General features: G+C 45.5%; 3 protein-coding genes and 1 long non-coding RNA gene across 5 annotated transcripts; 1 reads left to right on the top strand and 3 right to left on the bottom strand.

Annotated features, from left to right (window-relative positions):
- Window positions 1–12623: 12623 nt before the first annotated feature.
- On the bottom strand, window positions 12624–94008 carry CNNM4 (cyclin and CBS domain divalent metal cation transport mediator 4). The gene is made up of 7 exons (XM_061592702.1): window positions 92361–94008; window positions 40337–40480; window positions 37918–38055; window positions 27898–28067; window positions 25045–25144; window positions 15635–15822; window positions 12624–14368 (listed from the first exon to the last, which is right to left on the bottom strand). Exons 1-7 carry the CDS (start codon window positions 93826–93828, stop codon window positions 14162–14164), a joined length of 2415 nt encoding a protein of 804 aa, XP_061448686.1. The 5' UTR covers window positions 93829–94008; the 3' UTR covers window positions 12624–14161.
- Window positions 94009–102728: 8720 nt separating this feature from the next.
- LOC133368700 (uncharacterized) lies at window positions 102729–104500 on the bottom strand. Its single transcript, XR_009758742.1, has 3 exons — window positions 104276–104500; window positions 103869–104030; window positions 102729–103093 (listed from the first exon to the last, which is right to left on the bottom strand). It is a non-coding gene; the product is annotated as an uncharacterized LOC133368700 (long non-coding RNA).
- A 593-nt stretch (window positions 104501–105093) lies between these two features.
- Window positions 105094–127149, top strand: LMAN2L (lectin, mannose binding 2 like). Of its 2 annotated transcripts, XM_061592648.1 has the most exons (9): window positions 105094–105324; window positions 106828–106946; window positions 114252–114369; window positions 116398–116480; window positions 120238–120270; window positions 121418–121579; window positions 121683–121797; window positions 123386–123505; window positions 124394–127149. In XM_061592648.1, the coding sequence occupies exons 1-9, from the start codon at window positions 105135–105137 to the stop codon at window positions 124534–124536; spliced, it is 1083 nt and encodes a 360-aa protein (XP_061448632.1). In that variant the 5' UTR covers window positions 105094–105134; the 3' UTR covers window positions 124537–127149. The 2 variants fall into 2 exon arrangements, with proteins under 2 accessions (XP_061448632.1, XP_061448633.1); XM_061592649.1 differs by lacking the exon at window positions 120238–120270.
- A 7492-nt stretch (window positions 127150–134641) lies between these two features.
- Window positions 134642–229912, bottom strand: FER1L5 (fer-1 like family member 5). The gene is given in 47 exon segments (XM_061593362.1): window positions 134642–135211; window positions 136095–136242; window positions 137566–137675; window positions 140370–140578; window positions 141518–141617; window positions 145344–145485; window positions 148542–148637; window positions 150938–151026; window positions 153087–153226; window positions 155610–155758; window positions 157876–158046; window positions 161308–161399; window positions 164635–164790; window positions 165209–165331; window positions 165942–166099; window positions 167186–167248; window positions 170595–170730; window positions 171676–171837; window positions 174447–174545; window positions 175875–176036; window positions 177289–177470; window positions 178699–178759; window positions 182066–182239; window positions 184262–184425; window positions 184538–184640; window positions 185826–185940; window positions 186626–186789; window positions 187055–187186; window positions 188812–188967; window positions 190690–190879; window positions 192214–192314; window positions 194981–195105; window positions 195839–196016; window positions 196989–197102; window positions 198293–198396; window positions 199961–200043; window positions 201169–201212; window positions 210286–210354; window positions 211963–212036; window positions 214443–214566; window positions 216117–216232; window positions 217503–217533; window positions 219366–219416; window positions 221615–221677; window positions 225045–225290; window positions 226543–226670; window positions 229600–229912. Coding segments are annotated over 47 exon segments (6279 nt in total). The 5' UTR covers window positions 229712–229912.
- Between the last annotated feature and the right edge of the window lie 24665 nt (window positions 229913–254577).

The following is a 254577-nucleotide window of genomic DNA, read 5'->3' as shown; positions in this document are numbered from 1 at the left end:
TATTTTGTCCCCACAGACCACTTGAAAATTGCTGAGGCTCTTGGAGGACTGCTTAATGATTTTTCTGTCTGTTGTTAATAGCAGTTGTAATGCTCTGCTAGATGCTATATGATTTTTAATTTGTATTTTTACAGACACAGTGCAGACCACCTGAAGGGAACTTGCAGACCGCTGGCTGCCCATGGAGTACAGTTTGGGAACCCCTGAACTAGTGATACTAAGCAATACTCTCTCATAACACTTGAACTTGTGGACATCCAATGAAGCTGGAAGCTGGAAGCTGGAAGATTCAGGACAGACAAAAGGAAGTACTTCTTTACACAGCACATAGAATTTGCTCCCACAGGAGGCTGTGATGGCCACCGGCTTGGATGGAGAATAAGGCTATCAGTGGCTACTAGCCAGGATATGCTCTGCCTCCACAGACGGGGGCAGTACAGTGTGCTTCTGAATACCAGTTGCTGGAAACCGCAGGAGGAGAGAGTGCTCTTGCACTCAGGTCCTACTTGCAGGCTTCCTAAAGGCCTTATAGGCCCCTTCCAACTCTACTATGATTCTATGATCTGGTTGGCCACTGTGAGAACAGGATGCTGGGCTTAGATGGGCCTCCACAGCACAATCTTGGATGGTATTGGATGGACTCAGTTTATTATTTTTGTGTTTAATTTTTCTTATGCTGAATAAGCTCAGTAAACATTCATAAACATCACATTTGACATATAAATATACAAAACAGATTTGAATGTGTGCAACTCCCAATACAAAAAATTCCCTGGAAGCTGGTCTAGCTGGGCCATTGGCCTGATCCACAGGGTCTTTTTATGTTCTTAAAGAACTTGGGGCCTTCTGCATGTAAAGGAGGTGCTCTACTACTGAACTATGGTCCCTCTCCTCAAAACAACATCTGAAGGTGACGTCTATCAAGTCAGAGCACAGCTCCATCCAGTGCACTTCTCTCTACTCTTGCCTGTCAGCAGCTCTTCAACGTATCAGGCAAGGGTCTTCTGGCAGGCCTAATGAATGAGATTCTTTTCACTGGAGGTGCTGGATCTAAGGTTTGCTGTACACAAAGCCTGTGTTCAGGCATGGAAATAGAGGCCCTCCCCAAATACATGTCAAGCAAGATCTGGGACACGCACAAGCCTGAGCCAAAAGCACCAGGCCAGATAAGCATCCCTGCTAAGTGGATATATTATTTTTATATATTTATCTAAAAGTATTTTTACCCCACTCTTCTGGCAAAAAAGGCTCCTGGTGTGGCTTACTGAGATCAGTAATAAGACAGGTCCTGTCCTCAGGCTTGCAATCTAAAAGACACAACATAAAAGGAAAACAGATTGGAGAAGGAAGAAGAAAAAAGCAAATCAGGTGCTAGTTCTTATTTACAAAGTTCTTCTAATGACCAGCTGGAATGGAAAGAGTGCAAGGAGAGGAGCCAAATGTTGCTGGTCTCACAGCAGAGCAGATGGAGTGGCCCTGCTTCCCATCTCTCCCTCACTGCAACCTGATGAATCGCTGTTGCTGGATGATGGATGAGGGAGAGGAAAAGCCTGATGGAGTTGGCTTCTCAGCAGAGCCAACAGATTGGCCCTGCCTCTTTCTCTTCCTCTGTTGCAGGGCCAAACTAGATAAGTCACACTTAACAACAGGGTTTTCAAAAGCAGACTGCAGTAGGCATGAGGGGTGTGCATTTCGGTGGCTTCAACCCCTTGCATCCCATTGCAGTCTCAATACTGATGGTGGTCCCCACACTTACAATTTGCAGAGGGGGAGGTCCCGTTCGCCCCTTTAACTGGAGATGCAGTGGAGCAGGGCCCTTTTTGCTTGCAGTGCCTGCCAATTGTAGGACTTGAGGGGGCATACAGCAAGGGACCCTCTTAACCTGGAAGGGGATGCCATGCAATATTGCCCAATATTGCTACCCTCTAAAGCTGACCATACAAGCTTACTCTTCTCTTCCTCATCCTTTAAGCAAAAGGGAATAAGCCAGGACAGCTCTGGAGCCTAAAGGTTCCCCCTCCAAAAGATAATGCGAGTCTTGCACCACAGCTGAGAAATCACCCTAAATAACCACAATAGAAATTCCACACTGTAGGAAGCCAATAGTGTTTTCATTGTTATCATGCGCCACTGCCCCCTTGTGGGAAAGCCAGGAACTTAGCCACCCTCAATTTCCGCCAGACTGCTCTCCAAAAGAAGCGGCAAAGGGATCATTCTTAGGAAGACAAGAAACTGCCGTACACCACATGACTATTTGGCTAGCTTGGCCAGTATTGTGTATTCTCGGTCTTCTCAAACTGTGGCCCATGAGCTTCATTCAGGTCGTCCGTGGCCTATCTGGATTTGTGGCTGAAAATGGGAGACGGCAGATCCATCGCGTTAAATATCCACACTAATTTTTAATTGTATTTCTATTGCTTCTTTTATTTCTTATGTGTTATTGTATAACAGTTTGAATGGGTGGAAGTACAATTAGCTACAAGGCAGAGAAAATATTAAGTGCTCCACCAAGACCTCTAAAGTGGACCAAATCTCATCTTTAGGCCACCTCACTTGGAGGTAAATTAGCTTGTGTAGAAACAAGTTTTAGGGCCCCAACATCAGTAATCTAGAAGAGCATCATTCTGTCGTGCAGAAGACCCCAGGTTCAATCCCTGCTATCTACAGGTAGGGCTGGGAGATAACTTTGCCTGAAACCCTGGAGGGCTGCTGCCTGTCAGTGTAGACAATACTGAGCTAGATGAACCCAGGGTCTGATTCCGTATAAAGCAGCTTCCTATGTTCATAGAATCATAGAATAGTAGAGTTATAAGGGGCCTAGAAGGCCATCAAGTCCAACCCCCTGATCAATGCAGGAATCCAAGTCAAAGCATTCCCGACAGATGGCTGTCCAGCTGCCTCTTGAATGCCTCCAGTGTCAGAGAGCCCACTACCTCTCTAGGTAATTGGTTCCATTGTCATATGGCTCTAACAGTTAGGAAGTTTTTCCTGATGTCCAGTCAAAATCTGGCTTCCTGCAACTTAAGCCCATTATTCCTTGTCCTGCACTCTGGGACGATCGAGAAGAGATCCCGTCCCTCCTCTATGTGACAACCTTTCACATACTTAAAGAGTGCTATCATATCTCCCCTCAGTCTTCTCTTCTCCAGGCTAAACATCCCTGGCTCCCTTAAGGATGCTGGACCACGTCCGCTCGGAGGCAACCATCATGACTACGGGGCTCAGAAAACTTGCTCACAAATCTGTGACATGTTGGTGGGTCTTCATAAAAAAATTAGGATGCTGTAGATGTTGGGTTCCACCCTCTGTCCTGAACAGACCAACATGGCTACCTACATGTTTTGTGCGCTGTCATCCTGCTCATCATATGATAGGATAAGGGAGGTGTGACTAGGGCAACAGGCTGCAATCCTATACCCATTTATCTGGGATGATGATTAATTACATGTTTTTATTGATTTATTTAGAACATATGTGCTCTGCTCATCAGCCAAAAGGTCCCCAGAACAGCTCACATAAATCAGTTAACAAGACAGTCCCTGCCTGCAGGCGTACAATCTAAAAAACACGACATTACCCACTAATGCTTGCTCCTCTGCTTGCCAGGAAGGGAGATTAGGTTGTCAAGCACAAGAGCCAAGGCCTTTTCAGTGGTGGTTCCACACTGATGGCACTTCCTCCCTTCTGGAAATACAATCAGCTCTCTCCTTGTTGTCATTTAGAGGGGAGGCCTTAAGATTTTTAAAAAACTTTTTTGTTATTGTTATGTGCCTTCAGTTGACTACGACTTATGGCGACCCTATGAATCAGTGACCTCAAATAGCATCTGTCATAAACCACCCTGTTCAGAACTTGTAAGTTCAGGTCTGTGGCTTCCTTTATGGAATCAATCCATCTCTTGTTTGGCCTTCCTCTTTTTCTACTCCCTGCTGTTTTCCCCAGCATTATTGTCTTTTCTAGTGAATCATGTCTTCTCATGATGTGTCCAAAGTATGATAACCTCAGTTTCATCATTTTAGCTTCTAATGGTAGTTCTGGTTTGTTCTAATACCCAATTATTTCTCTTTTTCACAGTCCATGGTATGCGCAAAGCTCTCCTCCAACACCACATTTCAAATGAGTTGATTTTTCTGTTTTCCGCTTTTTTCACTGTCCAACTTTCACATCCATACATAGAGATCGGGAATACCATGGTCTGAATGATCCTGACTTTAGTGTCCAGTGATACATCTTTGCATTTGAGAACCTTTTCCAGTTCTCTCATAGCTGCCCTCCCCAGTCCTAGCCTTCTTCTGATTTCTTGACTATTGTCCCCATTTTGGTTAATGACTATTCCAAAGTATTGATAATACTCTGATTTTTTATATGACCAGTTCACAGTCTGTACCAGAGTCTGCTCCTGGTCTTATTTTCGCAGAAAGTATGGAACTTCTCCATCTTCTGCTACCAATTATATAATTGATTTGATTCCTATATTGACCATTTGGTGATGTCCACGTGTACAGTTGTGTTTTTGGGTGCACAAAAAATGTGTTTGTGAGAAACAAATTATTGGCTTCACAGAAATCAATCAGTCTTTCTCCTGCTTCATTTCTATCTCCTAAGCCCCATTTCCCCACAATTCCTAGTTCTTCTCTGTTCTCTACTTTTGCATTCCAGTCCCCCATGATTATCAGCACATCTTGTTTTGGTGTGTGATCAATTTCTTCCTGTACTTCTGTGTAAAATCTTTCCAATTCCTCTTCTTCTGCGTTTGCCATTGGAGCATAGACTTGGATGATGGTTATGTTAATAGGTTTCCCATTTAATTTCATTGATATAACTCGCTCAGACCTTGCATTATAGTTCTTAATTGTTTTTGCTACATCACTTCTCACTATTAACCCCGTTTCTTCTTAATTTCTCATTTCCTGCATAAAATATTTTGTAGCTGCCTGACTGAAAATGTCCCATTCCCGTCCATCTTAATTCACTCACGCCAAGTATTGTAACGTTGATACGTTCCATTTCTTGCTTGACAATTTCTAACTCTCCCTGGTTCATGCTTCTGACATTCCATGTTCCCATTGTGTGCATCGTACAACTCCGGATTCTTCTTTCACATCTGTGCGCATCAACCTCTGGGCTTCCTTTCGGGTGTGACCCAGCTGCATCATTAGTCACAGCGCTACTCGTACTTGTCCTTTGTTCTTCCTCAGTAGCTCGGTGAGTGCCTTCTGACCTGGGGGGGTCTCATCTTCCAGCACTATCTCATGTTGCATTTTGGATACTCTGTTCATAGGGTTTTCATGGTAAGAGGTATTCAGAGATGGTTGACCATTGCCTTCCTCTGAGTTTGGATGCATCTTAGTTTGGTGTCTCAGCTTTGACCATTCTGCCGTGGGTGCCCCTGCTAGGAGTCTAGCCTCTTGGTCTAGACTCCTGACAGCATTGCTCTCAGCTTCTTCAACACTCTCAAACCCCCTCACCACGTTAAGGTGTGCATGCTTTAGGGGATTTAAAATTTAGATAGCTTTTAACTGAGGGATAATTTTTCTTACTGGGCCTGTTTTTTAGTCCCTGTGTGGAGTTGCTGGCTAAAATGACTGAGTGAATCCAGTGTGTGGTCAATGAGTATTTGTGGGAAGAAGTGGTCCCAGCCGCCCTGAAAGAGGGGGTAACTGACCACTCCTGAAAAAGCCCACCCTGGACACATTGATTTGTTACAACTACTGCCAGGTTGCAAATACCATTTTAGGGAAGGTGATGAAGCTGATTGTGGTGCAACAATTGCAAGTACTCTTGGATGAAACAGATTATCTTGACCCATTCCAATCAGGTTTCAGGCCTGGTGATGGGGCTGAACTGGCTTGGTCGCCTCCCAACCTTTATCGGGAGAACAGAGGGAGTGCGACCCTGTTATTCTTACTTGATTTCTCAGTGGGTTTTGATACCATTGATTGTGGTATCTTTCTGAGCTTAGTGAGATGGGTGTTAGAGGGACTGTTTCCAGGTGGTTCCGATCCTACTTCCAGGGTTGTTTGCAGATAAAAGCATTGGGTGATTCTCTCGGCCTCCTGGCAGTTGTGGTGTGGGGCGCCACAGGATACCATCTTGTCCCCCATGCTGTTTAACATCTCTATGAAGCCCTTAGGAGTGGTCATGAGGAGATTTGGGGCGAAGTGTCAGCAGTACGTTGATGATACCCAACTCCATTTCTCTGTAACATCTGAATCGGGAAATCAGCGCCTACTGAAGACCTTCCTCTTCAATAAGGCTTTTAAGTAGAGACCTTATCTGTCTGCATCTGTGTTGGAATTGTTTTTATGAATTTTAAAAAGATTTTTTTAAAGATGTTTTGTTTTTATGTTTTTAAAGATGTTTAGTGTTCACTGAACACTAAAATCAGGATAATTCAGACCATGGTACTCCCGATCTCTATGTATGGATGTGAAAGATGGACAGTGAAAAAAGCGGAAAACAGAAAAATCAACTCATTTGAAATGTGGTGTTGAGCTTTGCGCATACCATGGACTGCGAAAAAGACAAATAATTGGGTATTAGAACAAATCAAACCAGAACTATCACTAGAAGCTAAAATGATGAAACTGAGGTTACCCTACTTTGGACACATCACGAGAAGACATGATTCACTAGAAAAGACCATAATGCTGGGAAAAACAGAAGGGAGTAGAAAAAGAGGAAGACCCAGCAAGAGATGGATTGATTCCATAAAGGAAGCCACAGACCTGAACTTGCAAGATCTAACAGGATGGTTCATGACAGATGCTCTTGGAGGTCACTGATTCATAGGGTCGCCATAAGTCGTAATCGACTTGAAGGCACATAACAATAACAAACATGTTTTATAGATGTTTTTAGTATTTTGCCATTTGTTTGATGCCCTGGGCTCTTTCTGGGAGGAAAGGCAGGATATAAATGTAATAATTAAATAATAATAAATAAAACAGAATGGTATGGTTGCACTGTTTTTGTTCTTGTTGTCATGTTTTTACTATTTTGGCCCCATCTCCACTATACATTTAAAGCAATATCATACCACTTTAAACAGTCATGGCTTCCCCCAAAGCATCCTGGGAAGTGTCATTTGGAAGGGTGCTTAGAGGAGCCCCCTCTTCCCCTTACAGAGTTCAATTCCCAGAGTTCCCTGGGAAGAGGGATCAACTGTTGAACAACTACATCTCCCAGGATGCTTTGGGGAAGCCATGACTGTTTAAAGTGGTATCATACCACTTTAAAGTGTACAGTGCAGATGGGGCCGCGAGTGCAAGGGGAGGGGTGACCCCAGTGGATTGTGGCCTTGGGAATTAAGGTCCCACTGACTTCCATGCTACCCACTTCACACAAGGGTCTCTAGGATCACAGCCTCATTATCCTAGAAATCAGACAACAAGCCAACTCAAGAGTTTTTGAAAGAGAAATCAGGAACATTTTCCACCACACTTTGATTTGATAATATTTATTTCATCGTAATAATTTTTTTAAAGCAGATCTCCCTCATGGGAGCTAGGATCTTTAGTTTAGTGTTTGTATTTTAAAATCAGGAAAAAAAGACAATAAATTACTTCATGTCACCCACAAAGGGGCAAATGTTGAGAAACCACTGTGCTTTCCTTAGGAATAATAATATTTTTTTTTAAAAAAGGGAAATAAAACCCCAACAATCCCCACACACAAAACAGAATGTTAAAACTCAAGCAAAAAGCTACATTCAAATGAAACACATGTACAGTCTAATTAAAGCTGCTTAGAAGCACAAAGATCCATTAAAAATAGCCCCATGGAGACAAAAATAGATCCCATTCCCTGGCTATAGCTGGGTCTTTGCCTTCTGCATAGTTTTTAGAAAGGGCCACAGAGCAAAGGGAGGAGCCATCCCCCACCACTAGATTTCCAGAATCAAGTATTGCTGAACAAACCCAACCATTCAAAGTCAATTTGGCTTGGGTCAATATAGGAAAGGAGCATTCAGGAAGATGTTATTGGCCTAACCTAGACATTCAAGAGAATAATGAAGTAGGCAGCCCCATTTTTGAGTGTTCATTAAAAACAAACAATTCCCTGCAAGCAGAAATCTAGCTCAGCGGTAGGGATGTGGGAGAATAGCTAAATTGGACTTAGTACCGGATTTTGACTGAATCTGACAGTCCGCTGTCTTTTCGGACTGGCATTGATTTCTTGGGGCAAGCTGCGACTGTAGTCAACACGGCATTTTATTTTAACCCTCCCAATTTTATGTAATTATCTTTATAACAATCGCTATTATCCATTAACTTCCATGGATTTACATAAGCATTTATGTTAAAAATTATGTACTTTTTTTTCACCACCACCACCACCAAAAAAAAAAAAAGCAATACAAGTGGATCGAAACCAGGCAGTGGACCCCATCCCTACTCAGCAGAGAGAAAGGATCTACCCCAGCCCTCTCACTGCTTTTCTATCTGATGTGGCAGTTTCCTGCTTGTTGGGACCTTTGGACTCTACCACTCCTCCTGCTGAACCTCCAGGCCACCGACAGAATAGCAGATGGATTGTCATCTCACAATGTTCCTTAGCAAGATGGTGCAGATCAGAGTTGGCCAACAAGAGGCCTGAAGGCTGGACCAGAATATGGCCTCCCAGTGGGCTTCATTCTCTCCCTTGCTAAACCAGAGGCCATTTGGGAACATGCACTAGTCTTAGGGTTACCAACTGACTGAGTGGAGGGGAACTAGTCTGGCTTACTGTTGTGCCTTCATTAGCAGCTTGATCTGTGGAAATCAGCAGATCATGGTATAGAGCTAAACATTATCACCCTCTGCTGTCCTCAGAAAGCATATCAACAGATGTTATTGGAAATGTTGGCAACCCTTCATTTCATGTTCAATGGATGAGGAACTGGGACTTCAAGTAGATGACCAGCCCAAAGTCATAGCTATGGATTAACCAAGGAAACTGTGGCACAGCCTTGGGTCTCTTTGTATGCCCGCCATTCTCCCAACCCTATTTTTGCCCCGTAAAGAGGTTTGTGGGCTGTTTCATTCTGAGATGTTTCTCATCCAAGACACTTGGAGTGTGATGAAGTTCCAAGATGCCAGCTTTCACCAACATAGTGCCCTCTAGATGTTTTCCACTACAACTCCCATCAGTCCCAGCCAGTGTATGCAATGATCTACACGCCTTACACTAGGTAGGCAGCTGATTTGGGGGGACAATTGAGGGCAGCAAATTCAAAATTATGTTGTTTTTAAATTATATTTTTAGTAGAGGAGGAGTTTCTGCCTCAGCTACAAAAATGTCTGTTGCTACACCTTCTACATAATCTCTTATATACCCACAACCAAGATTTTTATGAGAAACTGAGCAATGTTTGAATCAGCTCAGATGTGGCAAGTCAATACTCTTGCTCTGCCTCATCTTGGCTACATAAACTCATCTGGATATAACCCAAACCTTTTGTGTTATGGTCTCTTCCATTCCACCCCAGGACAAACCTGATGCCCAAATTGCAGGATTAATTCTGCAATCTGATGTCCACTTAGTGGGGAGTAAGCCCAACTGAACACCATTGGGACTTTCCCAAGTAAACACGCAGAGGACTGGGCTGTCAGTGTGAGATTTTACTCCAACTCCATTTTGGTTCATGGCAAACTGCAGTGAATTAATACTGCCTTTCATCCAAACACTCCTACCCACAGAGGTTCCTTTCATGCCTACACCAATTCTCAGATGCTTTTTCTGTAAATACGGAATTGTACTCCACCCTACCTTGTGAAACAGAAGCCCTCAAGCAAAAGAAACTCTGGCGGAGTAAAGAGTAACTGTAAAAATCAATCCCTCCTCTCAGAAGAGCTCTGCCCTCTGTGACTCTGCATGAGTCACCGAGCCCAGAGCCATGGCTCATTCAGAAATGCAACAAGGAGCACCCTATGGGAAGTGGGCAATATTGATTCTCTACAGAAGGAGTAACAGAATGATTCAGTCTCAACCTGACTGCAATGATTACCCACTCCCAGCAGACAGCGTCTGGAAGGGAGCAAGTGATCTGTGGTCTGTGCCTGGACAAGTGTAACTTTTTAACCCTCGGGTGGTGCAATATGGCTTCAATGGCTTCTATCCTGCTTTGATTCTGTATTTCCTATCCAGCATTTGCCATCTTTTCCTGGATCAGATACCTCATCATTTTATAAACCTATCCCACAGAAGAGGGATGGGGAACCTGCTGGGGCCCTGCAGCGGTGTTGGGACTCCAGCTTCCCAACAGCTCCAGGCCAACTTGTCCAATAGCCAGGGATGATGAGAGCTGTAGTAGTCTAGCCACTTCGGGAGGGCCACAGGTTCCTCACCTCTGCAAAAGAACAACCACCCAGACTAAGAGAAAACAAAGAGGAGTCAACAACCATGGTGCCCAAATGATGGCATGTCTTGCAGACCTAGAGAAGCCTTTTCAGCCCCTCTCCTATCCCCTCCCTTCTGTTCCTTCTGCCACTGAACTCTGTACAGCCCCAAGGTTTGCTAAGGGGCTTCAGTGGAGACCAATGGAAGTGGATCTGGAGCAGTCAGTCTGAATGTGAAGACAGACATAACATTTTACGAGTGTGGAGGCAATTGGATAGTGCCCTCAACACAAGTACACACGCACACATTATCTGCCCTGGGACAGGCTTTGGAAACAAGCAAGCAAACCAGAAACCAGACCCTTCTGGTAGTGATTCTGCAGTGATTTTAGCTTAACCCTAGGGAAGACCAATCATGGTGGGCACCCATTGGCCAGTACCTGTAATATCATCATTAGAAGTAATACTAGTATTTCTATAGTGCCATCGATGTGCATGGTGATTTACAAGCAGCAAGAGGACAGGTCCCTGCCCTGAGGGGCTTACAATCTATAATTCAACACAAAGGAGATAAGAGAGGGAGGAAGGGAAATGGAGACAGAAATAAGCAGATAATGCGTATGCATTACTTCAGTTGCACATATTTAAGCTTAGGTACCCTGGGCAACTTTCCCCAACCAGGTGCCCTCCAGATGCTTTGGACTGCAACTCCCATCGGTCCCCCAGCCAGCATGTCCATATGATGCGGGGGATGGCTGGGGCTTACTCTGGAGGGCAGGGCCGGTTCTAAAGAGCGGCCAGGTGGGGCACTGGCCTAAGGGTCCCTGGAGCTACAGGGGGCCCTCAGCAGCCCCTCTGCTCCCCTTCTGTGATCCACGGCCCCCCCACGCTCCCCACCTACCTGTCTCGTCTTTTACAATTGCCCTTAACGAAGATGGTGGCCGTGGTTTCCCTAAGGTACTGAAGCACCTGCCGCCATCTTAGTTGATGGCACAGATGCACACATGTAGCACACACTCGTGCCATCAACAAAGATGGCGGCAGAGGTGTCATCCCCTTAGGGAAACTGTGGCCGCCATCTTCGTTAAGGGCAATGGTAAAAGACAGGAGACAGGTAAGTGGGGGCGTGTGTGCGCACGTGTGCACTCTGGGGCCCAGGGCAAGCTGATGCCCAAGGACCCCAGCATGCCTGGAGCCGGCCCTGCTGGAGGGCACCAAGTTAGGGAAGGCTGCTGTACAGTAAAAGGAGACCAAGGGGCTGTGCCTAGAGGCTTCATAGAAAAGGCAAGTTTTGGGAAGGGATTTGAAGGAAGAGATAGGCCATCAGGTGGGTGCTCTGGGGGGCAGTCTCACACCTGGGGGCATAAAGGGGCAGCAAGAGAGAAAGAGTGGATCCAGGAGACCTTCAGGTGGCCAAGGGCTGAGGAGCTGGAGGGGCAAAGGTCACAGATAAGGATGTTCACAGCAGAGATCTTGAACAGGCCTCCCTTCCAACCTCCAGGAGTTTTGCAAAAAGCATCTTAATACGTTTCTGAATTCCGTTTAGGAAGGTGGAGCATGGGCATGTACCCAGTCCAACCCACACATGCCCCACAACCTTGAGCAGTCTGCTTCATGCAGGCAGGGAGCAACGTGCCAGCCCTTCATTGGACTTGCTCGTTTGCACATTTGTAAAATCAGCTGCAAAGCTGGGTTCACATCATGGCAGAAAAGCCCGTGGAGACGGCTGTCAAAATGCTACGTCTGCCTAGATGAGCATAGACTTCCGTGAAACAGATTTTTTGCCCTTTCACCTCTACCCATTGATCATACCCACCATCTTGTTTACAAAAATATATATAATGAGAGAACTCTACACACTGCCCAAATCCCCTTATGGCAAACCAGTGGCTGCTGGTGGCTCCATGTCAGTGGGGCAGTGGAATCCGCTCTGGATTTTAGTCCAAATGTGAATGTTTGGACTAAAACCCAGAGTGGAATCCACCGCCCCACTGACATGGAGCCACCAGCAGCCACTGTGGCAAACTTAACTGACAGCAATGACCGCATCTATTGCAGGTGAATTCATTCTACAGTGAGACATAATCACATGACTGTTGACCACTGAAAATTAACTGTCTGCAGTCTCCTGTGGCTGTCTCCTGGTTCTACCCAGTGGAAACTAATTGTCCAAAGTAACTACAGAAGAACAAAACTGACTGCATGAATTCACTCTGTTTTCACAAATGCCAACAAAGGTTGCCTCCACTGAGCTCAACAAGGAAACCTTCATCAATTTAGATACAAATCAGGCATAACAGGAACAAAGCAAAATACAATTTATTATTTCAATCATAACCACATATTTGAGCCACCTCCAAAAGAAGATGCTTGACTTCTGGAATTCCAAAAGAATAAAGGGCCACGCCTTGCTCCGACTCTTAATGATGCTACCAACAACCCTGTGAGCCCAAATGTCAGGTACACAACTGGTTGTATCCCACAACTGGTTCCTGGACTGCCATTGGATCTATCAAGCATGGCACCTTGAAACCAGGAGCCTGGTTTCCAGGGTGGGGGTGATAGTCTTGTCCTGATCTACACGGAAGAATAAGCTGGCAGAATGGCCTGTACCGTTTGAGATTGTATTTGGAGGTTACCATTTCTGGATGCTCCTCCAAGTAAAAACAAACAAGAGGAACAACTAAGAGAAAATAACATTCCCTGCAAGTAGAAAAGTAGGCATCAGGGAGAAATATTCTAGCCCAGCCTTCTCTCCCTGCTGTGCTCGTTTTTCTATTTCCAGAGAGGTTTATGATACACAGAGAAAGCATTCGCTTGCCATGTGAAGTGGTATAATTCATCTAATTATCCTTGGGGTAATTCATTGTGGCCTTGTTTTGATTCCTTGAGTTCGGACACAACCTTAGAACCAAATGGGAATGGAAATTGAATGGGGAAATAGCAATAATTCTCCCCGGAATAGACTCCCCGCTGAAGGTAGGCAGGGGAAAAGATTCTGCCGAATTTTAAACCCTGCCCCAATACTTGTTGGACCCTTCTCTCCTGTCTAATGCCCAACGGGCTTGATAAAAAATATAAAATAAAAAAATAAAAGAACAGAAAATATCCCCAGACAAAATACAAGATTCAGATCTTCCTGAGATGGGAAAAGGATTCTTGTCCTATCAGCAGGCGGCTGCTTATGTCTTGGTCTGACAACAGCGATTGCCCTCAATTCCTTCCAGCGAGTCCTGCGCAGTCTCTGTACCTATGAGCCACTGGAACGGAGGCAGGGAGAGTTATTCCCACCAGAAGAGCCAGGCAGGGTTCCTCTCTTCTAAAATACGCCCGGCCACCGTGACACTTTGTCTCTATTTTCTGTCTGTTTAAATAAAAAGCTGCCATACAAAAACCGCAGCAAGCAAGCTCCCTCGAGAAATCCTTGGAGCAGCCAAGCCGCCTGCTCCGCCCTCTCCGGCTGAAATGGAAACCGGGGTGAATCTGGATCGTAGCAGGCAATTTAGGCTCTGGCCCTCCATGACCAAGATTCCCTTTAGTATCCAGAATCCGTATCCTTGTCGCCGGCAGCTGAGCAGTTGCTTTCGAGGTTAGGCTGCCTGCCTTGAACAGATCAAACCATCCTGCAAGAGTGTGTGTGTGTGTGTGTGTGTGTGAAAAATGAGGGGGGGAAATGACCAGGATATTCTCTCTCTCTCTCTCTCCCTGACTGCAACTGCTACCTGAGGTTTATAGGTGCACAATCAATATCCTCTCGTAGCCCCCCGGCGCCCCCTGTGGTTGTCTTTGGAAGGGAAGGGTTGAGGCAAAGCGAGCTGGACCAGGCTGTCCGAAGGCAAAGGTCAGACGACGTCGTCTGGGGGGCTGTGGTTAGTCTTGTGATGCTGGCAGTTCCTCTCATTCAAGAGGCTGGTCATCTCGTCAGTCACTGAGGTGTCCCCCTTTTCCGACAAGGAGGTGTCCAATTTGGGGGGGCTGCCATCAGGAGACTGGGGGCAGCTCTCGAGGCGCGAGGCCATGAGGCCATTTTGGTACTGGAGGCGTGTGATCTGTCGGGTACAGAAAGAGAAAGAAGCTGAACCGTCAGGCGCGCAGCATTTTTTTTTTAAAAGTCAGAAGTCTGCAATATGAAAAGCAAAATTCCTCAAGGCATATACATCATATGCATTATGCAGATTAACATGCATATCTTCTTATACAGACAGACCCCTATTTTACATAATTAGTTCTCTTTCTGCTAATAATGAGGAGGGTCTGGGATACTGATGCTCTGCCCTTTGACCACTAGAAAGCCTCCTTAGACTCCCTCTGGCTTTTGAGATTTCTCCAGGCATTGTCCATGTATTTTCAACCATAAGGACTAGAAACATACCAGAAAGAACCAGAAAGACTAGAAAAAGTGTTGATTCACAGGATGCTAAATCCCTGCACTCAGGACTAAAGTCTGTATATGCACAGGACACAAACAGCCCTGGCTAAAGATCCCCAAGGGCACATCTACCTCAGACCAGGATGGGGGGATGGTTGTCATCACAATGGAATGCTTGTCCATGCAAAATAATTTACTCCACACAGAAAATACACTAGCATGTTAGGGAGCAGGCTAAAATCTTTCTCCCTGACAAACTAGCTTTCTATGTGGAGAGCTCTCTTTTTAGTATTGGGGATGGGATGCAGTCCTGCAAGCCTCCATCTGCAGGCAGTGGTACAGTTTAGATTAGTGGTTCCTAAACTCCCTCTGTGCCTCCATGGAGCACTCAAAAACTGCTGAGGGTCTTGAATGATATTTAAACCTCATGTAACCAGGGTGGTGTAGTTGTTAAGGTGTTGGACTACGATCTGGGAGACCAGGGTTCGAATGCTCACACAGCCATGAAGCTCACTGGGTGACCTTGGGCCAGTCTCTGCCTCTCAGCCTCAGAGGGAGGCAATGGGAACCCCCCTCTGAATACGGCTTACCATGAAAACCCTAGTGATAGGGTCACTGTAAGTCGGAATCGACTTGAAGGCAGTCCATTTCCATTTTTTAACAATTGTAATGCATTGTGCTAGACACAGCATGATTTTTAACTGTATTTTTACAGACATGCTGTGGAACACGTGAAGGATGCTGGCAGACCATAGTTTGGGAACTAGACCCAGGGTGGGGAACTTTTCTGAACTAGAGGGCCACATTTCCTCCAGGCAACCTTCCGAGGGCCACTTGCCAGTGGTGGGCAGGGCCAGGAGCAAAAGTGGGTGGAGCATCCAATGCCAGCTTGCTCACTCAGCCCTCTCTAGTTGACTATCTGTCGAGAGCCAACCCCAAGCCTCACCTTGATATACTGGAGGTCCGTGAGGGCGCGAACGCTGAAGTCAGAGATGTACTGGCTGCTGGTGTTGGCGCTGAGTTGGTTGTTACTGCCGCTGAAGTTAGAGGAGATGGAATTGGAGCGCTCGTGGTAGCAGAGGGAGGCCGACCGATTCAGGTTACTCATATGAGACGGAGAGCGCACCTCTGAAACTAGACCCAGAGAAAGATGAGCCAGGGATCACATCTACCTTCTTACCCTCTCCCACCCACCCACCCCCCAGCCTCAGTTTCAAACCACAGGTGATATTCAATACTAGTCTCACTCAGAGTAGACCCATTGCAGTTTACAAGCATGACCAACTTATGTTCACGAATTGCAATGGGTTTACTCTGAGTAGAACTTAGTTGAATGCAACCCTCTCTCCCCTTCCAACACAAAAATGCAATGCCTTTGAAGAGGGGTTTAAATGAAAGGGTTACTGTTAATGCTCTCTGGCTCTGTGCAGCAAGGGAGGTGAGCAGCAGAAGATGAAATAGTTAATTGGAGCAGTTTTTTTTAAAGAAACTAAGCTTCTACAATTTCACTTTTTGAACAATACAAATAAAATAACATTCAAGCAAAAAATGAAAAAAGGGAAAGTTAAAATAGGGAAGAGAGATTTTGGTTAAGACAGCCTTTGCCAACTTGGTGCCCTCCAGATGTTTTGAACCCTCCCCTTCCATCAGCCAGCACATCCATGCTGGCTGGAGCTGATGGGAGTTAAGGTCCAAAATATCTGGAGGGTGCCAGGTTGGCAAAGCCTGAATTAAGGTGTTTTGACCATATAGACTGGAAATACAAATACACTAGGCTACCAAGAAAGAACTTTTAGAGGGGTGGTGCCGTTCCCCTGTCGTAGCCAGTCTAGCTTTTCAATTGTGTCCATACTGGATGGTGCACAGGGGATAGATGTTAGAGGGAAAGATCTGTATGTATTATTACAGGCATACCCCGCTTTAACATACACAATGGGACCGGAGCGTGCATGTAAAGTGAAAATGTACTTCAAGTGAAGCAATTATCTATGCATGTACTGCACTGCAATTGCCACTAGATGGCAGCGGCATCATGCCATTAAGTGTCTGTTATTGCGAAGCACGTACGTTAAAGTGGGGTATGGTGGCGTACGGAGCATGTACTTTATAGCGAGGCGACTTTAAGTGAAGCGACTTTAAGCGGGGTATGCCTGTATTAGAATCTTGTAGGCCACTTTCATGCGGTTCCAAGTACTGTAAGGCTATCCAGTCAGTAGTTTTTGCATTCATATTTTTGTGGTCTGCAAGGACAGGTTTTTTGTGTGTACCATCACATGTAATAAATACCGCTGACTTTGGGGAGATCCCCAACTCACCAGGCTTAAAAGAGATGCTATTTTGGGTCAGTTTAGAAGGTTGCAGTACCACAATTTCGGGGCTTAAAGCCAGCCATCCCTTTGCAGAGCTTGGAAAAGTTACTTTTTTGAACTTCAACTCCCATCAGCCCCAGCCAGCATGGCCACTGGATTGGGCTGATGGGAGTTGTAGTTCAAAAAAGTAACTTTTCCAAGCTCTGGAAGATATTGTAGCTTGTGTGTTGGGGGGATTCCCTGAAATGTGTTGCAGTCTATTGACTGATTGGAAGCCTTTAGGGGGCTCAGAGAGGTCTGTACAGAACTTTTCCCGGTAGGGGTGGTTTTCCCTCCTTTTTTAGTATTGGAAGCAAGCGGACGGATATCATTTAATTTAGACTCATTGTCTCGACTGGTCATATTTAGGAGTATTTCTTTCAAGGACGAAAGTTGCAGCAAAATCTCCTGCTGTTCCTGTCCTGGGAGAGCACCAAAGCTTCCAATTAGCATTAGTTCTTCAGGTACAACGTTTCCAGGAGCCATATTATCATTATCAGACCCTGTAAGACTGTGAATTGTAATTAATTTTATCGTATTGTTTTGATGTCTGCCATAGCTCTGTCACCAAGCAGTCTCATGTTAATGTTTTTATACTGTATTGTGGTCGGTTGACTGAAATAAAATTATTCTTCTTCACTAGGCTACCATTTAATTTTTTAAACTGGAGATACAAATTCACTGAAATGCTGATTATTATTTTTATTGTGTTTTTTTTTTTTTTAAATGAATTGCAAACATTGTACCGCAAAGCTGAACCATAAGCATGTTTATTTGGCGATAAATCCCACTTATTTCAGTGAAGATGGGAAGTGATAAGAGGGGTTCCAGCTCCTTAGCCTCTAGGCCCTGCCAGGTGCTCTGGAATACAGTGGGAACTTTAGGTTTCTTCCAAAACCCAGATGCTGACACCAGATGAGCTCATTGTGATAGGCTGGAGGCGTTGAAGATGCAGAACAATGCAGATTCTGCCTTCCTGGTGGCATACAATGGAACCTCCCAAACCCCCTGATGACCCTACACGTTTTATTTATTTATTTAATGTAGGAATTGCGTCCTATAAAACATGCTGAAGTGATTTAACAATAAAAACATATATTATAAATGTAATTTCAATCCAATGCGGGTAATAGGTTGTATTCAGCTAAGTCCTACTCAGAGCAGACCCTCTGAAATTGATGAACCTACCTTAGTCATGTCCATTAACTTCAATGGGTCTATTCCGAGTAGGTCTAGCACTGAACACAACCCAAAAACTGGGGGGGTTGGAAATCTCCACTTAAAAGGCTTGCTAGAAGAGGAAGGTTTCCAACATGTGCCAAAAAGATAATAGAGTCGGCGCCTGTCTGATATTTAAAGGGAGAGAGTTCCAAAGGATAGGTGCCACCACACTAAAGGCCCAATTCCTACATCGTATGGAACGGATCTCCTATTATTTATTTAATAAATTTATATTCTGCTCTTCCTCCCAGTAGGAGCCCAAGGAAGCAAACAAAAGCACTAAAAACACTCTAAAACAACCTAAAAACAGACTTTAAAATATATTAAAACAAAACATCTTTAAAAACATCCGGTTTTAGGCCTGGTTTTGGCACTGAAACAGCCTTGGTCGCCCTGTATGATGACCTTTGTCGGGAGAGGGACAGAGGGAGTGTGACTCTGTTGATTCTCCTTGATCTCTCAGCGGCGTTTGATACCATCGACCATGGTATCCTTCTGGGGAGACTCGCGGAGTTGGGTGTCGGGGGCACTGCTTGGCAGTGGTTCCGCTCCTACTTCGCGGATCGTCACCAGAAGGTAGTGCTTGGGGAGCATCACTCGACACCATGGACTCTCCATTGTGGAGTCCCCCAGGGATCGGTCTTGTCCCCCATGCTTTTCAACATCTACATGCAGCCGCTGGGTGCGGTCATCAGGAGTTTTGGAGTGCATTGCCATCAGTACGCTGATGACACGCAGCTCTATTTCTCCTTTTCATCTTCCTCAGGTGAGTCTGTTGATGTGCTGAACCGTTGCCTGACCGCAATAATGGACTGGATGAGAGCTAATAAACTGAGACTCAATCCAGACAAGACTGAGACATTGTTGGTGAACGCCTTCCCTGCTCAGATGGTGGATGCTTACCCTGTTCTGGATGGGGTTACACTCCCCCTGAAAGAACAGGTACGTAGTTTGGGGGTTCTTCTCGACTCTTCCTTGTCTCTCGAGGCCCAAGTGGCCTCGGTGGCACGGAATGCGTTTTACCATCTTCGTCTGGTAGCCCAACTACGCCCCTATCTGGACAGGGACGACCTCGCCTCCGTTGTACACGCTCTGGTAACTTCAAGATTGGATTACTGTAATGCACTCTACGTAGGGCTGCCCTTGAAGACAGTTCGGAAGCTTCAGCTGGTGCAGAACGCAGCTGCCAGATTATTGACGAGGACCAGTCGGTCTTCGCATATAACACCTGTCCTGGTGCGTCTGCACTGGCTTCCTATTTGCTTCCGGGCGAGATTCAAGGTGCTGGTTTTGACCTATAAAGCCTTACACGGCGTGGGACCTCAGTACCTTGTGGAACACCTCTCTCGCTATGAACCTACCCTTTCACTTCGTTCAGAATCTAAGGCCCTCCTCCGGGTACCAACCCATCGGGAGGCCTGGAGGATGGTTACGAGATCTAGGGCCTTTTCTGTGGTGGCCCCTGAGTTGTGGAACAGCCTCCCCGAAGTGGTACGCCTGGCGCCTACACTTCCATCTTTTCGGCGCCAGGTAAAGACCTTTTTATGCTCCCAGGCATTTTAATCTTCTTAACTTTTTTAATCTTTTAATCTGTATTTTAATTTTTGTAGTATTTATTTTGTTTTTGCTGTGCTTTTCGTTGTTTGTTTGTATATGTTTTTGTATTTTTATTATGATATATAGTATTTTATTTTGTTTGTTCACCGCCCTGAGAGCTATTTTGCTAAGGGCGGTATATAAATTGAAATAATAAATAAAATAAATAAAGAGCCTCGCTGTATAAGAGACTGGCGATGGGGTTTGACTGGTGGAGCTGGAACCGAACATGAACACAGGGAACGACAGGACGAAATACATGCAAAAGGAGAAATCAAAAGAAATGTCTGCTACGTGCCAAATGGCAATTGATTTCAAAAGGAGAAAAACTACAAAACATCCTGCCTGGTTTACTGCTGACCCATTTTGGTGCCCCCGGAGGAAAGTCCAAATGGCACCACCTCCCCCATGCACATGCAAGCTAGCTGCCATGGGGCACAATCCGCAGGGAAATTCTCCCCTGCAAACCTTATGACAATGACCCACTCTGCTGTTGTGCAGCTCTGGTTGCTTCTAAGGGGTCTTGTGCAGGAGAAGTTCCTGGTGGTCCGTGGGGCAGATCTGCGTCCCCTGCTCTGCCACTCATCACAGCATCCAACATCCATTCCAGCAGCATTCACCGCACCTAGCCCCAGGCAGGGCAGCAACTTCACAGACGGAGGTTTATCGAGTGATGCTTTGCAGGGAATGCAAAAATGTGCAAAATCACAAGTAGGGTGCTTGGATGAAACCGCTATTAATGCAAAGCTGTAGGGGAACCTCTGGCCCCCCCAGATGCTGCCATTGGCCATGATTGTGGGGGCTGATGGGAGTTGTAGCTCAGCAACATCTGGAAGGCCAAGAGTTCCCTGCACTTGTTCTAGATGATGGGTGGGGAATCTCAGGCCCAAAGGCCAAATGTGGCCCTCCAGGCCTCTCTCTTTGGCCCTTGGAATTTTCCCAAGGCCACACACTCACAACTCAGACCACAGCCTGCACTCGCCTGCTTCACTGCCCCCCAAGAGTTTTTAAACCAACTAACCAACCAACCAACCAGCCAGCCAGCCAGCCAGCCAGCCAGCCATGCTGGAAAGTACTCTTAAACTATGATAACGCCTCTTGCTTCTCTGGACAGAGGTGTTGCGAGTGCCTGTGGAAACTAGCCTACTGTACAAAGATCTGCATCTGTTGCTCTGCCCATTAGCGGCCTGTGGGCTCCAGAAGGTTTCAGCCCTTGAGCTGAAAAAGGAAAGGAGCCACCTTGTGTTCTGTGGTGCCCAAGGTCGGCCACTAGAAGGCACAAGTGTAACATCCAATATTGCAGTAAGCCACAGAACCAGCAGATTCTGCTTCCCTCAAGTTGAAAAGACTCTGACTTAGGGCAGCCGGTGGCCTGTGAGCAAGATCCAGCCCCTGAAACAATTTTATCAGCCACCTGAAAGTCAGTCCCTTCTCAGCCTCCATCTCAGGTCTTGACCTTCTTCCTCTCTTCCCCCCTCTTTCATGCTGATAATCCCTCTGACCCAACAGTTTTGCCATCTCCTCTCCTTTTACATTGGAGAAACTGAGGAAATGAGCACAGAAAGGCGTGCCCAAGGATGTATAATGGCACTGCAGAGAAAAAGACTCCAGCGTTCAATTACTGGAGAGTTTCTTCCCACACTTACAGCTTACATTTATGGGAACATTCCTGCAAGTCACTCCCCAAACAAAAAAAATCATAATGCCCAGCAGAAGATTGTACAAATCGGTGTCTGCTCGGTGTCCTTTGATCTTGCTTCCGTTGAGAACTGTTCTGGATCTGACCTCTCTGCAGTAGAATTCCCTTGGGCTTAGCATCTCACCTTATCTCCTCCAACATTGCACACAGCTGACCCTCCCCACATTCTGCCTCCTGGTCCTGCCATGACCTCCAGTCCATGGGTCCAACGGCCCCCTCTGAAGTAGCCTCCTCTCCTCTCTCGCAGTGGCCACCTTCAATGAACCCCCATCATCAGCCCTTGACGTCTGTGGTCCCAGCAGCCCAACCTACTGTTTGGAGCTCCCAAGCCTGGACTTGGCTCACTGCTTCAGTCTGGTATCTTCCCTCATGCCTTTGCGCAGCTGATCTCTTGTCAGAAGGGAAGAGCTGACTGGCTTTTTCAATGAGACCTTCTCCTCTTTCTGGTCTACCTGGCTAAGCAGCCCTTCTGCACCTCTCTGGTCCACACCAGCCCTGGGAATTCTGAGGTACTCTCCTCTACCTTGGATGCTCTGCTAAGGCTGGCGTGGCTGCGGCCAATTCCCTCCTCCTTGCCTTCTGCCCAAGACTTTGCCTCCTTCTACAGTGCTAACACTGAAAGCATCTCTTCCGCTCTCTCCTCCTCCTTCCTTCTCTTCCTACACCTCCCTTCTACCCTTTTCTGTTCCTTGCTTGGTGAGATGCATATCCTGCTGTCTTCATCTAGCTCAACCTTCGCCAACCTGGTGCCCTCCAGATGTTTTGACTACAACCGCCGTCAGCAAGTGCAGCCACAGTTCAAAACCTCTGGAAGGACACCAGGTTGGCCGAGGCTGATTTAACCCCTCCACTTGCTCCCTTGATCATACCTCCACCCTTTCCTGGGTGCCCCCTCCCCCTCCGTTATCCCTCCTCTCCTCCACATAATCAACCTCTCTCCCCTAGAGCACTGTTCTTCAACCTTGGGCCCCCAGATGTTGTTGGACTACAACTCCCATCATCCTTGGCCATTGGCTAAGCTGGCTGGGGTTGATGGGAGTTGTAGTCCAACAACTTCTAGAGGTTGAAGAACAGTGTCCTAGAACTTGCAGAGTTCTGACAGCATTCAAACAAGCCGTCGGTAAGTCTAACTGCTAAGTATTGCTCTTCCATCACGGCAAGTGGAATTGCAATTGACTTCAGACTCTATTGGGGGCATTCCCCGTTTTCTGTATGATCATCCCACTATAGGGAAGTGCCGTGGCTCAGCATCTGCTTTGCATGCCCAAGGCCCCAGGTTCAATCCCTTTCCAAGCAGGGTTGGAAAAGACCCATCTCCAATGCCCTGCAGAACTGCTGCCGGTCATTGTGAGCTATATGGACCAAGAGTCTGATCTGGTATAAGGACCTTCTTTACCTCCTCCAGGATTGGGAGGTGCAGCCACCTGGGAATGGCAAAGCATCTTGGGATAGGCATGCCCATGGATATCATTGAGGCAGTGAATCTGCTCCGGATTTTAGTCTGACCTTTCAAGGAGCTGCTCAACCAACCTTTCAAGGAGCTGTCCAAGGAAACCTTGGACAGCTCCTTGAAAGGTTGGACTAAAACCCGGAGCAGATTCACTGTCCCGCTGACAGTGGAGCCACCAGCCTCCATGGCCCATAAGAAAGGGGTGGCCGCCTTCTACATTCCGGAAGCCCAGCTTATTCTCCAGACTGTGGCCTGGGAGTGGATGATGTGTATTTGGCAGCACAGCTGGACCCATGTGGATGGAGGGGAGCTGCAAGACACTAGGGCCATTAACCTAATAAATGTACTGCCTTCAAATCGATCCCAACTTATGGCTTCCCTATGAACAGGGTTTTCATGGTAAGCGGTATTCAGAGGGGGTTTACCATTGCCTTCCTCTGAGGCTGAGAGGCAGTGACTGGCCCAAGGTCACCCAGTGAGCTTCGTGGCTGTGTGGGGATTTGAACCCTGGTCTCCCAGGTCGTAGTCCAACACTCTAACCACTATTATTCCTGTTTAAACAGTCATGGCTTCTCCCAAAGAATTCTGGGAAGTGTAGTTTGTGAAGGCTGCTGAGAGTTGTGAGGAGACCCTTCTTCCCTCACAGAGTTCCCTGGGAAGAGAGATTGATTGTTAAACCATTTGGGCAATTGTAGTTCGGGGGGTGGGAAGAGGGGTCTCCTAACAACTCTCAGAAACAGTTCCCGGGATTCTTTGGGGGAATCCAGGACTGTTTAAAGTGGAATAATAGTGGAATAGATGTATGGTGTGAATGTGGCCTAGAATACAGTCAGTAACACCATCAAACAATTAGGGCCACGTATTTATGGAGCACAAGTTTCGATAAGGATAAAGCAGCGGATCCAAAACCTAAGACGGTTAACACAGAATCAGAGAACAGCAGAGTTGGAAAGGGCCTCCAAGGCCACTGAGTCCAACCCTCTGCTCAGTGCAGGAATTCAACTACAGAATCATAGAACAATAGAGTGATTACTCCCTCGCAAAGAATCCTGGGAACTGTAGTTGGTTAAGGGTGCTGGGAATTGCAGGTCCGTGTGGGATAAACTATACTTCCCAGGATTCTTTGGGGAGGGAATGTGCTTTAATGTTATGGTCTCTACCATAACTCTAATCAGAAGTAAGTCCTACTGAAATCAATGGGTCTTCTTCCCAGGGACAGGGGTGGAGCGGACTGCAGACTAACTATAGTAAACGAACAGATCCAATTTTCCACCCATGCAGGGAGGGGGAAGCACAGAAGTCTTTGCTTTGGAGACAATGCAACCGGGATCCTCCCCTTCCTCATGACTTTGGAAAGAGAAGGAAGGGAGAAAACTCACCTCCAGAGCTAAGAGAGAGACAGAGTCTCTCTCTCTTTCGCTCATCACATGTGGATCTCTTGCTCTCTTCCCCTGGCAAGGCTTGCATCCCCTCTTCCTTCTCCTCCTCTATAGGTCCCACTTACCCAGTTGGGGATCAGTTTTTTCCCCCTCCAGAGACACCCCAAATCGGCAGCGGCTCCCGGGGAGGAGAGAAGGAGGAGGCAGACTAGTCCTCTTCCACACTCTTTTTTTCATGAGCCGCACATCTTTTGACAACAATCGTCCTTTCCTTATGAATGAACTGTGGGCCAAGGTTTTTGGGTACCAAGCCTTGTGCAAGGCCTAAGGCGGGGGTAGGACACCTGTGGCCCTTCTGATGCTGCTGAACGACCGCTCTCATCATCCCTGACCACTGGCTGTGCTGGCTGGGGCTGATGGGACCTGAATTCCAACAACACCTGGCATAGGGCCACCAGGGAGGCCTCCTAAAAATGCTGTCTAGGCCAGATTCGGACCACGGATTGCCAGCTGACCATCCCTGGCCTGGATGACTCCGGGAGGAAATTGCGGCTCACAGACAGAGGGCTCAGAGCTCCATTTAGGGGGTGTGCCTGATGCCATTTGCCCCTTTGTCTCCCTTTGCCCCCCCCTGCAGACAGGAAAAGATGGTTGGCCCCTTACTTGTAGTGACGGATGGACTCAAAGCCATCACCCCATAGTAGGAGAAAGGCCCCGTCTCAAATTTCATGTTCTCTTTGCCGGCCTCCACCTCCACTTTGCCCTGTAAGAGAGACAGAGAGTCGCGTGAGATTCCCAGAGCCCGGAGGCTCCATAGAGCAGTCAGAGTCAGCAGCGCTTGCACCCGTGGTGTTCACCAGTGGTTTTCAAACTGAGTTTCTCAAGTAGCTTATCAGGGATCCTTCAACAAGCAGATGTATAATGGCACCGGAGAAAAATACACTTAGCCTAAAATGGCCAGTCTTTTCCTGGGTTGGGTGTTTTTCTAAAGCGCATCCTAAAGAGATGGGCATTTTATGCATTGTGTAGTGTTCCTTTTTTAAATGTTTCTGGTTTTTGGTGGTGTGTTCTATTTCTGCCAAGTCGCTTGGAGGCACTTTTATTCTTCCTCCTCCTTTGCACATGCAGGCTGAAAGGCCCGGCAGGCTTGGCCCTGCCTCTCAAGAACTGCGTGCCCACTTGGGAATGCTCCATAGGAACCTTGGTGGGGGACTTGTGGCCCTCCAGACGGTGGTGGACTACAGCTCCTGTCATCCCTGACCGTTGGCCTTGCTGGCTGGGGAGGATGGAAGATGGGGTCCAGCAACACCTCAAGGGCAACAATTTAGCCACAACAGAGGGGAGGAGCCTCAGGCTGGGGGCCAAATGTGGCCCTCCGGGTTCTATTTATTTATTTATTAGATTTATATCCTGCCCTTCCTCCCAATAGGAGCCCACGGCGGCAGTAGGCTAAATGGCCAGACATACTGGACATACTTCCAAGGTGATTGTGGTTGGCACTGGATTCTAGGTACCTTGCCCTCGAGCAGTACTTGAGCTGCCGCCGCTGCTGCAGGAGCGGTAGAAGGAGAAAAGTTGTTCCTCTGTTCTTGTTGCACTGTATTTTTACTGTATATTTTTTCACTGGTTATTTCTTATGTAATATTTTTTGTAATATATTTTATAATATTTTGTTCACCACTTTGGGGGCCTTTTGGCTAAAACATGGTATATAAATAAACTATAACAACAACAACAACAACAATAGGGGCCCCTCTAACAGCAGGGTTCCCTCTAAATGGTCCTCAGGACTCTTCCCAGGGACCTCCCCCAGCCCTGCTCTGCACCATCCTGGAGTGCTTACGTAGGGGAGGTGGGCTTTTAAAAAAATAATAATAGAAAAGCGGCTGTTTGCTTGGCAGCTTCCTTTGCAAAAGGCAAGCGTGACATCTGTTGCCCCGCCCACCTCTGCCTGCAGAAGGTTGTCCGTGAAGGAATGTGGCTCTTCTGAGGAAAGATTCCCTCCATCCTCCTGTCGTAAAACCCAGTGCTGGCTGGAGGCTCCCTGTCAGTGGGGCAGTGGAATCCACTCCGGGTTTTAATCCAAACGGTCAAGGAGCTGTTGAAGGGACAGCTCCTTGACTGTTCGGGCTGACACATGGAGCGGATTCCACGGCCCCACTGACAAGGAGCTTCCAGCTGCCATTGGTAAAATCTACACTAGCCTTTTGCAACTTGTTCCCTCTAAATGCTTTGGACTACAACCCCCACTAACCCTGACCATTAGCCATTCTGGTTGAGGCTTGTTGTTGTTATGTGCCTCCAAGTCGATTTCAACTTATGGCGACCCTATGAATCAGTGACCTCCAAGAGCATCTGTCATGAACCCCCCTGTTCAGATCTTGTAAGTCCAGGTCTGTGGCTTCCTTTATGGAATCAATCCATCTCCTGTTTGGCCTTCCTCTTTTTCAACCCCCTTCTGTTTTCCCCAGCATCATTGTCTTTTCCAGTGAATCATGTCTTCTCATGATGTGTCCAAAGTATGATAACCTCAGTTTCATCATTTTAGCTTCTAGTGACAGTTCTGGTTTAATTTTTTCTAACACCCAATTATTTGTCTTTTTCGCAGTCCATGTTATGCACAAAGCTCTCCTCCAACACCACATTTCAAATGAGTTATTCTGTAGTCATAGTCCAACAGGAGCTTGAGGGGGCCAGGTTGGGGAATGTTGATTTACACCATGCAGGTTTCTCATAGCAGACGGATCCACATGGGAAGCTTTCCCTGAAGAATTCTGAAAACCATTGGCCAAGAGTGCTTGGAGCAATTAGCAAGAGGGTGCAAGGATGTGTGTGGAGATAAAAATATTACACGGCCCTTTTAATCTGCAGAGTGTTCTTTACCCCAGTCAGTCTCACGACAACCCATGGGGCGCTGTGGCTGCCATTTCACAGTGACTGAGAGTGCCCGAGACTCCATGGTGAATCCCAACACTAAGACTAGATTTGAACTCGAATCCTCTCCATCTGCCCAACTGAAGTCCTGGGTGTGGAACGTCAGGCCTGGGGCCAAATGCAGCTCTTCAGGCCTCTCTGTGGGGCCCTCAAGGGTCTCTGCAGGTCACACCCCCTCACCAACCTGGCTCTGCACCTTCTTGGCGTATGCCCTTGAACTCTGATTCTACGGTTAATTGCAACTAATTTTATCTCTGTCGTATCGTTTGTAACATTATTCTACACTGCACAGAGATTCTAGTGTTAAGCAGTTATATACACGGTTGAAATAAATGAATAATATCTTTTGTCAGCCTGGATGGAGGGCAGAGTGAATGTGTGAATGCGACAACACCAGCCTCCTGTACAGAGTTAACATTTACACTCTCAGCCCCGCCTACTTCTGGCCCCGCCCACCCCTGGAAAGTCACCCAGGAAGGAATGTGGCCCTTGGTCTGAAAAAGGCCCCCACCCCTGCCCAAAACGGAGTGATGCCATTGGTGGGAACCTGTCTTCTTTGCGGAAGGGACTGGGCACGGCTACCTGAAGGATGAGGATGAAGAAGTCAGCCGGCTTGTTCCTGTGGAAGAGGAAGTGCTGGGGGGACTTCTTGTTCTCCTCGTCAAACTTCAGCTCATGGATGACATCGCGGTGCTTCAACAGGCGGAGCAGGATCTTCTCCGAAATAAGGCCTGGGGTGAACTGTGTCACTTCTGTAAAAAGCAGGGAGTGGGACATGAAAGTCAGGATCTACAAGGAAATTCCAAGGGGAACCAATGGTGCAGAGAAGGTTCAGGCATCCTAAACACGTGGAGGGATGCACCCCGGGAGCGAAAGAAAGAAAGAAAGAAAGAAAGAAAGAAAGAAAGAAAGAAAGAAAGAAAGAAAGAAAGAAAGAAAGAAAGAAAGAAAGAGGGAGGGAGGGAGGGAGGGAGGGAGGAAGGAAGGAGAAGAAAGAAAGAAAGAAAGAAAGAAAGAAAGAAAGAAAGAAAGAAAGAAAGAAAGAAAGAAAGAAAGAAAGAAAGAAAGAAAGAAAGAAAGAAAGAAAGAGAGGGAGGGACAATGGGTAAAAAGTGTTCTGAAACCAGAAATTCAGGCTATGTATCATTCTGGTATTTTTCACTCAGTAGATCAGAAAGTTGGGAAGGGGCCATAGCTCAGTGGCACAGCATCTGTTTTGCATGCAGAAGGTCCCAGGTTCAATCCCCGGCATCTCCAGGTGTGGCTGGGAGATCCTGGAGAGCTGCTGCCAATCAGTGTAGACAATATGGAACTAAATGGACCAATAGTCTGGCTTAGGTGCAAGGCAGCTTCCTATGTCCCTACTGACGGGGGCGGGCAGGCGGAGGGTAGCGCAGCAGCAGAGCACACAATTTGCATGCAAAAAGTCCCACCTTTTATTCCCAGCACTGTCTGGGAAAAGACCCTCGCCTAAAATGCTGGAGAGCTGCTGCCAGTCAGTGTTGGCAATTGATGGACCAAGGGACTGGCTCAGTATGAGGGAGCTTCCTGGCATCCCACGTTCCAATGGCAGAAACATCTCTCTTTCGTTGGTTACTGTGTCTTTCTTTCCACTCCTCCCCTGCTCCAAGCTGTTCAAACACAACCTCAGAACCAAGATAACAAAAGGACATTCTGCAGTGGCAACTGGAAGGCACCGGGACAGATCTGGCCCCAGAACAGGTGCCCCCAGCTGCCTCCCGATTTGCAGACAAAGTGGCACTTGGAGTAACAGAATTCGCTGGCTGGGCACTTCAGAGAAGAGGGGAAGGTTTGGCCCCACCGCCCCTCATACCCTAGAACTAGTTTTAGGGAACCCAGCTGCTGACCAGGGCTCTGGACAGTGTACCCGCCTTCCCCATACTGGGGTCACTTCCAGACTGTTGCTGTTTTCCAGAGGGATTCAGCCACATGCCAGAACATTCAGGGTGCACACGCGTAGTTGATTGGGAGCTCTTGTGCAACCTTTGCCGAAAGGCCAGACTTTTTGCAGTAAGGAAAGTGATGTGAAAAGGCCATGGAAAGTGTGGGGTCACATTTGCTTTGACGCAATGTCATCTAACCTACCCACAAATAAGTCAGAATGAATACCCATTAAATAGTCAACGTCATTCAACCTCACTGCAAAAAAATCAGCCATCTAATCTCCCTGTAAACAAATCAAGATGAATGCTCAATAAACAGGTGTCGGCCCTGGGATTTTTCCTGCCATCACCTATCTATTCTCTCCCCCACTCACAGTAGGGCTCCTCTTGCGATTAGGGTTTTCTTTCTAAGGTGTCTTTGCCATGTCCAGCTTTCTAAGGAGGGAGGTGATGAAGAAAAAAATGGACCCTCTGCAACAATAATGTTCCAGTTTTACTCTATGTTTTACTCAGAATAGACTGACTGAAATTAATGGAACTAAGTAGGACTAAAGTTGGATGCTACCTACAGTGCCCTCTCCTCAGCTGCAGCCTGACCTCAGTCAATTACCTTCATAAGAAGAGCCTGCTGGATCAGGCCAGTGGCCCATCTAGTCCAGCATCCTGTTCTCACAGTGGCCAGCCAGGTGCCTCTGGGAAGTCCACAAGCAGGACCTGAGCACAAGAGCACTCTCCCCTCCTGCAGTTTCAAGCAGTTGGTATTTAGAAGCATACAGCCTCTGACAGTGGAGGCAGATCATAGCCATTATGGCTACAAGTCACTGATAGCCTTAACATCCATGAATTTGTCTAATCCTCTTTTAAGGACACTCAGGTTGGTGACCATCAATTCCTTCTCCTCCTCTGATTCTACCCTAGCGCTGATCCTACAAAAAACTGACCTCCCTTAGCTGGATCCTCCAGAGGCCACCAAGGCCAAGGATACCTTTGCTAGCAACCTCCAAGATCCTCCTTTGGCCAAAAGTGTGGCTTATTTCCCTCCGCAAAGGTTCCATATGTGAGGAATATTCACTCGTTTGCAATACAGGAAGGTACAAGCAGAACAATAAAGGATGACAGAGGAAGAGAAGGCTAAGGGGAGATATGACTGCTCTCTTCATGTACTTGAACGGTTGCCACACAGAGAGGGGCCAGGATATCTTCTCAATCATCCCAGAGGACATAGAATAATGCGCTCAAGTTATAGGAAGCCAGATTTTGGCTGAACATCACAAAAAACTTTTTAACTGTTAGAGCAGTACCACAATGGAGCCAATGACCTAGAGAGGTGGTGGGCTCTCCAACGCTGGAGGCCTTCAAGAGGCAGCTGGACAGCCATCTGTTGGGGATGCTTTAAGTTGGATTCCTGCATTGAGCAGGAGGTTGGACCTGATGGCCTTAGAGACCCCTTTCAACTCTAGTATTCTATGACTCTGGCACTTTTAATGGTAATTCTTAGTCTGAAATCAAAAGAGCATTTGTATTGAATGGATTTTCCCTCTCCACTGACCCAAAGAACCCTCCCCAGAAACTTGGCAACCACTTGGGGGGTTTGTGTTTTGTTGAGTTTGCTGTGAAGAAGAGGGGAAAACAAACAAACAGACCAATCAAACAACAAGCTCCCATTCAAGCCTAAACCCACAGCAGACAGGATAATGGAGGACTGTCTTACCAAGAAGGTAAATCCCCTGTAATTTCTGAATGAGACAATGGGAATGAGATTTCCATAAGGAGCTCGCATTAGCTTTTGAAATCTGATTTAGCCAATTTCATGGGCCTTGAGACAAACCAAGCCAAGTGAATGGAGTGGGAGACACACAGCGTCGTCATATGGGAGGAAAAGGAGTGTGTACCTGTCCTTGCAGGTGTGTATGCATTTCTTGCAAATGATGCAAGTCAGTTGTTTCCACACAATCTGATGGAGAACACTGGTGGGCAAAGGAAATGAAAGCTCCTGTAAGCCAAAAGTAGCTCCTGCCAAAGGGGGCAGCCCTCCGTATGATTTTTGTCTAGTATACATTTTTGCCTTTCTAAGATTTTATTGTATTTATAGGGTATTTTAGATGAGATGTCTTTATGGTTTTATTGTTCGTTTTATATATATATATATATATATATATATATATTTGTATACTGCTTAGAGACTTTTAGTATTTACTATATAGCTGACTGAAACAAGCTCTGCCTTTCCATCCCTCAAACCTCCTCCTCCTTTCACCCCACTCACTGTCTAGGTCCTCAGCAATGGTGCTAGCAGCAGTACTTTGGCCATGGGGAGAGGGAGGGAGGGAGGAAGGGAGATCTTTCTTCTTCCTCTCCCACTTCTGATGCCCTGTTCAACAGTATGCCAGGCCCCAATGCCCTTGGGAAAACTACATTTCCCAGGAACCCTGGGGTCTTTCATCCTGATCCGCTACTACACACGGACACCAGCCCAACCAGTAAATAAGGGTTTACAGCCATAGGGGAAGAGGGAAGGAAGCCAGGAATTTTTCTCCAACCCAGATTTTAATCTAAACCATGGAAGAATTTCGAATCCCCCCTTTTTTACATATTGCAAACCTCTTAGGAAGCTGCCTTATACTGGGTAAGATCCCTGGTCCCTCTAGCTCAGAACTGATAGCTCCCCAGGGCTTCAGCCAGGAGTCTATCCCACCTCTACCAGGAGATGCCAGGGACTGAATGTTGGGTCTTCTGCATGCAAGGCAAATGCTTTGCCACTGAGCTACAGCCCTTCCAAAGCTCTTATCTGGGGCCATATTCACACTGTAGATTTATTCAACTATTACTAATAATAATACAGACTGCATTCAAGTTGATCCCGACTTACGGGGACCCTACGAATATGGTTTTCATGGTAAGCGGAATTCAGAGGGGGTTTACCATTGCCTCCCTCTGAGGCTGAGAGGCAGTGACTGGCCCAAGGTCACCCAGTGAGCTTAGTGGTTGTGTGGGGATTCGAACCCTGGTCTCCCAGGTCGTAGTCCAACACTCTAACCACTACGCCACACTGGCTCTCTATTCAACTATTATTTAAACAGTCCTGGCTTCCCCCAAAGAATTCTGGGAAGTGCAGTTTGTGAAAGGTGCTGAGAGTTGTTTGCAGACTCTTATTCCCCTCAGAAAGCTACAAGTTCCAGCGTGGTTTAACAGTCAGTTCCTCTTCCCAGAGAACTCTGGGAACTGTAGCCCTCAGAGGGGAACAGGGGTCTCCTAACAGTTCTCAGCAAAGACCCTCTGTGGCGCAGAGTGGTAAGCAACGGTAACGCGGCCAAAGCTCTGCTCACGGCCAGAGTTCGATTCCAACGGAAGGAGGAAGTCGAATCTCCGGTAAAAGGGGTCGAGGTCCACTCAGCCTTCCATCCATCCGTGGTCGGTAAAATGAGTACCCGGCATACGCTGGGGGGGTAAAGAAAGGCCGGGGAAGAAACTGGCAATCCCATCGCATATAAACGGTCTGCCTAGTAAACGTCGCAAGACGTCACCCTAAGAGTCGCAAACGACTCGCACTATAAGTGCGGGGACACCTTTACCTTTTTTTAACAGCTCTCAGCACCCTCCACAAACAACACTTCCCAGGATTCTTTGGGGGAAGCCACGACTGCTTAAAGTGGAATAATAGTGGAATAAATAAATGGTGTGAATGGGGCCTAAAGCCTGGGATGAATGAGCTTTTCCAGCACCTTATCTTTGTTTCCAGTTGCTGCAGTTGTGAAAGGAAAAACTCTCTCACTCAACCCCTTCAGCAAGTCTAGAAAGCTTAGGCATGGGCTGGAGTTTCACTTGACAGAGGTTTGGACAAGATAATGATTTATTATTAGTTATTAATTAAATTTCTATCCCATCCTTCCTCCCAAAGGAGAAACAAGGGAAGAGAATACAATCGTTTCTCTTCTTGGCCAAACCAATGAACAATGGAGAGAAAAATCCTCACCCTCTGCTTGCTTGCTTATTTATTTATTTATTCGATTTATATCCTGTCCTTCCTCCCAATAGGACCTGCTTGGCAGAGGTCTTGAGGGAGAAGGGAAAACTGGGGAGTCCCCCTCACCCACAGGTCATGAGCATTTGCCCCCGGTGAGTGGGATTGTGGGTGCCTCGCTTTACAGACGGTGCAGGACCCTACAGCTGTCTCCTTACAGGACAGTCCCGGGACATTCTGAGGACTGAGGTAAAAAATGCAGATGACACCTCGCACGCACACACGTGCAAACACACGGACACACACGCTCATCAATATCGGAGGGGGGCTACAAGTTCGTTTAGCAAGGGGTATCTAAGCCTGGCTCACACATTTGATTTAGTCCAAGTATATACATGCCACTTTTACAGGGGAACACGGGAAGCTGCCTTATGCCAAGTCGGGCCCTTGGCCCATCCAGCTCAGTACTGCCTACACTGACTGGCAGCCGGTCTCCAGGGTTTCACTGAGGGGACACCTGAAGTTCTACCTGGAGACGCTGGGGAATGCATGCAAGGCAGACGCTCTGCCACTGAGCTACGGCCCTTCCCCTCATGAAAAAATGCAAAGTGGTTTACAAGAAAACCAAACGACAAAATTAATACAGGGTATAAGACAGACAAGACATCAACATCCAGAAAAGAGGATTCCACTCACTCATCACACCACCACTCACCCGATAGCCACACAAGTTCCACACCCACTAACACACCCTAACCTCAATCAGCCTTCACAGATTCACCCACGTACTCACCTTCTTGCAAAACACTCCCCCTCCCCTTCAACAGTGAACAGCCTCAGCAATACATACATACATAAAGAGACTCTCCTGCAGCAACACTGTTGTACTACACTACAAGAGTAGTGTGCAGTACAACACTCCAACTAACACTCTTGGGCTACAACCAAATCTAATCTAGGACTCCACCAATCCAAATAAAAACCTCACACCACCCAAACACTTATTCACATTCACATAGGGTTGTCATCCATGGCTTGGGATCAATGCTCTTCCCCTTGTCATCAGCCACAAATTTCCAGCTCCCACCTGAGAAAGGGTCAGGTGCCGACTTCCGGGAAGGGTGACTTAGCCTGTGCCTGCTTTTGAGACGGGCTCCTGCCTCAAAAGAAGCTTATTCAGATATATCAGTCAGATTTTTTTTTTTTTTGACTGATTAAACTTCTCCCGGGTAGGGAGAAACGAAGAGATTAACCTCAAAGCCTATTTTTGTTGGGACGACCAGATCTCATTAATTTGTGGGACGAGGTCCAGCCGACGAAGGTGGGACGGATTTTCAACAACAAGCTCTATCTGATAAAGCGAACGTTCATCTTTTCTTCAAAGAGAGAACGCACTAACAGGCAAGCACCCTTCTTTCTATATTTTTCTTTTACTTGACTTAAATTGTTGCTGTTTAAAAGAGATTTGCCAGATTGATCAGTTTTTGACATCTCACCGGGGAGCCATAACTTCTCTCTGCTATTCACTAATTAATAGCTTATCTCTGTTTTTGTTGCAAAAAGCTGTCCTGGATTTGCACCCTAAAGATATACACGGAAGAGGGATTTCTATTCCTGATTTTTATTCTGAAGAATATTATATTGTCTGAGATTACTTTTTTCCTAGTTCATTTTATTTTGACGAATCTGTTTTCTGACGACGCCATTAATTGTTTCGATCCTGGGAACTGCATTTTGTTTACTTAAGCATGGAGAGATAAGGCTGTCTGTTCTGTTTACGCTGTGATGTCACCAAGTTTGGAGTATTAACCCAATTGTTGCTGAAATAAGAAGTGGTTCTTTTATATTTTTCTTTTAAAATGGCAATTAAGAAAGTGGCTGAGAACCTGGAAGTATCTATGTTTCAGAAAATAATGGATGAAATTGAGATAACGAAACGAACCCTGCGACAGGGTTGTAAGGAGCTGAAAATTGAAATGAGCAAAATGATAGGGGTCCCTGTGAGAGAGGAGACTCTGGAGACTGGAACAAACGTGGAACAGGAAAAAGACCTGCGACAGGGTTGTAAGGAGCTGAAAATTGAATTGAGTAAAATGACACAGGAGCTTAAAGAAATAGGGGTCCCTGTGAGAGAGGAGACCCTGGAGACTGGAATAATTGAATTGAGCAAAATGTCACAGGAGCTTAAAGAAATAGGGGTCCCTGTGAGAGAGGAGACCCTGGAGACTGGAATAATTGAATTGAGCAAAATGTCACAGGAGCTTAAAGAAATAGGGGTCCCTGTGAGAGAGGAGACCCTGGAGACTGGAACAAACGTGGAACAGGAAAAAGATTTGAAGCTTATGGATTTTAGAAATAAAATCTATTGTTTGGAATTTAATGTTATCTCTGAAGAAACTAAGGAAGATTCTAGAGAGAAAGTTATCAATGGCATGGATAATCTTCTGGACTGGAATGATGTGATGGATGGAATTAACTGCAGCCATGTGACAATGGAAAAACTTTCAAGAGATGAGCCAGTGCATTTTGAAAAAAAGAACAGAGATATGATCTTACAGCAGTATTTCAGCAACCTATTCAGAATGGTTGGCAAGATAATATTTGGGATAGAGGTAATTCCCATCAGACTCTTATTGTATGACTATGGTTATGACAGCAAGATTATTATGGAATACTGATAATGGAAGATTGGACACTGAAATTACTGGATTTAACAGGACTATCGGAAGATTGGACACTGAAATTACTGGATTTAACAGGACTATCGAAGATGGAAGATGGAAGATGGAACTAATAGGGACAATAGAATAATGGCTATTGAAATTATTGAACCTAACAGATTCTGATGAGACGGATTGTTTGAAATGTTTATTTTGACTATGGTTATGACAATAAGATTATTATAATTAGTAATGAGATGGATTAATTGATATGCTTATTTGGAAAAAAATTGATAGATATATTTCTTAAAGAACTGAAACCTCTCTTTGACTTTTTGTGGAAAGAACAAAGTAATGTTTATGAGATCTGATGATTAAGTAAGATAACTATTGGAGGAAAGTGATTTTATAATATGATTTAAGAGACAGGATTGTTATATATTATAGACTTATAACTGATTTGATATGTGACAAATGGGAAGTCAATATTTTATTCCTTATTTTTTTTTTCTTTTTGTTCAATTATTTTTGATTTTGTTTTTTGTCTTTGAATGTTTAGTTTTGTATGTTGTATGAAAATTTGAATAAAAATTATTAAAAAAAAAAAAAGAAAGGGTCAGGTGCCAGTGCTTCCCCCAAGTGTCTCATGCTCTTCCCCTGGCACCAGCACCATACATGGTGACACTCAGCCAAACCACAGCCGTAAGAGGGTTGGGACCTCATAGCACCCTGAGGCTGTTGTGGTTCTTTCTACCCATATGGCCTGTACGATATAAGGCTCATGAGTCAACTGCAGCCCCTTGTTCACCTATTTGTTGTCCCCAAAGGGCAGGGGATTCTGAAAACAAATTATCTGTGTTATATCTAAGGCAGTGAGCAATGGTCTCAGGCTTATCCACCAGACCAGGATTGCAAAACAGATCCAAACCCTGTTTTGCAATCCTGTTTTAGAGGGTGAGTGCTAACCACAGTTTTGAACATTTGGATGCTATGACAAAACCATGGTTTGCTGTGAAGCAGGAAGTAGCTAACTGAGCACAGTGCACAAGGGGTTTGTTCCTGTGGTATAAAAGGATGGTTTGGTGTGGATTAGCCATTCAGTTAAAACTGTAACAAACAAAAAAGGATTTTTGATGGTAAAAATGTAAATGTGTCCCCCAACGATTTGAATTGTGTAGCACTGGTTTGCTCCATAGTTCTGCTAACTTAACCTCTCCTGTGGTCGCCTTTTTTACCATCAAATTTTTAAAAATAAAATACTGATAGTATATATGAAGCTTCCTCTGAGTGTTCACATATTGTTTTGTTGTACATCACCTAGAGTGGCGGATTAATCTCTGCCAGATGGGTGTCTAACAAATCTTATAATAATAATAATATATTGCCTCAGTCACGTTCGCAACACCCATGCAAGGTAGGGCAATCTTATTACCCACATCTGCAGATGGCAGACAGAGGCTACGAGAATAGTGGCATGCCTATGGCTACTTATAGTGTGTTAACAGAAACCTTAACCAAGAATATCCACACTGCAGACTTAAACTAGTTTAACAATCATTCTGTAGGCAGGAACAGAGGAAGCTGCCTTATACAGAGTCAGAGCATTGGTCCATCTAACTCAGTATTGTCTACACTGACTGGCAGCAGCTCTTCAGGGTTTCAGACAGGGAGTCCTGGCCAGCCCTACCTGGAGATGCCACGGACAGAACCAGAGCCAGAGCAAATGCTCTACCACTGAGTTACAGCCCTTCCCTCCTCCCCCAAGGAGATCCTGGAACTACTCAACTACTCCTGGAATACTCAACCACCTCAAACTACAATCCCCATGATCCTTTGGGGTAAGCCGGGACCCTTAAAGCAGTAAACAACCACTATACCTTTGCAGTATGGAAAGGGAGTTCACCACTATGCCGCGCCAGCTTGGAAGCATCCCGGGGAGTCCCAGCAAATACTGGTGCAAGGCACCTCTAGAGAGCAGAATATGCCCTTGTCAGGGGGGCAGCAGGCGTTCTTGGGCCTTTCCCCTCGATCATCAGAATTCCAAGAGTTGGGTGCAATTCCACAAGGGATCTCTTACCCGTAGAGAGAAAGCGGTGAGCGGCGAGCAGCAGCTGCGGGGAGATCTTCACCTTGGACTCTGTGTCGTTGTCGTTGAAGGCAGAGAAGTCCCTCTTGTTCTTCTGGTTGTTCACTCGCTTTCTGGATCGGTTGTCAGCTACAGAGGGGGAAGGGGATATGTTAAGAGCAGCACCATTCCACAGGGACTTGAGTTCGCTATTCTTCATCGTCGTCGTCCTATTTGATTGTACTAGCCATTGGCCTTGACAACATTAAAATACACTCTGATGCATACAATGAAACAAATGTGGATAACACAATAAAATTACCATATGATTGTATAAAACCTTTGATGCAATACAGTAAAACCCATTTGAGCTAACATTAAGTATGGCCTGCCACACTCTGAATAGTTTTTTTCTCCTCAGAGTTTCCTTGCAGCAAAAGCATGTAACGCTGTTCTGTATGTAAAAAAAAAAAAGGGCTGCCTTCAAGTCAATCCCGACTTATGGCAACCCCATGAATACGGTTTTCATGGTAAGCAGTATTCAGAGAGGGTTTACCATTGCCTCCCTCTGAGGCTGAGAGGCAGTGACTGGCCCAAGGTCACCCAGGGAGCTTCATGCCTGTGTAGGGATTTGAACCCTGGTCTCCCAGGTCGTAGGCCAACACTGTAACCACTACGCCACACTGGCTCTCTCTGTATGCTATGTATGGGTAAATATCTTTAGGCAGAGCAATCCAACTCAGGGGGAGCCGGTGGAAAGGGTACCGGCAGAGGAGGAGCCAGTGGCAAGCTCTGTGGCATCCATTTGCCGTTTGGGAGCTGCCGACCCGGTGGAACATCAGCTCAGCTAGGAGCTGCGTACGTGAATGGAAACTCTCACGAATAGCCTTGCTGGAGAGAAAGCGCTCCCCATTGACTTCCGTTATAATTATTTTCTTAGACCGACCTTTTTCTGAGTGTAACTTTGGCCCGGATCGGGACCCGCAGGAGCACTCTGAAGGGGTGCTGGATGTTGAGTAATTCCCCCCCCCCCAGGCCCTTCGTCTGACATGGCCTTTTTCGGGCCTTCCACCAGCATCCCTTCCTCTGGGCTGGGCTTCCCCAGCAGACCCCCGGCTGAGCCGGCAGGGTTCTGGCTCTGCGATAGCAGAGCTGGGGTGAGGGACTTCTGCTGGCAGAACCAAGACCCTGCCGGCTCAGCCAGGGGTCTGCCACATCCAACTCCTCTCAGCCCGGTGTAAAAACTAGTTAGACTGAGCCCTAAGAGAAAGCAGATAATTTCATGATCAGAGTAAGTTGTTACGCTAGACAGAATATTTCTCAGGTATTTCTCCCTTGGGTTGTGAGTTTGCTATTCAATGCTATTCAATGAAAATAGACTGTGCTTGTTTCATGCATCCATGGGCATGGAACCTGGATCCCTGGAAGTTTTTAGCTTTCACATAATATATGCTTCAAGTCCTCGAGGTTACAGTGTAAAGCTTGGGGAAAATATGTCATTGTCTACAAATGGCTCTAAAACCAGATTGTGCACAAGGTCAGGAGGTGGAACTTCCCTCCCTCTCTGCTTTGAGGAACCTTTATTATGTTCCCAAGCCCACCTCTTCCTTGATATATCTCAACAGTTTGTCCCTAGGGTTCCGGTCCTAGTGGCATGGCTCTCAATGGCTCCCATTAAGTTCTATGGGACAGTTAGAGCACTACTAATTTCTCCCAGAGAAGTGAATGGTTGCCATGAGTCTCATGGGAAAAAACAAAGCACTGTACTTGAGAATTATTTACGGAAGAAGCCTGAAAAGCCAGGACCTCAAAGCAAGCATCCCTATTCCAAGTCAGTCTACTGGTCTATCTTGCTGAGTACTGTCTATGCAAGGATTGGCAGCGGCCCTCTGGGATTTTACTCGGGGTCTTTTCCAGCCTTGCCTGGAGATGCCAGGGATTGAACCTGGGACCTTTGGCATGCAAAACATGTGCATTACCGCTGTAGTGTGGCTTGTCTCCATGACCCAACCCTGACTTGCCTTCAGGTCGACAGCCCTGTCCTGTTGTAAAACTTGTGAGCGGACGCTGAAGGGATCATCTAAGGATGTATGTGTTTTTGTGAGTCTACACTTGGGACCCTGTGTGGATAAATCCTGATCATCAGGAGACGCTCAGTCATGCAACTTATCAGGCAATGTGCTGAACAGGGGTTGCCAAAGTGGTGCCTTCCAGATGCTGTGGACTGCAACCTTCATCATATCTGATCATTGGCCATGCTGGCTGCAATTGATGGGAGCTGTCGTCCAAAACAGCTGGAGAGCACCACACTGGCTACCCCCGGTGTAGAAGAGGACCCACAGAATGACATTCCAAGGTATTCCCATTTATAAATATGTATGTATCCCCCTCCCCCTGGCTCACAACAGCTGAGATTTGGAATGGACCTAACTGTACATATCCGACTCGTCCAGGATCTCGGACTTGATGATCTCCTCAATGACATCCTCCAGTGTCACCAGGCCCAGCACTTCGTAGAAGGGGTCACCCTCGCCTTCATTGTTCACCTTCTGGACAATGGCCAGGTGCGATTTACCTGAGAAAGAGAAAGAGAGAGATACACCTGGGTTATTCCAAAAGGGCCACAAAACACTTTGGTGACTCACATGGGCTGCGTGAGGCTGCAGAGTGGAGTGCTGTGGAAAAGGATAATATTGTGTTCCCAGGCCCATCATAGCTTTGTCCCCCATGATATCCTATCCTATCCTATCCTATCCTATCCTATCCTATCCTATCCTATCCTATCCTATCCATCCATCTATCTATCCATCTATCTATCCATCTATCTATCTATTAATTACATTTGTATACCGCCCCATAGCCAAAGCTCTCTGGGCGGTTTACATTGGACCTGATCTGGGCCTGACCTGGCTGTATAAACTTCCAGGGATTGATGGATGGGTCTATTTCCTGTCTGTGTCAATTCTTAACAAGTCATAATTATTGCTGCATTACAATTCCATATCTACGTTTCTCAAAAAAATCTGCACAAAAATAGGCTATCCTAAAATCCTATGTAAATAATAGTTTTATCTCAATGTACACATTTCGTAATGTATTTCATCCTAAAATACTTATTTTTAACACATTATTATTTAGTGAGCTGAGAACCATATTGCACATTTCAGAAAGTGCAGAATCTGAAGGATAACTGCATTTTGCCCCACAGACTAACAATGCAATCCAATACATGTCTACGCATAAGTAAGCTCCATTGGGTTCAATGGGACTTACTCCCAGGTAAGTGTGTATTGGATTGCAGCCTTAGCCATGTACATTAACTTCAATGGGTCTACTCTGGGTAGGACTAACAATGGCTGCAACCCTAGGTCAGCCTGCACTGGTATTCACAGTAATCTAATCCCTCGAAAGACCAGCCTTTGCCAACTTGACGCCCTATAGGTGTTTTATACTACAAGTCCCATCAGCCTCAGGCAGCATGAGCTGGCTGGGGCTGGTGGGAGTCGTAGTCCAAAATACCTGGAGGGCACCAGGTTAATGAAGGCCGAGCTAGATTCTGGCCATGCTCGTCTTGCTGCCAGAGTTACTACCTCACAGCTCCTCGTCTTTCTCCCAGTTCACCTTCTCTCCTTCCAGGATGCAGCTCTTCTTCCCACTTGCCTGCTCTTCTGCCTGCATGTTCCTTCCAGCCCCCATTTTGGACAGCCCCTTGCTCTTTTCTGCACCTATCCTAGCTCCACAATGTTCTGTTTGAGGTCTGACAACCAGAAGAGGTAGGCTTTGAGCTAAGGCTTGAAGGGAGAGAGGTGACTGTTCTGGGAAGATGCCCAAGTGGCAATGACGGAGAAGTGGAGATCTTCAGCATACCCTAGTCTCAGGCAGAGCTTGGAAAAGTTACTTTTTCTGAACTACAACTCCCATCAACCCAATCCAGTGGCCAAGCTGGCTGGGGCTGATAGGAGTTGTAGTTTAAAAAAGTAACTTTTCCAAGCTCTGGTCTCAGGGCACGGTCTGAAGGCACATGAGAACACCACCTTGAAGTTCAGCAGGTTTGAGTTTGGTCAGCACCTGGAGGGGTGACTGCCTGGAACCCACATGAATGCCGCCTTGGGAAGATAGGAAGGATATAATGGAAATACAAGAACAGAACTGGGGAAAAAGGAGTGCAGACTGCTTTGGGGACCTTGACCAAAAAGCAGTAGAGAAATAAACTGACAAGTGGAGAGGCAAGTCCATACAGTAGTGATTCCCAAACCTTTGCCCCCAAGGAACACTTGCAAATTGCTGAGAGTCTTGATGGACCACTTAATTATTTTTGTGCCCGCTAGTTGCAATTGTAATTCCACAGAACTCAAATTGTAATACAATAAAAGCAACATAAGAAATTTTTAAAAGCAATAAAATACAATTAAAAAACAATATGAATATTCAGTGCGATGAATGCACCATCTCCAGTCTTCAACCACAAATCCACAGACACGTGGCGGACCATGTGGATGAAGCTCACAGACCATAGTTTGGGAACCCTTGCCATGGGGGGCTTCAAGGGCTGAAGACTGAAAGTACAGGTACCAAATTGAGTTGAAGGAAGGGTTTCTCAAGCTCTGACCAAATGGGGAGGAGAACGGTTTTGAAAGCAGACTTGTGAATGGAGGGCCGGCCACGGTGACAACAGCAGGGCAGAGTCAGTTTTCGCACTGAGTAGGTCAAACAGGCGCCATGCTTGCTTGCCAAGCTAGCCCAAGCAAACTAACAATGAAATGGCTGCAAGACGTTCTGGGGATGAGAGTGAAGGAGAAGGTTCCCACAGGAATACACCCTAAAAAAAACACGATCACAAGTCCTTTACGCAACACACCACAGTTTCTCACTCTCAGAGCATTCACGAATCCCACAGGAGGATCAGTCTGTGTAATTGTGACTGCTATTACAGCATTAGAGAAAAAAAGGCAATTAGACATCCTGGCCCATTGCAATTAGGGAGGTAGAAACCCCCCTTTTCCCTTTCTGCACTGTGGGTGGGAGACCTCCCACGCTAGGCAAGAATCACTCTTGGCTGCTGCTGCTTGGAAATGTTGTTTTCTATCCATGCGAGAGGAGCTGGGATTTCACGCAAGTCCTCTTCTTCACTATTGTACTGCTCACATGAGTAGACCGCTTGCATCAGTGGGAATTTGGAAGAGTAAGCTGGATCCATAATAACATCTGGGCCAGCTCTTCTTCTTTTTTAAAAAGCAATGTCTGCATGGCATAGTCAGAGTGTCAGGCTATGAGCAGGGAGACCCAGGTTCGAATCAACAATGAGTCATGAATCTCACCCAGGGTATATGCTATTATGCACCCAGGGGATTGTTGAATGTATGTGTGTGCCTGTGTCTGTGTAAGCAAGGGTGAATATGTGCAAGTGTAAGTTGAGTGAGGCACCAGTGTGTCTGTGGGTGTGGAATTAGTGGGTTTCAAAAGAGTAGAATCTTATTTTATAATTTTTGGATGTTTTGTCTTTATTATTATTTTACATGTTGCATTATTTAATTTTGCTGTTTGATTTCCTTTCTAAATTGCTTTGCGGTCTTTTCTGATGAAAAGTGATGTACACGTAACAAAATAAATGCATAAGGTGACCTAGGTCCTGTGGCACTCTCTCAGCCTAACTTGTCTCACAGGGTTGTTGTGAAGGGGGGAAAGGGGCCCACACTTATGTAAGTTGGCTGAACTCTTTGGACAGAAAACAGCTTATGAAATAAATTTAAAAAATGTACAAAGTCATGACATCTAGACCTCTTTCCTGCCCGTCAAGAACACAAATTCCTCATGGCAACAAAGCACAACAACCAATTATTATTCTTAATAACAAGCACAAAAGCCTACATACTAGGCCCCCATCTGCACTATAGATTTCAAGCAGCATTATACCACTTTAAAGACGTCCTGGCTTCCCCCAAAGAATCCTGGGGACTGTAGTTTGTGAAGGGTGCTGAGTATTGTTAGAAGACCCCTCTTCCCCTCTCAGAGCTAGTTTTCAGATTTCCTCCAGAAGAGGGATTGTTAAACCACACTGGGAATTGTTCCTCTGGGCGGGATAGGGATCTCCTAGCAACTCTCAGCACCCTTTACAAACTACAGTTCCCAGGATTCTTTGGGGAAACCGTGACTCTTTAATAGGGTATGATAGCACTAAATGTATAATGCAGAGGGGGCCTTACTCTCTAAGGGTTTGGGTCTTTTCCAACCCCAGTTCTTAGGATCTTTTAACCAGAAATGCCCGAGATTTAACTTGGCATCTATTGCAGGCAAAACATGTGCTTCACCCCCGATATATTGATTGCCCTATGTACAGTTCTAAGCTTAATGGACAATATAAAAACTGACAAATCACCGGGCCCGGATGGCATCCACCCGAGAGTTCTCAAAGAACTCAAATGTGAAATTGCTGATCTGCTAACTAAAATATGTAACTTGTCCCTCGGGTCCTCCTCCGTGCCTGAGGACTGGAAAGTGGCAAATGTAACGCCAATATTCAAAAAGGGATCCAGAGGGGATCCCGGAAATTACAGGCCAGTTAGCTTAACTTCTGTCCCTGGAAAACTGGTAGAAAGTATGATTAAAGCTAGATTAACTAAGCACATAGAAGAACAAGCCTTGCTGAAGCAGAGCCAGCATGGCTTCTGCAAGGGAAAGTAACCTATTAGAATTCTTTGAGAGTGTCAACAAGCATATAGACAGAGGTGATCCAGTGGACATAGTGTACTTAGACTTTCAAAAAGCGTTTGACAAGGTACCTCACCAAAGGCTTCTGAGGAAGCTTAGCAGTCATGGAATAAGAGGAGAGGTCCTCTTATGGATAAGGAATTGGTTAAGAAGCAGAAAGCAGAGAGTAGGAATAAACGGACAGTTCTCCCAATGGAGGGCTGTAGAAAGTGGAGTCCCTCAAGGATCGGTATTGGGACCTGTACTTTTCAACTTGTTCATTAATGACCTAGGAGTGAGCAGTGAAGTGGCCAAGTTTGCTGACGACACTAAATTGTTGAGGGTTGTTAAAACAAAAAGGGATTGCGAAGAGCTCCAAAAAGACCTCTCCAAACTGAGTGAATGGGCAGAAAAATGGCAAATGCAATTCAATATAAACAAGTGTAAAATTATGCATATTGGAGCAAAAAATCTGAATTTCACATATACGCTCATGGGGTCTGAACTGGCGGTGACCGACCAGGAGAGAGACCTCGGGGTTGTAGTGGACAGCACGATGAACATGTCGACCCAGTGTGCGGCAGCTGTGAAAAAGGCAAATTCCATGCTAGCGATAATTAGGAAAGGTATTGAAAATAAAACAGCCGATATCATAATGCCGTTGTATAAATCTATGGTGCGGCCGCATTTGGAATACTGTGTACAGTTCTGGTCGCCTCATCTCAAAAAGGATATTATAGAGTTGGAAAAGGTTCAGAAGAGGGCAACCAGAATGATCAAGGGGATGGAGCGACTCCCTTATGAGGAAAGGTTGCAGCATTTGGGGCTTTTTAGTTTAGAGAAAAGGCGGGTCAGAGGAGACATGATAGAAGTGTATAAAATTATGCATGGCATTGAGAAAGTGGATAGAGAAAAGTTCTTCTCCCTCTCTCATAATACTAGAACTCGTGGACATTCAAAGAAGCTGAATGTTGGAAGATTCAGGACAGACAAAAGGAAGTACTTCTTTACTCAGCGCATAGTTAAACTATGGCATTTGCTCCCACAAGATGCAGTAATGGCCACCAGCTTGGATGGCTTTAAAAGAAGATTAGACAAATTCATGGAAGACAGGGCTATCAATGGCTATTAGCCGTGATGGCTGTGCTCTGCCACCCTAGTCAGAGGCAGCATGCTTTTGAAAACCAGTTGCCGGAAGCCTCAGGAGGGGAGTGTTCTTGCACTCGGGTCCTGCTTGCGGGCTTCCCCCAGGCACCTGGTTGGCCACTGTGAGAACAGAATACTGGACTAGATGGGCCACTGGCCTGATCCAGCAGGCTCTTCTTATGTTCTTATGTTCTTACAGTCCTGTGAGGGGAACAGGGCTCTCCTAACAACTCTCAGCACCCCTAGCAAACTGCCCCACTTACATAGAGCCACCAGCCGTCACTGAAAATATGCAAAACATTTCCAGTAGGAATTATAAATTTGACACTATGGATCTTGAACTGTAATTATTGTGATGCAGATTCTGAGTAAGTAAAAGAGCCTTCACTAACCTTGTTTACTTCTTACATTTATATCCCACTTTTCCATCAAGGAGCTCAAGGTGGGATATATATGGCACACCCTTCCCATCTCAAACTCACAACAACCATGTGAGGTAGGTTAGGCTGGGACAGAGAGACTGCGCCAAGGCCACACAGTGAGTTTCATAGCTGAATGGGGATTTGAACCCTGGTCTCCCACATCCTAGTTCTAGCCTGCATTATACATTTAAAGAAATACAATATAAACAGTCATAGCTTCCCCCAAAGCAACCTGGGAACTGTAGATTGTTAAGGGTGCTGAAAGCGGGTAGGAGATTCACAGAACTACAGCTCCCAGAGTTCCCTGGGAAGAGGGATTGATTGTTAATCCACTCTGGACACTGTAACTCTGTGAGGGGAATAGGGGTCTTCCAACCACTCTCTGCACCCTTAACAAACTACAGTTCCTGGGTTTCTTTGGGGGAAGCTAGGACTATTTAAAGTGGTGTAACACTGTTTTAAATCTATAGTGTAGACAGGGCCTACGGATGTTCCTACAAACATTCCTTAGTTATTGATGAGGGTGGGTAGGGTGATGCCTGATGCCTATCCTCCCTCTCCCCTGGGACGTTCAAGGGCACTGCATGATGGACGGACAGGTGCTCTCATGTCTCAGTTTAATCCAACAGCTAATTCACAACCCAACTCCTGACGAATGAAGTCCTTGGAACCAGACGCTTTTCAATGAGTTGCACCTTCTCCTGCTCGCACAGTTGGAAACTGACAGGTCATGTGCTGATCACGAGATGGTGGAGATCAGCTGCAGCACCTGGTGCTGTGAAGCAGCGATGCCCAGATGAGCCTGGCTCTGGGATACACTAAAGCTGGGGGCTTTTGTGCCCTTTGGAACTGTTAAGCTGTGAATACTCCAAAGGTGCTCTCAGGAGGACCAGCCTGGTCTCCTCTTCCCAGAACACAAGAGGGAGATCATTCTGCGGAGTTCTGAGCATTTGGCCGTCTTTGTACTGTAGCATTTCTCTGAATTTCTGACAGTCAGAGCACATTCTCTCTCCCCCCCAATTACAATTAGGGGAACGCAGGCAGGATCTGCAACAAAATGCTGTAGTGTAGACCACTCCTATTCTGGGGGCAGGCCAGCCAGCCATGTCCTTTTCCAGAATATTCCATTCCATTCCATTCCATCCCCTCACGCCCCCCCCCCCAATTCAGCATTCTGTGGCCACTAAGCATTCAAAGTCAGTGGGCTGTTTTGGCTTTGAGTTTTTTGTCTGCCGTAGGTTCTGCTGTAATGCATGACCTTGTGCTTGCTTGCATAATATATCCTAAAATAAGTGTTCGCCCAAGGCGAGAAAATAATTGCCTAAAGGGGACCAGGTGCTGAAGGTGCTCCCCTTGTTGAAAAATCCCTCTTGCATATGGATGGTGATATTTTGACCACATAAAAACTGGCAAATGTAGGATTGAGGTCACGTTTATTATCTATGATTTCCTCTGCTTAATTGCTCTCAATTTATTAATTTTTTGTAAGCTAAATCACTTACTCTCAAATCCGCAATTTCATTTTACTATGTTATGATCTCTTAATCTTTTGGCTAGTTATCTGAGCCAAATGTTTGCTTGCTTATTTTTCATACACATGACTTATTCATTTGCACAACTCATTCATCAAACGCCATAAAATTTAATTTCTGTTTTTATTAATGGGGAGCGCGGGGAGGATAATTTTGTTACATTTTTGTCCCACACATGAATGTGTAATATATTTAGAATAAAATTAAATTTTAAAAAGAAAACACAGGTACATTTCTATACTTTACACCCCAAAAGATGAAGGACAAGAATTGCCTGCCCTCAAAGCAATCTTTGCCAGCATGGCACCCTCCAGATGTTTTGAACTACAACTCCCATCAGCCCCAACCAGTGCTGGCTGGGATGATAGAAACTGTAGTCCGAAACATCTAGAGGACACCAGATTGGCGAAGGCTGCCTCAAAGGAAAGAGGCAAGGCTTGAGCAGACACTAACAGAGAGATACAACAGGCAAGAATGTAAGAAGATCTCCCTCTCTTCCTTTAGACTTTCCTGCTCAATGTGCAACGGTGGGGGATTGGGTCAAGCACATGTAGCCCCACTCCTTCCTCAGTGAGTTCTGAGCATGCGTGGAGATGAATGCCTGAACAGGGCTAGAGGCATGGACTAATTTACATGTGCTTGCATTCAGCTGAGTATGCTTAACATCTTCAACCTGAATGGGAATCCTGCGCAAATTGGAATTTTAAATCATGTGGAAGATTCTAAGCAAATTCAACTGAGCACACGAAGACTCCCCTTCAGAACTTCTCACTCAACGTGCAAAGGTCTGAGGTTGCAACTGTCTGGGGCCTCGCAGGAGAGACTAGGGTGCATGGTCTTGCTGCTGGCTCCATGCATCATGTTCCAGTCAAACCAGATGCAGAAACTGACCAGTATCTCCAGCCTCCAGCGGAGGATGAATAGGCAAGAGGCAAGGCCGGACCATGCAGAGATGCAGCAGGCATCCTCTGTGTGTGGGTCCTTTGGGCTAGTAAACACTGCTGGGCTCAGGACCTGAAACAAGCGTCAGAGGCTTGGAAACACTCACCTCAAAAGGAGAGGCATGCATTGGAGGCCCCCAATTCTTCTCCTGAGAGGCCTTCTTGAGCAGAAGACTTCTTAGGTAAAGAGCTGACCCTGGGAAAAATGGGATGGAGGCAAAAGCCCACCCCTGCTTGGGACCCTTGGGGTGAGAGGTGGGGATTTTGTCTCCAGACCTAGTTTCCTCCCTCCCCCAAGGGCAACTATTCAAAGCAGCCACACAGAAAAGAAATAGCTTGGCTCATTTCCAAGGCGAGAGGAAGTCACCCATCGTTCCTTTGGTCTTTCAGGGAAATTCTTAATTTCTGATGACAAACTTGCTGTTCTCTCGCAAAATGCGCTTTTACCCCAGCAAGTAGCATGAAGAGCAGGGGTATAGTCATCCAGGGTCTTGGGGTGTGTGTGTCTTAGACCTTTTACTTTTTGGGGGGCAGGATCCCAATAGGGTCCCTATATCTCCAACATCCTGTGAGCCAATCAGCATGAAAGGGGAGTGTCTTGGCCACTGAGAAGAGTCTTCTAACATGCCTTGACCTTTCCTGCTGACTGAAGCCAATCAGAGTGAAAGGAGATGAGTCAGCCACTGAGAAGACTCTTCTCAGTAGCTAACACTTTAATGTTGATTGGCTCCTAGGGATGTCTGTTGTTGTGGGAGAAAGCATTAACAAGGATCTCATTCTCAACTCCGCGTCAAAAAAGGGGGAGGAGCACCACTATGACTAACATGGACTCTGCACTTCTGAATTTGTCACTACACTACTGCTGAGGAGTTCCTATAATGCTCCCGTATATAGCAATGACAGAGCCGGTCTGACTGTTTTCTTCCTTGGAATAGTAATGATGCTAAACTCTATGGGGCAGAGCTTAAAAACAAAATCCTGCTTTGCTGCAAAACCTTTCACCTTTGGATACCGGTTGCCAACTACTCTGAACACATCCAGTGGGTCGCAGCAAGCTGATGCTTAATGCCCCAAGATCAGCCTGCAGGACTGGAGGGTGTGATTTCCTCTCCCATCCCTTAGACAGAATTATTATTAAACTATTATTCAAGTAAAGTAATCCCAAAGCAATTTCCAACATAATCTCTAAAGACACAATACAAATAAATCAAGCCATATAATTCTAATAAACAGAAACAGAATATAAAAACAATGACGGATAAATATCACCAGATTAGTCAGACTAATTGCATCTATTCAGAAGTAAGTCCTACTGAATTCAGCGGGGCTTACTCTTAAGGCACCAGGTAAAACCAAAACAGCTTGAGTCTCTCAAAAGGTCTAAGAGAGTGCATATATTTTAACCAGGAATCAGCAGCTTGGTAGCACTGTATTTATTTGTGCCTCCAGGGGTGTGTGAGTAACTCTGCCAGAGTGCCACTACACAGAAGTCCTTGTATCATGTCATCGCATAGAGCACCATGCCCAGCAGCAGGATGGATAGCAGGCACTTCCCCCTGCTATCCCACTGATCTCAGGGGCTCACCCAGTCTTTATGGGGAAAGGCACTCTGACAAGTACCGGGTTCCCAAGTCATTCAGGGCTTTATAATTCAAAACTAACACCTTGAATTGGACCCAGTATGATTTTGTGCAAAAGCATTTGTCAATACTCCGACAACAGGAAATCATCACCCCACCCACTAAAAAATTATTACTATTTGTTCAATTTTTAAACCACTCTATAGCAATTAAGATCCTGGGTGGTTTACAGTATATGCAATTAAAACAATAAAATGCAATGAAGAAACAATAAAACCATAATACTGTATGTATTAAACATAAATGTAAGATAAAGATTAAAATCGCCAAATCAGTACGGCAACATACATTATAATTACAATGAGCTCTGAACACATCAATTTCGTCAATTTCCTCCAGAGGAATGGGTGGAAAAGATCTGCTTCACAGTAAACCAAATGCCATAGTAATTTTTGTTTTTTAATTTGCTAAAGAACTATACAAAATCATGAAGAAATCAGCCAGAATAGAGGCAGGGTGGCTGGCAGTGGGCTGCAATGGCAAAAACAATTCTCATTGAATGAGAAACCAGATGGGTTCTGCCCTAATACATGACCTTTTGCTTGCTTGCACAAAATGTCCTAAAATAGATGTTCACCCAAGACGAAAAAAGAATTGCCTCCAGGTGACTAAGCACAGAACTTTTTTTTTTTTTTTACATTTTGATGAGCTACAGATAATTTACGTTAGTATGTTGTGGGCATGGCAATCTCAACCACGAAACCACAAGATGAAACTCCTTGTATGATTGTTATCTCTAGATTCATTGATTGCTGCCCCCAGCAGGTTGCTAGTAGTCCGGTGCTGCTGCTAGCAGGCAGCCCATAGACAGGCAGCTGGAGCTGCTTCTAGCAGGCAACCCCAACACATAACGCTGCTGCTTGCAGGCAGCATAACTGATAAAGCCACGGGGACACGCCTTCCCTCTGATAAGAAAGTGCATAAAAGGCCAGGTTTTATAGCACTCATAACCACTCAGCTCCACCTGGAATTTGGGGCGGGCGTCAAAGAAAGCAGGAGAACCATCTATCCATTCCGTCCATGACATTTGATGGGCGATGTATCATGACCTGTATTTCCATGTACTTTGTAACTTTGGCTCTCTAATATGACTTAAGAGTTTGTCCTCCATCTATTGTAACTTGTTTTAATTAAGATGTGACTTCAAAGTCTTGTATAGCACAGTGGGGAGGAGAGCCTGGCTGGGAGTCCAGAGTCTATGAGTTCAAATCCCCGCTCGTGTCTCCTGGGTGTAAAGGGCCAGCTAAAGATCACCCCCACAGGGAGTGGCTCAGGGGTGACGTGCCCTGCCACCTGTGCAGCCGTGGGCAAGCTGCAGAGTCCCAAGGAGCCCAGTTGCCCTCCAGCTGGCAGTTGCGGACAAGGAAGGGGCTGGCTTGTGCAGTTGTGGCAAGCTGAGCAGGCCCTAGCCAGCTGGGGAGGACTCGCCTCAGAGGGAGGCAAACCCCCTCTGAATACCGCTTACCATGAAAACCCTATTCATAGGGTAGCCATAAGTCAGGATCGACTTGAAGGCAGTCCATTTCCGTTTTCAAAGTCTTATACTTTGATGTTAAATGGATATCCAGCAACTTCTTCCATGCTGATAATGCATTCCTATTTTTCTGTTTCTGCAATGTTGGGTAAAGCCACCTAGAATGCATTGTATTAGTTGTAGTGTGCAAGATGTGAATAAATAGCATATATTATAAAGATTATTCTGCTGTCTGAAGTCTGACTCCCAAATAGAAAATTTCTAGTACCTCCCTAGACTCAAGAAAGCGTGAGTGGGACCTCCGCTATCCTCCGCCTGCACTGGACGACTGCTGTTGATAACCTGTGAGCTTAGGTGAACTAATGTTAGACATACAAGGACTCTATGCAGATATGGAGGAAGGGAGAAAGCAGGAAACCTCGACCCTGTGCATTCCCCGGCAAGAGGGCCAGCCTTGCCGGTATCAGAGCTATATTGGGGAAAACCTCTGTCTGAGGCCCCAGAAAGCTCCTGCCACTCAGAGTCAATACTGGGCTAGATAGGCCAGCAATCACTGTCATTGTAGCTTTGGAGAAAGCACAGACTGTGCATAAAAAAGACCCCACACTGATCTGCTCAGCACCTCCAGCTAAAACCAGAAGAGCTGGAAACCGCCAGTGCTAGGCAGGCCAACGGTCTCACTGGGTATAAGGCAGCATCTGGTATCCTTAATTGACCAAAGCAACAGAGGGCAGGAAATCAAACCACAGTCACCACCTTATGTCCACCACAATGGCTGACAATGAAGTCAGCACACACGTCCCTTCCCAAGTATTCTGGCCAAGTGAAGTGAGGCGTTTGGATTACCTAAATGTCTTGGTTTTCTTCATTTATGTGGGGGTATCTGTCTACGAAGTCCACGGTAATGGGCATTAAGACTAGCAGCGTGAAACTTGGCACATGGGTTCAGGAGGCAATTCGACATTTTGAGTTTGAATTCCAGTCCAATGCCCAGTTTCAAGGGGTCCCGGGAAGATGCAACATGAACCAGAAATGTAGGATCTTCTCCTTACAGTGAAACTTGCCATGTGTATTATCCCATCTATTTGCAAAGTGGGGGGGGGGTGAGCGAATGCTGATTCTAATGTAGCCAAAATGGCACCACCAAGATAGGGCACAGGGTCATAGGACATAGAGGAAGCTGCCTGAGTCAGACCAGTGGTCCACCTAGCTCAGTATTGTCTACACTGACTGGCAGCAGCTCTTCGGGGTTTCAGGCAGGACTCTCTCCCAGCCTTACCTGAATATGCCATTGGGGATTGAACCTGAGACCTTCTACATGCACAGCAGCTGCTCTGCCCCTGAGCGATGGTCCTTCCCCTAGGAGAACCCAAAGGTTTTCAGAAGCACAAAAAAATGAATGGGTAAAAAAGCTAAAATGGGCAATCCCACCCCAAAAAACAGCCTCCTGAGGACTGAGCACACAAAGTTTCTTTTGGATAAAAAAACAGAAAACGGGTAGGAGGCAGGGAGGGAATCAAATGTCTTAGAACAGTGATTCTCAAACGGTGCGTCACAAGAGGTGACTAGGTGTGCCACAAATATTATGAAACTATATTTTAAAAATGAGAAGAAACCCATTTGTATAGTTATTTTTATTCATAGTTTAAAATATATTAATATATTTTTAATTTTATACACAAAGTGCGCCAGAAATTTTTTTATATGTTTTACAGTGCGCCACGAACCAAAAAAGTTTGAGAACCACTGTCTTAGAAGAAGGCACAACTGGTTGGCTGAAAACCTGAACTGGTGTGCTTTGGTCAGCAACATTTTGTAGCGGGTCCCACTTATGGAATCCTTCATTTAAAGATACTGGAATAAAATTTGGCAATGTGAACACTATCTGAAGTCCCCCATGTGCCCTTTTAAGTCAGAAGAAGAGGATCAGGGAAATTACAGTGTAAGGAAATGGATCCAGGTGAGGCCTCTTTTTACAGGTTGTCTCCGGTTAACTTTTAGCAAGTTAACTTTACACTGGTCTGCTGTTTTAAGAGCTGCACAATCAGAACCATTCAAAGCAATTCTTGCAAATGTATGTACACATGCCTTCGTATGTTCTATATGTCTTGCAGGTCAGCAGCGTGTGGTTGAATCAATTTCAATGCACAGCTGACTTATCACACACCTGTCATGCACACACAACCCCCCCCCCAGGTTCCCTTGCATTTATTTGGTTACTCATCCTACCTTATCCAACATAACGTATAAAAGGGTCCAATTCACGTATGCAGGATTTTGTAGGATGGCAGAATTGCATTCCCACCTCGCGCTGCACAAAGTTTTACTAAAACCACAGGAAAAACATTGTGGTGGGTGGGCAAGGAGTATTACTAGCTGAAAGGACTCTTTGGGGAAAAGTACTAATGAATGCCTTAATTATGGTAATTATGCTCTGTGCATCAGAAAATGACATCCGCACACATTTAAGAATGGCTTCTTGCCACACAGAGGAGTCTCTTGTCCAGGGCTGTGTGTAATCTATGCTAGGCAAAGAGAAGTAGTTCCACAACCAGCAATCCTAATCCTATCCTACGAAAAGCAGCATTTTGCAATTATAGGTGACACAAACTTGCACCGTTTCTCTTATTCTACATAACTTATTCCTGCCGTGACCCCTGAATCCGGCAGCAATCCGGCCCAGGCTGCAGAGGCTCCAGCAACGGAGCCAGACAGAGTTCAAGACTCTGAGCCGGCTGCTGGAGATGAGGGGACCACTGAGCCCCAGAGGAACCTTCTGTCCCAACCAGGCAGGGGTGGCTGGTGCCCAGTGGGACTGGTAGGGTGGAAGGTAGGGAGAAATGTTGGGTTTTTGTAGGTTGTAAGCCACTTTGAGCATGATCGTCTTTGGGGAAATGAGGCATACAGATCAAGCGATGAGTACAACAGTAGATGGAGCCAGAGTCAATAACTGGCCTACCCAACTAATTCTAGTTTTGTCCCCATCCTCTTCCCTGCAAAGTTCTACAAGGGCAACACTGGGCTTTTTTTAAGTAAGGAGGCAGGCAGGTGGGCAGTGCCCCATTTGCCCTCTACTGCTATCGGGACCTATACAGCCAGAGCCAGGATATGCACCTCTTCCCCTAAGCCACCAAATGTCTCCCATGGCACCTCACCAGTCCAGTGGCACGAGGCATGCACCAGGCAGGTGGCTATGGAACGGAGAAGTGCCTGTCTTCTGGGAAGAGGGTTGGCTCTTCAAGAACCTGAAGTTCTTTGCAAATGGGTTGAACCCAGAAGAGGTCATCTGGAGGCAAAGATTTACAAGGCCTCCGTCTTTTCTCAATGAGCAAGTTGCCTACTTGGCCCTATTTGTTGCCCTGCAATTCTTGACCTGCCTTGCCCTATGGGACCTGGCATTAGACCAGAAGACAACAATTCTGCTTTTGCTAGTTGTGGGGCAATGAGTTATGCTGAAGTTCCGTCTCCTTAACCTCTGAAAATCCTGTTCAGTAACCTCCTGAAATTTCCCTAGACATTTCCTGCACGCTTTCCAGCATGTCTTCACAACCATAAGGACTAGAAACTTACAAATTAAAACTAACCGAGATTCTTAGGAAGCAGAGCCCTCTGCCCAACAGAATATTTCTTACACTTGTTCAGCCCTAGCCAGAAGTGCACTTGCTTCCAGAAGTGGACTCTACTTCTCCAGAACCGCATACAATGACCATATTGCACCAAATCTACTGTGCAAAATCAAGCCAGCAGATGTTGCATTACTACACACATCACACAAGTCTGATGCACATCAATCCGTGGTAGACCAAGCAATGGAATCAGAAAGAGGGCTGCCCTACACCAAAGCACAAACACAAAAGGGCAAGCAAGCAGACCAATTAATGTTAGAACCCAGTTTACTGAAAAAACGGCTTTACAGTCTCCTAGAATTCCCGATGCATTTTTCAGCACGTGCATTCTCTCTCTGAGGAAAGTAAAAATAATATACAATTATCAAACTCAATTCATGGGCAAGAAAGTTTTAAATGCTATGTCAGGGATAGCCAATGCGCACATTTTGAATGTGGAGAGTGCTGAGGGTGCCAGTCACAAAGAGGCTGCCATGAAGGCATGGCATAAAACAAAATGAGAGAGAGTACAGCCATACCATGGACTGCGAAAAAGACCAATAATTGGGTGTTAGAACAAATTAAACCAGAACTATCATTAGAAGCTAAAATGATGAAACTGAGGTTATCATACTTGGAACACGTCATGAGAAGATATGATTCACTAGAAAAGACAATAATGCTGGGAAAAGCAGAAGGGAGTAGAAAAAGAGGAAGGCCAAACAAGAGAAGGATTGATTCCATAAAGGAAGCCACAGACCTAAACTTACAAGATCTGAACAGGGTGGTTCACGACAGATGCTGTTGGAGGTCGCAATCGACTTGAAGGCACATAACAACACAGTCATTGATGCCCACCCCTCTGCACAACCTCATGCTTACCATGGGAAGTCAGCTATGTCCTGCTGGTCCTGATTGTGGAAATACAACCGTTCAAGGCACAAGAGCCCTGTTTTTCCCAGTGCCAATCCTAAACCAAAGCCTAGGCTGCCATCCTGTCTTACTTGCCTGGAATGAAGCCCCATTAAATACAAAAAGGCTTGCTTCTGAAGTAGACATGCATGCCATTGTACTGTAAGCTGTCTATACAGTGAATACTTAATGAGTGCATGAACATGAAAAGCAGGACATGCCTAAGCCTCTTTCCAAAGTTTTCACATTTAACATCCACCCACACTTATTGTGTAGTAATATTTGCAGAAAATATTTTCTAGTGACTACCTATTTCAGATGAACCCACCCCAGGAAAAACACATCCTGGTTGCTAGGGGAAAAAAAAGAGATTCTAAGGACTACTAGAAAAAGAAACAAGCAGGAAAAGGGCACTAAAGGGGAGGGGAAAACAGCAGCTCTTTAGAACCTCAGGGGTTCCTATTGCCTGGTGTCCAAACAACTCTCTTATCAATTGCAGCTTTGATTTCACTTATTGGCTAAAAACACTGACAGGCGGGAGCAGCCCGTCTAGCTTATTTCACAGAAATAGCTTAGAGGGTGATCTGCACATTTTGCTTCATAACTTTCTTTCTAGGAGGGCTAGAGAGTTACCTACCCTTGTTTTTAACCACCTACCTGGTCACCAGCGGTGAATTTCACCCAGGCAAGTGAGCAGGCTGTCGGAAGATGGAGAGATTGCTCATCCCTTCCTCTTCCTGCAGCCCTCTTGGTTTTTATGCTGGGCAGGGAGGGGGGAAAGCCCTCTCTTCCCCACCCAGCGTAGAAACCATGTGGGCTGCCAACAGAGGCATGGGCACTCCCTTCCTCTTCCAGCTGCCGCACTGCATTTCCATACTGGGTGTGCAAGAGGTGAAGCGCCTTCCTTTGTGCCCAGCACAAAAACTCCAAAGGGCTGCTGGTGGAAAGAAGGAGTCGTCCTTATGACTGTCCTTAGTTTGCTGCACAGCAGGCAAATCTCCTGTGCATTTAGCAGAGAAATGCAGTGGGCTGATGGCAAAGGGATGGAGCGATCTGTGCCTCTGCCTCCAGCATGCTTGGTTTCTATCCCAGGCACCCAAGATGGGCCTGTGTCTCCTGCACAACTAGCACAGAGACACTGCAGGCTGGTGGCAAAAGGCCAGGGTGATTTGTGCATTCGCTACCAGCCTGGTGCACTTCTATGCTGGATGCACAGAAAAAACAAAGCCTTTTCCTTTGTGCTCAGAATAAGAAGCAAGCAGGTTGACCAAGGAGGCCTGCAAAATGTTTGACACCCTGTTATTTACTCATAAAGGGGCTGACAAAGGAGGCACAAAGAGTGGAGTGCTTTGCCCATTCTCTAGCAGCTGCTAGGGCTGGTTTGGAAGCTGCAGCTAATGCAAAATGCGGTGGGCCTAATCATGCATGTAACACTGCTCCTAAAGGAACTGCACTGGCTACCAAATAACTACTGGACCAGGTTTAAGGTTTTGGTTCTGACTTTCAAAGCCCTAAACAGCTTGGGACCAGGTGCCTGAAGAATCACCTCCTCCCACACAGCCCCATTTGTTCACTAGAATTGGTTGAGGAGGCCTCTTGGTTGTAAATCATTGTGGAGCATTACATTTGACAGCAACCAGAAAGAGCTGATATTATGTTAATTTGCTACAGAACATTGCATTTTATTTTTCTAAGATTTTAATACTGTTTTTAATTTGTCTGCCTTGGAATGCTATATGACAGGCAGTATACAAATACCTCTCTCTCTCTCTCAACTGCAAGGAAAAGAAACTGCAGGATAGTAACTTGTTGGGGTTAACTTTCAAGGCTGAGATAACCATGAGAGCCAGAAACTTGTCTTTTTTTAAAAAAAAAAATGAAAGTTTTCATGAAGGTGAGGAAAGAGGTAGAAAAGTTAAAGAGGTGTTTTACATAGAACCTGTTCACATGCACAAATTCTCACCATCCTTTGATGGAATGCAGTATTCCAGAGGGAAGTGGGCTGGGTGGCAACTGCACACTGATAAAGTCACACCTTATGCATTTTATGAGCCTAAACTTTGCCCTGTTAGCAGCCGCCTAGGAACACTGCAAGCAGATAGCAATATCAGGCAGGGGAGGCCTCCAGGGATCCATCCCACAGAGCACAGAAACAGAAGTAATTAAGGAGCAAATGCACGTTTCCAGAACCATCTCCTCTCTTGTCTCTGCTTGGTAAACCCAGGATTATGGGTTTCTGAGACAAGGAAATCCACAAGTAAACAGCGGGTGGGTGGTAAACTCCGTGAGGCCTCAGGAAAGACAGAGGGGTGTTGCTAAAAAAATTACAGCTTGGGCAAAACTGGGGATCATAGCAGAGACCACAGTGGTTGTCTTTCGCTTGGTCCTACGAAAGAGGGAATAGGAACACAGGAAAAGACCATAAAAAGTCTACCCAGCTCAGTATTGTCTACAGCAGATTCTCAGACACTTTGGAGTACCATGCTGCCTTGGGCTGATGGGAGCGTAGTCCAAGCCACCTGGAGGGCGCCAGATTAGAGGAGGCTGGTCTGCACTGACAGGACTCTCTCCCAGTTCTATCTGGAGATGCCGGGGAATGAACCTGGGACTTTTTACATCCCAAGCAAAAGCACAAATGAGTAAACCCTGGTGTTATCCACAGTTACTGACACATTACTGTCTAACTCCAGTATGTTATCACCTGTGATGTGCATGGATGCAAAACATTTTTTCAGAGGTGGGGAGAGAGTGTGAAAGTTAATCTGAGCCTGCTGTAATCTTATATAAATTTACAGTTTGCCTTAAGATGTGTCTTCATCATCAGTTAACAAATCATTGCCTTTAAGTAAACACCGGGTAGAGCTCTGGGAACAGGGAGGCAAGTGTGGACTTTTGGGGCATTTGAGACGGAGTTCTAAGGCTGCTGAACTGTTAAACTGCAGGAATAGTTTGGTAAGAAAATAAGTCATTTTGTTCACATCTTCCTTGACTAGAGTGTAGCAACTACGGCTCCCATCGCCCTGAGTTCAACTGCCGTACTGATAGGCAATAGAGCAGCTTCTGGAGGACCAGATTCTCCACTCTGCCATAGAGGAGCACATGAGGCAACATAAATTTCATAAATAAATAAATAAATAAAATTGGACCAAGGTTCAAATCCCCACTTATCCATAAAGTTCACTGGGTGACCTTGGGACAGTTGCTGCCTCTTGGCCTAACCTACCTAACAGGATTGTTGTGAGGATAAAATGGAGGGACATTTTAGCTCCTTGGAGGAAAGGCGGGATATAAATGCAATAATAAATAAATATAAAAATAAATCTAGCTCAGTATAGCTCCTCAGGGTTTTTGAGAAGTGTTTTCCCCAGCCTTCCCTGGAGATGCTGGGGCCTGCATCCAAAGCACGTGCTTTACCACTGAGCTACAACCTATACTGACCTGTTGCTTTAGACCAGGGGTAGGGAACCTGCGGCACTCCAGGCATTGTTAGACTGCAACTGCCATCATCCCTGACTAGGGTTGCCAAGTTTAGGGCCTGAGACTGATCCTGTATCTTTAGGAGAAGAGAAAGTCATCCAAGTGCAGGTGTTCTTGCAACACTGTAATGGGAAAAACCACAAGGTGGAATTCTCCCTTCCCCCTCCACAACTCTGAAACATACAGAAGACCTCTTGGTTGCCAGGCCCAGCCTCCAAGAGGTCTTCTGTATCTTTAAAAATTGTGCAGGGGGAAGGGAGAATTCCACCTTGCAGTTTTTCCCATTACAGTGTTGCAAGAACACCTGCACTTGGATGACTTTCTCTTCTCCTAAAGATACAGGATCAGTCTTAGGCCCAGAACTTGGCAACCCTATCCCTCACCACTGGGATGGAGTCCACCAATATCTGGCGGGCCACAGGTTTCTCTTCCGTGCTTTAGAAGGTCAAATCAGGGTCTTGAATCCTGTAGGGAGGAGCACTTTCCCAGGCCATTACAGGCCCAAGATGTGGTGGTGCGGGAGGTAGATGATCCACACATTCTTTCCCCGAACGCAAAAGTAGAAAAATGAATGAGTGTACAACACACCTATACAACAAGATCTACAGAATTAGTCAAGTGGTGATGCAATGCAGTTGATTTGCTGTGCATGTTCAGGACACAGCCAGGAAAGCATTTGATCACACAGCACAGGTGGGAAATTCTTCTAATGCAACTGCCTTAGGCAAGGCACTGGGCCTTTATTACTTGAGGGAGACAGGAAACACACAGCCTATAGAAACAGCTCCAACAGACTCAACTCTTCCCCCCCCCCTGGCTCAGCTCCACTATCATCACCACCATCCTGTCCCACTTTATGGAACGGATGACCACAAGATACGGTGATGGCCACAAATTTAGGGAAAAGTGGTGGTAACGCAGCCAAAAGCTCTGCTCACGGCTGGAGTTCGATTCCAACAGAAGGAGGAAGTCAAATCTCCGGTAAAAGGGGTCGAGGTCCACTCAGCCTTCCATCCATCCGTGGTCGGTAAAATGAGTACCCGGCATATGCTGGGGGGTAAAGAAAGGCCGGGGATGGAACTGGCAATCCCACCCCATATATACAGTCTGCCTAGTAAATGTCGCAAGACATCACCCTAAGAGTCGGAAACGACTCGCACTACAAGTGCGGGGACACCTTTACCTTTTTTTAAAAAAACTGGACAAATTCATGAAGAGCAGTTCCATTAGTGCTTTTATCAGCCATGTCAGGCTAAATAAAACCTCCAGGTTCAAAGGCAGTATATATTTGAATGCCTACACACATCACATCTGGTGCCAGTGAAATCTATGTTAATGATCTGTCATGTGAAAACATAAATAAAACCAAATTATGTGCAGCATATTTCTGAGCATATTTACTCCAAATTAAGTACCACTGTGTTCAAAAGGACTTCCTCCCTACAAAGTGTGTACAGGATTGCAATCAGATTGTTGACATTTGGCTTTCATGGTACATGATGCGAGTTATTTTAGAAATTATTAAGTGCAAAATGTGCACAGCCCTAGCCAGGCCCTTTGAGTATGCATTATCTTCACATTTTTTAAAAATGTGCATGAAGGCTAGAAACCCATACATTTAAAAGGGGGTGACTGCTCTCAAGAACTTGACAGGCAGGCTGATTCTCGGCTGAAAGAAGTATCCCTGTGATGGTAACACAATCACTCCCTGACAGAAGGGACCATAGCTCAGTGGAAAAGCACCTGCTTTGCATGCAGTAAGCCTGAGGTTGAATCCCTGGCATCTATGGTTAAAAGAATCAGGTAGCAGATGATGAGAAATTGCTTAACCTGTGACCCTGTAGAGTGCTCTTAATCAGATTAGACAATACTGGGGTAGATGTTCTGAGTTGTCTGGTTAAGCAGGGGGTGGGGGTGGGGGCTTATTCTTGTCGTCCCCTGTCCCTCGCTGTCATAATGAATATGAGCCAACAGTGTGATGTGGCTGCAAAAAGGACAAATGTTATTTTAGGCTGCATTAACAGAAATATAGCTTCCAAATTGCGTGAAGTACTAGTTCCCTTGGTGCTGCTTAGGCTCATCTTGAGTACTGCATCCAGTTTTGGTCTCCGTACTTCAAGAAGGATGCAGAAAAACTGGTTCAGAGAAGGGCAGCAAGGATGATCAGGGGACTGGAAGCAAAGCCCAACGAGGAGAGACTAAAATAAATGGGCATATTCATCCTTGAGAAAAGAAGAGTTGAGGGGAGATATGATAGCACTCTTTAATTACTTGAAAGGTTGTCACACAGAGGAGGGCCACGATCTCTTCTTGTTCATCCCAGAGTGCAGGACATGAAATAATGGGCTCAACTTGCAGGAAGCCAGATTTATGCTGAACATCAGGGAAACCTTTCTAATTGTTAGAGCGGTACGACAATGGAACCAATGACCTAGGGAGGTGGTGGGCTCTCCAGCACTGTAGGCATTCAAGGAAGCTGAACAGCCATCTGTCAGGTATGCTTTCAGTTGCACCGAGCCGTGGTTGGACTTGATGGCCTTAGAGGCCCCTTCCAACTCTACTATTCTGTGGTTCTATGACATAGAAGGCAGCTTCCTCTTTCCCTAGCTCTTCAACATCATAGGAAAGTCCCTTGCTAGGAGGTTTCAGTTTGCTAGCAGTACCAGACTGCTGTGTGCGCTGTCACTGGGTTCCCAGACAGCCATAATTGAAGAGGATTAAGTCACACTAACTCCCGTTCTAAAAATAGGCAACGGTGACCTCACCCAGTGAGAAGGCTCTTGAAGCCAGCAGGGACTCCCATCCCTCCTGTCCACCCAAGGCTGCACCTTCACAGATAAGATGAGGTGGGACGAGATCAGGGCCTCATTTCTCGTCCCCCATCCAAAATACTGTTGTCAGGTTGGCTCCAAGATGGAATTGGAGGAGACCCCTAAGGATTGCCCAGTCCACTCTTTGGATTTCTCCTAGAGACAAAGTAGCAAGAGGGCACACAAAAGCATAGACAAAGGCAGGAGGACACACACACACACAAACTGTTAACTAATGGGCAAGAATTTTGCTTCCAAAGAGGTCCCAGACTCTGCAGCCAGGAAAACCCCCGACTGCAAGATAATACATACAACAGAAAGAGTCACTTTAATTTATTCTTTATATAATTTAGAGCAGGGATGGGGGACCGAGGGCCAAATGCCGCCTTCCAGGTCTCTCTTCTGGCCCTCTGAGGTTGGTGGGGCAATGCCCCATGCACCCTAATGCAGAAGCCTCCATTTCCAGTGAGGAAGCTTTTGTAGGAGTGAGAGAGCAGCACAGGCTGATCCACTCTGAACTTTTGGTGCGAGCATGGACTAAATGGTCAGACGCCCACCCTGAAGTCAACTTTCTTTTTGGGGGGTGGGGGAATAGATTTTTCCCCTTCTTCTTCCCACCCTCTGGATTGGAAATGAAAGCTGTCTCTAGACATCAGTAAAAAGTCAGGGTTTTACCATAGCTGTGATTGGTCAGCAGGGGCCAGAAATGCCCTATCCAGACACAGCTCCAAGTTGTTGCATTCTAGATGGACAAGTTGCAGCTCTACCAAAGTTGCAGGAAAACCCTTGATTTCTCCATAGGTTTCTATGGGCAATGCTCACTTCTGCTCTGGGGGACATTTAAAAATGGTTTCTTTAGTGTGAACCTGGAAATGCCCTACCCAGACATGAGCACACATCTCTTTCTTTTTCCCATCTCTGTGCAAGACACCGTTTGCACAATTAGCAACTGGATTAAAAAGCCAGACTTTCAAACATTGCATCCAACCAGGCATCTATTTAGTTTTTTTTTAAGCGCATAATTAGCAACTGTGTGAATGTCTTTAAAAAAACCAATCAATAGTACGGAATGAAGGCCTGACAGGGGAGAGAGGATAGGGGGCATTAATCCTTTGCCCACACCCTTGTAGCCTTGATCCATATCAGGCCACCTGTGCCTGCTATTTGCACTGGAAGAACATTTCCATTGGCATGAATGGAGTTTTTCTTCCAATGCAAGTAGCAGATGTGAACTGATCTGGATTGAGAGTGGAGTGGGGGCCAAAGGGCCCACACCAGGGTTCTGATCATAAACCCCCTTCCGCCCTTGCCGCCATCAGGTATTTTACTTTTAAAAACCCATTCACATATAAATTGTATTTTTTGGCGTCTCATCTAGCTTGGCCATAGTTGGGTCACTAAAATAACCCTGAGTGCAGAGTTTATTTAATTAATTTATTATTATGTTTACAATGCAAGGACGAAAGGTCAAGCAATGCAAGAAATAACTGTAGGTGTGTCACAACGCTATGCAGCAGGTCACAAATGATTGCAAGATCCAGTCAAATGAATACAAGATCCAATCAACGTGGGTGCGACTCACTCTGGCTAGGTGCCGCGGTGATGCAGATGGGAACAGATCCGCAGGAGAAATAAGTGCAGCAAGAAGGGCAATTACTTTCTGTAGGGAAAAAAAACCACTCCCAGAATTTGCTGAGACCATGCTCCAGGTGCCAAATTTGCTAATGAAATCCACGGTGGCTACTACAGCTTCATGATGGAGTTTCCCGTTGGGAAAACATTCAGAGTTTTTCTGGAACAAAAAGGGAGCTTTCAATGTTATTTTTTAAAAGAGTTTTGTGCCGCTTTTCATTTTCCAGAAAAACACAAAGCAGCTCACATTATAAAACACACAAAATTCAATAAAACATAGTGGGTGACAACATCACAGAAACCAAAGGCAACAGGTGCCCACAGTTGTGGCCAGGGAAAGCCAGGGTGAACCGAGATACTTTGTTGATGGCAAAATCTCAATAGGGAGGCCTTTCCTCACAGGGGGGAGAGGGGACTTGTCAACAGAAAAGGTCCTCCCCCAGGTCCCCACCAAAAGCACATGCATAAGTTGAGGCACAGTCATGAGGGTCCCTCCCACAATCTATATGGGACCTATTTAGGAATATAGGAAACTGTCTTATATTGAGTCAGGCCGTTGGTCCATCTACCTCAGTATTACCTATGCTGACTGGCTGAAGCTCTCCAGGGTTTCAGACAGGGGACATACTCTGTCCTACCTGGAATGTAGGGAATTGAACCTGGGAAACTGCAACCCAGATGCTCTACCACTGAAGCTCTTTCCCTAGGCGCAAGGGCCGCTTTTCCTTCTTAGCGACTTTCCCAGGGCCACATGCCAGTGGTGGCAAAGGGTCAAAGGCAAAAAGAGGCAGCTAATGTTCATTTTATCTTTGCACAAGAGACTAGTTTCTACACACATCCACACACTCCTTTCCATCCTCCACCCACGCAAGCAAGAAGCATTATGACAGTACAAGGACAGATTCCAGCCAGAAAAAGCACTTAGGGGGTGAAGCAGGGCAGGAGAGGGGTGTGGCACTCCAAGGGCCAGAAAGAGTGATCTGGAGGGCTTCATTTGGCCCCTGGGCCTGAGGTTCCCCACCCTTCTCTAGGGCAGGGGTTCCCAAACGGAGGTCCGTGGAGGACCACCAGTGGTCCATGAGCTTCATTCAGGTGGTCCGTGGCATTTCTGCGTATATGTGGCTGAAGATGGGAGACGGCACATCCATTGCATTAAATTCATATTGGTTTTTAATTGAAATTGTAATGCTTCCTTTATTTCTCATATTTTGTTTTATTGTGTCACAATCTGAATTCAATGGAATTACAATTGCTACAACAGGGCAGAAAAACCATTAAGTGGTCCATGAAGATGCTCAACAATTTTTATGTGGTCCATGGGGAGCAAAGTTTGGGAACCCCTGCTCTAGGTGCTCTTTAAGGTCTGCTATAGCAGAGGCAGGGTGATCAGGATATACTGGTAGATTTGGGGTGCTTTGTAGATCAGCAAGGGTTTCTGACGCTTATTTGTTTTAACTATGGCAGCAAAAAAGGCCTCCCCCCCCATTATACTGCTGAAACGAAGAGAGTTTGGGGATGGGAGAGGGAACAGGAGTGTTGTTGTTGTTGTTTTTCAGTGTGCAAGAGAACCATAGCTTCAGTCTGACACAAACACAAAGTCCTGGGCTGAGCATATGCTCAGAGGCACTCTGTTCCTTACATCAGGGGTGGGGAATCTTTTTCATCCCGAGGGCCACGTTCCCTTCTGGATAACCTTTCAGGAGCCAGATACCAAAAGCAAAAGTGACTGGAACAATGGCTACAAAGTGTACCTTTGTAGAGTAGACTAGTTTCTACACATACTCATGCACCCCTCTTCATGGCTGGGGACGGAGGGTGGTCTGGGGAGAGTTTCAAGGGCCAGACAGAGAGGCCTGGAAGGCAGAATTTGGCCCCTAGGCTTGAGGTGCCCCACTGCTGCCTTAATTCTGTGTACGTGGTGCCTGCCACCCTGTCACTATTTTACATCTGGCTCTAGCTGGTGGATCTCAGCAAAACAAAAGCAAGAACCCACAAAGGGGATCCTGCAAGCCTGAAGTCTTGCCTGTCCCTGTGCTGCAGAAGGATCAAGAGACTGAAATCTCCTCCCCACACATGCATATATTTGCTGGCAGGAATATAGGAAGCCGCCTTATAATGAGTCAGACTTTTGTCCAGCTACCTCAGTATTGCCTACACGGACTGGCAGCAGCTCTCCAGGGTTCCAGGCAGGCTTCTCCCCCAGCCCTACCTGAAGATGCCAAGGATTTAACCTGGGACCTTTTGCAGGCAAAGCCAATCCTCTACTACTTCCTTTCTGGAAACCCAGTTACCCCACTTTGGAATCTGTACAGCAGAGTCCAATTCTGCAATCACGGCTCACAGCTGTCGAAAGAGCCCACCGCCTGTGACCTTACCCAGCCTTCTAAAAAGCCATCTAAGATAACGGCCCTCACCACAGTGTCATAGATGTCAGAGAGTCATAGACAGTCCAGTTGGCAGGAGCCTGTGTGGCCATTGAGTCTGACCCCTGATCAATGCAGGAGTCCAACTTAAAGCATACCCGACAAGTGGCTTTCCAGCTGCCTCTTGAAGGCCTCCAGTGATGGACAGCCCACCACCTTCCTAGGTCATTGGCTCCATTATCGTACCGCTCTAATAGTCAGGCCGTTTTTCCTGATGTTCAGCCGAAATCTGGCTTCCTGTAACTTGAGCCCATTATTCCATGTCCTGCACTCATGTCATCTTTGGGTCCCCTCCAAGACTGTGGTTTATCTGTAAGATGGGCTTCTGCAGTAAAAAGGCCTGCTGAAGTGGTCAAACCAGTCTCTTTGTTCAGTTGATTGCCCTAGTCAAATCAGTTAAAGCACCTTTTCACCTTTTCACATGACTAAAGAGTTGGCCGAGTACAGGTGTGTTGCCAGAGAAACAATTAGCTTGTGATGGAAGGGAACAGGACCCTGGCCCTTACCTGGCTGAGGCATCATCATCCTGAGTGTAGGGGAACAGGCTAGATGCCAGCTTGGTCTGGGTGCTGGGAAGACACGGAGGCCCTCTGTGCTGACACCAAAGCTCTGACTCTGAGGGTGGGGATAAACCCCATGAAACCTAATGGGAAAGCAGGATCTGTTGGGGTGCTAATGCTGTCAGCCCTTCCACTTTTTGCTCAGCCTGTGCATCTGTGTGAATAAAGCCACAGTATCACAAAGACTGTACCGCTGCTCCCATGGGAAGATCACAAAGGAAACAGGAAGAAAACATGTCAAGTGTGTGGGGAAATATTTAGATACAAATCACAATTAAATATGCATTTGTTTACATTGTTAGCCTAAGAGCAGTTATTTAACTTCTGTAAATTGTATTTCGTAAATTGTATTGTTTTATTGATGTATTTTATATTGTGTTTTTATATTTGTGTTTTTGTAAGCCGCCTTGAGGGCCTTTGGCCGAAAGGCGGGGTATGAATAAATAAATAAATAAAATAATAACAAAAGACTCCACCACCATCTCTAGTGACCTTCATTCCAAGGAAACCAAACCTGAGCTGTGCACTGGCACCCCTTGCCAGTTTCTCCCCGCTTGGAGATTGGGGAACATGTAACAATATCTTGTGTCCAGGGCTGACTCTTGGTTTGAGGGGGCCCTTGGCAGAGTGCCCTCTGGTGGGCCTTGCACAGGGACAATTTGAATTTCACACCATGCCTTTGATGTATGTTATGTGGGGGACATTGTCAGAAATACAACTCAGCTGGCCAATTTGACCCGACGCAAGTATCAGCAACCAGTGGACCCTCTAATGGCTCTGGGGCCCTGGCAGCCACCCAAGGGTGGCATGTGTTGATGCCGGGCCTGCTTGTGGCAGTCCAGCTGGTTCATCCTTGCCCCGAGGCACCAGCAAACCCCACTGGAGCCCTGAGAGTGGTGCATGAGGTCACTGTCCCCATGCCTCAAGCATGCCTTGGGACAGACAACCTTGCACCATCCCCAGGTGCGTAGCACCCCCTCCCAGTCCCAATTCACTTCTGCATGGTTCCACGTGACGCTGAGTAGGACTGTGTTTGTTAGCACTCCTGGCCTAGTTTTGCATGAGTCTACTCTCCAAGGATGGGAAAGGAAGAGACAGCCTTGGGGTCCTTTTCAGTTCTAGGATCCTCTGTTGTAAGGGAAACGTCTATGCCAGCCAACTCTGCATCCTCCGCGAGTGCTTTTGCCTGGCTGCAATGGGTTCAGTGTGTTTTTGGACAATGATCATGGCTGCTTGCTCAGATGGAGGATGGAGAGATGTGCACTGAGCCCACGTAGATACCTCTGACTTTCGTCTGTCTGGCATGCAGCCCATTATACACTGCTATCATGTGGTTGTTTTATTACTGCTGCTGTTATGAAATTGTTTTTGCAATTGTTGATTTTCAGATGTGAGGCTGTTCTTGTTGTAAGCCACTTTGAGCACAATTTTGTGTGCGTGTGGAAAGGTGGCATACAAATAGAGTGAGGGTAAAAAACAAACCACATCTGTTGCTCTGTCCACTTTTGCCTCTTGCCCTGCCCATACTTGCATCTGGCCCCCAGAATGGTTGCTTGTGAGGGAATGTGGCCCTGAGCTAAGCAGAAGTATCAATCATTTGGCCAACGCTGCAGGCTGGTTCTAGCCAGTGGCTCCTCTATGCACCGCACGTCTGAGAAAAGCCACACTGCGGTTGCTGGCACTAATGGTGCATCTCTCCACAGGAGCAGACAAAACTCAAGCTGCAAGTGACGTGCTCTTGTCTGTTACGGGCCAGAAGGGAAGGGAGTTGAATTGGATTTGGGATGCTGTCAAGAGCAGCAGAGGGAGAGACAGACAGGAAGCTGCCTTATACTGAGCCATTGGTCCATCTACCTCAGTACTGCCTGCGCTGACCGGCAGGGGCTCCCCAGGGTTTTAAGCAGGCCTAAGCTGGAGATGCCAGGGACTGAACCAGGGCCCTTCTGCATGTAAAGCATAGGCTCTGTTGCCAAGCTATAGCCCTTCCACTGGAATATCAAATAAGATTCCAGTCCTCATGAAATGAAGGACTCATGTAATTGGGGAAGGGTTGTGGCTCAGTGGCAGAGCATCTGCTTTGTATGCAGGAGGCCATCAGTTCTTTGATTTGGATTCCTGCATTGAGCAGGGGGTTGGACTTGATGGCCTTATAGGCCCCTTCCAACTCTACTATTCTATGATTCTATGATCTATGATTCAACCCAGCAGCATCTCCAGGTAGGGCTGGGAGAGACTCCCTGTCTGAAACGCTGGAGAGCCACTGCCAGTCAGTGCAGATAGGACTGACCTAGATGGATCAATGGTCTGATTCAGAATAAGGCAGATCCTACTGTTCCTGTGTTAAACAGAGACATAGGAAGACACCTGGTAATGAGTCACAGGACTATCTGTCTTGATCGGCAGCGACTCTCCAGGATTTCAAAGCAGGAGTCTTCTCCAGTCGTACCTGGAGATGCCTGGAATTGAACCTGGAACCTTCTGCATGCAAAGCAGACTTGACCCAACAGGGCACAGTCCCCTGGGGAGTTCCCTGTGACAAGCTTCATGGTGAGAAGCTGTGCAGGAGGACCAAAGGAACCCTATCGGCTTCACAAGTCACATCTTTTGAGACCAGGGTTTTGTGGTGGGGCATTTTTTCTTGTTTTGGCCGGCTTGGTTTTATACAGGGCTGCATATTTGGGTTATAAACAGAAAATGTAACCACAAAAATAGCTGTCCCCTGATGGCCCTGCCCCAAGGAATCCAGCACAGTCTGGACCAGTGCCCATCACAATAATGCAAACGAGAACAAAAAACAGAAGAACAAAAAAAGGGAGGGAGTGGTATGGACTGGAAGTGAAGATCCAGAGAATCATTTCCAGGACGCGGAGGGGGGAAAGGACAGAAAGTCTCTCTCTCTCTTCCTCCCCCACAGGTCTCCTTCGCTTTCAACGCATTCCTATCTCTGTCTGCTCCAGATAAGCAAAAATAGCAGCCTTCTCCAACCTGATGCCCACCGGGTGTTTTGGACTACAATTCCCATCAGCCCCAGCAAGCTGTGCTGTTGTAGTCCAACCCACCTGGCAGGGATCAGGTTGGTGAAGGCTGAAACAGAGAAGGACAACTACAGGGTCTGAACCAGAAAAGCCAGCAAAAGCAGCACGGTCACCGCTATGTAGAGGAAACGCAACAACAAATTTATCAGTCATATCCAAGAGGACAAAGTTAACTGCCCTGGGGGTGGGGTGTTGCTTCAGAAGCAGCAGCGATGGGGAGTGTATCTCTCTGTACATAAACCCTCCCTACAGACCCGCCTTTGCCTGGCACTCGTGACTCCTCCAGGCCTCGATTACACCCATCTTCGCTTCCCAAATACCTGCAGAGCACACAACTGCTGCCCTGGTGACTTATCTGCATCCACTGGCTTGGCCTCCTTCACACAGAGTGGTGTGGGCTTTCTGGAAAATTCTCCTATTCGTTTATTTCTACATTTATATCCCATCTGTCCTTCAAGGAGTTCAAGATAGCGTACATGGCTGTCCCCTTCCTTATTTAATCCTTACAACAACCCTGTGAGGCATGTTAGGCTGAGAGATGGTGACTGGCCCAAGGTCACCCAGTGAGCTTCATGTGTCTGAGTGGGAATCTGAACCCTGGTCTCCCAGATCCTAGTCTGTAACTCTAACCACTACACCACACAGGCTCTCAAAAGTTAAGGATGTGGCAGGTGGATATTTATATTACATTTCTATCCAACCTTTCTCGCAAGGAGTTCAGGTTGGCATACATTGTTCTCCCACTCCTCATTTCATCCTCACAACAACCTTGTTAGGTAGGTTAGGCTGGGAGTCACTGACTGGCCCAAGGTCACCCAGTGAGCTTCATGGCTGAGTGGAGATTTGAACTCAAGTCCAACACTTTAGCCACTACCCATTCACATAGGGTAATTTGATCAGAAAATTTTCAGTTTGTCTCAGAACATTTTCTCATGCCTCTAGAGAGTGATCTAATTTAGCATGTTTCTTTTACTTATATTTAGTAAACAAAGCTAAAACACTTTGAATCTTGCCTAATATTCATTTGCATTTGGCATCTGCTCGCTGTTACTAACGATCTTATGAAATGGATTTTTTTTCAAGAATACTTCCTCCCCACCCCGCTGCCACCATTTGAAACCCCACTGCTCTGGGGTTTGAAAAACTTCATAGCTGCCTAACACATTTTAAACATGCAGCAGCCTGGCTTAAAAGCTTAGCAACACGGCAACCAGGAAGACGGAAACATTTACAATGTTTGTAAAAGGCAGAATTTCTAAGCCCATCCCACTGGTTTATAGGTCCAATGCACAATCACAAACACCTGAAGCCAGAAACATCAGGAAGTTTCAAGGCTCTGGATCAACCTGGATGGGCTGGAAGATTCAAGACAGTAAGAGTATGGAAGTGGTGGGGAAATCTTGAATCTTCTGCACTTGCTGCCTCCCAGCCTACAGTTGTGCCTATCTCGTGCATCATCATCATCATTATTATATTGTTTACCTGCCCTTCACTAGAAGGTCCCAGAGTGGGTCACAACAATGTAAATAACAATGTTAAAAATGGTTTTAAACAAATTACAATCACAACTAGAGTATGACCAGGTAAAGAGGTGCATCTTCAGCATACAGCAAAAGCTGTGTAAAGAAGGTGCCAAGCGCATCTCTGGAGGGAGAGAATTCCACAACTTAGGTGGTGCCACACAGAATACCCTCTCCCAGGCCACCCCACCCCCAAACTTCTGAGGGAGGAGAAACTACCAAGAGGACCAACCCTCTTTGCTGTAGGGGGTCTGTAGGGAAGGAAGTGGTCTTTCAGATATTTGGGTGATTGATCCACTCAACCAGTTGCCCAGAGGCTGGGAGCCCCCATACGCAGGATTGGCAGCGGCTCTCCAGGACAAAGGTGTTTATGCAAGTGGGCCCTTGGTCAGTGGCTGAAGAAACGTGGAGCACTCCCCCCCAAGTGAAATATTCAAATGCCTTAAACAAGCATCCAGGGTCCCTCCAAGCCAAGTTCTCATTTGTTTGTGCAATTTCATTTATCTCCCATGTAGGACATTCTTTTCAATGGCTCCAAAACCTGAGCCAATTTGCCCATCTAGTGATGCGTAAAGGGTGGCCCTGTGTTTCAGACCACACATGACGACTCCTTGAGGGCACCCCTCTCTCCAAGGCCAGCTCCCCAGTTCCAAACACCGTCTGACTCTTATGAACATTTAAATGGGCTTATGTACTAGAAATGCATGCCAATAAACAAATCTCCTTCCTTTTTTTTTAAATTAAAAGATACTTATCTAATATCTGTTAATAACTTTGCCACAGTTTTTATAGGGCATTAAAATGTAACCACAAGTATTGTTAAAAGTACACAGACGTTTCACAATCTACACTTGGATGTCTACCATGCACCAGAGTAGGCCTTTGAACCATGTTTGTGGATGGTGAATCTTTCCACAATTAAACCTCTGTGACTTCCCCTTTTACTTTACTTCCCGCCCCCGCAAAACACCCCCCCACTCATGTCTTTGCAACAAAAATATCCAGCCATGGTGTTGAACAGAACCAGTGTGACATAGTGGTTAGATGTCAGAGATTCAGGTTCACATTCACACCCAGCCACAAAGCCCTATGAGTGACCTTCTCTCAGGAAAATCCACCACACAGTGTTGTTTTGAGGATACAGTGGGGAGGGGGTGGACAGAGAACCAGCCAAGTCATGTTGAACTCCTAGGAGAGGACAGGATAAAAATGTCCAAACGAACAAACAACAGAGGTAATCAGCTTGGGTTAGCAGGCTCACTTAAGCAGGCCGGCCCTACCATTAGGCAACATGAAGTGACCCATCTCCTGGGGAAGATTAGGAAGCTGACTCATACTCTGTCAGACCATTGGTCCATCTAACTCGCTGCTGTCTATGCTGACTGGAAGTGGCTCCCCAAGATTTCAGAAGGGAATATCTCCTACCACAGCTTGGAAAAGTTACTTTTTTAAACTACAATCCCCATCAGCCCCAGCCAGCATGGCCACTAGATTGGGCTGATGGGAGTTGTAGTTCAAAAAAGTAACTTTTCCAAGCTCTGCTGCTAGCCCAACCTGGAGATGAACCTGTGACCCTCAGCAGGGCTGGTTCTAAAGGGCGGCCAGGTGGGGCACTGGACTGATGGCCCCTGGAGCTACAGGGGGCCCCTCAGCCACCCCTCCGCTCCCTTTCTGCGATCCGCTGCCCCCCCACCTACCTGTCTGCTGTCTTTTACCATTGCCCTTAACAAAGATGGAGGCCGCGGTTTCCCTAAGGTACTGAAGCCCCTGCCACCATCTCAGTTGATGGCAGAAATGCGCACGCATAGCATCAACAAAGATGGTGGTGGAGGCATCATCCCCTTAGGGAAACCTCGGCAGCCATCTTCGGTAAGGGCAATGGTAAAAGACAGCAGACAGGTAGGCGGGGGGGCGCGTGTGTGCATGAGCACGCACACACACACACACACACACACACACACACACACAGGGGCCCAGGGCAAGCTGGAGCCGGCCCTGACCTTCAGCATGCAAAGCAGATGCTCTGCCACTGAGCTATGACCCTCCCCAGATTCTGCAACACCATTAAAAACACATGCCAATCATCCCATTTATTGTTACAGTAGGTGTGTGCTTTTCGGCGTTCCGCTAATACAGCGGTTTTCAATTACAGTAGGGCCCCACTCATACGGCGCTTGTTCTGCTTTTTCGGCGTTTTTAGGAATGATGCGCTTCGAGAAGGGCATCGGGTGCCATTTCATTGTCGGTGATTTTCGCTTTTCAGCAGAAGTCTGGAACCTAACCCACCATATGAGTGTGGCCCTACTGTATATATTGTTTCACCTACTTGGGAGGGGCACCCTTTTAGTTATTTGCCTCAGTCAGGCACCAAAACGTGTTGAGTGGATTCTGGGTGGCTTCCTCAGACTCTAAGCACTATTTACCACTATTTATTATTAAGCACTATTATTTATTCAGCACTATTCAGCACTATTTAGCACTATTTAAGCACATTTTTATTTAGGGAGACTGAGTTGGGGGATGAACTGTTCTAAGCCACGGTGGGACATTGTTGTACTTAAGTATCCTCCACAACCCTCCCATCTGCTTCCATGCTGGGAATCAAAAAGTTTGCTGTCCCTCCCACCATGAGCTCCAGGGAGAGGAGTTGCTTTGCCCTTCTTGCTCCTCTGGTATCCCAGGCACGTTGAACACGCATGAGAGAGGAAGCAGCAAGTGCCCTTCTCCTGACCCCAGAGCAGCAGCAACTAGGACACTGAGTCAGAGCCTACAGAGTCACTGTCCAAGCAGCCAGGCTGGGTTCCTGGCGCGGAGCCTGATGCTGGTCACTGGGGTCCACTAAACCCGAGGCTGGCAGCAGCTCACTGAAGCAAATCCCACAGGGCCAAGGCCCACAGAGCCAGAGCCGGGACCCTCACAGGCACTTCTCCCTGGGCCTGAGAAACCGGGGGGGGGGGGCTTCCTTTCCATCTGAGGGTACAGGAGGCCAAGTGGCACAGAAGAAGGGCCGGCCTGCTGGCTGGTCCTTAGACTGCAGCTCTCGTGAAGGAGGTGGACCCCGGGAAAGATGGACTTGGAGGCAGAGGCCAGAGTTCCCTGGGAAGAGGGGCTGATGGTTAAAACACTCTTGAGGACTGTAGCTCTGTGAGGGGAAGAGTGGTCTAATGACGCTCAGCACCCTTAACAAATGTCACTTCCCAGGAATCTTTGGGGGAAGCCATGGCTGTTAAAGTGGTACCAGAGTGCTTGAAATGTGCAGTGTGGATGTGGTCAAAGACTGTCCCCCTGGGGTCCTGACCCCAGAGTCCGGCAGCACCCAAGACAATAAGTCACAGGCTACAGAGTCACCGGCTAAAAAGCCAGATCAGATCTTGATTCTTGGCTTGACACTGGGGACCAGGGCCACTATACTGCCGCTGTAGGCAGAAGTCGCCTGGACCAGATCCTGCAGCACCTGTGAGCCATAGAGAGGGAGCTGGTACCCTCACAGGAACCTTTCCTTGGGCCCAAGATACCTCACCAGACCAATGGCACCAGGAGCCAAATGGCCTAGAAGTGCCTGTCTGCAGGCCAGAAGGTTGGCTCTCTGAAGACTGCAGCTCTCACAAAGAGGGTAGAGCCTAGGAAAGGTGGTCTTGGAGGCAGAAGCTCAAAAGGCCTCAGACCACCTCTAGCATTTTTTGGAGCAAGTGCCTTCCTCTGTGGGGCTGCAACACCTGGCCTTGCCCCCTTGTCCCTTTCTCAGCCCAAGGGGCACCTTTCATTCTGATATATTTTTATTTGACTTTCAAAGCAAAATTCCATCACATAAAACCCCATCCTCTCCCCCCCCAACGTTCCAAAATCACAAATGAAGCATTAGGTTACATTGACCAAAGGAGATTTCCAGCACCTCCTTACAAAAACAAAAAGTAATAACAATGTGCTGATACTTGATGAGCAGCTATCAACATAAAGCATAATTAATTTCTTACTTTGCAGATCCAAATGTTCACTTCTGGGGCACTTTTCAAGGGCTACCTGCCAATACTGGGCAGGCCCAGAGAAAAAAGTGGACAGATCAATCAATGTAAATTCTGCCTTTGTACAGAAGTGAGTTTCTACTAGAGATGTGAAGGCCCAGAAAAAACCCAGAAAAATTAAGAAAAAAACCTTTTTTTCTCTTTTTTTCCCTGAAGGCTTTTTTGGGTTTTTTTCTGAAAAATTAGGGGAAAAATTAAAAAATGAAGAAAAATGGATTATGGAATGCTTTATTTTAGCATGATGAATAAAAAGGTTCACTGAATCTTCCCCCCCCTTTTCTCAGTTCTTTTTATGGAAATGGATGCTTTATGTCTGCTTGACACTGTGGAGGACTAGAGGAGACATAAATAATTTTCTTTGTTATTAATGTGGATGGTTTCTTCAGTGTTTTTTTAATTGTTTTTTGCCTGCTCCTCATAAACTGGCAAAACGAAAGCGGTTCCTTACAGTTCAGGATCTTGTAGATCCATTTGTTACAAAAAAAAGTAAAAATTTAAAAAAGAAAATTCAATTTGTAATAATTGTTTGAATAAAATGTACTTTGAATATACCAAATGTGATAATTTTATGCCAAACCAACTTCTACACAATTACATTTGATGTTCTTGAAGTAACAAAGTGACTTTCAATCTGTAAAAAGTACTAATATTGAATTTTTTCAATTTTTCTGAAAATTTCCCATGGCTTCCAAATTTCCGGAAATTTTACATCTCTAGTTTCTACACACGCTCAGATTTCAAGGGCACATTCTAGCCAGGCAAAAACCCTCAAGGAAGGGCCAAGAGGAGACTCTCCCTAGGGCCAGGCAGAGAGGCTTGGAGGGCTGTATTTGGCCCCCAGGCCTGAGGTTCCTCACCCCTGCCTCGCTCCGTGAGATCCTCTGCAGGACCAAAACAGGACACCCCTGCTCTAAAGCATTCCCTGCACTGATGGAGGGAGAAGAGGGTTGTGCCTGGCAAAGGCACTCTACACACACAGGGCCACTTTCCAAGATGGTCAAACGTATGGCCAGTGTGGTGGTGGTGGGATAGCCACTGGGCATGCCCCCGCCCCCATCAATTCACGCTACAGAGTTTGGTCTTCTGCAAAAGGCGTCTGAACCTAGGTGAGGTGGACTGAAGGATGAGGCTCAAAAGACTCAATTCAGCTCCAACTCCCCATGGAGTACGTTGCTTCGTAGGAACTCTCTGGTGATACGACAACCAACCTGCCTTATCTCCTGGGCCCCTCTGTGGGATATCCCTCCACACCTGACGTCTAGCTGCAGCTGCATGCCAGGGTTCTTGCTTCTAATCCTGCCAGATCATTGTGGCCATTGTTCCCAGAAGCACCTATCTTTCAGTGTGGTTAGAGCAGGGTCGCCAACCCATCCCCTGTGCGTGCATGGCACCTGCAAAGGCCTTCAGTGACACCCCCAACAGGTAGCACAGAAGCTGAACTTTAAAAAAAAAAAAAGTCTCTAGCCCTCTTACAAAGAAAGCCATAGAGCAACATGTGCAGGGTTTCTAAGCGATTTCTGTGAAATGAGCCTGCCGGGCTGCTCCTGCCTGTCACTGTTATTAGCCAATGAGTGAAGTAAGAGCTGTGACTTGTTTGGATGCTAGGCAATAGAAACCCGAGGTCCCAAAGAGCGGCTGTTTTCCCCTCCCTTTTAGTGCACCTTTCCTGCTTTTTTCCCTAGTTCTTGGAATCTCCACAGTTTGCCCTTCCTTTTCCTCTAGCAAACAGGATGTATATTTCCTGTCCTGAGTTCTTATGAGATCAGGTAGTGTCTAGAAGTTATTTTCTGCAAATACTACTATACGGTAAGTGTAGATGAATGTTAAAGCACCCCCCTCCCCCAAAAAGGAATGTGAAAACTTTGCAAAAAGGCTCAGGCATGTCTCCTGCTTGCAGGAGCTAAAGACTAGGGACTCATTAGGAATTCACTGTATAGTAAACTTACAATACAATAGTATACATGCCTACTCAGAAGTAACTCTTTGTGTTTAAAGTAGCTTACTTCCAGGTAAGTGGGCACAGGATGGTAGCATAATCTTTTGTTTAGGATTGGCATTGGGAGAAACCAGGGTTCTTGTGCCTTTAACAGCTGTATGGCAGGCATAAATTCAACAGGTCAAGCCTTTTCTAGTATGGAAATACAATTATGGGAAAAGCTTCACCATGACTACTCTCTAATTTTGTGTTATGCCACACCCCGCAAGGCAGCCATTCTGTGTTATGTCATGCTCCCATGGCAGCCATTTTGTTGACTGGTGCTAGCAGCATTCTCTCAAAATTTGAAAGGTGCCGTCTGTTCCAAAAAGGTTGGCAACCTCGGGTTAGAGGCAAGCCCACCATTTGGCATGAGGCGAAGCGGTCACCACATGTAGCAGAAAAGGCCTAGCCCCCATCCTAATGTACCAAAGTACACACCTTTACCCTCTGCCATCTGAGTGAAAGGCTGCAACCTGCCATTCACACACTTTTTTGGGGGGAGGGGGGAACAAAGCACTGATTTGGGGGGGTAAATGAGTTCTGTATGCTGAGATTCACTGCCATTCACCCTTATACCTAAAGGATCTCCTTTCCCCATATGAACCTGACTGGACCCTGAGATCGTCCCTTTATGCCATTTCTGGGCCTAAACTGTGGTAGCACCCAGCATTGCCAGGCAAAGACGGTTTTGTTTTGCTGGGCATTTGGACAGCACCAATGATTGGATGTTTTTATTCTGGTTAGTCTCCAGCAATCTACAGGCTACAGAATGAAAGAATGTTTTCAACTATAACTGATTTTAGAATGTTTTAAATGCTTTTAGAACGCTTTTTATTGTTTTGTTGAATGATTTGCTGCCTTGGGCTCCTTCGAGAGGAAGGGCGGGATATAAATGCAACAAACAAATATATGTTTATGTATTTTTGTTACTGTTACTTGATTATTGTTGTAAATCGCTTCAGGACTTAGTCAGGTAAACATTGCATCAGAAAACAGGTGAACGGCAATTAACGCTAGCCAGAGTTCATTCTTAATCAGAACTAGAAGCCAAAGTTTGACACTGTTCAGGAGACCTAACTTAAGAAGGCACCTAGTTAGCATTAACCATGACTCAGAGTGATGTTGACGTAATGCTTCTGTACAGTCAAGACCAACTGGGGAAAGGATTAGTGAAAGGAGCATATGATCCTGCAGCTAGGACAACAGCTCACTGGTAGAGCATTCGTTCAGCATGCAGAAGGTCCCTGGTTCAATCCCAGGCATCTCCAGTTAGGGCTGGGAGAGACTCCCTGTCTGAAATCCTGGAGAGCCACTGCCAGTCAGTATAGACAGTGCTAAGTTAGATTGGCCAATGTTATGACTCAGTATAAAGGCAGCTTCCTATGGCCCTATTATGCCTATAACATTTTGATTATATTCAACCATGCAACCCCTACATGGTTTGGACCAAGACAATCCTTTCCTTACGAGGAAAGGTTGCAGCATTTGGGGCTTTTTAGTTTAGAGAAAAGGCGGGTCAGAGGAGACATGACAGAAGTGTATAAAATTATGCATGGCATTGAGAAAGTGGATAGAGAAAAGTTCTTCTCCCTCTCTCATAATATTAGAACTCGTGGACATTCAAAGAAGCTGAATGTTGGAAGATTCAGGACAGACAAAAGGAAGTACTTCTTTACTCAGCGCATAGTCAAACTATGGAATTTGCTTCCACAAGATGCAGTAATGGCCACCAGCTTGGATGGCTTTAAAAGAAGATTAGACAAATTCATGGAGGACAGGGCTATCAATGGCTACTAGCCGTGATGGCTGTGCTCTGCCACCCTAGTCAGAGGCAGCATGCTTCTGAAAACCAGTTGCCGGAAGCCTCAGGAGGGGAGAGTGTTCTTGCACTCGGGTCCTGCTTGTGGGCTTCTCTCAGGCACCTGGTTGGCCACTGTGAGAACAGGATGCTGGACTAGATGGGCCACTGGCCTGATCCAGCAGGCTCTTCTTATGTTCTTCATCATCATCATCATCATCACCATCATCATCATCATCTTCTTCTTCTAATCTGTCTGCCTGCCTGTCATTGTTATTATTATTATTGCTGCACTTACTAGGTGCTTTTTTCACAAAAAATGATGCCAAGCAACTTACAAAATAGTATAAAAATTAAAACCAGAACAAAATAAAAACCTAAAAACACATCCATACAAAAGTAGGTCTAACACAGCCCACCCATTGAAAGAGGCCAAAAAAAACAGAAATCCTCCAAATTAACAGCCAAAAGCTTGGGTAAAAGGAAATATTTTGGCAAGGAGTCACCACTAAAAAAGTCTGTTCTTGTGTTGTCCCCCTCCGCACCTCCCTTGGAGGGAGCACACGGAGAAGGGCCGCATAAGACAAATACAGGGTTTGGGTAGGTTCATGAGAGGAGAGGCAGTCCTTGAGGTATAGAGGTACAAGGACTGCCTGCTCCTTTATGAACCTTCCAAACCACTAAAATAATCTTCTGAGGCCCTTCTCCAGCTATTTGTATTTGGAGTGGTCTCCTCGCAAGTGTTTACCTGGTGCTATAGCTTGTGTCTTGCTAGCATTGGGTACAGAATGTTTCATTTGTCCAGTTTTCTAAAAACTTCAAACCCACATTCTCTCTAATGGCAACTCAGCTGGTGAGTGCCAACAAGACTCAGCCCAGACGGGGCCACTGAGGAATAAGAGGGAGGAATCTGCAGGCTCAGAGAAACCTCAAGGCTGGCAGGAATACAAAAATATTCCTCATAAACCGTTCCCTCCCCCACCAACAAATACAGCCCAATGAGAACTGAGCATGCTCAGTGGCCACAAACCATGGCCGGAGCAACCCTAACAATAGGGATCTAGAGTACTATTCCTAGGAGCCTCTAGGAGAGGCTACTGCCGGCTGAGCCAGCAAATGGGTGTGGGCTAAGGTGTTGAATATGGCCAAGCTGAACAGGGTTTGGAATAGGTGTATGTATGCCTCTCCTTGACCCATCCTGCCACGCCCCCAGAATGCCCCCTTTTGAGGACTAAGCCGGCATAAATTCTTCCAGTTTAAGTTCTGCTGGTGGCTGAGCTGGGGTGAGAGACTTGAGATGTTGTATCTCCAGCTCAGCTGGAGTGAGGGATTTATGCCAATGTGGCAAACTCTCTCACTCTGAGGGAACTTGGGTTCGGACTGTGCTGAGAATATAATTCAGCTGAGGAAAACGAAAACAGAAAACAACAGGGAAAACGGAATGGAGTATCGTGTACAAGGGCATGACTCCTGAAGAGGAGGTGCTCCACTTGTGTATTTGAGTGCTGCTGATGGTATTGTAGCTTGGCTGCTGTTTTGTGCCAACTCTTTTTCTTTTTCGTTCTTGATTGTCTTAAGTAATTGTAAGCTGCCCTTGGAGTTTTCTCAAAAACAAAGGGTGGGGTAATTAAAACATGTTAAATAAGATGTTTCTCACCGGCAGTCTAAAGTGGTACAGTTTTTACCATCTCATTTTGCCAACTGTTGTGTGTGAACTCAGCCTAGGGCACAAGACAAAAAGCATACAAACACCTTTGCATTTTTAGGATCCTAGCCAACTCCTGGGGATCTTATTTCAAAGTATCATGTTTCCACCCCAGCCAGAAAGCAGGAACTAAGCTCATTTGTAACACACACCTGCTCTGACAGGAGCCACATTAATCCTATACCCTCCCAAACATGCTTTTGAAAGGGGTTACCAACAACTACCCAACAAGACTATAACAGCTGAAGTCCTTTTCTTAGGGGAATCAGAAACAGCAAGGCTTTGTGGCTTTCCTGAGAGAAGAGGACAGCTAACATTGAACAGCTAAAAGGGTCTGAGCCTTCCAAAGTGGAAATCACAACAACACTAGTGGCATGCAGATGGAGGTGGAGAAAGTGGATAGAAAGATTTTACACTCTCTCTCTGGCTACATCCGCACTATACATTTAAATCACTATTCTACCACTTTAAACAGTCATGGCTTCCCCCAAAGAGTCTTGGGAATTGTTAAGGGTGCTGAGAGTTATTAGGAGACACCCCCCATTCCCCTCACTAAGCTACAATTCCCAGACTTCTCTGGGAAAAAGGACTGACTGTTAAACCATTCTGGAAATTGTAGCTAGAGATGTGAAGCCCCCCTCCATAAAATTTCAGAAAAAAACCCATCCCCCCCATTTTTCCAGTCCCCCTGCCCCAGGCCCTCACATTTCTAATTGTAGGTCTCCTAACAACTCTCAGCACCCTTAACAAACTACAGTTCCCAGGACTCTTTTGGGGAAGCCAAGACTGTTAAAGTGGTATCATAGAGCTCTCAGTGCACCATGTGATGCAGCCACTTTCTGAATCATACTGATGGTCAGGATCACTTAGTGAAACTGACAGAAGGCTAATTCTGGGCAGACAGGGTGCTGGTTACACACTCCCAGTCCCCTTTAGCAATATGCCTCGTACCAGTTGCTTCCTTGGTCCATCTAATCCAGGGGTGGAGACCCCTTTCCTGTTCAGTGTCACATACCTTCAGAGGCAGTGGGTAGGGCTGAAGCCACTGGAGGACAGGGCCCGAGTGAAATCTTTCCCCCACTCTTTCTGCCATCTCCTCCCACTCTTCCTCTCCACCCAGTGGGCTGCCAGAAAAACATAGGAAGAGCCTGGTTACTGGATCAAGCCGAGGCCCACCTAATCCAGCACTCTGTTCTAACAATGGTCAAGCAGATGCCCATGGGAAGCCCACAAGTAGGAACTGTGTGCAACAGGGCTCTCTCCCCTTGTGATTCCCAGCAACTGGTGTTCAGAAGCATGCTACTTCCAAGGAGGCCCAGGATTTCCCACTTCCATTGCTCCATCCAGTTCAGCTCCTCCCCCCATTCCCTCTCCCACCCTCATCCTCTCCCCTCCATCTTTATGAAATTAGGCTACTATGGCTAGCAGAGGCTTGCCAGGGTCTCAGGCAGAGATCCTTTCCAGCACTGCTACCGGAGATCCCTTCAGCTGGACATGCCGGGCTGCAACCCAGACCTCCACACAAAGTATAATACACCTTGGACAGCTCCTTGAAAGTTCACCTCAGATTTTGCAGCCCATTCTTCCTGAGGAGATCAGGGCAGAATGCACAGGGTTAGACTATGTAGAATGAGGTAGGTTAGCCCTGAGGCCATTGATAGCGTTTTTCAGAATTGGCAGCAGCTTGAAAGAGGAATCACTGCTTGCAATGTGTACACTCACCCCACTTTTTGCCTCTGGTACAACAGGTTGGGCAGGTTTTTGTATTGTTTCTAAAACCTACAAAGCCTGTTTGCCCACAAACAACTATAGGGCAATTTTTTTTTAATGAATGCATCCACTGGAGATCATGGAACCTCTGTCAACTCTCTGAAAGACTGGAATTTGTCTCCAGCGTTAGGTGGAGAGTAACTAAGAACATAGGAAGAGCCTACTGAATCAGGCCAATGGCCCATCTAGTCCAGCATCCTGTTCTTACAGTGGCCAACCAGATGCCCATGGGAATCTTGCAAGCAGAACCTGAGTGCAAGAGCCCTCTCCCCTCCTGCTGCTTCCAGCAACTAGTATTTGGAAGCATGCCACCTCCAACTATGGAGGCAGAGCATAGCCATCATGGCTAGTAGCCGCTGATAGCCTTTTCTTCCATGAATTTGTCTTTTAAATCCATCCAAGTTGGTGGCCAACTCCTGTGGGAATGAATTCCACAGTTTAACTATGTGCTGTGTGACGACGGACTTTCTTTTGCCTGTCCTGAAACTTCCAATATTCAGCTTCCTTGGATGTGCATGAGTTCTAGTTTTATGCGAGAAGGAGAAAGACTATACTCCAACCACTTTCTCCATGTCATCTTGTTCAAGGTCATCTTGGGAGCTTCATGGCTGAGGAAATATTTGAACCCAGGGCTCCCCTACCTAACTGCAACATTCTTTCCATTACACCGCACTAGTGTATTTGCTTGTAGAATACATCTCCTGTATTATCTGTTCCTTTGTATGCTCCTCTTGTTGCAAACCTTACAACAGCTCTGTGTCATGGCCCCGTCAGAGGACTCCTCAGATGAGGACGACTCGGGAGTAACAGCAGCAGACCCAGGAGCAGCAGGAGACACGGAGGAGCCTCCTGAGAATCCAGCTCCTTCTGCCCCTCAGCTGCAGAGCACCCCAGGGACAGCAGAGGCCCTGCAGCCAGACACAGACAGTGAACAGGATACTCCCCCCTCACCTGCAGAACGTAGACAGCAGAAGGTCAGGCAGAAGAGAGGCAGGCCTGTCTCCTTAAGGCCCAAACGCTGAGGGCTCACACCTGCTGTCCATCCTGCTCTTTATAAGGCACACCTTGTCTGCAGCTTGTTGCTGACTGCAATGTCAGGCGTGGCTTTGTGTAGACCTAGTTTCCCTGCAGCATCTCTTTGACTGACCTCCTTGGCAATTGATCCCGGACCTCCACTGACCTCGCTTCTGGACTTCTGACTCGGCAAGTACGCTTCGGATAGGCCTGGCAGATTTACAACCCGACTGCTGGCTAAGGACTTTCCTTCCCTGCCAAAGACCCAGGAATTTCCAGCCCCCCCCTGACACTGCTGAGGCAGTGTAGAGCTGACACTCTGCAAGGCAGATCAGTGTTGCTGACCCCATCTTGCAAATGGAGGGCTGAAAGTGAGGGTAAAGTCACATCCACACTGTACATTTAAAGCACATGGCTTCTCCCCACTCCCAAACAATCCTGGGAACTGTTACTTGTTATGGTTGCTGGGGATTGTAGATCTATAAGGGTTAAACTAGTTTCCAGGATTCTTTGGAGAAAGCCATACGGTTTAAATGTGCGTTAAATATGCTTGAAATGTATGGTGTGGATGTGGCCTATGCAGCTTACCCAAAGTCACTTAGTGAGTTCATGCCAGAGTTTGAGATTTGAACCCAGGACTTCTCAATTGGTAGCCTAGCTTCTTAGCTACATTAGTTGTTAGCTTGGCAACTCCAGGAATCCAGGGTTTTTTTCCCAGACAGCTCGTGCTCTGTGGATCTAGAGTGGTACTTTAGTGCACTGCAGCCTAGATGTGAGATCTTATCAGGCTGAACTTACCACTCCATATGATTGACAAGGATATGGACTGGTATCAGAAATGGGCTGGATTCCTGCACTCGCAGCAAGGATGTGGTGGTCCCTTCCTGTCACCTGGCTTGTACACTGCCATGCCCAACTAAGAGCAAAACTGGCTCAGGTCGTTCAGTTCCCCCACATAAGTGAAGAAGCACACACATCCGGAACTCCTTGCAATTATTCAGAATTCCCTGCATGGGAAGCAATGAGGCAACCAGGTTGGTACTGATGTCAGCGAGGAGGCTTCTACTTAATTAGTTCAGTAGATTTATATCCTGCTTTTCAACTAGAGTCCTCAAAGCCACTAACAGCACTGATGTAACACAAGAGGTGCACCAAGAAACCCATGCTCACAAGTCCAGCCAATGCAACTAGGCTTACAGAAACAGGAGCTAGCATCAGATGTCCCTTGTAACAATACTGATGATGTGCAGGGGGGGGGGGGGAGAAGGAGGACAGTCTCTGGAACAGGGCCTTGACAGCCACCTGTCAGGGATGCTTCAATTTGGATCCCTGCATTGAGCAGGGGGTTAGACTCGATAGCCTTATAGGCCTCTTCCATGATTCTAAGTTGCCTTTGCATGCCTGCCTGCCTGCTTTCTTCCTAGGGATGCTCTCCCCTTGCCAGGAGAGATGCTGGAGGATTTCATTCAGTCTGTTATTTTTAAGTGAAATGATTCAAACTTCCTGGACTAAGAGCGCTTCCATCTCCGGTGCTGCTCATGCATGTGCACATGGGACAGCTTGCATCTAACACTGGGGGGACTAGACGGCATCTGCTTTGCATGCAGAAGGCCCCGAGTTCAATCCCCAGCATCTCCAGAGAGGGCTGGAAAAGACCTCTGTGCCAGTCTTTGCTGGCTGCACCAAGGTGACTAATGGTGCTGTAAAATGATTAGCCGGCAGCTGGCCAGGCAGCGGCTGGGTTGTAAATCAGACAAGGCTTGAAGAGGGTAAGCAAAGGGGGGGGGTCTAGGGGCTTGAGCTCCGCGTACCAGTTCATCTTCTAAAAACAAGGTCAGTAGCAAGTCAAAGGTTCAATATTCCAATAAGGCAATCCAGGTTTCAAGACTCGGCAGGGCCTGGTATGGCTGGCAAGGGTCTGATGCTGGTGTCCAACATTGCTTCCAGTGGAGGGCAAAAGGCATCTCACTGCCTTTTAAGTGCCCCTTCCTGGTTCAGGTGCTAGCAATCAGCCCTCCAACCCCCGGGGGGTTGCAGCCTTAAACGGACAGAACGCCTCTGCTACTCACAGGCACAAGGGGCACCGAGGCCTCCTGTTCACTCCCTCAGTCTGACTGAGGGGCTCCAGCTGTGTCCTGAACATCTTCCAGCAATGGGAGGTCTGGAGATGCATCTCAGGTGATTCCTGGGTCTGCTGTGCCAAGCCACTGCTCCTCCTCCTCCTCTAATGACTCATCTGATGGAGGCACGACACTCTGCCTGAAATCCTGAAGAGCTGCCACCAGTTAGTGCAGACCAGGGCTGTCGAACTGTTGGCTGTCCATATGTTGCTGAACTACGACTCCGATCAGCCCCAGCAAGTGTGGCCAATAATCAGGGATGATGGGAGATGAAGCTAAGAAACATCTGGAAGGGCAAAGGTTCATACACCTGGGGTAAACAGTGCTGAGCTAGGTGGGCTCATGGTCTGAGTATAAATTGGCCTTCTATGTTCCTATGTCGCCATCCTCATCAAAATGCCACCCCATATTATTTTTCCATTCAATCCGGATTTAACCGTTTCTGTGAAAATCTGATGTTAAGAAACCAGCAAAAGCAGTAAAGCTGGACTTAAGGTAATGGGGATATGGGATGGTGTTTTAACGAGGATGTCATGTGGACACTGCAAAAAACTGGAATTCGTAAGCAGCACCAAATCCACAACAAACGGTCATGTGGAAGTACCCAAACATTCTGACTGGAACTCCGTTATCCTTTGATTTTCGCACTTCCCTGAATTTTGTGATACAAGTGGTCAGCTTAAAAGTCTGCATATAATTATTATCACCATTTTTTGTTTCTTCTAATTTATAAACTGCTTCGACCAAAACAATCCCTATATCTGAAAACAATATAAAGGCGATTGTCAATAATATAAAACCAGCAGTGGTTTAAAAACAGGATTTTTAGGGTGAGATGCATACAAAATGCATATTTTGTGGAAAAACAAATGCATTTTTGTGCTTCTTTAAAAAAAATGTACAGACTGATGCAGAACCAAGATTGAATTGATTTATGACTGAATTGACTTGACTGCCTAATCTGGAACACTGACACAAACCAGAAACAGACCTATCCAACCACTCCTGCAGTCATCCATCAGATGCACCAGGTGAGAGTAAGTGGGTAGCTGAAGGATCTCCCCTGTTTGGGCAGGAGGGCTGGCTCTGGGGGCTCCAACAGAGGCACTGGCATCCCCATCTGAATGTGCTGCATGCCCTCTAATGGGGGGGGGGAGGGATCTCACATTCACAGAACCCTCCAGGATCATAAGTCAGTGAAGCCCCATCATGATTAGCTCAGAGGCAGCATTGTACTGCAGCTAAGGGCAGAAGCTGAGAGCTCCTAGTTCAAATCTTGCTTATGGATTCAACTCCTGGCAAGCCACTCTGTCTCTCAGCCTCAGCCCATTATCTTGTAATATGGGGAAGGGGTGAAATAAATAATAATAATGTAATATGGGGGGTGAAACTTGTAATATGGGGGGGATGAAGGTAGTGGCCTACCTTACAGGGTTGTTGTAAAGAATAATGAGATAATGTAAGAGAGAGAAGCCCTTTGCATGCTCTTAAATACTAAGTAGCAGTAGTAAATCCAGAGTGTGAAGCAAATCTTGCCCACAAAAAGGGCAACATTTTTTGGAGAATTCATCTCACCTAATTAAAGTTTGGACAAGACCCAATACCAAAAAAAAAAAGTGGGGGAAAACCTCCCCTCCCCTGGTCTCAGAAGGATACAAATGATCAATTTTATTCCTGTGGAGATCCAAATTGATCCAGCTGCTTCCACTACACCCCACAGTAATGGAGCAAGAGCACTAAATCTGGGGCAGCCAAGGTGGTGGCCCCCAGGTGTTGTTGAACTACAACTGCCATCATCCCTGACCATTGGCAATGTTAGTAGGAGCTGACGGGAGTTGGGAGTCCAACAGCATCTGGAGGGCACCACGTGGGCTACCCTTGCAGTAGACCACCCCTGGGACACCAGTTTCTATGGTGGTGTTGGAGCAGTCCAGCTCTCCAGCACCTTGTTTCTGTCAGCCAGACGGGTGCAGGTCACAGCGGCAACAGTTAGACCTCCTCAGATAGGTGTATGCACAGGCCTACAACTCAAAACAGGCACAGCCCTAAGTCAACAAGTCCTAAAGAAGGGATTCAAGTTCACCCAGCCTGCCACTCCCAAAAAGGCACGGAGATCAATGAAATGTTACAAAGCCGCACTCTACAAAAACACAGCACCAAGGCCTTGCACTTGTGTGCCTATTAAGTGTCCTGGCGGGACAAGCCAAAAACTCACAGGATGCCTCTCCACATGGCATGAATTGGAAGGATGGAAGATCCCCCAAAGCCCATTCCTCCTCTAACACCAAGTAGGGACAGGGGATGTGTTCTTTATTGACACAGTCAGGCGTACATCTCTCTTGACATTTAGGGGAAATGACAACGCACAGAAATATGATCAGATATGGAAAAGCTTTTTAGGATTTTCTGGTCTGGAGCAGGAACAACAAGGATCTGCGGGGACAGGGAGAAATCTGAGTAGGGAGTGATTCTGACCAGAATATTCTTGTACAGACGCTTATGTATGGGAAACTATAAAGCGATTGCTATTCTTGTCTGAATCAATATTTATTTATTTAAAAGGACTGCACCAATAAATGATGAATTTCCCCTCCCAATTCCTTTTCCTTTTGTGTCATGTCATTTTAAATTATGAGCCTGAAGGCAGGGACTGTCTTCTTATTGATCTTTGTAAACTGCTTTGGGGAGCCTTTTCTGGCTGAAGAGCGGGGTAAAAATGCCTCAGATAAATGAATAATAAATGAATGTGCATTACCACACTCTTCCACCAAAAATTTCTGCAGCATGCATGGTCTCCCCTCCCTTCTTTTTGATCCTCACAACATCCCTCTGAAGGAGGTTAGGCTGAAAAATGCTGTTGGCTCAAAGTCACTCATTGAACTAGAGTTCAAAAGGTTGAAGTCTAGCACTCTAGTTACCATACCAAACCAGCACTCCAAACTCTCTATCCCAGCTTGCCACACAGTATGGTCACTGCTGACTGGAGCAATCATGCGGACTGGGGGTGTTGCAGGATCTGGAACAGCTTTGGGTAGTAGCTCAGCACTCATGCTTTCAGAGACTGAAAAACCCTCTGCACCATCTCTTTCTTACCTCCTGCAATGCTGAAAGTACATCAGCCGGAGGGGCAAATATCCCAGCAGTGCTTAATTCCTAGAGGTGCTGGGAGCCACTTCTGCCTGTGGCAGGCCTGGGAGGGGAGGTTGATTGAGGTTCTTTCACTGGTGAAGGCAATACACACCCTGCACATGCTTAGGAAAGTACACTCTATACATGCATTATTTCTACATGCCTTAGGGTTGCATGATTGCACTGAAAGTTACAAGGCTAAGCTCTAGTTGAACTTGGGTTCAAATTATGCTCTGGATTTCCACAGCTATTGTCTATTCTTGTTTTCCCTGGTCTATTGCTGATAAGCTCTGCAGGCTGGGTGAAAAATCTGGCTCATCACATGCTCTCTCCATTGATTTATAGCTGGTGCACTCTCCCTCCGTCTGTGAGCTTGTCATCTCCTTTTTGCCAAGCTCCTGACAGGCAGCCTTCAGAGAATATTCGCTACTGGGGTTTGAGTAGATTCTGAAGTGCTGGGTCCTCCCCACCAGCTGATTTTAAATCACGCCATTCTTATGCCTACTAAATGCTCATGGAGAAGGTGTCATCTTTTCCCAGGGCTCTCTGAAGTTGTTTTGGTGCCCGTCTTTGAAAATCCAAAAGGCATCCCTCTGCATCCCAACTAGCATGGGGACTCACAACCCACTTGGAAGTTCTCCTGCACAAGCCTCATTTAAATGAATGGGAGCTGCTTGCACAGGAGAATGTCCTGGTGAATGATGAGCCACAAACCACCCCTGTCGGTTTCCACCTCTCTGGCCTTTAACAGCATCCAAACACGGGCGGTCTGAATTGACCATTTCACATTGCTTCCTGATAGGGCTGCTCCTGCCAGCGTCTAAGGCTTGCACTACTTGAAAACAGGAGACCTAGAGCAAAAAAGACCAAAACAAACCTGGCTGCTTCATTCAAAACAATGATTTAAACTCAGTGCCCTTCCTGCTCTTTGATCCCTTCAGGTTGCTAGAGGTCACAATGCTGCTGCAGCGAGAGAGAGCAGGAGGGTCGGAGCTCAGTGGAACAGCATATATTTTGCAGGCAGAAGGTCCCAGGTTCAAACTCCTGTATCTTCAGGTAGGGCTGGGGGAGACCCCTACCTGAAATCCCAGAGAGCTGCTGCCAATCAGTGCAGACAATATTGAATTCGGTGGACTCAGTATAAAGTTGCTTCCGACATTCCTAGGAAGTCAGACCTGGCAGAATTCCCTTGCCATGGTTTAGCCTGGACCCTTTAAAAGCTCTTCATACTCCTCAGTCCACAGCTCTCCCTTTTCTGCCCACTTCTTTCCTTCCGGTAAAGCATAGCTCCAGTCTGAGACTGCATACACACCATATATTTAAAGCACATGATTCCCCCAAAGGATCCTGGGAACTGTAGTTTGTTAAGGGTGCTGGGAATTGTAGCTTTGTGAAGGGTAATCCACAGTTCCCAGGATTCTTGGGGGAATGCAATGGGCTTTAGATGTATGGTACATAAGCAGCCTGAAGCCTTTCTTGACTCTTCCTTACTCCAGCTTCAAGACTCCAACTCTTAACTGATTTTTCCTCAGGTACTTGCTTTTCAGGCCGTGGCCACTCTAGCCAAAATACACACACACACACCATAGTTTCACTTTTGCTCCTAAATCAGTGCCAGTGATTTCAACAACAATCCCATGACGCTGTGTTTAAACTGCAAATGCACAAAGAAGCTTCATGCTGACACATGGGTAAAAAAACCTGTCCAAAATAACCTTCCCTTTCCCCTCTTATTTATACATGTTAACATGTTTCTAGTCCAGGGCGCAATCACAGCTTCTTCTGCACAAGCACCTTTGAAACCAGCAGGAAAAATAGGGCTTGAGCAGGAGACTTTCCTTGTGGATTGTGTCCTTAGCTTAGTCCTTACATGCTGGCTTCGATACTGTAGCTTTTAAAAGAAATAAAAACTTCTTTAGGTCCTCCAGGAGGGAAACTGGGGGGGGGTCTTTGCAAAGCAACCCACAGTAGAGACCATAACAGTGTTGCTTTAAAGAGTTTTCAGCACTGAGCAGAGTTTACTTCGTCCTAGTATCTAAACTTGCTGGTACTCCTCCAGAAATGGTTGGAAACATCCCTATGGCAATGAAACTGTGTATCAGCAACTCTCAGAATTGAAGTGTGTTAAGAGGCTCACATGTTGCCCCTCGCAGAATTGCTCAGGGCACCCTATATTCCAGTGTTGTATTCCCCTCTCTTTATGAACTCCGAAAGCAACAACCTTTTAAAACACTTCTGCTTTACAAAGTAATTCCCCAAGGGCCAGATTCTCAGTTATTCCAGGTCCAGCTAGAGAAATCAGCTGTACTTTCTGGGCCCTTCACCGGGCTAATCTGGTCCAAGATGGAAAGGATCCCACTGCAGAAGAACCTCATATCTCACTTTCATCCTATTTGATCCCTGTTGGCTTGTTTTCCTACACACAAAAAACCAACTGCATGTACAATATAGCCGCAAAAGCTTTATCTTAAAATCTTGTTTCAAACAGATCTGACTTGTGAGTGTGTGTGAGACAGAGAGGGCCTGTTTTATATCAATGTGTGAGGAAGTGAATAGGTTTATCCTACTTCAAAGTTTTGCTGACAAAAAAGTTGAAAACTGTGGTGCGAGAATGAAATTACTGATTCCACTACCAGCCTTTCCCAACCAGTGTGCCTCCAGATGTTGTTGGACCACAACTCCCATCAGCCTCAGCCAGCATTGCCATTGCTGAGGGTGATGGGAGTTGTGGTCCAACAACATCCAGAGGCACATCGGTTGGGAAAGGCTGCACTATTCAGTCTGTAAGGCTGTTAAGTCAGCAGAACTTGCAATCCGAGTAAATATGTTTGGGACAGGACTGCACAACATGCTCAAGAAAACAACCAAGCCTGCCCCATTCTAAAGACTTCTTCACACACTGTTAATGTAACCTGTGAATGAGACAAACCAGTGGGGAAACACACACACACACACAGATACTACTCAATGGAGACCCATGATCGGTTGCAACTCCTTGCGGAGTGTACACTTGGGAGCAAACCCAAGTTTTCCCCATGCGTCACATGGAATGCCCTTCTGAGCGTTGCTTAGCATAGCAGAGCCTCCTGTCACCTTTCCTTACCCTTTTTGAATTCCTCCAGCATGGCATCCAGCTTGGTGTCATGGAAGACAAAATGGACAGGATGGTTGTAGAACTTAGTGATCGTCTTGAGAGTGGTGCAGTCGTCGGGGTCTACAAAGGCCAGATCCTTGACATACAGTATATCCACAATGTTGGACCGCTCCTCCTCAAAGACAGGGATGCGGGTGTAGCCACTCTCCATGATCTTCGACATTGTGTTGAAATCCAAGATGGCATCGCTGTTGATCATGAAGCAGTCATGGAGGGGGGTCATGACATCCTCGACCGTCTTAGTCCTAAGCTCCAGCGCCCCTTGGATCATGTTCAGTTCCTCCTTCACCAAGTCATTGTAGGGTTCCGTCACCTTCAGCATCTCCACCAACTTCTCTCGGTTGTAGACCGTGCCAATTTCTTGGCCCAGCACACAGTCCAGGAGCTTGCTGATGGGGAAGGAGAGGGGAAAGGTCAAGAGCATGAAGAACTTGGTGACAAAGATGGTGTTGGCGCCCACTGCCAAGCCATGGCGGGAGCAGAGGGCCTGTGGGACGATCTCCCCAAAGATCACAATGCCCGTGGTAGAGGCCACCACGGCCCCCAGCCCGGAGCCGATGAGGTCATCCAGCAGGATGGTGAGGGTGGTGTTGACCAAGACGTTGCCCAGCAGCAGGGAGCAAAGCAGATAGTTGCCCTTCCGGCGGATGGGCTCGATCCGGCGGGCATAGCGCTTCTCCTTGTCGGTGCCACAGTTCTGCACGATGCGCAGCTCCATGGGGTCCAGGGCCATGAGGCCCAGGTTCAGCCCGCTGAACATGCCCGAGAGGACCAGGAGACAGGCAATGAGGATGACCTGGAACCAGAGTGGCAGCAAGTGCTTCTTCTCCTCCATCACTCGGAGGAAGGCATCCTCGCCCTCCAGGCGCCGCCAGGGCTGCCCGGGGCCGCTCTGGGTGCACAGGACGTACAGCTTGGACTCCTCCGCCTTGCGCAAGAGCTGCACCTTCACGTAGACCACCGCGGAGGTCTCCCTGCTCTCGCCGGCGCGCCGCTGCACCACCAGGTCCTGCGTCTTCTCGGGGCAGGTGGCGTTGCCCCCGCTGGAGACGGGGGAGGAGAAGGCGCTGGCGTTGCCTCCCGGGCCCACTTCGGAGAAGGAGACCATCTCGTAGATGCGGGCGTGCATGCCCAGCCCGTAGAAGCGCAGCTGGATCTCGGTGCCCTCCAGCACCTGGATAATGCCGAAGTCCTGGAGATCCGGCGCTGGCCGGTCGCTGTGCTCCAACCTCATGCCCAGGATCCGGGGCCCGCCGCTGGCGCCCGGGGGATGCTCCTGCGCGGCGCATGCGGGCGTGGGGCAGAGCAGTAGGAGCCCCAGCGCCGGGCCCAGAGCCAGCAGCAGCGGCGCCAGCAGCCCTGCCGAGTCCCCGGCCTCGCCCCCTCCGTGCAGGCGCCCGCTCCAGCCCAGCGCCATGTTAGACTCGCCCGGGCAGCCGCGCCGCTTGCGAACTTTTGCTCGCGGGCGGACTGGGGGCGGCTGGGGCGCGCGTCACGGGCTTGGCTCCTTTGCATACTACGCGCCTCCCTCCGGGGGGGGGAGCGCCTTAAGGAGGCGCCGCGGGGTGGTGGTGGCGGCGGCGGCGGCTATTTAAGGAGGCGCCGGGCTTCTTCAGCAGGGTGGCTGGAGCGCGCGTCACGGGAAAGAGGAAGGCGATGACGATGACACGTGCTCAGGCTCGAGCCCGACCGGAGAGCTGCTGCTTCTTCTGCATTCTGACCCTCTGGAGGGGAAGGCGCTTTGCACATGCTCCAAATCATATCTCTCTATAGTTTCTGATTTCGTATGGTATGCTCCAGAGCTGAAACCCGGGCATTAGCTCGGCACTGAAATCCTGGCATTCAACGCACACAGACGTGTGTGGTGATTTTCTTTGATCCGCGTGTACTTTTCGTGACGCTGTGATCTGTCAGAGCTTCCTTCGTGGATGGGAAAGCAGCGGATAGATGTGGCAGACGCACAAAAGGGTCTGGTGTAAGGGGTGGTGTAAGGGGTGGGGAGAAGGCAACGCGCACAGGAGGACAGAGTGTATACAAGGGCCACAACTCAAGGGCAGAGCACACGTTTTGCATGCGGAAGGCTCCAAGTCCGACCCCTGGTAAATCTAGGCATCGCCGAGAAACGCTCCTGTCTGAAACCTTGCTGACCACGGGCTGCCAGTCAGTCAGTGTAACTCAGTGTTCACCACCCAGGTGCCTTCCAGATGCTTGGACTACAGCTCCCATCACCCCCAATTCAGTGCGGGGAGCTTGATACTGGGGCTGATGGGAGTTGTAGTCCAAAAGCCAGAACGGTGTAGTGGTCAGACTGGCAGAGGTGGACCTGGGAGACAGAGGTTCAAATCCCCCTCTGCCATGAAGCTTGTGACTTGGGCCAGTTAATTTCTTCCAGCCTTAACCTACTTCATTGGGTTGTTGTGAGGATAAAATGGGGGAGGAGAGCCATGTGTCCCGCCTTGAACTACCTGAGCGTGGGATGTAAAGTTATTAATTAATAAAAAAATTGTAGAACAACAGGTTGGTGAAGACTGAAAACAGGGAGCTAGAATAAAGCAACTTTCTATCTTTAAGAGATGCAACTTTTCTTACCCCTGCATGGCAAGCCACATCGTTTCCTCAGTGCAACAGTTAAGGCTGCAGTCCTGAGTAATCTTACCCTGGAATAATCTTCACTGAAGCTCCAAGTAAACACACAAAGGATCACGTGGTACAGAAGCATTGTCCTCTCTGGTATCTGATCACTGGGAGAAGTGGGTTCCAGGTTGCATTCCCCCCACTTAAAGTTACTGTGCCTTAAAAAAAAACCTATGTGAAAAGTAGATGAAGTTCAGATGGTGAAACTTTGTCATCAGCCTGCAGCTGCAGTGATGATGGGGGGGGGGGTGGATTTCTGCTTGAAGGCACAAGAACCCTGGCAGGTCACATACTCTGTGCCCGGCATGTGGAATAGTGGGCTGGCCAGAAGCCTTGTTTTTCCTCTAGAGTAGTGGATCCCAAACTCCCTCCCTTAGACCCCTTGAGAATTGCTGAGGGGCTTGCCAGACCACCTAATGATTTTTCTGCCTGATGTAGCAATTGTAATGAGCTCTGCTGCAAGCTGTATGATTGTCAATTGTATTTTTATGGCTTTTCTTAGTTCCTATATTGTATTTACATTGAATTTCAAAATTATATTGAATTTTATTGAATCTGCATCCCATAGAAGGAAAACTGTAATGTGATAAAATACAATATAATAAATGAAAGAAGTAACAAAAATGCTGTTAAAATCAATATGCGTACTTGATGTAGACATGCCCCAGGCACCTGCATGAAGCCTGAGGATCATTGGTGGTCCATGGACCACAGATTGGGAACCCCTGCTCTGGACCATTACCTCACCTTGTTCTCGCATTACCTCCAACCATACCCCACTGGGGGGCAGCATTTTCTCCATTTGTGGCAACCCTTCTGAAGCTGAATGCCAGGGAGCCTTCTTTGGGCACAGAACCCCAAGGGATCTTTGCCTTTGCTTGGGGCCATCCCCCCCCCATAGCTTTGCATTGAATTATTCCGGATGTTTAGGTTTGCATTAAATAGGTAAAAGTTGGTAATGGCGGCAAAGCGTATAAATGCAGAGGTTCCACACAGAAGATCTCCTGCTGCCTTCAGTCTTCAATCATGCTTTGCTAGAAACTTGGGCGACTGAAGGGTAAGGATGAAAACATGGTTTTCAGTGCTAAAATGAGGTTGATTAAAAATGCAGATTAGAGCTGCCTTTATTGGATTTAAGTTGACTTTTTAAAAAAATCTATTGTTACTCACCATGAGCCTTTGGGATGAGGTTGGGCTATATGTTTAAATAAGGAAATGAAAAGAATGCTGGGAACCTGCAGTCAAAAGATGGGCCTGGTTATGTTTGCCAGGTTATCTGTGGGGTGCAGTCTCTCAAGGGGTGAGGGTTCCACACAATTTAAGTCCAGAGCTGAATAATCATGCCCTGAACTGTTTGCATGTTTAACCACACTTGGCTCTCTTTAGAGCCAATCATTAGCTACCTCTTCATTCTCTCTGTGATGTAGTGTGCTGTGCAGCTCCAAAGCTTGTGTATGCCTTTTCCAAAAAATGTGGGCCTATAATAAAATATATTAATTACCTTATTTATTTAGTTTTTATTCTGTCCTCCACTTTTTTTAAAAAAAGAATGCAGCCACAGGATGGAGCAAGTTCCCAAATGCATAGGGCAAAGTTAATGGGTCAAAAGCATGCCTGTGGCTTGTTGATTTAGGCTGCAATCCAATACACACTTACCTGGGAGTAAGTCCCATTGAACCCAGCAGAGCTTACTTCTGAGTAGACATTTATTGGATGGCAGCCTTATTCATTATACTTAGAGCCCACTCTTCACCCGGTGGTCCCTTGGTTACTGCCTTGTGTCCTGCCCCTGTGCCTTTAGCAGCAGCCCAAAGCAAATGAAGCTTTTTCTTTGCACAGAAATAAAGTGATGGGGGTGAAGCATCATGTTCTCAACATCTGTGGGCCAGGCAGCTTGAAAATGGCTGAGGATCTTGGCATGAGTTTTCTGCTGGTTGTAGCAATTATGTGTTGTGCTAGATGCTGTATGACTTTTAATTGCATTTTTATTGCTTCTTTTATTTCTTATGTTGTATTTTTATTGTATTACAATTTGCATTCCATAGAATTAAAATTGTTATTCCATAAAATACAACATAAGAAATGCAAGAAGCAATACAAATACAGTTAAAAGTCAATATGAACATTTAATGCAGAGCGAACACTGAATGAACAAACCTTGTGGACAGTAGTGTAGTGGCAATTTCAGAAGTGCAGGAACTCTTCATGTTAGTCACAGCCATGCCCCTCGCACCCTTTTCTGCTGGGTTGAGGAACAGATCCTTGTTAATGCCTTTTCCCACATCAGCAGAAGTCCCTAGGAGCCAATAAGCAAGAGTTTTAGCTTCTGATAAGAGTCTTCTCAGTGGCTGACTTACATCCTTTCACTCTGATTGGCTCTAATCAGCAGGAAAGGATAAGGAAGCATGTTAGAAGACTCTTGTCAGTGGCTAACACTCTTCCATTTCTAGCATATTGGCTCACAGGATGTTGGAGAAACAGGGACTCTGCTGGGACTCTGGTCCCAAAAAATTAACGGGTCTAAAACCCCCTGAGACTCTGGACAACTATACCCTTGCTTGTGGATCATTGGGGTCCACAGACCACATTTTGGGAACCCCCTGCTCTACCCTGTTGGTTTTATGCTAGTTTCACTGCCATAGCTTCTTCCAAAGAATCTGGAGAATTGTTCTTTGATGAGGGCGATGAGAATTCTCCATTATAGATTCCTGTCACAGCAATACCTTTTCCACTGTGTCAGGCTTCCCTGAGGAAAGGGAATCAAAGCAGATTGGTGATTTTGTATTTCCAGGTGGTCCGGACTTTTCTTGTTTTTTCCTGCAGTTTGCAACTTGCAGTGCAGCAAGGCAAGGCTAGAGTCCCTTAGAAAGCATTGCTTGCTGGCTCCATATTATGGTAACAAAGAAAACCAGCAATGTCCATCTGGCGCCTTGCCTGGGGAGTAATGCAAGGAAGGCTATAAATATCTTGCATTTATATAGTGCCTTTCATCCCCTGCCCAGGATTTCAAAAAAAGCTTTTCAGGTTGTTACACAGAACACACTCAAGGAGGAGTTTGCCATTCTATGCCTGAAATGCAGCCAGTTTCTTGGGGGAACATGTTGGTTCTTTCACAGCTCAGTAGAACACAAGGAACTATTTAAAAAGCAATTGGACAGACCAGCCTGATGAGGCCACTTCAGCTGGTGCAGAACAAATGGGCATGTGGGAACTGCAGCTAAAGCAGACTCTTACAATAGTCAAGGGGGGCATAATTTTAAAGCAGCAATTATGCTTAAGGGAACCCAAGTTCTGTACCAAGAAATGCTGAATTCTGCAACCTGTAAAACAGCGGTAGGAAAATCCCAGGCTTGGGGCCCAAATGCAGCCCTCCAGGCCTCTTTATTTGGCCCTTGGGACTCTACCTAAGACTTTGACCGGAGGTCACACATACACACAGACCTCAGCTCTGCTCAACAGATTTCTGTAGTGCTTTTGTCTGGCTGGAATTTCTCTTTGAACTGTGATCATCCCTCTTGCTTGTCTAGGTGGAAGACAGAGAGGGAGATGTGTGTGTGTGGTTAGAAATCTCTGCCTCTTGTGGCTGGAATGTAGCCTGCTTTGCAAAAGTAAGAGCCACACCCATTACTCCACCTACTCTTGCCTCTGGCTTCACCACTCACAAGGGAATGTGGCCCTCGGCATTCCTCACCCTTAATGTACAGCTTACCTGAGTAAATAAAGTTCCCTAGTCTAGAACACACACTTGGCGCGCAGAAGCTCTTAGGTTTGCCCCTGGCATTTCCATGCGGCGCACAGTTAAACTATGGAATCTGTTCCTGCAAGAGGCAGTGATGGCTACCAACGTGGATGCTTTTAAAAGGGGGCTAGCCAGATTCATGGAGGATAAGGCTCTGTCCCATAACGGTTGTGCTCCACGGATGGTGGCTGTGTGCCTCTGAGCACCAGTTGCTGGAAATCACGTGTGTGTGTGTGTGGGTGGGTGGGTACTGTTGCACTGAGGTCCCGCTTGCGGGCGTCCCTTAGGCATCTAGTTGGCCACTGTGAGCATAGGATGCAGGGCTAGGTGGACCATTGGCTTGGTGGACCATATTAAATAAAAATATTTATACACAGCCCACTCATATAAAATATCAAGACAGTGTACAACAATATATGCAGGTGCAATAAAATAAAAAATACAGAATAATCATACAAACGACTGGCTCCTCTTAAGCAAGTTTAAACCACTGAATAGGCCTTGTTGGTATAAAAAGGGCTTCAAGAGATGTCTGAACATCAGTAGCAAGGATGCCTGCCAAATCTCTGCTGCAAGGGTGTTGCACAGCCTGGGACCGGTGACACTAAGACCACATTCATATCATACATTTATTCCACTATTCCATTTTGAACCATCCTGGCTTCCCCCAAAGAATCCTGGAAAGTGTAGTTTGGGAAGGGTGCTGAGAGTTGTTCTCTGCACAGAGCTACAGTTCCAAGAGTTCTCTGGGAAGAGGGACTGACTGTTAAACCACCTGGAGAATTCTAGCTCTGTGAGGGTAATTGAAGTCTTGTCCTAACAGCTCTCAGCACCCTTCACAAACTATACTTCCCAGGACTCTCTGGACTCGTGACTGTTTCAAGTGGAATAATAATGGAATAAATGTATGGTGTGAATGTGGCCTCAATGCCTGATTTGCGTTTGAAGCCAGCCGTGTGTCGGCAACATGCTCCTCCGGATAGTTCAAGTGATCGACCTGAGGGATATAAAGGTCAGGGAGTCAGTCCTCAGCAACATACAGGCATTCCATGGCAGATTCTCAGGGTTCTTTTGGCAGACAAGCTGATGTGGACATATTTAAGGAAGTTTGATCATTGCTGCTCTAGACTCTCATAAGCTGATTTTAACAAGAGCCACCCCCCTTGCAAAAGACCTCCTGTTCTGCTTTCCCCCTTTTTTGCAAGTCCTTTTACTCTTTTCTGCATTAGTCATCCTCCTCCTGAAGCTGACGTGGAGATTTCAGGTAAGACGTCAAAGGCCTGAGGATATCATGTCTACACTGATATCCTCAAAGGAGCGCCGACAACTGTCATAGGCTGTTCAGGGCTACACTGATATATGTTGCTGCCTGGGGTGGGCAAGGTTGTGCATCATGCAAATACAAGAAGAGCCTGCTCATTCAGGCCAGTGGCCCATCTAGTTCAGCATCCTCATCTCTCAGTGGCCAAGCCCAGAAACAGGACCTGAGTGCGAGAGCACTCTCCCCTCTTGTGGCTTCCAGCAACTGATATTCAGATGTCTGCTGCCTCTGACTGTGGAGTCAGAACATTGCCATCAAGGCAATGAGCAAAAGCCAACCAGACTGGCAGTTGGGTCTTATGCTGACACTGGTAACAGGACCATCCTCCATTGCACCTGAGGGCAGGAGGCTAGCTTAGGGGGTGCTGGCCATGTGGCACACACAGATCTGTCTGCTACCCACCACATAGCATCTGCCACCTGAGGTAGCTGTCTCCCTCTCCCTCACGGCCCTTAGTTCTTTATTTATTGCTATCCTTACAGCAACCCTGTGAGGTAGGCTAGGACAGCTTTCAAGTATTCAAGAAGCCTATGTATTGTTCTGAGACAACGACACAGCTATTTATCTATCTGTTGTTAAATTTCTATCCTGCCCTTCCACCCAGAGAAGCCCAGGGGGACAACCTTAGGTAGATAACTTCCCTTTCTTTGTTAACCATTTATCTGTGCAGATCTGTTGGCAGTCTAATGTGCAAAAGCGTGGCCATCTATTCTGTTTTATAGAGGAAAGTCCTGTATTTGAAGGGCTGTCTGGTAAAAGTAAAGAGCCATAGGAAGGGGAAAGGAAGGGCCTTGAAGCTGGCTCAGCAGCAGTTAGGACCTGTTTAGCAAGCGGAGCAGGCACACAGTTCACCAGGCCACAGTCTTACCCGCTGTGGGGAGGCACATTTCTATTTGAATAGAATGGAATGGACTGCCTTCAAGTCGACCCCAACTTATGGAGACCCTGTGAGTAGGGATTTCATGGTAAGCAGTATTCAGAGGGGGTTTACCATTGCCCCCCTCTGAGGCTAGTCCTCCCCAGCTGGCTAGGGTCTGCTCAGCATGCCACAGCTGCACAAGCCAGCCCCTCCCTTGTCCGCAACTTCCAGCTAGGGGCAACTGGGCTCCTTGGGACTATGCAGTTTGCCCACGGCTGCACAGGTGGCAGGGAATGTAACTCCTGAGCCACTCCCTGTGGGGTGATCTTTAGCTGGTCCTTGACACCCAGGAGACACTTGGGCTGATGGGAGCTGGGAGTCCAGAAACAGCCGGACAGCCACTTGTTGGGTATGCTTTAAGTTGGATTCCTGTGTCAAGCAGGGGGCTGGACTTGATGGCCTTATGGGCCCCTTCCAACTCTACTATTCTAGGATTCTGTAATCTGGAGGGCCATAGGTTCCCAACACCTGCTATAAGTAAGAGAGCAGTACATGAAATGGGCAGGGTGGGTGGATGGTGGGAGGCTACATCCTGGTGAAAATGGAAATGATCTCTACTTATGGTGACCCTTTGAATAGGGTTTTCATGGTAAGCGGTATTCAGAGGGGGTTTACCATTGCCTCCCTCTGAGGCTAGTCCTCCCCAGCTGGCTAGGGCCTGCTCAGCTTGCCACAGCCGCACAAGCCAGCCCCTTCCTTGTCCACAACTTCCAGCTGGGGGGCAACTGGGCTCCTTGGGACTATGCAGCTTGCCCATGGCTGCACAGGTGGCAGGGCACGTAACCCCTGAGCCACTCCCTGTGGGGGTGATCTTTAGCTGGCCCTTGACGCCCTGGAGACACGAGCGGGGATTTGGACTCACAGACTCTGCACTCCCAGCCAGGCTCTCCTCGTCACTATGCTATATAGTAATTCTTTCTAACTTTGCATTTATACATATCAATCACTTTATGCAAATATCCTCTTTTGTCCTCCAGCTCAGTGGAGGTTACTTCCAGACAACCTGCTTGTTGAGCATTCATCCTGATTTGCTTTCAGGGAGATTAGAAGATGCTGTCTATTTAATGAACATCCATTCTGACTTACTGGCAAGCAGGTTAGATGTCAAAGCAAGTTTTGTCCCACACTTTCCTTATCCCGAAAAGGCCAATCTTTTGGGGAAAATGAGTGTCTCCTGCAAGAGCTCCAAATCAGCTTAAATTATGCAACCCGAGAATAGAAACACTCTCACTATTCTGCCAGTTCCAGTGCGCACGATGTGAGTCAAATCCTGCTCCTTTTTACAGTAAAACCTGGTGGGAGCAGCTTGAGTGCTTTTTTAAAAAACAAATTGAGCGTCAAAGAGATTTTTCAACTGATCAGCAGATCAACCCATTCCTCCTCCAGGTGTGGCTAATGGAACCTCTTTGTTCTGGCGACTAGTGTGTTTACAGCCTGAATTGCACTCAAAAAGAGCGACAGACTGGAAGCACCCAATAACTTCAATAAAATAACAATGTCAGACCAATAAAATCACAGAATTACATAAGAACTCCAGCATATCGAATATCACTGAGCATCAACTACTATTTCTAAAAGCCTGTGTAAAAAAAAGTTTTCAGCTGGTGCCAAAATGACATTAGCAGAGATGCCAGCTGAATTTCAAATGGCAGGGAGTTCCAGATTACGTATCTCCCCATCCCCTGCCACGTAGGTCCATGTGAGAAAGAGGAAGCAGCCATTAGGTGGTAGAAAGTCTGAGTGACATCACGCTGCACTGCTTGTTAGTTTTCAAGGTTCGCATGTTATCATCCTTATTGCATCCATTATACCTGAGAGCTTAATTTATTTGTATTGTTGTGGTTTGCTGAGTTTTTCTGGTGATTTTTGCAAGGTTGGGCAACTGCGTTGTAACTATTTATTGCTGTCATTGTGGTGCTTTTAGTTTGTAATGAATGGTTAAAGAATGGAACACCGATGATTGAAATTGTTCTGTCCAGGTGATTTATTCCTCTACACTTTTATCACAAATGTCCCATTGTTATGTTGCTGAATCTGTATCAGTTGCAAGTCCACTTTGAGTACAATAGCTGCAGAAGAGGAATATTGAAATAAACGTGACTTATTTTTATTTATTTTCTTTTTAAAAATTTTATATCTTCACACAACAGCATAAAATCAACATATAAAAGCAGAAGACAAAGAAGAAAAATTACAACCACAAAAACACCCACCCCACTCTGATATACCATTCCACTGAAGGTCTGGATAAATAACTAAGGTCACATCCACACCATACATTTAAATAACTTTTATTCCAATTTAATAATAATGGCTGTAGTTTGTGAAGGGTGCTGGGAACTGTAGGATTCTTTAGGGGAAGCCACAACTGTTAAAGTGGTATAAGAGTGCTTTAAAAGTATGGTGTGGCTGTAACCCAAGTCTTCACCTAACACGGAAATTCAATTGTGTTGGTGCTAGGCATTATCTCAGAGGAAGGAAGTTCTAGAGATGAGGTGCCACCACCAAAAAATCTTGCTGCCAAGCGAACCTCAGTTATATATGCGGCATCACCAAGAGAGCCTTCCCAAGCAATCTTAATATTCAGGCTACTGTATAGCGGAGCAGGTGATCTCTCAGGTAACCAGATTTCAGATTGTTGAGGGATTTACTAGTATTAGAACCTGTACTTTGTCTGCCAGTGCTGAAATGGGCTTGGCAGTATATTGGCAGCCAGTGCAGTACTTTTGGATTTGATTTCCTGCCAGCATTAAAGAACCACTGAAAAATAATTTCATTGGGTTTTTTTTTTGTCATGCAACCACTTAATCACGATGGGCCCATACTGAACACTTTGGGAGTTACCATGGATTTTCAGACAAAGATGACTCATTGTGAAAGATGAACTGCGGTGGTTCCCAAACTTTTGTTTCCTCCACAGACCCCTTGACAATAGCTGAGGGTCTTGGTGGACCACTTGATGGACCTCCCTCTGTTGCAGCAATTGCCAATTCCTCAAAATTCAAACTGTAAATAATACAATTAAATACAATATAAGAAAGAAGCAATAACAACCAGTACGAATATTCACTGTGATGGATGTGCTGTCTCCCATTTTCAGCCCAAAATCCACAGACATGTCATGAACCACCTGCATGAAGCTCACAGACCACTGGTGGTCCACAGGTCATAGTCTGGGAACCCCTACAATAAAGATTGGAAGAATGAAGGCTGACACCAAAGGACTGCAAAAATAGAGGTGGGGAACTTACAGCCTGTACACCTTTAAATCCACACCTGAGAGAAAGTGGCTGATCTTTAGAGAGTGATTTCTAAGGAGCAGACAAGTCTCAGTGCTGAGACTGAAAGATAAAATCCTCTGGCTGCTCTTGAGAGATCCGGAGAAACACAATCCCGACCAGACAGCACTGCACTGTGCATCCTTTTTGGAGCCCAGGGATGTAGTCCCCCAGGGTCGTGTGTGTGTGTGTGTGTCATACCCCTGTTATGTTTTTGTGAGCAGGGTCCCAGCCAGGTCCCTTGGTGTGAGCCAATCGGCATGAAAAGGGAGCTTGTTAGCCACTGAGAAGTCCTTATCCTTTCATGCTGACTGGAGCCAATCAGAGTGAAAGGACATGAGTCAGCCAATGAGAAGATTCTTCTCAGTAGTTAACCCAGAGCCTCCCCTTTCTCCTAGGGACATCTGTTGTAGTGGAGTGTGGACTCTAGCCTTTCTGGAGAGCAAGGGAGACGACGGAAAGCGGGAAAGAGTGCACGGCTGTAAGGGGGTGTGACGCGACTATCATGAAATGACCCTGTACTTCTGAATTTGCCGCTACGCTACTGTTGGAGACTCTGAAAAGCGAGCTCATGTCCCTTTAAGCGGAGACATAGCCACGAACTACATTTCCCAGATTCCTTCAAGGGGGAAGCCTACAAGTTACCGCTCTCTCCCCGGATAAGTAGACAGATGTGCCCTTCAGCCAATTGACGTGCGCAAGCAACGCGGAAATGGGATGGCACCTAAAGGGCGAACCAATGAAAGCAGCGTCCGTCGCAAGCGGATGGGAGGAGGCTTGGGGGCGGGGCTGTGCTTAAAGAGCCCCGTCGGGGCTGGCGAAAGGGGGGAAAATGGCGGCGGCACCAGTGGCGGCGGATGAGACGGCGACGGCGACGGCGACGACGACGCCGACCTCGCGCCGAGGCGGCTGGGGCGAGGCGGGATTCCTGGGGCTCTCCTTGCTGCTGCTTTGGGGCGTCCGGGCCGAGCAGATGGAGGAGCACCTGAAGCGGGAGCACTCCCTTACCAAGCCTTACCAGGGTGAGCGGGAGGCGGCGTAGGGTGACCGCCTCCCTCGCTCTTTCTTTCTTTCTTCGAAGAGCTCCTTTGAACGTGTTGCACAGCAGGTAGAAATCCTTCAGGTGCAGCTTCTCCCAGACTAGCGGCGCTGATGCTAGGAAAGCCCTTGCCTGTTTAGTCTCTGTCGTGGCACAGAAGCCCTGAAAGTTTTTCTCCAAATCACATTCCCATGTGTGGAGGGAAAGGGGGGAGGCTTCCACCCGTTGGATCTCTGCCTGGTATGCAGCTGTCAACACTGACTGCTCTTCTCCAATACTGCGTTTTTATGCCGGAAGTGCTTCACCTGTTGAGGGTCTGCCTGTTGTGCACACGTTAAAAGGTACAGGGCAACTGCTTGGGGATGGAGGGTCTATCCCAATTTAAGGAGGTGAGGAGATTATCTCTGGGCCGAAGGGGGGCTCATGAAAGGAAAGGAGGGAGCTTCTTGTTTGGGGTAGGGGCCCTACTTTGCTTGGAAGAGCCCCCTGATAGTAAGAAATCCAATTTGTGTGTGTGGTGGGGGGACACATTTCCTTGCAAGGACATATAGTGGAAAAGCAAAACTATTCCAAAGTGGAATATAAATGCAGTCACAATGGCTTACGCCTATATAACCATTCAGTAGACAAAAGATTTGGTGTGGGGGAGTGGCATCGCCTTTGGGGGCACTGGCTGGGTCTAGGTGAAAGTAAGGGGTGTGATGGTGTCTGTGTGTTCATATCCAAGTGTGAGCATAGGTTTAAACCAGATGGAAAGGGAGGAAGGTTGTGGCTGTAGGGGTTTTGGATACAGAAGACTATTACAAGATCCAACAGGTGAAGATTTTTGCCTTCAAGGGAAAAAAAGCAAAGAAGCCTGGGGTGTAAGTGGAGTTGCCTGGCAGGTCTGTCTGCATGCTGCAAACCCCTTCCGTTTACAAATCACTAGCAGAATGCCTTTCTCTGACAGGCAGTGTGTGCATGAAGGGAGGGCTTGTGTGCCTGTGTAGATGGGGATTGGAGGGTTGCAGTGCACGTCTGCACACAGACTCATGGTACCTAGAATCATTCAAGAGGCAGCTGGACAGCCATCTGTCAGGTATGCTTTATGTTGCATTCCTGCATCAAGCACGGTGTTGGACTTGGTGGCCATATAGGCCCCTTCCAACTCTACGATTCTGTAATTCTGTGGGATCCCTGTCAGCCAGGCCTGGGCCACCCAGATCAGAGGTAAAAGGACAGGTTTACTTTTTCTGTGCCAATTGCCCCCAAGTGAATTAATGCATTTTTTCCAGTAGAAGTGAATATCAGCCATTCACTTGTATGGGAAAACAAGGGTGTGTGGTCCCCAGCCACTGAGAAAACAAGTTGAGTGCAATCTTTGTAACCATTCCCTGTCAGTTGCACAGATTCATCCTGGCTTCTGTTTCTTAGTTGTGCTAAAATGAAATGAAAGAACTGTTAGAGCAGGAATCTGGCTTAAATGTTACATTCTTCACTTTTTCAGGTGTAGGATCTGCCAGCTCCTCTCTGTGGGAACTTATGGGCAATGCAATGGTGATGACCCAGTTTGTTCGTCTCACCCCAGATATTCAGAGCAAGCAGGGTGCTGTCTGGAACAGGGTGGTAAGGCTTATGCTTCTCTTTAATTGCCTGCAGGTGGGCTCTGGGACTTCATTACATCAGAAATAATTGCCTTGTAACTTTTCCTCCTGTTGATGTTATCCAATCTGAATCAAAAGCATTGAAGAGTGAGGCAATAAATAGTATGATAATGAAATTCCTGTGAGAATAAAGATTTATAGTGTGTCTGATGTACAGAAAAATATTATGATATGCAGAAAAATGTAGTAGTTTCTTTATGAATTGGAGCAAGTAGTCTGGAATCCTCTGGAGTTGTATAAATCGATACAGTTTCCTGATGGCAATTCAGAAGTCCTGGTCAGGGGCACTCAACGAATGTGCTTAAAACTGTAACCTTCAACCTTTTCAGGTGCAGGAACTGTCTTTTAGCTCTAAACATGCATTTGGGAACCCACTTCTTAATTTACAATATATTTGCATGGTATCACTGCCGTTACATCAGTAGTGCTGGTGAAGGGAACCAAAAGATTATCGGTTTAAATATTTCCAACTTGGTTGAAAGGTATTGGTGTTTTCTCCTCTCCATCTTGTTGTGACTTTTGCCTGTTTTTTATAAAATCTTTGGACTGGAAGGTGACAGACTAGCTGCTATAGTGTAATGACTAAGACTGAGCTACAAAGCAGGAGGTCCCCAGTTCAAATTTCACTTTTGACATGAACTCACTAGGTAGTCCTAAGCCCCTCCATCTGCAATGTGTTGATGACAATGTTGACCTACCTTAAAGGGCTGTTGCAACAAGATAATGTAACTGAAGTGGGCTGAATGCTGAAGTGCTATATAAATGCCAAGTAGTGCTTGTTTTACAGTATTTGTATCTTATCCTTAATCCTGTGATGTCAAGACAAACAGTAAAACTTTCAAAACAGCATTAAAAATAGAATGCATAAAAGTCAGCATGTCCACAGGGTTGACCATCAAGTGTTTGCCACATCTTTTGCTGGAGTCTAAGTAGCAGTAATGCAAGTAAGTGCCTGCTGAATCTGAAGGGGAAGGGAGTTCCAGAACTGGGGTGCCACTGCAGAGAAGGCCTGCCTGCATAAATGTGTTGTGCTTGCAGAAGGGATTCAGAGAGGATCCCCTCCACAGCCAATCTCTGTTTCCAGTCAGGACTATATAGAGGAGGTGCTCTTCAAGTAACTAGGTCTTAAGTCAGGGATAAGGAACCTTTTTCAACCTGAGGGCTATGTTCCCATGTGGGTAATCTCCTGAGGGCCTCATGCCAGTGCTGGCTGGGGCCAGGTGCTGAAGTGGGCAGAGCAACAAATGTGAAATTTACCTTTGTACAATAGGCTACTTTCTACACCGTCCTCCTTCCAGACAAGCAAGAAGCACAAGCAGAGTTCAAGGATATGTTGCATCCAGGCAAAAACACTAGCGGTGTGAAATGGGGCCAGTGATGGGTGCGGCCTGAAGGGCTGCAATTGGTCTCCAGGCCTGAGGTTCCCCACCCCTGTCCTAAGTTGTTCAGCGTTTAACATGTCCCTGACAAGATCTTCAATTCAAACCAGAAATGTGTTGGCATTAGTTTAGTGCTTTAAGAACTAGAGCAAAGTGAGTCTGACCAGCAGTTCCTCTTAAGCTGAGTAGCTGCATTTTACAGTACTTCCAGGTTCCGTGCCGTCTTCAAGGGCAGCCCTGTTAGATACAATGCGTTGCAGTAATCATTATTACAGACTTGGTCTTCTGGCAGCCCTTTAGCCAGCCTTCCTTGTTAGGTGGGGCAGGGGGGAGAGCCATAAAGCGCTAGTCAGTTCTCCCCCCCCCCCCCCGTGGAGAAGACTTGAGGTCCAGGAAGGGAGAGACCTTTGCCCTCACTACTCCATCTAGAGAGTGTGTTAACTTCCATGAATCATACATAATTGTACAGAACCCAGGTTTAACTTGGATAGCTTTAAAATAGGGTTAGACAAGGATCACTTAAGTAAATGTAGGGTGTCTGAGATCATAAAAATCCACCCTCAGGGAAAATCTTGAGTGAGTAGACTCTGGGGGCTCTTCCAGATGAGGCTTTTGTTGTGCATGTGCCCAGCTTTATTTGCTGAATTTTTCAGAGGGTCCTTTTCTTAAATTGCTCCTGTTCTTAAAACAAGCTGTCATTCTTTAACTGGAGGTTGTCAATGTCTGTCATGTCACAAATGAAAAAGACAATTTCACCCCAAAATCCTAGGGGAGGTGAAGCACAGCTTGGGGTGGGGGGCAGCACTCCCATTTGTCCCCCCTGGTTACAGTCATGTCCTCTGGCAAATGGCTGCCAGTTTCAGTTTAGTGGGAGCACAGGCAAAAGATAGACTGTATAGTTCAAATACAAGTTGAGTTGGCTACAGTGTTTGGTTCATACTGGAGTGCTATCTGGGGTTACTGCAGGAGTTCCTGTGCTGTTCATAATGAGTATTTTCCCAGATCAAAGATGGCTTTAAGCAAGTTCCTAAGTGTTAGCCACCCTTAGCGATCATAATGCTTTTCTGGTGCTGAGCCTGCAGATGTCAGTTCAGCACAACCAGGAAGTCAGCTGTGCCAATCTCCATTGCTGGTTCACTAAACTATCATGCAAAATTAGGAAAGGGAGCTGCAAACACCTGTGACAACAACGGCTATCCCAATTTCTTCAGCTGGTGCAGGATTCCATGGCTTAACTGCTGGCTTGAGTGGGTTGTAGGGAGCACTTGGCTCCAATTTTTGTCTCTCTTCACTAGTTTCCAGGCCCAATTCAAGTGTTGCTTCACCTGTTAAAGCATATGTGGGGAACTGTTGGCCCTCCACATGTTGCTGAACTACCATCATCCCTGGCCATTAGCTGTACTTACTTGGGCTGGTAGGAGTTGTAGTTCAGCCACATTTGGAGGGCCAAAGGTTCCCTACACTTGTTGTAAAGCCTTAAAAGCGTTAAATCTGGCCCTTGGGTATCTGGGGGGATCATCTTCATCCTTACATTCTCCCATCACTCTTAAAATCTACTGTTGTGATGTTTCTCTGTGTCTTTGTTGACCAGATTTGGTTTCGCTAGTGCAAAATTAAGTACCGAAATAGAAGAATACAAAGGGGAAAAAGCTGTAACTTGCTGTCTGAAAGAAACATTTTTCTTTCCCTCTTAAAACTGTGGTATAACTTTAGAGGCTTTGAACTGGCTCCTTCAAGCAAAAGCATCCTAAAATTACACCGCAGGTTTAAGTGGTAAAGGTTTGTTCTGCTCAGTTTTTAATGCTTTCCCTATAGTTAATTAGGTAATATCTAGGTTGTAGGGCAAATTAAAAAAATAAAACACCATGAGTGTTTTAAGAAGGCAACTTTTTCCTTCATATCCTCTCTTGAGGGATTCTCTGGTTAGCTTCTAATGTTGTACTGTTGCTGTCAAGAATGTTGTATGACCGTCATTAACTGTGTCTTTGCTTTTCAACTTGTGCCTTCAGCTGCACATCACTGCTCTGTTTTCTGCACAACTTTTGTATTCTTTCACTTTATGCCCTTTGCAAATGTAAGGCTACTTGTATCTTAAGACAAATAGGCTGAATCTATATTAATGGTTTTCTTCTGCCAATATAATCCCCTTTAAGATAAAGCAAGCATGAAAGACCTCTTTTTTGTTCAAACAGTACTGGCAACTTAGCAAGTGATGAAGTATGATAACCACTCAAGACTGAATTCATGTGTCCTGAGATTGCAGCATGGGATGGCTTGTGACACTGCTTGCAGGGGATTGCCTAGAACAACAAATGTAGTTTTGCATTTGCATATTTGTTGAGAATTACACCTGTTCAAGAATCATGGTTGCCAATAATTTGCTAAAAGATCCCCGGAGGGAGGGGTGGGGAGGCAGATAGAAACTGTCTCAGACTCTGCTCTAGCTGAGCTTCCCCCTTCCCGGGTTATCTACTATCAGTGGCCCTGTGGGAAGGATTCTGATGAATTGTTTTAATAATATGATTTGATTAATGTGTGTCTGTTACTTATAAGCTGTCTTGAAAAGATTTGTATCCTGAAAGGGTGGATCTAAATCATTACTCTTCAAGTTCATTTATTGATTACATAGACCTGGTTTGCACATAATGTGAACATACAACCAGGCAGGCCCCAAGGAAGAGATTGTGGCTGCTTTGGTCATCCTGCTCCTGCTGTGAGCTAAGCCAGAGTTTACCTTAGTGGGTTATCCAAACCCAGACTCACGGTTTGTCTGCATGAGAGAACCCATAAGCCCTGGTTCAGATGACATGCTAAACCAAACCATGGCTTAGTGTACAGCAGGACTGGAAGAGGAGCAAAGTGGCCATAATCTTCCTCAAATGAGATCCCTAATCTTGAAGATAACACTTCAAGTCTAGGTTTTATGGACTGAGTATGTAGCTGCCAGCTGTTGCATCATGGCTGCGGATAGGTCACAAAATGTGGGTAGGGTCTTAAATAAAGTCCAGAGCTCACTTGAATGACTCTAGAATCCAGTGAATTTAGAATTCAGATGCATTAAGGAATATGGCTACTGTTCTGCCATGGTCCTTCCCCCCCCGCCCCCGGCCTACCTGTTTCTATTTGTGCAATAGAATGCAAACAATTTTGCAAAGAAATGTTGCCATTTAAACTGATAGCACAAAATAGGAACACCACCAAAGGAAAAGCAGGATCCAGCCTCTACTTGATTATTTCTTCCTGTTCCTCTATGCTAATCTTCACAAACAATAGCAAAACTTGAAAGCCTTGTTATTGCCTCATTCCCTTGCCAAGGCAAAGAGGGTCCATCAGTTACCCTCATGCACCAGCGAGTGATGTCACTTGCTGTGCTTCCCCCCTGCTGTGTGACTTCCTGCAACAGTTGTGCGGAAGAGGGGATTTTACACTGCTTGTCAGCTTTCTGGGGACAGCTGTCTGAATGCTGTTGGAAACAAGAACACTGGACTGGAAGGGCCCTGGCTGTGATCCTGCAGAATGCCTCTTTCATTCTTCAGAAACAACTGGGATCATGAATTTTGACCCATTAAGTCTTTAAATGGCCTGGCCTCTGCAAACTTCACAAATGGTTTGAAGCCCGTCATTATTCATACTGTCTAAAAGCACACTCTGTTTTACTATTTGCTATGTTTGAATGGCCAAATCCCTCTTCTCCCACCCTCCGCTCCCCTGGAGGTTTAGCAAAACGTCAGCATGGTCAGATGTAGTGTGAAAACTTCCAGGAACTTTATGGCTGAGCAATTGGGACTATCAGGAAGTTGGTTATTTTCATATTTTAGTGGAGGGGCGGGGCTTTGTAATGTGTGAGTGGAAGGATACCTGCTTTGTTAGTGGGGTTTAATATCCAGGCAATAATTAAGTCTGATCCTTACCCATGGGAAGCTCACTCACCTTAGTAAGGCTTTCTTTTTTCCTTAAATGGATGTCATTTGTTTTGTTTATGCCTGTGTACAGCTCCCCGTATCTTAATAATGCCGTCTGGGATTAATTTACTTGGATCCTAAATATAGCTCAGTTGGCAAGGGAATGTATAGATTATTAGCAAGAGGAATCGCAAAAAGTGCTGTTTGCATTTTCTAAAGGTTGGCCCTTCCTACTGCTTGCATTCCAGGAGCATTTCTGCAAACCTGTTTCTAGGTTCTACCTTGCCTTTTACTAGTCATAATGGGGGCAATTGTAACTCGATTATAATACCGCTTGCAAGTATTTAAAGTGCTTAAAATAAACCAAAGTGCTATGAATTGCGCAAGTCCCTTGCCTATGCTGGATGGCTTCCAATCTGTGTTGACAAGGCAGAGCTGGGAGGGGTGTAAAGGTAACACTACTGTCCAAAGTGAACCAAAACTGCTAGGCTACAGTTATTAGGCTCTCTGTGGTGCACTGATAGCTCAAAAGAAATGAGAAGGGCTCTGTTCCTTCTGTTTACAAAAGCCTCATCTTGCCCGCTCACCTGAATGCAGTTCTTGCTCTCCCCAAATGAGGGGCCTAAAACATTTGCCTAATGAATATAGCAAATAAATATTTAGGGGAGAAGGGCACTGGAGAAAAGATGAGGCCCATGTCCTTTCCCCCCCTCTTTCCCTTCTTAATTTTTTTTTAAAAAAGTCTGGTCCACAACAGAGGGGAGGTGATTCTGAATGCCCTCTTAACAAACTACAGTCCCAGAATGCTTTGGGGAAAGTAATGTGCTTTAAATGAATGGTGTGTACGCAATCTCTGTAACTGAAATAATCCTGCCTTGAGTGTCCTGTTTATTCCTGCTTTCATCTCCCTCCCTTTCTTCTTTCCCTTGAGCAGCTGCATGTACCAGAAAAGTTTCCATTGGTCTTATTATTTCCACAGAAATTTTTATTTCATACGTTCATTAATAATAATGAATGGATGCCCATTGCCATTGCAACACAAGGCAATCTTGGCAGTTTGGATGTTTTTCACTTTATTTTATTTGCATTTATTAAGCAAACATGCTTCACTAGATCACTCTCCAGGACATTAAAAAAATTTCCAATGCAAATTACCCTAACTTGCACTGGAACATTTTCTGGAAAATCCACATCACTGCCCCTATGCCAAATTTTGATTGTAAGCCCCTCAGGGCAGGTACGTCTCCTCTTGTACTATGTGAAGAGCCATGCACATTGCTGGTCCTGTACAGTAATATCTCAGTTAACAAATCGTCCAGGAACCACGCTCCTTTTAAGGAAGGCTTTTTTATGTGGTGAAACTTAGGAGCTGTGCTTTGCTATGGATAAACATTCAAGCCTGTGCCTTTGCTTTAAGGAGAAACTGACCAGACTGTGTCTTTGCTTTGCTATGGATAAACTTTCAAGCCTGGCTTTGCTTTGCTAGGGTGAAACTGACAAGCCTATGCCTTTGCATTAAAGAGATCTCTTGCTTTCTCCCAGGGCTGGGGAGGGGAGGATCCAATATGATTCAGTGGAGGAGAAGGAGGGGAGGGTGAAGGAGGGGCTGCCGGGTAGGCAACGTTTGAAGCCCCTGCTGAAGCTGCCCCCACCATCTACGACTGGGTGTAGGAACCTATTCTTCCATGTTATTCCTACCTTTGATACCAAAGTTTCTGTTAAAGAAGTAATGTCCAGGAATGCATCTACTTTGTTAACTGAGGTATTACTGTATTTTAAAAAAAGGTTGTTAACAGAATTCTCAATGCCTTTGGAAGACTCCTGTTCCTAGTCAATAAACCTGACTTTTACAACCAAATTTGTAACATAAATGTGATCTAAACCTTTATGCTGCATCCTTGTGTGGAAGATTTAGAATGGAGTTTTCCAGCAGCCCCTGACGTCTCAAATATACTCTTCTCCCTGTCCCTTTTCCCCTTTCAACAGCCTTGCTACTTGAGAGACTGGGAGATGCAAGTGCACTTCAAAATTCACGGGCAAGGCAAGAAGAACCTGAACGGAGATGGCTTTGCAATCTGGTACACAAAGGACCGAATGCAGCCAGGTAAAAAAAGACTTTTCTCTCTCAGGTACCATTGCCAACCCCAAGCCAGTGCTCAAGGGACCCAGTTCATGCACATACGTTGCAGTGAGCCACCTGCCTGCTCCCCAAAGGTCTCTAGATTCAGATAACGCAGATCATTTTACATCTTCTGTATCTGTAAGGCACCAGGAGCCTCCTCTCTTGTGCAGTGGCAGATGGGGAGCAAGCTAATAACTTCAAATAGAGGTTTTAGAACAGTGGAGGACCACTATTCTTGTTTAGCTTTTCGAACCACTATTCTGGTGTAGATTTTCTTCCCTTATGGCGTCTATAAGGCAAGATGCTTGAAGGTGCTGAATTAAAAGCCCAGTTGCTGCATTCCCCCCCCCCCGAGTGCAGCCAAGACTTCACACTTGGGGAATAATGGCACACCTGACCTAGCCAAGGGTTGCTTGGATGTTTTCTTGCTGCAGTTGTTTTGCATTGCTAAAGTTGGCAAGCTGGTTTTGGTTTACGTTGTAACTGAAAATCAGATTGCCTCTTCATCACATAGTGGAGACCATCTTCAGATTTGTTTTTCATTTTGATATCAAGGAATGCATCTTAAAGTGCACTAGGGGATCACCCCTGGTTCTAGGCCAGTGGTTTTTAAAGTGTGAGGGGGAATAAGCCCTCAGATCATGTGCTTTGCCTAAGGTCAGACAACAAAGTTGTTTTGGCCCTAAAGGAATGCTGATCTTCTCTCCTGCCCTAGTAAGTGGGTGTGTTGGCACTGTCTCTGAAATGGGCTCATGTAGAAGGGCCCTCAAGAAGGCAGCATTTTAACACTGGGCAGTGTTGGAGAACCTTTGGCCCATGGGCCTAATTAGGTTTACCTGGCCTCCTCATTTCATCTACAGGGGTGTTTCAGTCAAGCCACCCCTCCCTTCCTTGTACCTAATGTCATATATGTTGGCTGTAGGGCAGGTAAAGATGCAGCTGGGTCGAAAGAGGGTTTGCAGGCACCAGATACGTAGGACCTGTGAAGCTTTTGCATGGTGCTTTTCAAGCCCTGGTTGCTGGTTGGGGCATGCAAAGCGCAGGGCCTTTGACTTGCGCAGTTCGATTTCAAACTGTGCAAAGGCAGAGTGATGGGTGGCTCTTCCCACCTGTTAAAATTGACCTGTGGGGGTTGGGGGCAGGCGGGCTATATCCAGTTCTCGAGCCCTGGCTTAGGGGATGTAATTTTTTTCTCAGCTGAACCCAATCTGATTTAGCAATAACTTTAAATAGAAGATGCTGCCCTCTATTCTCAGGAGCCACACTGCACTCTAGTTAGTGTTCCAGAGTCCCTAAGTGTGTGCGGCTACTTAATAGCCATCCCAAATCTGGTGCCCTCCAGACATTTTGAACTACAGACAGGCCAGAACGTCTGGAGTGCTCCAGGTTGGGGACACCTGCTGTGCAATGATGGCCTCTGTGAGGGAATAGCAGCAAATTTTGTTGCCCACTTATAGAGCAAAAACCCACTTGGTTAATAGTGTTGCATATCAATATAGGTGCTTGTTATATTCTTAATTAAGGGATGGCACATTAGAATGTGGATTCTCTTACAATTTGAAAACACTTCCCCTTGGAGTGAAAAGTAACAGGCAAATCTCTTCACCATAACTTGACTAAAGTTTGGTGGATCTGCTAAGGACTGTGTTGGATTGCCCCAAGGTCTAATGCTTGAGTTAGCCATCACTGACTTTAAAAAGTCCTTATTTAGGACATGATGGCTCTTAAATAGAGATGTGATAGTCTTGCACTTCTCTGCCATAGACTTTGGTCAAGAATAATTTCTTGGTGGCGAACATGGCTCAAAATAAGCTATAAAGCTGAGATGCGCTGTGATGGGCAACCATTAATAAACCTTCCTGAAAAAGTTGTGTAAATGGGAAGCCAGGTTCTCTGGTTGAGGGAGGGGGGCAATAAACCTGCTTGAACTGCAGGCAAAAGTGTGGAACAAGATGCTAGAAAACAGCAACTAGTGGTAGCCTATTATGAACACAGTGAAATCTGTTCTAGGGCCTGTCTTCGGGAGCAAGGATAACTTTCTAGGGCTGGGAGTATTTGTAGACACCTATCCAAATGAGGAAAAGCAACAGGAGGTAAGGTGGCCTCTGAAAAGCTGTGCAAGCAGCGGAAAGAGTGGGGTGGGCCATGGGATCATGCCTTGTTGGTTGGTGTCCTTGGGTATCCATTGGAACTAGATGGAGAACCTTTTCTTTCCATTTTGGGGCCAAGTCTGTTGTCTGCTTTCTAGCCGGTTATGAGTCTGTCCATTGGCCATGAGTGAAATGAAATTAACCACAGGTAGACGTCTGTGTGCTCTGCCAGAGGGCAGGATTTTAATACTTGTAGCACAATCTAAATTTTATTGCAGCCTTCAACACTTATACAAGATGAGCAAATGCACTGAGCAGGGGGTTGGACTCTACTATTCTATGAAATGTGGGCTATTTGCCTTCTCTTATAACTGCTGGTTTTGCTACTCACAGGGAGGGGTGAGAAGCCATGTGCTGAAGCCACACGCCCCAGTTACAGGAAACTATGTACTTGGCTTGGCTTCTGTGATCTCAGCTGGAGTTGCCCATACATTTTCATGCATAACTTCATATCCTTAGGGGCTAAGCCAGCTTTTTCCAGCCTGGTGCCCACCAGATGTTTAGGATTGCCACTTCCACCAGCCCACATCAGCCGCAGCATCATATGACCGTGTTGGCTGGTCCTGGTGGGAGTGGCAATCCCCAATGTCTTGTGGGCTCCAGCTCTCGGAGGCTGGGCTAGAATTGTCTTATCCTACCCCTTAAATGAAACTTGAGTGTCTTAGGAAGGTAGCTTAGCAGATTAAGTCTGGTTTCTGAAAGATGTGGTAACTCTTGATTTTTTAAAAAAAGGAAGTTATGCCAGCTACCTAAAACGTGTGCTTAATTTGTAAGATCGCTTTTGTCCCCTCCTCCTTTGTGGAGATGGATGCAAATGTGAGCAGCTTGCATTTTTGCACATGAAAGTGTATGCGCCTTGTACATCTGATATGTGTTCCCAGAACAAAAAGTCTGTTTGCTGACTGGAAATATGAAAGAACATTGTCTTGTCTGAGTGACTATTGTAAGAGCTTTATTTTTGCCAAGTCAGAATTTATTAAACGTATATCCTGCTCTTCCTTCAGAAAGGAGCCCAGCTCTTTGGTCCCACAAATGGCATCCTGCTTGCAGGTATACTGCCATATTGTGGCGTTTCTGCCGCTTAATGTGGGAATCTCTTCTGAGTTTTGTCCCCAGCTCTGATCCTCTTACTGCCCTGTCTTGGTGAGGCACTGCAGTATCTCACATGTGAATAATCAGACTGGCTATGCCAGGCCAATGCTGCCTGCCTTTGATTCTTCACTGATGGATATGCATGCACACCCAGCCACTTCTGCATGGTACAGATAACTATAGGTGGGGCGAGCCAGAAAGGTCCATGCATTTTAATCTACTGTAATGTTTTGTGTTTTTATTGTGCATTTTATTATGTATGTATTTGTTTTCATTGTAGCTGCGCTGAGTGCCTTATTTGAGGGTAGAAGGGCGGGATAGAAATATTTTAAATAAATAAACAAAACCGCAGCGCAAGACCCATGAATTTGTCCCTATTGATATGGCTGCCTATGTTCTCCTGCACTCTTCAGCTGAGTGAGATTGCATGCTACAGAATCAAAATAATGTCTGAGTGCATATGTGGAGAAAGCCTTGGTTTGGCAAAAAAGTTGGACAGTGAAATTTTCCAAGTGCCTGGTTGCCAGTTGTACATTTGACAGATGCAAACACACTCGCTTGTCAGCCCTGGTTAAAAGTAATCTCTGTGGTGTGGTTTTATGGCTTAGTATATGATTATATATATATTGTTAGTGCTGAGAGATCACCAAAACTAACACGGTTGTGCAGACTAAAATTCAAGTGTGAAAACATCTCCCCAGTTTTATTGTTTTTCTTCTTATTGGCATCCAACTCTTGGAGGGCCAGATCAAATTATTTGGACCACAGGCCATCTTCTGGCCTAGAATGTGGCAAGCCCTGTAGAACAATGTTCTCCAGCCTTGGGGACCCCAGATGTTGTTGGAGTACAGTTCCCATCATCCTCAGCTTGCTGTAGGACACAGAATGTCCCTTTATGATGGGGTAAACCAGTTCCACAGCACACACCTTTCCCTTCCCATCTTTACCTCTGACCTCTCACCTTCAGACAGCATCCCAGGCCGGTGTACCAGAAGGGATAACATCTACAGACTTTGCTCTTTCGTTCCATGCTTTTTAAAAAAAATTTGGCAGACTACCTTGCTGTAGGAGCACTGAGCGGTTTGCTCCCAATATATTTGCTCTGATTTGCTAGTACCTTTTGAAATTTGCTTTTGTTTGCCTACTGGAGGGGGGATCTTTGTACTCCCTCTTAAAAGGTAGCTGTTGAGTGGAGGGCTTTCATTGGATTCTGTGGCACCCTAAATTTCCCTTAATAGCAGTGAACACCCCCTTTTTTTTGAGAATCTGGTGATAATCCTGAAGGGCCCTGCTGTGAAGGGGAGTTCAGTCTTCCATCCCCCTTCCTGTGGTCTTGAACTGTGGCTGATGATGACATATTGTTGGGGTGAGGGCAGATGGGAAAGGAAGAGCCAGGCTGGGTGCCAAACCAACTGCAAAACAGCACTTGGTTTCGGATCAGTGATTCCTCTGCAGCCAGCCTTTGCAACTGGTGATCTACCACCCCTAGTGCTGCTTGCTAGCCCCTGCCAGAGTAGGGTTTTTCAAGCTTTGAACAGATGATGCACACTTATCCCCACCCCCAGTTAAAACAGGCAGCTCACTTTCCTTGTAAACCCAATGCAACTTACTTGTAAAGTCAGTTATCTGGCTCTGAAGAGCCCATCCCTCTCTGTCTCTGTATGAATTACTGCTCTGGGCATGCTTCCTGATTGGCTCATGCAGAGGGCAGCCTCCCTGAAGGCTTTGCTGCCTCCCTAGGGTTAGAAATAATGAGAGTGATGCAGTCCCGCTGGATGCAGCAGCAGCGTTGCCTGTTGCCAGCAGAAGCTGATTGTGAAGGGGGAAGCTAAGCACATCACGCAGATGCAACAGGGAACCATTTTCGTGGGTGGCTCGCTGGGCTCACAGGCCCCCTTGGTCATCTGCCTCAATTTAGTTCTCCCTGCACGTAGACAGTTGTGTCCAGTGAATGCACCAAGACAGGTGTGGGGAACCTTTGGCTCTCCAGATGTTGCTGAACTGCAACTCCCATCATCCCTGGCCGTTGGCCATGCTTGCTGGGTCTGATGGGAGTTGTAGTTCAGCAACATCTGGAGGGCCAAAAATTCCCCACACCTGCACTAAGAGCTTGGGGATCCTCCTGTCCTTGCACCCTACTTGCGGGATGGTGGTGGTTGCCTATGAAGCAGCTGCCAGGTCAGAATACACCGCTGGTGAGCTGCATGCAGCTCTGTGGGCCAAAAGGTATGCAGGCCAGGATTTACAAACTGGATAAACGCAATCTCCCTCTTACAGTGCATTTGGTTTAGTTGGAATCCTACGTGGTGGCATTGTGTACTTCAGTTCACAGTTGAACCAAGTCCACGTGTGGTAATCTTTCCTCCTCTGTGCTATTCTAGAGTTCTAGATTTGTATCCAAATATCCCTGGCCATGCACTCCAGGGGGTATGTACAGTTGTCACATCAGTTGTCAAGTCCATCCAAAGGCCAGAGCCAGAAGTAAAGCTGGTGTTGTGGGGGGGGATGTTGTTTGCCTTCCCAGTTTAAGCTGTCTGTTGGGTAACTGTCTCTTGATTCTGTCCCCTCCTCTCTCCCTTGCTTTGCAATAACCGTTCTGGATTCTCAGGCCCAGAAGAAGAGGTATTCCTCAGGAAACCAGGTACTTGAAGGTGCTCTCTGAGCCTCGTTTCAAGCTTGTAGCAACCTCTTCGCCTTGCAGCGTTCTTTTTCTTTTACTTCTTTTAAGTCTTAAATACATCTGCAAATACCCCGGGTCAGGAAACTGCAGTGCTTGGAGCCAGAGGAGCAATAGTTGAATGGCAGCCTGCTTTACTGGACCATCCCCTATCTTTCCATTCTTCACCAGTCCCCCTGATGCGTCTGGGATATTTTTCTCCTGCCTGTTTTTTAACATTTTTTGGTGAGGCTCTCATCAGTTGGATGGAGTTGGAGCTTTGGGGAGGTCTCAGAGTTCAAATATCTGAGACTCTTCAACTGGCCTTGCTCTAAGCACAAGTGGTAGGCCACAGTTCATAATTAGTAAGTGTGGTGTCTAAGATGAACTTGGATTTCCAAGAACCACTCAGTGCTGTTCTGCGGGGTGCTGAAGCACCTTGGATAGCTCCTTGAAAGTTCAAACTAAAACCCAGAGTGGATTCCACTGCCCCACTGACATGGAGCCACCAGCTGTCACTGCAGCATAGGCATTGTCTGTAGGCCAAATCCAACCCTGGAAGCGATCTCCCTCCCCTTCCCAGCCTCTGAAAGCCCTACCAAACTTGAATCATAGCGTGTGGTTAAAAAGTTTAGCCATCATTTTGCTAGTAAGGGCTCAAACGAGCCTTCTGGAAGTAGAGAGCCCAGTATAGCATGTCAGGAGGGATGTGTGTTGCCCCCTGGCTGTGTCTGAGTGGCTTGTGCCCCATAGCCTTGAAACCCTTTCAGAACAGCAGCATCTGCCCTGACTCTCCTTGCTGGGGGAAGTGGCAAAGTACACAGCAGTTCTTTTTCTTCCCCCACCTCCCTCCCCAGTTCTCCAAAGCTGGCCATTCCTGACATAATCCATGGGCACCTTTTTTTGTTCGCTTTTGCTCAGATATAGGAGTAGTTTGTGTTGTTGTGTAGCATAGCTTGCTTGCTTGCTTGTCCAGAGTAAGTCCCAACCCTGCTGATGGCCGTGCTGGGTTTTTGTCTCTGTCCTGCTTGGCTCCCGGCATGCAATCTATTCCCTCTCCATGTGACCAGGCCTCTGGCAGAGCAGTGTGAAAATAGTTGGCTCACCTGTCACTCCTGTCTTTTCCTTCAAGCGTGTGTTCCCATACGTCTCTGCCATGGTGAGCAACGGCTCCCTCGCCTATGACCACGACAGGGACGGCAGGCCCACCGAACTAGGTGGATGCACGGCAATAGTGCGCAACCTTAACCATGACACTTTCCTGGTGATCCGCTATGTGAAGAGGCGGCTTACGGTGAGTGTCTGTCTCTGTGCTTTTGGCCCGCTGTGTTCCCACCAGCATTCCCAGGTGTGGCCTAGGGAAGGGCTCAGTTGGACTTAGTCTCCTCTGTTTTCAGGTCTTGCTTGATATTGACGGCAAACACGAATGGAAAGATTGCATCGACATCCCAGGAGTCCACTTGCCACGAGGATACTACTTTGGAGTCTCTTCGGTCACTGGCGACCTGTCGGGTACTTGCTTTTTTAATGGCCAGCAGGAAACATCAGGACCTCCTTCTACTGTGTTTTTCTAGAGTCCAAAGTCAAAGAAACGCTCTGCAGTGCTGAACAGGTTTAGGGAGAAGTGGAACTCATACATGGCTGTCAGTTCTTGTGTGTTCCTGCAGTTCTGTTTTGCAGATATCTAAAAAAAATCCTGAGTATTTCAAGGCTAAGTGAGGGCAGACTCCAGGCTTATGGGATCTACATTTTTTTTTCTGGAACTCAAAGATGCACCAGCCTTAGTCATACTCAAAAGAGATGTGCTTAGGCTTAAAAGAACTTTGAGCCCAGGAATTTCTTTTCTTGAGTGCCAGAATTGAACGGAGTTCCTCCCACATGCAGACCCACTTCTAGTTGTCTCTCTGCTGCCTCCTTTCTTCATGCCAGCAGTGTATCTGGTTCATTTTCTTGTTGCCATCATTAAATATTAGACAGGGACCATCTCTGTTGTCATTTTCGTGTCTCCCAAAGACCTTCCTCTTTCAGCAAGGCTTTTCAGTAGACACCTTAACCCAGTCTGTGTCTGCGTTGGAATTGTTTTTGCATGTTTTTAAAGATGCTTTGCTTTTAAGATGTTTTAAATATGTTTTTAGTGTTTTTGACTGCTGCTCAAGGCTCCTTCTGGGAGGAAGGGCGGGAGATAAATTTAAATCATCATAACAAGAATACAAATCACCAGAGATCCACCAGTAGATCTTGACGCACCTTTTGCCCACCCCTGTTCTGGATCTCCTCCTACTTGTAAACATTGCTGGTGTGTTTGCATCAGTCTCTAGTTCTCAGACGGGCAGTGCTTCTGCACCTTGCGTGGGTGCCCCTCCTTTTGGCATGGCTTCTGATGGGCTCCTAACTGCACTCGTCATATCCCCAGCTCTTTGACTCCTGTCTCAACGTAGTTTCTATGAGGAGTTAATGATGACTGCTTAGCTGTGACCTCTGTCAGCCCATTGCACCACAGTGGTGTAAAAGCTGTGCTGCTTCTCATCTGAAGACAAACAGGACCATAAGCCAGAGCTGGTTATTACTGCTTCATCTAAAGGAGCGGCTGTGGATTGGGGTGCAGTGCAACACGGAGCAGGGCCAAAAATTTCTGGAGAAATCCAGGATGGATGCAGAGAGCCCTCTTTCCCAGAGTCATCTGGCATCACACATTGAAAAGACATTAGTGGACCTAAGTTGCCGGAAGGTGTCTGATGTGCAGTCATGTGCACGGTTGCTCTTCTGTAAGCATGCTACCAAAATCCAGCTTAAGAGGCTGCTGCAATGTCGCTGGTGTTTGTTTAGGCAGCACAGGTTCCCTCCATTGGGTGATGGTCCGAGTCATTCCCATTTGTGGAGAGTTGGGGAAGAGCTGTCAGACGGAATTAGCAAAAGTAGATTTCTTGGACTGTGACCGTAAGCTAGTTCTGAGATGGGCATGTTTGCTAAGCAGGAAAGATGCCCTGTTAACTGATGTGGGTTGTGTGTCCTCCCATGCGTGGGTGAATTTCAGCAACTGTGGCAAGAGGAGCGCTTGCCTACCCTGTTCTCACTCTTCACTCTCCCTCTTCTGCCCCAGATAACCATGATATCATTTCCCTGAAGCTGTACCAGCTGACGGTTGAACGGACACTGGAGGAGGACAAGCAGGACAAAGAAGTCTTTCTTCCTGTTGTGGAGAACATGAAACTGCCTGGAAGTAAGTATCGTAGAATCACAGAATGGTAGAGTTGGAAGGGGCCTATAAGACCATTGAGTCCAACCCCTGCTCAATGCAGGAATCCAAAGTAGATGTGGAGTGATGGCGCTTTAGGGGCAGGAGTTGCAGCAAGAGGTTCTTCTGTGATGGAGACTGCTGGTTGCTTGTAGGGGAGTCATGCTGTCTTCATTTTTAAAGACACTGATATTGCACAGTTCATTCTTAGCTATGCAGTCATGGGGCTTGCCTGCGAGACTGAGGTCACTTCCCAAGGTCTGTTGGTCAGAGGACAGGCCCTAGGCACTCCAGATAATTCACATGTGCATCTGCAGCAGCATGGATACAACTTCCCTGTGACACTACTCAGAGTCTGTGTGGATGAAGCAACTATGAGCCACAGTTAAGAGGCAGAGCGCAAGTTTTGCATTCGAAAGGTCCCAGGTACAATTCCCAGATCTTTAGGTAGGGAAAGATACCTCCTGAAACCCTGGAGAACTGCTGCTGCTACCACCGGTATTTGTAGGCCAGAGGGGGAGAACCTGTGGACTTCCAGATACGGTTGGATTCCAGCTCCCATCAGCCCCAGCCAGCATGGCCATCGGTTGGGGAATGATGGCAGTTGCAGTTGAGCAACATCTGGAGGGCCAGTTGTTAACCACCACCCTCTCCAGTATAGAAAGTACTGAGCTGGATGGGCAAGTGATCTCTAGATGAGCCCCTTCTGTTGTGCCTCTGAGTAACATTCTGGGAGCGATATCTCTGAAGATGTATGCACTCTTCTAGCCTTGCTTGACCTTGGACAAGGAATCCAGCCAAAGAGGCACGAGGTTGTTCATGATGGTTTTCCTTTTTGTATCTGAGCCCAGTCTGTGCTTCCATTCTTTGCAGTGGAGTCTCCAGTGGAACCCATGAGTGGCCTTGCTCTCTTCTTGATAGTCTTCTTCTCGCTGGTTGCCCTCGTGTTCGCCATAGTCATTGGCGTCATAGTCTACAACAAATGGCAGGAACAAAGCCGGAAACACTTCTACTGATTTGGAGGCGCCCTTTTGCATTCCTCCTCCTTTGCCTTCTGGACGGCTGCAGGTTTTGTTTAGCGCGAGTGGTTGTGCATGCTGGCAGCTACTTTACTGAAGCGCTGCCGTGAGGACTCCAATCCGCGTGAATCTTAAACTTTTAATGGGACTGAACTTTGGATTGGTGGCCTCCTTGTTGAGACCCCAATGGTGGAGGCAGCCATATCACTCTGCTGTACTTTGCCTTCTCCTGAACTGTGAGTTTTCAACACTGGCAATTCTACAGGATTTGATGCGTTATAGACATATCCTCGATCATGTAGTGTGAACTTTAGTCTCATCGCTGTGAGTAGATTGGAGAAACACGTCTAGCTGATGAGATCTGGATTTGGGAACCTCGGCTGTCCCAGATAGAGACTGGTTGGAAACCAGGGTGGTTGGGTGGGTGATCAAGATGACAGTCTGTGGTATGGATGAAATGATGGTATGTTGATCATGGCTGTCTGGTCTGGATGTTTGCTGCGGGGATGGATAATCTGACGTTCTGCACATGTTGTTGTGTTTCAAATCCCATCACCCCCAGCCTGAATGGCCATTGGTCAGGGATGATGGGGGTTGTAGTCCAGCAACATCTGGAGGGCCAGAGGTTGGCCACCAGTGTTTTACTGGGATGCCTTAACTAGCATCTAGATCAGTCTATTGTCAATCTGGCTCCCTGCAGATGTTTCAGACTACAGCTCCCATCAGCCCCAGCCAAGTGGCTGGGGCTGATGGGAGTTATAGTCTGAAGCATCTGCAGGGAGCCAGATTGACAGAGACTGATCTAGGGGAACTCTCTTAATTGGCATGGAAAGCAGACAAATGTGCATTTGTAAGCAACCAAGGCCTCTTTACTTACGACCCACAGCCCAGGTTTTCCTTTACTGTTCCTCTACTCTACAAATAGGACAAGACACTCTCCTGCTGAACAGACAAAAGTGAATGCCCTCCCTTATCAAAGAAATGGCAGCTTCTCTTATAACCCTGCCTTTCCTAAGCTGCTAAGCTGCCGTATGTTTTATTGGGTGTTACAAAACAGTTGACTCCTGCCGTGACTAAAGTGTAGCCTCTGGATCCTTTCCCAAAGCTTGGGGAGGTGTTCCTGGGTCCATCTGCCTCTGCTAGTAGAGATCGTAGGGGAAATCCCTCCTGTTTTCAACACTGTCTGCTATGTCTGCAGGAACTCACATGGCAGTCTCCTTTGTCAGCAATACTCTGAGCCTTTCCAGACAACTGTGGGATGGATAGGGTGCTCCCCCCCCCACCGCCCCGCAGGTTGCTTGAGTTCTGGGGAAACCCTGGAGTTCAACAGAAGCACTTTGGGGGGTGAGAATCATTCCAATAAGAAGATAGTGGTGGTAGCTCCACTCCTCTGAGAGACAGCTCTGCCCACTGTTATCCTGGGATGCTGCTGAGTGTGCAACTGAGCTGCTGAGTAATGGGGAGATGTGGGATGTGGCCTAGAAGCTGATGTGAAAAGTAGAAAGGTGGGAGCTGTAAACTACTGTTTTAGGTAAAACACTGCAAACATTCATTGCTGCTCTTGCCATTATGTATATAAATATAAAATAAAAGCCAGCTCTTCCCAGTTCTCTGGGGGAACCTGACCTCTATAGAATCTCCCTACAGCTCAAAAGTCCTCCTTTATGTTCCCCTCTAAGGGATTTGTCCTTTTCTTTACTGGTCATATTAGCAGCAGCAGTATTTTTTCCCTTTGCCAAGAGTTTACCACGCCTGGAGCAAATGCCAGTTGGCAGCTGGACCTTTTTAACTTGAAAACTGTGAACTGGTGCTTGGAGACTTTTTCTCTTTACAGTGAATGTGGCTGCCTGCCTGCCTAACCTCCAGCCTTGTTAGACAGAGCTGGCTTAAGTCCGGGGGAGGGGGGGGTTGCCTCTGCTTCTGCTTCTGCAAATGTTGAGCAATCGTTCTTTAGGGAAATAACCTTCCCTGTCCAGGGGGAGTGCCTGCCCTTGCCCATCTTAGTGCTGTCCCACTGTGCACAGATTGTATCTTGGGATCCCTTCCCCCTCCCGTTTTCCCCTAACGTTTTTATAAAGACATTCAGTGACTTTGTTGTCTTTGAACTAAATGGTCTCCTCTTTCAACTTCCCAGCTGAAATAGGTCAAGGGGAGGAGAGAGAATTACCCCCCAAACCTGTTAATCATAGAATAGTAGAGTTGGAAGGGGCCTATAAGGCCATCAGGTCCAACCCCCTGCTCAATGCAGGAATCCAAATCAAAGCATTCCCAACAGATGGCTATCCAGCTGCCTCTTGAATGCCTCCAGTGTCACATGGTCACATATGGTCAAATCCCTTTTGTCATGTTCATTTGCTTTCTTGATTCCCCTGCTTTGTTATCACTTTAAAAATCTTGGGCTGTGATCTCTTTTCTTGAGTAATCCCAGGCAGTTGGGGATCATGCAACAGGTGTGGTGACAGCCGAATCTGACAGACTGTCTGTTAATTACTGAGAGCAAAGGAAGTTGACTGAGAGTTAGGGCCATACTTCCAGGACTGGTCACAGGGGTGATACCAGCCAGTCAGAACACAGACTGCTGTCCCTCTACATAGGTGAATGCTGGTCTCTTTTTTAAAAAAATGGTGTTCTCTGAAAAATTGCTTGCTTTTCAAGATGTTGAAAATATTCACAAAAACTGCCTCTTTTCTTTTGGCTCATCCTTAGTTTGAAAGGAATTATACATGTTTTAAATGCTTGTCCAGATCACAATTTACTACATCCATTTTTGAAAAAGGCAAGTTCAACCAGAACATGAAAAGTTACAATCTGGCCTGCTGTTAAAGTATCCCTGAGATGGATTAAAAAAACCAAAAAGATCCGAACAGCTCTGAAAAGGTCAGTGCTTTAAAAGGAAAGGTCAGGATTTTGAGGGAGCCCAGGTGTCTTATCTGCTTGCCTGTTGCCTCATCCCATTAGTTCACAAATTGTGTTGGATTTAAGAAACCTTTTTTTCTACTTTAGCCATAAACATGTGTCTGTCTCTCTAGCTCTATTGCAACAGACTTCTTGTGTTGACTGCAATAAATAGGATGCTTCTTCATTTCCCCTGGTTGAGGGAGAAGCAGGAAATGTGTGGAGACCCTGTGCCTCCAATAAAGCCTAAAACAAATATCCTGGGCACTGCCCTGAAGGTATCATACCTCTGAAGAATTACGACGGGGTCATGATCCTGCCCCAAAGCATCTGGCTGGCCGATAGTGGCCACTTTGATGCAAAGGGGCTAGGTTACCCCTTCTGACCGGATTCCATAGGCTCTCCATAAGCTTGCGCTACCATCAGACCTGTGGGAGCCTGTCTCATGCAGGAGTCTTTGAAGGCAGGGGTTTTGGAGCTGCAGAGTAGTGAGCTTGACTTTGTGATAAAAATAGATCCTTTGTGGTAAAAAAAAACCACGTAGGGAGTCTCTAGTTACAAGGATCATTTTGCAAACTGTTCTTCACAGCTTTATCTTTTAATAGTTTTTTTAAAAGAACTTCTACTTTGCAGCTGGGATATGAAATGCAAGTTTTCCCTAGCTTATACATGATTGCTAAAGATGCTCAAAAGCATCTACACTGTAGTGAATTTTTGGGGCTCTGCTTGATGAACTTTCAAGAGGCTGATGTTTTTCCTGCTTAGGGATGTGTGTTGGACATTGTTAAACCTTGCTGCTGCTCTCAATCACAAGCAGCTTTTCAAAAACAGAGTTTGATTTCTTGTCCTAAATATAAACACATTTTTTTTTCTTGTTGGGCATGGAGACACTTGGCTGTGGTAACATGAGGCAGCAGCGTCTGGCATTGGTCTCGTTCACACATTATGTTAAGCCAAGCCTGGCTTTAGTGCAGATGTGCAGGCTGTGCAATAAGAGCTTGTGGCTGTTTTGCTCCTTCCTGGTGGCTCTGCTGCTCTGCTGGGCTGTGTTAAACTATAGTCTGGCTTAGCGTGCTGTCCAGCTTAGTTCTCTCCAAACTAACTGCAAGCTGTAACCATGGTTTGTCCTACGGGTTGCAGCTTGTGGTTTGTCCAAGAGAGCTAAATCATGAGTCTCTGTTCAGGTAACATGTTGAGCCAAGCTAGGGCTTTGCTGAGCACAGCACCAAAATGAACAGGTAGGAGCCAAGCAGCTGTGATTTCTTCTCCCAGAGCCTGCATGCTTGCGGATTTGTGCTAAGCCACGATTTGGATTAGCATTATGTGTGGACCAGGTCTTGGTACTGGCATTGGACAGTAGCTCGCCAAGGGACTTATACACCTACAGGCCAAGGGTTAACTGACTCTTGTACAACCTGTGGGGTAATCATTGGGGAGCCTCCTTGGTTGTCTTTAGTGACAGTTGTGGCTGGTGCCCAGAGCTGGTGCCCAGCTAGCCCATTTCCCCCCTTGTTGATCATTCTCTCCCTTGGGCCAGCTACTCAGGTTCTCTCTAAGGGCCTTCTGTGGCATGCTTTTCCCATTGCTTCAGTAAGTGGCTTGGCAGGAGTGGGTCTCTTAAGAGCTGTGTTGCAAATGCTCAAGCCAGTCATGCAGTTTGCCTGTGTAGGTTTTTTTTTTTTTTTTGCAAACTCCACTAACAATTGTAGAGCACAAGCTCTGCATGCAAGAAATCCCAGGTTCAATTCCTGGCAGTCTTAGTTTTTTAAAAAATAAATGCAGCTTCAGGCTTTGGAGTGCTGCTGCCAGTCAAGAGTAGACAGTCTTGGGCTACATCAGGGGCAGGCAAATGTCAGGCTTACAGTATCTACTTTGTGTCTTCATAGAAGCCCTGAAGCTTAGAGGCCAGACCGAAGTTCTACGAAGAGAGTAACTCCTGAACCTGTGCTCAGTGCAGGAATTTGTTTTTAGTACCAGAACTGAGCTCATGGTTCTAGTTAGCCACAAACCTCCTCCTGGCTCACCCCCAAGCTTCTTCAGTTTGGTGGCTTAGTGAAGGAGCCTTTTCTCATTTGTTGCCATTGTTAAAACGATTGCGAGTCAAACTCTTAACTGATCTGCTGCAAGACCACCCAGACATCTAGCAGTAGATTCTGATCTCTCTTCTCTCCATCCCTGGGCTAGTTGGGCTAATAGTCAGACTTGGTATAAGGCAGCCCCAGCCAGCATGGTAATGCTCAGGATGGGAACTGTAGTCCAAAAAGAGTGGAGGGCCACAGGGCCCCCTCTCCCTGGGGATAAGGCAGCATCATTTATGTATCTATATTTTTGTCCTGGACTGTTTGCTCTTAGGAGGAATATCGGTCCTGGAGCCTCAGATGAAGCCTCTGTATGTGAGGGGCTCCCGAACCATACTTTCTCAAGGAAAGCCACTGAAATGTCCTATTTTTTGAATGTATGAGCCTCACTTGCCATGGCATCTAAATGCTGTACTGCAGCAGAGGACAGTGTCTGGTATTGGGGCTGGTGAATTAATTGCTGCTGTGGGACGGTTCCACTTTCTGAAGATGTAAGACTTTCTACATCAGCCTTTGCCGACCTGGGGCCGTGCAAATGCTGGCTGGGGTTGATGGGAGATGTGGGCCAAAATGGCTGCAAGGCGCCAGGTTGATGAAGGCTCATGTATTGGGGTATGGTCTGAAGGCACCCAGGGCACCCACTTTGCTGAAGCTAAACAAGTCTGGATCTGCTCAATACCTGGCTGAGAGACCACCTGGGAACTATATGTATGCTGCCTTGGGCTTTTTTCATGAATGAAAGGTGGGATATAAATGTAAGAAATAAGTAAAAAATAAAATAAAATAAATGAAAACGATGAAGCAATGTTGTAGCCAGGAAGCACTGCTTCTTTCAAAGAATCTTTTTTTTGTGCCTGATCAATTGAAAATGTTGTATGCGTGTCTACCTGTTTTTTCCCGTGTACCTGTTTTTGTGTCTTGACAATAAACACACACAGAGATGCTGAGGTCCCTTTGCTATTTGATGGCCGGCTAGCTTAATTTAGTCTTTATTTTATTGAATTAATATGGCTCCATATCATCATGGGAATCTCTGGGTAGCTCACAGGATGAAGAATGAGATTCTGCAACATCAATGTTACTTTCTAGTGGAGGAAAAATAAAACTAATTAGCAGCTCCACAGAAGTGGAGCAAAGCTCCAGATGAGTGCAACCAGACACTAGTAAGTGCTCATTATTGAGCCTACTTGGTGCCAATGAAGGCAGTGGAGAAGACACATGTAGGTGCCACTTCCATTGCATCCTCGCTGTGCCATCCAGCAGAGCCCTTCCAGGTAATACAGGGCCCTTTACAGTCTGGCCCAAAGGAGATGGTGGAACCTACAAGTGGTTTCCTGTAACTTGTTTGCAAAACACTTTATGTGAGCCTCTCTTGAATGTGCAATAAAATAAAATTGCTTGCGTCTGCTGGGAACTTGACTTCACTATTTGTGCAGAAGAATCTCAAGAGGTGTCCAGAGCACTGTCTAGGCTTGTTGGACTGGATGAATTTCAGTTTGGTAGGGCGCAAGGATGGGGACAAGGCATTTGGCTCTGTTTGGGCAACTTGTGTTCTTGATCCTTGTCCTTCATGGCTGATAAAAACTAGCAGGAAAAAGATGGCTGGGTGGGCCAGGAAGGTGATTAATGCTTCCTTGCTAGAGAGGCAGGTACCGTGGAAGGACCACTCCTTGAGAAGCCCTCCATGTATCCAGAAAATCTAAATAATTGTTTTGGCACAAACTGTCATGGTTGCCTTGTATGATGACCCATATTGGGAGAGAGGCAGGGGGAGTGTGTACCTATTAATTAATCCCCCTTGATCTGTCAGCTGCTTTCGATACTGTCAACCATGGTATCCTTCTGGAGTAGCTGTCTGAGTTGGGAGTAGATGGCACTGCTTTGCAGTGGTTCTGCTCCTGCTTGGATGGTTCTCTGAGGGTGGTGCTTGGGGAGTATTGTTGGGCCTCGTGGAGCCTCCAGTGGGGGGTTCCTCAGGGTTCAGTTTCATTCTTCATGCTATTTAACATTTACATGGAACTGCTGAATAGGCTCAGCTGGAGAGTTGGAGTATGTTGTCAGCAACATGCTGAAGACAATCAGCACTCTCCTTTACATCTCCAGGTGCGGCAGTGGAAGTGTTAGACTTGATGTCTTGCCCTGGTAATGGACTGCATGAGAGCCAATAAACTGGAGCTCAATCTAGACACGACTGAAGCACTGTTAGTGGGTGGTTTCCTAGACCAAATGGAGAGGAGGTGGCTTGCTCTTGATGGGGTTACACTCACTCTGAAGGAGCAGGTTTGTAGCTTGGGGGTACTTCTGGATCCATTAATGTGGGCTTGGTGGTGTGGAGCCTCTTCTATCAGTTTTGGCTGGTGGCCCAGCTCCAACCCTATCTAAACAGGGATAGCCTGAGCCTGTAACTTCTTGGCTAGATTACTGGAATGCATTATATAGGGGGCTACTTTTGAAGACAGTTTGGAAACTTCAGCTGCTGCAAAATTCAGCAGTCAGATTGCTCACTGCATGAAATTTGGCAAAGAGCCACACTCTACCCATGCCTTCCTAAATTTATTTATTTATTATTTATTTTGTATCCCACCCTTCCTCCCAGGGCGGCAAACAAAGTGCTAAAAACACTTTAAAATGTCATAAAAACAGATCTTAAAATACATTAAAACAAAACAGCGTTAAAAACATTTTTTAAAAAAAAAAACTTTAAAAAAGGGTTAAAAACATTATTAAAAACATATTAAGCAATTCTAACAGATGCAGACTGGGATAGGTCTCAACCTAAAAGGCTTGTTGAAATTATAATTAAATTATAATGCTGGATCCATGTTAGATTCCTGCATTGAGCAGGGGGTTGGACTCGATGGCCTCCATCAATGGCATAGAGCAGAATGACAGTGTGTTGGCTTTCTCCATGCAGGGAGGGGACTGACTGACATACCACAAGCAGTGAAGTGCTTCCCCGTCCTAGAAATTTCATACGGTCTGCTTATTACAAAACCTGAAAATAGGACCTCTGTCCCTAAGAAAGGTGAGAGGAATCTGCCTGTATCTCAAAACAGAGAACCCCAGATATATAGCTAAACTTTATATATCTCCCCATTCCTCCAGATTCTTCTTCCTCCTGTCATTTCCCTCTGGCTATTTTAGACTGTGCATCCCTTGGGGCAGGGACCTCTCATGCCTGCTCTTTCTTGTCACATGCATCGATAGCACTATATAAATATACATTCCAAATTTTTAAAAGAGCACAAAGCATCAGTGTGAAACATAACCTTGAATACAACAGCAGTACACAAATATTTGCAAAAACAGAACTTCATAATATCCAAATGCAGACAGGAATAAGAATGTATTGAAGGATCTCCTAAAAACCCAACACAGGGGCCCTCCATATCTCCCTGAGGAAGGTATTCCAGAGGAGTGGGAATGCCATTGAAAAAGTCCAGTCCCTGTTATTTGCCAACCTGACCGCTCTCACTGTCAAAAGTCTGGTTCCTGAGGCTTGCCAGCCTGACAGCTTTCACTGATACATCAGAGAGCAGGGACTGAAATGCTGATCTTAAGGCTTGGGCACAGGCTAGCCCTACCATTGGGCAGAGGAAGATGATTACCTCAGGCAGCAAAGGCTAAGGGACAGTGGAGCTGCCATCTTGGCTGTTCCTCTTAAGCCCCCTGGACATACCCTTCTACTGGACAACAGACTTGTGTATGTCACACATAGCCTACACTGCCGCCCCACAACTAGCTTACTGCCCTCTGGTTGAGCAGGGGGTTGGACTTGATGGCTTTATAGGTCCCTTCCAACTCTGCTATTCTATGATTCTATGAGGTGCAGTGGAGGATGCTGGCACTGAAGTAAGATCCAATTGCCAGGCCTTCCACTTCTGTATGTGGAATGGTGTGTTTGTGAGAACTTGTCTTTCACCTCAGGCAATGGAACGTCTCAGCCCCCATCTGCACTATACTTCTATAGCAGTATCCTGCCACTGTAAATAGTCCAGGCTTCCCCCAAAGAATCCTGGGAAGTGTAGTTATGGGTGCTGAGAGTTCTTAGGAGACTCCTCCTCACAGAGCTACAATTCCCAGAGTTCCCACAGAAGAGGGATTGATTGTGAAACCACTCTGAGAAGTGTAGCTCTGTGAGGGGAAGAAGGGTCTCTCAACAACTCTCAGCAGCACCCCTAACAATTCCCAGGATTCTTTGGGAGAAGCCATGACTGTTTAAAGTGGTATGATGCTGCTTTAAATGTAAAGTGCAGGCAGGGCCTTGGACTGACCCTGCTCAGGCAGATTCACAGGGGTGCAGAGAGCCCTTCAGATAGCCTGGTCCCAAACGGTTTAGGGTTTGAAAAGTCAATATCAACATCTTAAATGGGCCCAGAAGCGAACCAGCAGCCAATGTAACTGGCATAGAATAGGTGCAATGTGATCGAAATACCTGGTGCCCCCAAGCATTTTAGTTCACCAACAGATGTTTCTGAAGGGCAGCTCCACATGGAGCTCATTGCAGTAATCTAGCCAGGATCTAACCAAAGCATGGTTCGCTGAGGCAAGGGCTGCTGTCGCTCAATAAGACCACAGCTGGTGAACCAGCTGCAGCCGGTGATAAGCTCTTCAGGCCACTGCACTGCCATCATCATCCCTGCAGCCCAGAGTCCATCAGCACTTTTAAGGGGAGTGCGCCCCCATCCAGGATCAATTGCACAGTAAATATATGCAGCCCAATATCACACCTTTTGGCTTACATTTTACTTTAATTGAATGGAATATTACGGTCTCTAAGACTGAAATAAAGTATATAATGATGGGGGAATTGAACAGAACTCATTTCTTTGGAAGTTACCAATTTAGAGTGTTGGCTTCACTCCCTGCCCCCCCCTCCAAGCTAGTTCAGTTCAGTGCTGATGCTGTAAACTTCTGGCTGGAATCAGAAGGCCTCCATACCAGTGCAAGGGAGATACAAGAGTGAGGACCGGAAGACTTGCATGCTACGGGGCTAGTGATTTAGCATCTGCTGAGCTCCATTCTTGCAGAACCTTTGCAGGCAAGATGGAGCATGGAGGGAGAGTTTTTCTTGGTACAAGCCATCACGAGCAAGAGTATTTGGACAACTGAGTTGCTTCCACAGTCAACTACCAGATGTGCCTTTTCTTGCGCATTGGCAGTAGCTTCTTGAGAGTGGGTGGTGTCTTTTTGGGAGTGGGTGGTGACTTTTGGGGAGTGGGCGGAGCCTTCTCAGGAGTGGCTGGTATCTTCATGGCAGTGGGCAGAGCCTTTTGGGGAGTGGGCGGGGCCTTAGGAGTAGGCGGTATCTTCATGGCAGTGGGTGGAGCCTTCATGGGGGTGGGCATTGTCTTCCTAGGGGTGGGCGGTGCCTTCTTGGGAGTGGGTGGAGCCTTCTTGGGGGTGGGCAGCATCTTCCTGGGAGTGGGCGGTGCCTTCTTGGGAGTGGGCGGTATCTTCCTGGGAGTGGGCGGTATCTTCTTGGGAGTAGGAGGTATCTTCCTGGGAGCTGGGAGCAACTTCCTGGGAGATGGTGGCGGCGTCTTGGGAGTTGACGGCAGTATTTCAGAAGCTGGGGGTGGTGTCTCGGATACTGGGGGTGGCATCTCAGGAGTTTCAATTTTTTTAATTGGAAATGGTTTGTATTTTATGGCGCCCATGCCTTTCATTGGATTGATTATCTTCATGGCCAGATAGCCCTGGGGGGGGGCAAAAAAAGAGAGAGATGGTGATGATCAGGGATTGCAGAACTGTATCCCGTTTTCTGCCCCTCTTTCCTCTCTCGAAATGAGCAGCAGGTATGTGGCTGAACCAAGAGTAGTGGTGGCGGCTGGTGCCCATTGGGACTGGTGGGGCAGAAGGCAGGCAGCCTGCCAGTAGGTGGAGCTAGAGCCAGTGACAGGCAGAGCCAACACATTTTAATTTTGTTCCCATCCCCCTCCCTGTTGAATCCTACAAGGGCAACACTGAGACTGAGGAGGAGGAGGAGGAGGAGGAGGAGGAAGCTGGCAACTAAGGCCACCCCTTGGACTGAAGTAAGGAGGCAAGGCAGGTGGGGCTGGTTGCAGTAGTATAGTGGCACATTCAGAAGTGCAGGTTCCCTCCACAACAGTCACCTGACACTCCCTCACAGCCACGCCCATTCCCACTTTTCCTCATCTCCCTTGCTCTGTGTCATCTCCAAGGCCACTCTTCACTACAAGAGATGTCCCTAGCAGCCAATCAGCATGAAAGGGGAGCCTGTGTTAGCTATTGAGAAGAGTCTACTCAGTGGCTGACTCACCTCTTTTCACTCCTGATTGGCTCCAATCAGCATGAAAGGCTAAGGGCCCTTCGCAGTGGCTAACACGCTCCCCTTTCACGATGATTGGCTTGTACATACTGGCTGGGAATCTGCTGTACGACCCCCTGAGACTCCGGATGACCGCATTCCTGGCTGGCTGAGGGCAGACTGAGCCTGGTGGGGCAGCGTCCCACTTGCCCTCATGGACTAGCTCCTACTGTGTACAAGTCCTTAATAACGGAAGGTGTTCTGGTCCCCTTTGGGGTTCTGGTTTCCTGTCCCCTCCAGGGCAGACTCACAGGAGCTGAATAGATGAAGGCCGCGAGCAGCATGATCACTAGCAAGCTGCACAGGAAAATGAGGATCTTCCATTTACTCTTCTGCCACACAACGAAGTGGAGGCTCTTCAGTGGGGCTGTAAACCACAGGAAAGAGGTCTCTGGCCTCCTGGTCAAGGGGAGAAGGAAGGAAAGAAGGAAGGAAGGGGCAAGAAGAGGCCATCAGGTGTTGCGTCCAGCAGGCTCGCCCCCTTCCTTGGCTTACACAGTGGGAGTTGCCTTATACTGACTCGTACTGTTGGCCCATCCACCTAGTACTGTCTGCACTGTCTGGTAGCGGCTTTTCGGGGTTTCAGGCAGGGATCTCTCCCAGCTGTACCTGGAGATGCCAGGATTGAACCCAAGACTTACTATCTGGCCTGCAAAGCAAATGCTGCACCATTGAGCTACTCTCTTTGCCAGAGCAATAGCCGGTGGCCAGCAGTGCCGGTCTCAGCAGTTGGCATCCTGAGGCAGGTGTCAAGGCCCAAGAGCTCTAGCAGGGCCCACAGGTCTGTCCTGTGCCCCCCTCAATTCTTTCTCCCCCCCCCATGAGCTGACACTATGAGTAGGTCCAAGCAGCTGGAACTAGCATCTCTTTGGGTCACTGTAGGAAATGAAAAGGGTGTCTAGACCCATTTGTCCAATGCAGCATGGAGTGATGCCACTGCAGCTGACTAAACCCACAGGGCCCCCACTGGCATGCAGTGGTGGTGGTGGTGGTGAGCAAACACCAGAGGACACATTGCCCAGGCCCCTCTCAGACTTGGAGCAGTCCATGGGGGCCAGATTGGATGATGATTTGCATAGCCATAATCAGTAGCATTGTGGCAAATTCAGAAGTTCAGGATCCCTCCACAGTCCCAGCCTTACTCCTCCCTCCCTTTTTTGCTGCTGGGATGAGAATGCGATCCTTCTTAATGCCTTCTCCCACAACAACAGACATCCCTAGGAGCTAATAAGCACGAAAGGGGAGACTCTTCTCAGCGGCTAAGTCACCTCCTTTCACTCTGATTGGCTCCAATCTGCAGGAAAGCACAAGGAAACCGGTTAGAAGACTCTTACCAGTGGCTAACACATCCCCCTTTCATGGTCATTGACTCATAGGAGGCTGGAGACATAGGGATCCTGCCAGGACACTTCTCCCAAAAAGGTAAGGGGTCTAAGACCCCTTGAGACCCCAGATGACTACACTGCTGCCCCTAGTACAGAAGCCTCTCAACCACAGAATCTTTGGAAACATGCTCTACTGCAGCCTTCACCAACCTGGTGCCTTCTAGATGTTTTGGACCACAACACCCATCAGCCCAAGCCAGCATAGCCTGATGGGAATTGTACTCTAAAACATCTGGAGGGCACAAGGTTGGTGAAGGCTCCTCTACTGGCAATCCAACATCTTTCTTCCTGTTTCCACATATAGCTCCAGCACCAGCCAGGCACCCTGAGGCCTTACTGTGGTGGCTTCAGAACCGGGTTCATATTTGGCTCCTCTCTTCCCTTCCCAGCAGGCTGCTCTTCAGCTTCGTTCTCCGTCAGCAGCTCCAAGGTCATTTCTACCTTACCCTAAGAGAGCCAGAGACATAAGAGGACTGATGAGGGCACAGAGGCTTCCCGAGGCAAGCTTAGCATTAGAGATGAAATTTCCAGAAATTTTGAAGCCATGGGGGGAAAATGGTTTTTTTTCCTTTTCCCCCCAGAAAAAAATGAAAAATTTTGGAAAAATTGAAAAAATGCAATATTAGCACTTTTTACAGATTGAAAGTCCCTTTGTTACTTCAGGAACATCAAATGTAATTGTGTACAAGTTGGTTTGGCATACAAATATCACATTTGGTATATTCAAGGTACATTTTATTCAAAAAATTATTACAAATTGAATTTACTTTTTTAAATTTTTACTTTTTTTGGTAACAAATAGATCTACAAGATCCTGAACTGTAAGGAACACTTGAACTGTAAGGAATCTCTTTCGTTTTGCCAGTTTATGAGGAGCAGGCAAAAAACAATTAAAAGAAGAGGAAACCATCAACATTAATAACAAAGAAAATTATTTATGTCTCCTCTAGTCCTCCAGTGTCAAGCAGTCATAAAGCATCCATTCCCATAAAAAGAACTGAGAAAAGGGGGGGCAAGATTCAGTGAAACTTTTTATTCATCATGCTAAAATAAAACATTTCATAATCCATTTCTTATTCTTTTTTCCAATTTTTCAGGAAAAAAACAAAGTCTTTGAAAAAAAATGAAAAAACACACTGCCCCCCCCAAATTTTCCCGTTTTTTTTCCAGGCCTTCACATCTCTACTTAGCACCAAGCATCTTGGGAGTTTGCTCCCTCCCCATGCCTTCCCCAGGTGGAGCAAAGATGGTCTGTGCTATGTTGGGCTCAGGCACCCTGCGGTGCTTTTAGGTATCTCATGCTAGGGAACACACCAGCTTCAGATGAGCCCCACTCTCCAAAATTCACAGTGCCTGTTTTTTAAAACAACAACACTGGTGGCTTAACAGATCATTTCCCAGGATTGGAAGTCCTGGCACCTCCCCCTCATCCCACCCATCCCTCCGGCTACTTAGATTAGGGGGCCTGAGATTTTTTGGATAGGGCAGTGCATGAGCAGGTGACTTTGGCCAAAAGGGGCAATATGGATATGTTTGATATCAGAAGATGATGATTTATATTTTAATTTCACTTATTAATCGCTTCCTGCAGAGCATGTCACAGTGATTCCACAATATAATCAAAAGCATGTACACAACTACATACAGAAAAACAGTTACAGCAATTGCATATGTAAAAACAATTACAAATATAAAACCAATTGCACATATAAAAGAGTTTTATGTAGTAGAGACTGAAGATTGGCAGAGATGTGGCCACCCTGCTAGAGTGCCATGCATAAGGGTATACATTCTGAAAAGCAAATGCAATGTTTGTGGGTGGTCATAATGTATGTGCATTCATCTCTCATGTCCTAGAATCATAGAACAGTAGAGTTGGAAGGGGTCTACAAGGCCATCTAGTCCAACCCCCTGCTCAATGCAAGAATCCAAGTTAAAGCATACCCAACAGGTGGCTGTCCAGCTGCTTCTTGAGTGCCTCCAGTGCTGGAGAGCCCACCACCTCCCTAGGTCATTGGTTCCAATGTCGTACCGCTCTTAATATTTAGGAAGTTATTCCTGATGTTCAGTTGAAATCCTTTAACTTGAGCCCATTATTCTGTGCCCTGCACTCTGAGACGACAGAGAAGAGATCCTGGCCCTCCTCTGTATGGCAACCTTTCAAGTACTTGAAGAGTGTTATCCTATCTCCCTTCAATCTTCTCAAGGCTAAAAAAAAGCCAAGCCAGTGTGGTGTAGTGGTTAGTGTTGGCCTATGACCTGGGAGACCAGGGTTTGAATCCCCACATAGCCATGAAGCTCACTGGGTGACCTTGGGCCGGTCACTGCCTCTCAGCCTCATGAAAACCCTATTCAGAGGGTCGCCATAAGTCAGAATCGACTTGAAGGCAATACACATCTTTCAGTCTCTTCATAGGGTTTTGTTTCCAGTCCCCTGATCATGCTGGTTGCCCTCCTCTGAACCTGTTCCAGTTGTTTTTCTGTCCTAGGGCTTAACTGCTTTTCCAGCAATGGCTGGGAATTGCAAAGGACTGTGTGTGCATGTGTGTGATGTCATTATTCTTAACTTGAGCAGAACTTGAAATGACACTGAATTTGATATCTCTTGTCTGCCCTGCCCAAAGTCAAGTTTACTGCGTGCCCTGCCTTGAATGTTTGCCAGGGAGGAGGATGGAACATCGTGTTCATTGGGAAAAATCTTTCCACAAACTGCCAATAATGCAAGGCTGAGGGTGGGGGAGAGGAATGAGAGAATCCAGATCAAGACAGGTAGATCCTAGATCAGCCTTCCCCAACCTGGGGCACTCCAGAGGTGTTGGACTATACCTCCCAACCAGAGCTTGGAAAAGTTACTTTTTTGAACTACAACTCCCATCAGCCCCAGCCAGCGTGCTGGGGCTGATGGGAGTTGTAGTTCAAAAAAGTAACTTTTCCAAGCTCTGCTCCCAATAGCCTCAGCCATCACAGTTGTGTTGTTGTTCCCTAGAGGGCAGCAGGTTGGGGAAGGCTGGCCTAGGTGTCATGAAATGAGATCCTTCCCCCCACCCCCTGCTGCCAGTATTTCACCCCACTGCCTACATCAGCGCTAGCCAGGTGCGTTAGGCCCAGCCGACTGCTCCCGTGAGCCTTCCGCTTACTGACCGACACCCGCGGCTTGTCCTTCTCAAAGACGATGCACGGCCACCAGCCCCTCATGTTCTTTTGCGTGAACAGGGAAACAGGCTTCTGCTTGCGTCGCTGGAAAGGCGAGGAGGACTTGGTGCTGCTCTCCTCCAGCACTGTCTTCACAGTGCAATCGCGGGGTCGTTTGGCAGGTCGCGGAATGCTGGTCAGGTTCAGCTCCAGAATTCCTGCAAGCAGAATCGGAAGCTCAGCCTCCCTCCCATGGGCACACTTGCAGGGCGAGTGGCGAACTTCAGGCCTAGGAAGCAAAATAGAGCCCTCCAGGCTTCTCTGTCTGGACCTCGGCATTCTTCTCAGGCCACACACCCCTCAACGAGCCCTACTTTGCCCACTCCTAGAATGTTTTTGCCTGGCTGTGATGTGCCTTTGAACTCTCGTAATGCTTCCTGTTTGCCTTGATGGAGGATAGAGAGGAGTGTGTGAAAAAGGAGTGGGCGTAAAAAGTAGCCTCCAGTACAAGGTAAAATTCAGTTATTCCTCTTCTCACTTTGCCTCTGGGCCTGCCTGCCACTAGTATGTGGCCCCCGGAAGGTTGCCCAGAAGGGAATGCGGCCCTCAGGCTGAAAAAGGTTTCTGATCCCTAAGGATGGGCAAAGATGCCGATTTCTGGTGCTCTTAATTTCTCATTTTTCCAATCTTAAGTTCAGTTCTACACACTTCTACATCAGTTTGCAATTAAAGAAAAAAGTCCTCATAAAAATTCATCAATATTTTAGTGTAAATTTCTCCTAATACACACATTTTTGTATGCGATTTTGCTTAATATACACATTTTTGCCAAGCATGTTTTCTGTAATATTTATATTTTTCTCTTTTATATGTTATTTTTGTTCATATACGCATTTTGATGCATACTTACCTTAGTATATGCATCTTTCTACCTATTACTTAGCTGGAGAATGGCACTGCAAAATTCAGAGAAGTGCAAATTTCAAAAGATGGCTCTTTTTTGGTTCACAGAGTGTTTCGGAAAATAGATTTGCCTTTACATGTGAAGTGAATCATATTTCTCTCCCATTTCAATCCACCCCGATATAGGACACGGGAGGGGGGGGGAAAGCCTTGTGGAGAGACCAAAACATCCTTCACCTTAGGATTCTCTTTACCTAGAAAATCGTCAGCTGAGAACTTGTCATTGTCCCAGATCTGGATGATGAGCTTGGGGGGCACTTTCTGCATGGTCTCATCCAGGCTCCAGAAATGTTGCTGCAAAGAGGGTGGAAGAAAAACTGCTGAAATATGAGAGCTACCAAGGGTATCCAGGGCCTGTGTTCAATCCAATGTTTCTACCGTAGGAATTTTGACCAGACCGGAGCCGGCTCTACCATTAGACAGAGTGAGACAACCACCTCAGCTAACAGATGCTGGAGGGCAGTAGCTGCAGATGCCAGCTGTTGCTCCTAAACCCTCCAACCATTCATCTCCGTTGCCCCATAAGTGAGCCCCTGCTGCTTCAGGTGCTGTGGAGGATGTTATCCCACGAGAAGCACTGAGGTAAGATTCAACTGCCAGTCCAGTCAGCTTCTGCATGTGGAAAACCAACTTGTCAGTTTGTTTCCGGGCCCAATTCAAGGTGCTCACATTAGGCTTGAGAGCCCTAACTGACCTTAGGCCCCAAATATCTGAAAGGCCATCTCCTTCCCAAAAGACCCTTTTGGGTGTTAAGATCAGCAGAGGGGGCCCTGTTGGTAGTTCCACCACTCTTGGAGGTTCGGGGTGTGTGTGGCCGCCTGGGAGAGGGCATTTTCTGTGGGGAGCACCTAAGCTGTGGAATTTCCTCCTCATAGAAGTGAGTCTGGCATCTTCACTGTATAGCTTCTACCTCATATTGAAGATGCATCCTAGCCTTATGACACCTGAAAGAGATGTTTTTAGGATTCACCCTATTTTTCTGATTGTAAAAAACATCCTGATTTGAATATTGCATTTTTACATTGTTGTAACCTGGTGAAGGGCAGGTAAGAAATCTAATTCTTCTTCATTATTTTGTCCTTTGCCTCAGGCAGCAAAATATCTTTGCCCAGCCCTGGGTCGGACCAGCCTTGCAAAGGAACCCACATCATTTACAAACCCACAAAAATGTGTATTCGCTCACCTGGCCTTACACACCTATGTTAGTCATTTGTGGTCTTCAAGCAAGCAACGAAACAAAACCTTTTTCTAGTTTTTGCAAAGCTCCCCTGTTTTGTCAACTGGAGTCATTTCTTAACTCAGTTAACTGGCCAACCAGGTGCCCTCCAGATATTTTGGATTAGAACTCCCATGCTAGCTGGGACTGATGGGAGTTGTAGTCCTAAACATCTGGAGGTGCCAGGCTGTAAAATGATGCATAGCTGATAAAGCCCTTTGCTTGCCTGGATGGGGGATACAGAAGGGTTAGTGTGGGTGTGTAGAAACTAGCCTACTTTACAAAGGTAAAAAATGTACATTTGTTGCTCTGCCCACTGTTGGCACTCGCCCACCACTGGAATGTTGCACCTGGAAGGTTGCCCAGGAGGGAATGTGGGGCTCAGAAAGGGTCTCCATCCCTGGACTAGGATGCAGCATATAGTAGCAGCCATGGCAGCGTTTTCCAGAGAAATACATGCTGTAAAGCACTTGACAAACACTAGGTGGTAGCACAATCCCAAATATTTTTTTTCAGGTTTGCTTGGTGGGTAGAAAAGTTGGGCAAATGTTCCATAGGGTGGCTCTCACATTTCTCTGGGGCTATTTGCTGGAGAAAGCACATTGTTTTCCCTGATTATCTTCACAGAAATTCAGATAAAGAGTGATTAAGCTGATAAGAGATGACACATATTGCTTGCAATGAATGGCTTAACACAAATAGTTGGGAGTTTGGGAGAAAAATCATTGTGTGTGGTGCGGTGACAGGGTTATCAAATTTTGGCTAGGGCAGGAAAAAGTAACTGCTAATGCCATCCACACTCTCCCAAAATACACAATGAAGCACTAATAATAATAATAACAATAACTAGTGAAATGGCAAGGGATTTTTTTTTTGCATTGTGAAATCACACCATTGTAACAGCAGCACAGTCCTTAGTTAATTAAACAAGGTCTGTGCTGTCACAATGATGTGATTCAGTATAAAGTCCTTTTTTGCTACTGGCTTGAGAATGAGATCCATGTTAATGCCTTCTCCCACAACAAAGGAAACCTCTAGGAGTCAATAAGCATGAATGGGGAGTGTTAGCTATTAAGAAGAGTCTTCTCAATGGCTGACTCACCTCCTTTCCCTCTGATTGGTTCCAATCAGCAGGAAAGGGCAAGGAAGCATGTTAGAAGACTCTTCTCAGTGGCTACCACACATCCCTGTCATGCTGATTGGCTCATAGGATGCTGGAGACATAGGGACCCTGCTGGGACCCTGCTCCCCAAAACATAAAGGGTCTAAGACTCCCTGAGACCCTGGACAACTACATCCCCAGATGGATCATGAGAAAGGTCTCTGATTCAGTCTCTGGCCATTTCTAGTGAAAAGGTAGCAGGTAATGGGCCAGACCCTTGTCTCTGCTGTGGGATATCCCACACTTTCCAATGCATCTTCTCATCACTTTCCCTATCCCAAAAAGTCATTTTGGGGGGAGGAAGGTGTTTGTTGTTAAATCAACTATAATTGCATCACTTGAATTTGCCGGTATGTGACTGAATCCTGCCCGGTAATAGCGACAGTCTGGAAGTCCCCTGTGTGTAAGGATATATAAATACATGTACTCTTTAATTTACATGTGACTGACTGTGCCAGAATGTGGATGTGTGAATATCCATTAAAACGTGTGTGCCATGGTGTGCAACACAGTGCAGATGTGTGTGCCACTGAGAGCGATGTGCATGCCTCTGCGTATTGGTTCCTGATCCAGCAGACGATATGCAGAGAGATCTTATGGACTGGAGTGGCAGAGGATGGGTAGGCTTTATTGGTTGTCAATACATATTTATTTATTAAATATTTAAATTATATTTAAATTTATTAAATATAAGTAATATAAATATTATTTATATTTAACAACATAAAATAAAAAAATATTCATAAGAAAATACCAGTTTTCTTAAAGCTGACTTTAAAAACAAGTACATATTAAAATGATACAAACAGAGAAAGAAAATCAAGAGTGTAAGAACAAATATACATAATAAAATATCTGGGTAGCCTTGTCTAACAAAAAAAAGTTTCAGCAGGCATCAAAACAAAGGTGCAATGAAGGTCACTCTAGGGGGTGCCAAAGAATGGGAACTCCCACGGTAAAAGATTGATTCCTCACAAGTGTGGAACAAATATTGTTGGGCACTTGTAAAAGTTCAGTTCCGCAGATCAAAGTGGTGACTGGGCTCATAGGCAGGTCCGGCTCCAAAGGGCACCAGGTGGGGCCCTGGCCGAGGGCCCTTGGGGTTACAGGGACCCCTTAGAGGCCCCTCCGCAATTCGTGGCAGGATCACTAACATGGATCGCCCACCATTCCCTTGCTCAATCTACCTTTCTCGGCTGTGTTTTGCTGCTGCGTGTGCTGGGCTACCCTTAACCAAGATGGCAGCCAAGGTTTCCCTAAGGGGCTGAAGCCTCTGCCGCCATCTTGGTTGATGGCACGCATGCACATAGCAATCCTGCCGCGAATCGCGGAACGGGAGTGCTGGCGCCCGGGGCAGGCTGGGGCCCAAGGGTCCTGCTCATAGGAGGCTATTTATTTATTTGATTTATAACCCGTCCTTTCCCCCAGGAGCCCAGGGCGGCAAACAAAAGCATGAAAAACATTTTAAAACATCATAAAAACAGACTTAAAATATATTAAAAGCAAAACATCTTTAAAAACATTTTTTAAAAAAAGCTTTAAAAGGCTTGTTGAAAGAGGAAGGCTAGGTGAACTCTAAGCCACTCAAGGCTACCGTGCTTTTCCTAAGTCTGATCAACAGTCTGTTTCAGTTTGCACCCACCTTCTTGGTGAGGACGCAGACCTGCTCCATGGGCATGTACTCCATGGTAAACACAAAGCGCCAGTTGAAGTTGCCTTCTCCTGCAAGGGACCTGTAATGGACGTCCGTCTTCTGCTTGTCCTCTTCCAGGCCGTCCAGCCACCTGGAACCAGGGCAAAGGAGACGCTGGATTTGCTCATCAAAACTCTTCCACCCCATCCCAGATTCTGGGGTGCACTTGGGTACACCAGCTGCAAAACGTTGCATCAGCCAGTCCTGCTGGCACTTTGGGGAGAGATGTCCCTACTTCTCCATTACCCTGAGCAAGGTGCAGGGGAGAGCTGAATGCAGAGCAAAACTACCAGGGTCCCTGGCATCACTGCTGGGGCATATCATCTAGCTCAGCCTTTGCCAACCTGGTGCTCTAGAGCTGTTTAAGACTACAAGTCCCATCAGTCGCAGTCAACATGGGCATACTCACATCATCATAATGTCATGGTGATGGGAGGAGTTGTCCACAACAGTTGGGGAGCATCAGGTTGTTAACAGGGAAACAACTTCTGGAAATCCAAACCTTAACATAAACCATAACACCCTTTTTTCTAGCCTAAGTTTATTTGTTTCCTCAGATCTTGCTGTTTAAAGCCTTCTTCAGACATTTGGCCTGGCCAGAGCTTGGAAAAGTTACTTTTTAAAACTACAACTCCCATCAGCCCCAGCCAGCATGGCCACTGGATAGGGCTGATGGGAGTTATAGTTCAAAACAGTAACTTTTCCAAGCTCTGGGCCTGGCTACATGAGGGCAAAAGTGTGTAGAGGGAGGGGAATAAGCATGTAGGCCCTGCCCCCAATATCGCTAGGCACACTCCCCCACCTTTGAGTGGTTGGTGCAAAAGTCCAAAGAAGGCTTGCCAGTGCATTTGCCTGAACACACCAATGAGTGATCAGGCCCTCTGCCTTATCTGGGGTCCTGATTGTGAGGAGGTCTGTAAGCATATTTGCTTGAACATACTTACATGCATTGGGGCAAATGGAATACTGCCCCACTGACCTCAGTCTATGCTTAGTCAGACCAGTGCTTGGAATTAACTAGTTTGGTTTAACAAAGTTCACTTGAATTAATTCAGAAATCTCGGAATTACACCTGAAAGTAGTTCCTATAATTGATAGGCGAATTCACTGATGAATGAATTAAGTTCATTTTGGAACACATACACACACTTTCTCTCTCTCTCTCTCAAGACCGTAATTGTTGGGGGGAAATAAACAATTCACACTCCACTGTGTGTGTTGTGTTTTGATGTTTTCTTCCTCTTAAGTACATTTTATACTTCAGCACAGCAGCTTGTAACATTCTGGAAAAAAAATTGTTGAGGATCACTTGGATGAACTTGAATTGAACGGTGAACTGAACATGGACAGAACTAAATCGGTTTGTAAAAGGACAAAAGAGACCAATTACCAGTACTTTCTGGAACATGCTGAACTTGAGCTAGTTCCTTTTTAAAAGGAATTTCCCAAGCTCTGGTCAGACCCCGCCTGCTTGCCATCTACAACTAGTCCTGGGGCTGACCCTGCCTGCCAGTTTCCTCCTCTTCACTCTCTGTGTTGCCCCTTCTGGATTTAAGCAGAGCTGAGGATGGATGAAAACAAAGCTAGAGTGAGTTGGCTCTGCCTGTCATTGGCTCTGGTTCCACCTGTGGTTTGGGCTCCTTGCCTTTCGCCCCACCAGGCCCAATGGGCACTAGCCACCACCGCTTACAAGTCCCCTTCAGACTTTTATGCTAAGCACATGGGAGTCAAGGAGGCATGGAGGGGGGGTGCCCACAGACACTGGGGTGGGCTCAGTGTGCATGCCCCTGTCCCTCTATACAGGTTTGTCCTCATGTGTCCTGGCTGAAGAGGGCTCACGTCTCTCAGCAAAGAGAAATGAAATATTAGAAGTATGGAATCTCTCTCTCTTTCTCTCCCCCTCCCTCTCAGAGCTTCCAGCTCGGTTGAGCCTTTAATCAACTTCCGCCACCCCCAGTCTTTCTGTGCGTAAATAGGGTTTTTGTGCTTTCTGTTGTTATCTTCCTCGAGTTGTCTGTAATTCACAGTCAATGGAACAATCATTCCATTGTTGTGAATGAAACTTCAGGCAGCCTTGACTGGCAGGCTGGCTCGGGAAGGCAGATAAAATCGCGGTGGGGCTTACGCATTGGGTCCTCCTGATCAGTTTTGTCCTTTTACATTTAGATATAGAGTGTTGGGCGCCACTCCAATCTCCGAGCAGTGTGAGACTTCTAGGGGTCCCTGCACTTACCCAGGGTTTGGCTTCTTTGGAAAGAAGATCAGCAGAGACTGTGGTTTCTTATATGTGGTTTTTATTTACATACATTCCAACCTGAGGTTAAGGGGTCCACAGCATTATCAGTCCATCAGATCTTGCTCCCCATTGCCCTTAGCTTTGAGGATCCAGACAGCAAGCAAGCCTCTCTGTCTTCAGTTCCCAGCTTCTCCTCTGACCAGACTAAAACACAAGCTGCTCAGTGGCTCCAGGACTGGGGGGAGGATGGCCCTTCCCCTGAAAAGAGTTCCAATAGCCACAGGATCTCTCTGGTCCAAAATCTATTCACCTGTTAATGGACACTTGACAGGCCCATTAGCTCACCCGGCCACTCTATTAGATTAACAAAGGAGACTAGTCTGACCAGTGGCGCAGGTGCCTTCCTTTGCAGGTTGTATCTGTTACAGACACACAATTATAAACCAGAAAGGGTCTCACAGATATCATCCAAACCCACCCCCACAATCCTATAACTATAACTATATATTTGTTGCTATGTTGTGCTGTAATGTGCTAAGGCAAGGATGACTGAGGAATCTTTTTTCTGTTGAGGGTCACATTCCCTTGGGGCGGATTTTGTCAGGAGCTACATGCTGGCAGTGGGTGGAGCCAGACCAGAGCCAACAGTAGGCAGAATTTGCAAGAATTGGTAAGTGCTCTCTCTCTCTCTCTCTGCCTGTTCTCTTTTATGTCTCCCATCCAATTATTGCTCCCTCCATTTTGCCTCTCTCTTCTGCATCCTCCCCCCAACCCATCCTTGCCAGAGGACTGAAATGACTGCTTGCAAAGGGCTCCCCCCTGTTCCATCACTTGGGGGTGAACATGGCCCTCCAGGCTTCTCTATCTGGTCCTTGGGCTGCAATTCAGCTTCTCCCTAACTTGCCACTTACCCTTTCACATAGATGTCACTCATCCTGTCTCCAAAAATGTTGGTGTCCTCCAGATCCACGTCTTTAGTGTTCCAGATGATGCAGCGAAGTTCATATCTAGAGAGAAAAAGAGGAGGAGAGTCTCAGTGCTAGTGGGAGGGTGTTTAGTGGGATCCCTTTCCATGCTATATCCAAGCACAAGGAAGGCCTACAAAGACTGTCGTAAGAAAACTTTCTGTGTGCCCCCTCCCCAATTTGAGTCCAACTTGGAGATGCCAGGCAGGGACTGAACCTGGGGCCTTCTGCATGCCAAGCAGATGCTCTGCCGCTGAGCTACAACCCTTCTTAGAAATGTAGAGTTGGAAGGGGCCTACAAGGCTCAATGCAGGAATCCAACTTAAAGCATCCCCAACATGTGGCTGTCCAGCTGCCTCTTGAAGGCCTCCAGTGTTGGAGAGCCCACCGCCTCCCTAGGTAACTGGTTCCATCATCGCACCACTCTAACAGTTAGGACGTTTTCCCTGATGTTCAGCCAAAATTGGGCTTCCTGTAACTGGAAAGGAAGTTTCTGTTCAAGTTAACAGCTAGGACCCTTTGCTGACAGGTGCCTTTGTGAACCAGCAGCTCCCCTTGATTGTGTTGTGCAAGGAGAAGCTGTGAGAGTCACACTCTGGGAACAGAAACAATGCCATGTGTATACAACAGTATTGCAGCTCAGTGGCGAGGCTATGTGCTTTGCCTGAAGAAGGTCACAGGCAGGGCTGGTGCCAGAGGGCAGCCAGGTCGGGCCCTGGCTGAGGGCCCTCCTTAGGATGGGTGGGTAGCGTTCCCTTCCACAATCCATGGCAGCTTTGGCTCATGACCCTGCTGTGGATCACAGAGAGGGAGCTCCCAGGCATTCCCCCTTACCACTTTGCAGGCCCACAATGCCTGCCTGCATGCCCCACCTACCTTTCCTTTGAAATAAATGCTGGCTGCACTGCGGGTACGTGCCTGCCATCAACTAAGATGGAGGGTGAGGCTTTCCTAAGGGGCTGATGCCCCTGCCACCATCTTGGTTATGCACACACAGCACGACCAGCGTTCACTTCAAGGGAAAGGTAGGTGGAGCACGTGGGTGGGTGCCGGGGCCAAGGATCCAGTTTAAAGGATAAGGGAGCGGGTGACAGCGAAACCTCTCTCTGCCTGAGACCCCAAAGCACTAGGTACTGCCAGTCATAAAAGACAATACCGAGCTAAAGGGGCAAATAATCTGAGGTGGCTTCCTGTGTTCTCCTCCCCCCAACTTGGTGGGCAGGGGTATAGCCATCCGGGGGCTCAGGGGGTCTATGAGCCAATCAGCATGAAAAGGGAGTGTGTTAGCCACTGAGAAGAGTCTTCTAACATGCCTCCTTATTTTTTTCTTGCTGATTGGAGCCAATTAGAGTGAAAGGGGGTGGGTCAGCCACTGAGAAGACTCTTCTCAGTAGCTAACACTCTCCTCTTTCCTGCTTATTGGCTCCTAGGAATGTCTGTGGTTGTGGGTAAGTACATTCACAAGGATCTCATTCTCAACCCCACCACAAAAAAGGGGGACGGAGGCATGTCTGTGACTAACATGAAGGGACCCTGCACTTCTGAATTTGCCACTAAGCTACTGTTGGTGGGACAAGGCCAGCCCAAAACATTTTGCTGCCTGAGGCAAAGGACAAAACAACCCCCCTTCTAGGGTTTATTCTGAGCTTTTTTCCCTCCTGCACAAGCAACCAGCACACTGCCGACCCCAAACTAGTCAAGGAATTTCTCCCATAATATGCTATTAGCAGGGCTTTTTTGTGACAGTGCTCGCCATCATGGAGGGCCTGCGGCTATTTCTGTGCTGGCACCCACAGGGCGTTTATCAATATATGAGGTTTTTCTATCTCGTATTTTAAAGGAACCAACATCTATCTGCATTTTCTATTTTTAACTTTTCTCATCTATTTCTTTTTTAGAAACCACCTCCCTCCCTACTAAATCCCATATGCTCAACTGCATAAAAACTTATTTCACATGCACACATTTTTTTTTGACACTGCACAAAATGTGTCTGGCTGCACGTTGGAATAAACCTTGCCCCCCTCCCATTCCATGCACAAAAGCAGTTGGATTTTACTTTGACCCTGGCAAGGGAACAGCATCCTCCACTGTACCTGAGGGCACAGGGCAGGCCAGGTGGGACACACAGCCCTGCCTGTCTACCCCCTGTCCCTCTGAGGCAGCTGCCCCACTCTATCCCATGATAGGGCTGGCCCTGGGCAGGGTGCTGCTTGGATGCAGCACCCACAGCCTGCACCCCAGCCCTCTCATTCAGCCTTTCTGAAAATTTGCTGGGCAGGTGCAATTGGTTCCGCATCTTAAAAAGGGTCGGTGTGTGCTTGTGCGTTTGGTGCACCTACTTCTTGGGCTTCCTCGGGGTGATGTCAAAAGGAGGTCCTGGCTCACCTAAGCTTTCTGGGAAGATGTCAACCCACATCTGCACTTTACCCTGCGTATGGAGAGAGGCACTGGATTTATAAAACAATCAACCTCATTGATTGCAGACCTGCAAGCAAGATGACCAGCCTTCTCCCCCCCCCCCCCAATTCAGGTGCGCCACTCTGCTACAAAAGACAGATCCCATTTCATCTCATCTCTGCCTCTCAGGATATTACAGTACTTCAGCAAACCTGAAATGCCTTCTGGGGTGGGGGTGGGGGTCAGTGCCAAACATATTCCCTCATGCAGCCAAATGGGAAGAAAATGACCATGTGGCAGGAGTCTTCAGAATAACAACCACCTGCTAAAAACTGAAACCAGCTTCAAACATGTTCAACTCCCTCCCCAAAGAACCCTGGGAATTATAGTTCTGTGTGACGTTAGGAACCCTCATAAAATTACAATTCTCAGGCTTCTTTGGAGCAATCCACGACCTGGCTTCAACCAGTTTGAATTGTTTCTGGGCATAATTACAATTCCTGCTTTTGAGGCAAAATGACCTAGCACCGCATTACATGAAGCACCGCCTTTTCCTGTATGAACCTGTAAAAGTCTTGAGATCTTCCAGGAAGGTCCTTGGCTCTCCGTCCTGCCAATATCTGAAGCATGCTTGGCAAGGACACAGCAAGAGGGACTGTTCAATGTCTGTGCCTAAGCTCTGCGATTCTCTGCCTAGGAGCCCTCCAGAAGACTTATTTAATGAGCATTCATCCTGATTGGCCTACACAAATTTTATGCAGAGGTTAGATCAGCCTTTCCCAACCAGTGTGCCTCCAGATGTTGTTGGACCACACCATCTTTCCTGACCATTGGCAATGCTGGCTGAGGCTGATGGGAGTTGTGGTCCAGCAACATCTGGAGGCACACTGGTTGGGAAAGGCTGGGTTAGATTATGCCCAGTTTTTATTGAGCATTTGTTCTTGGTTTGTTTGCGGGGAGGTCATACTACAATGAGCATTGTCCCCGATTTGCTTACAGGATGTTTATACATGTTCCCATTAATCATTTGTTCATTCTACACTTTTCAGTGCATTTCCCTGTCACTTTTTAAACTACAAAAATCAATTTATTTTTCAAAGTGGATTTGTTGTGGCTAGCACAACAGAGCACTTTAATCCACTTTAATTGCGCAAACCAAAATTTCCCGGTTTCCATTTGAATCTCTGCCGCAAAATACTGACAGTCTGGAGATGCCCTTACAGACTGGCTTAGATTCCTCTTTGATGTTCTCTGCTACCTTTTAAAAAAATATATAAATGCCTTTGGCTTGCCCAGCTGACCTGACTTCTTAAATGCATGGCTTGCCTTAACATCCAACAGGACAACTCTTGGTTTTCTCATTGGTTTCATCTGCTCTTATTTTATTGCCACTGATTTTTTTTAAAAGGCTCTATGGTTTATTATAATTATCACCACCACCACCACGGCTAATCACTTTGGGTGCTATACAGAGAAAGGTGGGGTATAAATTGAAATGATAATCAGTAAACAATAAGTGAGGCTTGCAACAAAATGTTGCAGACTGGAGTGCTCCTGCTCAGATTTCCAGCCAGCCACACACCCTTTTCCAGGATACTTCATTTCCCTCTCCACCCCTCCATCAACTCCCAGCATTCTGGGTCTACTGAATATGCTCAGTCTTTACTGAGCTGTTTGGAGACTCCCACACCTTAATTTTCCCTCCCCAGAACTTTCTGTACTTCCGCAAACCTTGGGATTAAGCTCTCTTCTGGGCAGATGTTACTATATTAGCTACATAGGTAATGGCACTTGGAGAACAAGTTTGCTATTAGTATTATATAGGACAATTGAACATGACATGTGTTTAGATGCTTTAAACTTTTCACTTTGGAGGGGAAGCCAAACTGTAGGGGGAAACGCTGTAGCTTCTCTTTTGATAGCCAATGAGGTGCCTTCCAGATGTTGTTGACTGTAACCCCCATCAGCCCCAGCCAGCTTGGCCAATGGTCAGGGATGATTGGAGGTGTGTGTTCTGCATCACCTGGAGCGGACCATCGTGTCGGCTACCCCTGGTGTAGGGAAAACCAAAAGCACAGGCAGGAAAGTTACCTGTTCAATCCCAGGATGGGTGGTGTTGTAGAGGGTGCGAGTCTCTATGTGTTCAGGCACCAGCCCACAGGTGTGGAGGAGATGGAGGGCCAAGCGCTCTTTTTCGGGCCCCAGGAAGCCATGGGAAGCTACTTTGGTCTCTGAAAGGAGGAAGCCAAGTACCGTAGAATCATGTTATTTGGAAACTTGCCAAATGGGTCACAGGGGCTTGAGATGTCCAAGCAGGGTAGAAAGAAAAAGAAAACTCTGCAGCAGGGCAGCCTGTATTCTGCAACCTGTATACATTATGTAAATGGAGCATATTTGCAGAATACCTCTTTTTTGGCAACATTTTTATTTGCGTTTTTTTCCAAAAACAATGGAACCAGTCAGATCCTAGGTCCATCTAGCTCAGTACTGCCTACACTAACTGGCAGCGACTCTCCAGCGTTTCAGACAGGGGACACTTCCAGCCCTACCAGGAGACATCAGGGATTGAACCTGGAACCTTCTGCATGCAAAGCAGGTGCTCTTCCACTCAGCTGCCTACAGCCCTTCTCTCCTTCCCTTCTAGATGATCCAAAGTCCAGCTAGAATCTCTCTCCCCCCCCCCCGAATTCCCCTCCTCCTTTGCTGCTATGCTATATGATTCCAGGTGGACATTACAGAACTCTCCTTTGAATAAAGGACTTCTAAGCTCCAAATTCAGCACAAAACTAGCAACAGAGCTTTCAGCTTCTCCATGCTGCTCTTACACCCCCCCAATTCATTTTTCTCCATTCCAAATCCAGATTTAATTCCCTTTCTTGCTCTCTCTCTTTGTCATTTCTACCCAAAGCTTTATCCAGAACATTCTCAGAGACCCCCTTTCCTCTCCCTCCTGTGCCTTCCCAAGCTACTTCCCAAGACATTCTGCTGGTTTCCTCCTGCAAGGCCATTTCACTTTATTCTTGTAAACGAAGCTGTAGGGATGTCAGAGAATTCTGCTGAAAACAGAAACAGGAGCTGATGTTCGCTTATGGATATCTGACTAGTGAACATGATCAGTATTCACTGTTGTTGCAGCTTTCAGTACAGAAATGATAGGCAGTTGATTACCCCGCTATTTCCATTGTGTCCTTTGCATTGAAATGAATAGGGTGGAATAACACAATGACAATGTAACTTACATGCAATTATGTAACCGATATAAATTATGTAATTTCGACACAGCTGGATAGAGGCATGAATAATGTAGTTTTTGGTGAAACATGAACTGCAGCAGAACGGAAACAGTGCTGCATGTGATGAATACAGGATGGAATGGAAAACTATACCTTCTTGCATCTATAATTTTAAATGTCTCACATTGTTGACTGCTTTAAGCTCTGTAGTGCTGAAATTATTGCCTGTTCCCTACCTCACCTTTTTACCCAGAAACTTCATTCATTGATCAAAATCACCAAACTGTATCCATTTTCCTCCCCTGTCTCCTTTTCCCAAAGATCCCATACATACCTGTCGTTTCTTTGTGGTATGTTGGACCCCAAAGACTACTGTTTTAGAATGATTTCCCTTTAGGGCTTTGGGTAGACAGCCTCCATCTCCCAGTCAGTTTTCACCTCAGCTTGACATCTGTACCTGTTTCTATGAACTGGTACCTTGAATACTTAGTTTTAACTCTTTAAATGCCAATTATTTAGTAGTGTGTCACTTACGAAAGCCTCTGTTAACATCCTTTAAATAAATATTGTCCCCCTTTTTGATACAGTAAAGTTACTTAAAATTTATCTTTGCTATCCTTGACTATATTAACTCTTGAGGTGCAAATTCCAGAGCACACTGAGGTCTCAACATCCAAAAGGCCTGAACACGGGTGTTAGGGTCGCATGTGAGAACTGCAGGCTTGTGAACAAACTGCACACCTCATCTCCTCACTCACAGGCCTGGTTTGCACATAATGCTAAGTGATTATTTGTTTAAGCCAAGGGTTGTTTAACAAACCATTAGTTATCCACAAATTGTCCCACAGATGATAAAACAAACCATGGCTTGTTTCTCCAAAGTTTGTTGTGTTTTCTAGCTGCTCTTCCCTCATGCTTTTGAAGCTTGTTAAATGTCTGAGGTGGTGTGGTTGAACAAATCATGATTAAGAAATGGTGCTTGGTTCACACATAACACCAAGCTATATTTAAATCAATGTTTGCCATGGTTTGTTGGCAATAAACAAGTGGCTTGACTGTGCAAACCATGCTTAAGAAAGGGTGCTGGGTTCACATATAACACTAAGCCATGGTTTAACCAACCATAGTTCAATAAACCACGGTTTAGCATTATTTGTGAATGAAATCATTGTTTAAGCACTCAGAGAGGAGAAGTGAGCAGGAATCAACAGCAACGAGGAGGCAAGCCAGAGCTTCAGGGGTTGGCAGTGGGCGCCCTATTGGAGTGTCGTACTGAGCAGGTGCCTGGCAATACCAGTGGTTTATAGTGACATCTGCTCAACATTCAGGGGAGCACAAGGTCTCCCTCCACCCCCGCTTGAGAATATTTTGAGATACTCACCGAAGTCAGACAGTTGGTAAGTCCTACCCAAGAAAGTGGCTCTGCTTCCATCTTCATTTATGTCAGGCTGAGGTATGTTTTTGATTTGAGCATAATTCTCCAAGAGCTGGCTGGGAAGAAGCTGGTCTCGCCACTGACTGGGGCCACAGCTGTGTGGGAAGATGGGGTCAGGAGGTCAAGTAGACATCTGAAGGGTGAACTGCCCAAGTGCTCTAGTTTTTGCTGGAATAGGCCACGCTTTGGATTGCAGACTAGATCTTGCATGTTTGAAAGTCGGGGGTGGGAGGGGGACATAGCTATAAAACAACCCAAACATGGAAAACTAGGAGAAAGCGAGGACAGAAGCCTTCTGCCTGATGTTCTGGTTTTCCCTGTGTGGAGAAGCACTGAAATATGGAATCCACACCCCTTCTTGCAGTCAAAAGTCCAGGAAAAGCTTCATTGCAAGAACTGGTAAAGTGCTCTGAAAAATGCAGAAGGGCAAGGTTTTGTTTTTCTGCCCTCAGATGTAGAAATATTTCAAATGCCCCATTCAGGTTCCAAATACTGCAGTCTGAATAAGATATGTTAATGATGTGCAGGGTTATTCATTTATTTTGTATAAGTTGCTTCAGCGTCCCGTACCTTGCCTCTTGGAGGCCCTGCTCAGACCCCTCTGGTGTATGAGACTATTTTCCTTATTATTTTGAATGTTTTTAAGCAGCCTTTCTGGACCATGTCCACTCCAGGTGACAAAGATCAATACATTCATAAAACACAAAAATAAAACATAATGCAACACCCTCGTGCTACCCTGGGATCCTTTGGGGAGGAAGGGTGGGATATAAACAAACAAACAGATACACATTTATTAAAATTAAAAAACAAAAGCAAAGTACATTTTCAGGTGTCATGGATCTTAGAGATCAGGAGTCTTGGCGGTAGTGCTCAAAATGCAGCATTTCACTTAGTTTTGACTGAACTTTGTAAATTCCTGCTGCTCAAGCAGCCCATCTAGCAATCTTTGCTTCGTGGTTGGAATGGTGCCCATGATCTCATAGAAATATTGAGAAAGGATGAAAATATGAATTATATTCACTTTCCCATTAAGCTTGATAAAGCTAATCTCTCGTTTTTGTCTTTTTCACGTTGTCCTTTTTGGCTAGCTGTTTCCTCTTAGCTCAGTGTTTTATAATCAGTATCTGCCAACATGATTAGATGTTTGATCATATGCGTTTCACCTATTTGATCCCTATCCCAGTAAGAGTAAAGAAAGACTTTAAGGGGAAGGAACTTGGTTAAGCTATCATTGTTAATAAGGGTTGCTTACATGATAAAATGAACACATAGCAGAAATATTTCTGGAGCTTCAAAGCAGTTGTATTGTGGATCACAGGCAGAGAACTCAAACACAGCCTAAAAATCAAGTGTTTTGTTTTTCACTTCTATGGAAGTTCATTGTTTCTGAAAAGCTAAGTTGGAGGTTGCTCCATCGGGAGCGATCCTCCAGGTCTAATATTTTTAGTTTGTGTTCTCGTTGGATGCGTTTGAGTTTGGGCATAGTTTCTGAGTTTTTTAGACCTAGCTCCATAAGCTTTTCTGGGGTCTTCGTTACTGCCGTGACTATTGTAGTGACTGATTTTATTTCCTCCTTTATTGGGTTTAGTGTTTCAAGCCATTCGCCTGAGAGTTCTTGTTTAAATTGTTGCAACATGAGTTTTAATAGTGCCTATATTGTCCTTACCAGGGTGAGACCCTCTTGGTGCCATTGTGGGCTTATTGTTAGAGTCATTGCCAGTCTGAGTGGTGTTTTGGTGGTCAGTTAAGTACTTATCTTAATTCTCCCAGGTGTTGCAGTGGAGTGGCTCACACCCTGCTAGGACCCCCAGTTTTGTGGTCAATTCAGGAAGTTTAACTGGCTTTTTAAATTCAGTTTGCTCAAGGTGGGATGGGAGCAGAGTTCTAGTGTGCCATCTTGCCCTGGTGATGTCACTGGAACCCCATTGTGTAAGAAAAGCTGACATGTAGCTGATAAAACGACTTCAGACAATTCATGGTGTAAGAGTGATGATCCAAGACTTTTTTTTGTCTTGCTGTGCCCTGTTCCATCCCAAGCAATGGCAGTGATGCTGCTATTGGAAGGGCAGCTCTGTGGAATCAGCCTACCACACTAGCTGCTCCCGGCTGTTGCAGCCAAAACATTGCCTCTGACAATGAGCCTATCCTGAGCAGCTGCCTGTGTCAGTCCACAAGGCACCCCCCCCCCTATCTATTCCTTGCTACTTACACGCAGTAAGACTGTGGAAGCCCACAGTTGGCCCCGTAGCGGGAGAAGACCCGGTCCTCCAGATCAATGTTGGTGTCTCCAATCATATCATCAGGGGGAAAGACATCGAAGTCAAAGAATGAGATCTTCAAGTCCTTTTCTGCTGGGATGTTGCACGTGAGTTCATACATACTGTGGGGATCATAGAAAGGGGGAGAAGAAATCATTCCCATACTCTATCTCTTGCATGTCCTGCTCATTCAGATAAGCCTTTGGCAGGAATGCACATGTGACCTTTAAGAAAAATGGCACAGGTCGACCAGTACAAGTGGGGGGCTTGCAAATAGGGATGGGTGAATCTGTTTCTTGTAGTTTCTCATTTTTCCAGTCTTAAGGGCAGTTCTCCAATTTCCACATGAGTTTGTGATTTTTTAATTATGAATTCTCATGAAAATTCACCAGCATTTTAATGTAAATTTCTCTTAAAATGCACATTTTTAAATGCAGTTTTACTTGTCTAGTATACACAACTTCCCCTAACATAATGCATTATTGCATGCTGTTTTCACTAACAGGAATTTTAGTTTGTTCTCTTAATATGCACAAATCTGTCTGCCATTTTGTCTAATATACATAACTCTGCAAAGCAATCTTCCCTAATACAATGCATTTTTGGTGTTATTTTCATCAATGCATTTCTATGCACACTGTACCCTAGTATATGCATGTTTGTACACATCACTTGGCTGGAGAACCGCACTTCCAAATTTGGAGAAGTGCAGATTTAAAAGGATGGCTGAGTTTCGGCTCCTGTATTGTTTCAGAAAGTCCAAATTGCAGTGGTCCACCTTTAAAGGCGAACTGAATCAAATTCCTCCCCCATCCCTACCTGCAATGGAATGTTGCAGCGTGCCCCAGCACCGGCTTCAGCCAGGGTGGCATACAAAAGGAAAGGAAAATAAAACCCAATAGAAATCAATTAAAGATGAAAACAACATCAGCATGAATAAAAACTTTAGAGGCTGTTTTAAAACAAAACAAGGAAAGCAGACTAATATAGAGCTTTAAAATGTCTTTTTACTATTGTCTTTCCTTAAAAGAGAATGTTGGTGATGTAGTTCAGTATCGCTCATGCACCTATTTTTCTGCATCTACTCAGTGCTTCATATTCTGCTTGAGGTTCTTTGTTCGTATTTCTCTCTGTGCTGCTTTGTGGAGGGAAGTGGGCGGGCCTGGCCCTGAAATGTGACTAACTGGAATAAATATATGCTTAGAAACTATGTTTTGATGCTCTGGTGCCAACCAGCTTCTGGCCTCTGTCTTCATTTCCTTCCACTGTCCTGGATGTTAAGTTGCTCCACAATATTGTGGGTTAAAAAGTTTGCCACCATCACTACCACCACCAGCATCAAAATATGACGGCTACTAGATGAGGCTGCCATGTTTCTGTGGTGATGGCTATTTTTAAAACCCATGTTATGATGGAGTACTTCAACATCCAGGATGCTGGGAGGAAATAAAGATGGCAGCAGGAAGCTTGGCATGGGAGGGGAGCCCTCTCCCTGGGCTCCAATCAAATGTGGTGAGGCAAGGCTGCAGGTCACTTTCCTTGATTCCACTCTCTTAGCTCATCCCAGGAAGTCACAGTGGCCTCAAAACTCCTTCATGATTGTGGATTCGATTTCCTCTGGAGATGCACGCAGCATCTACACCAGTCGCTCCATCATATCTTAGGGCTGTATCGCCTTTCGCTGTCCTGTAGCACAAGGGCTCCTGCGCTAGCGGTTGTTGTTGTTATGTGCCTTCAAATCGATCACGACTTATGGCGACCCTATGAATCAGCGACCTCCAAGAGCATCTGTCATGAACCACCCTGTTCAGATCTTGTAAGTTCAGGTCTGTGGCTTCCTTTATGGAATCGAACCATCTCTTGCTTGGCCTTCCTCTTTTTCTGCTCCCTTCTGCTTTTCCCAGCATTATTGTCTTTTCTAGAGAATCATGTCTTCTCATGATGTGTCCAAAGTATGATAACCTCAGTTTCATCATTTTAGCTTCTAGTGATAGTTCTGGTTTAATTTGTTCTAACATCCAATTATTTGTCTTTTTCGCAGTCCATGGTATCTGCAAAGCTCTCCTCCAACACCACATTTCAAATGAGTTGATTTTTCTCTTTTCCACTTTTTTCACTGTCCAACTTTCACATCCATACATAGAGATCGGGAATACCATGGTCTGAATGATCCTGACTTTGGTGTTCAGTGATACATCTTTGCATTTGAGGACCTTTTCTAGTTCTCTCACAGCTGGCCTCCCCAGTCCTAGCCTTCTTCTGATTTCTTGACTATTGGAGGGGTAAGTTTTAATGTTGTACAACAGGGGACGCCAATGCAAAAGTTGTGAGAGTGGAAATTAGCTGCACAACAGATTGCACAATCTGTTGCACAACAAAGTTACCAGCAGCCTGCTTATGCATTCTCTTGTGCAACAACATACCATGGTGGAAAAAAATTCACCAATGGAACAAGTATAATGTTAAGTGACTTTAAATTAGATCGACAATGGATACAACCCTCTGTATTATTATTATTATTACATTTGTGTCCTGCCCTTCTTCCACTAAGCTCAGGTTGGCATATGTGTACATGGACTATCTCACATCATCTGCACAACAACCCTGCTAAGTGGATGAGGCTGAGAAAGAGGGAGTGATTGGCTGAAGGTTATCCAGTGAGCTTCATGAGTGGCTGAGTAGGGATCTAAATGCAGCTGAGGTCCAGCACTCTAATCATTGCACCACAGTGGGTCTCAAGATATGGGTCAAGAAAGGACAAAAAATACTCTTCCATATCGCAGTAGGTTTCTGCAATGGGGAGGCGAGCATAGTGTCAGAGTGTGGGTGAAGAGTAGGGATGGGATTGGCTGGCCAGTGCCAGTTTGAAAGCATTCAATTGACCTGACAGGCTGGCATCAATTCGAGTTCGTTCTTTATCCACTAGCTCAGCCGTTCCCATCCAGTGTGCCTCCAGATGTTGTTGGACCACAATTCCCATCTTTCCTGACCATTGGCAATGCTGGCTAAGGCTGATGGGAGTTGTGGTCCAGCAACATCTGGAGGCACACTGTTTGGGAAAGGCTGCACTAGCTGCTGCTCTTACCAATCTGTGGGTTTTTTTTACTCTTAAAAATATCAATATTAATACTGATATTTTTAAAGGAAATATCAATACCTTTAAAGGAAATATTGATAAATTATGATTCTTAAAATTGATATTTTAGAGGCAGGTTTTGTTTTTTTAAATCTATTTTCAAAAATAGCAGTGGAAATTCACAACATCAAAATCTGATCCTCAGTGATTGAGAATAAGTCAATGGAAAATTCAGTACTAAATCCACATCCAGCAGAATTCTAGCACATCCCTAGAGAAGAGATCAGACTGGATAGGCAGAGGTTACCTCCCAAAGACGGGCTCCAGGGTGTTGGGAATATACTCCTCCCTCTCACCAATCCTTTTCTTTCCTAGCTTGATCCAGACGTAGGGGTCACACTGCAGCAGGATACAGCCAGAGCAGAATGTTAGGAGGAAAGTTTTAAATCTCCCCGCCCCAATGTCACCCCCATAACGTTCCATTGGCATCCATCCACATGCTGGTTTTATTTGTATAACTCAATCCTGTATTTGGTTTTATGCTGTTTTTTAAAAATTGTTTCAATTTTTGGTTTGGACTGTGTATATTTCCGCTGCATGGGGACTTTGTGAGAAAGGTGGATTATGAATACATTTTACAAACAAGTAAATAAGCAACAGTACCAGCACACTGGAGCAGGAAGAGGAAAGGGGAGGGGGCAGAGAAGGGACCTGCAAGCAAGGAGTGGCCCAAGCATTTGATTTAAAAAAAACACTTTTGTATTCATTTTAACCTAAAATATACACTGTAATTCTCATTTCAATACATTTCGTTCAGCCAAGAACTATATCGCAAAATTCAGAGGAGTGTGAAAACCAAAGGATAGCCGAGTGTTGATCCCCAGTTTATGCTGGAAGTGTAAACAAGGCAGATTTGCTTATGAATGTAGGGCCCATCTACACAGCCGTTTAGTGTGTGTTTGGTGCTGCTTGGATTCCCTCTTAATGCACATGGTTCACATGACCTTAGTGGCAAGCAGAAGCTATCACGCAGTTTCCCCCCTGTAAATCCGTACTAACCCAATCCTCTGATAATACGAAAAGTTTAAAACAATACGGCTCCATTCCGCTCCACACATCTTTGCAGATGGTTTGCTCTGATGGTTTTTAGTGGGTGGGTGAATCATCACTTTCAGCTATTCTCCTTTCTCCACCCATTAAGTCTCCCATGAATTCCGTTTTGTTTCCAGTGGTTTGTCTAGCAACTTTTGACTGCTCTGTCCTCCCCCCCTTCACAGTTTGCTGCAGCCCTTTCTTTCTTCCCTTTCTCCTCAAGCAAACTTCCTTCACTTCTTTTATGTCCTAAAAAATCTATTAAGTGGATTAAAAAAAAAGTCCACCTCAAAAATATCGATAGCAATATTAATACTGATATTTTGGAAAAATATAGATATTGATATTTTCAGAAAATATAAATATTGGTATTGATATACAGTAGGGCCCCGCTTCTCGGCACCCCACTTTTTGGCATTCTGCTAATACAGAGCCAGCGGGCAATCAGCTGGAGGGGGGGCTGGAGTTCCCTGCGCTCCAGCTGATCTCGCCGGAAGAGGGGAAGATCAGATGTAGCACGCTCCAGCTGATCTTCTCTTCCGGCGCGATGAGATTCCCGTGCTCGAGCTGATCGCGCCCAGGAAGATCAGCTGTAGTGCACTACAGCTGATCTCCTCTGGCGCAATCAGCGGGTCAGGTTCCAGACCTCCGTGCTACAGCTGATCCGCTTTTCGGAGGTTTTCGCTTTTCAGCGGGGGTCTGGAACCTAACCTGCCATATGAGTGGGACCCTACTGTATATTTTTTAAAATATCGATATTATGTTGATTTGTTTTCTAGTGGGGAAAAATTAACTCAGAAAGGGGCAGTGGAGAAAGGGGTGCCCAGATGACCCCACTTCTTTTCAACCGCCAAGCTTTAGGAAGCGGTGGGGCCAGGAAGGAGTGGAAATATTGCTCAGGTAAAAAATATTTGCACATGCCCAGTAACTGAGCAACCGGAGAGAGTAAAAAAGTAAAGTTAGAGGGCAGGGCTACAAGGAAACAGCAATACTCATCCTTCCCAGAGGAACGCCTGCTTGTGTGAATGGAAAACAACGGATTTGAAGCTACCATTGAGCACAAAGTGTGGACCTTGCAAATCTATTACGATGGTAAAAGCTGTGTATTTGTTATGAAGAAATGCTCCCATGTGGATAAGCCCATAGATCGAACAAAATATTTGGGCATCCCTGACTGTTCCTTTGTTCAGAGAGAACTGTGCTGCAAATTTGCAAAATTGTTCTCCAGAGCTTGCCTCGAGAGTGGAAAAAAGGTACATTTGTACTGAAAATAAGGGAGCTTCCAAAATGGACCTCTCTATTGTAAAACCATTTATTTATTTTAAAGCATGCGTAGATTGCTTAATATTTTAAAAATAGCTATAGGCACTATTCTAAAAATCAATACCCATTAAAACAATATGCAGCCTAAAACCAATAAAGCAACAGTATAAAAACATAGAAAATCATCTAAAAGAGAGCGTTATAGTCAACTAAGTCCTAAGAGTAGACCCACTGAAATTAATGAACATAAGGGTGAGGAAAGGAGACCCCTGTTCCCCTCTCAGAGCTACAATTCCCAGAGTGGTTTAGCAACCAGTTCCTCTTCCCAGGAAACTCTGAAAATTATAGCTCTGTGAGAGAAAAGAGGAGACTCCTAACAACTCTCACCACCTTTCACAAACTACACTTCCCAAGATTCTTTGGGGGAAGCTATGACTGTTTAAAGCAGTATGATACTGCTTTTACAATACAGATGGAGCCTAACTTAGGTTAATTAATTTCAGTGGGACTGTTGCTCTAAGTAGGACTAAGCAGAAAAGAACCCATTCAGCCTCCTTCCTCAGTTGATCTGTGCAGAGCAGCTGAGGAGGGGGGGCATTATTACCCTCTCTCCACCGCAGTGTAGTGGCAAATTCAGAAATGCAGGGTCCCTTCATGTTATTCACAGCCATGCTTCCTCCCCCTGTTTTTTGCTATGGACTTGAGAATGAGATCCCAATTAAATGCCTTTTCCAACAACAACAGACACTCCTAGAAGCTAATAAGCATGAAAGAGGAGAGTGTTAGCTACTGAGAAGAGTCTCCTCAGTGGCTGTGTCACATCCTTTTACTCTGATTGGTTCCAATCAGCAGGAAAAGATAAAGAAGCATGTAAGAAGACTCTTCTCACATGGCCCTTTCAAGCTGATTGGCTCATAGCATGCTAAAGATATTGGGACCCTGCTCCTAAAAAAGTAAAGGGTCTAAGACCCCCGGAGCCCCCGACACCCCTGTTCTCCACTCACCAAATAATAAATCTGATAAGCAGGGAAGGTGCGATTTGCATCCCCACCAGGGCACTGTGTCTATTTTAATTTTCTTTTTGCTGCCGCTGTCAAAATCGGTGACGTCTGCTGTGGTGGGTGGGTGGAAAAAAATGCTTGTTGGAGCTAGATCAGGCTTTCAAACTGGGGCTCAGCCACGCGTGCTGCAAATTGAGCTTCTTATCATATGACACAGGGAAGCACAGAGCACGGAAAACAGTAACTACAGGCAAGTCAAGGAATATGGTTAATATTACCAGACCATTCCTATCCTTGGGCTGGAGGTTAAAGGCTCGGATAATGTAAATCCGAACCAGACATGTCTCGGAGACGTTTTCGGGAAGCTCCTGGAATTGGCGTGGAGGGGGTGGGACATTGGGGTCTTCTGGTATAGGATAGATCCGGAACAGCCCCTGCAAAACAAATCAGAGTTTTATTTAGAGTTACCAACTTCCCCCCCTGGAAACGCTCCTGCACGTGACGAGCAGGAAAATAACTTTTTCCTGCTTGATGTTGCTGTGATCTGCACCTGCTGATTTTCTGCTTCTCATACAGATGACATAGGCATAGAAGCCTTGCAACGCAAAATTGGACTCTTGCCTACGAAAGTGTATGCCACAATAAATGTGGTACGAGAGTGTTTGTTGTTTTTGCTGCAACACAGACTAGCCTGGCTACGCCTCGGGGAAAAGACATACACAAAACTCTACTTTAGAATTGTATTTCTATGAATTATTTAGCAGACTTCTACTGAATGCAGTCTCCAGTATGGAATTTCTGTGAATTCTTGTAGTTGAATAGCAAACAGGTCCACTTCAGGCCAGTGCTCACCTTGAATTCACCCCCCACTATGGGGTCATCATCTTTCAGCTGTCCCCTGTACAGCCGAAAGGTCTGGCAGAAATCCTGGAAGCCGTGGAATTCAGGCACGTCCTCCAATTCGCAGTTATAGATCTGGGAGAAGGCAACACAGACGTTGGGGGTAGCTCTTTGGCTAGGCTCCCTGCAGCTTATACACCTGGAGCCATCTCTCCCTAGGCACTGGTTGTATTTTCTTAAGTCTATTTCCCTCCTTTCTTCAGTCATGGAACCCAAGGCAGCATATATGTGGTTCCCAGGTGGTCACTTATCCGGGCACGGACCAGCGGATACTTTTCAACCCTCTGTACCCTAACATTTAATCCCAGCTCAGCTCTGAAGCTAGACGTATGCCTCAGGTCAGGAGGTGGAGGATAGTCATTTACGGGAAGAGCATGCAGAAGGTCCTAGATTCAATCCTCCACATCTCCAGGTGGGGCTGGGAGAGCCGCTGCCAGTCAGAGCAGACAATAGTGATTCAGTATAAGGCAGCTTCCTATGTTCCGATGCTGCAGGGGAGATATTGGCAGGAATGGGAGGGGTTAAGCACCCCTCTTTCCCACCGATTCTCCAGTACAAATCCTCCCCTCACCCCTACATTATCTCCAAAAAATGCGAGTTTGGGAGCAGGTGTTTAGCTGAGAAAACATGCAGTTCTCCCTTGTATTTCTGGCTAGGTTTCTACCATCCTCCCTCCTACGCGCACCTTCAGACTATCAAAGCCCCTCTCCAGGTAATTCCCGCTCTTTGCCAGATCCCCCATCGTCACATAGAACTTGCTCCACCAATCTATTTCTTCCTCTTCTTCATCCTCCACCACCTAAGAAGGGAGAGGGGAAATTTGGTTCGGGTCCACACGGCATTCTTTCAGAACTGAATGGGGTTTGTTCAGACCCGGATTTGTCTTGGGGGATCTGAGCTGTTGTTGAAATGATAGTGGCTGGCACAGCATTTTCTGTCTTTTGTGATGGCCCCTTAATGATTTTTTTCTAGATGGCTACATGGGAGGTCATGTGTTTGCTAAACTTAGGAAAAGTCAGAGGGGTGGGGCTTGTGGGTTTCATTAAGGATCCCTTTGTATGGCAGTCAATTCAAGCTCAAAAAAGTTTAATCCTCTTTATTTATTTATTTATGTTAAGGAAGAGGAAGATATTGCACAACTGAGAGTCCTTGATGTTGGAACCTGGCAGAACCTAGGACACCACAGAAGAATATATATGCCACAATAACTCTTTATAATAATAATAATAAAATTTAATTTATCTGTCGCCTATCTGGCCAGTGGCCACTCTAGGCGACGTACATACAATAAATTACAACAAAATAGAATACAAAAATACAGTGTAACAGTATAAATTATGCTAACAAACAAAATATGATAGGCAGTATTTAAATCATAAGGACATTAAACCTCCCCAGAAGTCCCAAAAGCCTGTTGGAAAAGCCAGGTCTTTAAGGCCTTGTGGAACATATTCAGGGAAGAGAAGTGCCGAAGATCTTGTGGGAGGGAGTTCCAGAGGGTGGGGGCCGCCACTGAGAAGTGCCTTTAATGTGCCACAGACTTCTTTGTTATTTTAAAGCAGGGATGGGTTACCCCTGGCCCCAGGGCCTAATTAGGCCTGCCAAGCAATTTTTTTCTGGCCTCCCAAGACCCTGTTGATTTTGGCAGCGATAGCATACACACACACACACAAAGTGGGGTGGGAGAGCTTTTGTGGGCAGGGAGGTTTAAATCTTTCCACCCAGCCCAGCACTCTTGATGGGGATGCAGATTACTCACTCCGAGTCACCGGATGAATTATCTGATTAGCAGGGAGTAAGCAATGACCCTCCGCTTCAGCTGATTTCCATGCATCAGTTGAGGACAGGACTGGGGGAGGCGGGGCTGTGTGCTGGTGTGTGGGTGTGAGAGAGTGTGGGGTGGCAATACTAATTTTTAGCTACATCCACCACTGGAGGGGGGGAAATTAACCACTCCTTTTTTTAAGCCTTCTGGGGAAATGAAATCAGATCAGATGCCAAGCTTGGGAGCCTCCTGATCTGTATGAATGAAGGAGTGATAAAGTCAACCAAAATGTTCAAAGGGATAGAACAACTCTTCTGTGATGAAAGGTTACAACATTTGAAGAAAACGGCCAGAGAAAAGTCCCCCCCCGTCTTTCATAATGCTGGAACTTGTGGACATCTGATGACGCTGAATGTTGGAAGATTCAGGACAGATATAAGGAAGCACCTCTTCATGCAATGCATGGTTAAACTATGGAATTCCTTCCCACAAGAGGTACTTACAGCCACCAACTCAGATTAGCCAGGGTAATAAGGCTATCAACAGCTACTAACCCTGATAGCTATGCTCTACCTCCCCTGTTGGAAGCAGTATGCTTCTGAATACCAGTTGCTAGAAACTGTGGGCTTCCCAGAGGCATCTGGTTGGCCACTGTGAGAACAGAATGCTGGACTAGATGGGCCACTGGCCTGACCCAGCCTTACGTTTTTAAGAGACGAATCTTGCATCATAACTTACCTTCTCTTCTTTTAGCTTCTTCCAGGACCATGCCTTGAAGGCAGCTTTGTTCAGCCCCTGCACAAAGCAGCAGAATGAATCTCACACAGGATGCTCCATATGCCCAGTGGCTGTCAAAACTTATTCCTCCTTCTGGGGGACCCTGTAGTTTCATGAAAGCTTATGGGATGCCTCAGCTGGCAGCTGTTTCCCCCCTCCCCAATCCATTGTCGCTGTTTTTCCTACCAGTCTCATGAGACTGCATCTGTGTTGTAGGCAAGTGGCCTAGACGAAACCCGCGGAGATAAAATGACAAACCAGCAGAAAGAAGTCATCCAAAGAAAAAGGAGAAGGAAGAGAAAAAAAACAGGAGTGTTTGTTGATGGCTTAACTTGCTTGGATGAAGGGCCTAGAAAGCTTTTGCTCTGATGCAGCTGCTGTGGCAGCTGATAGAGAACTGAGCAGCAAAGTGCAGGATCTGCCCTTTGGGGCATGCACACAGCACTCGCAGAGTAGTTTCTTCACATCAAAAGTTAATTTTGAGCTTAATGCTGGAGAACCTTTGAGGTGGCAGAACCCATCCGTGTTTGCTAACAGACTATGAAGACAGAGCCAGCCCAAGACATTTTGTTGTCTGGGATGAAGGACAAGGTGGTGCCCCCATTTCGGATGCAAAAGCAGATTGGGTTGGCAGCTGAATTTTATTTTGACGCTGGTGATGGGATAGCATCTTCCTGAGCACAGCAGGCTAGCTGAGGGGGAACAGACAGGCTGTCTTCGTCTTCCAACACCCTTGCCACCACTCCTTTTCACTTGCCTAATGGTAGGGCCGGCCGTGAATGAAGAAGAACAGTTTCCTTGATGCTACCAATCTGTTGCAGGGGTGTTTGGGGTGTGCTTTATGGGGTCACTCATTGTGCTCAAGGCCTCACTGCAACCTTGTGTGAAGCCTGGCCAGTGAACTGGGATCAAGAACACACTGGCATAATTCTTGCAGCCACAAACACTCTGAGAACCTTGGAGATAAGTAAGATTCATTGTTAGAAAGCCACCATCTTAGGATACCAGGGGTCTTAAAGGCTCATTTTCTCTCATGGGCAATGTGTTGTGTATGGTCATATTCTAGGGTCTCATGAGGAGGGAAGTGGGCCACTCTTGCTTGCCCTGCTTAGGGAGCCTTCCTTCAAGAAATCAGCCTGAGCTCACACAACATGGGCCATGATGCAAAACCCAGCCCTTTTGGCTACATGAGATCTTTATAACTATAGACCAGTGATTCTCAAATGGTGTGCAGAGGCACACTGGTGCGCCGCAAGAGGTGACTAGGTGTGCCGTGAATATTATGAAAGTATATTTTAAAAATGAGAAGAAACCCATTTGTATAGAAATGTATTACATCCATGATCAATTAATAGCTAGGCTAGGCCCTAAATATATTAATATATTTTAAATTTTGTACATGAAGTGCGCCAGAAAATTTTTATGTTTTACAGTGCGCCACGAACCAAAAAACTTTGAGAACCACTGCTATAGACCCTTCCCCAAGGAAGGAATGAAACTGAATTGAATATTAAGAAGACAACAGCATATGGCCCTAAGCTGCAGCAAAACTTACCCTCTTTATCTTCACCTTGGCAATGGCTGTTTGAGAAAGAGAAAAATCAAGAAAACATGGAATTAATGGTAAGCTTTGAAAGGTTTAATGGTAGAAATGAACAGGAACAAAACTCTTTACTTTGCTTCTGAGCAAGACTTTTCACATTTAGAGAACTGTTGGTTTATTATCTTTTGCTCATCCTAAGTGAGGCACCCTGTGATCTCCCATCCAGGCACCAACCTGATTCACGCTCCCCTTAGCTGCTGCTACAGCAAGTGTGGGGAATCTTTGGCCTTCCAGGTGTTGCTGAATCACAACGCCCGTCATCCCTGGCCATTGGCTGTGCTTGCTGAGGCTGATGGGAGATGTAGTTCAGTAACATCTGGAGGTTCTCTAAACCTGTGCTACAGCAACAGGTGTTCCCAGACCATTTCGCCGGGCATTTAAGGTCTGATATCATGGCCCACTTAAGCAAGACACAGCCCAGGTGCAGAAGCAACCCATAGGGCCACTTTCATAGGAGAGGCTCACCCAGAGGGGCAGAGCTGCAGGAATAGCCTCCTAGTAGTGGCATCACTGCCACTTACTGGGAGGAGTGAGGTGGAAGCGAGGTTGGGGCTGTGCAAGGGCAGTGGCAGAGCCAGTCCAGTGCTGCTGCAGATGCTCCTGCACAGTCCTGACCTTGCTGTCACCTTGCCCCTTCTGGAAGATGGCACTGATGCTGCTCCTGGGAGACTATTGCTCAGGAACTGAGGGTGACATGCTCGAGGCTATTCTCATTCTGTCCTTGCAATGACCTTGACAGAGTGTGGCTGGCTTCCAGACATATAGGGTGGTATCCAATGTTAGTACTACTGAGAGCAGGCCCATTAAAGTTAATCAATGTGAGTTGGGTTCATTAATTTCAATGGGTCTACTCTGAGTAGGACTGATTGGGATACAACCTGTATTTCCTGCATCTCATGTAAAAGCAATTGGTGGGAGAAGGGAAAGGAGTTTGCAGGAGGAAAGTGGCAGGTGGGGAAAGGGTCATGCACACCTTGCCCCTCCTCCAGCTGCTCCTCTCCACCCTCACCCTTCCATTGCCACTTTGCAGCTGTTTGGCAGCAACTGGAGTTCCTAGCCCCATGTCTCCAACTGGGCTTGTAGTTCAGTTCAGCCCTAACAAGAAACACGTGCAGTAAAACTCCCTTCTGAGCCAGTCAGAGATGCTGTAAGGTAGCACATACCTCTGAGAGGTAGATTATGGGCCTTTCTGTCTTCCCATGGGTCACAGTAGTACTGGCTCAGGGATCTCACAGTTGCCTGGCCCACCACTGGCTTGTATCCAAACTCTCTGTGATCTCTCACCTTCAGCTCGATGGGAGGCGCATAATCGTTGTCGACGGGCAGGTACTAAGGGAAATCGAGATGGACAGCATGAGATTTTCCCAGGAAGTGAATGACTGGGGGATCCCCTGGAGGTATGTCTCAATGCAAAGGCATGTCCTGTATTTTTTGGTCCTGGCCCTCCCACAGTAGATATTAAACTTCGGTACCTTAACGGGAAATGCTGTCATGCTGTGGCGAAGAGATTAATAAAGTTAGTAACTAATTAGTTACTGGGCTAGGTTCAAGCTGCTGGCATTGGTGAACAATGCCCTATACAGCTTGGGCAAGGATACCCTAAAAGATCGCCTCATCCCCTACTCACCCTGCTGTTCACTGTGTTCTGCATAAGAGGGCATCCTGCAGATATCATCCTATCAGGAGGTCTGTCCCATGTGATGTCAGAATCAGGCTTTTAGTGTGGTGGCACCAACTTTTTGGAACTCCCTCCCAATGCCTATTGCCTTTTTGATGCCTGCGAAAGCCGTATAAAAATCTTTATCCCAGTTGGTATCTATCTTACTTCTGAACTGATTTTATCCATGTCCTGTTTTCTAAAACTTTTTTAATATTAATAATTGTTAAATAGCTTTGGGATTCCTCATGAGAAGTCATTCATAAATAAAATAAATAATAATATCACTAATAATAACCAAAATATGCTTCTTAAAATGAGCACTAGTGGCTTAGAGAAGCTTGCTTAAACAGACTTTGATGGCTTTTGATGGCTGGTGGCTGTCAGCTACTACAACACACCCTCCCTGCTTAGGTAGAGAAAATGTAGCAGTTTCAATGAAACCCAAGCCAAAAAGTCACAGTGAAAGTGTGGATTTCAAAATCTGATTTGTAAAATCTGAAATGGCAGAGAATTTTCTTTTTTAAGGGAGGAGAGTTTAGTTTCAGCTCAAGTCTCAAGTTTCACCCCTTGCTAATTGTCTCTGCCATCTGCTAGTGGCCAAAAGGGCTACTCACCACTTTCATGAGATAGATGTTGATTGAAAAATTGGGGTACTCTTGAAGATTCCTGATGGCTGGCGTCTGAATAGATTCCCCTCCGCACTCTACGGTGAGACTTGGATTGCTGATGACCAGCAGGTTGTAGTTCTTCATGTCACGGAGGCCCCAAGCCAGGATCTGTGGGAGATCACAGAATCAATATTTATATAAAGCCACATAATAATAATAATAATAATAAATTTAATTTTTGTGTCGCCTATCTGGCCAAAACCACTCTAGGCGACGTACAACATTAAATTCAACAATACATAATAATACAATACATAATAAAATACAATGCAGTCAACAATAACCATTTTAAAAAGCGGCAGTACAGGGCCATCAATAGACAATTTTAAAACAATATAAAGAAATTAGCCCACCCCGGGGACCCCAAAGGCCTGTCCAAAGAGCCATGTCATCTCAGTAGAAGGGGTCAGGCAGGCAGATGAATTCCTGAAATACAAATTTTTATCAGGCAGAGATCAGCTGATTTGCTTTAGTGACTTCTGGACTGACAAACCTGTCAACTTCGCTTTCTCCCAGTTGCCCATTTTTTCCAGTCTTAAATTCAGTTCTCCACTTTAGTTTGTGGTTTTTTGTTTTTTGTTTAAACAAGTTATGAAAATTTGTCAGCATTTTAGGATGCATTTCTCCTAATATACACATTTTTACAAGCAATTTACCTTATTGGAATGCATTTCTGTATGTTATTTTTATTAATGTTTCATGCTTACATTCTTCTGATATATTCATTTTTGTACACATTTTCTGGTTGGAGAACTGTACGGCAAAATTTGAAGAGGTGCAGATTTTGAAAGATAGTTGAGTTTCGGCTCGAGTATTGTTTTGGGAAGTGCGAATTAAGGAGGTGTGCATTAAAATGCTAATTGAACCAAATTTATGCCCCATCCCAACTTGCCAGTATTTTATTTATTTATTGCAATATTTATTTATTTATAAGGCTGCTCATCAATATATGTTCCCTGAGCAGGTTACAAAAAAAGTTAAAAAATACAATTTCAAAAAATAAGATGTTTTTGAATAATTAAAACCCCCCACTAAAATGAGCATTAGAACATGTTTCTTTCTGACAAGAGCCGTTAGATTGGCAGGTACCAGGGACAAGGCCTTCTCACTAGTGACCCCACACCTTTGGAACTCCCTCCCCAAGGAAAGATATACTGTTGGTTTTAAAGAAAAACTCTGGATATGTTTCTATTCCAGCCTGTGTTTGATTAATTAATGTGCTGTGCTTGAAAGCTAAAAAAACACTGGTGTTCAAGTAACGTGTCTTTAAATGAGGTATTGGGAACCTCAACTCTGGGGGCCAAACGCAGCCTTCCAATCCTCTTGTCTGGCCCTTGGGACTCTTCAAACACTACACCTCCTACCAAGCCACACCCCATCTCCCAAGGACATATCCCTCACTAATCTGGCTTTGCACCTTCTTGGAGGGTTTTGCCTGGCTGCTCCGATAATGCCTTTTGCTTTTGCTTGCAAAAATCAGAAACGGGTGTGTGTGACTGAGTGTGTGTGGAAACTAGTTTACTGTAGAAAGGTAAAATATATATTCGTTGCTCTGTTTGCTTTTGTCCCTGGCCCCTGGAAAGTTGCTCAGAAAGGAATGTGGTCCTTGGGGTGAATAAAGGTTCCTTTCCCCTGCTTTAAATTGATGGTTGATGTTTTTAATGTACTTTGAAACTCCATGTAAACTGCTTTGTGAGGGCCATGTGCCCTGAAAACCGTGGGTTATTAATGTTTGAATGGATGTAAAACTAACTATGGCCCCTTCTGCCACCATACATTTAAAGGACGATCATACCACTTTAAACAGCCCTGACTTCTTGAAAAGAATCCGGGGAACTGTAGTTTGTTAACATCACTGAGAGTTGTTGGGAGACGCCTATCCCCTTCAGAGAGCTACAGTTGCCAGAGTGATTTAACAATCGACCCTTCTTCTTCCCAGGGAAGTCTGGAACCTGTGAATTGACAGACTACACTTCCTAGGAATCTTTGGGGAACCCATGACTGTTTAAGTGGTATAATCAGAGCTTGGAAAAGTTACTTTTTTGAACTACAACTCCCATAAACCCAATCCAGTGGCCATGCTGCCTGGGGCTGATGGGAATTGTAGTTTAAAAAAGTAACTTTTCCAAGCTCGGGGTATAATACTGCTTTAAATATATAGTGCAGAGGGGGGACTATCTATCAAACTGCTGAAGCACATTTACTTCCTTTACTTCTGCTGGCCTATCCTTCATTCCCCCTTTGCCTCCCTTCACACTGAATTGCCTTTTGTTTGCTATGTGTTTCTTGCTGCAAGTCAGCTCGACAAGCTGGTGCCTTCTAGTGTCTTTTGCGCTAGAACTTCCTTCAGCCCCAACCAGCATATAGTGCAAAATATCTGGAGGCCATCAGGTTGGCAAAGGCTGTTGTGGGACACCTAGAGACTCGTGGGTAATCAGTGCTTGGGGACCAGACTAGATGCAACTTTAATTGCACAAATGCAATTAATGCACACAGTTTTTGTTATGTAAGCAGCAGTCACAGGGAAGTGTAATTTTTTGTTGCTCAGTCACAGTAACACCCTCTCTGAAGGTGCTATTTCAAGGAAAGCGGTCACTGTCATCAATAGAGGCTTCCCTGAACTGCAGATATATCCCCTTCGGAGAAGCAGTTTTTGCCAGGACCATGTGACAACTGAGGAGTTGATGGGCCCTTTCCCTTTTTGGCTTTGCACTCGCCTCAACGGCCATCAGCCTCAAGATGGGCCGGATCCCTTTAGGGATGATGTAGATCCCATCCTTCCATGCGGGAGGTGGATGCTTTCCCAAGGACCCGTCCTGTAGAGAAAAGGCGGAGAGCTGGTGAAATGAGGCCTACTTTTTTTCCTTCCTGCCAGTGATGAATGCTAATGATTAAGCAGTGTATAAATGCCTGATAAAGGTGTTTGAAATTATGCTTAGAGCTGCATGCGGACACAGAGGTGAAGGTTGTTAGAGCATCCCTCGTCTTCCTGGCACCCTCCAGATGTTTGGGACTATTTATTTATTTATAAGTTTTATATCCCTCCCTTCCTCCCAGTAGGAGCCCAGAGTGGCAAACAAAAGCACTAAAAACACTCCAAAACACCATAAAACAGACTTCAAAATATATTAAAACAAAACATCTTTAAAAACATCTTTTAAAAAAAAAGGTTTAAAAACATCTTTTTATAAAAAAGAAAAAAGGCTTTAAAAACATCTTTAAAAGCAATTCCAACACAGATGCACACTGGGATAAGGTCTGTACTTAAAAGGCTTGTTGAAAGAAGAAGGTCTTCAGTAGGTGCCGAAAAGATAGCAGAGATGGCACCTGTTTAATATTTAAGGGGAGGGGATTCCAAAGGGTAGATTACAGCTGTGCTGCATAAGACTGATGGGAGTTGTAGTCTAAAGCATTTGGAGAGTACTCGAATGGTGAAGGCTGTCCTAGAGAGCTGGGCAGAAGCTGAAGCTGGAAAAACTCTGTTGCATGTGATTGCATGTACACTCTTTATATGTTTTTAAACATATGTTCTTTATACAGTATGTTTTTTCCAAAAGGCACAATGGGACAAAGCGGGGACCCTGTTTCATCAGGAACAAGTATGAGAAAACAGGGACTGTTGCTGGTAAATAGAGGATGTTTGGAAAGTGTAAATATTTCTATTTAGCATTTGAAAAGTCCTGTAGCTTAATTTGGGTTTGTTCTGGCACCCCTAAAGACAGTAGCAGTCATTAGGGCAGTGAAGGTGCGGCTGCACTGGGCAGCTGGTTTCCGAATGGCAAGAGTTGCTGCCGCTTACCAAGAGGGGGAAGGCCAAGGCATGGGGAGCACAGGGGTGTGTGGTCAGCATGGGGGCAGGAGTGTCAGTTTGGCCGCACCCAGACAACACTGGGATTGCTGCGCCTCACACCCTTCCCTCTCCAGAAGTGGCAATGATGCTCAGAAGTCTTGGGTTGTGTTCAACTATGTCCTACTTAGAGTAGACCCATTGAAATGAAGGCCCCTAAGTTAGTCCTGTCTATTAACTTCAATATGTCTTCTCTAAGAAGGAGTAGCCCTGAATACCATCCTAGCCTTTGCTGCCCCATGGACAGCTACTGCCCCCTGAAGAACCTGGCATGAGGTCTATCTATAATTTTTTAAACCTTCTTGTCCAACAGAAGCTCAAAAGCAGCCAGGAGGTGACCAGCGTCCTGCTGTTCTCTGCTGATTGGATGCCTGTAGAGACGGGGCAGTTTTCGTGAATCGAGATCCAGGTACACTCTTGGGATGCACAAGCTCCTTCCCATGAAATAGTCAGAGTGGCCCTAAGAGGGAGACAGAACACAAGGCCGACATTGCCCAGGTGCGTCAGCAAAGTGGTCAAAAGCCAGTAGTAGAAGCTAGGGCATCGACTGTTGGAAAGCAAATGGGTAAGAAATTTTGGACATGCTCAAGACTAACTGCCTGTACTGGATGGTATAACACATTCTTCCCCTTGCTGGTGCTTTCCAGCTGTTTTGGACTGCAACTCCCATTAGCCACAGCTTGGCTTGGGCTAATGGCAGTCGTAGTCCAAATCAGCTGGAGGATACCAGCAAGGGGAAGAATGTGTTATACGAGAGACTAGGGATGGCTGAATATGTCCATTTTGGTTTCTCTTGGGTTCTCATCTTTCCAGTCCTAAGTTCAGCTCTTCACATTTCCACACCTGTATGCTATTTCATTTTTAAAAAGTCCTCATGAAAATGAATCAGCATTTTACTGTGAATATCTCCTTATGCACACTTCTTTATGTTAAGTGTCCTCCTAATATATACATTTTTGCAAAGCATTGTTATTTAACATAATGCATCTTTGTACATTATTTTCACTAACATGCATTTTTGCTCCAGTATATGCATTTTTGTACACATGACTCAGCTGGAGAACTACATTGCAAAATTCAGAAAAGTGCAAATTTCAAAGGATGGTTCTGTTTCGGATTGTGTATAAATAAAGTTAATAAATATTGGTTTGGAAAGTGCAAATTAGATAGAATAGCCTTTAAATGTAAACTGAATCCAGTTTCTCCCCCATCCTTAACATAGACACCCCTGATATGAGCTGATTGTGGGCTTTCTGGAGACATGTAAGTGGCTGTGCTGGAACTGGGGTGCTGGACTAGAGGGGTCTTTGGGGTCATCCAGCAAGGCTCTTCTTACGCTGTTCCTCAAGCTGGAGACTGGAGGTGGAACAAAGGTGGAACATGCTCTCTGGAGGTCCAGGGGGCTGTTATCATAGATTAATAATGCCAGAAAATAAATGCCCAGGTCTCAAATGTGTTTTGTTTTCCATCCTTGTTTTTGTCTTCATGGTCCTGTAAAAGGAGCCTCATACATAGCTCACTAGTACAGCAACTGCCTGGCATGTGGAAGGTCCCAGGTTCAACCCCTGTCATCTCCAGGTAGGGTTGGGAAAAAGCTCCTGGCTGACAACCTTGAGAGCCACTGCCAGTCAGTGTAGACAATATTTAGGTAGGTCAACCAACCCATGGTCTGACTCCATACAAGGCAGCTTCCTATGTTCCAATGTACGTACACTTGCATCGTAGTCAAAGACCTCCACTGCCACGACTGGTGGCTCCTGCTCCGTTGCCCGCGGGTCTCCGTAGATCAAGATGTTTTCAAAGACAAGCGTCTGGTCCCAGCAGGGGTGCAGTGTGCCAGAGATGGTCTGGGTACACTGGCTCATGTGAAGGAAGGAGACGTGGGCCAAAGGATCTAACAGGGAGGAAACACCAACAGGTGGGGAGGTCACAGTGGATTCAAATGCCACCCACACAGTTTACAAGATGACACTAGGCATATCTCTACATCAGATTAATAGTAATTTCCGCTTGCTCTCTCTTGGGAACCCTGGAACCTTGAGATTTTTTGGGGGGGGGGTCTAGGGTAGGGATGGGAAAATCTCGGTTCTCTTGGTTTCTCATTTTTCCAATCTTAAATTCAGTTCTCCACAGTTCTGTCGCAATTTGCAATTTTTAAAAAATAAAATCCTCATGAAAATTCTCCAGCAGTTTAGTGTGAATTTCTCCTAATAAACACATTTTTGTAGGTAGTTTTGACTAATGCACACACTTTTTGCAATCCATTTCTCATCACAGAATGCATATTTGCATGTTATTTTCACTCATATATTCATTTTTATCCACACGTTCCCCCAATGTGTGCATTTGTTTGGTTAACGAACTGCATTGTAAAATTCAAATAAGTGCGAATGTTGAAGGATGGCTGTGTTTCGGGTCTCATATTGTTTTGGAAAGTCTGAATTCTATAAATTTGGCTTTAAATGTGAGCTGAACCAAATTTCTCCCCCATCCCTAGTCTAGGGACCTCCAACAGAGACTTCTCAGCAGCTGCAGCACCTTCCCCAAATTGGACTGGTCCAGATGTGCCAGGATGTGTATATTGACTCTTTCCCCCATGTCGTTTTCCTGATCTAAATTCCCCTCCCCTCAAAGCTGCTGTTGATCTAATTGGGGGCAAAGGGGTGCTAAGATAGGCATGATATAGTTAGCTGTACATTTTCCTATGTGGGACTAACAGCAGCACTGGAAGTGGAGTCGGGGGTTAGATCTGCAAAGCAACTTGCAAGAAAGGGTTAAAAAACCCAGCACTGTAGGCCTGATCCAATTTGGGCCTATTTTGAAGTAAAGGGGGGAAGTATACAAGCTAGGAGATCAGATCTTGGACTTCTTGCATCACTTCTTTTTTGACCCTGAATGTGCCAAACCAGTATGCTAGCCAGGAATTCTGCAGCTCCTGAAATTAATCAACTGTGATTGGAAGTGTGAGGGGACATCTAAATGGCACCCATCTCCAATACAAAGAAGAACAGTGCATGCATTTGAGTGCATCTGGTTAAAGGGACACTTATAAGGGAAGAGGTGAGGAGGACAGGGAGGAATTAATGACATGGGGCTGGAACTTTCTTTTCTGTAGCACACACCTGCAGAGCTCTTAGCACTAGTCCCAAGGAGGTCTCTCGCCTGGTAGATATAACAGCGCAACTGGTAATAGACAGGGTCTGAAAGGAGGAGGAATTTTCATGAATTGTACTTTCCTTCTGGCTTGTGAAAGTAGTTTCCCCACAATATACTGTCCAGACTCGCAAATTCGCCATCAGAGTCCCCTCACCCACAATGTCTTTGCTTCTAATAGCGAATGCAGGTGTTGAGTGCCGACAGAACTGTATCTAAAACAGGTCCACTGAGAAACAAGAGCGAAGTACTGGAATTGTCAGAAGAACCCCAAGGTTTACAGAAATACCAAAAAAATCTTAGCTTGTTACGCTATGGAATCACCCCCTCCCCTCAAAACAGCCCAATAGGACTGAGCATGCTCAGTAAACAGACTGGGTTGGAGGGAATAGTCATGAAATGACTCAAGCAAGGACACTCTGGGCACACTGACCCATTCACAATATCAGTTTTCAGTCCATTTCAGTCCAACTCACAATTTAAAACATGCTAAAAATGGTTTTGCAAATTGGCCGTCTGCCTGTGGAGGAAATAAAACATTTGCTCCTGTCAGACAAAGAGCAGCCAAATGTCACAGCTGGAGCTGACTCAGCTGTTTGGCCAAGTCCTGGAGAAAGCAGAGACTATCTAGGAGGGGGTTACAACGTACAGTGCTCTGTTTTGGATAACTTACAAACCTGGCTCACACTGAGCAGTTCCTAAATTCGTAGCAAACATGGTGCTTCTTCTGTAGGTTTATTATTGCTCAGTGTGAGCTCTGAATGTTTGCCACTGAATTGTTATCTGGAGAATGTGAGCTTTTGTTCTTTTTTTTTTAAGAAAAGCTAGTTTCTAGCCCACATGGTTGTAGATCGTATCTGGAAATATCCAGGCAATGTTGAAGGAAGTTCAGGAACCAACAGGAGGCCTCTTGGGGTGGGGGGCAACCAATTGTTTCTTTTCTGCCCATGTCTTTCCCCCCTTAATGACTGTTTCCTGACCAACCTGTCCTATCCCTCACGTAAGCCCCCTACATGCTCTTTCTCCTTGCTTTCTGCCCCCCAAACCTTCCCCCTTCCCCCAAAGGAACTAAATATGCTTCACTCTTTGAAACCTTTACAATGGAAACACAATAAACTTTGCAGATATATTATTATTATCATTGTTAAGCTTATTATTAGCTTTATATGAGCGTCTCACAAATAATAGCAAAACACACTATACAACATACTGTATGAGAAACCAAATAATTAAAAGCAAAGCGCAATACAAGGCAAGCCAGCCATAAAAGCAAGCAAGCAAGCAACTTCTCTATACCCACTTGAACCATCTGAGTACATTTCTTTCAGGAGCAGAACTGAAAACGAGTTTCCTGCTGGCGGAGTTTTGCGTTTTCCAAGGTGTCCAGATAATCAGCTATCTGCTTCTTGTTCTCTCTCCTCACCCCAATATTCTATATGTCTGGCTATCTATGGGCTGTGGCCAATATGAGTCCTAGTCAGGGTAGACCCATTGAAGTTAATGGACATGACTAACTTAGGTTCATTAGTTTCAATGGGTCTACTCTGAGTAGCTTAGTTGGATATAACACCTTCTCTAGATCTTAGCCAGGATGAAAGAAAAGAAATAAGACTTCTGCAACCTACACAAACCTTCCATTTGCATCAGTGGAATCAGTGGTGGAATCTGGGATTTATTTCTTTTTTAAGTGCTGCTAGATGGAGCCCTTTGCATATGCTCTTGTTTGAGCTGCCCTGGGCTCCTGCTGGGAGGAAGGCTGGGATATAAATAAATAGATAGATAGATAAATAGACTACTCACTCTTGAACATGCAGAAGAGGAGGGGAGTGTTCTTCTTCAGGAGGGTTTGAGAGACGTGCTTTTCTGGCGTTTTCTCCTCTTTCTTTTCTTCTTTCTTACCCATCTCCATCTTTTTCTTTTTCCCTGGACTCTCAACTTCCACTCCCTGAAAAGAAGGCAACCATAAGCTTTGTGCATTAAACTCTGGACTGTGTGTACTCTAATTATTTTTGTTTTGAAAAAATCCTGCTACCCACGAAGTAGATGCAAATAAAGCACATAAAACAGATGCAAATTACTTTGCAATTTTTACTTTGCCCTTTTTGCTATTTTGCTTTATTTATTCTGGTTTTGCTAGTCATAGGGGGAGGGGAAGAGAACCTTGAAACCCCACCCCACAACTTGTACACTTTCCTTTCCAGCTTTTGAGATTTCAACACGAATCGTTTATACACTTACAAGCTTATCTTTGGAACCATAAGGGCTAGAAACTTGCTATTTAAGAAAACAGCTGAGATTCTCAGCTAGCCCAGTTTTGTGCCTCATGCTACATTCTCCAGGTTTTCTGCATTCTTTCAGAATATATACAGGCCTGATTATGTTTAGAACCATCCCTCTTTGGAGATGTATCACTCTTTTTCCAGTCCATGTCAGTTTCACAAGTGTTAGTCATCTTAAGTCCCTTCTATCCCATTTCCACATTAAAGTGCAATATTTTTATGAACATGCAATGCTGTCTCATAAAGGGTCAGACCATTGGTCTGTCTAGACCAGTGCTGTCTACTCTGACTAACAGCAGCTTTTCAGGATCCTAAGCACAGGAAGAGCTTCTCTCATCTTTACTTCTTAAGAACGTTATAAGAGCTCTCATAGTGCCAACCAGACGCTCATGGGAAGCCCACGAGCAGGACCTGAGAGCAACATCCAGACGGGATACATTGGTCAGTGCCTGTTTGAAAGCACATACAGGCTGGTATCGATCCAAGTTCATTTCTTGTCTGCAAGCTGCTGCTTTTACTGATCCATTTTTTCCCCTCCAAAAATATTTATATCAATATTTTTAAAGGAAATATAATACTTTGAAATATCAACAAATTAAAGGAAATATAAATAAAATGTTGATATTAATATCAATAAAATATTGATATTAATATCAATATTTTAGACACAGAAAGATCACTACACAAAATCCAATCTGCAACAATAGCAAACAAGTGAATTAATGGAAAATCCTGTACCAAATCCAAATTGGGCGGCACATCCCTAGTGCAACAACTCTTTCTTTGCTTATGATTCTCAGCTACTGGTGTTCAGAGCGATCCTGCCTCTGACACCAAACTGTGGCTCATCCCCTGATTTCTTCTGTTAAGTCTTACCAAAATGAATGGGAGCCGCTATCAGTGGAGAGGATGTACTCAGTTGATGTTAGGGCTGTTAAAGCATTCCCATCTCTCTCTGGCATGCCAGGCAAGGTTCTTTTTAGAAGGCAAAAAGGCTGACTTCACGTCCTTTTAATGAATCACATGGCATCTGCCTGTGGCACCTCCCTTTTCTTACCAGAGAACCCTCCAAGAGGAAAATGGGAGCCACCCGGCTGGGTGATATTGGGGCCAGCTTCCTGCGCCAGCATCGCCGGCGAAAGATGTCACTGGACCGCCGTTGCAGGTGGAACCTCCAGCCATAGAGGGGAGCATATTCCCAAGGCTCTTCTTTCAACTTTACATCTGAGTGCTGCAGGAAATAGACAGGGGAGAGAGGCTTGAAGACAGCCGGGGAAAAGACAGGGGTTAGGTCAGAACTTATAAACTTGGGATCCAAGTCAGTGCTCCAAGCAGTGGGGCAGCTAGGTCCTTTGAGATCCTGGATGGAATGACAGGTTTTACAGGAGCCTCCTTTAGACAACCATGTGCATTACTTCAGCTGTGACACATACAACATCGTGTTGCATTGTGATGTTATCATGTGATATTTCGATGTTTTGCATATGATTTGTTTTTGTGGTTCTTAATTGTTTCACTTAGGTGCTTTGTTTAGAGATATTTAATTATTTTACTTAATATGTGGAATTATTACCATTAGCAATGTTTGGTTTTGAATGTGGAATTTGTGTTGTATTTCTTTTATTGCTGGGATTTGTAAACAGGTTAGATTTCTGTTGAAATATGAAGTGGTATATAAATTAAACAAATAAGTAAACATTTCTCTTCTCTCTCTCTGCCCTCCCATCTCTCCAACTTTACAGCTGCTTCTACAATCCTGATGTCAAAAAAAAAAATACTCTGAGCATGTGCAGTTTCACATTCTAAACCAGGTGTGGGGAACCTTTGGCCCACCAGATGTTGGTGAACCATCAGCCCCAGAAAGCATGGCCAATGGCCAGGGATGATGGGAGTTGTAGTTCAGAAGCATCTGGAGGGCCAAAGATTCCCCACAGCTGTTCTAAACTCACTGAATTCATAGCGCCACCATGACTACAAGAATAAAACAAAGTTTGCTTCTGCTGCACTGATGCTGAACACTTAATTGGCACCATTTTGAGGCATAAGTCTAATATATATTTTTGAAGAATGAAATGAGCATCTGTAACCATTTACTTGCCTGCCACCAACCCTTCCCAACTATAAAATGATTTTAAAAATAAGAAGAAAGGAAGGATGCCACAGCGACCAACATCAGTCCTGCTGCATCTTGACATGCCCATGGTGGCCCGGATGACGCTGCGGAGCTTGCCTGCTCCTCCTCTATCATCTGCTGCTCTCTGAATAGTCACTTAAATTTTAGGGGCCTTCTCTGTTGTCTTTCCAGCGCCTACTGAAGTCCTTCCTCTTCCAACAAGCTTTATTTAGGTAGAGATTTTTCCCAGTCTGCATTTGTATTAGAATTGTTTTAAAAATGTTTTTATTGTTACTTGCCATCTTAGGCTCCTTTGGGAAGAAGGGTGGGGTATAAATTTAATAAATATTAATATTAACAATAATAATACTAACAACAACAATAATAATCCCCCCATGTTGTGGGGCCCTGAACTTTGGCTTCAGGACTATCCATTAGCTGCACCACCGGACTTATTTTTAGAACATTCAACAAAGCTCTGGGCAGTTCTAGCTCAGCCATAAGCTCCCTAGAGGTCTAGGAAGATCAAGGAGCTGACATTTAGTGTTGCCAGTCCCAAGCTAGGGAACACTCTTCCAGCAGAGATTCAGCAGGCACCCTCGCTTTTGACTCTCAGGTGTCTCTTGAAGACCTTTTTATATAGACAGGCCTATGCAACTGTCTATATTTGTTGATCAGCCAGTCATCTTAATGATTGTTCTGTGCTGTCCTTATGCTGTTTTGTATTGTATATATACTGCTACATTTCTCCATGTATGAATTGGTGGTATGTAAATAAATAATAAATAAACATGGCCATGCTGACATGCCAACGCCTGGGGGCTGCTGGGGCATGTGCATCTTGAATTGGGGCTCTTAGGAGCTCCTTTGCCTCCTCTGCCACTAGCTCTTCATTTCCACAGCAACCCTGGCTGACCCAAACTCTGTGTTTTGAGGGTGCCATCTTACCTGCAGCACCAGCCTGCCCGAGCATTTTGTCCGCTGACCCCCCCCAGAGGCCAATCTCTGTCCGCCTAGGCCCTGTAAAAAGCCCTGGCCTCAACGCTTGTTCCATGTTTATGGCTGGCTTTTTATCCCTGACATTGTTTGTCTGTGTGAGCAAGCCCTTGGCCACAAAAGCCAAGCATCAGTGCCAGTTACCAGCCGAAGGAAGTTGGCTATTTGCACTTCCCGGTTCTCGCTGACCAGGTTCCGGCAGCGTTTCCTCAGCCAGCGCCGACGCCGGTGGGTATGGTAGGTCTTCTCAGCTGCATTCCAGGAACGAGGGAATTCGGCAGGAGGGAGAGCAACGCCATACTCCCAACCTAAGTGAGGAAGTGTGCTCTCATGAGACCCCAAGAGAAGACCCCAGAAGATAGACAGTCCTTTCTTCTCAGGGATCACCCCAAGGCAAACGGAACAGAAATGGAGACTTGCCAGCATCATCCACTGCCCGGTTCACCTCCACTTTCCAGTCTTCCACAAAGAGCCAGCCTTGGGGGCACACAATATCTTCCTTTGGAGGAGTAGGAACACCGCTCTAGAACAGAGAGGGCAGGGGCAAAATGGGTGTGCAACAAAGCTCTAAGCAGCAAGATTTAAAAATGTACTTTTCTGGAAGTTTCTGAGGACCAGAGCTTTGCAAAACTTAGGGATTCAAGTGCAGTTCTGAAGTACTATTTAACACAGGGGTTGGTAATGTTTTTGGACCTGTGGGCACATTAGGATTTTTGAGTGAGCACCATGGACATGGCCCCCTCTGATAATTTCTATGCCCTCTCCCCTGGATCAGCTGCTCCCCTGGAGAGAAAGAGAGAAAGTACACACACACAAATTTCACTTTTCCAAGAAATCTAGGTAAATGTCAGATCCAGTACAATAATACCTGTAGCTTGAAAGGCATATAGAGCTGAAAGATGTCACTCTTTCAACTTCATTCTTCAGCTCTAAGTATTTTTCAAGGGAGAAGAAGGCAATCAGCCTCCAACTCATGACCAATGGGATGGGGGGGTGTCAGAGGCTTTGTGGGCACCAGGGGAAGATCTCAAGGGTGTCATTGCACCCTTGCGTGCCACACTGGCGACCCCTGAGTCATTTTCAGAGTTGTCTTGTACAAATGATTATTGGTCTCTAAGCTCAGGAGGGAATGTTGATATCAAACTTAGGGGCGATCTGGGTGGGGTGGGGTTTCTTGTGGCATAGAGGGAGAGCAGGCACAGGATGCTATAGTGTGGCTGTGCTGGGCTCCACAGAAGAGGAAGCCAAGACTCAGTGCAAGGCAGCTTCCTCTGCTCCTATGTTCCTAACGTGGCCATGGCAGGTCCTGACAAGGGATGCTTCAGCCAGGGAATCCACGGGGAGAAGGTTCCTCAGACCAGAGAAGGGAAGTTTGAGAACCTGTGGCATCATCCAGGGAGACAGCACTTTCTCTCTCCCTGCCCAAGCCCCAGAGGGTCCACCCTCAGTCCTGGGTAGGGTTGCCAGGTTCAGGGCCTGAGACTCTTCCTGTATCTTTAGGAGAAGAGACAGTCAGCCAAGAGCAGGTGTTCTTGCAACACTGTAATGAGAAAAACCACAAGGTGGAATTCTCCCTTCCCCCTGCGCAACTTTTAAAGATACAGAAGACCTCTTGGAGGCCGGGCCTGGCAACCAAGAGGATCAGTCTCAGGCCCTGAACCTAACAACCCAGGTCCTGGGCCATGGCACTCTTTCTCCTGTCACTCACTGCATTGCTGTAGGGGATCGGGGCCGGTCTCCATCGGCGTCCTGGTTGCCGGCTCTGGTTCTCATAGACTTCTTCCAGCATTTCAGTGCGGTTCGTTTCTTTGTCCAGCAAGAGCCTGTTGAGGAGCATAACAGGCAAGGCTCTGTGCTTTTTGGTATGGTTTAGTTATACATGGCTTCTTAAAAAAACACCCTGTTTTAGCCTCTCTCCTGCCGCTTCAATGGATTGTAAGTTATTGAATCGTCCCCCCTGCCTTGTTTTAGATTGTCGTGTGCACTTTAGATTTTATTGAAAGCCGCTTTTGAGTTCTGATAAGAAAAACAGTGTAAAAAACAAACACCATGTAAAATGATGATGATGATGATTAAAGTTGCTTTGCTCACAAAAGTGACCCAAAGCAACTTACATTAACAGTTAAAACAAACACAACCAATAAAAGGCTGAAAACACAGATAAAAGAGAAGACTTACAGATCCTGCCCCACTACAAGAGGCCAGTAATACCTGAAACTCTTCAAATTAAGGGGGAGGAAAGTACTTGCCTGGCACCTGAAAATAAGATAGTGCCAGGCGTGCCTCTCTGGGGAGAGCATTTCACAAGTGGGGAGTCACCACTGAAAAGGCCCAACCTCATGTTGCCATGCTCCAGACCTCCTGAGAAGGGGAGACATAAAGAAGGACCTCAGATGATCTGGACTGGTTCATGTGGGGATAGAAGGTCTTTCAGGTATTTGGGTCAAAAACGGTACTTTGAATTGAGTTCATTTTGAATTGAATTTGAAAATAATCATACATGCTCACCTTCTTTGGGGCTCCACAACCCATTCGCCATCCCATTGCCAACCAGCCGGAAGCTGGAACTTGTCTCTGGGAAGGTTGACCTGCCCAGTCACATCTGAAAAGCCGGGGTGTGGGTCCAAGTCCCTGATCCCCCATATCCCATGGGTCTTCTTTTGATTTTCATACTGAAAACGTCAAAGGTCAAACCATCAGCAGGCCAGGGTTACTTGAGGGCACTGCCTTTCCCTCCCACCCAGAATGCCTAAATGGTGCATGTGCCCCACCCATTTGATCCCCACCATAATCCTGCTGCCAGGCAAGTCATGCTGGGAGACAGCGGCACTTGGCCCAAGGTCACTCAGTGGCTCAGAGGGAATTCGAATGCAGGTCTCTCCAAGGACAAAGTTCAAAATGGACCCTTTGCATGGAGATGCCCTGCTTGTCTCTCACCGTCTCAGCGTAGACGAGGATTCTCCCTTCGCAACATTTCATGAACTCTGCGCTATCAGCCAGCCGCCCGAGCCACATTCGCACCCGGAGCAGAACAGGAATAGGCGCGTTCTTCCATGTCTTTTGGGTGCTCTGTGGGAGAAAGGGCTAAAGAGTTAGGTGCACACATTTCTTCTGCTATCGTCAGGACTGCAGGTGAGCACTCAGAGTGCTGCTTCTGCTGGAGAATATGAAAAGTGGAGATAACCGTTATAAAGAACAAGGAAGTTTCTAGTCCTTATTGCTGTTACCAGATTAGCAATACTTGGCAATATGCTGATGACTTAGAAATGGGAGGCTCATATCCAGCTTCACTGTCTGATGGTTCACTGACCCCACCCCATCCCAAACAGTTATCATTGCTTCTCCCCCTGCCTGTATTTTCTCTCTTCCCACCCCCGTTGGCATCTTTTCTTCCATATGGATCGTAACTAGGGATGGAAGGACCTGTCAATGTCAGTTCTTTTAGATTCTCATTTTTCCAATCTTAAATTCAGTTCTCCACTTTTCTGCAGCAATTTGTGATTTTTTTAAAATAAGAAAATCCTCATGAAAATTCCTCAGCATTTTAGTGCGTATTTCCCATTAACAAACACATTTTGACTAATGTACTCATTTTATGCAAGCCATTTCTCCTAAGATAATGCATTTATGCATGTTATTGTCATGAATATATTCATTTTATGTAAACTTTCCTCTAATATATACATTTTTGTAAACACTGTTTGGTAGGCGAACTGCATCACAACATTCAAGTAAGCGCAACTGTCAAAGGATGGCTGTGTTTTGGATCTCACATTGTTTCGGAAAGTGAGAATTATGTAGATGCAGCTTTAAATACAAACTGAATCCAATTTCTCCCCCATCCCCACTCATAGCTAACACTCCTGGTTGTGCCTTCTCATCTTCCAGGGCAGTGATGATGTTGTTGGACTACAATTCCCACCATCCCTGATCATTGACCATACTTGCTGGAGGCTGATCGGAGTTGTAGTCCTACAACATCTGGTGGTCCACAGGTTCCCCATTCCTGCCCTACACTATCTTACCGAGCTTAGCAGGTCTTGAGTAAGGTCACATCTACATGCCACACTATACATTTCAAGCACATAGCTTCCCCCAAGGAATCCTGGGAACTGTAGTTTGTTAAAGGTGCTGGGAACGGTAGCTTTGTGAGAGGGTAAACTACAGTTCCCAGGAATGTTTGGAGGAAGCCATGTAGTTAAAATGTATGGCGTGGGCATGACCTTAGAACGCAGAAGTATTCTTGCATGGCTTGCATTCATTTCAATTGGTCCATGCAAAATTGTGCTCAAAGTTTCTGAGCTTGTACTATCTCCTTAAATAATAAATAAATTGTGCTAATTAAGCAAGTTATTTTAATGATTGTTTTGTATTTCTACAATATTTTGTGTTGCTGCCTTAAGGGATAGAAACTTGTTTTTTTCTTTGAAATCTAAGCTGAAATTCTCAAAAGGACTGGCCCAAATCCTTCCCTAGGCAAATTAAAATCCTCTCCCCTCCACACGTTATATGCTGAGTATCATCAAGAATAACATATCACAAGATGCCTCTTGCTACTTTTTTCTTGGTTTCACTGTCTTTCAGTAAACTGCCACCTGATGGTGTTCCACATATCCACATACTCCACAATCTGGAGTAAATACTAGCCCCAACCCTAATTGTCAAAGTTACACAGTCGTGTTTTTTTTTTTTACCTGTAGGAAGATGGTCTGGGTTTTGCCACACATCCTGCCCCTGGCATGGAGGCCAGCTTTGGAGAACATGATTGTGTGAGACTTGACCCGCGCATGGGCCACCCGGTTTTCATCCCACAGCATCCAGATCATCACATCTGGCATGCTGATCTGGGCCTAGGAGCAGTTAAAGGACAGGGAGCCAGAGGTCACATACTGTTGTCATGTTTGTACTTAGAACTTTTATTTACAGTCATCTCTGAAGAAGTGCTTATGACGCTTGTGTCTTCCATCCTCACAATGACACTGTGATATTACCATAACATATTATTGCATTGCTTGCCAACCCCGCCTACAACCCATCCCTCAACACCCCGCCTTGCTACCCCCCCATTTGGTGGGGAAACTTTTCAGCTTCCACTCTGTGGACCAACTTTGACAAATGGGTGGGGCAACCCACATGTCAATCACATGGCATGTGATGTGATGTGACCTCACCAACCCTCCCATCCCCACTCCCTTTAGATCTTCCTTGACGAGGAGGGAAGCAGAGAAGGGAAATGGGGTGGTTGGCTGGGCAGCCAGGGTGAGCTGCAGAGGAATACTCAGGACAGGACAGGGCAGCTCTCTTGTCCTGCTCTTCTGCCACCCACTGCTTCCTTCCTCTTGCCCTTTGCCACTGAACTTGAAACAGCATCACTGGTGAGGCGGGCCACATCAGTGGCACAGCAGGACGGGTGCTGAGGAGCTGCCCCAACCTGTCGCGCCTGTGGCTTGAATGGGCTGTCCACCATCTCATCTCTCCTCTGCTGCCCTCTGATGTCCTGCAATGGCAAGACAGCTCTCAGAAGCTGTTGACATGCTGTAGTTTGCAGCGCCATCTGTCGGTGGCCAAGTAAACTGCTGTGTGACAACAGCCTTAGGCAAATATAGAATAGGAAACATCAGATGAAGTGACTGTTGTCCATGAAAGAATCTTTGCTATAATAAATGTCTGAGCCACAAGACTCTTTAAATATGCATTTTATCTCAGTGTACCTATTTCTAAACATACTTTATCCTTGCATAAACAGTATAAAATGCATTTTGGCTTTTTTGGAGTCAAGAAGTGTGTCACAAAAAGGATGAAAACTGAAAGATAATTCCATTCTGGTTCTCACACTAGTTCAAGAGGTGAGGATCAGTCCAGTTTGCATCGGCATTCCCTGAAACTGAAGTCCTAAAGCATGTGTAGCCCGGAGCAACTTGTCAGAGACAGTACACCCAGGAGTGGCCTCTGGCTCTTCAGACTGACAAACAGCCACTTCCCCATGGACCTAAAACCTGGCCCCCTAGGGATTTGATCCTGCTGGGCTCCAAAACCTACTTGTGAAAAGCCCCTCTATATGTCATTTCTATTATGCATTCATGGTGATTTGTGCTCATGATGGTATCAGGGTGATTATATGCCATCCCACTTTCAATACTATTTCCACCAGTAAAAGGTCTGGGGTAGACATATCGCTTTGTTTCCAATCAGTGCATTTCTGTAATGTCCTGCTAAAATCCTGTAACTTTTTATACCACACATGCTCAACATTATTTTTTGTTGCGATAGTGTAAGAGCATCCCTCCAGATGGCAATCATGCAACATTGGAGAATCATCGCGAAACAACTAATAAACTAGAATGATGTGTGGGTGGCCAAGGATATATCCACCAACAATGCACAATTACTGCATCTGTGTTGCAGAATACATTTTCAACCCCCCTCCCCTGCACACTTCTGGAGGGGCCCAAAGCCTTCTTTCTCCTTCAAGGCTCAGTACGGAGCATCTTTGTCCAGGGAACACAGGGGAAACAGGCCTTGGTCCTCCAGTTTGTTAAAGCAGTCTTACAAGGGTTGTCCCCAGGGGGTACCTCTGAAGTGACTAAGGCAATCCTGTTCAGCCAGATCTCCACTTTGGCAATCAGTTTCTGCAGGGGGGGTTTCCAACTCATCTTCTCCGCAGCCTTGCCGGTTTGCTGGAGGAGGCGGGTGCGCATTTTCCTCAGCTGCTGGTCCAGGACGGTGAGGACTACTGGGCTGTCCGAGCCAGGAAGAGGCCTCCTGAGTATGAAGCAGGCAGAGAAAGTTCAGCCCTCCCTGTGGCAGAAGAGGAGGGTGATGGTGGGGTAGGGAGGCAGATGTGCCCCCTTGCAGCGGTGGTTTTGGGGCCAGAACTGAAGAGAAGGTATCGAATGGAGACTGTCCTGTGTACAGATGGGCTCCAGGTCTTGAATGGACCTTGCCACCAGCTACTCGCTGCAAGTCCATAAGTGAGGGCAGTGGGTGTTTTGAGAGGAGGGTGGCTGAGTGGAGCAGCTGAATAACAAAACTTAGTGACCAAGTTGGTAGCCATCACTATCTCTTGTGGCAGCAAATTCCATAGTTTAACCATGTGTTGTGTGGAGTACAAAAGAAAGTACTTCACACAGCGTGTAGATAAACAGTGGAATTCGGTCCCACAAGAAGCTTAGTGACGGCTACCAACTGGGATGGCTTTAAAAGCAGATTAGACAAATTCAGGGAGGATAAGGCTATCAATGACCACTAGCCATGCTGGCTATGTTCTACCTTCACTGTCAGAGACAGTATGCCTCTGAATACCAGTTGCTGGGAATCACAAGCAGGGAAAGTGCTGCTGTTGCGCTCAGGTCCTGCTCGTAGGCTTCCCATCAGCATCTGGTTGGCCACCATGAGAACAGAGTGCTGGACCACATGGGTCACTGTCTTGATCCAGCAACCAGGCTCTTATGTATATCACAGGCAGTGTATAAAGCTTTAAAAAGTAATAAATCCAAATAGACTTACTCTAATAAGTGATAGGCATTCTGCACATGCTCTTATGTTTTGATTTGTGGAACAGGAGATTGAGGTAACACCCCTTTTTAGCAGGAGTGTCCCCCAAGCTAGGTTAATGATGTGAATCCACATCACTTATCCATAGCATTCATGTTCACTCAAATGAAAATAAATAACCATAGCTAGGCTTTTTAAAATAGCTAATCAGTGAAGATGCCTTTTTTTTTAAAAAAAAGGAGACCCTGCTAGAATATGCTCACTTAAATAAGCATTAATGGCTGGTGGCTACTAGTTAATTACCTGCTTGGGTGGGTGCTTAGAGAAACCATTGGGAAGTTTAATTGTAGCTACTGAAGGATTCAGAATTTTAAGCTTTTGTAAGCAGTTTCAAAGAGCAACAGCTCCAAGGGCATGCAGTGTGCTTTTGGGAGTATTAATGCTGTTTTAAAGACTAGTGCTGTCTATAAAAGGATGCTTCCTTGAGGGGACAAATCAACCTTCTGCCTAGGTGCATAACTGCCTCTGCACACCAGGAACGCACTAGCTCTGTGGGCTTCAACCCTGCCAGAACTTCTGCAGGCCTTCTCCCCATTGCTCACTTGCAGTCTTCCACCAGTTCTTTCTGGAGCTTCTTCCAAATGACGCCCACAATTGGGTCATTGGGAACACTGATGGCTTTAAGGGTATCCAGGTTCTTCTTCTGTTAGAAAAGGAAGCACATGTTAGGGAAGGAATCACATGTTCTGAGGTCCTTCCCAGGTCCTCCTTCTGATGGAGGCTCGAAGGGTAGTGACAAGAGAGAGGCCCTTTTCAGTTGTGGCTCCTCATCTGTGCAATACGTTCCCCATTGAGGTCTGCTCAGCACCTTCATTGACATCTTTTTGACATCAGGTAAAGTACTTATTTTTTTTGTCAGGCATTTGATAGACTAAGATGGTGTTGTTTATGTGCTGCCAAAACTGTCTGTGATTGTATGAGGGTGGCGTTTTTTGTTTGTTTGTTTTCTGGTATGATATATTTGTTTTGGTTTTTACCAATGTTGTAAGTCACTTGGAGACCTCTGGGTAACAAGCAACTAATAAATCTAAATAATAATAATAATAATGATGGTGATAGCTGGACAGCCGATAAGCCAAAACCAACAGTTGCCTATTTGAAATTTGCATATTATAGTATAGTTATGTTTTATATGTTGTTTTAAAAAAATCTGTAAGCCACATTGCAAACTGGCTGTGGGCCCTGAGAAGCAGGGTAGAAATGCATTATATAATCATTACCATCATCATCATCTGTATCCAATGCTAGTTCTGCTCAGAATAGACCTATTGAAGCTAATGGAGATGACTAACTTAAGTTCATTAATTCCAATGGGTCTACCTTAAGTAGAACTTAGTTGGATACAATCCAATAGACGTTTGTGGCTTTTCAGGCTGGGTTACCTCTGGTCAGAAGGAAGCGTGGCTGGGTGAGGCAAAAAAGGGAGAAGATGCCCAGGGTCCTTGACCATGCATGGTCTCTCACCACACAAGGCTTTGCTAGCTCAGCAGCAGCTCATGCAGCCTCTGACCTGACCAGGCCCCTTAGAGTCATGACGCCACAGGACTTGTAGACCTTGCAGAGTGCAGCTGGGGATGTAGATGAGGACAAGGTTCAAGCTACCTGTTGTGGGAGGGAGGGAATGGCCTTGTTCCTATATATTTGGGAAGATCTCTGTGTTTGTTGTGTCCCCTCCTCATTCTGTTAGGGATGGAATCCTCTCCTTTTTTATGTTTCATTTTTAAGTGTGCCCCCCTAGTGGTAGTTAACAATCCGATTCTTTTTCCTCCAATATATTTTCATTTTTCTGATCTCCTCATATATATATATATTGATAATCATTATTTATTCATGAGTCTCCACTTGTATTGATCTTTATTCTGAACTCTGTAATTATTGCCTGTTTACATTCCTTTTCAAGTGCATTGCTGAGCAGATTAAGGCAGATAATCAAGTCAGTGTCTTCCCCCTGCTGCTTACAATCAACAGCTCACCCCCTGCTGCTTTCTGTCTGTTAATTGCAGATAATCAAGTCAGTGTCTTCCCCCTGCTGCTTACAATCAACAGATCATCCCCCCTGCTTGCTTTCTGTCTGTTAATTGCAACCAACATTTCATTGACATCAGTGAAAGGGAATACATATTTAAAGAGCTCACAAAAAGTAGATTGATAAAAGTATCACTCACACTATTGATGATTTCAAAGCAAATTAAAAAAAACAAATCAGGAAAAAAGAAGAATGAATAAAAAACCAGGTGTGGAGAGTGGCTACTTCAAAATTCTCTATCTTTAAAATTCTCTATCTTCAAAAGATAGAGAATATCAAAAACCATAATTAATCCGATGGCAAATCCGATTACTGCAGAAATGGAGCCCATAGCTACTTTCTTTCTCCTTGTCCTGCTGGGACTCTTTGAAGATCCTAGATCACAAGCCACAGACTACATCTGGTCCACCTCTTTCTTACCAAGATTGCCAGTTCTGCTTCCCAGGTATAATCAGCACTGGGACTGGGCCACCTCAGGGCAGAGTTCAACGCAGCTTGCCAGGCTTCTCTAGGAAACCCTTGGGAGTCTCCCACGGCTGGGCTCTAATTCGCAGCCTTGCCCAAATCATCCTTAAGGATGAGGGAAGGCAGAGCACAAAGAGTGAGTGGGTGAGTAGGTGAGAGAGAGAGCAGACTTTGGGTCAGACAGCATCTCCAGCTCATAAGGTGAAGGAAATGAATATGACTGGTGGACCAAACACCTATCCTATTGCTCTGCCTGGTGCCAGATCACTCATCAACCAGAACCTTGTGACCTGAGACAAAGGATTATAAAGGTTCAGGGATTTCCTAGATGGCCAGGAGGTTAGACTAGATGACCTCTGAGGGACCTTCCAACTCTATGGGTTGTATCCAGTGCTAGTCTTACTCAGAGTAGGCTCAATGAAGCTCATGGACATGGCTAACTTAGATCAATTGATTTCAATGGGTCTACCCTGAGCACAACTTGGAGACAACTTCTTGAGGCAATGATTTGTGAAGATTAGGCAAGTCAGTGGCTATTAACCACAACAGCTACAGACAGACCCTCCATGTTCAGAGGCAGTTCACCTCTGATGCTGGCGATGGCTACTGCCATCCTGCCCCGCTTACAAGAGGCATCTAGGGCTCATTCTAGGAGGAAGGGTGGGATATAAATTTAAATAAATAAATAAAAATAAAATAAATAAAATAAAATCTAATTGGAGATGAAAACATGTACAGGAAATGCTCCATCATCCCTTACTTAGGTGGTTCACCATGAATGTGCCTGTTCCCTTCCATTAACTAACTGCTAAACTTACCAGCCTGCTGTGAATAGACTGCATGGTGTTCATACAGGCGATTCGGTGGCCAATGTCCTCCCAGAATGAGGTGATGGCCACCAGGGGTTTTGTGTCATACCACGGCAGGTAGTAGTAGCGGTTACCTGGAATGGAATGGCCTGGGTTTGCATTGGGCGTGTGATGGGTTCTTGGCCCTCAAAACGAACACATGAAGCTGCTTCATAATGAGTCAGACCTCTAGTCCATCTAGCCCAGCACCATCTACTCTGACTGGCAGCAGCTCTCCAAATATGCAGACAGTGGTCCTTCCATCCCATAATGAATCTGTGGAGTCTTCAAGGTTCTACAAGGTTCTTTGCTGCTTTTGCTGCAAGAGACTAACATGGCTTCCTCTCTGGAAAATGCTTACTGGGTGAACTTGAGCAAACTACTCTTAGCCTCTAAACCTACCCAGCAAGGCTGTTGTGAGGACAGACCCATGCCTGAGACCTTTGGAAGAAGGGTGGGACTAAGATGTCTTAGAAGGCCACACCCACACCATACATTTAAAGCATGCTTATACCACTTCCCTGAAAGAACCCTAGGAACTATAGTTTGTGAATGGTGCAGTTCCCAGCAACCTTAACAAACCACAGTTCTCTGGATTCTTTGGGAGAAGCCATGACTGTCAAAGTGGCATAAGTGCTTTAAATGAATGGTGTGGATGTGACTGAACACAGGACATACTACACTCATGTGCTCTACCCACTGAACAAATGTCCCTTCCACCTCCAAATAGCACTTCCCTTCACAGGGAATCCTTTCTTTCTTTCTCTCCCTCCCTTCCCACATCTTTTCCAACCCATACGTCTCTTAGCCCCCCCCCCCATTCCTTACCATCATACACGGCATGGCTGTATTGAGTGGTTGAGGCAAAAGGTTTGCAAGTCCCGTCAAATTTATTGCCATAGTTCCCAATGCTGACTTCAAACTGGATCTGTTCCTTGATATCAGCCAACATGGTAGCTGAGTAAAAGACGGTGCACAGTCCATACTGTTGCTGGGGCAAGAAGTGCTGGAGAAAAACAGAACATGCCCAGTATAAATTACTCCGTACTAGGGATGGAAGGATCTGTCAATTTCCTCTCTTTGAATATTAGGCAGGCGCCATCCCTGCTATCTTTTCGGCGCCTTTTGAAGACTTTCCTCTTTCAACAAGTCTTTTAGGTTGAGACCTATCCCAGTCTGTGTCTGGGTTAGAATTGCTTAATATGTTTTTTAATAATGTTTTTAACCCTTTTTTAAAGTTGTTTTTTAAAAATGTTTTTAATGCTGTTTTGTTTTAAAGTATTTTAAGCTGTTTTTATGATGTTTTAGAGTGTTTTTAGCGCTTTTGTTTGCCACCCTGGGCTCCTGCTGGGAGGAAGGGTGGGATACAAATTAAATAATTAATAAATAAATAAATTTCAGTTCCCTCAGTTTCTTTTCCGATCTGAAATTCAGTTCTCCACATTTCTGCAATCTGCTTTTTAAAAAAAATCCTCATGAAAATTCTTCAGCATTTTAGTGCAGCTTTCTCTTAACACACATTTTTGTATGCGGTTTTTGTACTCATTTTTGGAAGCAATTTTCCTAATATTATGCATTTTTGTATGTTTTTCACTAAGTTTTTAAATTTTATGCACACTACCCCCCATATATTTGCATTTTTGTAAACACTGCAAAATTCAGATAATTGTGAATTTTGAAGGATGGCTGTGTTTCGGTTCTCATGTTGTTTAGGTAAGTGCAAATTTGATAGATTTGGCTTTAAATGTGAACAGAACCTAATTTCTCCCCCATCTTCCCTACTCCCTACTGAGGCACTCCTTTTACCTCCTTGATCTCTTTTTTCTTTCTCTCCCCATCCAGCTTGGCTACCCAGCTGCTCCTGAAAGAGCCTCATCCTGCAAGGTCCACATCTTTACAGTCTTACCAAAGGAAATGGCCTCCACACTCCTCTGCACCCTGCAAGAAAATACTCTGGTGTCTTTCATTTCCTGGTTACCTCCATTCTTCTAATATTTTCTACAGGAATTTCATCTATTCTCTGAAGAGGGATTGGCTCCATCTTGGTGATCAGCTCCACCAGGATCCTTCCCCGGTAAATTATCCCTTCTTCCTAAAAGATACATGAAGATAAAGAGTATATGAAAGAAAAGATCAGAAGGGCAGACTTTAATGATGAAGAATAGAAAGGAAAGAGTATGGGACAGGAACCCTTTTCCTACTCTCTTTAGTGCAGTGTAAAATTGCACAACTTGGCAAGTGTGTAAAAGTGTTTTGACAAAGAGTCCCATGGACCACAAAAGCTTGTTCTCTCCAAGGAGTTGAATCAATAAAAGCTGGGGATCAAGAAATCACACAGTCCAATCTGGGGGACTGAATGCAATTCTGTGAATATGAAGATAGAAAAAAAGAGAGCAAGATTCTAGCCCTCATGATTAGTGAAGAAAGGCTGAAGCAGAAGGGAGGTGTAGCTGTGCAGCACAATCCTCTAAGCAAGTTTACTCTGAAGTAAATCACACTGAGCCAATCTTATGCATGTTTACTTGGAAGCAATGGGGTTTACTCTCAGGTAAGTGTGCACATGACTGCAGCCTAAGTTCAATGGGACTTTCTTCCTAGTATGTATGCTTAGAATTACGACCTTTAGAAAGCACCTTATTATTATTTTATATTTGAAACCTTGTTGCAATGGCTCTGTGGAGAATGTACCACATTATTTATTTTACTGCTTCATTTTCTCTGTGATTCGAACAAATCCTTTAGACCCACTTCTTGAGGGGAAAACTAACTAGTCAAGAGTTGCCAAAAATTGACTTGTTGCTGGCTTCTTGTGACAGAGCAAATCTTTTAGCTGCAACAAGATTTCCTTTGGCAGCTGCCAAAACTCCAAACCAATTTTTTTACTTGTTCATAGTGTAATAAATAATTAAGATGTTATGTTATTGTGAAGATATATTTTTTTAAAGTACTGTTAATTGTTTGCTTATCTTCTGTTGCAACCTATGGTTAAAACATTAAAGTTTGACTGACTATTATATTATGTTTTTATTTCTGCGCTTAAAATGTTCCTAAACTGTGTACAAGGAGTAAAACAAATGGGGCTCAGCCAGGAGGACATCTTGCAATCTAACTGACACGATATAAAAGGGAAAAAGGGATAGGATGGAAAGAAGGACCCTTCCCCACTTTGCCCGATGACCCTCAAGACCACGGCAGTGTTGATGCCTCCCGGAACAACCACCCTCTAGCCTTGGCTCCTAAGGAATAGCCTCAGCTGAATAGAGCGCCAAATGAGAGACTTACATCCATGTTCTCAACAGATTCCGTTCGTTTCATGAGCTTTTCTGGGGTCTGGTAGAGGGTCAGGAAGCTGGGCCCAAAGCACGGCAGGTAGCCTGAGAAGTCCTCTGAAATCAACAACAGCTTGAGGGGAGGAAGAGTCTGTGCACCACCAGCTTAGTCGCAAGGCAAGGCAAGGCAGCCAGTTTAGGGTGCTCTTCAAGGCGACACCAGAAAGGCCTGACCCACAGGGCACAACCCATTGGGAAGTTCTCCTGTGTAAAAGGTAAAGGTGTCCCCGCACTTGTAGTGCGAGTCGTTTCCGACTATATGGGGTGGGATTGCCAGTTCCGTCCCTGGCCTTTCTTTACCCCCCAGCATATGCCGGGTACTCATTTTACCGACCACGGATGGATGGAAGGCTGAGTGGACCTCGACCCCTTTTACCGGAGACTACCGCCCAGAATCCTGGATATCATGTGACTGCATCCCTGTACCTCCACCAGTTCTAGCTCTAAGACAGGGGTGGGGAACCAGCGGCCCTCCAGATGTTGTTGAACTACAGCTCCTGTCATCCCTGGCTGATGGCCATGATGTCTGGGGTTGATGGGAGTTGGGAGTCCATCAACACCTCAAGGGCCACAGGTTCCCCACCTATGCTCTAAGACCTGCTAAGCTTCCTCATTCTGGGCAGCTTGGTCACCAGGTGATCCCTCCAAGGCAAGCACTATCCTCCAGTTTATTTGCTGCCTTGTCAGACTCAGTACCTGGGCCATACCCATCCTGGGACCTGAGAGGGACATGCAAGTGGTGCTTCCCCAGAATCCCCATTCATTTCAACAAGGCTTGCACCAGCACATGGCATTCTCAGGCAAATGCGCGTGTTTTGTGGAACCCTCTCCTTTTTGGCAGTTTATTCTCGGGCAAGTGCCAGGAACCCTGCTGCCCGGGAAGGGCCTCTCCTGCTGCTGCTGAGCCTCTGCTGGGGCCACCTTGGTTTTTGGAGCCCAGCACTAACAGGTCCACTAGACCCAAACGGCTGAACTTGCAACTCGCAGCTGCCCACAGTGCAATGTGATGCATTCTGTGACATACAAAGTGGCTCTTTTTGTGCTTGCTGCGAAAAAGATTAGAAAGAAAGAACTAGATAAAATTGCTACAGACTGTTTGGGAGATTCAGATTTTTAAACTGAGCTCGCTGATGGTAACTCTGAAATTCTTTTATATTATTGGTTGCAACAACAATTTGTCCCCTGTATACTTTTACATACCTTTTTATGTTTTTAATGCATTTGTCATGGCCCTTGGCTGGTACAAAACATTGAATTGAATCGAATGTGATGCATTTGTCATGAGCATTGCATTGTGGGGAAATTAAGATGGTGGCTGTAGTGGTGTCTCTGCCAATGCAGCCATCAGGTCGTCACCTGCTGTATAGGAAGCCTGTTGCTTCTAAGGGAGGGGTTTGCCACTGGGGGTGGGGCAACACAGAGGCCACTCTTCCCAGAGTCTGTTGAACCTGGAATCAACTCTGCTTGCCTAAGATAACATGCTGGCAGATTGTGCCCAGTATTAATTAATGGGGGGGATGGGGTGCCATTTGGAATTTCCACCCCAGACAGCAAAATGTTTTCAGCTGGCCCTGACATGCCAATTTTCTGGGGACAGGGAAAAGAAGCAAAGCTATCTTACTTTGTATTTCAGTCCCAGTAGAAGAGATCTGAGAAAGGCTGAGAAATGTGGTGCCCAGAATGTTGCCATCTCCATCCTGCCCCCTAAAAAGCAAACAAAATCCTTTTTGCTGGGGCTGTGCAGCCTCCATGTGGCACCTCCAGGCCTCTCTCTACCCCCCCGAACTCTTCCCAGAGGTAGTATAGTGATAAATTCAGAAGTGCAGGGTCCCTTCATGTTAATCACAGCCACCCCTTTTTTTTGCTGCTGGGTTGAGAATGAGAACCTTGTTAATGCCTTCTCTCACAACAACAGATATCTCTAGGAGCCAACAAGCATGAAAGGGGAGAGTGTTAGCTGCTGAGAAGAGTCTTCTCAATGACTGACTAACCAGGAAACATGTTAGAAGACTCTTCTCAGTGGCTAACACACTCCCTTTCATGCTGATTGTCTCATGGGATGCTGAAGACATAGGAACCCTGATGGGACCCTGCTCCCAAAAAAGTAAAGGGTCTAAGACCCCCATGACCCTGGATGACTACACCCCTGCTTCCCAGCCACCCTCCTTTCCCCACGACAAGCACATGACTGCCCTCCTCTACACCCTTTCAAGTGTTTTTGCCTGGCTGGGATGTTTCTTTGAACTGCGTGAAAGCCTCTTGCTTGCATGTAGGATGGAGGATAGAGATTGTGTAGAAACTTCTGACTTTTGGGTGGCTGGAAAACAGCAAAGGGCTGAGCTCAGTTAAGTCCTACTCATAGCTGACCTGTTGTAAATGAATGAACCTAAGTTAGTCATGTCTATTAACTTCACTGGGTCTATTCTGAGCAGAATGTGCACTGAACACCACCCAATACACCTTGGGCTGGCCCTGCTAGGAGATGGGCAGCATCATCTGAGGGGAAAGGATATGGCAGGATCTTTTCTGGCATTTGTGATATGATCCAAAGCAGCAGTTTCCATACTTTTCCCGCCACGGACCGCTTGAAAATTTGCTGAGGGTCTTGGCGGACCACTGAGCGATTTTTCTGCCTGTTCTAGCGATCGTAATTCCATAGAATTGTAATACAGTAAAATACAATATATAAAATAAAAGAAGCAATAAGAATATAATTAAAAATCAATATGACTGTTCAATGTGATGGATGCGCTGTCTCCCATCTTCAACCACAAATCCACAGATAGGCCACCTGAATGAAGCTCGTTAACTACTGATATTAGCACTCACCCATCAGTAATGCTAAATTTGATTAGATCACACATGGAAGGCATCTGCAATGAAAAGACACATAGATTAGGAGAACTCTGTGGGTTGTAGCCAACTAAATTCTACTCAGAGTAGACCCAATGAAATCAATGAACCTAAGTCAGAGTAGAGACTTTTGTGCTAGTTCCAGTGTGTCTCCACCTTTGTCTTTTGAAATCTGATGCACACAACGATAGTCAAACTCTATCCCTTTTTACTCTAAAACTTGGTTGGATCAGCTCAAGTGAGTTATTTAAAAATTCAGCTTAAGACAGATTTCGCAACTGATTGGTAGATCAACTCATTGCCCTTCCAGGTGTGGCCAATGGAAACACTTTGTTGTAGGCTCAGGCCAAGACAGTGATTGGCCCAAAGCTTTGCTGTGGGAGGTCCTGAAAGGTCTGAAGTCAGCAGTGGGGGAGGAGTGACCAGTCTAGGGCAGAGTGGCTTCAAAATGCAGCCAGAAAAACCATTCTCGCTGCTTCTGAAGCGATTAGTGTGCCCACAGCCTTAGTCATGTTCATTAACTTCTTTAGGCTTACTCTGAGAGTAGAACTAGCATTGAACATGACCCTCTGCATCTCAGGTCCATGTGAACCATCTAAGCATATGTACACTATATAAATTAGAGATACTGAACTGTATGATGACTCCAAGCTCAGGATATGAACTTCCCAAGCTCCCAATTCTCCATTGCATTGTGAACTGAGGGTCCAAGCATTTCCTGAGAAGTTCTTCTCCAGCTCAGAAAATAAAACAAATTTCTAGGCATGTGCACATGAACACAGACTCCTGGGGCATACAGTTTCCAAGTTGTCCAAGAACTCAGTAACAAAGTCAAGTGCCATGGAATCAACATGTCCCCAGCCTCCTTGCAGCTGGGAGGTCAATGAGCATGCTAACATTTCAGCATCCCGGGCACCAGGGATAAATGGAGGCTTCATAGAAGGTTGCCTGGTCATAGTAATCCCTACAGCTGCAGCCAGGTAAAGTTTGGATGAAGGGAAGTGGGTGGCTGGAGTCTTCAGGGCCTCTAACAGTGCAACTGCACTGTTAATCACACAGCTTGGAAAAGTTACTTTTTTGAAATACAACTCTCATCAGCCTCAGCCAGCATGGCCACTGGATTGGGCTGATGGGAGTTGTAGTTCAAAAAAGTAACTTTTCCAAGCTCTGCTCTTTACACTTCCGCTGGTGTTATCAGGTACATAGTGGGTTCCACATTTTGGAACTGGGCTTGGGGGGGGGGAAGTCGGAGCTATTTTCTGATTTGTGTGGGAGAGGGATAGCTATGTTTGCCAAGTCCAATTTCAATTTGAGGTGGGGTGATGTTTGTCTATCACTAGTGCAAACAGTCTTGATTCTAAGTGGCTGACATTTAGTTCTGATAGGACAGAGTAACCAGACTGCAATCTGGGACACAGTCAAGAAAGGGGGTTGAATATTTCCCCCCCCCAAATGAGGTAATCAGTGGTAGGAAACATGTTTTGCCCCTATGCTCTCTCTCTCTCCCTCCCTCCCCTTCCATTTCTTTTTTTTATTATTAATAATTTTTATTCAAATTTTTCAAAAAACAAACAAAACAAAGTCAAAAAAACATAACAATACCACAACAAAAAATAAAAAATAAAATAGTTGACTTCCGATTTGTCGCAGATCAGCTATAAGTATACAATATACATCAAACTTGTCCCTTAATATATACATACAGAATCCCTTTTCTCCATAGGCTGTCTTAATTAATCGTCAAATCCCAATATCATCATTTTATTTTGATCTTTCAACAAAAAGTCTAAGAGAGGCTTCCATTCCTTAAGAAATGTATCTGTCGATTTTTCTCTAAGTAAACATGTCAATTTATCCATTTCTACTAAGTCCATTAATTTCAATAGCCATTCTTCCATTGTTGGTGTTGATTCCATTTTCCACTTTTGTGCATATAATAATCTTGCTGCCGTAATCATATATAATATTATTCTTCCATATTTCTTTTCTATTTGTTTATCCATAAAACCCAATAAAAAAAATTCTGGTTTTGATTGAATATTTATCTTTAGAATTTTTTGCATCTTCCTACCTATCTGTGCCCAAAATAATTTTGCCTTTTTACACAGCCACCACATATGATAAAATGATCCTTCTTGTTGTTTACATTTCCAACAAACATTAGAAACATTACTATACATTTTTGACAACTTTTCTGGAGTCATATACCAACGGTACATCATTTTATAAAAATTTTCTTTAAGATTATAGCATAGTGTAAATTTCAAGCCTTTTTTCCACATATTTTCCCATTGATCCATTTGTATGTTATAACCAAAATTTTTTGCCCACTTTACCATACACTCTTTTACTTGTTCTTCCTCCATATCCATTTTCAATAAGAGTTTATACATTTTCGCAATTATATTTTCATCATTTGTACACAAACCTATTTCAAAATCAGATTTACTTATTTCAAACCCATACATTTTCTTATCTATTTTATATCTTTCTAACAATTGTAAATAGGCAAACCATTGAAAACTATATCCTTCCTTTGTCAGTTGTTCTCTCTCTTTCATTATATATTCTCCATGTACATTTTCTAATAGTTCTTGATAAGTTAACCATTTCTCTTTTCCAGCCATTTCTCTTCTGTAAAACGCTTCTTGACTTGAGACACATAATGGTATTTTCGAATAAAACCTTGGTTTATATCTATTCCATATTTTCAACAGAGGACGTCTTATAAAATGATTGTTAAAGTCTACATTTACTTTTGCTTTGTCATACCATAGATATCCATGCCATCCCCACTTCAAATTATGACCCTCCAAATCCAATAGTCTTTTATTCCTCAATAAGATCCATTCCTTTATCCAGACTAGACAGCAGGCAGCAAAATAAAGTCTCAGATTTGGTAATCCCAGTCCTCCTCTTTCTTTGGCATCTTGTAGTAGTTTAAATTTAACTCTTGGTTTTTTTCCTTGCCATACAAATTTAGAGATATCTTTTTGCCATTGTTTAAAAGGTAAATCAGAGGATATTACAGGTATTGTTTGAAACAGAAACATCATTCTCGGTAATACATTCATTTTTATCACAGATATTCTACCCATTAATGACAGGTGTAGTTTATCCCATCTTAGCAAGTCTTTCTTAATCTCTGTCCATAATTTTTCATAATTATTATGAAACAACTTTGAATTTTTGTTTGTCATAATGATACCTAAATATTTCAACTTTTTCTCTATTGTAAAATCTGTCTTGTCCATTAACTCTTTCTGTTCCCTTAAAGTTAAATTTTTCACCAACATCTTTGTTTTTTGATTGTTGATCTTAAATCCTGCTAACGATCCAAATTCTTTTAATTTGTCCATCAATACATTAATTCCTTCCAAAGGGTTTTCTAGTACAATTATCAAATCATCAGCAAATGCTCTCAATTTATATTCTTCTTTTTTTATCTTTAATCCCGAAATTCTTTTATCTTGCCTTATATCTCTAAGCAGCACTTCTAAGACCAGAATAAATAAAAGGGGAGATAAAGGACATCCCTGTCTTGTACCCTTTTGTATTTCACATGAATCCGTTAAATCTCCATTAACAATTATCTGAGCCTTCTGAGATGTATAAATCGATCTAATCCATTTTATAAAATTATCTCCAAAATCCATTTGCTCCAAAACCTGAAACATAAATTTCCAATTCAAATTATCAAATGCTTTTTCAGCATCTAAAAAAATCAAAGCTGCTTGTTTATCATTTCGTTGTTCTAAATATTCCAAGACATTCAAGACATTCCTGACGTTGTCACGTAATTGTCTTTTAGGTAAAAACCCTGATTGATCTTCCTGAATAAATTGTTGCAATATTATTTTCAATCTTTCTGCCAAGATCGTTGTAAAAATTTTATAGTCATTATTCAATAGAGATATTGGTCGATAATTTTTTGTTTTAGTTAAATCTTGCTCCTCTTTAGGTATTAATGTTATATTAGCATTTTTCCAACTATCCGGTATCTTTCCCTCTTGCAGAATAAGATTCATTGTAGACTGTAAAGGTAGTAAGAGTTCTTCCTCCAAACATTTATAATACATTGCAGATAACCCATCTGGTCCTGGTGCCTTTCCTAATTTAATTTTGTTTATAGCTTCAGATATCTCTCTTGACGTAATAGGGCCATTAATAGCTTTTCTCTGAAAATCTGTAATTTTAGGTAAATTCTGTTTAGATATATACTCTTCTATTTTTTCAGATGGAATTTCCTGACATTTGTACAATGTTGAGTAATATTGATGAAAAATCTTTTTGATTTTTACATTATCTGTCAACGTCTCTTCTCCTTCTTGTATCTTTAAAATAATATTTTTTTGACGTTCTTTTCTTAATTTATATGCTAACCATTTCCCAGGTTTATTTGCAAATTCAAAAGTCCTTTGTTTAGCAAAATTTAGTTTTCTTTCAATTTCTCTAACTGTCAGCATTGATACTTGCTTCTGTAACATTTTAATTTGATTTACAATAGAAACTTTAGTTGGATTCTTTTTCAATTCTTCCTCTTTTTGTTTTATTTCTTCCAAAATTAATTGCATTTTCTGTTGTTTCTTTTTTTTTAATTCAGAGTTACATTTAATAAAATATCCCCTCATAAATGCCTTACTTGTATCCCAAACGATATTTTCACTTGTTCCTTTATGTAAATTATGTTCAAAAAACTCTTTTAATTTCTTCTTACATTTTTGTACTACTTTGTCATTCTGTAATAAAGATTCATTTAGTCTCCATCTAAATCCAAGATTTTTTTTTAAAAAAATTAATATCACAGGATTATGATCCGAAAAAGTTTTTGGTAATATATCCATTTTAAAAGTATCCTTCGCTAAAATTTTAGACATCCAAATCATATCAATCCTCGAGAATGTTTTGTGTCTTTCTGAAAAATAAGTAAATTCCTTTGCATTATCATTTATATATCTCCAGGTATCCACCAATTCTAAATGTTCCATCAGTTCAAAGCAAATCTTCGGTAATTTACCCTGTGTCTCTTTGATATTTTTTTCAGAAAGCCTATCAATTTTTGGTGAGATTACCCCATTCCAATCACCCATGACACACCAATGATCATATGAAAACTCTGACAATTTTTGAAACTTCCCAGGAGGATCCCTACGCCTGTGCAGCCTCTGAGACGAGCTCTCGTCTTGGATGAAACTTTTCCAGTTTAAATTCAGTCAGAAGGCTCTTTTCTGACTGGGAATAATTTCTTCCGGTTAAAGAAGAAACGTGAGATTTCCTACATAGCTTTGTTTTGATTGTTGGAGTCTGGAATTCGTCAGAATTGTGTCTTCCAGCAGCTCAGACAGAGCGAGGATTTTTATGCTAGCTCAGCTGGATAAGTGACCCGTTTTTTTTATACGGATTAACAGGCAAACATCCTCCTGTCTACATTCATCATTTTCTTATCTATACAGCTAAAGAGATTTGTCAAAGTAACAGCAATTGAGATAACCTAGGTGAGGTAAGACTTTCCTTTTTTTATTCACGGAACTAAGGGGGAAGAAAATATAAATAGCGTATCTTTTTTTTTATTGCAAAAAGCTGACATGGAAAATAGCATTCTAAAGATTAAACGGATGAGAGATTTCTGATTGAAAGAGATAAGAAATCTGTTTGATTTATTGGCTGGGACTATTTTTCTTGATCTACTTTTTTTTTTCTTTTTGACGAATCTGCTCATTCTCTCTGCTACTAGCTATTTCGACGCTGTGAACTAAAGCCGTTCTTACACTTCTGGGCAGATAAGAGATAAGGGCTGTCTAGCGTGTGACGTTAGTTTGCTGGAAAGATTAACTCCTTTGTAACTGGTTAAAGAAATAAGCTGCTCTCTGTTTGGGACATTGAAAATTGAAGGAGTTTTGTTCCTTTGGTTTTAAGAATGACAATTAAGAAGATCATGGATGTACAAGAAGGGACTTTATCTCTAGACATGTTTCAGAAAATAATGAATGGGATTAACTCAATAAAACAAGAACTGAGAAATAATAGACAAGCGTGGAGAATTGAATTTCACGAAATGAGACAGGAGCTGAAAGAAACTCAGGATTCTATGAGAAAGGAGAATAAAGATAGATCTGGAAAACAAAAAAAGGATGGAAGAGAAATTAAAGGCAAGGTTCAAACTATGGAGATTGGCTTAATTATGGACATGAAAAAAGATTTGGATTTTCTGGCTGTGATGGATCCTGGAGACAAATATTATAGTTTGGAATTCAGCGCTGTCCTTGAAGGAATTGAAGAGATTGGAGATAAAGATATTATCGGTTCAAGAAAATTCTTGGACTGGAAGGATTTGATGGAACTTGAAATGGAGAAAGTTAACAGAATTAATCCCTGTTTTGTGTCAATGGAAAAACCTTCAAGAGATGTACTAGTGTATCATGTGGAAAAGAGGAACAGAGATGCGGCTTTGCAACAACACTTCAGTGATACGTTTGGATTTGATGGTAAGAAAACATCTGTGATGGAGGAAATTCCTATCAGACTTTTATTATATGACTATGACAGCAAGATTTTTGGGTGCGTAAAGATGGAAGATGGACCCAATATGGATAATGACAGAAGAGTGATTTAAAATTACTGGACTTAGTAGATTTGATGAGTTGGATTAATTGGCATGTTTATTTAGAAAAAAAATTGATTGACATATATCTCAAGGATTGGAAACTTCTCTTTGACTTTTTGTGGAAGATTAAAATGATATGATGTTAATGAGATTTGAAACCAACTAAGATAACCGTTGGAGGAAGGTGATTTTATAATCTATTAAGAGATAGGTTTGTTATATATTATAGATTTATAGCTGAACTATGACAAATCGGAAGTCAATATTCTTTCTTTTTTATATATATATATATTTTTCTTTCTTTTTGTATTGTACTAGTTATTGATTTGTGTTGTTTTCTTTTTGTATTGTTTTGGTTTTGAAAATTGGAATAAAAATTAATTGAAAAAAAAAAAGAAAACTCTGACAATTTTTCCATAAGTCCTGTGTAAAACCTTGTTTTATCTTCATTGGGGGCATAAATACCTACTATCAAAATGTTTGTACCCTGTAGAGTAATTTCAACCCCCACAAATCTACCACTATCATCCAGTAATACCAATTTAGGAAGCAATTGTGGGTTAATGTAGAGAACAACTCCATTTTTTTTTTTTGGTCCAGCCGAAATAAATTCTTCACCCAAATTTTTACAAATCAAATATTTGGAATCTTTCTTCTTAATATGAGTTTCTTGTAAACAAATTATATCCAATTTTAGTTTTTTCAAATAATGAAACACTTTCTTTCTCTTCTGCGCCGTGTTGGCTCCATTTATATTCCAAGTTAGATATTTGTAATCCATCTTTAAGCGTGTATTTTAAAATGTGCCTGATGCTCCTTTTAATCCATCATCTTCCTTCCCTTTGAGTTTATCTTCATCCATGTCTTTTGAAGCTTTTCTCAAGAAGTCCCTTGCTTTTTGAACAGTATTCAATCTATATTTCTGTTGTCTAAATGTAAAAATCACTCCTTCTGGAACATCCCATCTAAATTGAATTTTGCGTTGCTTGAGTTTCTCTGTAAGGAAAGCATATTCTTTTCTCTTACGTAAAAGTCTAATAGGAATTTCTTTCATCACCAGTATTTCCTTACCATCAATTTTAAAGGTATTTTTAAAGTGTTGCTGTAATACCATATCTCTGGTCGTCTTCTTTATAAAATGAACAAGCACATCTCTTGGAATTTTAGTCATTGTTGCATATCTGGAATTAATTCTATACACTTTGTCTATTTCAAATTCCATCCGATCTTCATTCAAATCCAGAAATTTTACTAAAGCATTAACAATTTTATCTCTGATGTCTTCACCTGTTTCCTCAGGGATTGCACGGAATCTCAAACAATGTTCTTTGTTTTTCATTTCAGTCACAGCCATATAGTCCAAGTTTTTTTCTAATTCCAGATTTAATATATCTGTTCTATTCTCCAAGATTTGTACCTTTTCTTTAGTATTTTTTGCATCCTCCTTTATTTGCCCAATTGTCCCTTTAATCTCATCCACTTGTGTTTTAATATAGTCTTTTATATCTGTCAGTTCAGTTTTCATTTCCTGTTTTATATCATTAATCCCTTCCATTATTTTTTGAAACATATCTGGGGGTATAGCCCCTTCCTGTGGATCAGTAGAACCTCTTCGCTCCTGGGCCTTAGTTGCTTTTTTAGTTGTCATTTTCAAGAGAAGCCTTTAATTTCTGATATTAATCACTGTTCCAAAACCTAGAGGCAGTCTATTTCTTCTTTTTTTCCCTCCACCAACAAAAAAGTTAATATTCCAGGCCTGTTATTGTAATCCAGTCAGCACAACACAGTTCTTATCTACGTCCAAGAATGCAAAACAATTCTAGTTCCCAACACCAAACGATTAGTAACATGTACGAGCAGCAGATTCGTCCAAAAAGAAATAGTCCAAGGAGAAAAATAGTCCAAAATATATTTCCATCAAATAATAATTACCTCTCATCCGTTTTTAAGCTTTAAAACTCCAAATTCAGGCCAGCTTTTTGTCGTAAAAAAAGTATATAAGTTGTTTACATTTTCTTTCTTCCTTAATTATATTTAAAAGAGAAAAAGTATGACTCACCCAGGTTTCTCAGTTGCTGATTCGTAAACAAATCCCTTTTATTGTAGTAATTTAAGCCAAATGATAAGATTTAGACAGAAGTAGGCTCGCTGGTTAAGGACGTTTTTTTAAGAAGAAAAAAAAACGCTTCGCTTTTTTTCAGTACAGCTTGCATGGAAATCCTGATTCCGTCTTCAGCTGATCGGCATGCCTTCTTATCTCAGGGATTTCCTGATCAATTCCAGCCGCCGACAGCTCAACGAAGTCTTGTGGAAAATCTGATCGGTTCTCCTATACCTTGGAGAACATTTAAGCCAGTCCAAGATTCCTCTTGGCTGGCTTTTAACCTGAAAAAAGCTTCCTCTGAGGCAGAGCTCCCTCAGACACAACCACCAGCCAGCACTCCTTCCGGGAAGTCCCTCCCCTTCCATTTCTGAATGATGCAGCTCACCTGCATGGGAATGGACATCAGCTGATTCCACACAGGGTTGGCATCTCCGAACACAACTCTGGTCCTTAGCTGAACATGTTGACAAAGGGAGGAGATTAGTAAAGAACCACCATCTTGTACAGAATGTAGCTTTTAGGGCATGTCAGTGCTAAGTAATGGCCAAGCAAAAGACCCACCAGGATTGTACATATCCATTTGCCTGTGACAAGCAAAGATCATCTTCAGGTGACCAAGCAAGAAAGCTTTGGAGAATTGAATGAGAGGTGGTCCTTGCTTTCTTTGAGGCCATCAGTGTGCTATAGACGACAAACAAACACAGGAGCATGTGTGTAAGCGTTTATGTGCATGGGCAGATGGCTAATTAAGGTCCTTGAGGTCTGGTAACTTTCATGGACTTATATGCAAGACGGATATACACCCATCTCAGTTCATTACAGGTGGTGATCAAGACAAAGAGATGACTTCCTGCTATTATAAGTGCAGTAAGTCTGTCAATTTGAAACTTAATTTGTTACTAATGCAAATGCATCACTAGATTTTGATATGAATGATGCTCAGTTGATTTTTCCTTTGTGTACTTTGGAGAGGAAGACCGAGTACCATGTGATTCGTTGGAAGTGTTAGGGTGCAATCCAGCTTTCACTGAAGGCTGCGCACGAGAAAGAACAGAGAGAAAAACCTCCATGCCTCCTAGACTGCCCTTTCCCTTCTAACCTGTGTTGATCTTCCTCTAGTGCTAGACTGATCCTGTTAGGGTTGCTGACTTCACTTCCTACTTCCCCTCTCTCCGCTTCCACTCCTCCCTTGGAGAGGAGACCTTTTGTATTACTCTTCTCTTTAGATGCAGGAGCAAGTATGCATCTTTCCATCTCCATTTTAGTTTGCCAGAACTAGGGATCTTTCCTATTAATCTGCATTTCCTTGAATAAATGCCAATGTATTGTTTTCTTAGAGTCAGAGTCTCAGTGTAATTGAATCCAAGGTAAAGCTCCTTCAACAGGGATTCTGCAACATTGCAGCTTCTGCCAGCATCCAGCTCCAATGCTAACATGATTAACACCCCAAATATTACAGCATAAATGGTGGAAAAGAGATTAAGTTTTAGCTGTAAAAGGAGAACATATCACATAATCTTTTATATGGATTATGATTAGGGCTGTCGCTCCATTACAGAAATCTTAGTGGCTGAACAAATTGTTCTGCTAATTACATGTGTTTGTGGGAGAAAGCAATGGTTCTGCAAAAGAGGCATGTTTCCTGTGTCTTTAGATAATGGATGCATGCATTATCAAAGAGATTCCATGTGCACCCTATTGACTATTATACCAGAACACCTGCAAGTCACTCTCAAGTCATATCTTTCCATCCGCACTGTAAAAAAGGGCTTCCCTCCCTGCTTTTCTTTTGCATGAATGTAACTTGTTCATCTAGTCATGTTGCCTGGTTGCCACTGTTAAGCATCAAGGGCCTCCAGGTGAGCAGGTAAGGATGATATACAAAACTTGGCCTGTTACCCCCTGTTTTGCTACTAGAGACTAATTTAGCCTGCACAGGCTAATACATTTAAAGGCTGTAACGTGACACCTTATTGTATTGTTCATTAGTAGCAGGTTTGTTTCTTAAGATGCTATCTCCCTTTTAGAAAAATAACAATAATTAAGGCTGTGTTTCACATACCACTTTTGCTGCAAAATGAGCTTCCAGAGAAGCGTCAACAGAACCACCAGTGGGATCTGCAGTGGTGTCCTGCACTGTGGAGGGAAGCAAGTTAAAGGCAAATTTATTTGTTTTTTAATAATACTACTTTTCTGAAGCTGAGAATCTGTGTTTGCCTTAGGATACCCAATGACATAATTAGGTTGTGCACAGACCCCCTCCCCATTCGCTCTGTGGCTCCAATCTGAAGGGGAGCATCAGGCGGACCTGACCTTGGAGTGCCCTGCGGATCACCCGCCCCAGTTCAGAGCCACTCTTGAATTAGTTTGGGAGGCAGGGCTAATGTTGCATCTCTTCTCCCTGCCTCAAATGAGAGTTGGGTCAATTATGCATAATTCGTTAATTCTTTCCCCGGGCTCAGCAGCTGAGCTGAAGGAACAATCTTACGTGGTGTGGGTTTGCAACAGGTTTTCTTGCAGGAAAGCACCTTGCAAACCACGACACCCAGGATTCGTCCCTGGGCTCAACAGCCAATGAGCTGAGGGAGTGAACTTGTGCGATGCAGGAAAGCCCCTTGCAAACTAGCACCCATGATTCTGCAGAGTGGTCAGGCTCAGGCAGGAAGGAGAAGCATGGCTGCCTCTTCTCCCTGCCTGATGCTCCGCTCCCTGACAGCCCCAGGTTGGTCTAGGTCAGTCTTTCCCAACATTTGGGTTGCCAGACGTTGCTGGACTACAGTTCCCATAATTCCTGACCATTGACCATGATGGCTGGGGCTGATGGGAATTGTAGTCCAGCAATATCTGGGGGCCCAAAGGTTGGGAAAGGCTGCTCTAGGTCATCCAATCCAACCTGTAGCCATCTGTGGCTGTCAGAACTCGACATGGCTGAAGCCACAAAAGATCTGAATCGGCCAGCTTTGGCTCGGGCTTCGGCTGAATTCGATGCATAACCTAGACATAATGACTAAATTTTAACTCAGCTCGGCCCTTTATTCTTTGTTAGACAATCCTAGTGGGAACATGATCATGTAAGGCAACCTGGGGGAACATGGATCTGAACAATGAGCCTGAATCATTTAGGGGAAAAGATCTGAGCCTTTTTACTCATACAGTTGCCAAACAAGCAGAAACAAACAAACAGACTCTTGCCTGGCTGCTTTTTGGTCTTTGAGCCAGTTGCCTGAATTATTTTGTCTAAACAACTGGAATTTGGGGCAGTTGTCAAAAAAAATGGTAGACTAATTACTTAAAGCATTTTATCCTGCCCTTTAACCAAAAAGCTTCCCAGAGGAGATCACTGATCAATAAAACACAAGACAGTCCCTGCTCTCAATCTGGCGATCAACTAGACATGACATGCAAAGAAAAAGGGATGGGTAGGAAACCAGTTGGAATTCACAAATAGCAATCATTATGCTTCCAAGTTTTGAGTAAAAGTCAGCAGAAGCACTTTCATCCATCGTGCATGCTTCACCTGTGGAGACCATGCATGCACACTAATGCACCACTGAAATGTATGCCACGATGGCCAGTGGTGTAGTCGGGGGGGTCTTAGTCCCTTTACTTTTTTGGGAGCAGGGTCCCAGCAGGGTCCCTATGTCTCCAGCATCCTACAAGCCAATCAGCGTCAAAGGGGAGTGTGTTAACCACTGAGAAGAGTCTTCTAACATGCTTCCTTCTCCTTTCCTGCTGATTGGAGCCAACTGGAGTGAAAGGAGGTGAGTCAGCCACTGAGAGGACTCTTTTCAGTAGCTAACACTCTCTTTCATGTTTATTGGTTCCTAGGCATTAACCAGGATCTTGTTCTCAACCCAGCAGCAAAAAAACAAAAACAAAAAACAAGTGGGGAAGGGAGCATGGCCATGACTAACATGAAGGAACCCCAGACTTCTGAATGTGCCACTACACTACTGATGATGGCTATGTCCTCCCTCCACTGTCGGAGGCAGTATGCTTGACCAGAGGTGATGGTGGGACATAAGAAATAAATGTATACACCAGGGGTAGGGAACCAATACGACCTTCAAGGCCTCTCTATCTGGCCCACAGAACTCTCCCCAAGCCACAGCCCTCCCTGGCCGTGTTTCATGGTTTTTGCCTGGCTGGAACATGCCCTTAATACCTGAGAATGCCTCTTGCTTGTCTGGATGGAGGACAGAGAGGGGTGTGTGAGTGTGTGTAGAAACTAGCCTCCTGTACAAATGTACAATTTACATTTGTTGCTCCGCCCACTTTTGCCTGTCACCCCGCCCACTACTGGCATGTGGCCCTCAGAAGGTTGCTCAGAAGGGAATGCGGCCCTCAGGCTGAGAAAGGCTCCCCATGCTTGGTCTATGCCGCTAAACCACGCTAACTCCACTTTCAGTGCTCTGAAAACACTAAACCACACGTCTGAATCCAGGCAGGGACCACTGCCCCCGTCTTGTTTTGGCACTACTGCAACTTACTCCACTATGAGAAAAGGACCTTGGCTTTGGAGTGGGGGAACAGCAGACTTACTTTGAGACAGATCTTCTGCTCGGTATATGTACAGCTGGAGCGTGGCTGTGTGTGCTGTGGGCATGGCTGCCGACCGCAGGATGTTGGCCTCTGAATCGCCATCCTCTGATAACTGGTCTGCATCCTTGGAGAGGAGAAAGGTAGAAAATACACCTGTAGGCGGAACGGTGGTGGCTGATTCCACACCTCACAGACCAGCCTTTGCCAGCCTGCAAAGTCTCCCCTCCCCCGGATGTTTTGGACTACAACTCCCATCAGCCCCAGCCAGCACAGCTGTGCTAATTGGGACTGGTGGAATGCAGGAAGCTCCCTTGTACCAGGTCAGTGTTGTCTCTGTACCAAAAGGCAGAAGCTCTCCAGGGCTTTGGACAGGGGACAGTTCCCTACCCGGAGATGCCCTGATTTGAACCTGGGACCTTCTTCATGCAAAGAAGATGCTCTGTCACCAAGTTCCCTTCCCCATAGACCTTTTGTAGCCCCAAACACATGGAGGGCGTTAGGCTGGTGAAGGCTTTCACAGATCTGCCTTGCAGAATGCGGGGAGAGTTTCAAATTCAAACATGACATTTCCTGTGTTTGTTCCGGTCATGATCGTTGAAGAAACAAACACCAACCACTGAAGCAGGAGCAAATGTTATGTCAGAATCAGCCTACGGTTTTGCAAGGAAAGCTGTGGGGTGTATTCTGTACACTAGGAACTCCGTCTGGTTTCACTGCCATACCCTGTCCCCAGGGAATGGTAGATTTGGATGACAGTTCTAGAGATTACTTGTGCTGTACTGGCAGGATCTGTTCTTGTGCAACTTCTTCCTGTGGAAATGTGAGATGCCCTTTGCCACGTGGAGAGACCATGGTGCCAGGTGAGCTACTCCCATGTGTCCTGGTGCTCACAGCAGCATTCCTGGTTCTCTCTCCCTCCCATATATTTTATCCTCACAACCACCTTGCGAGGTAGGGTACTTAATTAATTATAGGTAGTTTTATACTGTCATTCAATCATATTCCCAGGACAGCTTACAACAGTTCACAAGTATGCACAAACAAACTGTAATAAATTAGAAAGCCACAAAAAATGGCAAGAGCAGTTGGCAAGATTAAAGTTGCATTTACTAAGCTGGAAAGAATAAAAAGGTCTTTGCTTGGTGCTGGAAAAATAGAGAAGGCAGGCTCCAGGCGAACCTCTCCAGGGAGTGTTCCACATCTGGGATGCCACCTTAAAAAAGGCTCTCTATCTTGTAGCCACCCACCTCACCTTAGCAATCGGGGTCAACCACAAAAGGCCTTCTTCTGATCTTCATGTATGGGCAGGTATATATGGAGGCAGGTGGTTTGGTCAAGAGGGAGTGACAGGCCCACATACACCCACTGGGTTTCATAGCAGAATGGGGGTTTCGTTTGGGTGAGAACTCCACAAAAGCAGGATCCAAGTGTACAATTTTTAAAGGATATTGCTGCTGAAATCCCAGGTTCTTCTGATCAGATTTTTTTCCCCTGTAAAAGCTCCCACTCCTCTTGCTGTCAAATGATGCACATCTCTCCTTTTCTCCTCCTCCCCAACCCCTATAGTATGAAAAGCTGAATGTGCTTTACTGTGTTAGGCTGCAGGTACAAGGCCATTGCCCATTATGTCTCCCTGTGGAGGTGGTGAAGGTGTTGTAATGTTGAGAGTTTTACCGGTGCGTGATCCCCGGCTCCTAGGACACAAAGATTGACTTTCACATAGCCCCTTAGTCCAGCATTGAGGTTAGCAGGGTCATAGAGGCTTAGCCATTTGGACATCAGAGCATGACCTAGGGAGCGGAAATAACAAGAGCCAGAATTCACACCAACCAGAAGTGCCATCTGCTTGTTTTTTTCCTACGGACCGACATTATTTCTGTGAAACATTATCACAAGGATTCTTCTTTACAATCAAATGTCAGTATAAAACTGGGTGCAGTGGCAGCCGGTGGCCCCAATCACATTGGGGCAGTGAATCCGTCCTGGGTTTTAGTCCAAACTTTCAAGGAGCTGACCACAGTGCTTAAATCTATTCCCCAAATAGGTCCAGCACCTTGGACAGCTCCTCGAATGTTCAAACTGAAGCACAGATTCACTGCCCCACCGGCATTGGGGCCACCAGTCTCTACTCCCCAAGCTCCATAGTACAGTTAATGAGATATAGAACTTCATAAGCTGTCAAGGCCTGAATCTGAGGGCTGAGCTGAAACTTTTCATAGTTTTTCAAGAATATTTTTGGCAGTGTTGGAAAGGTCTCCCTTTCCCAATTATTTTAGGCACTCCTTATGAGAATGTTTATCTGATCATTTATATTGCCCACACTTACCCACGCTCTCAGTTGCCTTCAGCTGCCATCAGTGCCATCACCACATACTCAATAATGTAGTAACACAGTCCTGTGTGCTACAATAGTCAGTTTATTCATACACTACTTTTCCCACAAATGTATTGCGTTGGGATGCCAGATTTCGAACGAACATCAGGAAAAAACGTTCTAGCTGTTAAAACGGTACGACAATGGAACCAATTATCTAGGGAGGTGGTGGGCTCTCCAATAATGAAGGAGGCATTCAAGAGGCAACTGGATTCCTGCATTGGACTCAATGGCCACATAGGCCCCTTCCAACTCTATGATTCTATGTATTCAGCTAAGTCCTACTCAGAGTAGATCTATTGAAATGAATGAACCTAAATTAGTAATGTCTGCTAACTTCAGTAGGTTTTCCCTGAGTAGGACTAGTATTGAATACCACCCATTATGCTCAAAGTGATTCACAGAAAATAGGCAATTTAAACATAACAGTAGCGCAACAGCCATAACACATAATACAAACAATACACTTCAATATAACATTGACAGTTCAACATTTAAAGCATGTCCAAAGTTTAAACTGGCATAAAACATACTAATAGGCCAATGAACAATAACAAAGTCATCAGTAGAGCATGGGGGAAGGGAGCCACAATGGATGGGGGAGAGGAGGAAGGAAGCAGTGGTTGAGGGGGCTTGCATCTTAAGACACCCCACCCCAACCTGCAGCCAGCTCTGGATGAATGTACCTGGAGATTCATATACGAGCCCAATCTCGATCTGCAGAGAGAGAAACAGAAGACGTTTCGGGAATTGTCAAGGAAAGGAGGAAGATCGAGAGTGGTGGCAACATTTCAAGGAAATTAAAAATATTATAATGAGTTTGGGGTTAGACTAAATGGCTTTTTGGGGGCCTGTCCAATTGTGTGACTTTATAGCTGTAAGATGGGATTCTGCAGAAAAAGGGGCAGTGCTAAAATAGTCAAGCCAACTTCTTAAATATCCTAGATGGGTCTGTTAAATATCTTCTTTGTAATGTCCACTAGGGAAATTGTAGCCACAGAAAGTAAACAGCAGGAGACTCTTCTAGAAGGTGAGAGGAAGGGGGCACAACTTCCTTCTCCTCTCCCTCTCCCTCCCTGGCTGGAGGTGATCTCTTCAAGGTATCTCTGTGTGAAAGGCAACATCAGCAAATGGCAATCTGGGGAATAGAGTTGGAAAGGGACACAAAGTCTCATATATTGGCTATCTCTGAGAATCCAAAGCTATGGCTTTGGTGACCCATCCCACCCTGAAACCTAATGGGGGAACAGGATCTGTTGGTGTGCTAACACTGGGAGCCTTCCATCACATGCTCAGCCTGTACATCTGTGTTTATAAACCTAACTATTGCAGAAATTGCCATCAGTAACCTTTGTTCCGAGGAAACCAGCCTAAAGTATGTGACAGGATTCCTGAAATGTCTCAATATTTGGAGATTTGGGTGCACATAACAATATAAATTCTCAGGTTGTGAAAATTTGGGTTTTGATTTCAAAAATTGACATGAAAAACCGGAATTCAGGGTTGCATCCAATATGGGCTGCACTCACATCATACATTTATTCCACTATTATTCCTCTTTAAATGGTCAAGACTTACCTGTAGTGTAGTGGCAAATTCAAAAGTGCAGGGTCCCTTCATGAGAGTCCCCCCCCTTTTTTGCTGCTGCCTTGAGAATAAGATCCTTGTTAATGCCTTCTCCCACAACAACCGACGCCCCTAGGAGCCAATAAGTATGAAAGGGAGAAGTGTTAGCTGCTGAAAAGAGTCTTCTCAGTGGCTGACACCTTCTTTCACTCTGATTGGCTCCAATCAGTACAAAAGGACAAGAAAGCATGTTAGAAGACTCTTCTCAGTGACTAACACAATCCCTTTTTGTGATGATTGGCTCTTAGGATGCTGGAGACCCTGCTAGGACTCCGTAAGGTGTCTAAGACCCTTCCCTGGTGCCTCAGATGGCTATACCCCTGGGCTTTCCCCAAAGAATGGGAAGTATAGTTTGTAAAGGGTATTGAGAGTTGTTAGGAGACTCCTGTTCCCCTCACAGAGCAATAATTCTCCAAGCGGTTTAACAGTCAGTCCCTCTTCCCAAAGGACACTTGAGAACTGTAAGGGGATAGGGCACCTCCTAAGTACTCTCAGCAATCTTCATAAACTACACTTCCCAGGATTCTTTGAGGGAAGCCATGACTGTTTAAAGTGGAATAATAGTAATAGTAATAACACTGTCAAAGGTTGATTGCAATTGGGGGCAAAAACACAGTGAATGTCAAACAGTTGGTTGATAGATAAAAAAATTATGTATTATTCCTTTTTACTTGTACTATTAACTGATACTGGAAGATTAACTTGTTCTGTTAATACATTATTTAAATAAAAATACATTTTTTTAAAGCTTCAAGAATACTCTTTTCCTTGTCTCAGGGACCAGCACAAAGTTGCTCAAGGCCCAGTCGTGGGTTCTCTGGCCTGCTGATGTTGCCAGCAGCAGCCACTGCATCATCAGCAAGGAGATGCCTGTCAATTTCTGCCTCTCTGTAGGTCTTTTGGCCAAAGTTGCTGCAGCTCACCTTGAAGGCCCCAATGAGGGAATCGGCTCGTATTGCCCTGGAGTTCAGCACCTATATGTGAAAAAGAAATAGACAGAAATCCCCCTCTCTTCCTACAATGCTGCCTTGTCTTTCTAGTACAGGGGTAGCCAATGTGGTGCCTTCTGGGTGTTGTGGACTATAGCTCCCGTCATCCCTAACCAGTGAACATGCTGGCTGGGGCTGACGGAAGGTACAGCCCAAAACATCTAGAAGGCATCATGCTGTTCTGCTAAGATGCATTTAGCAGCTGTGTTCTCCCTCTTGGATTATTTTAACATTTGAATTTTGGCTTCTTTTTATTTGAGTTATTCTGTATCACTATAAACCTGGGGAAAAGGAATGAGTTCAGAGTTTAAAAAAATGCAAAACAAGCAACCTAGCAACAACCCACTGTCTGTGTAGAGATGTTTTCTCTTTTAAAAAATATTCTTCAAGTAGGAGAATGAAAAATATAACCAACAGAAGCGGGAGCAAGGTGAACCAAGAGAACCACCAGCCCCCATATCTCCTGCTGCTGTGCACACCACACTTGCTTTACTGTCAGGCCAGGCTGGGAAAGGGCCATAGGACAGTGTAGAGCACCTTCTCTACATGCAGAAGGTTCAATTCCCAAGTGCCTCTCCAGGTAGGGTTGGGAAAGACTGAGGAGAGATGCTGCAGGCCAGTGCATAGTGAATACAAGCTGGGTGGACCAGTGGCTTGACCCAGAACAAGGCAACTATCTATCTCAATGAGAAGTTGCAATTTAGAGCCACAAGGACTGTAATCTTACTTTATTTTTAGGGAAAGGGCAGTAGCTTTTCCTGGAGAAGGTGCCAGATTCAACCCTTGGCATCTCCAGGTAGGGCTAGGAAACCCTTCTGCCTTAAACCCTGGAGAGCTGCTGCCAGCCAGTGTCTAGAGCAGCCGTTCCCAACCGGTGATGTTGTTGGACCACAATTCCCATCAGCCTCAGCCATTGGCAATGCTGGCTGAGGCTGATGGGAGTTGTGGCCCAACAACGTCTGGAGGCACACCAGTTGAAAAAGGCTGGTCTAGAGGCTACTGAGCCAGATGGACTAGCGGCCTGACTCAAGGCAACTTCCTATCTTCCTGACTGAATAGAGCTAAAAAAAAAGTGTCAGGGTCACCCCTAGACTTCACCTGGGCAAAAGTTGCTGTTGGTTTCCCCTGTGTGACTTCTATCTTGGGCCTTGTTCCCCCACCTGCTAGTTTCTCCTTAGGTCTCAGTCCCAGGGATTTGTGCCTCCTTACCCTGCTAGCTCTCCCAGATGCCTGCAGCCCGGCATCGCCATGAGCTGCATGGAGAAGGCTATGAATGGCTACAAGCCATGATAGCTGTTCTTATCCTCCACTATTGGAGGAAACATGCTTCCAAATACCACTTGCTGGAAACCTCAGGAAAGGAGAGGGCTGTTGCGCTCATGTCCTGCTTGTAGGCTTCCCATAATGGGCACCTAGCTGGCCACTGTGAGAACAGGATGCTGGACTAGATGGGCTACTGGCCTGATCCAGCCACCTCTTGTGATGTTCTTATGCTTCTTCATAAGAATCACAAGGTGATGTAATGAGGGGTGCCCAACCTTCCAGAGCTCGGAAAAGTTACTTTTTTGAACTACAACTCCCATCAGCCCAATCCAGTGGCCATGCTGGCTGGGGCTGATGGAAGTTGTAGTTCAAAAAAAAAGTAACTTTTCCAAGCTCTGCCTTTGGCTCTCCAGATGTTCCACTCTTTTATCAGGCCTCTTTCCCCTCAACTGTCATCTGGTAGCGGCCATTGCACCAGGCTGCCTCAGTGGGAGAGATAGGAAGGAGGGCTCATCCCATCAGCTCTGCTGAAAGACTAGCTCCATCAGGCACCTCCTACCCCTGTTACATTGACAGCTGGTCATTGTAAGATGTAGTTTTTTCCTCTTCCCTCCTTGCTCCTTTCCCCTTGTGTGTCGTGTTTTTTAGATTGTAAGCCTGTCTGCAGGAACTGTCTTGTATTTATGCATTGTACGCAAGCCACTCTGGGAGCCTTTGTGGCTGAAGAGTGAGCTCTAAATAAAATAAATAAATAAAAATGTCACTTGAATCGAGCTCCCATCATCCCTGACCATTGGCTATGCTGGCTGCAGGGAGTTGGGAGCCCAACAGCATTTGGTGGGCACCACGTTGGCTACCGCGATGTAATGGGATTCTGATGTAAAGGAAGGGCGGAGGAGCAGAAGACATTGCTTGCTTACCTGGATGGTAATGAATTGATCAAATAGTTGAATAGGTGTCTCATTGAAATTCTGGACGAACGTCTAAGAAAAAGGAAACAAATGTGTGTCAAGAGAGGCATTTAGGCTGCGGTAAGATGACAACACAGCAGAGACAATCTTGTTAAGCTCTCATTGCAGAGGCTGCAAGCTAATTAAAGGGCTTTTACTTGGGTAACCGTTTGTAGAGCTGCGCCCTAACAGTCTCTGGGTGACACACAAAGCAAGCAAAACAGAAATAATAATAAAAAAGCCTTCCTAAGAATGATGAAAACATAACTAAAAAACTGAAACAATTAAAAGCTCAATTTAAAACGGACAAGCCCAGATTGCAAAATGTAGGACTGTGCACTTCCACAATCCGATTTCACCTCCCAACTGCATGTTTAAGCAAGGTTTTAAAGCCCTAATTGAACATTCAGTCAGGAGGGGGTGGGGGGATTCTGTGTCTCCCCCCTCAACCGCAGTGCATCACCTGGTGAGTGCAGGGTTCAATGCTGCTGGGTGTGTTGCTTCCCCCATTGCATTCCCTGTGGATAAATGTGCTGGAAAAGCAGGTCCCTTCTGCTCGCTGTGCTGGCCAAGGGGACCCTTGCAGCTGTCAGGAATGAACCCTCTGAGAGTTGCATCCTGCTCAGCAGGGTTGTGGAGTCGGTACATCAAACCTTCAACTCCGACTCTGACTCCTCTATTTTTCTACTGTCCGACTCCTTCATAAATGGCAAATGTATATTAATTTATTGATATTAATAAATTAATATTAATATATTAATTTTATTTTGAAGCCGGAGTCGGTACATTTCTACCGACTCTGACTCCAACTCCACCCAAAATTGCTTCCAACTCCGACTCCACAACTCCGACTCCACAGCTCTGCTGCTCAGTTTGGTTGCTGGCGTTTGTTCCTCTTCTGGGGAAGTACAGTGCGAGACTGTTTCAAAACCCTCTTCCAAAGAGCTCTGTGCTGCCGCTGCCCTGCCTCTTGACCGCCCCAGATTCTGCCGGGTGGACCAACCCAACATGGAGCAATCTGGGGCTGTCTCAAGCTGACCCAAACAAAACCCGAATCCCCCTGAACTGGCCCAATTCAGTTTGGTATCCAGGCTGTCGCCAGCTTTGGTGCACAACTGTAGTAAGATGTATGTTATTTAAAAGGCCTTCACTGGGCACCAAAAAGGCCATAAAGGAGGCATCATCATCACCGTTTGCTTGTTATTGAAAGCCCTCCAAATGTAATGTAGCTAATGAAGAAAAGACTGTTAGGATTACCAAATCTGAGACTTTATTTTGCTGCCTGCTGTCTAGTCTGGATAAAGGAATGGATTTTATTGAGGAATAAAAGACTACTGGATTTGGAGGGCCATAATCTGAAGTGGGGATGGCATGGATATCTATGGTATGACAAAGTAAAAGTAAATGTAGACTTTAATAATCATTTTATAAGACGTCCTCTGTTGAAAATATGGAATAGATATAAACCAAGGTTTTATTCGAAAATACCATTATGTGTCTCAAGTCAAGAAGCGTTCTACAGAAGAGAAATGGCTGGAAAAGAGAAATGGTTAACTTATCAAGAACTATTAGAAAATGTACATGGAGAATATATAATGAAAGAGAGAGAACAACTGACAAAGGAAGGATATAGTTCTCAATGGTTTGCCTATTTACAATTGTTAGAAAGATATAAAATGGACAAGAAAATGTATGGGTTTGAAATAAGTAAATCTGATTTTGAAATAGGTTTGTGTACAAATGATGAAAATATAATTGCGAAAATGTATAAACTCTTACTGAAAATGGATATGGAGGAAGAACAAGTAAAAGAGTGTATGGTAAAGTGGGCAAAAAATTTTGGTTATAACATACAAATGGATCAATGGGAAAATATGTGGAAAAAAGGCTTGAGATTTACACTATGCTATAATCTTAAAGAAAATTTCTATAAAATGATGTACCGTTGGTATATGACTCCAGAAAAGTTGTCAAAAATGTATAGTAATGTTTCTAATGTTTGTTGGAAATGTAAACAACAAGAAGGATCATTTTATCATATGTGGTGGCTGTGTAAAAAGGCAAAATCATTTTGGGCACAGATAGGTAGGATGATGCAAAAAATTCTAAACATAAATATTCAGTCAAAACCAGAATTTTTTTTATTGGGTTTTATGGATAAACAAATAGAAAAGAAATATGGAAGAATAATATTATATATGATTACGGCAGCAAGATTATTATATGCACAAAAGTGGAAAATGGAATCAACACCAACAACGGAAGAATGGCTATTGAAATTAATGGACTTAGTAGAGATGGATAAATTAACATGTTTACTTAGAGAAAAATCGACAGATACATTTCTTAAGGAATGGAAGCCTCTCTTAGACTTTTTGTTGAAAGATCAAAATAAAATGATGATATTGGGATTTGACGATTAACTAAGACAGCCTATGGAGAAAAGTGATTCTGTATGTATACATTAAGGGACAGGTTTGATGTATATTATACACTTATAGCTGATCTGCGACAAATCGGAAGTCAACTATTTTTTTTTATTTTTTTGTTGTATTGTTATGTTTTTTGACTTTGTTTTGTTTGTCTTTTGAAAAAATTTGAATAAAAAATTATTAAAAAAAAAAAGAAAAGACTGTTAGAAGGAGATGTTATGTTTAAGACTTTCTTTCTAAAAAAATATTTCCTACTGAAGAACAGCACAACGAAAACAGCCCCCAAAAGCAAAGATGAAAGGATTTAACTCTCATCCCCCAAAGATAATTTTTTCATCAGTTTAAACTGGCCCCCACAATTTAAGCAACTGACACTGTAACAGCTTAATATATCAATTGTGTCCAAGCATTTAATACAATATAAGAAATAAAAACACAATTAAAAACCATTACGAATGTTTAATGCAGACACGTCACAGACCACCAGAATGACGCTTGTGGACCACTGGTGGTCCACAGACCACAGTTTGGGAACCCCGCTCTAGATAATTTCACAACTTATTTGTATGGGACTAGGAAAGTGGCTTCCCTCTGCCCACCTTCGCCTCTGCTTCCTCCGCTACATTTGAATAGTTATTAGGCCATCACTGCTGGACTGCAGCTAGGACAAAAATGGTTCCTGTTACTCTCTACAATAATAGGGATGGGAAACCTCTTGTCCTCAAGCTGTTGTTGGGCTCCTCCTCCCATCAGGCCTGACTGTAGGCCATGCTGGCTCAGGCTGATGGGGGATAGAGTCCAACAACATCTGAAGGGCCACAAGTTCCCCCATACTTGCTCTACTTGCACACAGCCTCATAGTCTAAGGACCTGCTCAGTCTAGGAAATAATGCAATTCATAGGGCTATCTATGTGCCTCTTCAAATATCTCTTTCTTTCAGCAGATAAGCATCTTCAGGTCCTCAGATATGGCTACAGTTCAATGAATTTTTCATTTGGCCCTCAGATAGGAAGACCCTTTCAACCAAGGACAATGTTTGTGGAAGCCATTCCAAAGCTGAATCTGGAGCCCACATAATGCCAACCTCATTGTAGTAAGGGCTGTTCCCAAATTTAATTCTTGTCCTGAACACGTGATCCCCAATAGAGACTTTGACCACCGGCTTGATGTTGTTTTCTTGCAGTTGCCGGCATTCTATGATTCCAACTCGAACCTGAAATGGGAAAGACAGGGCAGAAACACACTTATGGTTGTGCCAGTTTCAATGCGTCTCTACCTCTTTTCTCAGAAAGGGGGCACATGATGCCAGTCAAACTCTGCCCCTTTTTACTCTCAAAACCTCGCTGGATCAGCTCCAGCATGTTTTTCTTTTTAAAAAATTCAGCTTCAGGAAGTGTTGCAACCGATTGGTAGATCGACCCCTTTTCTTCCAGGTGTGGCCAATGGAAATGCTTTGCTGCAGGCTCAGGCAGAGACAGTGATTGGCTTTGCTGTGGGAGGTCCTGAAAGGTCTGAAGTCAGCAGTGGGAAAGGGAGGTATGGCCAGCAGGGGGTAGTGTTGCTCCAAAATGCAGCCAGAAAAACCATTCTGGCTGCTTTAGAAATGACCAGTGTGACCACAACCATGGCATGTTTGTTTGCCACTCCCTGCAAACATCTTGGGTGATGCATTATTATAGTCTGTGGCCAACAGGCAGGCAAGCAACACTCTTGAAGACTTGCAAGCTTGGAGAAAGAGCCCAAAACAGGCAGCAAAGGGGGGGACCAGTAATGGAAGGGTTAAGTAGCCAGGGGATTGGGCCAAGCAATGGAGTTCAGACTCCAGGATATAAGCCAGTGAGTAGGATGTAAAAAGGCACCATTTTCCATTCTGCCATGTGCTTATTGCATGCACCACTGTTTCTGTCCCACTGCAGTTCATCTTCTGCCCAAAACAATGTTACTCTTATCGCTGTCCGCTGTGATGAAGTTATGTAACTTACGTCATTCACATTGCCATTATGTTATTCCACCCCATGCACTCCCACACAAAGGAAACACAATGGAAGTGGAGCTGGGGGAGGGGTAAACCTCAATCAATGACGTATCATTTGCAGACTGAAAGCAACAGTAACACTGAATACCAGTCATATTCACTGGATTGATTTCAGTTCCAGACATGGGACAAATAAGCAAACATCAGCAATGTCCAGTTCCATTTTTGTTGGAATTCTCCGACATCCTGACCAGTGAATTACATCCAAGGCAAGAAAGTTTGGATAGAAGGAGAAAGGGAGTTTATAGCAAAGGGGGGACTAACCAGTGGCCCCCCAGAAGTTGTTGGACTTCAACTCCATGCTGGCCATGTTCACTAGGACTGGTGGGACCTTTAGTTGAACAACATCTGAGGGGCACCAGGTTGGGGAAGGACGTTTTGAAACAGCAACGGCTCTCAGGTTGTCGCCTCTGCAGTTGGGCTGCATTACCTGAAAGATTTGCTTCTTGTTTGCCAGCTCTTTCTTAGGTGTGGGTGTCGGCGTGCGCTCTTGGAAACCTGTTTCCTTTGGAACCAATTCTTCCAGTCCAGAATCCTTTGGAAAGACGGGGCAGCAAACTGATGAGGATGACAAATAACAGGGCTGTAATGCGTAGTGTTCCCATAGCGTCGTTCCTAAATATCTGAAGCAATATAATGTACGGTGTCTCTGAAAGGATGCAAATGCTAATCAAAGGCAGAATCTTCTGGTGTCCATGCATGGTTCAAAGGCACAGGAGTGAAGGCATTTCTTTTTTAGTGCAGTCTGCATGCACATGAAATGTGCAGGCTTATGCATAAAAACCACAGACAAAGCCAATGGTCCCCATAAACAGTATAAACATAAGCAATATAATTGATAGAAATGACAATATATTACAGCAATAGGACATAAGGTCACATGCAAAACAGATTCGCATCGTAGCCAAGAAAACTCTAAATAGACTGAAAATGCAGATTTCCTTGTGAAGCTGGTGAGTTGCTGTTGAGATCTCTGAATTACATCTCGTTTCAGCCAGTGTGGTGTAGTGGTTAAGGTGTTGGACTACAGGGTTCAAATCCCCACATAGCCATGAAGCTCACTGGGTGAACTTGGGCCAGTCACTGCCTCCCAGCCTCATGAAAACCCTGTTCATAGGGTCGCCATAAGTCGGAATCGACTTGAAGGCAGTACATTTACATTTTCATTACTTCATCAAAACAAACTTAGAAATGAGGAATTTATCATTGTTGGCAGCTGAAAGAAACCCTCTGGCACAGCCAGATAAAGACATGCTGAGGCCCTTTTTTATTATTATTAATGCAATTATGTAACACATCAAATTTAGTGGGTTTTTTTTAAATTTAAAGGCCCCTCATATACTGAGCCCCTAAACGGTAGCGTACTTAGTTTGTGTGTAAATCTGGCACTGTCCTCTGGCTTCTTATGTGTCTCTTCCAAAAAACATATTAACTGATGTGAATCATCCCAGTAATTTACCAGCAGAAGCACCCCAAATGGGAACTGAACAAAGAAACTGAAAATAGCACAGGAACAGATTCCTTTTGATTACCTTTTATTCTGTTTATGGGTCCCACTGACTTCGTTTGTGGCTTTTGTCCAATTTGGGGATTTTCTCTTTTTTGGTTGTGCAGACATATGTATACCATCATGATGCTTCAAAAAAAGCCACAGGGTTGCCAACTGACCAGGAAAAAAACTGCTTGGCTTGCCCCTGTGCATGCAGGCATGGACTTTGGAATGTGGGCAAGCCCCAGACTGGTAGCAAGTTGCTCTTACCAAGAAATAAAGCAGCAGAACAGAGAGCTTCATATCAGTGGTACTAGACAGGTCCTTGAATGTCACCTGATTATCCAGACTAGGAGGACTCAGGGTAGTGCTAGATGAGCATCTCAGCTCAAAATGCTTGCAGTTCTCTCTTGGGCTCATTAGCCCCAGTGGCAGAGGAAGGAAGTCTTATCCACAGGACTCCTGTGCCTGAGCTGCAGAATTCAGTGGGTGACAGTGGTCACAGCACAGAGATAAATACCTCTAGGGTTGCTAGATGTAAAAGGAGAAGAGGGCTCCTGCATCTTTAATAACTGCATAAAAGAGAATGTTAGCAGGTTTTGCCTGCATGACAAGTTATACATCCTGAAATTCCCTCTTCTCTACACCTATGAAAGGGGCAGGAGTCCTGTTCTCCTTTTGCCTCTGGCTACCCTAGGCATCACCTGCTAGGGATGGGACAGAAATTCATTTTAAAGGCATTTAAAGGCAAACCTACTGAACTTGCACTTTCCGAAACAACATGCACACCGAAACGCAGCCAAACTCACACTTCTCCAATTTCACAGTGCAGTCCTCCAGCCAAGAAACGCATACAAAAATGCATATGCCAGGGGAAAGTGTGCCTAAGAATGCATATATTATTGAAACTAACATATAAAAATTCATTATATTAAGTTGCTTTGCAAAATTGTGTATATTAGGGAAAACTCCATGCACAGATGTGTATAAAAAAAGAAATTACCACTAAAATGCTGGTGAATTTTCATGAGGACTTTTTAAAAAAAAATAAATTGCACACTGATGTGGAATTGTAGAAAACGGCACTGAGGGTTGGAAAAATGAGAAATGGGTTGAAACCAAAATTGACAGATTTGCCAAACTCTGTTGCCTGCAGAATAAACTGCTGCTAATGGCAAGAAAGCAGGACTGAGTTAAAAGGCTGGCAATTTTAACAGGCCAGAAAACGACTATGTGGATGTTATTTTGCAGAGTATTTTCGGTAAGGTTGCATGCAGCCCAGCCAGACTGCCCACAAATTCTCACTTGCTTGATAAAATGCATATTGGCAATTTTCCCTTAGTAAAGGGGCTCAAAGCAGTTGACAAATTCTAAAACAGGGGTGGGGAACCTTAGGCCCGGGTCCAAATGTGGCCCTCCATGCCTCTCCATCCATCCCTTAGAACTCTCCTCAGGCCACACCCTTCATTAGCCCTTATTAGCACCCTAAGAGTACTGTGCAAAGACAAAATTGGCACTTGCTGCTCTGTTGGACCTCTGGCTCTGCCAACCAGTGGCACGTGGCCCTCAAAAGGTTGCCCGGATGGGAACACACCCCTCATTCTGTAAAAGGCTCCCCACCCCACTCTGAGAGCACAGAAAACGCATATGCAAAAGCCCAAATAATATGCAATGCAAAGCCACTACACCAAGCCAGCCCACTAAAAGTTAAAACATAGCCATTCAAAGCCAGGGTCTTTGAGAAATGAAAAGCATTCCCCCGGAGAAGAAAGCCACATAGGCCAGCTGCCAGACAGACCTTCCTGTGCAGGCTATAGGAATGCTACTAAGAAAACGACTCTCCTGCGTAGCCAGTGGCGGCTCACAGAACTCAGATGAGCCTTACTTACCTCCATCCTGCTTGAATGCACACTGTATCCATAGGACCACTCCTGCAAGGACTTGCCTCTCTTGTGGGCCAGAGTTATCAGTCCCAACAGCCATCTATGTGATACTTACTAAATTTCCTGAAAAAATGTTTTCTTGCATGCAGAATTGGTCTAGGTTCTGGAGGTGAGAAGCAGATCTTCACAGTGATGGTGCACTGAAATTTAAAGTCACATGAACTCATATCACTTTGCATGCAACTGAAGTCAAATCAGCAAAGGCTTGAGAATAAAGATAATCCTAAATCTAAATAGGATTGCCAACGGACAGAGGAAAAGGTTATCTTCGCCAGCTTGCATCCCTTTTAACAGCACCTTGTTCTGCAGAAATTAGGGGACAAGTTTTTAACAGCATGGAAATAAGAATCCTCACCCACTCATGTCTGCAGATGATGGATCAAGCAAGTGAGAAAACCACAGGTGAAAATGCTGAGAGAGATGTTGACAATTCTAAAGGAGCTACAGCCTCTGGGATGTGCCCATGTGCATGTATATATGCGTGCACACACACACTGCAGATACCAGGCCCCCTCAGAAATATTGGTGGTCTCTTCTCTGAATGTTCAGCTTTCACTAAAAAACAATAATTATAGCTCAGACTTTTGCATAGCTACTCACCTATGCCGAGTAAGGGTTTTCTCCAGGCAACCAGGTAAGATTTTTTGCATATTGAACAAGAGTGGGTTCTTAATTTCTTCCAAGCTCTTGATGTGCCTCAAATGTATAATTAATTGCATAATTGCTGCATAATTATGCAGTAATTGCATAATTACTCAGAGGGCCAGTACGTTTTGTGGATTTATCTGCAAGGCTGCCTTCTAACCTGTTGTTTTGTAAAAAGTAAACCTACTCCAACCTTTCTGTATTCTAGTCACTGTCCAAAAAGGTGCTGGGATGACTGACAATACAATACACTGAGTCTATGGCAGTAGTGTAGTGGCAAATTCAGAAGTGCAGGGTCCCTTCATGTTAGTCACAGCCATGCCTCCCCTTTTTTGCTGCTGGGTTAAGAATGAGATCCTTGTTAAATCTTCTCCCACAACAATAGATATCCCAAGAGTGAAAGGGGAGGATGTTGGCTGCTGAGAAGAGTCTTCTCAGTGGCTGACTCTCTTCCTTTCCAATCAGCAGGAAAAGACAAGGAAGCATGTTAGAAGACTCTTCGTAGTGGCTAACACACTCCCCTTTCATGCCGATTGTCTCATAGGATGCTGGAGACATTGGGACCCTGCTCAAAAAAAAAAAAGTGGTCTAAGACCCTCAATGACTACACCTCTGCTCTATTGCTGCTTTCATCCATACTAGCCCTTTTATCTGGAACTGACATATTTTTATTCACTCACTTTTTATGGAGAATACTGATGTCAAAACACTGAAAAGATTTATTTATTTATTTATTTGTTTGTTTCATTTATAGACCACCCATAGTGAGTGGCTCTCTGGGCGGTGTACAAAAAGGTTAAAATACAAAATATCAACAATAAAATCAGACAACAAACAATAAACACAAGCAGCAACTAAAGAAAAAAATAAAAAATAAAAAATTTAAATTATAACATAAACACTTAAAATGCCTGGGAGCATAGCCAGGTCTTAACCTGGCGCCGAAAAGATAGAAGCGTAGGCGCCAGGCGTACTTCTTCGGGGAGGCTGTTCCACAGTTTGGGGGCCACTACAGAAAAGGCCCTAGATCGAGTAACTGTCCTCCGGGCTTCTCGATGGGTTGGTACCCGGAGGAGGGCCTTAGATGCTGAGCGAAGTGACCAGGTAGGTTCATAGCGGGAGAGGCGTTCCACAAGATATTGCGGTCCCACGCTGTGTAAGGCTTTATAGGTCAAAACCAGCACCTTGAATCTGGCTCGGAAACAAATAGGTAGCCAGTGCAAACGGGCCAGAACAGGTGTTATATGTGCTGACCGGCTGGTCCTCGTCAGCAGTCTGACTGCTGCGTTTTGCACTAGCTGAAGCTTCCGAACTGTCTTCAAGGGCAGCCCTACGTAGAGCGCATTACAGTAATCCAGCCTAGAAGTTACCAGAGCATGAACAACTGAGGCGAGGTCATCCCTGTCCAGATAGGGGCGTAGCTGGGCTACCAACCGAAGGTGGTAGAACGCATTCCTTGCCACCGAGGCCACTTGCGCCTCAAGAGACAAGGAAGGATCGAAAAGAACTCCCAGACTATGAACCTGTTCCTTCAAGGGGAGTGTGACCCCATCTAGAACAGGGTGAACATCCACCATCTGGGCAGGGGAGGCACTCACCAACAGTGTCTCAGTCTTGTCTGGATTGAGTCTCAGTTTATTAGCTCTCATCCAGTCCATTATCGCGGTCAGGCAATGATTCAGCACATCCACAGACTCACCTGTAGAAGATGAAAAGGAGAAATAGAGCTGCGTGTCATCAGCGTACTGGTGGCAACGCACTCCAAAACTCCTGATGACGGCACCCAGAGGCTGCATGTAGATGTTAAAAAGCTTGGGGGACAAAATCGACCCCTGAGGGACTCCACAATGGAGAGTCCAAGGTGTCGAGCAATGTTCCCCAAGTACTACCTTCTGGCGACGATCTGCCAAGTAGGAGTGGAACCACTGCCAAGCAGTGCCTCCAACTCCCAACTCCGCGAGTCTCCCCAGAAGGATACCATGGTCGATGGTATCAAACGCCGCTGAGAGATCAAGGAGAATCAACAGAGTCACACTCCCTCTGTCCCTCTCCCGACAGAGGTCATCGTACAGGGCGACCAAGGCTGTTTCAGTGCCAAAACCAGGCCTAAAACCGGATTGAAATGGATCCAGATAATCGGTCTCATCCAAGAGCACCTGGAGCTGATTGGCAACCACCCGCTCCAGAACCTTGCCCAAAAAGGGGATATTTGCCACCGGTCTATAATTGTTCAAGTTATCTGGGTCTAAGGAAGGTTTCTTCAAAAGAGGTCTCACTACTGCCTCCTTGAGGCTACTAGGAACTACTCCCTCACTCAAGGAGGCATTTATCACTTCCTTGGCCCAGCTGGTGGTACCAGTCCTGCTAGCCTTGACCAGCCAAGATGGACAAGGATCTAGAGCAGACGTGGTCGCCCACACTATTCCAAGCACCTTGTCCACTTCCTCAAGCTGCACCAACTGAAACTCATCCAATAATGAAAGACAAGACCGTGTTCTGGACACTTCAATGGATTCATCTGTCGTAACATCAGAGTCTAGGTCCCTACGGATGCATGCGATTTTATTTTGGAAGTGCCCTGCAATGTCGTTACAGCGAGCTTCAGATGTTTCAATGGTATCTTGAGGACCAGAATGTAAGAGTCCTCGTACAACCCTAAAAAGCTCTGCTGGGCGGCAGAGAGATGTCTTGATAGAGGCAGCGAAGTAGGACTTCTTCGCCGCCCTTACCGCTTTTATGTACGACTTAGTAGAGGCACTTACCAAAGCATAATTGCATCCGTCTGGAGTTCGTCTCCATCTGCATTCCAGCCTCCTTCTCTCTTGCTTCATCACTCTCAGCTCCGGGGAATACCACGGAGCTGTATGAGCTCTGCATCTAAGAGGGCACGCGGGAGCGATCGTGTCGATAGCCCGGGCCATCTCTGTATTCCACAGTTCGACCAAGGCCTCGACAGGAGCGCCAGAACTATCAGCTGGAAAAACTCCCAGAACCCTCTGAAAACCCATAGGATCCATAAGCCTCCGGGAGCGGACCAACTTAATAGGTCCCCCACCCTTGCAGAGGGAAAGAGTCGTCGTAAGTCTAAAACTCAGCAGGCGGTGATCTGTCCATGACAATGGAGTAGATGAAAAATACCCCACCTCCAGATCACCATCTCCATGACCAGTGGCGAAGATCAAATCAAGAGTGTGACCCGACACATGCGTTGGGCCAGTAACAAATTGAGACAGCCCCATGGTTGTCATGGAGGCCATGAAGTCCTGAGCCGCTCCAGATAAGACAGTCTCGGCATGAACGTTGATATCCCCCAACACCACAAGTTTGGGGGACCTCAACAACACCTCCGAGACTATCTCTGTCAGCTCAGCTAGGGAAGCTGTTGGGCAGCAAGGTGGGCGGTACACCAACAAGATTCCCAGTCTGTCTCCTTGGCCCAGTACAAGGTGGAGGCACTCTAGACCAGTCGTCATCTGGACAGGATGCCTGGTGAGAGAGAAAATACTCCTATAGACCACAGCGACCCCGCCTCCCCGGCCCTCAGATCTGCCATAGTGCTGCACCGTATCCCAGGTGGGCAAAGCTGAGAGAGGGCAACTCCTTCCTGCTCACCCACCCAGGTCTCGGTTATACACACCAGGTCGGCACCCTCATCCACAATTAAATCATGGACAAGGGAGGTTTTATTATATACCGACCTGGCATTCAAAAGCAGCACCTGGAGATCTAAGGGCTGGCTGATAGAACAACCAGCAGTTCTGTGGTCTTGAGGAGAACCGGAACAAGGTACAGACACAACTTGTCTGGGGCGAGTTCCCCTTACCTGGCATGTTCTCCTTATAATGTGATTATGTCTTTTTAGATCCAATTTGTGTGTGTGTGTGTGTGTACGCACACAATAATCTAAAATTGCAGCTCTGGCCTGTCCAGTATGGACCAGTATGGACCAGCAAAGTGCTATTACGGTTTCTCAGGACTCCAGTGCCTTTAAAAACAAAAAACAAAAAAACTTCCTGTTTGTAGTTTCTGGCCTTTTTAATCCCTTTTGTTGCATGGATGGGATTAAGTGAGGAATTACACCTAGATGTTCCCCTAAATTAAGGCATATATATGCCCTAACTACTAGCTTGCTTTGGCTATTATTTTCTTTTTTATAGTGAAAATAGCACCATATCATACCAGCTACAAAAGCAGCAACTGCTGAAGGGGCCAGAGACCATCTACCTGTGTGAGTTTCTGCAAGACCTGCTCCCTGCATTTCTGGCTGATTTCCACCTGGCCTGGAAGGGCAGGGCCCTGTCTCTCTCCAGCTACAAAAGCAGCAACTGCTGAAGAGGCCAGAGACCATCTACCTGTGTGAGTTTCTGCAAGACCTGCTCCCTGCATTTCTGGCTGATTTCCACCTGGCCTGGAAGGGCGGGGCCCTGTCTCTCTCCAGCTACAAAAGCAGCAACTGCTGAAGAGGCCAGAGACCATCTACCTGTGTGAGTTTCTGCAAGACCTGCTCCCTGCATTTCTGGCTGATTTCCACCTGGCCTGGAAAGGCGGGGCCCTGTCTCTCTCCAGCTACAAAAGCAGCAACTGCTGAAGGGGCCAGAGACCATCTACCTGTGTGCGTTTCTGCAAGACCTGCTCCCTGCATTTCTGGCTAACTTCCACCTGGCCTGGAAGGGCGGGGCCCTGTCTCTCTCCAGCTACAAAAGCAGCAACTGCTGAAGGGGCCAGAGACCATCTACCTGTGTGCGTTTCTGCAAGACCTGCTCCCTGCATTTCTGGCTGATTTCCACCTGGCCTGGAAGGGTGGGGCCCTGTCTCTCTCCAGCTACAAAAGCAGCAACTGCTGAAGGGGCCAGAGACCATCTACCTGTGTGAGTTTCTGCAAGACCTGCTCCCTGCATTTCTGGCTGATTTCCATCTGGCCTGGAAGGGCGGGGCCCTGTCTCTCTCCAGCTACAAAAGCAGCAACTGCTGAAGGGGCCAGAGACCATCTACCTGCGTGCGTTTCTGCAAGACCTGCTCCCTGCATTTCTGGCTAACTTCCACCTGGCCTGGAAGGGCGGGGCCCTGTCTCTCTCCTGCTACAAAAGCAGCAACTGCTGAAGGGGCCAGAGACCATCTACCTGTGTGCGTTTCTGCAAGACCTGCTCCCTGCATTTCTGGCTAACTTCCACCTGGCCTGGAAGGGCGGGGCCCTGTCTCTCTCCAGCTACAAAAGCAGCAGCTGCTGAAGGGGCCAGAGACCATCTACCTGTGTGAGTTTCTGCAAGACCTGCTCCCTGCATTTCTGGCTAACTTCCACCTGGCCTGGAAGGGCGGGGCCCTGTCTCTCTCCAGCTACAAAAGCAGCAACTGCTGAAGGGGCCAGAGACCATCTACCTGTGTGAGTTTCTGCAAGACCTGCTCCCTGCATTTCTGGCTGATTTCCACCTGGCCTGGAAGGGTGAGGCCCTGTCTCTCTCCAGCTACAAAAGCAGCAACTGCTGAAGGGGCCAGAGACCATCCACTTGTGTGAGTTTCTGCAAGACCTGCTCCCTGCATTTCTGGCTAATTTCCACCTGGCCTGGAAGGGTGGGGCCCTGTCTCTCTCCAGCTACAAAAACAGCAACTGCTGAAGGGGCCAGAGACCATCTACCTGTGTGCGTTTCTGCAAGACCTGCTCCCTGCATTTCTGGCTGATTTCCACCTGGCCTGGAAAGGTGAGGCCCTGTCTCTCTCCAGCTACAAAAGCAGCAGCTGCTGAAGGGGCCAGAGACCATCTACCTGTGTGAGTTTCTGCAAGACCTGCTCCCTGCATTTCTGGCTGATTTCCACCTGGCCTGGAAGGGCGGGGCCCTGTCTCTCTCCAGCTACAAAAACAGCAGCTGCTGAAGGGGCCAGAGACCATCTACCTGTGTGCGTTTCTGCAAGACCTGCTCCCTGCATTTCTGGCTGATTTCCACCCGGCCTGGAAGGGTGAGGCCCTGTCTCTCTCCAGCTACAAAAGCAGCAACTGCTGAAGGGGCCAGAGACCATCTACCTGTGTGAGTTTCTGCAAGACCTGCTCCCTGCATTTCTGGCTGATTTCCACCTGGCCTGGAAGGGCGGGGCCCTGTCTCTCTCCAGCTACAAAAGCAGCAACTGCTGAAGGGGCCAGAGACCATCTACCTGTGTGAGTTTCTGCAAGACCTGCTCCCTGCATTTCTGGCTGATTTCCACCTGGCCTGGAAGGGCGGGGCCCTGTCTCTCTCCAGCTACAAAAGCAGCAACTGCTGAAGGGGCCAGAGACCATCTACCTGTGTGAGTTTCTGCAAGACCTGCTCCCTGCATTTCTGGCTGATTTCCACCTGGCCTGGAAGGGCGGGGCCCTGTCTCTCTCCAGCTACAAAAGCAGCAACTGCTGAAGGGGCCAGAGACCATCTACCTGTGTGAGTTTCTGCAAGACCTGCTCCCTGCATTTCTGGCTGATTTCCACCTGGCCTGGAAGGGCGGGGCCCTGTCTCTCTCCAGCTACAAAAGCAGCAACTGCTGAAGGGGCCAGAGACCGTGTGTGTGTATGTGTGTGTGAATCTGCTGCTCGGGATGTCTGTAGACTACTGGGGTTTTGTTTAGTATTATATGTTATATTTTACTCTATGTTATATTTTAGTCTATGTACGCCGCCTAGAGTGGCCGTTAATTCAGCCAGATAGGCGGCCTAGAAATAAAATTTTATTATTATTATTACTTATATCACCATAAAAATGAGGTAGTGAATCTATTAATTAAAGTTCTCCAGTCTACAAGGAGCAGAAGCTAACTAAGGGTAGACACACTCACCACTCTGCCAGTTCCAGCGCATCTCCATCTCTCTCCTCTGAAAACAGGGGGGCATAACCCTAATCCAACCCCACCCCTTTTTACTGAAAAACTTGATGGGATCAGCTCATGTGCAATTTTTTTTAAAATTCAGCTTCAAAGAGATTTCACAACTGATCGGCAGATCAACCTGTTCCCCCTCCAGGTGTGGCTAATGGAAACACTTTGGGGTAGGCGACTAGGGTGTTCACAGCCTAATAAAGGACAATGAATTTCTGATTACTCAGCTGCAAGTAATGAAACAAGTCAGACCTATAAACAGGACATTTAAAATCAGTATTGGAACACAGAGTAGGGTTAGACAGATGATATTGAGTGAGCGTCAGAGGCTGTGGGAGGTGGCAACTACGGGCCTGTGGGATGTTTTTCTTTTGTCCAACTCTGAAGGACTTCCGAGCGTTTCACTTGAAAGGATGGCAGAGACAAGTCAGCATGTTTAGAGCCCTAACGGGATGCTGTGCTTTTATGAGTGGTTTGTACAGGGTCAGACGTGTGGACTCCGGGGATTGTGAGCTTTGTGGAGTGGTGGAAACCGTGGGCCGTGTCATTTGGGATTACATTGGGTATGTGGAAGGCAGAGATCCTCTCCTCCAAAAGCTTAGTGTTGTGGGGATTGGAAACCTGAATGTGGGTTTGGCCCTTTGAGACAACAGTCTCTGGGGCTCAGTGCTGGAGACTGGCAGTTTGTTAAAAACACTAAGGTTGTGAATGAGTTGTGCTACACAAGGTTGACTATAGATGGCGATAACAGGACCTTGTATTGACCTTCATTTGCCATTAAACACCAGTTGAAGAAGTAGAATTGGAATGGACTTGCTGAATGGAATATACTTGTGAGTAAATATTACAGAAAGATTTTGACCATGGGGAAGGGCATTGCTGGACAATATATAGTGTTGTCGTTCAGTGGAATGCCTTTTCTCATGCCCAGTGTTTTAACTTCCAAATAACTCTAATTCAGCAAAGGTCCTTCCCAATGTTATTTAAAAGCACCCTGCTTGTTTTAATCCCACTTCCAACTAATTATGGAAAAGCAACACCTAAGTAGCACTTGGAAGGGGCTCTAGTGTGGCAGCAACCTACATTAGCTTGAGCAAAATCATGCTGTAGAGCAGAGGTTCCCAAGCTGTGGCCCACAGACCACCTGTGGTCTGTGAACTTCATTCAGGTGGTCTGTGGTGAGTCTGTGAAAATGGTGTGAATGCACAGTGCATTAAATATTCATATTGATTTTTATTGTATTTGCATTGCTTCTTTGATCTCTTACATTATATTTACTATTATATTGTAATCAGTAGTGTAGTGACAAATTCAGAAGTGCAGGGTCCCTTCATGACAGTTGTGCCACATCCCCTCACAGCCATGCCCCCTCGTTCACTTGCTTGCTCTCCATTACCATTGTCATACTCCTCAGTTCTTCCCATGTGCAACTTCTCTCACAACAGATGCCCCTAGGAGCCAATCAGCATGAAAGGGAAGTGTGTTAGCTATTGAGAAGAGTCTTCTCAGTGGCTGACTCACCTCCTTTCACTCCGATTGGCTCCAGTCAGCAGGAAAAGACAAAGAAGGATGTTAGAAGACTCTTCTCAGGGGCCAACACACTCCCCTTTCATGCTGATTGGCTCATAGGACACTGGAGACATAGGGACCCTGCTCCCAAAAAAGGAATGGGTCTAAGTCCTCCTGAGACCCTGGATCACCACACCCCTGATTGTAATACAATAAAATACAATATAGGAAATAAAAGCAGCAATACAAATGCAATTAAAAATCATAGAGCATCTAGTACAATTGCTATAATGTTAAGTGGTCTGCCAAGACCCTCAGCCATTTTCAAGCGTTGCATAGGGGAAAAAACAGTTTGAGAACCTCTGCTCTAGAGGAAATTGTAGCTTTGTCCTGAGCTCACTCCATCACTGATGGACACTCGGATCCCACCACAGTTCACAGACCAGCTCCCCTTTCAGGCTTACACCTGTTGGCTTCAGATTGTCATCCCGCAGTGCCAGGTCCTTTATGGTGATCATCACTTTGGGTCTTTCAGCAACTGCTGCTAGGGCTATGTTAGCAAAGCCAAAATTCCTAGAGGAGGAGATTAAAGGGGAAGTCAATAAGGAGCTCCAAAGCAACGGATGCCATTATTAGCCACTGCAAAGATTTGCGCTAGGGCAGCCTTTCATAAGAACATAAGGAGCGCCCTGCTGGATCAGACCAGTGACCCATCTAGTCCAGCATCCTCTTCTCAGCATGACTGACCAGATGCCCCAATGGGAAGCCCACAAGCAGGACCTGAGCACAAGGGCAACCTCCCCTCCTGCAGTTTCCAGCAACTGGTATTTGGAAGCATACTCTCTCCAACCATGGTCCCCTGCAGATGTTCAGGACTACATCCCCCATCATCCCTGACCTTTGATCATTTATCTGGGGCTGATGGGAGTTGTAGTCTGAAAAGTCCGGAGGACACCATTTTGGGGAAGTCTGGACTAGGAGGAAGCATACAAGAGTCAGAACTTCCACATCACAATCCCTGCATGACAAAGAGATAATATTTTGTCACATGCAAATGGCTATGCCAGTTAATTTCTTCCTTCCTAATATACATGCTAGCAAGAACATGCTAGAGCCAATGGCTGGAGACAGATTATAGGCTTTCCTTTCAGAATTCGAAGGTGTCGTGTGCCTGAGGGCCAAACCACATCATGTGACATTAAACATGTGATTTGTGTGTATATTTAACACTAAATAGCTACGGTGGGGCAGATCAGAATTGGGGCCATGGTGGGCAGAGAAACGACATTCACCACTGCTACAGTCCTAGTAAAATCCCCACACACCTGAAGCTGCCATTTGCACCAGGAGGGAAGCTGTTGTTGATGCCAATTGCAGCTGCACGGGTGTCAGGGTTAGGAAAAGGTTAAGCCACCCACCAACTCTTCCTGATCCTCCTCCCAATGGCAGCAGCTGTTGTTTAAAACTACATTTATGTTAGATGCTACAGCACATTTCACACAGCCTGTAGTTTGGCCTTGGGAAGGACTGTGGCTCAGTGGCGGAGCATCTGTCTTGCATGCAGAAGATCCTAGGGTCAGCCCCTGATATCTCCAGGTACGGCCAGGTGAGACCTCTGCCTGAAACTCTGGAGAGCCCCTGTCAGTCAGTGTCTAGATAATCCTGAGCTAAATGGACCAGTGGCCTCACGTGGTACAGGGCAGCTCCCTAAATTGCTCTGTTCCTAATGTGTGTGAATCTTCACTCCAGTTTGTACAATGATCAGACAGAAGTGGTTGTTTCCCCCCTAGACTAACCATGTGAGTTTGCAGATATGGGAAGTATACCATATTCAAATGCAAGCTTGGAAAAGTTACTTTTTTAAACTACAACTCCCATCAGCCCCAGCCAGCATGGCCACTGGATTGGGCTGATGGGAGTTGTAGTTAAAAAAAGTAACTTTTTCAAACTCTGTAAATGCTATCCCATATAAAAGATTCCATGCACATAGAAACTAGGTTATTGTTATTATTGTTGTTGAATTTTTATCCCACCCTCCCGAAGGAACCCAGGGCAGCACATGAGGGCAGCACATTCAGGCTAGTCTTCTGCCAGGGCCAGACTGCCGGGCAGCTGTCTGAAGTCAGCCAAGGTTTTTTAAAAATAAAATAAAATAGGGGAGGAGTCAAACATGGCCCAGCCCTCTCCAGAGTTTAATGGTGCATTCGGAGAAAAGCTTTACCACTTGGTTTTGCAGAATATATAAATTGGCCCTACAATAATGCATGTGAACTAACAGTCGTCCTGGATGCTTCATTTTGGCTTTGGGCAATTCACCTGTCTTCCGCTTTAGTGCTCCACTCTTGGAGTTGGACAGTTGCAAAAGATTCGCTGTCCACAAGCTCAGCATCCAAGTACCACACCAGGGTCTGCGGGGGAAGCAAGGAGAGAAGTCAATGACTGGGCGGGCTTCATCGTTTGCCCCAGCGAACCCTATTTTGTGGAACTTCTCCCTGATTTGCAATAGCACCACCACCATCATTTATTTTGTACGCTGCCTTTCCATAGCAAGCCATGCTCCAGATAGCTTACAACATGAAAAAATTATGTAACTCACTAAGTTACAAAATATAACCAAATTTAAAGAAACAATTAACTGAATGAAAACATTGCATTAAGAAATATACACACAGACAAAAATCCCTAAATTCTAGCAACAAACACACAACCATAAGCCCAATAATAGCCAAAATAACACACCTCTAGAATCTTCTTGACCCCAAGAAAAGCCCCTGAACACCCCACCCAGGTGGTCTCTAGACATCCTGAGCAACCTGTTTTTCCAGACTCACAGCAAGAGGGTCTCTGTCACCTTTGCAGTAGCAGTTTTGTAGCTGGCATCAGTCAGGGTCCTGTCCTCCCAGGCCAGGTGGAAATAGGCCAGCAAAGCAGGGAGCGCTCACAGGTGGCCACCAGTCTATAGAGGGCTCTCTGCATGGTGTTGCCAATGGACTCCCACCTAGCAGCAGCCCGGGCCCCTGCCCCAGGCTCCTCCATGCAATTTTGCCATTGCAGCTACCATATGCTGTTGCCAGTCACTCCGCTTACCCTGGACCAGACTGATCTGGGTGAGCGGAGCTGCTTGCTGTCGCCAGTTTTGAATGGGAGCTGAGTTGGTGCTCAGTTCCTACCTGCAAGGCCGTGTCCACGCCGTATTTTATCACTCAAAATGTAATGCCAGGCTTGACGCTGCATGTGTGTGCATGTGTGTGTGTGAGAGAGAGAGTTAGTTGAGGCAGCAAAAGTGCACCCACTTCATGACACTCCTGATGGCTTGGCAGGGTTGGGGCTGGTTGGCAATGAGACCTTCTGAGTCCTGAGGCCTTTGGCAGGTGTTTGGCCATACTGACCCCTGTCAATTACCAGGATTAAGGAGTTTACCTCGTTCCAGACGGGATTCTGTTCCTTCTGCACAACTCTGGTGTCCCTTTCAGTATCTAAGAGGAAGAAAACATCCTGTCATGAGCATGACAAGGACAGGGCTGCTTCCTGAATACTCGTAATAAGCGGCAATGTCTACTGTTCCTCCTCATCTTTGTTTGAGAGAAGCCGCAACCATTGCCAGCTCATTCTGTCGTAGGCCCCTTGATACCATTTTAAACAGTCATGGCTTCCCTCAAAGTTCCCCCTAAGCATCCTGAGAACTGTAGTTTGTGAAGGGTGCTGTTAGGGCACCCCTCTTCCCCTCATACAGCTACAGTTCCCAGAATTCCTTAGGAAGAGGGATTGATCGTTAAACCATTCTGGAAGCTGTAGCTCTGTGAGAGGAAGAGGGGTCTCCTAACAACTCTCAGCACCCTTAAACTACAGTTCCCAGGATGTTTTGGGGGAAGCCATGATTCTTTAAAGTGGTAACATAGTCCTTTAAATATATAGTGCAGTGGGGGCACAGTGTTTGGTCGATGTCAGAATGGAAACAACAGGATGGAAACAGTCGAGTTCCCCACACAGAATAAAACAAACAACCAGAACTTTATAAAAATGTATATTAAATTCTGATAGTTGCAGTGCATGAAAGAAACAATGAATAATCATACAAATTACTATGGAATACCAGTGGGAGCCCTCAGGATGGACCAATGATTATGGGCCACTACACCTGGAATTCTGTGGGAGGATATGGCTATCAAAGGCGATGATGGCTATGCTCTGCCGCCATTGTCGGAGCAGGTATACCTCTGAGTACCAGTTGCTGGGAATCACGGGTGGGGAGAGCGCTGTTGCACTCAGGTCCTGCTTGCAGGCTTCCTAGAGGCATCTGGTTGAATGCTGTGACAACAGGATGCTAGACTAGATTTATTTATTTACTATATTTATCAGATCCGCCCCTCATCCAAAGATCCCATAGTGGAAATAAGTAAAACCAAAATTAAACAAAAATATTGGATGTGCGGGCAGGCCTTTGCTCTGGTCCAGCAGTGATCTTCTTATGTATTTAACGTCTGTTGCAAAGTTGTCAAGATGGCAAATGAGATCTGGAATGTCTTGGGTGAGAAGGGGTGTTCACCTGCATGTAAATTAGCAACAACCAGAGATGTGTGTAAACTATGCTTAAAAATGACAATGAAAATTCTGCTCCAGAGTTCACTGCAGATCAGCCTTCACCAACCTGGTGCCCTCCAGGTATTTAGAATGATGGCTCCCATCAGTCCCAGTTAGGGTTGCCAGGTCCATGGCCTGAGACTGATCCTGTATCTTTAGGAGAAGAGAAAGTCAGCCAAATGCAGGTGTTCTTGCAACTCTGTAATGGGAAAAACCACAAGGTGGTATTCTCCCTTCCCCCTCCACAACTTTTAAAGATACAGAATACCTCTTCGTTGCAAGGCCCAGCCTCTAAGAGGTCTTCTGTATCTTTAAAAGTTGTGCAGGGGGATGGGAGAATTCCACCTTGTGGTTTTTCTCATTACAGTGTTGCAAGAACACGGCACTTGGCTGACTTTCTCTTCTCCTAAAGATACAGGATCAGTCTCAGGCCAAGAACCTGGCAAACCTAGTCCCAGTCAGCATGCTGACTGGGGCTGATCTAAGTTTTAGTCCAAAACAGGGCTGCTGTGGATGAGCTTGTTCATTAATGACCTAGAATTAGGAGTGAGCAGTGAAGTGGCCAAGTTTGCTGACGATACTAAATTGTTCAGTGTTGTTAAAACAAAAAGGGATTGTGAAGAGCTCCAAAAAGACCTCTCCAAACTGAGTGAATGGGTGTGAAAATGGCAAATGCAATTCAGTATAAACAAGTGTAAAATTATGCATATTGGAGTAAAAAATCTTAATTTCACATATATGCTAATGGGGTCTGAACTGGCGGTGACCGATCAGGAGAGAGACCTTGGGGTTGTAGTGGACAGCACGATGAAAATGTCGACCCAGTGTGCAGCAGCTGTGAAAAAGGCAAATTCCATGCTAGGGATAATTAGGAAAGGTATTGAAAATAAAACAGCCGATATCATAATGCCGTTGTATAAATCCATGGTGTGGCCGCATTTGGAATACTGTGTACAGTTCTGGTCGCCTCATCTCAGAAAGGATATTATAGAGTTGGAAAAGGTTCAGAAGGGGGCAACCAGAATGATTAAGGGGATGGAGCGACTCCCTTATGAGGAACGGTTGCAGCATTTGGGGCTTTTTAGTTTAGAGAAAAGGCGGGTCAGAGCAGACATGATAGAAGTGTATAAAATTATGCATGACACTGAGAAAGTGGATAGAGAAAAGTTTTTCTCCCTCTCTCATAATACTAGAACTTGTGGACATTCAAAGAAGCTGAATGTTGGAAGATTCAGGACAGACAAAAGGAAGTACTTCTTTACTCAGCACATAGTTAAACTATGGAATTTGCTCCCACAAGACACAGTAATGGCCACCAGCTTGGATAGCTTTAAAAGAAGACTGGACAAATTCATGGAGCACGGGGCTATCAATGGCTACTAGCCATGATGGCTGTGCTCTGCCACCCTAGTCAGAGGCAGCATGCTTCTGAAAACCAGTTGCTGGAAGCCTCAGGAGGGGAGAGTGTTCTTGCACTCGGGTCCTGCTTGCGGGCTTCCCCCAGGCACCTGTTTGGCCACTGTGAGAACAGGATGCTGGACTAGATGGGCCACTGGCCTGATCCAGCAGGCTCTTCTTATGTTCTTATGTTCTTAGCAGACAAAACTGTCAGACCATGAGTTCATCTGGCTCAGGGTTGCCTACACAGATTGGCAGTGGCTTTTCCCATCACCTCCTACTGGAGCTTTTAAAATGTGGGATGTCAGAGATTCAGTCTGAGACCTTCTGCATACAAATCATGGGCTCTTCCATTTAGCTGTGGCCCCTTCCCACGCTCAAGCTCTGTGACAAGAAAAGCTGAATTTTCTGACCTGTATACATTATGTGAGAGCCAGTGTGGTGTAGTGGTTAAGGTGTTGGACTACAACCTGAGAGACCAGAGTTCGAATCCTCACACAGCCATGAAGCTCACTGGGTGACCTTGGGCCAGACAACCTCAGAGGGAGGCAATGATAAACCCCCTCTGAATACCGCTTGCCATGAAAACCCTATTCACAGGGTCTCCATAAGTCAGGATCGACTTGAAGGCAGTCCATTTCCTTTTCATACATTATGTAAACACAGCAAATTAGCACAAGCTACCCCCAAACCTTTTCCCATCCAAAATGTTAACCCCCTGGGTTCTGAGATTCTACCTAGTGGGTTTTCTACACTTTCCAGTCCACATCTGCAGTCAGAAGAACTAGAAACTTCACAGAAATCAAGCCAAGACTCTTAGCAAGCTGAATTCCGCAGCTAATGCCACATGTTGGAGCTTTACGATTTCCCACAGAATCATAGCATACTTGCTTCCTCGACAAGACTGCACTTGTTGAACAGCAGATGGAACTAGATGACTACTTTACCTCTAAAGGAGCCGATCACGTAAGTATCGGGATGATCTGCCTGTTCAGGGGGGATGCGAGCAGACATTATAACAACACGCAACATCTTGGTTTCCCCTCTGTTTTTTTCTCCAAACTATATTTGTGAACAAACTGATTATGATGACCCCTTTCAGTTTCTTTGCCAGGGATCGGTTAAGTTCTTTATGTCCCCTTAAGTCTGATTTTCTCTCTTTCCTTGTCCTAGTAGTCTGCTAATGATGACAGCACATCATCCCAATGGCTTAATTCTAAAGCTCCCTTCAAAGTCTTTCTTCCAGAATTCTCATCTCAAAGGGAATGCGACTTCTTCAGCATCCAGGAGGTGGGCTGATATCATAAAGGAAAAAGGATGAAGGAAAGCTTCTAAGAAGTGAGGTCACAATAGGAAGGCAAGAAATATTCCATCTGTGAACTGATCCAAGGATTTCATTCTGATGCTTTTTAACTGGCTAATGAATAGGACTGCATTGTACAATTGATTAAACTGATGGATTAAAGCATTTAAAATATTTTAATTGACTAAAACGGTACCCATGATTAGTCAAGTAGTGATAATAATAATTATTATTACTTGTAAAACTCCAAATGGTCAGTCTCAGAAGAGATCCTGAATAAGAGAGCTGAGGGAAATTATCTGATTAAAATTATGACCCCTGTAACATTTAAACAAAATAGGCTTTACCCCCTTTATAATTATTGGGTTTTTTTAATCACATAGGGTTGTAACCAAGTAAGTCCTACTCAGAGTAGACCCACTGAAATTAATGGATTTAAGTTATTTATGTTCATGAATTTCAGTGGGTTTACTCTGAGTATGGCTAACAAGGGATATAAGCCCTAGTAAGCTACACAGAAAACAGCAATGGATCTAACAATCCACTTTCATGGAGCCTGAACTTTCAAGTTCAGCAATGGATAAAATCATTTCTGCTTGTTTTTGAGACAGACAGAAATAAAGCATTACTAGTTCCTTTTTTAAAATCTGTTTTACTTCAGTCACTCTGCTAACAAAATTAAGGTTGCAACTAAGGATAGGATCTGCATTTTTGCTCCGTCAACTTTCTTCCTGCACCACTTTGTCAGGGATCAATGTTTGCTATTTGCTATAATTACCTATTCATTTTCCCCACAAAAATATTGATATTAATATAAACTTTTCATACATTTTTAACAAACCAATATTTTAAATAAAAGATCAATATTCATATTGATATTCTGAGGGAAATATTGATATTAATATAAATATTTTTGAGGTGAATTTGAAATAATAATAATCCATTCCATCTGCAGAAAACCGCTAGGAAAAAAACCCAATCCCTGAGGACAAAAAAAAGTGTGAATTCACTAATAGGCAAAAAACCTTACGGTTTAAGAACATACCCATAGCCAACAGATATTCCTATCAAACTTTAAAAAGCAGGGAAATTGGGCAGCTATAGTGAATAAACCAGGGGAGCAGGAGACCTGACCTCCACAAATTTCTCTGCTTTTTAATCTGGAAGGTAAGAAATGGAATCCTGTGCAGGTTTGCTGAGAATGGATTGATCAGTTGCATGTTTATTGAGTTCAGTGGGATTTACTTCCCTGCCATCATGCTTAGGATAGGTGTAACTGACCACAGGGGATGGGAAGGGGAGGAGGGGGATGAAAGCAGGCAGGAGGGGAGGTTTGATCGTTTGCATGTATTGCCATGAAAATTTAGAGGGTTGTTAAGCAAGCGTTTCAGAGTTCAGGACTGTAAGTTTTGTAAGGTTTTGTTTTGAAGTGAGCTTACGGGAAGCATCAGAATGGCATGGGGGGTATTTTTGATTTAACATTGCAGAATGCAAAAACCCCATGCTGACTATAGTATACAGTCACTCTCCTGGCCGTATAATAAATAGAAAATCAGGTGTCAAATCTGAATTTTGTGAAATTCAAGTACATCCCTAGCTGCAACCCTATCCATGTTTACCTGGGAGTAAGCCTTACTGAATTCAATGGGACTTACTTCTGAGTAGACATCGCTGGGATTGTGCTATAAGCCTCTTATCTTAACCATCTCAATGGAGACAATCCAGTACACACACTTACTCCCACTGAACTGAGTAGACCTTACTTCTGTGTAGACAATCATAGGACCTCAAGCAATATGGAGAATTTAAGGGCCTGCCTTTTCTTTGAAGGACCACAAGATGTCCTCCGCGTGGTAGTTAAGATGCTACACACCAACCAAACCAAGCAGGCTAGTCATATCTCTACAGCACAGACTTAAACTAGCCTTAAAGCAACCATGAGAATTATCGCCTTTCATCTGTGTATATTAGGAAAGAATATAGGAAGTTACCTTATCCTGAGTTGGACCATTGGGCCCCTAGTGACCCTTGAGGGTCCTCCATCTGGGGCTTTTCCCTAGGCCGCACCTAGGAAGGGAAGGATCTGCCAGTTTTGCTTCTCCCAGTTTCTCATTTTTCCAGTCTTAAATTCAGTTCTCCACATTTCTAAAATGATTTGCAATTTCTTTTTAATAAAATCCTCCTGCAAATTCTTCAGCATTTTAATGTGCATTTCTCCCAATAAACACATTTTTGTCTGCAGATTTGACTAATGTACACATTTTTGCAATCAATTTCTCCTAATATAATGCATTCTGGTACATTATTTTCACTCATATATTAATTTGTAAGCATGCTTTCTGCTAATATATGCATTTTTGGTTAGAGAACTACATTGCAAAATTCAGATAAGTGTGAATTTTGAAGGATGGCTGTGTGTCAGTTCTCGCTTTTTTTAAAAAAAGTGCAGATTTGATAGATTTGGTATTAAATATGAATTGAATTTCTCCCCCATCACTACACCTCCACACACACATACTGTACACAGAGCTACAGAGAGAAAATCTGTACAGAGTAGAGCCAACAGGCCACACAATGCAAGAAGATTCAAGAGGCTTTTAACATTTCTCTGCAAAGCCCCAATGTATGCAAGGTAAGAACAATAGCAAGGCCAGAAGATTGTGTCATCTATTGTTTATGGCTCTTGTATATATTTGAGCTTTGCATATGCACTTCTTTTCATTTTGTGTCTTTTGGGCCCACTATTTAGAAGAGACTTGGTGTCCACCAGATGTGTTGCACTACAATTCCTATCAGGCCATGCCAGAACTTAGGGCTGTTGTAGTTCAAAACACTGGGAGGGTAGCAGGTTGGGGACCCCTGGTTTAGAATTTTTGCCCTCTGTCTATACTAACCTGTCTAAGTAAAAATATGGGACATTCTGCATGCAAAGCATGCCCGTTGCTACAGAGCTATAGCCTTCAAGAGGGACAGCAGCATTGCAGACTAGAAGGTTGTCAAAGTCCCTGTGGGGGAGAAATTCGATTTGGTTTGCCTTTAAAGCCGAATTCATCAAATTTGACTTTCCAAAACAGTATGAGAACCAAGACACTGCCGTCCTTCAAAATTCATACATCCAAATTTTGCATTGTAGTTCTCCAGCCGACCAGTGTTCCAAAAAATGCATGCATTAGGGGAATCACATATGAATGAAAATAACATACAAAAATGCATTATATTGTGAGAACTAGCATGCAAAAATGTGTAGATTAGTCAAAACTGCATACAAAAATGTGTTTATTGGGGAAAACCACATAAAATTGCTCAAGAATTTTCATGAGATTTAAAAAAGAAATTAACAAATTGCTGATGAAATGTAGAGAACTGAATTTAAGATTGGAACAATGAGAAATGGAGAGAACCGAAATGGACAGATCCTTCCATCCCCAGTCCCTGCACATCCTCACACCAGCTGACCCAGAGTCTAATGTCACAGTGTACTTAGTGTCATGATTCATCCAGGCCCAGAATGAATCAAGCTGCTGGCCTGTTCCTGTTGCTACTGCTGCCACTTTATGCAACAGCTGTGGCATATCAGACAAGTACTTTCCAGAAGAATTTGCAACGCCGTGGGTAAAAATCTAATGTAAATGGGAAGAGGAAAGGAGTGACAGGTTATGTGGCTCTGTGAGGTTTAATGGAAGTGTCAGATCTAATCGGATTGGTTCCTGATGGCCCTGAATGCCGTCAACCAGACATTTCATGGATTTAATTAAAATAAGAGAAAAGATCCTCTGTGGTGCAGAGTGGTAAGCGGCGGTAACGCAGCCGAAGCTCTGCTCACGGCCTGAGTTCGATTCCAATGGAAGGACGAAGTCAAATCTCCGGTAAAAGGGGTCGAGGTCCACTCAGCCTTCCATCCATCCATGGTCGGTAAAATGAGTACCCGGTATATGCTGGGGGGGGGTAAAGAAAGGCCGGGAAAGGAACTGGCAATCCCACCCCATATATACAGTCTGCCTAGTAAATGTTGCAAGACAACACCCTAAGAGTCGGAAACGACTCGCACTATAAGTGCGGGGACACCTTTTGTCAGGCCCAGGATGTGACTCAGGAACCAGACCAACGGCTGTAGTTAATTTGTGTTTTATTAGGGTAATGTCCAAACAAAGACTGCGTTTTCTCATGAAGCAATACAGGGATACAGGTCCTGCGGCATTGGGAGAAAGTTGACAGAGCAAGGGACTTCTTCCCGCCTGTTCTTTAAGAAGGGGCCAAACGGGCGCGCAATCTTTCGCTCCTCCTTAACTGCCCCTCAGGTACTGCCCGCCTTCCCCCCCTTCTTTCCTGTCTTTTCAGCTGTCTGCGTGTGCGCGGTGAGGGGGGAAGCATCACCCCCTCCTCTTCTGAAGTTTCTGATTCCAGGATGGGGGATAGGGGAGGGGCTGATGGTAAACTGCCTCCCCGCTTTTCGGCTGTGAGCAGCCCTCCCTCTTTCCCCTCTTGCTCTGAGTCTGAAAGAGGGGGAGGCGTGAGAATGTCCAGGGAGGGCTCAGGCTCCCCGTTGCTAAGCGACCTTATCACTGGCAGTTCCTCTGTTTCGTCTTCGCTCCAAAGGGGGGAAGTTCCTCCCCCTTCCCTCTGCCATCCATCCGAATACTCTTCTCCCAACTCTCTGGGATCCAGCTCCCCGGGATTGGGACCCCAGCTCTGCCTTCCGACACCATCCCCCCTCCCAGGCTGTGCCCCCCTCCCCTTGTCTGGCTTGGGACGGTGGGGAAAACGTTGATGGAAAAGTTTTACCAATTCTGGAGCATGCACATCAGCTGCATCTTCCCATGATCTGTCAGCCACCCCATAGCCTTTCTAGTGAATCAAGTACTGCAGCTTGTGGCGTCTGATCCTGGAATCTAAGATCTCCTCAACTTCAAACTCAAGCTGCTCATTTACCAGGAGTGGAGCTCCGGGAGGTTCCTCCGGCCGTAACTCACTGGGAGGGGCGGCTTTCGTTAAGAGGGATCGATGGAACACAGGATGTATTTTAAACGTGTCAGGCAGATTCAGTCGGTACGCCACGGGATTGATTTGAGTTTCTATTTCAAAAGGACCCACCCTCTTGTCTTGTAATTTTCTACATTTGCCCAGCATCTGGAGGAAGCGGGTGGACAGCCATACATGGTCTCCCGGTTGAAGGGGGAGGCCCTCCTTCCTGTGCAGGTCAGCAACTCGCTTGTACTCCGTTTTGGCTTCGTTTAACTGCTGTTTCAGTGTCTGTTGCGCCGCTTGCAATTCCTTAAGGAAGTTCTCAGCTGCCAGTACCAGCATTCCTTCTGAGCTGCTTGGAAAGACTTTAGGATGGAATCCATAATTAGCGAAGAACGGGGTTTGTTGAGTGCTGGAGTGCAGAGAATTGTTGTAGGCGAACTCTGCAAAATGCAAATATGATACCCAGTCAGTCTGTTGATAGGACACATAACTTCGTAAATATCTTTCCAAAACGGCGTTCAAGCGTTCCGTCTGCCCATCTGTCTGGGGGTGATGGGCGGAGGAGAGTTTTAATTCCGTCTGCAACTGTTTCCACATTGCTCTCCAAAATTTGGCTGTGAACTGAGTTCCTCGGTCTGAGACTACGCTGTTTGGCAATCCATGCAGCCGGTAGACTTCTTTTATGAATAACTTGGCCGTTTCTTTAGCCTCTAAGGCCCCTGCACAAGGAAGAAAGTGTGCCATTTTGGTAAGTAGATCCACCACTACTAAGATGGCTGTCATTCCTTGGGACTTGGGTAGATCAGTTATAAAATCCATGGAGAGGTCCTTCCATGGTTCGTGTGGGACAGGCAACGGTTGTAACAGTCCTGCTGGTGTCCCTGTTTGTGTTTTTGTCCGCAGACAGACAGAGCAGGACTTTACATAACTCTCAATATCCCGACGCATTTTAGGCCACCAGAAGTCCTTGGCCACGTTCTGAATGGTCTTGTAAATCCCAAAGTGTCCCGCTGTGATGGAATCATGACACTGGCGTAGGATTCTGAGCCTTAATTCCCCTTCTGGCACATATCTGGCGGTTTTGAACCATAACAGTCCATTTCTCCAGTGAAAGGTTACTTCTGAGTCTTGACCTTGTCCCGTCTCCTGCTGATATTTTAGCATGTCTGCATCTTCTTGTTGTGCCTTTTTGAGTTCCTCTTCCCATGAAGGCTGGCATACTCCCAACGTTAATTTCTCTGGCAGGATTACGTACTGAGGCTGGTCCTCAGATTCACTTTCTTTGTATTGTGGCTGTCTAGATAAGGCATCCGCTCTCTGGTTTTTGGCTTGGGCATGGTAAGTAATCTGGAAGTTAAACCTAGTGAAGAACTGGGACCATCTTATCTGTCTCTGGTTCAGCTTTCTGGCTGTTTGGAGGCTTTCAAGATTCTTGTGGTCGGAGCGCACTTCAATTCGATGAGAGGTCCCCTCTAGGTATTGTCTCCAGTTTTCAAAAGAGTCCTTGATGGCCAGCAGCTCCTTCTCCCAAACTGTGTAGTTCTTCTCTGCAGGCTTTAACTTCCGAGAGAAGTACGCACAGGGGTGCAGCTCCTTCCCTTCTTGGTCTAATTGTAGCAGGACCCCCCCGATGGCAAAATCTGAAGCATCTGCTTCCACTACAAAAGGGCGGTTCGGATCAGCAAAGTGCAGAATGGGCTCAGTAGCAAACCTTCTCTTCAGCTCCTCAAAGGCCTCGGTGGCGTTCTCTGTCCATTGAAACTTCTTCTTCCCCCTTAAACAGTCAGTCAGAGGAGCTGTTAATTTGGAAAACCCTGGAATGAACTTTCTGTAATAATTGGCAAACCCCAAAAACCGTTGTACATCCTTTTTGGTGACAGGTTGGCCCCAGTCCAATATGCAGCTTACTTTCCCTGGGTCCATCTCCACGCCTTCCGCTGAGATTCGATATCCAAGGAAGTCTAGAGATTTGAGGTCAAATCCACATTTCTCTAATTTAGCATACAGGTGATTTTCTCTCAGTCTCTTCAACACCGTCTTCACATGCTGGTCGTGGTCTTCCTGGTTCTTTGAGAACACCAGGATATCATCTAAGTAACAGATTACATACGTGTCCAACAAGTCTCTAAACACGTCGTTCATGAATTTTTGAATAATTCCTGGACTTCCACAAAGCCCGAACGGCATGACCAGGTATTCATACTGTCCATAAGTGGTCAAGAATCCTGTTTTCCATTCATCTCCCTCCTTCATTCTGATCAGATTGTACGCTCCTCTCAAATCCAACTTCGTGAAGATTTTTGCAGAGCGCAGTCGGTCCAGCAACTCTGAGATCAGGGGCAGCGGGTAGCTGTTGGGGATGGTGATCTGGTTCAATGCGCGATAGTCGTTACAGGGTCTGAGTTCCCCCCCTTCTTTTTCACAAACAATAGTGGCGCTCCAGCAGGGGATTGTGAGGGGCGTATGAATCCTCGCCTCAGGTTTTTATCCAGGAATTCCTTCAGGGCCTCCCTCTCATTCTCTGTGAGACAGTAGATTCTCCCTGATGGGATGCTGGCTCCTGGCACTAGGTCAATCGCACAGTCGTAAGGGCGGTGGGGGGGTAAAGTCTCTGCCTCTTTTTCATCAAACACATCTTTGAATTCTTCATACTTTGGCGGCAGGGTCACTTGCTCGATCTCTTGCACTGCCCCCGCTAAGGTGTCCAACTTATTTTGGGTTCATGCTTTGCTAGCCAGGGCATTCCCAGAATCACCTCAAAGTTCGAGAGATCTGACACGTATAGCGAAATGAACTCTTCGTGCCCAGGGATTTGAAGTTTCACTTCCTCCGTGGCTTGTGTCACCCCTCCTGACTTCAGGGGTCTCCCATCGATAGTCTCCACAGCTAGGGGAGCGTCCAGTTTCCACCGGGAAATTCCATGACGCTTGACTAACTTTGCATCAATAAAATTTGTGGAGGCTCCACTGTCAATTAAGGCAGTGGAATTAAACACCACTCCTCTGAAAGTTGTAATCCGAATAGGCAAGACCAACACCCCCTTTGAGGGAGGTTGGATCGTTGGGGCGCCTTTATACAACGCTGCCCCCAGTCCACCGGCCTGCACATGGACTGGGTGTTCTAGTTTCCCGACGGCTCGGCTTTCCCCCCTTTCAGTCCACAGTCTCTGGCCACATGGCCCGGCTTTGAACAATAAAAGCATAAACGTTCCCGGCGTCGTCTTTCCTTTTCTTCTTCCGACAGTCTTGGCCTAGCCCCTCCCTGTCCCTCAGTTGCATTACCTGCCATCCCTGCAGTGGGAAGGGTCTTGTTGCGGGATGCCGAGGCTGAGTATCTCGGGACCTCCTGCTTCCTTTCCAGGCGCCTTCCTTCCATCCGGTGATCTATCTGTAGGCATAGCCGGATGAGCCCTGGTAGGTCAGCGGGGGGGGGGAGGTCCTGGCCAACTCATCCAGGATTTCAGCATTTAATCCACTCCGGTACATAAATATCAGGGCGGCGTCATTGTAACCAGTTTCCTGGGACAGAATTTTAAAAGCGTTAGTGTACTCGGAAACAGTCCCTTTAGCTTGCTTCAGAGCGCCTAGTTGCCGCGCTACTGTTTCAGCCCTTTGCGGGTCTTGAAACATCTCGGTCATCTCCTGTATAAATCCTCTGTACCTTCCTAAGACAGTATCCTTTCTCACGAGATACGGAGTCACCCATTTTGCAGCTTCTCCCTCCAGGAGGCTAATCACGAAAGCTACTTTAGCCCCATTGTCTGGAAATTCCATGTGCCTGACATCCAGATATAACTCA

The sequence above is a fragment of the Rhineura floridana genome, chromosome 12 (assembly GCF_030035675.1).
Source record: "Rhineura floridana isolate rRhiFlo1 chromosome 12, rRhiFlo1.hap2, whole genome shotgun sequence".
NCBI lineage: Eukaryota > Metazoa > Chordata > Lepidosauria > Squamata > Rhineuridae > Rhineura > Rhineura floridana.
Note: the sequence above shows the minus strand (reverse complement) of the source record. Positions and strands in the feature narration are given on the sequence as shown.

Bases quoted from the DNA above. Each gene is read 5' to 3' on its own strand.
- CNNM4 (XM_061592702.1), bottom strand. From the start codon at position 93,828: ATGGCGCTGGGCTGGAGCGGGCGCCTGCACGGAGGGGGCGAGGCCGGG. The intron at 38,056-40,336 runs GTTAGGTCCATT...CCCCCTCTGTAG, and splicing joins GGACGAGTCGGATATGTACA to CTGACAACCGATCCAGAAAG. The intron at 28,068-37,917 runs GTAAGAGATCCC...TGCTTTTTACAG, and splicing joins TCACCGCTTTCTCTCTACGG to AAGTGACACAGTTCACCCCA.
- LMAN2L (XM_061592648.1), top strand. From the start codon at position 105,135: ATGGCGGCGGCACCAGTGGCGGCGGATGAGACGGCGACGGCGACGGCG. The intron at 116,481-120,237 runs GTAAGGTGGCCT...CTGGATTCTCAG, and splicing joins ATGAGGAAAAGCAACAGGAG to GCCCAGAAGAAGAGGTATTC. The intron at 120,271-121,417 runs GTACTTGAAGGT...TTTTCCTTCAAG, and splicing joins GGTATTCCTCAGGAAACCAG to CGTGTGTTCCCATACGTCTC.